Raw genomic sequence first — 278,852 nt, forward strand, 5'->3', positions numbered from 1 at the left:
GACAAACATTACATCATCTCAAAAGGTGTAGAAAACACTGACAAAATTCTATATCCAATCTTGATAGATAAAATCTCTCAAATTTCTACATGAGAAAGGCCATCTATGAAAAATTTACAGCTAATATCATAAACAATGAGTTACAACTGGAAGATCTTCCTCTAAGATCCAGAACAAGGGCAACAATCCCCATTCTCACTACTGCTATTCAACACTCTCCTGGAAGTCCTAGCCAGAGCAATCAGGCAAGAAACAGAAATACAAGGTATAGAAATTATAAAGAAGTAAAATTATCTACTTGCAAGTGATAGGTCTGGGGGTTAGGGAAGGAAAAAATGAAACAAGATGGGATTGGGAGGGAGACAAACCGTAAGAGACTCTTAATCTCACAAAACAAACTGAGGGTTGCCGGGGGAAGGGGATGTATGGATAGGGTGGTTGAGTTATGGACACTGGGGAGGGTATGTGCTATGGTGCATGCTATGAAGTATGTAAGACTGAGGATTCAGATCTGTATCCCTGGGGCTAATAATACATTAAATGTTAATAAAAAATTATTAATAAAATAAAATAAAATAAAATAAAATGCAAAAAGATTATCTATTTGCAGGTAGGATCATCACATATATAGAAAACCATAAAGACTCCACAAAAAAACTACTAAAACAAATTCAGTAAACTTACAGGACATGATATCAACATACAAAAATTCTCATTTCTAAAGACTAAGGAATGAACTGGAGCACCTGGGTGGCTCAGTGGGTTATAGCCTCTGCCTTTGGCTCAGGTCATGATCCCAGGCTCCTGGGATCGAGGCCTGCATTGGGCTCTCTGCTCAGCAGGGAGCCTGCTTCCTCCTCTTTCTCTGCCTTCCTCTCTGCCTAGTTGTGATCGCTCTCTGTCAAATAAATAAATAAATAAATCTTTAAAAAAAAAAAAAAGGAATGAACTATCAAAAAAGGAAATCAAGAAAACAATTCCATTTACAATAACAAGAATAAACAACAACAGAATAAAATACATAGGAAATAATAAAAGAAGTATAAGACCTCTATGTGTTGAACATTATAAAACATTGATGAACATTTTCAAAGACACAAATAAATGGAAAGACATTTTCAAAGACACAAATGAGTGGAAAGACATTAAATTTATTAAATTATTACCTATCTTTCCATTTATGTGTTTTTGAAAATTTCCTTCGTCAATGTTTTATAATGTTTGTAGACTGGAAAAATATCATTAATATGTCCATAACACTCAAAGCAATGTACATATTTATTGTAACCCTTACCAAAATCTTTCTAATGACCCCTTTTACACATATGGAAAAATTGAAATAGAATTTGTATGGAACCACAAAATACCACAAATACCAAAGTAATCTTGAGAACAATAAAACTGGAGACATAATGCTTTCTGGTCTGAAATTACATTACATAACAACCAAACCACATAAAAACAGACAAACCAATGGAACAGAAGAGAGAATCCAGAAATAAGTCCACACATTTATAGCCAACTGATGTTCCACAAGGATGCTAAGAACACACAATGGAGATAGGACACTCTTCAACAAATGGTTTTGAGAAAACTGGATATCCACATTCAAAAGAATGAAATTATATCCCTATCCCACACCATACACAAGAATCACCTCAAATGAGTTAAAGAATTAAACCTTAGGCCTGAAACTACAAAACTCCTAGAAGGAAATGGGAAAAACATCTTGATATTCGTCTTGGCCATAACTTCTTAGATGGGACACCAAATTACAGGCAGCAAAAGCAAAAACCAACAAATGGGACTACATGAAATTAAAAAGATTCTGCATATCACAGGAAACCACCATGTAAAAAGGCAACCCATTCAATGGGAAAAAATGTTTGCAAACCATATATCCAATAAGGCATTAACATTCAAAATATATGAGGAACTCCTACAACTCAACACTAAAAATATAAATAACCTGATTTTAAATGGGCAAAATACCTAAATGTCACTTCTTTAAAGAAGAAATTCAAATGGCTTACGGGGACACGAAAAAGTTCTCAACATCTCTCATCAGGGAAATGTAAGTCAAAACCACAGTGAGGTTTCACATCATGCCTGCTCAGTTGGGTACTATCAAAAAGACAAAAATAGTGTTTGTGAAGATCTGGAAAAAGGGAGCCCTCATACACTGCTGATGGGAATACGAATTAGTACAAACACTGAAAACAGTATGGAGATTCCGCAAAAAATTAAAAGAACTATCAAGTGATCTAGTAATCCCATTTCTAGGTAAATATTTCAAAAGAGTTGAAAGCAAGATAGCAAAGAGATAGCTGCACTCTCATATTCTTCGCAGCACTATTTAAACTATAGAAATAACCTAAATATCTCTCAGTGGATGAAAGGATAAAGAATATCATGTTTCCTTTATCTATTCATGTAAGTATGTTTTTATTTATGTATGTTTCCTTAAATAGGAAATCCTGCCATTTGTGACAAAACGAATGGAGCTGGAGGACAGTATGCTAAGCAAAATGAACAAGACACAGAAGAGAAATATACTGCATGATTTCACATGTGGAGTCTAAAATATTCTAAATTTGGGGCACCTGGGTAGCTCAGTCAGTTAAGGGTCTGCCCTTGGCTTGGGGTCCTGAGGTCCTGGGCTCGAGTCCTGCATCGGGCTCACGGCTTGGCGGGGTTCTACTTCTCCTTCTCCCCAACTTGTACATGCACATGCTCCTTCTCTCTCTCAAATAAAAATATTTTTAAAAATAAAATAAAATATTCAAATTCAAAGAATGAAGAGTAGAATGGTGGTGGCTGGGAGTGGGGAGAGGGGGAAATGTGAAGATGTTGGTCAGAATACAAAGTTTCAACTATACAAGATGAATAATTTCTGGAGATCTAATGTATGTACCTCATGGTGCCAATAGTTAACAATACTGTTATTTTATGCATGTAATTTGCTAAGCGGACACATCCTAAATGTTCTCCCTAAATACACACACTACCTAAGTAATGTATGTATTAATTAGCTTGACTGTGGTGATCATTTCACAATATACACACATATTGCAAATGCCAAATGTATAACTTAAATATATGCAATTTTTATATGCCAACATCATCCCAATAAAGCTGTTTTAAGAAACACTAAAGGATTATAAAAAAGCACCATGGACAACTATATGCCAACAAATTAGATAACCTAGAAAAAATGGACAAATTCCTGCAAACATAAAACCTACTAACACTAAATCATGAAGAAACTGAAGTTCTGAATAGATCTAGAAGTTTTAAGGAGACTGAAACCATCAGAAAGCTTCCAGCAAAGAAAAACCCAGGACCAGATGGTTTCACTGGGTAAATTCTACCAAGCATTTCAAGAACTGACACCAATGTTTCATAAATGCTTCCAAAAAACTGAAGAGAAAGGAAAACTTCCCAACTCATGCTATAAGGCAAGCATTACCCTGACACTTAAGGACAGAACTGAAACTACAGGGGTGGCCCAGTGGGTTAAAGACTTTGCCTTCGGCTCAGGTCATGATCCCAGGGTCCTGGGGTTAAGCCCCGCATCGGGCTCTCTGCTCAGCCTCTCTGCTCTCTCTCTACTTGTAATCTCTGTCTGTCCAACAAATAAATAAAATCTTTTTTAAAAAAATTGAAACTACAGACCAATGTCCTTCAAGAATAATGATTCTAAAATCAACAAAATACTAGCAAATTCAATTTAACAACATTTAAAAATGATTATACATCATAACCAAATGGAATTTATCCCCAGAAAGCAAGGATGTTTCAACATTCAAAAATTAATAAATGCAACCCACATTAGTATCATGAAGAGGTTAAGCTCACATGATCATTTCAACTGATGTGTATCTAACAAAATCTAATACCCTTTCATGATAAAAAGAAACAGTCAATAAACTAGGACTAGAAACAGACTACCTCAATGTAATAAACACCCATAAGGAAATACCACATGTAACGTTGAACTCAATGGTGAAAGACTGAAAGCTTTTCCCCTAAGATCATGAATAAGACAAGCATGTCTGCTTTCAATACTTCTACACAACACTGTACTAGAAATTCAAGACCGTATGGTTAGCCCAATAAAAATATAAAATAAAAGGAAGAAATAAAGTTCTATCTCCTTGTAAAGTTGTAGGATACAAAAATCTGTTTTATTTCTATACACTGATCATGAACCACCAAAAAAATTAAAAAAACACTTCCATTTACAATAGCATCAAAAACAATAAATACTTTGGAATAAAATGAACCATGGAGGTGATAGATCTGTACACTGGAAACTATAAAATTATAAAACAGGAATAAACTAAAGAAGACCTACAGAAATAGATATCCTATGTTCATGAACCAGAGAACTTCATATCAAGATGACCATATTACATTAGAAGTTGAACTGTGTCCCTCAGAAAGATTACTTGGCAGCTGAATTCCTGGTACTTGGGGATGTGACGCTATTTGGAAATAAGTCTTTACAGATGCAATCCATTAATAGGAGATCATACATGATTACACTGGCCCCTAATGCTGTATGACTGGTGTCCTAATCAAGAAAATCTGGACACAGGCAAGGAGGAAAGACAACCATGTGAGATGACAGTAAAGACTGTAGTCACGCTGCTGCTACCAAAAGGTCTAAGAGGCAAGGAAGGAACATATGCTAGAGATTTCAGAGAGAGCATAACCCTGCCAATACCTTGATATCACAATTCTAGTCTCCAAAACTGTGAAAGAATAAAATTTGTTATTTTAAGCCACTTCATTATGGCAGAGGGGGAATGGGAAATTACTGTACAGAGACTATTTGGAGTGAAGAAGTTCTGGAAAATAGAGAGTGGTTCTGGTTGCAAAAAACACTGTGGATGTAACATGCCGCTGAATTATACACCTAAAACAGGTTAATTTCCATAGACGGAATAGAAAAAGTTATCAGTTAGAACTTTTTCAATAGAAAAAGTTATGCACGAAGCACCAAGCCCAAAGAGTTCCACAGGGAATCCTACTAAACTTCAAGGCTTTCAGAGGCTATAGATTTCCTTTGCTATCTGAAAGTAGAGCATTCCTTTTTTTTTTTTTTTTTTTTAAGATTTTATTTATTTGAGGGGCGCCTGGGTGGCTCAGTGGGTTAAGCTTCTGCCTTCGGCTCAGGTCATGATTTCAGGGTCCTGGGATGGAGCCCCACATCGGGCTCTCTGCTGAGCAGGGAGCCTGTTTCCCCCCTTCCTCTGCCTGCCTCTCTGCCTACTTGTGATCTCTGTCTGTCAAATAAATAAATTAAATCTTTAAAAAAAAAAGATTTTATTTATTTGAGAGACTGAGTGTGTGTGCACAAGTGGGGGGAGCAGTGGGCAGAGGGAGAAGCAGGCCCCCCAACATGGGGCTCAAGCCCAGGACCCTGGGACCACAAACCTGAGCCGAAGGCAGATGCCTAACCAACTGAGACACCCAGGTACCCTGATCTTTGAAAAGTAGAGCATTATGAAAACTTTCATAAGCTGAAATGTTTGTGTAAAGCAAAGCAGCTGCCATTAATTTATATGGAAAACATTTTAGTGTTCCCAGACCCAAAAAGTAACCTCTCTTAGGCTTGTCTGACATCTCAGCACACACCTTGCTAACAAAAGCACAAAATAAACCAAGAAAAAGCACACACACTCACAGACACGGTTCACAGCTATGGTGGTTTGACGAGATGTGGAGCAGAGTTCCAGGGTGGGGTGGAGGGGGGTGCACTCAGCAGGGCCACTCTCGCAACCTGGGGTGTGCGCTGCCTCTATGATGACCTGCTGCAAAACAAATGCTTAATGCTATTTTCGCTTTTTACATAAAAGTGAAAATCCTCTGGGGCGCCTGAGTGGCTCAGTGGGTTAAGCCACTGCCTTCGGCTCAGGTCATGATCTCAGGGTCCTGGGATCGAGCCCCACATTGGGCTCTCTGCTCAGCGGGGAGCCTGCTTCTCCCCTCTCTCTGTCTGCCTCTCTGCCTGCTTGTGATCTCTCTGTCAAATAAATAAAATCTTTAAAAAAAAAAAAAAAAGTGAAAATCCTCTTCAAATTTCTTTTGCTTAGCGGAAACAGGGACAAATGGAGGTCTTTTGCACAAGTGGCATCACGCAAATTTTCAAAAAGCGGGGCACACCTGTATATAGGAAAAAAACAAAACCATAGAAGTGGAACACACTGAAACATCACCCTGAATAAAGCAGCATCATTTCAAATTGCCATATGCTGAAGGCACAGCTTACACCACAAGGAATGAGACAGGGACACCCACTCTCGCTCATCATGGTATTGGAGATCCTAGGCAGGGGGATAAGGAATGACAATCTTAACAGAGAAACAGAATCTGAAATTAGCAAATCAAACTGCTGCGATTAGAGACAGAGAAAACACAAAAGTATAAATTAGTAGAAATAACAGAAGGAAATGAAGTGGGCCCAGAAAGTTAAAGGCAGTTCTTGGGAAGTAATCTGGGACAGGGAGTTGGGTGGAGAGGAGACATGTGCTTAGGTGTCACCATTTATTATAAAGAAAAAATTGGAACAATTCCTCTCCACTATGCTGCCCTCCACCTTAATCAACTTTGCTCCAGCTCAGTTGCTTTTCCTCCAGGGGACTCTAAGCAAAAGGCTACTCCATGAGAAAGGATTCTCCCTTTTCACCATCAAAGGGTTTGACGTATCCTTCATCCTCTGTCTCTCCTTGATTCCTTCTCACATTTCTCCTCTCATTTCTCTGCCTGGAGTGGGGGCTTCCCTAGCTCTTCTGATATCTGGATGCTTTTCCACACACACCTATCAGCTACTGGTATATTTACAGAGAATCCTCAATTCCTGCATCTCCCCTCACCAACTCCCTCAAAGCAAAAGCAAAAACAAAAACAAAAACAAAAACAAAAAAAAAAACAGCCACTGTTAAGGAAAACCCCAGTTCTACCTCCCTCATGGGGAAAAACCCAGTTCTTTGCTGCTGGGAGTCTTTCTCCTGGGTCTCCTTTACGCCTCACAGAAAACACTGCACTTCTAACACTTCTGGTCACCAAAATGTGTGGGGATTCGTCCCAGCAACAAAAACTAAGTCACACCGTATCTCCAATACCATGCACCTGGAGAGAGTGGCGGATCCCAGCTGAAGAGATCAGTCCCACAAGACTGCCCCCGCCCTACTTCAGATGCCCAAGAGCAAGTAGTTAAGCCCCCAGCTTACTCACCACTTGTCTGATCTGGCTACAAATCAGAGGTGCTCCCATGACTCCCTCCCTCAAGTTGGATTAATTTGCTGGAGTGGCTCACAGATCTCAGAGAAACACTTACTATTACCAGTTTATGAAAAGATGATAAATAGGATGGATGAAGAGCCAGATGAAGAGATACATATGGTGAGGTCTGGGGGGAGAGGATCCAAGTGCAGGAGCTTCTGTCCTTGCGGTGTTGGGGTACATCTCTCCATACCCCTACTACTGGGGTTTTATGGAGGTTTCCTCATGTAGGTGTTATCAACTCACTCCCGTTTCCAGTCCCTCTCCCCCCTCTGGAAAATGAGGCAGGGGCTGAAAATTCCAAGCTAATCATGGTTTGGTCTTTCAGGGGACCAGCCCCACCTGGGAGCCATCTGATTGCCCAGCCTAAAGCGTGTCATTAGAACAAAAAACGATCCTAGTATTCTTCTCACTTAGGAATGTATGTACAAGGGTTTCAAGAGCCCTGTGTCAGGGCTGGGGGTCAAAGGCCAAATGTTGGGACAAAGGATACTTCTAGAGTTGTTACTTAGGAAATAACACTGCTTTCAGAAGCTCTGCGTCAGGAGCTGAGGACAGACCAATACATATGCTCAACCATCCCAGTCCCCTGACTCTGGTAACCCCTCGCCATACTGGTATCCTGTTTTTCTCATGGCACTCCTCTGAAAGCAGCTTTCTTAGGGGTTTGGTGACCTGTTTAGTGGTACCCATCCCTTTCAAAGCTAAGTTCTTTGAAAGCAGACACCTTGAATGTTTATACTCTTCCTCAATAAGAGCAGCTTCTGAACAGGAAGTCGACAAATATCTGAACAAAGAGGTGAACAAAAACTACATACTGAGCACCTACATTCATCTATTCCCTTGAGGAACATGTCAGTGATCCCACCTTATTTTAAAAAAAGTGTTTTGAAAAGAAACTCACCCAACTGCGTGGTGTTCAAAGTGGGAATGCTGAAGCAAAATGAAAGGGAAACTGGGTAAACAGACCAGAAGGAAAAGTGCTGGGAGACTCTCTCTTTTTATATCCAGCACCAAAACAGCACCTCCAGGATCGATTTTTGACCAGTGCTTGTCGATGTAATGAGTAAGGGAGCCCCAGTTGGATCCAGAAATAGGAGTCCCCACCACAGCGTTTGTCGTGTTTTATCTTGTTTTCATAGTTTTCTTCAAAGCCACACCATCCTCAGGAAATCCACTGCCACAGCTCCAGGATCCACTGCTGCTCCTCTTTCCCATCAGGTCAGCTGTGCATTCTCATAAGTCAGGCCACTGAGGTCGCGTTCGTCAACTCCATATCGGCCCGCCGTAGTGCCTGCAACATTTCCTGCAACTTGGCATGCACGCGGGCGAGCTCCACTCTGTTGAGGTTCCCCCACCTGTATTCATCCAAGTATACAACACACTCAGCAGGGACAGGGTACTGCACACGCTTCAGCTCCTTCAGCCCCGCTAAGCGCTGCAGCACGTTCATGATGCCTGAGGTGGAGATGACGTTGTCGTAGAACACCAGAGAGCGGAGGTGAGAGCAGCAGCACAGGGCAGGCAGCAGGGCTCGGAGCTGGGCTTCCTTCAACCGGCAGCTTCTCAAGTTCAAGTGCTGCAGAGTGCCTGACACCTCCCCCAGCAGAACCTCGAGGGGCCCAGGAACCATTTGGGATAGATTATTGCCACAGAGGACCAACTCCTTCAGGTGGGTGGCATGAATGCTCTGGGATAAGTAAGTGATGTCATTCTCAGTAAGCCTACATCCATTAATCACCAGTGTCTCTAGTGGTTTTTGCAGGCCACTGTGGAGAGACAAACACTATTTACTGCTTGGAAATTGGAGTGTACACTAGATGTATTTGGAAAAGATCCAGAAATCTGGCCTGAGAAATTTGCACTACGCCTACCTCAGTCTGGATGCAAATGGTGGGAGCCATCTTCCGCAGCAGTTAAGAACACAGAGCATGGAGTGAAACATTTCTCCATTCCCCACAGGACCTCTGTATTTTCAGAGTATGGTGTCAGGCACCCCTCTAAGCTTCCTAACAAGCCACCTCGACACAGTTATCACTCATGCTCCATAAAATGTAGAATTAATGAAATTTAGATATAACTCCTACTCATGCTAAGGCCTAGATTCTACTCGGTAGAAGGTTCAGGAAGATGGTTCCCCATACTTCTATTTACTCAAAGACCCGTGCCCCAGGAGAACAGCTCCCTATTCCAGGGTATACCACAGAGAAATCTGAGAGACATTTATGAGGAGAGTCAGTTCACCAAATCAGCTCAGCTTAGATGTTGTGGGGGGCAGTTTCCTCCCTCAAACACCACCCTCTCACAACTTACCATCCTTATTCACCTTCTCTACATAAACTCTAGACAGATTTTTTTCAAGGTTGCATATCCATTCTTAGCTAACTGCTTGGCACAGACTAACCGCATGAATGAATGAATGAATGGAGTAAGCGAATGAATGAGTGGATGAGATGACAATTTCAGACTTGCCTCTTTCTCTTCTATAGCAGACACCAGCCCCTGGCTGGCCCAGGACCACGGCCCTGAAGTCTGGGTCCAGCAGCAACTCTATGGACTCACAGAAGGGAAGCCCAAGCTTGTCTCTGCTCCAATGCAGCAATGCCCAGAGCGGCGTCCAGGCGCCCTGGCCTGTGTACCTTCAGAGGATTTGCCGCACACTCACCTCAGCATCTTCTGTAGCTGGCCTGAGAGACAGCCAAAGATGAGATGGAGCTTCTGGAGGTGGCCCAGTGGACTCAGCAAGGAGAAACAGTCTGCAGGGAAATCCCAGGGGATGTCGTTCATGATAAGGTGGCCCAGGTTGCTCATCTGCCCTACATGGGTGAAGAACTGGATCAGGTCCGACCGGAAGCAGAACCTGCTCCTGTGATGAAGCCTCACCTCTCGGATGGTCTCCAGCTCCAGCATTCCCAGGATCTCGACGAGGCTGCGCAACGGCACCTGGTTGATGACCAGGGTCCGACAGCGGAGGCGCAGACAGCCATGGCTCTTCTCAACTCTCTGCAGTATGTATGAGGGGAACCCCGACAGGTGGAAGAAGCCGAACAAACCGCCAAGGAAAAGGTCTGTGTGGATTTCCACAGGTTCTCGGTGATGCGGAGGTTGTTCTTTGGAATTGGGCACCAGCGGGTCTGCCTCCGGCTCTTCCAGCATGTGAGTGATGACAAAGGGGGCAGGAGTCGTCTCAGAGCACTCCTCCCAGTTGGAGTGCTCAAAGTCATGGGTAAAATCTAGCACCTTCAGCTTCGATCTCCTGCAGGGAATGAGAAGGATAGTAGAGACTGGGACTTTCAGGCCAGTACAGCAGGGCTGGGAGACCAGCAGCAGTGAACCCTGGGAAGGGCCGCTGGGCCAGCCAGCAGCCCTGCCTGCTGCCCTGCACCATGCGTTCAAAGGGCCCTCCTCAGTGCCCACCTTTTTATACACTCCGGGGATACCCCCCGGAAACCTAGCCACCCCCTTAACCACCTCAGCAGCGTGATCGGCTCTGAACTGCACCAGGGCTCTCTTCTCAGAGGGACCCTGAGCAATGGCTCAAGGCTTCCCAATGATTGACACTGTACCTGGTGGCACATGCCTGGGCCCCACATCCCTGAATCCAGCTCCCGCTTCCTCAGTCACTGCGCCACTATCAGCACCCTGTCTCTCCAGTTACCTGGGGCAAGCAGCACTGGTAGGAACCAATTCCAGCCCATCTAGGACAGCTTCCAAGAGGTCTTGAGTTATTGACTGATCTCTTAACGATCCAAGACGGAGGCAGGGGAAGGGCCAGGCCTGCACCATTGCTGTCACAGTCTTCGTGTGTCCCCCATCAAAAGCTGCCGTGGACAGTGTTGGGAAGAGGCCCACAGGGAGCTTCTCCAGGGCACGGACAGCTGAGTCCTCATCATTCAGGAGGCTCTGTGCTGCAAGATCCAAGAGGCTGAGAGGGTCTTGTCCACTCATCTCCACTGACCTGCTGCAAGGTAAGGGAAAATCCTCAGTGCATTTTCATGGTGCTCAGCCCTCCCTCTTTTGGGCCAGGACAACCCAGCCTCCACCACCCTTCTTAGTGAGATCCCCGGAGGTCCCCTACCCTCCTTCCATCCTACCACTTCTAGTTCTAAATCTGGAGCATGCTCGCTCTCTCTCTCTGCTAGTGGCACCGGTGTCCCTTACCCTGATCCCAGCTGCTGAAAGGAGAGTAATTAGGGCTTTATCTCTGTTCCTTACTGAGCTTCACAGAGCATAAATTTTTCCAAAGTTAGTTTCTCAAACCTTCCCCAAGATCACCACCATCTCCAACATGATTTTAAGGACTGGACAACCATCTCTTTCCCTAGTCCAGTGGCAAGAGGTCAGGTCCTGAGCTTTTGTTTGCCTTCTCTGGCAAGCAGGCCTTACTAAAATGGTAATGGCAACTTTCCACATGTTCAGATATGGATTCCTTTCTGCTCTATACAGTGCATTCCTACTTACAATCCACCAGGCTTCAATGCAAATCAGAGACAAGAAAATTATTTTCAAAAAATCGGAAAGATCTAAAACTCCTCTTATGGTGCTAGTAAAAATTTGACCCAAAATGTCAGAGAAAGGTAAAAGAAAGGAAAATTAAAGCACCATTCCAAGTGTAAGTAGTCAGACCAACAGTCCTGGATAAACTACTACTAAACAGAACGAAGCAGTGTCTCATAACCAAGCAGAATCACAGAGCATTTCTTCCAGGAACAAAAGGGGAGTGACACACTGGAGAATCTATTAGTGAACCTCTGATTACACTTGGATGACTGAACATGAGTGCTCTGAGCTGCCACCTGAAAACCCAAATGAAATAAAGGAAGAAGAAGAAAAAAAAAAGAAGAAGAAGAAGAAGAAGAAAAAAGAAATAAAGGAAGAGCTAAACCCAGGTCAGAGAGAAGTTAGACACCCCTGCTCTTTAAGAAAAAGGCAAGTTTTGGAATCTAGAAAAAGGTGGATCAGAGGAACCAGTGTTTGGACTACAGAAGCTAAAACCTCAGCCTGTGTGGATGGTGAAGTCAGAAATCAATTGCAGAACCCACAAAGGCCTCAGGAATGACACCCACAAGCAGGGCCCTGGGCAAGGGCCAGAGCGCTTAGCCAGCCCTGTGGTAGCAGCCTCTACAAACATACGGAACATATGCATTTCCCTCCACCCCAGCACAGTCAGCAATCCACACCTGGGCCCCACCTCTCTCTAGTTCCCACCCTGACTGTGCTCTGCCACTCCCTGGAGCCTCTCTCAGCCCTCGCTCTACAGCAGGCTGCTCTTCCCAAGGGAACGAGGGGACTGTGAGAGAGCTGGTTTGGTAAATGATGATTTTAACCATCAAAACTCTGGACTATGACCCGACTGAGCATTTTCCGCCTATGTATGTGTGAGAAGGGGTACCTGCTCAGAGCTGAGGCCCAGTAGGCAGCACCAGGCCCCTGTCACAATCCACTAATTGTTCTGAAGGCAGAGCTCGTCTGAAGGAGGCAGGGCCCTGGCTGCAGAAGTAGCTATGTCTAAAGCCTCCTCCCATGCTTCTGAAATGGCCCACTTCTTTGAAGGAACATTCCAAGAGAAACCATGCCTGGGACCCTCAGGGCGTCTCTGCCCTTGCCCCTCCTTCATGCCCCTCTCACTTGGTTAAGACTAAGTCCAAATACCAAACACTTCAAGGGGGATGTATATTCTACTGACATCTGCACAAGACACAGAGAAGAGCGGCAGTGAAAACTCCTCATGCTCTCAATCTCCCTTCCCCTCCCCTAAGCCTGTCAGCCTTCCTGCCAAATGCCTTCCTTGGGAGAAGCCGTTCACACCTCCAGCTTCTCCCCACTGAAGCCCCTAAGCATCTCCCTGCTGCGCCCTCCTGAAGGACCTTCACCAACTTCCCTCTATACTGGAGAAAAATGCTATAAACACATATTCAACGTGTCACACTGATTTTCTTAAGGCCTTCTCCTAGGTTCCAATGCATCGATTCTCCTCATCTTGTCTTTTCTTCATTATTCATTGTAGATTCCCTTCAAGGTCCCTACCACTCTGCTGTCCTTGCTAGCATGCCAGGTGGCCTGGCTCACACCCCATCTCTGAAGCGTCTGAGCCCCTGCACCCTGTGCCTCTTGCAGAGGCGGCTGTGGCACAATGAGGCAAGGGAGTACTGAGCCCCTAAATGGATCCCTTGGGAGTCAAATTTATTCCTCTCTATCCCCTGGTTTAAAAGCAGCTCTATCTCTCCTAATCTGGGTCAATTACTCCCACCAAGATGGGGCTCCTTTTTCTTACCAGTTGGGTGCTGGACACAAAGAGGATAAAGTGTTCAGGCACAGCTACAGCTTCTAACCCAGCAGGATCTTCCGCTTCACAATGGACAGTGGCTGAACCCAACCAACTTTATGACTTCGTGGGTTTGACAGAACTTCCCTCATGACAAGCAGTTCTGGCCATAGGGTCATGTCCTGTCTGATGGCTCTCTGCCAGGCCCACTAGCACTACAGGAACTGCTTTATAAACACGAGTCACCTCTGCAGACTTCGCGGCCTGGCTCCAGACCCCTAAGAAGGTACCTTTTCCTACCACTGGTACCCCCAGTCCCCTCAGATTGGCGCCATCTTGTGGCCCAAGCACAATGGCTGCTTTCACGTCTGCTTAGACTTTGCTCCTCTGCGGAGAACGTTCCTAGTCTGGGATACACTCGAAGTCACAGTCTTTTTGGGCACATTGGTGGCTCAGTCAGTTAAGTGTCTAACTTCAGCTCAGGTCATGATCTCCAGGTCCAAGGGTCCAGCCCGGTGTCCGGCTCCATGCTTAGTGGGGAGTCAGCTTCTCCCTCTGCCCCTCCCAATTCCCTTGCTCATGTACACAAGCGCACTCTCCAATACACCTTAAAAAAATGAGGCAGTCTTTTGTGTCTGGAATACAGGCCAAAAAAGCGTTCCAAGATATGGAATGTGTTGTCTCTAAAACCTGAAGAATCCTACCAGGTGTCATGCTTCCTTCTTTGCCACAGGAGGTGCAAGTTGTGATAATTCATCTTTTCCTTTGGATGGTATGACCCAGCATGTCCTGGGGCACTCCAAGCTCTTCTCATGCAGCAGATCCCTGAATCTTCAAAGGCACGTCTCCAAGGATGCAATGCATGTTTCTTATCAAGGCTTCCAACATGCCAGCCATTTCTCACTAATCACGCTCGAATGGCATGCAAGTCAGAGTGGTGAACTGGTGTGATGTTCTGTGGATGCCCGGTTGTAGGTGGTCCAGATCTCTCTTCCTGACAGAGGCAGGAAGGGCATAATCTTGGAGCAAAATTAAACGTAGACTCTCACCTGTTCCATGTGAAAGCAGATGGTACCTGACAGGGACATAAATGAACACATTTGCCATTTAACATTTGTATACCATATACCTGAGATTTCATTAGTCCGGCTCAAGCAAGGCAAGCCCATCTGGAAGAGCAGCTTCAGCTGGGGTTACTATCTGTGTGACTTTACAGAAATCTTGGCCAACTTCCAGGATAAACCTGCTTTCTGCAGGGACAGACTGCTGAATTAAATGAAAATATGACAAGGTCCACCACTCCAGCCCTTTGCATCCTTAAGAATGACAAAATTATCTGTCATTCCTCCTACCATGTGATACTGTTAACTATCTTGACCAGGAATGGAAACAGGTACAGAGACCTCCACTTAGCCTCTCCTTTCACGATAGTTCTTATCTCACAGATAAAAGACCCAATCTGGGTGCTGCATTGACTTCCAAATATTCTATTCCAATCAGGTGTTTGCAAACTGGGCAATGACACAGGGTTACCACTGTGAGCTGGATCCTGACCCAGAATTCTATTTATTATCTGGCTCTCTAGAGCCACCCCCCCAATTCTAACAGTGGGGCACAATTATGTTTTACACATCCAGATAGTAATATCGACTCTGACTCTATCTATGTCCAACAATACATAATTTATTTATATATTGCCCCTCTCCCTGGTCTGTTCCTCAAACTGCTTGTATATTCCAGTTCCCCTTGTTTACATTTACCCACGTGTGGTAAGAAAGAATCGCCCAAAATGACAATGATTCTTGCCTCCTGGTATCCATTCATGCCCTTGTGAAGGCCCCCGCCGCACTGAATAAAGCAGACCTGTGATCATCTGTGGAAATTACAGAGTGTGACTTCCAAAATTAGGTCATAAAAGGCACTATGACTTCCACCGTGCTTCCCCCTGGATCACTTCCTTTCGTGTCACAGAGACACCCAAATGGCCTTATGGAAAGGCCCATGTGGCAACTAATGAAGGGCTTTTGTCAAAAACTGACTGGGCATGTGAGGGAGCTGCCTTGAAAGTGGGTATCCAGGCCCAAATGAACCTTCAAATGACTGCAGCCCCAGCCTAGGTCTTGCTTGCATCCTCAGACACACCAATGAGCCAGCACTATCCAGCTAAGCCACAGAAACCATCTGAGATAAGAACAAAAAGAATGAATTAGGCTGCAAAATTTTGGGCTTACTTATTGCACACCATCGGGTAACTAAAATACTTAGTAAACGTGCATAAATTCCCTTGAGAAAATATTGAGTCCCCTTGCCATAGACTTTTGTGGTCCTTTAAGGTGTTCCTTTATCTCCCTTCTTAACCTAAGCACGTCTCCTGCTGTGTTATGCTGGGACAAAGCCCTACTTACATGCCAGGAGGGAAAGTGGGAAAGACAGCAAGAAAAGCATATTTTGTCTTAATGAAAATGCCCCTGCAATGTATTCAAATAGAAGATTTAGTGGGATTTTTTTGGGGGGCGGGGGGACTTTTTTTTTTTCAGGTAGGCTCCACACCCAGCATGGGGCCTGAATTCACCACCCTGAGATCAAGACCTGGGCGGAGACAGAGTGGGACGCTTAACCAGATAACTGAGCCACCCAGGCACCTCAATATTTTAGTTTTTAATAGGGTGAGTTGGCTCACTTACTTCCCTATCAGAGCGTTAAGGAGAGTCTATGAATTTCAGATCATGGGTCTTCAATGCAGGTAACTCTATCAATACGCCAGGGTGCCATTCCTTCCCAGCCAGGATGATTTTGGTATAGCAGACCTGCCCTGATTGGGAATTCAACCTCCTTTGGAACTCTACTTCCCTGCAGATTAAATCCCAGCCAGACCCTTGGCACCCCCCCCTCCACATCCTTCCCCCTCCACCCCCCAAGATGAAGGCCTCTTTGTTTGCTACCAAGGAGATCCTGAGGGTGGCTTTCAATTGCCAATTGGCTCTCTGCCTTTATCCTTCCCTATGGCGTCAACCCAGCCTAGCACTAGCCATTCATTCAATCCCACAGTTCTCTTTTCCTAATTACTAACTGGTCATGCTTTCCGAAATGATTCACCTAGTGCGCTGCCTAGTGCACTCTCTTCTGTGGGCATCCTATCCCAATTCACCACCAGTTCAAGCTCTAACTTTGGGGCCGCCACCTTGTGCCTGGGCTACCTGAGCTCCACCCCCTTCCACCAGTGACGGCTCCTAATGCCAGCAGGTGGTGAGCTGCGTCCAGAGGCAGGGCATGGCCAGGTGTCAGGGTCAGCCCACCCTTGCAGGTCCCAATGGTGGAAACTGGGCCTCTCGGGTGCACTCTGTCCCACTGCGTTGGTGGCAGTCTCCGGAAGGCACCCCCCCCCAAACCCGTGGCGGTCTTTGGTCAAGGGTAAGAGGCAGCGCAAGTGGTTACAGCAAGAAAGAACTGCTACCTTGGCCCTGGGATAAGAAGTTTGCACCCACCTGGAAGTCCGCCCACTCGACTTTCCTTTGGAACCTCTCCGGATCCCCCATCAAGCAAAGGACACAGGAAGCGTCCCGCATTCCGCGCGGCCACCTGAACCGCAGGAGAACGTAGGAAGCCTGGGCCCAGGCAGCATCAGATTCCGGCTTCCTAAGGCCTCCTTGGCGCGGGAGCCCTGGGCTCCTGTTCCACATTTTGACGCCCCACGCGAACCCAGAGCCTACTAGGCAGCTGAAAAGGGCGACCTGGGGATTCAAAGCACTCTCAAAGGGCCGGAAGGCAATACTCGGAGCCTAACTGCATCTCTCGAAGTTTCCTGAGGCGCGGGCAGCTTTCTGAGTCACATGGGCGCGGAAGGCTTCCTGAGTCACGTGGGGCATGGGCTGAGAAGAGGGTTGGCGGCCTCACATAGGTCACGTGGGCAGGGCCCCCTTCCCCTCACGCTGGATCACGAGAGAAGCAGGGCGGGCCCAGCTCCCCACGCCTTCTATGGGTCACGTGGTCAGGGTGGGGCCTGCTTCCTGCTAAGGGGAACTTGGGGGATGGGGCGGGGCCTGCTCCCTTAAAGGGATCTTGGGGCCTGATCGCTTCATCCTGCTCACGTGGGCGGGACCTCGTTTTGTCATTTGGGATCACATGTGCGGTGGCGGTTAGGTCCTGCTCGGCTCACCCCTGATCTCCTGGTTGGCGAGTGTGCTGGGAAGGGCTGAGAAGTAGCCTTGGACTGCAGTCTGCGGGTCATATCACCAGTGCGGGCTTGGAAACCTGGAGGGCTGAGTGAGATAGGGTCCCAGGCCTGTTGGAGAGACAGAGGAGGGGGCATGGAGGACCACGGAGGCGTCTTGACCCTGGGAGAGTCCTTCTGGCAATTGGGCAGAAAGTGCTTCCAAACCTGAGAAAAGGGTCTCTGCGCGCCGCCAAAGTCCCAGCGCTTGGCGTAAGAATTAAAGGTGGCCCTGCCCCAGTGAGCAGTTTGAAGACACGTCCCCATCTTTTATCTTGTATTTTGGTTCCCCAGTGGAGTCCCCAAGGGTCTGCAACAGGCCTACTCTGAACCATGTTTTGTAGAGAGAGCAGCTTTTCAACCTTTTCCTCTAAGGGCATCAGGCGCCTGAAAGAAGTAACTACCTCTTAAAAGACCTTTGTCCAGTGCCAGGCACCCTGTCAAGGGCTTGCTGTACCTTTTTTCCTCCCAAGAATCCTGCTGGAAGTTCCACACACACCCTTCCTTTTCTCTTGTCTGCCATATAGTTTTCTCCTACTGGAACATTCTTTTTAACTTCATTTACGTCCATTAAGGATGTGTTACACATATTGGTCATTCTGAGACCCTGAATGTAAACCATTACTGTGTACTTCTTAGAATAAAAGTATTTGTAGGCAGTGCCTCAGATGCATTGGATGATGATTCTGCGTGAGATAAGACTGCTTCAAAATAGAACAATGGCTTGGAAATAGGGGTGCACAAATCCACCCTATAGTGACCTATTGAGGATCATGAGGGCACCAGGTGCCCTTCTGGGCATTCTTAATGATGTGGTCAATAGATTACAAAGGAATCACTCACTTTTTCATTCATTTTGGTGAAGATGATGCTTTCATTTTCTCCTCCAGCCTAACCCAGCTGTGGCCTTGACCTGGGCTTGAGGCAGGACTGAAATCAGGGATCAGAGAGATTAGCCTGGAGGCCACACTCTCACCCCCAGTGGGGGAGAGATAACAGTAGGGGCACCTGCACCCCCATCTGTGAGTTCTCAGACCTGTTCTTCCATCCTCTAGGTTTCTAGAATTAGGTTGCACAGACTCTGCTGCTCCCAGGATCTGGGACCAGGACCAGGACATTCCTTACTTCCCTATGTCAGGGACCCCTCCTTTTTGTGGGTCTGAGTGTCTCTCTTAGAACCATCACCCCTGGGTTTTATTTGGTTTCTTGCTGGCCTTAGAGGTTCTGAATCACTTTGTTTCAAAGCGAACATCCCCTTTCCCACTGAGCTCACTGGAGCCCCAACCGTGGCCTTTGAGGACATGGAGAAAGAAAATGTTTAAACATTAGGTGATAAGAAGCACCTTGGGGGGTGGGGCGCCTGGGTGGCTCAGAGGGTTAAGCCTCTGCCTTTGGCTCAGGTCATGATCTCAGGGTCCTGGGATCGAGTCCCACATCGGGCTCTCTGCTCAGCAGGGAGCCTGCTTCCTCCTCTCTCTCTCTCTGCCTGCCTCTCTACCTGCTTGTGATCTCTGTCTGTCAAATAAATAAATAAAATCTTAAAAAAAAAAAAAAAGAAGCACCTTGGGTGAAGATATAGAAGCACCCTTCTTGAGTACCTGTCCAGCTCCCCACAGAACCCAAGAGATGTTCCTTCTGTGGGCATCCTCGTGGTTACCTCTTATAAACCAAAAGTCCTCAACTAAAATAATTTGCAGCAGCTGAGGCTGGGTACCCTCCTCTGACCTTGGCTCTTACCCAGAACCCCAAACCTCTCTCCTTCACCAGAATAAATCCAACTTCAATAGTCTGCAGGTATAATGTATTCTGTCTTCACAGGGGACAGAGAAGTTCCCAGGGTAATGGCAGTGAGCGAAACCTCATTCCACTAGTGCTCCATGAGCCAATCTCCCCTTCCTTCCCCCAGCCTGTCAGCCTGGACATGCTCCTTTATTGGCAGGAGCCATTCACACCTCTAGATTCTCCCAAAAGAAACTCCAAATTAGGGACACCTGGGTGGCTCAGCTGGTTAAGTGTCTGCCTTCAGCTCAGATCACAATCCCAGAGTCCTGGGATCGAGTCCCAAATAGGGTTCCCTGCTCAACAAGAGAAGCAGAGAGTCTGCTTCTCCTCTGCTGCACTCTCTCCCTCTCTGTCAAATAAATAAAATCTTAAAAAACAAAACAAAAAAGGAAAAAACTCTAAATGATCTCCCCACTCAGCACCAGCAGGAGCCTCTCAGATGCACCTCTTCCAGTTGAGGTGGATGTTGTAAATAGCATGTCATTTTACCTGCCACACTGATTTTCTCATGACCTTAAGTTCCAATGCAGCTTTTCCTCTCAATTTTTAGTCCAAAGCCTATCAGTCTCTGCCCAGCAAGATATGGGGGATGGGGTAACTAAGGTCTTTGATTTCCCCTGGACTTACTAAATTTCAGACACTTTTCCTAATCTAGGTACCTCGGGATTTCAGCCACCGACTGTGGCATGAACTTGGCACATGATCAAGGTCAGGGAGTTGGAAAAGAGACTTCAAGTTTCAGAGACCTGCTGGAAAAGAGACTTCAAGTATACACTTGGTGTATAAGGCAAAACAAAAACAAATAAACTGAAAACCAGTGGGAGGAAAATGATTAATTGATGCTATTGTTAAAATTGGTTCTCCGTAGGGAGGAAAATTAAGACAGACTCTGTACCACACGGCATTAAGAAAGAAACCCAAAGGGGATTAGAGTAAAGCTATAAAGATAATGAGTGATCTGCAGGCGAACATTTTTTTCTGTAACCTGGAGGTGCTGCTTGAGCATGGCACTAAGCAAAGGGGAAGCAAGTCAGTGAATATCAAACTAAAATTTTCCATCCAAAAAGATCAAAGAGACAATTGTAAATGCCGGATTATAAACTGGGACAATAAATTTTTAAGGCAGTTGATTAAGGTCTGGGAAATGAGAAAACCACAATCAAGAGAGGGAAAATGGGGCGCCTGGGTGGCTCAGTGGGTTAAGCCGCTGCCTTCGGCTCAGGTCATGATCTCAGGGTCCTGGGATCGAGTCCCGCATCGGGTTCTCTGCTCCGCGGGGAGCCTGCTTCCTCCTCTCTCTCTTTCTGCCTGCCTCTCTGCCTACTTGTGATCTCTCTGTGTCAAATGAATAAATAAAAATCTTTCAAAAAAAAAAAAAAGAGAGGGAAAATGGATCTCATGGAAACATACAGACATATACATGGGCAGCTCCCAGAAGGCTAAAGGGTAAAGGCCAAAAGCACGCCTTCATGGTAATAACAATGCTGAAAATTTCTGAATACTGAAATACTGAAAATACTGAAGTTTCGCCTACAGACAAGCAAATGGAAAACAAGTGTACATCTTGATGGGCTCTCACCAACTGAACTCTGCTGTGTGACTAACACTCAGATAAAGAATTAGAATGTGACCATGGTTCCATTTCTTAGGCAGCAGATTTTTAAGAGAAACTCCCATGTGATTCTAATAAGCAGTAAGATTTCTGGAAGTATTACACAGGGCAGGGGTTTCCAAACTTCGTGGTGTCTTGAAGTCACCAGGGATCTTTAAAAAACATTGATGCCTGGCTTCAACCCCGAGATGTTCCAGTGTAATAGGTATGGGTGAGACCCAGTTATCCTGTTAATGGAGTACTAGATAGCCGTAAACATAGATCTCTACACGTACGGTAGAGTTAAAAAAAAAAAAAGTGACAGATTGGCTGGGCACTGCATAACAATAACTTTGATGCAAATTTAAAATACTCATAAAACCACTATCTTTTTCCTTTTTTAGAGAGAGGGAGAGAGCCCACTTGAGCAGGGGTGGAGGGGCAGAGGGAGAGAGAGAATCTTGAGCCCAACTCAGGGCTCAATTCTCATAACCCTGAGATCATAACCTGAGCCAAAATCAAGAGTCAGATGCTTAATCAACTGAGCTACCCTCATGCCCCTTCTTCCCCTAGATAATATATGTGAGCAAAGAAAGGGAGTGAGCTCCTGACAGCTGGGACCCTGCCTGGTCCTATCAGCCAGGTCTTGGGCTGCTGGGAGTTGGCCCAGCCCTGCAGCACCCAAGAACATAAACAATTTCACAGAACACCAGCGTCAGACAAGGTCAGTGATGGATCAAGACAAAACAAGATCATACTGCTGTGATATCTGAACACAGACAAAACATGAGTTATTGTTCAAACCACAAAATGACCATACGCCCACCTTGGTTGGCTCCTATGAGTGCCTGCTCTAGATTTATACATGTCTTATGCTCCTCCTCTCAGGTTAGAATTAGGACACTCTTCAATGATAGAATCACCCTGCCTTCCTGACAGCATCCAGCCACCCAACCAAGTCCTTCTTCCTTGAATCCTTTCCAAAATTCCCGAAAGCAAACCCAAATCCTATAATTCTTTCCTAACACCCTCTAACTGAGCCACCCCACCATTTCCCAGGATATCCAGTATGCGACATTCCAACAAGTCCATAAATCCAGCCTTGTCTGGCTACAGGTGTATGCTTGAGGTCTTTGTCTGGAGAACATTGACGAGTACCCAGGATCACAAATAAATCTAATCGTAATCGAAACACAGTTACCACGATATTAGAATGAACAAATCTATGAGACTATAGCAGCAGGCTTAATCTAATAATTACCAGAATTTAACCTTATGGATAAGTGTAAACTGTGTTTGGAAGTTGGTCAACAACTAACTATAACATGATGTGAACATTACTGCAATTTCCCTTGGCGATAAATAGGTATTTCCAAGACTGCCTTGGTCTCATGCCTACATTCGCCACGGAAGGAACTGCTAAATTTTAGGGAGAGGTGAGTTGTAATAAAAGTATACAATTTGGGGCGCCTGGGTGGCTCAGTGGTTTGGGCTGCTGCCTTCGGCTTGGGTCATGATCTCAGGGTCCTGGGATCGAGCCCCGCATCCGGCTCCCTGCTCCGCAGGAAGCCTGCTTCCCTCTCTCTCTCTCTCTCTCTCTCTCTCTGCCTGCCTCTCTGCCTACTTGTGATCTCTGTCTGTCAAATAAATAAATAAAATCTTAAAAAAAAAAAGTATACAATTTAACCCTCCCAAGTGCACAGCCCGCAGAATTCTACCTACCTCAAGCCCCGTTGAAGCCTGGTGCTGGTGCGCCCTCATCTTGGTCGACAGGGGGCGCCGTGCAGCCGTCCTGAAAAGAATACCGCCTCCCATCAGGGGACCTCGCAGGGGACTCTAAGGTAGCTGAACCAACATAGTCTTTGTGTGACTGATTGCAGCTGTGCCATGCCAGGACCAACGGGGTCCTAATGGGGCCAGGAGCGCCTGCCCTGCCCTCCACCCCTACTGAGGCGGCTCCAGGAGGCCAAGCCCCTCCCCCAGACCATGCTCAGACTGGCCAATCAGGAAGCAGCATCTTTTGGCATCTCTGTCCCCACTTAGGTGTTAGTAAGTTTTAGTTGGATCCGAGAGACCAGCCCCTGCTGTGGACTGTGGGCCAGAGCTGTGGGGTACCTCCACCAGGGCCTGACCTCTCTGCTCCTCCTCACCTTCCTCTCTCTTTGCCCACGTGACCTGCAGATGGAGTCTCAAGAAACAGCCCCTGGGCTTCTCTCTGGCCTTCCTCTGCGATTAGTGTGGCTCTCAGCTCAGGAAGACCGGACTGGTCTCTGAGTCTCCCTCCCTCCAGGGCCCTGGGCCCAGTTAGTGCTGACCCAGCCAGTCTCAGTGACAGTGGTTCTGAGACACATGGTCACCATCTACTTGATAAAACCAGAGCTTGACACGGAGTTTGTCACAGTATTCTGCATGGACAAACCTCCCACAACATGTACAAAATGGAACTCGGTTGGATCAAAACCTAAAGCTAAAGCTGTAAACCTTTAGAAGGAAACATAGGAGCAAATCTTTGTGGCCTTAAATCTATTTCTTAAAGACGACCCCAAAACCACATGCAACAATGAGACAGATCAATGGGGTTCATGAAAACTAAAGCCCATGTGCATCAGAGGACACTGTCCAGAAAGTGAGAATAAAATTCACAGCATGGGAGAGAATATTTGCAAATCTTGTAAGAGTCTATTGTCTAGCATATGTAAAGAATCCCTAGAACCCAACAATAAAAAAGACAAGCAACCCAACTTAAAAGTGGTCAGAGGACTAGCATAAACAGTTCCCCAAAGAAGATAGCCAAATGACTAATGAGAACATGAAAAGATGTTCAACATCACTAGCCATTCCACAAGGAGATGCCACTTCTTCTTCAGTGGGATGACTAGAGTCAAAAAGTTAGACAATAACAAAGATGAATGAGGTTATAGAGAAATGGGAACCCTTGTGCATTGCTTGTGGGAACGTAAGATGGTGAATTTTATGCTGTGTGGATTTTATCTCAATTTTTAAAAATTGATTTCTACATCTCTCCCTTAACTAGATGAGAAATTTAGCCCACTTGCATGCCAATTGCTTTGATACTTCTCCCAAAAGTGTTTCTTCCTTCAGGACAAGGGTGTCAACATTTCTGAGGCTTTTATGACATAGACGGATTCTATTATGCAATAATATTATGCTCTCTTGTTCATAAAATTTGGATGGATATAGAATGCTAGGCTGAACTTCCCCCTGTTCATTACACTGAAAATATTCCTCCATTTTTTTTCTTGCATACAAAAGCATGTGTGCAGTCAGCCTGGTTCTTTTTCCTTTGTAGGTGATCTTTTTCTCTCTTGAAACTTTTAGATTTTATTCTTTTTTTAACCCTTAATTTTACTATATGTCCTGGTGCAGGGTTTTCCTTATCTCATCATGGACCATCTCAAGCTGAGGTCTTTCATGTTCCTTTAATTTTGGTACATTTATCTTCTACTGCTTCCTCAAATATTTATTTCTCTTGGGCTTTTCCTCTCCTTTTATATCTCTTACTAGCACTTCAGCTGCCCATCCGACTGCTTGAGATCATTCTGGGATCCTCTTTCTTACTCAACGATCCATCCTTCACCAAGTCATACCAGTGCATCCCACAAAAGACGTATATGATTATAGTTATTTGGAAAAAACTATCTTCTGGAAGACCCAGGCTTTTTTTCTCTTCAACTGGACATGGGGAGTTCATTTCATAGAAAAGCAATAGCAAGAGAATGCTGCAGACAGCTCTAGTACATCTAGAGTATAGCAGATAAAAATGATTAATTGCTCATAATGGCAACACCGAACCACTGAAATGTACCAAAGTATTTTCTGAATCCAAAAAATCAGACTGTACTCATTGTGGTTTTATTTTTTCAATTTTTTGAAAGATTTTATTCATTTATTTGAGAGAGGGAGAGAGCATGAGTGGGGTGGGAGCAGGGTGGGCAGAGGAAGAGGGAGAAGCAGACTCCCAATGGAGCAGGGAGCCCCACTTGGGGCTTGATCCCAGGACCCTGAAATCATGACCTAAGTAGAAGGCAGATGCTTAACCGACTGAGTCACCCAGGTGCCCCTCATTATGGTTTTAATGTCCTTTTATATCTCAAAGTTCTAATACACTGTTTGGTAAACCAGATAGTCAGAACATTCAACAGCTAAGTCTTCTGGCAGTACATAAACTTACGCATACATGTCTGGTATTTCGCCGCACAAATATTTTAAAATTCCAAATTCTTGATTAAGTGATGTATTGCTTGGATTCATTAAATAGATTTAATAACAGATTTATTTGGACTTCTCTACTATACAAAATTAAATGTGCAATTAAATTAGTAAAAAAATGTTCACTGTTTTATGGAACATTAATATTCTGGCCAAAATGTTTATTAATGTATGCTGTAGTTTAGTAATATCGCCTTTTTAACTTAAATGTTCCCTTCTGTTTTGTAACCAGCTTGGGGTGAGAGCGGGGTCCTGGTAAGAATTCTATGCCTTTATAATTCTTACAGATTCTTTCTTTTTTTTGGTCAGAGAGAGAGTGAGCACAGGCAGACGGAGTGGCAGGCAGAGGCAGAGGGAGAAGCAGGCTCCCTGCCAAGCAAGGAGCCCAATGTGGGACTCGATCCCAGGATGCTGGGATCATGACCTGAGCCGAAGGCAGCCGCTTAACCAACTGAGCCACCCAGGTGTCCCCAGATTCTTTTTCTTTTCCCTTTATTTCATAGCTTAAATTCAGTATAAACCTTAGTGATATCTTAAGCTTTGTGTATATTCTTACTTCTAAATAAGAGTAGTTCTTTAGAGACCCAGATTTTAATTTTTTTAATATTAATTAATTAATTAATTAATTAATTATGGTGGGGTCTGAATGCACGACCCTGAGATCAAGACCTGAGCTAAGATCTAGTGTTGGACCCTTAGGGGCACCTGGGCGGGTTAAGTCAGTTAAGCAAATGCCTGTGCTCAGGTCATTATCTTAGGGTCCTGGGATTGAGGTCAGCAAGGAGTCTGCTTCTCCCTCTCCCTCTGACCCTCCCCTCTGCTCGTGCTCTCACTCACTCTGTCCGTCTCAAATGAATAAATTAAAATATTTGGGAAAAAAAAGAAAAGAGTTGGACGCTTAACGCTTAACCCACTGAACCAACCAGGCGCACTGAGACCCAGCTTTTTTAAAAAAACTTTTTTCGGGGGACACCTGGGTGACTCAGTTGTTAAGCATCTGCCTTCGGCTCAGGTCATAATCTCGGGGTTCTGGGATCGAATCCTACATCAGACTCACTGCTTGGCGGGAAGCCTGCTTCTCCCTCTCCCACTCCCCCTGCTTATGTTCCCTCTCTCGCTGTCTCTCTCGCTATCAATTAAATAAATAAATAAAAATTAAAAAAATTTTTTGATGTATAATTGACATACTAGTTTTGGGTGTACAACATACTGGTTGAATGCTTGCATATATTGTGAAATGATCACAATAAGTCTAGGTACTATCCATCACCCTACCTAGTTACAAATTTTTTTCTTGTCTTGAGAACTTTGAAGATCTACTCTCTTGGGAACTTGCAAATATATAGTATCCTCAGCTCTAGTCACCGTACTGTACCAGCTTTCTTCTTCGAGCTCACCACGGTTTGAAGTGATTACTTGGATTTTTAAGTTGCAAAAACTGTAATAGTACATTGGGAAACATCTTTAAAATGTTGGCAAACAATGAAATGTAATTGTGCAATGTATAGAAACTTCGGCTTTAAGATTTTCTCTAAAATGATCAATACTGAGTAAAGATTAGCAAAGTAACTACTCTTTTTCAAAAAAGCCTTGGAGCACCTGGCTGGCTCAGTTGGAAGAACATGTGACTCTTGATCTTGGGGTTATGAGTTTGAATCCCAGGGTGAGTATAGAGATTACTTAAAGAAATCAAAGTTAAAGAAAAAAATATAATAAAAACTTTTAAAAGATTTTATTGGATTAAAAGACAAGAATGAGGATTGAGATCAAACTCCCTTGAAAAATACTACGAATATTGCAGTTCTATCTGAGGAGAAGACAAGGATGGGAATATTATAAAATGTGTTTGTGCTCTTTTCATAGCACTGATGAGAAGCAGGTAGTTTTGTGATTGGTTGATCCAGGAGCCTCCTTGCAGGCATCATTAAAATCTGCATGGATTGCATGCTCTGAGCAAACACCCCAGGCTTCGCAGACCCGGTTGCATTTCTCTTAGTGTCTCCAACTTAGTCTTGCAGCCTTGAACTTGTAAACAGTCTTTGGAGTTTCCCCCAGCCTTTCTGAGGTGGGGTCTCTTTTCTCTGGACAGACAGGAGATACCTGCGCTGAAGCAGCTGGATGTGATGTCAAGGAAGAGGGTAAAAATTCTTTTTCAGCCATAATGCCAGGAAAATTCTGTTCCAGGTGAGGCTGAGAGCTCTTGCTGAGGATTTCCTCATTTTTCTTCTCCAAAGAGACCTTGTTGGCCTCTCTGCAAACGGCTTCTTCATAGCCAGGATTCCTTACAAACCATGGGTCGTAATGCCGAGCAGCTTAACTTTCTCTACCACCACCACCACATCAAAGAGTCTTTCTGCATCTCGGCTTCAGGAGAAACATCTGAGGGCTGTGCCCCCCGCTCCTCCATTTGCAGCATCGACAAATATTCTGTAAGTATCTTCTGGTGCTCTGATCCCTGAGTGCTCCAGGGCAAACTGGTGGTCTCCAAGGCTATGTCTGATTCCTACTTTCCATTCACTAAAAAGTAACACTCTGTGGGTGGGTTTTTTTTTTTTCTCCTGTATTTTTGTGGACGTTCTTTGGTTCAGTGTCGTGGGAAAAATAAATTGTTGAAGAAGATTCATCGCCATCTCCGGAACCACCATCATCAGCAAGGTGCAGGTACTGGTGATGCTCAATATCATTTTCTTGACCTTGTCTTTGACCTTGCACTGGGAAATCTCCTTGTAAAAACTTTTCTGAGCAAAGGAGCCCATAGTCTCATCTGAGATATGATCTTTTTCCTCTCCATATGTGACCCCTGCCTCTGGGTTACTGTCAAGCTCACCCAGCAGGTTTTCTTGTCTCTCCTGCTCTCCCAACCAGGCCCAGTGTTCTTCATCCATAAGCAAAGCATCCTTGGACTTTACGTCATTTTCGAAGTGTGAAGTTTTGGGTCTCGAACAAGGTTTGTGCACAATTTGGGGTTTTCTTTTCCATACAGAGTTGTTATAAATGTGTTTTCTTATCTCAAAAAGTAAAAAATAAAGTAAGCTAGAGAAAAGAAGGGGTTTTTAAGAAAATCATAAGGGAGAGAAAACACATTTATAGTACTGTCCTATTTATTTATTATTTATTTATTTTTATTTATTATTTCTTTTATTATTATTATTTATTTTAAAAATCCACATATGGGGTGCCTGGGTGGCTGTCAGTTTGGTGTCTGCCTTTGGCTCAAGTCGAGATCTTGGGGCCCAGGAGGGATCCCCACAAGGCTCCCTGCTCAGCAGGAAGTCTGTTTCTCCCTCTCCCCCTCCCCTTCTTCTCCCTCATCCCTCACTCATGCTCCTTTCTCTCTTCTCTCAAATGAAAAATAAGGGGTGCCTGGGTGGCTCAGTGGGCTAAAGCCTCTGCCGTTGGCTCAGGTCATGATCCTGGGGTCCTGGGATTGAGCCCCGCATCAGGCTCTCTGCTCAGCAGGTAGCCTGCTTCCTCCTCTCTCTCTGCCTACTTATGATCTCTATCTATCAAATAAACAAATAAAATCTTTTTTAAAAATGAATAAATAAAATCTTTTTAAAAAATCTACATATCAGTAGACCCACACAGTTCAAATCAGAGTCATTCAGGGTCAACTATATTTGCTCATTCCCTCCTAGACTCTAAGTTCCACAGGGACAGAGACCATGGATATTCACAGTGGCTGCTCTTGACCAAAGACTCGCAAAGAAGACTGGAAGAAGAGGTCATATAAAAACCCATATCCCAATTTCTCCTAAAATAGCAGTAAATAAGGCTTCCCTAGTTAGGAGCACCAGCCGGTGATACAGTGATTTATGATAAGAAATATACATTTGATCTTCTTCCAGTTCCTGGCACAGAGCTCCTGAAACTTTTGGAGCTCCTTCCCTCCCTTCCTTCCTCTGTCCCCCGCCCTTCCCTTTTCTTTCATTCTCTCTCCCTTTCTTCCTTTCTTTCTTTCTCTCTCTCTCTCTCTCTCTGAAATAGAAATATATTGAATGCACCACAAGGGAGCAGAGGGCACGACAGCAAAGGAGACACGGTCTGCCTGGAGTTTCTTAGGAGATGACAGCTCTAGAGGTGTCTTTTGTTATTCATAATAAACCCCAGACAACCACACCTGTAACTGCAGGGTGTGGGTAGGCACATTACTGGTGGGGAACCCCGTTGCTTCTTTTCCTGCCCTGGGAGAGGATTTCTTTCCCTCTGGCAGGGAGCTCTCTTGGTCCCCACTGTCAGTATGACCCAGAAGACCTTCACCATGGACACCAGGAGGAGCCAGCTAGCAGACTGCCAGTCCCATGGGGAACTAAGTCAGAGTCAGGAGTTTTTCTGCCCTCTGCCCTGAAAATTATTCCAGGTGTGGAACACCTTGCAACCCCCTCTACAATTCAGCACGTGTTCTCATCTCAGGGGCTGGTCCTACTTATGCCTTTTGAGGAGAAACAACAGCTCAGGTGACCCACCCCCTGGAGTAACCCTTTTTCTTTTTTTTTTTCTTTTCTTTCTTTTACCTCCACCAGAAGAGAGACCTTGCCTTAGAGCCCCCTGAGAGGGTGCCTGGTTCGCTCAGTAGGTTAAGTGTCTGCCTTGGGCTCAGGTCATGATCTTACATCGGGCTCCAAGCTCAGTGGGGAGTCTGCTTCTCCCTCACAAGCCCCCTGCTTGTGCACTCTCTCTCTCAAATAAATAAATAAATAAAATCTTAAAAAAAAACAAAAAAAAGAGTCCCATGAGAACTGAGGACCCACTTCACTTCCTTGGCTTCCCTCTGTGGCTATGTCTTGCTGAGAAAGTTCTAGAATGAGACGAGGAGAGAAGGGATGGTAAAGCGTGATGGTTGATTTCATGTGTCAGTTGGACTCATCCAAAGGATGCCCAGATTCAACATTATTTCTAGGTGTGTCTGTGAAGGCATCTCTAAATGAGATTAACGTTTGAACCAGTGTATTCACTGAAGCAGGAGACCCTCCCCAATGTGGGTGGGCATCTTCCAGTTCATCAAGGGCCTGACTAGAACAGAAAGGAGAAGGAAGGAGGAATTGGTCCCTTTCTGCTTCCCGTCTCCCACTGAGCTGGGACATTGGTGTTCCTCTGCCCTTGGACTAGGCTTTCCACCACCGGCTCCCCTGATTCTCAGGCCTCTAGACTCAGACTGAGTGACACCACTGACTTTCCCGGGTCTGCAAGATGGTGGGTCATGGATCGCTGGGTCCACTGTCTTGCAGACGTCTGGCAGATCACGGGACTTCCCAATCTCCATACTTGAGTGAGGCAAGTTCTCATAATAGATCTCTTCTTACATATATCTCCTATTGGTTCTATTTCTCTGGAGAGCTTCTGATTAACATAGGGACATTAGTCTTCATCTGAGGGCTTAGTGGGGAGGGTTTTATGGGCAGCACAAAGCAGAGAGTAGGCGTCAGGCCTTCTGGAAGTGCTCGATGATGGGGGTCAAATGCAGGTGGGGCAGGGATGGGACACACAGAACCTCTACAGGAGCAGGGACTGGCCAAGGAGGGGGCTGAGGACCAGGGGGACACTGATATACTTGCTCCCCAGGGAGACTATTGTGAAGAGGAGAGAGGTCAGAAAGGCTCGGGCCAGGCCGCTGGAGGACCCGATGGGGGGAAAAGGCTGCTCTACCTCTGCCCCCACCTGCCCTGGGCCCCACCTGGGCACTCCCATCCCCAACAGCAAGTCCCCTCTGGTGCTTCTTTCTCAGAAGCTGTGAGCCACAGCTACTTCGTTCTAGGAGGAAAGGGGACTGGGTTTGGCGGAAGGGAGCAGCAGGAATGTGGAAGGGGACAGAGTACCACACTCACCCCAGGGCCACAGCATTTTCTGCTGTACAAAGCAGGTGTTTTCACCACCCTAAGGTTGTGTTCTCTCTACTGTTTCACCAGGCATGTAAATTCAGACAAGAATCATATTATTGGGGGGTTCAGCTCCCTCAGGAGGACGTTGAGGTTACCCTACCTCAGACACCCAACCTTGCAGGCTGGCCTCCTGGGCACTGGCCCGTGAGGTTCCAGCAGGTGCTTCCTCCCCGGACGCTTCCATGGGGCCAAGGCAAGAGCCACAGAGGCGGCTGTGGACCCTCCCCAACCGACACTGCAAATTCTAGAAATTTCGGGATGGTGGCGGCCAGGAAGCAGGTCTGCAATGGCTCCACCCCTGGGAGGGCACAGGAGGGTGCTGGCCCAGCCCTGAGAGGGCCCCAGGAACCGTGGCAGCACAAAGGAGACAGAGCCCAGCACGTCTACACCATGTCCTGGACTCCTGCCCTGCTGGTACTCCTCGCTCACTGCATAGGTGAGAACACCCCAGATCTTGCCACCCCCAACCCCATCCCCTGCCCTCGCCTGCCCCAAATACTCATGCCTTCTGTGTCCCCAGGCTGTGGCTCCCAGCCAGTGCTGAGCCAGCCGCCATCTGTGTCCTCCTCCCTCGGAACCACAATCCACCTGCCTTGCACCTTGAACGGAGACCATGACGTCAACGTTTACAGCATCTACTGGTACCAGCAGAGGCCCGGTCACCCTCCCAGATTCGTGCTGAGATATTTCTCCCACTCAGACAATGACCAGGGCCCCAAGATCCCCCCTCGCTTCTCCGGATCCAAAGATGTGGCCAAGAACACGGGGTATTTGAACATCGCAGAGCTGCAGCCTGAGGACGAGGCGATGTATTACTGTGCGGTGGGGGCCCAGGGCATGGAAAAGGTGAGGGTGATGAGGAGGGAAGAAAAGGAGCCTGCTGCTCCAGGGTCCCAGGCACCCCAAGACTCACATACCGTGATCTAAAGACAGACGGGCACACATCCTTAGGGAGAGGCGCGTGTGGGCAAGGAGGGCCGCGGCCATGAGCTTCACAGGGCTGAGGAGAAGAGTCCTGGCTCAGCTTTTTCTTGTTTGGCAGCTTTGCTGAAACCCTGCAAATTCTTATTGTCCCCCTCCCCTCTGCCCCCAGAAGGCCAGATTGGGGGAATTAAACTCACTTGTGTCTTGCACAGTTTTTCCACTGAGTTTGGTGCACCTGGTGTGATGAACTGTCCTGGGGAGGCCCCAGATGTTCGGTGAAAGGTCAGAAGGAATGGGACGCACCCAAGAACCAACCTAGGGTGAAGGTCCCAGGAGACTGGTGGCTCACAGTCTACGTGACCCCAGTCTCTGCATTGGGAGGTCCTGGGGGGGCAGGGGCTGCACCTGGGGAACATGCCTGTTGAGGACGGGATGCTGGATCGTGCAGGGGTTACAGGATGAGCAAGCCTCTGGGGGGTCATGGGCGCCAAGGGACAGGTCGGGAGCAGGTGCTCCAGCCCGGTTCCTCTGACGTTTGAACACGGTTCTCTGTGGTGAGGCTGTCCTGTTGAGCAGTATCTCTGACCCCTAACCCAACAGATGCCCAGACCTGCGCCTTCCCACCCCTAATTACAACAACCATAATGTCCCCAGACATTGCCAAAAGTCCCCAAGGTGGCAAAATTACCTTGATTAAACACCACTGATGCAGGTGAGAGAAACGCATGGATTCTTTTGCGCAAGAGAGTGGCAGTGGCTGGCAATTATTTTCTATATAAGACCGTATAGTAAATAATTCAGGCTTTCCAAATTACTGTGACAGCGGTCACAGATAACAAACACATAAATGGATAGGTATGGCTGTGTCCCTATTTAACTTTATTTACAGAAACATAGGGCCGCGCCAGATAGTACCAGACCTTGCTGACCCCTGCTCTGGAGGAGCTCTGCTGCTGCTGGGTCTCAGTCAAGACACATTTGGTGGGGCAGTCAAGGTCAACCGCAAGTCCTCCTGCCTGGTAACTCCATGGAAACCTCTAGAACTGGGGAAAAACCTGGAGGCAGGGGGAGTGGCCTCACCAACAGGTTTACTGGGTGAAGAGGAAACAGTGGGTGCCTACAGGCCTGACCTATTGTGCAGCAACCTGAGTCCCTGGGTGGTGGGTCAGGATGTACGCTGCAGGAAGGGACCCCCTATATAGGTACTTAGGGGGGACATGCCTCCTACTAAGAGAGGTGCCAGGCAGACTATCCGTCCTATGATCCAAAATATGGGTGAGAACGTCCATTTCCCAAGGGGTCCCCAGAGAGGTGGGCACATGTCAGTACTGGCCCTTCCACCAGTGTAAAACAATGGCCTCAGCTCATGCCATGTCCTAGGTACCCTCTGAGTTTCTACTTCCTCAAATGCACTGTGTTCTTCTTATTATTGTATTATTTCCTTATCAGTCACCAGGCCTGGCCTTCCTCTTTGTCAAGTCCTTTCCTTTAGCCTGAGTCATTTCTCACCTCGACCATTATCTGGCTTCCTGCCTGTCCCCACTGCTCAGCCTGTACCCTCTGTTCCTCCTCATTACTCCCAGATCCAGCTTTGCCTGCACTCCTCCTCTCTAACTAACCTTTGCTTGTCTCCTACCTCAAAGTCACCTATGCAATCCACATCTGTAATTTTTAATTTTCTTTTGGCTACATTTATTTAAAAAGATAAAAAGAAACAGGTGAAATGATTCTTTTTTAGATTTTATTTATTTAGTTGACAGAGATCACAAGTAGGCAGAGAGGCAGGCAGAGAGAGTGAGAGGGAAGCAGGCTCCCTGCCGAGCAGAGAGCCTGACGTGGGACTCAATCCCAGGACCCCGAGTTCATGACCTGAACCAAAGGCAGCGGCTTAAACCACTGAGCCACCCAGGCACCCGTGAAATGATTTTTAAAAAGATTTTGTTTATTTATCTGACAGAGAGAGATCACAAGTAGGCAGAGAGGCAGGCAGAGAGAGAGGGGAAAGCAGACTCCCCACCGACCAGAGAGCCCGATGTGGGGCTCGATCCCAGGACCCTGGGATCATGACCTGAGCCGAAAGCAGAGGCTTTAACCCACTGAGCCACCCAGGTGCCCCTGAAATGATTTTTAATAGTGCATTTTACTTAAGCCAGTACATCCCAAATGCTATCATTGCAGAATGCAGTCAATATAAAAATTAGCTATGATGGTTTTAAATTTTTTTTTCCCAGTATGAAATCCTTAAAATCCATCTCAATTTGGACTGGCCACATTCCCAGTAATCAACAGCTGCCTGTGGCTTGGGCAGGAAAGTACAGATTGAAGGGGGAAATTCAGACTCTTTATCATGATGCAGTCTTTGGAGGCTGGCCCAGATTTGGTCCCAAGTCCCATGTCTTATACATGTCCCCCTCAAGTGTTTCTGCCACATTAAGTATCTGCAATTGATCCGACACCTAATCCTCTTGGTTGCCTCCAACGCTTTTTCCAAGCGGTTCATTGATGGACAGGACTTCCTGACCCTTTACAGCTGGCGTCCCAGTTCAGGGTTCTATGAGGATCTCAAAACTTCCTCCTCAGGCAATAATATTTCCTTGACCTCTTAACGCAGTTACCAGCTTCCTGCCATGTGTAAACATTGTGGTTTCCTAACTAAGCTCCTACCACACAGATCTAAGTTTATTTTGCAAGTCTCTCTCCTTAACTAATCTGCAAATTCTGCAAATCCTGGTGGGCAGGATCCATTCCATGCGTTTGATGTGTCTGATAAACACAAGGAGCTGACAGATTTGGGCAAAAAGATGAATGAGCAACTGATGGCACGACCAAAGGGATTCCTGAGTTCCAAAGACCCTGCCATTCTGGGACTCCTGGAGATGGCTGGGGTCATTGTGATTCCCTAAGAAGGGAAATCATGTCACATCAGTGACTGGTCACATTTTGTCCTTCTGTCTGTCTATCTCTCTATCACACACACATGCACGTGCGCACACGCACACACACACACACACACACACACACACCCCTCTGATGCCTTGCATATGAAGCTGGTGATGATATACATCTGCTGGGAGCATGTGGGAAGGAAAGGGTCAAAATAAGCCAATCAGGGAAGGGAACATTTGGGGGAACTTTCTGAATCAGTAACAGAGGAGAGGGATGTCAGAAAGGGTGTGGTTCCCAGATTGTTGGGATCTGGTGCTGCATCTCACCCCCACTGCCACCCCTAAGCATCTACAGCACCCCCAGCTGTGACACAAGTTGAGAACCTGGGGTGCTAAGAACTGTGGCCTGTGCACAGAATTGCTTGGCGCAAATCCCAAATTTGACACAGAAACACAGAACCCAATGGGCTTGGCTATGGCACCAGTGGTACTGAAGATGGAGTACCCAACATTTTTGACCTGAGTTAGATCCTGAGACCCCCCCAAATCTGAGGGAGGCCCAGGGGTCTTGAGAGCGGAGCATGCCAATCAGACAGAGTGAAAATGCAAGGGGCTCTTGGAGCATACAGAAGGCCAGTGTGGCCTTGACATGGTTTGGCAAAATGAACTGAGGAAGATGGCTCCACATAACAAGGGGGAGGGTGGAGTTAACATGAGAACACTCATCAGGATATGGAGTGGGGGCCCTTGTATTCCATTCTAAATTGTGATGTAAGCACAATGCCCTAATCCATTGGTTCATTACTGGATGCAAGCCAGGGAAGTTCTCATTCCTGCATTCCTGCGTTCCTCCTTGACTTTGGTAAGAAAACTTCCCCTCATCAGTGATTCAGTCCCCAGAGGAGCTATGTGTAAGGTAAAAAGCAAGATAAATGTTTGATCTTTTTCCCTCTTATTCTCTTATTTACCGACTGTCAATAGTAACAAGTCAGTGTGCCAGCTTCTTCCAACATTGATTTGCTAGTGTCATGATAAGCCCATGTGTGTAAGCATATTTGAGGTGTTTAAATCCATTGCAAGTAGTTCTCAGTTCTCAGGGAAAGCAAGGGCCCCAGGAAAATAGCCAGACAAACCCAGACTGCAGAATGCTGGAAAAGAAAATCGGCATGGACGCTTCGAAAAGTGAATATCAGGAAAGAAAAGGTGTAGACCCTTACAGATGAAAAGAATCTGGAGAGATCTAACAAGTAACAAGAACACAGTTTATACAGATTAGATCTTCTCAGGAGACCAAACCAAACAAAAAGTAGTAACTATAAATAAAAACCATCTTATGAACCATTGTGGAAATTTTACTGTGAAGCAGCTATTAACTATTACGGGATTATAATAATTTAGATGGGATCAAGATATTGTGGCTTTTTAGGAGAACGTGCCAAGACAACTGCAACTGAATTTTTCCAAACTTTTAATTTTGAAATAATTATAGATTTACATGAAGTTGCAAAGTAATGTACAAGGATGGTCTATGCACATTTTCCCCAGCTTCCTCCAGTGTTAGCATGTTGCATAATTATAGTACAGCATTAACACCAGGAAATTGACATTGGTATAATCTAGAGCTTATTCCATTTTTTCCAATTCTACCTGCACTCATTTGTGTATGCGTGTGTGTGTGTTGTGTGTGCGTGCCCATGTTACCACGTGTGTATCTTTGCACGATCACCACCAAGCAAGATATTTAGCTTTACCATCTACCATCCACCATCTACCATCTCTACCACAAGGCTCCTTCATGCTACCCCCTTATAGCCACATCCATCCCCTCATTCCTCCCATCCCTAACCCCTGCAAGCATCATTCTGTCCTCCACCTCTTTAACTTTGTCCTTTTAAGAATGTCATAGAAATAGAACCATAGTAGGTAACCTTTTGAGACTGGCTTTTTCCATTCAACATGATTCCCTTGAAGTTCATCCAATTTGTTGCATGCATCAATAGTTCATTCTCTCTTATGGCTGCATAATATTTCATGGAATGGATTACCACATTTGTATAACCATTCTCTCATTGACAAACATTTGGGTAGCATCATATCCAAAAATTATTTCAAAATATCCCATAGCCCTAAGTAGAAATCCTAAAACCATAAAACTTTTAGTAGAAGATCTTTATGACCTCGAGTTAGGCAAAGACTTCTTAAATGTAACAGCAAAAGTACTGTCTGTCCATAAAATAACAGGTTGATAGCTTCATAAAAATGAAAAACATGTCTGCTCTTCAAAAGACACTGTTAAGAAAATTCACATACAAGCCCCAGACTGGGAGAAAATATTTGCAAAATATATACCTGATAAAGGGTATATGTAATACATAAAGAATACACAAAGAACTCTCAAAACTCAATAATGAGAAAACAATCCATTCAATTTTAATAAGGGAAAAGTTCTGAACAGATACTTCACTAAAGAAGATATATGGAAGGCAAGTAAGTACATGAAAAGATGCTTAACATTGTCAATCATTAGAGAATTAGAACCACAGATTAGGGGCGCCTGGATGGCTCAGTCAGTTAAGTGTGTGACTCTTGATCTCAGCTCAGGTCTTGATCTCAGGGTTGAGAGTTCAAGCCCCATGTTGGACTCTACGCAGGGTGTGGAGCCTATTTAAAACAAAACAAAACCGAAAGCCACAAATTAAAACCACAACAAGATAACACTACGCATCTGTTAGAACAACTAAAATAAAAAAATCTAACAATGCTAACTCCTTAAAGGATGTGGATCAACTAGAACACTCACACGTTACTGAAGGCATTGCGTGATGATATGGCTACTTTGGGAAACAGTCTGGCAATTTCATATAAAGTTAAATGTACACTTACTTACGACTCAACAATCTCACTTTTAGGTATTTACCCAAGGGAAGAGAAGACATATTTTCACATAAATGTTTCTAGTGGCTTTATTCATAATCGCCAAAACCTGCTAATAGAATTGTCCTTTGATCGGTGAATGGATAAACAAGCTGGAGCACTCACACAATGGAATAATAACTCAGCCGCACAAAGGAATGAATGACCGCTGATATACGCAAGACATGGATTGTCTCAAGTGCAGCAGGCTATGTGAAAGAAGCCAGTTTAAAAAAAGAAGCCAGTTTAAAAAAAAAAAAAAAAAGGCTACGTGAAAGAAGCCAGCTACATATTGTATGATTCCATTTACATGACACTCTAAAAATGCAAAACTATGGGGATTAAAAAAAAAGAGAGAGAGACCAGTTGGTTGCTAGGGTTTGCAGGTGGAAGGATGGGGTGATGACAAAGGAGCATGACGGGTTTTTAGGGGTGATGAACTATTCTATATTTTGATTGCAGCAGTGAGTGACTACAAGACTGAATGCATGTATTTCAAACTCTGAACTGTACACTAAAGAAGATGCATTTTCATATATCTAAATTATATCTCAGTATACCAGATGTTAAAAAAAAAATTTCACACAGCAAGTACCTCATTGATCTGTCTTAGTAATGATACCACATCTGGAACAACTGGGGTTACCCCTTGATTAAATTTACCACCATTCTCAGCCTTGACCTAAGTAGAATTTCCAGGGACCAGATGAATGATTTAAAAGATGGGGATCACCACATCTACTTCAAGTTTTGGGTGTGGGAACATATTCTGCCATTCCACCTAGAGTGCCTTATTGGTCTTTGTTATTGTTGTTGTTTGTTTGTTTTGTTTTGTCTGTTTATTTGTTTTAAGATTTTATTTATGTATTTGACAGAGACAGTGAGAGAGGGAACACAAACAGGAAGTGGAAAAGGCAGAAACAGGCTCCTAGCTGAGCCGGGAGCCTGACATGGGACTTGATCCCAGGACCCTGGGATCCTGACCTTAGCTGAAGGCAGACACTTAACAACTGAGCCACCCAGGCTCCCCTGTTTGTTTGTTTGTTTTAAGAAAGATTTTATTTTTATTTATTTAGAGAAAGAGAGAGCAGGGGAAGGGGCAGATGAAGAAGGAGAGACAGAGAATCTCAAGCCGTTTCTGCACCAACTCCAAATCCCCACACAGGTTTCAGTTGACCACACAACCCCAAGATCATGACCTGAGCTGAAACCAAGATTTGGATGCCCAACTGACTGAGCCATCCTGGTGCCCCCACATTGTTTTTTGATGACCTATGATTGACTTTGTATATATCCAGAAACAGGAAATTATCACCAGCCAGTTCTGCAGATCCACTGGACACAGTGTGAAACTGACATGGGGGAGGAATCTATTAATCACCATCTTCTGTATTGTAGTTACCTGCAAACGAACAGAATGACTTTTTTTTTTCTTCCTTTCTTCTTTTTCCCCCTGCCTTCTGTATCACCTCAGAACCTGTGTCAACAGCCCTCAAAAGTATCTGGATATTCATTCCCATTTCCTGTCAGTTATTGGGTAAATAATGAGAGGATCTCCTTGGGGAAGGATTTCTGAAATATTGTAAGGTCCTCCTTCAAGTACACCTGGTTTTCCTATTGATTTATTCTGGATCTGAGAATAGTTTATATCTGGAAACTGGGAAGGGCTCGTGACTCTCCATTGGTGTGGCTGAATCACTGGTGTGACTCACCCACTTGCGATCACTAGTCAAGCCATATGTGACTACATCTGATACCTCAATGTACCATGGTCTATTAATCATTTATACATGTCCCTGTGGACCAGAGTCTCTTGGTTGCCGTCTCAACTTTTCTGCCTGTGTCAGTTTGAGTCTTCTGATGGTTAGACACCAAGCTGGGATTAGACATGTATGAGAGTTTTTAGGGCAAATAGCTGAAAGGGGAAAGGAACAAGAATTGGTAGGGATAGACCTCAGACCATACTACTGGTCTGAGACCTGAGAAAGGAGAAAGGGAAAGAAGGAATGGTGAAGAAGGGTCTCAGGTGGAAGTTCTAAGAAAATCTTATCCACATTCATGGGGAGTCCCCAGGCAAAAGTTGCCCATTAGGGGTGTCCATGCGAGAAGGAGTGGTCCATCACTTGTAACCCAGCCAGAGCCTGGATGAAACAGCTGAGGGCTATCCTTCAATTGTCATCGCTCAGCCCTCCCCCAAGGTGTTCTGGAAGGAAATCTGGGAGGGGCATCTCACTCCCTTCATGGTAAGTACTTCCATCTTGTCTCTGTGCTTTGGTGCTGCCGCTGGGACTCCCACCATACTCATGGAAATGGATTAGTCTAATTCTATGGCAGTATCCCTACCATGAACTCCAGTCTGTGGAGGATAGCCACCACTGAGTGTTTCCAGAGTGGCAGCCCCTCCCATCAACTTCATTTTATGAAGAGAGTGTCATCTGAGCCCTGTGGAAAACAGTCCACTGGTGTTTCTCTGGACCTTTATAATAAGTCCATTGTAACATGAACACCTCTCTCTGATCATTTTTACCCTGTTCCTCAAGGGCAAGGAGGTTCCAGAGCCTCCCATTGTTTTGACACTAGGGTCCCATTTATCCAAGTTTCAAGCACCATCCCATTAAGACCAATTCTAGTTGTCTTAATCATGGGGGCACTGCACCAGGATCAATAAACTCTCTCCATCTGGCCTTTTACTCTCTTCTTTTTAAAAAAAAAAAAAAAGATTTTATTTATTTATTTGGCAGAGATAGAGGTTACAAGTAGGCAGAGAGGCAGGCAGAGAGAGGGAAGTAGGCTCCCCACTGAGCAGAGAGCCCAATGTGGGAGTGGATCCCAGGACCCTGAAATCATGACCCAAGCCGAAGGCAGTGGCTTAACCCACTGAGCCACCCAGGCACCCCCTTTTACCCTCTTCTTGATCCAACACCCTCAAGACACACGTGAACTCCTAGGTCCTGTTTGGTCATTCCTCCTGTCATCCAGAGTACTCATGTCAGGACACTTTGAGACTTGATTTTTCTTATTAGTCCAAAACAAATGATGGGATATGGGACATTTCTTGAGTAAGGCAAGCATAATTCTGAACCAGCCTTTGGGTGAGATCTCTGCCATGTCTCCAGATGAAGTTGGAAGCTCCAGATGTGTAGGAAGGAGGAAGCCCCTTGACCCAGAGGTCTTAGGGAATCAGAGTTACAGGTTAAGTGTATGCAGCTAGATGCAGCCATGCCAAGTCCCAGGTCCTATGCCCTCTCTATCACAGCCTGACTTTGGCGTCAGAGACACTAGGGCTATGAAATCTGTCACCTTGTTTCTCTGTTATGCTCCACCCACAGATCTTGATCTTCCTTCTGGCCACAGATTACACAGACCTCTAAGCATTGCCATAGAAGCCAGCTGGCTCCCACATCAGTTGGCTGTTCTGAGACCACCATTTTCTTCTAGTGCTCTGTTGGCATTTAGCGACAACCAGCCCACTCCATGGTTTTACAGTGACCATTTCCACCATATTGCTCAAATGTTGGAGATATTAGTCAATGCAACCCCTTCCATCTGAACCTGCAGATCCACCACATTCGAGGGGCTTTTCCGGTAAATGGCTTATTACTTGGGGAACCGAGCAAGCTAGAGTCACTAATAAGGTCCTTACTTCTATTTGACTGGTGAGCTATCCAATTCCAGAATTTCACTCTGAAGTTCTGCTTCTTATGACCACGACCAGCTGCTTAGGGTTTCACAAGAATCCAATCCTGAATCGAATGCAAGTAGCATATTTAGGAGATGCTCCTACAAAACGTGGATAAGGAAGGGAAGGATGGCAGGAAAACAAGTTATCACTCTTGTGCAACTGGAGTTTAATCCCACTGGGGACCCCTAGGAAACATCCTAGAACACATACCTCAGACTGTTGGGTCCCCCAATAACGGGTCCGTGATTAAAGAAGCGAGACTGATACAAAGCGAAGGTGAAGCAAAGCTTTATTTCGTGCCAAGCATCAAGAATCAGACCGACTGTCAAACAGACCGGTCGGGGCCGCCCCTTACAGAGAGGGTGACCCCCCTCTGTTTCACAGGCTAATTTTTATAGAGCAAAAGCCATGTGGTTGGGCCTGGCCACACACAGGTGGCCAATGAAATTGTAACACACAGAGAAAGCTGCACAGTCATGTTAGGTCACACATAAGTGACCAATTGAATTACAATTTACCCTAGTAGACATTTGAATCAGCCTATCACCTTGGTCAGAATTGGCACCCAAAAGGTGCCCAAAGGGCGGGGCCCATACTCCTTGGTAGCTAGGAGACAGTATGCACCCCTACTGATTGAATACCTCCACCTGGCCTGACCCACCTTTGTATTTGGGCTTTTTTACCTAGGACTGGTTTCCAGGACTTGTTTTTAAGTAAGTTCCCCGGTGGGGGAGTGGGGCAAGAGTCAATTTAAGTTTTACAACAAAATGGCAGTTCAACCAGGGTGGGGCCGCTCTGGCTGAATAGGCCCTTACAAGACTACTGCCTTGGAAGGGTGGGAGAACCGAGGTGTCTATGTACGTACCAACTCTCATCGGTCATTGGTTGAGAGCTGCTCTGGGAGGAGCTAATTTCTTGCACCCTTGTCCTCCCCTGCACACCGGCACTGATGGCCAGAGATGCCCAGGTGATAGAAACTAGAAGTCAAGCAGAAATGCAAGTGTTGAGGGAATACAGGCAGGTCCCAGACAGCTTCTACTACAATCTCCAGAGGCTGAATGAAGATTCTTGCAGTGGAGACCAAGAGGACTATGTTAATTCAAAAGATTTTGGAGGCAGATGGAGAGTCCTGATGTGTACGAGGGTCCCGATTTAGGTAAGTGTCAGTCAGGGTTGACTAGGGAAGCAGAATCACTGTGAAGGATACAGAGCAAAGGATTACTAGGAGGGTGGATGTTTTGCCGGGGTGTGAGCGGTGGAGCAATATTCACAGGCTACTGCCTCTCCTCTACTGTTGAGCCTGAGCTCGCTCTAGGTTATCCAGATCCACAGTTGGGAAAGAAAGCAACATAGGCAAATTTATACCCATCTCTCCCACGTTAACCTCAGTGCTGGCAGTGACCCCTGGCACAGAAACAATGACGCAGCATTGCATTCAACTTCCAGATCTTCCGTGAGTGTTCCCCTACACCTCATCCTAGCCAAGCCATGCAGGGAAGAGAATTCTGCTAACGTGGTTTAGTTGAGCTCAGGCAAAATGGTATGAAGCCAACCCCAAGTGACTGAGAAGAAAGATTTCTAGAGAAATCTGATGATGAGTTTATTCTGGTTTATAGCTTGTAAGATTGTGGAGCATAGAGGGAAAATGGAGCGTAGAAATGGGAAAATCACATTGCAAAGAATGTGAACACTGCCAGTGATGATGGGCTTGTCCGCCCTTAGGTGGTGGCCACAGCTATTGACTGGAGGAGGGTGAGGCAGAGGCGCGCCCTTCAAAAATCAGCACTGATCTGGGACACTGGCATGGCTGGGGCTTGACATAGAGTTTTCTGCATGACAAGGAAAGGAAGGAAGCAGCTGCTGGGTCAGTACACAAGTCCAGGTGCCGTGGAGTCTGCCACTGAGTCTGCATCAGTGAGCAGGAAGCTCAATCCAAGACTGGGAGGCGGCTGTGAGCAGCCCACGCGAGGACACCCTGGGACGAGGCCACAGCGCCCCTTGCTGGCCACAGGTCAAATTTCAGTCTTTCCCTGAGGGGTTCTTCCATCCAAGACCCCAGCATCGGACAGACAGCGGACAGGATTCCAGCCCCGGAGCTGCCAGCTCTGCTCTGAGAGATGGGGTGCCTGAAGAACGAACAGATGGGGGTTCGTTCCAGGCAGCCGAACGTTTCCATCTTTTCTTTCTTGGCTCCTGCTTCTTGTTACATAACCCTTCTTAATGCTATGTTTAATAATGCATTAACTTGGGGCACCTAGCTGTCTCCGTAGGGGGAGCAGGGGCTCTTGATCTTGTGGTCTTGAGTTCAAGCCCCATGTTGGGTGGTGTAGCGTTTACTTAATTAAAAAAAAATTTAATGCATTCTTTTTTCTGCTTGTTTTGCTTTGCTTTTAGCTATTCAATATATCTGAAATGTATCTTTGCATACAGAGAAGATAGGTAGCTGCATTTTTTTAAAATGTGGCAAGTTCTGGTAAGGCTTAATAACAAAAAACTTAACTACAAGCTTATATTGTGCTTCAAATTTCACTCTTTAAAGGACTGATGATTCTTTTCTGCTCATAATTATTTCTTCAGAGAACAAGCAATTAGATTATTGATGTTTCATCTAATGTTCTTCTCTCATTTGCTAGGATACATAAAACACTTTCAAATTATTTTTGCTATTAAGAAGAGTTAAATGGGGGCGCCTGGGTGGCTCAGTAGGTTAAGCCTCTGCCTTCAGCTCAGGTCGTGATCTCAGGGTCCTGGGAGCGAGCCCCGCATCAGGCTCTCTGCTCAGCGGGGTGTCTGCTTCCCTCTCTCTCTCTGCCTGCCTCTCTGACTACTTGTGATCTCTGTCTGTCAAATAAATAAATAAATAAAGTCTTTTTTAAAAAGGAGTAAAATGTATTAGCTTCTTACAGTTTTTTTTTTAAAGATTTTATTTATTTGACAGAGAGAGATCACAAGTAGGCAGAGAGGCAGGCAGAGAGAGAGAGAGGAGGAAACAGGCTCCCCGCTGAGCAGAGAGCCCGATGTGGGACTTGATCCTAGGACCCTGAGATCATGACCGGAGCCGAAGGCAGCGGCTTAACCCACTGAGCCACCCAGGCGCCCAGCTTCTTACAGTTTAATTGAATGGCAAAACATTACTTACCACAGCAAATGGAAAATCAACTATGTATCTATAATCCAAAAGGTTGTATATCCAGAAAAACATAAATAGCCAAAATAAACAGAATCTTGAATTTCATTTAATATTTGAAATATCATGTCTACTGCCATATCACCCTGAACACGCCCAGTCTGGTCTGAAATATCATCCCACTTCTTTCTGGACATGCTTCATTTGTCAAATGTACTTCTAACTGAGATGTAACTGACATATAACACTGTATTCATTTTAGGTGTGGGATATGATTATATGTTTCTATTGCAAAGAGATTACCACTATAAGTTTGGTTAACTACCATCACCACATATAGGTATTTTTTTTCTTGTGATGAGAACCTTTAAGATTAACTCTCTTAACTTTCAAATACATCACAGTTTTATTAACTAGAGTCCCCATAATGTACATTATATTCCTAGGACTTACTTTTCTTATTTTTTTAAAGATTTTATTGGGGCACCTGGGTGGCTCAGTGGGTTAAAGCCACCGCCTTCGGCTTGGGTCGTGATCCCAGGGTACTGGGATCAAGCCCCACATCAGGCTCTCTGCTCAGTGGAGAGCCTGCTTCCTCCTCTCTCTCTGCCTGCCTCTCCGCCTACTTGTGATCTCTGTCTGTCAAATAAATAAGTAAAATCTTTTTAAAAAAAATTTTATTGGGCGCCTGGGTGGCTCAGTGGGTTGGGCCACTGCCTTCGGCTCGGGTCGTGATCTCAGTGTCCTGGGATCGAGCCCCGCATCGGGCTCTCCGCTCGGTGGTGAGCCTGCTTCCTCCTTTCTCTCTGCCTGCCTCTCTGCCTGCTTGTAATCTCTCTCTGTCAAATAAATAAATAAATAAAATCTTTTTTAAAAAAAAGATTTTATTTATTTGTCAGAGTGAGAGAGCGAGAGAGAGCACAGGCAGACAGAATGGCAGGCAGAGACAGAGAGAGAAGCAGGCTCCCTGCTGAGCAAGGAGCCTGATGTGGGACTCGATCCCAGGACGCTGGGATCATGACCTGAGCCGAAGGCAGTCACTCCACCAAATGAGCCACCCAGGCATCCCAGGACTTACTTTTCTTACAACTAGAAGTTTGTACCTTTTTTTAAAAAAAAAATATTTATTTATTTGAGAGAGAGAGAGAGAGCACAAGCAGGGAGAGCGGCAGAGGCAGAGGGAGAAGCAGGCTCCCCACTGAACAGGGACCCCAATGTGGGGCTCAATCCTAGGACCCCAAGATCATGACCTGAGCTGAAGGCAGACACTTAACCAACTGAGCCACCCAGGTGTCCCTGGAAGTTTGTATCTTTGACTGCCTTCACCCATCTTGCCCACCCAGACTCCTGCTCCCTTATTTTTCCATCATGGACAAGAACTTCATTTCTTCATTCAATAAAGATTGAGGGAATACCATCTGACAGACACATCCAGCAGTGGGGACACAGGTGTCAGCCCCTCAGGGATCTCACATTTTGATGGAAGGAGACAAGCACTGAACAACTAAGCAAATACATCATTTGTAAGGTGGTGACAAAGCAAGGTTGGGACAGAGGGTCATGGGAGTGCTGTCCTGGTTGGGGGCAGGACAGACCTTTCTGGCAGGGAGGCGGGGGCGCCTTAGCAGTAGCAGCTGCGGGGAGGGTGAGTCAGACGGACAAGACGACGACAGCCAGACCGGGGTGGGAAAACCCAATGCAGGTGACCTTAGGTGGAAGGGTGCCCAGAATGTTCTATGAATGTTCTCTGAACAGCCAGACCAGGAGCACTGTGAATAGAGGCAACAAGGTGGCTGAGGAGCAGGCTGAGGGCCTGGAAGCTGTTGTAAGGATTTTAACTTTTCCCTGAGAGAATGGAAAGGTCACCACAAGGGAATTTTCTTTTTTAATGCTCAAGTGCGATTTCTTTTAAAATTGAGGCGGTGGGGGAACTGGGTAGCTCAGTCAGTTAAGCATCCGCCTTCAGCTCAGGTCATGATCCCGGGGTCCTGGGATCGAGCCCCACAATGTTTTCTCCCTCTTCCTCTGCCCCTCTACCCCTAGCTTGTGCTTCCTCTCTGTCTCTCTCTCTCAAATAAATAATAAATAAAATCTTTAAAAACTCAAATCAAATCAAATTGAGATTGTGCCCCAGTTGAAGTCACTACTTATATGACCCAGGTGGTGGCCAAGCCTAAGAGAGAACCACTGGAGTGCCCGAAAAGGCAGGTATCAGACAGAGCTGTGTGCACAACCTGAGACACCTCCCCCCGCCCGCATGCATGTGTCAGGCTCATGTATGTTCTCATTGTTTCTGATATAAATATTTTTAAGAGCTTTGCTCAGCCTCTGTATCTTGGAGAGATCTTACTTCCCACACATAACACAGATGTCTTCGACAAAGGCTTTCCCTCGGGTATTGTGTTTTGGGCTACTTGCAAGTCAGATGGATGTTCTGTCATGGTCAACCCTGGTCAAGGGCTGTTGAGTAGCCACTTCCCACTGAGCTGGAGTCTCATCTTCCCAGTGGTGCTGGCAGGGCAAGGAGAGATGGACAGGGCTGGTCAGCTGGGGGTGTTTGTGTGTGAATCCCATGGAGCCTCTCCCCTGGCCCCAGGCAGCCTCTGGAGGAGTCAGCCTCATCCTCTGTCTGAAAGAGTCCCTGCAGAGCCCCCACAGGCGAGGACTACAAAGGACATGGACCCCTACGGAGTTGAGCAAGCCAAGGTGGGGGTGTGGGGGGGTGGAGGGGGGTAGCAGTCAGAAAGGCTCCTTCAGGAGAGTGGACAGCGCAGTGGTGAGACGGGACAGCAGACAGGAGAAGCCCTGTGCCTTTGTTTAGTTGCTCATCTTAAGCTTCTGGAGGGGGCCCCTGGGTGGCTGAGTCAGTTAAGCATCTGTCTTCGGCTCAGGTCATGACCCCAGGGTCCTGGGATCGAGCTCCACATTGGACTCCCTGCTCATTGGAGAGCATGCTGCTCCCCCTGATTTTACTCTCTCTTGCTATTTTTGTCTGTCAAATAAGTAAATAAAATCTTAAAAAAAAAAAAAAAAGAAGAAGAAGCTTCTGGAAATGATGCCTGGCATTTTAAGCACCAGGGTATTTTGAGTGTGTAACTGGCCATCATGTCAAACCACATCACTCATCCGAAGCAACCAGTGCCATTTCCTCACAGGCCAACCTTCCATCTGGACACACAGGAGTCCAGTGAGCAGCAATGGCTCAGCCTCCTGAAGACATCTGGGCCATTTCCTTGTGTCTCTGGGCTTCGTGTCTTCTCCGTCGTCTTCAGCTTCACACCTGCTCAGCCTGATGCCCAGGGTCCTCCTTTCTTCCCGTCTCTTGGAAATACGGCCAATCCTCTCCCTCCCCTCTGGATTAAATCATATTCCCCGGTGCCTCAACTCGGCCATAAACTTTGTTTATGGTGGATTTTTACCTGCACAGGTGGAAAGTTTAAAAAGTGAAATTATAGATTTTTCTTATATACTTAAAACTATTCATGGAAAATTGCATTCAGACAAAATGTTACTCCATCCCTGACCCCTCTCTTCTCCTTGACTTTGACCTTTATCTTAGGGTTCTCCAGAAAAACAAAACCAATAAGAGATACAGATGGATGGATAGAAGACAGACAGATAGGCACACCTGGGTAGCTCAGTTGATTAAGTGGCTGCCTTTGGCTCAGGTCATGATCCCAGGGTTCTGGCATCGAGCCCCACATCAGGCTCCCTGCTCAGTGGAGAGCCTGCTTCTCCCTCTCCTTCTGCCTATTGCTCTGCCTACTTGTGTTCTCTATCAAATAAATTTTTAAAAATTTAAGAAGACAGATAGAGGGGCACCTGGGTGGCTCAGTGGGTTAAAGCCTCTGCCTTCAGCTCAGGTCATGATCTCAGAGTCCTGGGATCGAGTCCCGCATCGGGCTCTCTGCTCAGGGGGGAGCCTGCTTCCTCCTCTCTCTCTCTGCCTGCCTCTCTGCCTACTTGTGATCTCTGTCAAATAAATAAATAAATAAAATCTTAAAAAAAAAAAGACGACAGATAGATATAGCAATATCTAGAGACTTATGGTAAGGTATTGCTTCATGTGATCACAGAGGCTGAGAAGTCCTGCCATCTGCTATCCGCAAGCTGGAAGCCCCACAGACTGGAGGTGTGGTTCAAAGGCGCAGGAGCTGGGGAGTGGGGAGTGGGCAATGGTGTAGATTCTAGTCCAAATCTGAAGGCTCGGGGACCAGGAGCACCCAGTGCAGAGGAAGATCAATGTCCCAGCTCATGCAGACAGTGGGAGGGAGAGTAGCTCCAACCTTCCCCTGCCTTTGTGTTCTGTGCAGACCCTTGATGGATCAGATGACGCCCGCTGGGGACGTGCACATAGGGAAATGGCTGTTCAAGTCCCTCACATCCTCTGTGATATCTATTATTAAAAGAACAGAAAATTACAAATGTGGGTGAGGATGTGGAGAAATGGGAACCCTGTGCCCTTGGTGGGAAGGCAAAATGGTACAGCTATTATAGAACATGTACTGAGGAGCCTCAAAAAATGAAAAACAGAATTACCATTTAATCAAGTAATTCCACTTCTGGGCATATAGCCTAAGAATTGAAAATAAGATCTCAAAGACATATTTGCACAACTGTGTTCATAGCAGCATTATTTACAACAGTTAAAAGGTAGAACCAACATTTGTCCATCGATCGGCATATGAGTAAACAAAATATGGTCTATCCATACCATGGAACATCATTCAGCCATAAAAAGAAAAGACGGACCTTGAGAACATTTTAGTAACAGGCATATGGTGGATGTGAAGTGGCTTCTCATTATGGTTTTGGTTTTCATTTCCCTAATGATGAGTGATTTTTGAACAATTTTTTCACGTACTCCTTGGCCTGTGGCCAGTGATTTTTGAACAATTTTTTCATGTACTCCTTGGCCTGTGGTCAGTCATTCTGTATCTTTAGGGAAATGGCTGTTCAAGTCTTTTGCTCATTTTTTAAACTGGATTGTTGGTTTTGTTTTTTTTTTTTAAAGATTATATTTATTCATTTTATTTTATTATTATTTTTTAAGATTTTATTTATTTGTTAGAGAGAGAGAGATACAGAGCGCAAGCACAGGCAGACAGAGTGGCAGGCTAGAGGCAGAGGGAGAAGCAGGCTCCCTGCCAAGAAAGGAGCCCGATGTGGGACTTGATCCCAGGATGCTGGGATCATGACCTGAGCCGAAGGCAGCCGCTTAACCAACTGAGCCACCCAGGCGTCCCTGTATTTATTCATTTTAGAGAAAGAGAGCTCATGTGTGAGTAGGGGGAAGGGCAGAGGGAGAGAGAGAGAGAGAGAGAATCTCAAGCAGACTCCCCACAGAGTGTGGAGCCCAACACGGGGCTTGATCCCAGGACCCTGAGATTGTGACCTGAGAGAAATCAAGAGTTGGACACTCAGCCAACTTGTGCCATCCTGGCATCCCTGTGTTAGGATTTTTGGCTTTGGGTTGTAGGAGTTCTTTCTATACCCTGGATATCAATCCTGTATCACGTATTTGATTTGCAAATATTTTCTCCCATTCTGTGTATTGCCTCTTCACTCTCGACTGTGTCCTTTGACTCAAATAAGTTTTAGATCTGATGTAGTCTGATTTGTCTATTTTTTCTTTTGTTATCTGTGCTTTTGGTGCGATACCCAAGACATCGTTGCCCACAAGTTTTAGTACATTGTGTTATCATTTCCATTCATCTTAAATATTTTCTAATTTCTTTTGTGATTTCTTTTTTTGCCCCATTGACTATTTAGGAACATGTCCAATTTCCACATATTTGTGAATTCCCCAAATTTGCTTCTGTGATTTCTTTCTTATTTCGGTCCTTTGCAGTGAGAGAATGTACTTTGTGTTATCTCAATCCCTTTAAATTTAGGAAGACTGATTTTATCACCTCCCATAAGGGCTATCTTGGGGAATGTTCCACGTGCGCTTGAGAAGAATGTGTACACTGCTATTGTCGAGTGGATGGACTGTTCTAGAGATGTCTGTTGGCTTTTGTTGGCTTACGAAATTCTTCAGATCCTCTATTGCCTTGTTCAGCTTCCGTCTACTTCTTCCATGTACTACTGAAAGTGGAGTATTGGGAGCTGAGACTAATATAAGACTGTACATTATGCACTGGAATTAACATTTTAAAACTTAGTAAAATTAACATAACAAAAAATATTATAATGAACCCAGAATGAAAAGTTTCAATAAACAGCCAGAAAAGAAAAAAAAAAAAAAAAAGAGGAAGAAGAAGGAAAACTGGGATATCAGAGTCTCCAACCACTATTACCAGATGAAGGAACCTGTTTGAATAAATCCTGAATACGGTTTGTGATCCTTGGGATCCAAACAAGGGTGGGAGGAGCATATGAGAAGCGAACAGTCTACTCCCCCAAAAGGAAAAAAAAAAAAAAAAGAGGGTAATGTCAGGATAACATTAGCCCACCTTACATCACTCCCTCAAAATGAAAGAGTTAAAGTCTGAGGAAAATACCGCCACCCCCTGCAAGCCTCCTGTCCCCTTCCCCGAGGCTTCGTTTTTCACCAGAGGTAAGGCACAGGGAGGCTGGAAGTTGGGGAGCAAGCAGTCTACGCTGGACTATGTGGAATGCCGCTGAAGCCGATGGAGCTGCAAGGATAATTGTCTTTACAGGCCACCCACAACCCTCCCCGCCATTCCAGGAACCACCCTCTAACTGGGAAGTGTGCGCAAGTGCCTCAAATCCGCACTCTCCTCTCATTTTCTGCATCTCAAGAGGCACGGGCTTCCGAATGTTCTACCTTCTGACGATCTAGTTCGAGCTCGGCTTCAGCTCACCAGAGGTCAGATCTGGCCCCCAGAGTCGCCCCTCTGGCCGCAGGTGTCCGCCCCCATCTCCATCACCTACCCATTGGACCAATGCGAACACCTTTCAACAAGGCCGCCAGGGGGCAGTACAGAGTCGCATTTGCTCCTTGTTACTCCAAGTGTGGTCCGTCTGTAGGGTGGCAGCCACGACACCCCCTGGGAGCTTTAAAAACAAAAACAAAAAACTCGTTTCCGGGGCCAGCTCAGACGTGCTGCATGTGAATCCACACTTTCCCCAGGTCTCTGGCATTCTCTGCACGCCGAAGACTGAGAAAGCACGTCCTTAGCCCTCATCATCTGGTTCAGCCTCACCGGCTGAGAGGCTTGCCTGCAAACCACGCGTTTGGGCAAGCGGAGAAGTCACTTCCCCTTGGTCTCTGGCGCCACTGGGTTGTAAACTGCACACCCCTTCCCTCCTAGGTAGTCTGGGCTGTTTTGACATCTTGACCAAGTCTCCCACTGGATCTTTGCAGCCCTGCTTCCTTGATGACTTGCGGTCCCTCCTCCCGCATCCAGTCCCCGCCCCCTTTGCCCCCCTGCCACCCCCATCCTTCACTTTCAAAGCCCTCACCCCCCCAGGACTTGGAGGCCTCTCCCTCTGCCTGGGGCTGTTGCTGCCCTCCCGTAGTTCCCTCCATCCCAGGAACCCGTGAGATTTGCTGCCCAGGGAAACAGACAGGCATTGGACATTGCTGGCGGCATTCTTCTTCCCTTAAAACTGCCAGGACAGGTGGGTGAACAGGACTGGCTTTGTCTCCTGTTCGTCTATTTCAACCAAGGCTTAAGAAATACCGTGAATACAAATGGCTTTTAGGCCAGGCCTGAATCCAGTCCAGTGAAGGGATGGGGGCAGTCCTGGGTGGGTCAGAGCTGCCACTGCACCAGCTGAGGAAGCCCAGCCCACGGGGTGCCTTGTAACTCAATCTCAATTGTTAAGCGTCTGCCTTAAACTCAGGTCTTGATCCCAGGGTTTGGGGATTGAGTCCCGCCCCCATCGAGCCCCGCCCCCTCCCGGCCCCTCATCCTGCGCCCTGATGAGCAGGAAGCCTGCTTCTCCTTTTCCCACTCCCCCAGCTTGTGTTCCCTCTCTTGTTGTCTCTCTCTCTCTCTCTCTGTGTGTCAAATAAATAAATAAAATCTTTATAAAAGAAAGCAAGCCCAGGCCAGCCTGTGTGAGTCCTCAGGATGCAGTCAAACCTGGATTTTCAACCTTGCAACCATGGGAGGATGTGGTCTGTGGCAGTGATCCCCAAAGACCATGGCAAGACAGCTAGGGTTCCTGAGTTTAGGTCCAGCCCCTCCTTCACTCTGAGACCTGGGGCTGTCCCAGGTAGAACCACAGTTTCAGAACCGTGGACACTGGCTGAGTGTGTCACACCCACACAGGGTTGCTGGGGCGTGGGGAGCAGCTTCAACCTGGACCCCTGGGACAAACCGGGCCCCAGGTCCAAAGGTGCAGGAAGCCTGAGGTCAGAGGCCAGAGCGGGTTCAGTATCACAATAAGGAAAAGCTGGACTGAATCGGGGGCTTCCCAAGGTCTGCCCCTGTCCCCTATATGACGTCTGCTAGGGTGCTTGGCCCCGTTACTGTTCCGTGCCTTGTCCATTTCCCTGTTGACCCTGAACTCTCCAGGACGCAGTGCCTGGCCCTCAGGGATGCTGGGTCACTAAGTGTGGGACCCAGGGATCCAAACAGAATCACAATCCTGCATGGAGTCCAACCTCACTTGGCCCTCATGAGCTCCATGTGCGAGGAGGAAGTCAGAATGTCTGTTACAGCATCCGGGACCATGGTTGGACAGATGCCAAGGAAACACCCGAATCCATGAGGGCATATGGCACCCATGAAATTCACTCTGGGGGACACTAGAGGAAACCTTACAAAGATGGACAAGCCACCAGGACCTCACTGCTCCAGGATACACCAGGATCTAGAGGATCTAAAACAAGGGGTGGTTTCAAACTTGAACTCCAGGTCTGCCAACCGTGAAGGGCAGGTGGATTTGACAGCTAGCTTCAGCTGGAATGCACAGACAAACCAGTGTGTTGCTAGATAGCATTTTCCTCAAGTTTTCCTATCAAAATTCCCACTAAGAAAGGCATTTCCCATCATCATCCAGAGTACTGATATGAATTTCGATAACTGAAACCAAATCCTGTGAACCGTCAGCACCCCGCTCCTTGCACTGGACCCTCTCTGTTCTCCCCACTGCTCTAGGCTACTTCACTTTTGCAAAATGCTAGTTGCAACTGACCAAACTGCTGTAACAGCCCTCTGAGTGACAAGACAAACTTCGAAACGTGACAGTTGATATAACTAGGGTGTCATTTATTTTTTTGCTAGCCGGTGATTTTTTTCCTTGGCCCCACCAGACGGACCAGCTGGTGGGTATACTAACAAGAACAGCAATAAGAGGGGCGCCTGGGTGGCTCAGTGGGTTAGGCCTCTGCCTTCGGCTCGGGTCATGATCCCAGGGGCCTGGGATCGAGTCCCGCGTTGGGCTCTCTGCTCAGCAGGGAGCCTGCTTCTCCTCATCTCTCTCTCTGTCTGTCTCTCTGCCTATTTGTGATCTTTCTCTCTGTCAAATAAATAAATAAAATCTTTAAAAAAAAAAGAACAGCAATAAGAAATGTGATCGTAACAGCCGTCCTCCATATGCGTTATGCTCGCTGTACTTTTCCATTTAAAAAGCACATTCGCCATCCACAAAAATAGACTCAAAAGGGATGAAGACTTAAATGGGAGACAGGAATCCATCCAAATCCTTAAGGAGAACACAGGCAGCAGCAACCACTGTGACCTCGGCTGCAGCAACTTCTTGCTAGACACGCCTCCAAAAGCAAGGGAAACAAAGGCAAAGATGAACTATTGGGACTTCATCAAGAAAAAAACGTCTGCACAGCAAAGGAAATAGTCGACAAAACCAAAAGACAACTGACAGAATGGGAGAAGATAAGTGAAAATGCCTTATCAGATAAAGGGCTAGTATCCAAGATCTATAAAGAACTTCTTAAACTCTACACCCAAAGAACAAATAATCCAATCAAGAAATGGGCAGAAGACATGAACAGACATTTCTCCAAGACAAACATCCAAATGGCCAAGAGATAAATGAAAAAATGCTCAACATCACTCGGCATCAGGGAAATACATATCGAAACCATAATGAGATACCACCTCACACCAATCAGAATGGCTAAAATTAACAAGTCAAGAAATGACAGGTGGTGGTGAGGATGTGGAGAAAAGGGAACCCTCCTGTCTTGTTGGTGGGAATGCAAGCTGGTGCAGCCATTCTAGAAAACAGTATGAAGCTTCCTCAAAAAGTTGAAAATAGAGCTACCCTATGACCTAGCAATCACACTACTGGGTATTTACCCAAAAGAAACAAATGCAGTGATCTGAAGGGGCATGTGTACCCCAATGTTTGTAGCAGCAATGCCCACAATAGCCAAACTATGGAAAGAGCCCAGATGTCCAACAACAGATGAATGGATAAAGAAGATGAGGTATAGACTTATAATGGAATACTACTCAGCCCATCAAAAAATGAAATTGTGCCATTTGCAACAACATGGATGAAACTAGAGGGTATTATGCTAACGAAATAAGTCAATCAAAGAAAGACAATTATCATATGATCTCTCTGATATGAGGAATGTGAGAAACAAAACAGAATCATAGGGGAAGAGGAAAAAATAAAACAAGACAAAATCAGAGAGGGAGACAAACCATAAGAGCCTCTTAATTATGGGAAACAAACTGAGGGTTGCTGGAGGGGAGGGGGTACCTGGGTGATGGACATTAAGGAGGGCATGTGATGTCAATAGCCAAACTATGGAAAGAACCTAGATGTCCATCAACAGATGAATGGATAAAGAAGATAAGGTATATATTACAATGGAATACTATGCAGCCATCAAAAGAAATGAAATCTTGCCATTTGTGATGACGTGGATGGAACTAGAGGGTATTATGCTTAGCAAAATAAGTCAATCGGAGAAAGACAACTATCATATGATCTCCCTGATACGAGGATGTGGAGAGGCAACGTGGGGGGTTTGGGGGTAGGAAAAGAATAAATGAAACAAGATGGGATTGGGAGGGAGACAAACCATAAGAGACTCTTAATGTCACAAAACAAACTGAGGGTGGCCAGGGGGAGGGGAGTAGGGAGAGGGAGGTGGGGTTATGGACATTGGGGAGGGTATGTGCTATGATGAGTGCTGTGAAGTGTGTAAACCTGGCGATTCACAGACCTGTACCCCTGGGGCTAATAATACATTATATGTTTATTTAAAAAATAAAATAATTTAATAATTTAAAAAAAAAAGAAGGACTAGGTACCAGGGTGGAGGAGAAAGCCAAGGCAGAACTTGGGAACCATAAAAATTAATAGAAAATTATATCTGAATATAGTTTATTTGAATAGTATAGCACAAAATAAAAATACCATGGTGGTTTAAAAAAAAAAAAAAGGAGGGCACGTGATGTAAGGAGCACTGGGTGTTATATAAGACTGATGAATCACTGACCTCTGCCTCTGAAACCAATAATACCTTCTATGTTAATTAATTGGATTTAATTTTTTTTTTTTAAGTACATTAAGGGGCGCCTTGGTGGCTTAGTCGGTTAAGTGCCTGACTCTTGGTTTCGGCTCAGGCTGTGATCTCCCAGTGATGCGAGGAGGGATACTCTGGTCCCCACTGGGACATCCGGGCCTCGGGGAGGCGGGGCTGGCTGGTCCCCGCTGGTGACCAGAGTCTGCCTCCTGGCGGCGCCCACTGCAGAGCCAGGCTCTGGCCACCCCATGCGGGGGCTCAGTCCCTCTTCATTGCTTCTGCCCACCCCACACCTAAGCAGGGGTTCCCGGACGGACAGTGTGTGCGCATTCCAGGGAGATGGAAAAGGGATCTCACGGAAGCCATTACTGCGTGCAGTGTGTCCATGCTATACTTATGACTTGACCTCTGGATAAAATCTGTGAGGGTGTGAGTGAGTCTGCGTGTGTGTGTGTGTGAAAGAGAAATAGAGAGATGACTCCCATGAGGTGCTGAACATGGTGCTTTAAACACTGTTTTTAGAATTGTATCATGATTCCTGAACTTGAACATCGGCTTCCTGCTAAACTACACCTGTTTCCTCCCCTGTGGCCACCCCTGCCCCCAGGCTGCTCAGAACAGCAGCGCCAGTCCGAGCCCCGAATGCTGGCGGCTCCTGCTCCCCTGGCGTCCTTGGTCCTCCATGGCCTCTCCAGTCCCAGGGGAGATGCTCCGCAGAACCAGTCGCCCTCTGAGAAGGAAGGCAGGAGCAGGTGTGCCCCACCCAGGGCCCCAGGGGCAAGACCAGGCTTGCAGCTGTGAGGGAAGACGGTTGAGTTGTGGATGCCAACCACAGCAGGGCAGTTGGCCAATGGCCCGCTGGGAGAGAGCCCCCCGGAGTAACAGCCATGGGCCTTGGAGAGAAGGTTCAGGCAGAGGACCAGGCCACTTGGCCACGGAACACTGGGATACCCACTGCCAGCAAGAAAGACCGGGGTACCCACTGTATCTCCTCCAGGGATCTCCAGGCTGCAGGTCCTTTGACCCTGAAGGCAAATGAGGCCAGGGACAGGTCAGGTGGGCTCTGAGGCCCCCTGGGGGCAGAGACCTGGCCCCAAGTCATGCTGGCCCCTGCTGCTGCTGGGCTTGGCTGTGGGTGCCCAGGGCCGGCTGACCCCCAAGACAGTAGCCCCACCGAACAGCACCCCAGAGCCCAGAGCCCCAGCAGGAAGCAGCTCTCGGAGCCTGTGGGACAGGTAAGGGACTGAGTGAGTCATGGGGGTGCGGGAGGAGAGCGTCTTTGCTGCCAGAACTGGGCCTGGGACACTGAGCCGCTATGAGGGGGACAAGAAAGACAAGGGAAAAAAATCAGTGAGAAGAGAGGCAGCCTGGACAGACCCTGGCTTTATTTAAAGTGTTGACATTTTGTCCAGGGTATATTTGTTTGCTTTTTTTTTTTTTTACTATTGCATTAAAATATTATTTATCTGACTTACTGCACTTTCTGGCACTCCAAAATTTTGCACCCAAGGCTAGCGGCTCACTCACCTCACCTTGGTCTTCTGGGTAGGGAAGAAACAGGAGGCAGGGGCAGGATATCCATGTGGGTGGTGGGTGCTGTGGCTGGGCCAGGGTGCCCAGGTCACCTCCTTTATGCTGATGAGTCACCTCCTTGCCCTTCTCCTGCTGGGCAGGGGCCACCCCCTGGAGCACTAGGGTGCAGGCTTCCTACCTCAGAGTGGGCCTTCCCTGCTGTCCCCAGGTCACTGGACCCTCTGCCAAGCATCTTCAACCAGAGCCACCTCCTGCAACCCACCCCCTAAGAACTCGAGCCACCCAGGGTGCAAGCTCCTCCATGGGAAAGGCCCCCACAAGGGTCTTTTGGGGGGCCACGGTCAGCCCCCACTTGCTGATTGAACCCAGCCCCCGCCTCTCATGTATGGGTGGGAAGTCCCTGGACAAAGTGCCAAGCGTCTGGGTCCGTTCATGATAATGGGTGACACAACAGCACCTTCACTGTGGGCACTAATCCCTTTAGGGGCAGAATGTCCCTGAACAGCCCCACAAGGCACAGCCCACTGTCATCCCCATTTTACAGATGAGGATGGAGGTCCAGAGAGCTGAGGGGATCTTCTCAGTATCATATAGCTGGTGCAGACTCCAACACTCATAACCAATGGCCTGCAGCTGTTCCCACCCCATCTCCTAACTTGGGGGTGCTGACAGGTCTGCTCCTTGCAGCCTCAGCTGCCTACTCTGCAAAGCAATGGGTCCCAATTGGGTGAGGGCCTTGTAGTCTGACACCCACCCCAGGGATGCTGGTGTCGTAGTGGTGAAGGGCTAGAACAGGATGAGATGCGTCTGTTCTGTACTGGCAGGCCAGCCATGGAGGGTGGGTCAGCACCTGTGGGGGTCGGGCAAGGACTGGTATCTCAGCGTCCGGCAGGGTCCAGGGAAACACAGAGAGAGAGATGGAGCCCCATGCAGGGTCAGGCCTTGTGCTGGGGCTGGGAGGTTTGGCCCCAGCTCAAGGTCCCTCGGGAGAGGGGCAGGTGAAACAGTAACCACACCCAAGGACGGTGGCAAAGGGGTATGGGTACAGAATGCCCGAAAAGCTCCCAGTGGTCTGCAGGGCTGGAAGGAGTGGGCACTGGGGCCAAGATGGTCTGAGAAAAGGCCAAACAGGTGACCAGCGCCTGACCTGGCGGACCCACCTCGAAGGACAGATTTCATCTGGGGCATCCCGGGGAATGTTTGCAAGGAAAGGACATGACCAGACTTGGGTGATTGAGGGTGGGAATCCAGGGCTAGAAAGACTTGGATATGTGTGTGGCGGGTTCCCTGGCAAAGTGCACGGGTCCTTGGAGATTGAGGAGGTGGGAGTAACAGGAAAGGGAGGAGCCAGGATGCCCCCCGCCCCGGGTTTTTGCTAGCCAGTTAAAGGAACGCTGCGACACACCAGTGTGTCCTGTATCTTAACAAAATGGTCCAAGAGAAGGGGTGCCTGCAAGGCCTTGGTCTCGCCCAAGGACGTCCACTCACTTTCCTGACACTCAAGGCCAGTGGATATAGAGAGAATGGGGCCCAAACAAGGAGCTCACATGCCGTCTTGAGGACAGACCGATAGACCATTTTCGAGCAGTAAGGTGGGAGGAGGGAAATGACCCAGCTGGTTTCACAGACAAAACGCTGTTGGCTGGTGATGGGATGTCTCCAGGCAAAAGAAGTAGCCAAGGCTGAGGGGAGAGTGAGGTGCGAAGGCCACGTCAGAGACTGGGGGAGGGGAGAGGGAGACTGGTGGCAGACCACAGGGGGTTTCATGCACTGGTGCTTTTTCCTGAGATCCTTGAGGGACTTACGTCGGGGACTCTCAGAGTCAGATCTGTGTCTTGGGAAAATGGCTCCGGATTTTTTGACGGCAGATTAGAGCTGCAGAGAGAGGGCTGTCCACACAATGACCAAGCTCACCTGTGAAACTGGCAAGTGAATTTAAAGTGATGGTGCCAGAGGGTTGACGGAGAAGGACTGGGCATTCTCATGGATGGTCAGTGGGAGACGAAATTCTTGGAACAATGACACCACGTGTCAAAATTCATAAAAACCTGCGTTCCTTTTAACCAAGTAATTCCACTCCTAGAAATTTATCTTGAGGAAATAATGAGAATTTGAGCTAAATATTGTATGTGTGTTCAGAGGAAAAAGTAGAAACACCCTCAAAGTCCAACGATAAGAGAAGGTAAAATTAACTATGGCATATCATGGAAGAGAATAATAAATGATATATAGAGATACAGATATATAGAGATAGAGACATAGAGATATGTATTTGGTGGCTATAATAACATATTAAAGATTTCTATTTTTATTTTACTTTAATTTATACAGAGTAAAATTCCCTCTTTTTGGTATAGTAGCTGTAAATTTTAATAAAATCATAGAGTCATGTAACTAGCACCACAATCAAGATAGAGAACATTTCCATCACCCCCCAAAATTTCCTTGTTTCCCTTTGGTAATCAGTCCCTTTCTGGGCCCCAACCATGGCAACCACTGATCTCTCTGTGACCCTATAGTTTTGCCTTTTCCAAATTATCATATACATGGAATAGTACAGTATATAACCTTTTCATAAATTAAACTTTTTATTTTGAAATCATTGTAGATTCACATATAGTTGTAAGAAACAACACAAGGGCCCCAGGTCCCCTTCACCTGGTTTCCCCCAAAGCCACCCAGGCGTCCCAGTTCTCTCTGTGTTTTCTATTTGTCAGTCTGGTAAACATTTCTCAAAGCTGTTAAACTTTGAAGAACCAGCTTTTGGTTGTACTGGTTCTCTTTATTGTTTTTTACTCTCTAATTCATTTATTTCTACTCTAATCATTATTATTTCCTTCCTTCTGCTAGCTTTGGAATTAACTTGTTCTTCTTTTTCTATTTCCTTAACGTAGACTTAAGTTATTGTTTTGAAGTCTTTCTTCTTTTTTTTTTTTTTTAAGATTTTTAAATTTGGGGTGCCTGGGTGGCTCAGTGGGTTAAGCCTCTGCCTTCAGCTCTTGCCATGATCCCAGGGTCCTGGGATCGAGCCCCACATCGGGCTCTCTGCTCAGCGGGGAGCCTGCTTCCCCCCGTCTCTCTCTCTGCCCGCCTCTCTGCCTACTTGTGATCTCTGTCTGTCAAATAAAAAAAAAAAAAACTTTGAATTTTTCATGAAGTCCAACTTGTCTAGCTTTCCTTTGTTGCCTGTGCCTTCAGTGTCTTATCCAAGAAATCACTGCCAATCCAATGTTGTAAAACTTTTGGCCTATGTTTTCTTCTAAGAGTGTCATTGTTTTAGCTCTTATATTTATGTCTTGCATTCATTTTGAGTTCATTTTTGTCTATGATGTTAAGTAAGAGTCCAGCTTCATTCTTCTGCATGTGAATACCTATGTTTCCCAGTACCATTTGTTGAAAAGACTCCTTCCCCCATTGAATGGTCTTGGCACCCTTGTTAAAAATCATTTGATTTTATGCATAAGAGTTTATTTCTGGGGTCTCTGTTCTATTTATGCCATTGGTTTGTATTTATGTCAATACCACACTTTCTTGATTGTTGTGGATTTATAGTAAGTCTCAAAGTCTTATACTGTCATTTCTCTGACTTTGCTCTTTCCTTTCAAAATTGTGTTAGCTATCTGAGTCCTTTGTCCCTCTATAGAAACTTTAGAATCAGTTTGCCAATATCAACAAACTAATTTGCTGGGAATTTGATTAGGATTGCATTGAAGCTACAGATCTGGCCTGAGGGTTGAGTAGTGAGAGCACTCATAGTCACATGTGACAAGATGAAGACAGAAAAAGAGCTGGGTTGGGGGAACAGTGGTCAGTCTCATTTGGGTATGGTAAATTTGAGATTCCTGTTGAACATCCAGCTGGAGATGGTCAGTAGCAATTTAGGAAGAGTCAAGGAGAGGGTTTGGAGCTGAAATAGACTCGAGCCTCACCAAATGGGCAGTAGTGGGAATCCACAATGTAGGAAGATGGCAAAGAAGGAGGACCCAGGGTGCTGGTCAGGGAGTCAGCTGCCATGCATGGGCAGGAGTGAAAGGGAGGTTAGGGGAGGAGAATGGGAGGTCTCAGGTACCAACAGGAAGAGGGTCACTGAAAAGAGAGGCTGACTCTATGTTGCATCCTGTAAAGACATAATGTACAGCAGGAATTGGGAAAATACCAGGAAGAGGGCCTTGTTGGCCTTGACCTGAGAATTTTCAGGGAGAGATGAAGATGAAAGCCAGGGAGGCCCTCCATGTCTCAGGATATGAAACAGTGCCTGGAGCTACTGTTGGATGGATAGATGGTAAGTGGATGGTTGGTTGGAAGGATGATAGATGGATGAACACATGGATAGGTGGACAGAAAAACAGCGGTCTGAGAGATCAGAGAAAAAACTTCATCAAAGAAGTGGGACTGCATTGTGCCTTGATGTGTAGAGAAAAAGTGGGGGGTCTTCACATGGGAGAATTATGAGTCAGGAATGTCCAAGTACCAGACCAACCAGTAGGCCCAGAGAGGAAGCCACCTGTCTGGACCATGGGAAATTGTAGGAGAGGAACCCTTGGAAGCTCTATGTGAGGCTCAGCGCTTTACTGAACACCTACTCCATGCAGTGTCACCATCAGCCCTGAGGATTAGGAGATGACCAGGACAGCCTTGGAAAGGGGAGAAATATACAAGACATGGGCGGCGTCTACCTCAATCAGTGGGTTGGGTATGGGGACACCTCTGGGCTATAGGGTCATCCAGGTGTGTCACAGCCTCTAGGAGGCTGACTGCCCAGCCCCACTGCTACAGCCTTATGCCCATCACAGGTTCCTATTCTGGCCCGGGCCCCATGGGGCAGGCCCCAGGTGCTGGCCCGGTGGATTTTGGCCTGAAACTCAGTCACCCTGGTATGTTTTCAGTGACGGAACCCAGCTCACCGTCCTAGGTAAGTGGCTCTCACCACTGTTGTGGCTCTCACTCTCTGTTGTCTTGGGAAAGTTAGTTTTCTTTGGGGGCTGCTTCCTGTCCACTCTCCCAACCTTAAAGACAGAGCCCCTAGCAGATCTGTGGGATCTGGGGGAAGTGGATTGGCCTGAGGGAACCAGCAGGAAGGACCCAATGGTACAAACATTTATCTTTAGAATCTGACAGTTGAATGTGTTCAGATTCCAGGGGCCTACGCCGGGGGGGGGGGGGGGGGAGGGGTATCCAAAAATGGATGTTCCTTCCCTTCTTCCAGGGCAGACAGCTGTGTGGGGTCTGAGGCAGGTTCTGACTAGGGGTCCTGGGGCAGCCTTACATAGAGTCCCTTCAGGTCTTGGCCAAGGGCTTAATAACATCCAGGCTAGGAGGGCCACACAGGAGGCTAGGGACATGGCTGGGGCTTGTGAACCCAGCCTCTGGGGACACAGAGGGGCAGTCTGAGGGAAAGCCCATGGGAGGGGGACAGAACAGTCTGGTTTGCTCTAGGCTGAAGTGCTGAGAACCTCTGCTAGGGCACGAGGGACACAGGCACAGAGACAAGAGTGATGCAGGCCAGGGTGACCAGAAATACAGCCCTCCTAAGACATTGGTCAGAAAGGAGCAGGTCCCATGGGGCAGAGCCTTACCAGTTCCTGGAGCCCCATAACCCCCCAGGTGTCTCACCTGTCCAAGGGCTGGCCTCCTGCTGGGAGGCAGGGACAGAGCCTTTCCTGAGAGTGACAGGGTCTCCATGCCCCACTGGGCGCAGGCTTGGGACCTCCCCACACACTGTCAGAGCTGTCCTGGCAGGCTGGATAGGGGACTCCAGTTCACAGGGAAAGTACCTGGATCTGGAAGAATGAAGTGATATGGGGGCCGGACGCTGGCCTGAGGAAGAAACTGAGGCCGCGGAATCACTTCTCACACATCTGGGAGAGGTGACATGGCAGAGCTGCTGGGAGCCTCAGAGGCTGCTTGCTGTCCAGGGCTGGAGTTGAAAGGAGGGTCTCCTGGTAAACAAGCATGGACACCATGGGAACAGTCACAGAGGCTGTAGGTAAGGGAAGGGCGGCCCAACACTTTGACTCTGCCTGCATCTTTCACTCTCCCTTCGGTCCACATAGGTCAGCCCAAGTCTACACCCTCGGTCACGCTCTTCCTGACATTCTCTGAGATCACGGCCAGCAAGGCCACCCTGGTGTGCCTCATCAGTGACTTCTACCCCAGCAGCATGACAGTGGCCTGGAAGGCAGACGGCAGCCCCATCACCCAGGGCGTGGAGACCACCAAGCCCTCCAAACAGAGCAACAACAAGTACGCGGCCAGCAGCTACCTGAGCCTGTCGCCTGACAAGTGGCAATCTCACAGCAGCTTCAGCTGCCTGGTCACGCACGAGGGCAAAACCGTGGAGAAGAAGGTGGTCCCCTCACAGTGCTCTTAGGTCCCCGACACCCTCCCCCACCCAGCGGGGCCTGGAGCCACAGGACCTCCAGGACGATCTTCCCTCACCAGGGTCATCCCAGCCCTTCTCCCTGTATCTAGTCAACACTCAATAAAATGCTCTTTATTCAGTCAGAAATCGTGTTCTCAGCTCATTGCGTTTCAAACACATTGTGTACTCAAATGTGAACATTTCACCCTGTGGGAAAGGAGTCAACAGAGGCATTGTCAGGTTTCTGGAAGGGCAAGTTTCACTCTCACCCAGAATTGCCAGAGAATATTCCAGAACAGGAGATACCGACAGCAGAACCGAGAGAGGCCTTCCTCCACCATGTCTCCATGCTTACTTTTCTTGCATGGACCACATCGGTCACCACCAGTACCAAAGCCCACTGCTTCTGGTTCCCTGAGGACTCCTGGATAACGTGTGAGCTCCACCCTGGATCTAGGGCCTCACCATCAGGGACTAGCTCTTTCTGAGATGTCCACTCTCCTTTCTTTATGCCTCCCCTCCTTGCCATGTTTTGGCTGGTTTTCTACCCCATATAGATATTCCCTATTGTCAGCCTAGAGCATTCACCCTTCCTTAAGTTACCGCCTGCTCCTGCCTCCCCAGGAACACTGTCCTGTGCCCCTCCCACAGACATCTCTGTCACACTCAGTACAGGACCCTCAGTCCCTGGACCCTAGTCACTCAATCCCACACTGCCACTGAGGACTCCTCCTCCCACGTGTGTCATCGGGTTCCAGCGTGTATTCAGGGTTCCTGGGAAGCAGGGACTTTAGAGTCCAATCCACCACTGACCCCACCACAAGCACTAAACCAAAATGTCCATGGGTAGTCACTGGGGCCAGGAGTTCAATGACAAGCTTACATTCTAGAGTGTGTGCTGGACAACTGTGAACCATGAGCCAGCTCACGTTAGGAGTTGGCAATGGGCTCTGAGAACCAGGAAGACTGCTGTGCTAGGAGCTAGCTCAGGAGCTTGGGTCCCGGCTCCGTGTCCCACAGACTGGACATGTGCACAAGCACGGTCAGGTCAGATGCACATGCTAGTATACACGCATGTCTGCTATTGCACACATGGCCAGGTTGGGCACGTGTCTAGGATGTGTGGTGGCATCCAGAAGCCTCCATGGGCCTCCGCTCAGCCAAGGGCACAGGCCCCATCATGTCTGTGGTGGAAACAGGTCTGTTGGCTCCACAGGGTGGCATTCCCCAAGCAAGCTGGGCCACACACAGAGCTCCTTCCAGGAAGCTCCCTGGGATGGGGTATGTCACTCAGACACTCCCCGCTGCCCCTCCATGGCTTGGGATGGGGGGAAGCTCACCCTCCCCGCCAAGGACCTGAAGATGCGAGTGGGGAGGGAGCCCCCTCTCAAGCTCCCATGGCCCAGACCAGCCCCCACAAGGAGGAGGCTGGACCTTGAGCTTCCCTAGCATCTGCAGGTGGGCCTGGGTTTGGCGGGGCGGCCGTTTGCGGGCGACAGAGGGTTTGTGTTCCAGGCTGTGTCACCATGTGATCTGTTCAGTGGAGGGACCCAGGTGACTGTGCTGTCTCTCTCTTTGAGAACCAAAGTGAAATTTGGACTTGAATTTCTCTCCTTTCCATTCAGTCTAGGACTGGGATCTGAATGCTCTGGCATTCTGGAAAGTTCACTTTTTGTCTGGCCATCTCACCCCCTGTAGCCTATTCCCGCTCTGCAGCACCTGGTGGGGACAGGATGGGCCAGTTCCCGTGACCCCTTCCTGCCCTCGTCGCTGGGACTCAGATCTGCTTCTCCAGTTGACCATCCCCGCTAGCCTCTGGGATAGAAGGAATCTTCAGTTTTCCTTATGGGGTAGTTTCAATCTTACCCAGAATAGCCAAAAGAATATTCCAGAATAGAAGACAGGCCAGCAGGACAGGACAGCCCACCCTCTGCTCCTTCCTATGTTTACCATTCTTGTGTGGACCATGTTCCACCCCAAGCGGTCTTCAGGCTAATGGCTAAGCTCCTCCCTGGAATCCTGGGGTCTCACTGGCTGGGAAGGGAGGAGAGCCTGAAAGACAGACACCATGTTAAAGACAGAAGGACCAAGCTGGACAGACAGAATCCCTGCATTAAGATACTAGGGAGAGTTACCTGGGGGAGATCTCAGGCAGACCAATGCTGGAGGACAGATGGATTTCTCAAGGAGCTCTAAGGTCTCAAGGCCGATGCCAGCCAGGAAAAGGACAGCTCAGGGCTGGGATGCCTCAGGGGTGGGATGAGGACAGGTGAACCTGCAGAGGGACAGAGACTAAAGAGAGGGTGCCAGGGCTCCCCCAACTGAGGCATTGGGATGCTCCCGACAGGCCTGGAGGGCTTTTGCCAAGGCTCACGCCTGTCATCCCCAGCCCCGCTCTGGGCACCCAATCAGCTCTCAATAAAATGTCCTTTTGTCAGTCAGAAATCATGCTCTCTGCTAATTCCTTTGGGTCTCACACTTGATTAGCAGCCTCTCCAGGATTCTCAGGGTGACGTGCATGAGATCGAGGTAGGAAAGTAGCCCAAGAGGAGCAGCCCACACTCTCCTTGGGGCATCTCTCGGGATAGGAGGAGTCTGGTCACTAGAACCTCTGTCTCTCTGTCCTCTCCTTCCACCATTCCTCCTCCAGCACAGAACCATGCCCATTCCCAGCTATCTCTCTGGTCGGAGGGGCCATGGCTGTGACCTCCAGATAAGCTCTACCTCCCTGACCTTGTGGGGACCCTCCACACCCTGGTGTCCTCTCTTTCCTCAGCCTGGAAACCCTGCTCTGATCTGGGCCCCCTCTGCTCCTGGCCCTTGTCCCCCTATACCGTCCTCCCCCCGACCCCATCCAGCTCTGCTTCTGTTCACTTCACCCTCTCCCTGTCGCTCCCTCAGGCTGGACCACCCATAGGGTCCAGGACACTCCAGTAGCTCGGTTTCACAGGCTCTTGAATCTGGACTTGAATTCCTCACTGGATGGCAGGTTCAGAGATGTAAGAGGAATAGAAGAAAGCCAGGAAGAAAATGTTGAACATAAGGCCTGCTGGAAGCTTTGGGCATCTGCAAAAGCTCTGAGTGCCCCAGGAACCAGTGCAAGGAGGGAAATAGGTGCCCCCAGTTTCTCTGCTGGAGGCAAACTGGTGTCTCAATGCTGAGGCCAGGTATCTTGTACCATAATAAAAAGTGGGGACCTGTTTCACCCGAGACCTCCCCAGGGATGGGACTTGGGCTCGGACACACACACAGATAACCCTCCAGCAGCCTCAGGATACAGCAATGACCTTAAGGATGATTCCGCTGCCTCTGCATGGGGAGCCCCCTATGTTCCTGTCTCCATTACTGCCAGGTCACTGTAGCCCAATGGGGCAGGGGTGATTACCTAGTTACAGTCCCCCGATTTGGCCCAGTGCATCCCTGCCAGGCAAACTCCTGTCCCTGGACCCAGAATGGACCCTTGGCGCCAAGTCCCAGCACCCCATACCCACTGCAGGCCCAGCCCACGCCCACTCTGCCTGATGGCCCCTTGGCTACTCTGGGGCCTATGAGCCACTCCCCAACTTGTGCCCCAGCTCTGCCAAAGAAAGATGGAGTACTGGACCAGGTGTGAGGCTCAGAAAATCATTTGCCATCTTCTGGGGGCCAAGAGAGGCATCGCTTATTCAGAATTCTCTCCACTCAACCCTGGAAGTCACTGGGAAAAGCAGAGTCCAACTGGGGACATTCTGGGCGGCACTACGGGGTTCTGGGGGCCTGGGGTTCCAGATACCCTCGGACATGAGGGGTGGTCAATAGACCCGGCCCCAGCACCCACAGCCCTTCATGCTGGATCCCTGGGCTCCCGCTCCCGCTCCCGCCTGCACTCTGGGGGGTTAAAGTGGGATCGGCCAGGTGTGTCACTGTGGGAGGTGGCCACAGATGGGTTGACGGTGATCCCCCGCTGAGTACTGCTTGAGGCTCGTGTCTGACCTCATGTGATGATGCACTGGGCAGCCCAGAAGGCAAGTAGCCATACCCCACACCTTACAGACAGGGACACTGAGGCTTCCAGAGCACTGGCAGCCTGCAGAGCTCTTTCTCTGGTCAGGTGGTCATAGTCACAGAGATGATGGGCACCCAGGCCTCTCCTCACCCCAAGGTCACCCTCTTTCCTGGAGAAGTCACAACTATGCCAGGCCAGGAGAAGATGCTGAACCCACAGACCCTGTTTATCTCTAGAGATCAAAGATACCCTTAAGGCTCTGTGGGGTGGGAGGATCCGGGCTCCTCGGCCCTCTGGTCTCAGCACTGGAACATGCTGAGTGTGGCAGCAGGAGTGTCCCTGTGTGTGAGTGAGGGTGGGGTGTGTGGGTGTGTGTGTCAGCGTCTGGAGCTGCAGGTGTGACCGGCTGTGAGTGTGGGGTGTGGGTTTGTGCCTATCCCTTTATCCCTTTGCACCTCACAGGCAACTTCCTAGGGACAGGGTCAGTCAGTCACCACAGGGCCTCTCTGGACCACAGCCACGGACCCAGGGGTCTCCTACCTACTCCCCGCCTTCTGTTAGGCTTGCAGGCTCAGAGAGGCGCTGGCCCCTTCCTGACCCTCTCCACAGGCCTCCTCCCTCTGACTCTCAAGTTCCCGGGGCAGGCTCCACACCCCGTCCTCTCAGCAAGGGGACGTCTCAGCGGGCCCATGCACCCTCCGGCATGCTGAGTGTGAGCTCCCCCGGAGACCTGAGATTGGAGGATGTCAGAGCCTGTCAGCCAGCCCCTCGGGGGCCACAGGCTCCTGAACAAAGCAGGGGCAGGTGTTGTGTGCCCATTTCACAGATGAGAGAGCCAAGGCTCTGACAATGGGCTGGGGGGGGTGGGGGTAAAGCCTGGGGTCACAAGGTGAGTTCCTGCTGTCCTTGCCCTGCAGGCTCTTTCCTCAGCTCCACTCTCCTATGTGACATGTCACTCATTCACTAACACCCTCCTTTATTCAACAATCTGTGGGCCAGGGCTGGCAGCAAGGAGATGAGAAAGAATTCATGGCCAGGGACAGCCACGGAGACCTGTGCTGACCCCACTCTCATCCTCAAGCCCCCAGATCAGCTCTCAGCCCAGAGAGCGTCTGATGAACCTCAAGCTTCTTCCTGCTCACATAGAATAAGATGGAACCAACAGATATGTGTGCTGAGTGCCCGCAGCTGCCGTCACTGGCCACTACTCTGGGCATGTCACCGTCCCTCATGGACCCTTGACGTCCCTGTTAGGACTGTCATAGCCCATTTCACTGAAGGTCACTGAGCTTGAGGGTTGCACTGGGGCTGCCCTGCTCAGGTAAGAGCAGGGTCATCCCTTCCTGGAAGGAGTGATGGCCCTGGGACACCAGGCAGGCAAGTCCACACAGGATGGAGAAGAGGGACGGGTCCTGGGAGGGGGGTTTGACCTGGCCCTGCCTGCCTAGTTGTAGGACCCAGGGCAGCCCCGTCCCTAAGGGCCTCTTTCCTGCTGGAGGCCTGAGCTGAAAGACAGGACCAGGACTGAGTCAGATGGGGGAGGGAGGCTGTGACTTCCTTCTCAGCCCAAAAGACAGAGCCCAGAATAGCCTCAGTCTGGGGAGGGCAGAGGGACCTGGGGGGATGGGGGACCAGCTGGTCACCTGGGACCACAGCAACCAAATTCTGTTTGGCCAGGAATGCCACAAGTGGTGGACTCCCCCAGAGCATCTAGGCTCAGGGCAGGCTCTGGGTGAAGGGGAGGGACCTGCGTCCTGGATTTTCCTGGACATTCCCAGTTCAGGCCTGTGTCCCAGTGTGATTTTTTTTAAAAGATTTTATTTATTTATTTAGCAGAGAGATAGCACAAGTAGGCAGGGCGTAGGGGATTCTGGGGGTCATGCACAGTAAGCAAATGGGGTCTGGTGGCAGCAACAACTTCTGTAACCTCAAAACAGGACCTGGGAGCTAGACCCCCAAGGCTGGAAGGACAGAGGTAGGGAGAGCATCCTGGGGGGCACAGCATGAACAAAGGTGCAGAGGGAAACAGTAGCACCCCTCAGCTGGTCCTCTCCAGTTCCACTGAAGCCCCCTGACCCCTCCACCTTGAAGACCCCAACCTCCTGTCTCCCATGCCACCTGGCCTGCCATCCTGTTCACCACCCAGAAGGCCCTTGGATTCTGTGCCACATGGCTGGGTCCTGCCCTAGGGAGGAAGGAGAATCAGACAGTGACCACTGGGCAGAGAAGGGACGTACCGAGGATGCTGGGAAACGGGCCAGGGCAAGGTTCCAGGGGCATGCGGGAGTTCTCTGGGGTGGAGGAGTGGCCGTAGGCCAGGAACAGATGGGGCAAGAGACAGAACACACATGCTGAGCCAGCCAGTGGGCTGGAGTGTCCAGAGTCCCGGAGCCTAGCAGAAGGGCAGGGGCAGAGCCCTGAAGGCCTCAGCACTGACTAGAGCTTTGGTTGCAAAAGCAACTGATCCCTGAGACCCTAATGAGTGGCTTATGGTCCCTGTAGCACTTACGAAACATGGGGCACATGGTATTCAGCTGAGCCCCTCAGGGATTCTGTGAGGCTGACAGCCAGGATCATCGTCCCATTTCACCAGCAGGGAAACTGAGGCTCAAAAGGGTTAATATCCCAGAGCGAGCCAGAACAGCTCCTGTGACTCCCAGCCTGGGACCTGCCATCTGATGGATGGGGAGACTGAGGCCAGCAGAGGACGGGGCCCGCTGAGCTCACACAGGGGTGCTCTGTGTGGAGAGCTGCCCTCTGCCAGGCACCAGACATGCTCACACGCGGTGACCTCCCTCTATCACTCTGCAGCCCCAATTCCCTCTCAGGGTGCAGAAAGGAGGTCCAAGTGTGGATGTCAGGCTGAGCCAGGAGTGCAGACCCCAGTGACAGTCCCTCTACCCCAGGGCTGAGAGGAGGGAGGGCCAGAAGGCAAAAGGCCTCAGGGAGACTCTACAGTGGGAGCCCAGCCCCAGGGTCAGGCAGGCAGGAGTCTCCACCCACACACAAGCCTTCTCTGCCCTTGACCTTGGGTGATTTGCATCCCCTCTCTGGGCCTCAGTTTCCTCCTCTGTACAAGGGGGAGATAATTCACCTCTTCCCCACAGGGTCGGTGTGGGGATTTGAGACGATGCCTGTGGTGTGCCTGACCCATGGTGACCCTCGTTAACCACCAACAATTGCTGTCATTTCCTGGGCTCTTGCCCAAGGGACACCTCTGACATGCTGTGTGACCCTGGGCAAGTTGCTTCCCCTTTCTGGACCGTAGCCTTCCCGTCTGCTCAAGGACAACTGGGTGAGAGGTTCCAAGGGCCAGCCTGCTAGGAAACAATAAGATTCCTAAATGAAGGCATTGGTTAAGGAGGCCCAGGCCTGCCAGGACCCTGAGGCCTGAAGCAGAAGGCAGCTGGGCCAACTTGCCTTCCCCAACTCTGGTGACCTTGCAAGCCACCTTGGGAACCCCCAGACTAAAGTTAATCCTAACTTTGACCTAAACTAGAACTCAAAGTGATAAATGGGGAGCAGTATGGGGAAGAGAAACTGAGCCCGTGGTCAGTGGGGCATGGGACAGGTGACAAACAGAGCCAGGTGCGGCCCAGGAAGGGTACAGGGCAGACAGAGGCATTCAGCTAGAGCTGAAAGTTAGTGCTGCTCACAGCAGGGAAGAGCAGAGCCCTCCCCCTATGCCCAGCCCCCTTCCCCACCACCCCCGTGCCTGGTGCTACCCCCTGGCTGCCTCCCAGAGCTCCAATCTGAATCCTGGAATCCTGGAGGGCCGGACCTCAGGGACTTCGACCTTCTCCTTCCAGGACCTTCATGGACAAAGGAAAAACTGCTGCCCCCACAGGGTGCAGCCCTTCCTGGATGTGCAGACTCTATCTCATCCTCGGCTCAGTACCTGGGAACTGCAAGGCTCCCAGTAAACAGTGTGAATGAGGGAAGGAAGGCAGAGATGGGTGAGTAGATAGATGTGTGTGTGGGTGAGTGAGTGATGGATGTGCGGGTGGATGGATGGATGGGTGGGTAGGTGGATGTGTGAACAGATGGAGAGACGGGTGGATGGCTGATGGATGCGCGGCTGGTTGGGTGGGTGTGGATGGATTAATGAATAGGTAGATGAGCGGGTGGATTAGATTGGTGGATTCATGGATAGGTTAGTAATTGGATGGGTGAATGGATGGACAGTAGTTGGGTGGATGGGTAGATCTTAACCATGAGAAACACAGACCCTTGGTGCCTGGCAGCTCTGTGCCTGAACCCAACACTTGGGTTCTGATGCTGATGTTGACTTGAGGGTGACCTTGGCGTTGTCATTGCCTTAATGTCTCTAAGCCTTGTCCCCTCACAGGCAACTAAGATGTGGGTCAGTACCTGCCCTGCATACCTCACCAGCTCAGCTTCTGGGAAATAACCTGAAAAAACAGACAGGCAAGAAGGTGCTTTAAGATCCCTAGAGGGCTTCCCGGAAGCACTCTTGGTGTGGAAGGACCTTGCAGATCACTGAGCTGATCCTCCGGAGTTGGATCACAGCTTGTGGGAAGAGCCCCAGCTTGGAGCCCAGACAGACCTGGGTTCTAGTCCTGACTCCACCACTTTCCAAGTGCATGACCTTGTGCAGGTGACTGAGACCATATACCGGTTCCAAACAAAATAGACTTTGGGACAGAAATTATTACAAGAGACAAAGAAAAATACTACATATTGATGGACGGGTCAATTGGCAAAGAAATATAATAATTAACATATACATATCTTACTGCAGAGCCCCAAAATCAAAAGTGAGAACTGATAGAACTGAATGGAGAAATACAGTCCTCCAATTATAAAATTATAAATTCTACAATTATAAATTCTACAACTATACTTGGAGAATTCTATGCTCCACTATCAATAATGGATAGAAGGTCTAGACAGGATTAATAAGAACATAGAGGAGTGGCACCTGGGTGACTCAGTTCATTAAGTGTCCTGCTCTTGATTTTGGCTCAGGTCATGATCTCAGGGTAGTTAGATGAAGCCCCACATGGGACTGCACACTGGGCATGGAGCCTGCTTAAGATTCTCTCTCTCCCCCTGCTCCCCTTTTCTCTCTTAAAAAAACAAAAAACAAAAAACTGTGGAGGCTGAGAAAATTAAGGCCATCCCACCTCAGGTTTAGCATTAGCACAAGTACAGCCATCTTAGCTTTGGCGGCATCTCAGGCCTAAGGGTTGAACTTTCCCCTACTTTACTTTACTTTAGTTCCAGGAATGCCCACCCTGCTTTAGTCCCAAGAAAGTATCCCACCCTGCAACAGCCCGGCAACAGCTAATCAGCTCATTGCAGAAAAGTCTGAAACTTCTCCCCCAGCCAAGCCTCTTGTAATGACCCATAAAACCCCTGCCTTAACTAGCCTCGGGGTCCAAGTCCCTACTCCGCTGTGTCGGGTATACTTAGGCCCAAGCTTAAGCTTGTCAAATAAACCCTCGTGTGATTGCATTAGTGCTTGGATCCTTGGTGGTCTCTCAGATGCGAAAACTTGGGCATAACACAACATAGGGCAACTACGTAACACTATAAAACACATCTAATAAGACATATCTAATAACTACAAATGTCACAAAAATGTATAGAACATTCCATCTGACAATAGAACACACAATTTTCTCAAGTGCACATGAACATTCTCCAGAATAGACTGTTAGCTATAAAATAAATCCCACTAATTTAAAAGAATTACATTAATACAAAGTATCTTCTCTAACTTCCTTGGAATAAAACTAGAGATAAATAATACAGGACATTTTGTGAATTCACAGCTATGTGGAAAGTAAACAACACACTCCTAAGTCATCAATGGGTCAAAGAAAAAAAAATCACAGGTGATATTGAAAATACTTTGGGACGAATAAAAATAAAGCTTAAGCTGAGATCATGACCTGAACCAAAACCAAGATTCGGTTGCTTAACTGACTGGGCCACCTAGGCACCCCAGTCATTTGTATTTCTATGCATTAGCAATGAGCAAACAAAAAAAGGAAATTAAGACAATCCCATTTACAATAACATCAGAAAGTACAAAATACTTAGGAAAACTATGAAATGTTGCTGAAAGAAATTTAAAAAGACCTACTAAATAAATGGAAAGACACTCCATCCCATCTGGTCACGGACTGGCAATACTGCCCAAACCGCTCTGCGGGTTTAACAACCCTACCCAAATCCCAGTGGCCTTGTCCACTATGGAAATGGAAAAGCTGATCCTGAAACTCAGACAGAAATGCAAAGACCCTGAAGGGCCAAAAAAAAGAAAAGAAAAGGAAAAGAAAAAGAAATCTTGAAAAAGTAGAACAAAGCTGGAGGGCTCACACCTTCCAATCTCAAAGCTTACTAAAAGCTACAGGCAACAATACCATGCAGTATTGGCCCAAGGATCAAGGCAATGGAGTTGAGAGTCTGGAAAGAAAACCACACCTGTGGCCAGCTGATTGTTTTCAAATACTTCACCTTAGAGCAGTTTTAGGCTCACAGCAAAACTGAGAGGAAGGTGCAGTTTCCCATGTGCCCCCTCCCTGCCACGCCTAGTGCCTCCACTGTGAGTGGTCTCTCCGCCCCCTTACCTCCACCCCCGCCCCTGAGCGGTAATGGGCTCTCACTGTCATGGCCTTGTTACCCAAAGCCCACAGTCCATACTAAAGATCCCTTTTGATGTTGTGCCTTCAAAGGTTTGGGAGTCAGGGGCGCCTGGGTGGTTCAGTTGGTTAAGCATCTGCCTTCAGCTCAGGCCATGATCCCAGGGTCCTGGGATGGAGTCCCGAATTGTGCTCCCTGCTCAACAGGAAGCCTGCTTCTCCCTCTCCCTCTCCCACTCCCCCTGCTTCCCCTTCTACTTCTCTCTCGCTGTGTCTCTCTCTGTCAAATAAATAAATAAAAATAAAATCTTTAAAAAAAAAAAAAGGTTTGGGAGTCAGCCAAAGGTCCTGGAGGGACTAATCTCGGGAGGAAATAACAAGGCCTGGGGAGATATTTCTCTCTTACCTTGGGGCCATCCTGGCGCAAAGGTTTGGGGTCCCTCTGGGGCCCTAGAACTTCAGGCCCAGGTGGAGGCAATCGAGTGTGTTGAGCTCAGCTCAGCACAAGGGAGAATCACCTTATTTGTTTTCTGAGTTTCTTTTAAAATACAGTTTATTCATCTTGGCCTTTAGTTTAAAAATAACAACAGTTCAGTCAAGTCATGTAGAAAGTACAGAAAAGCAAACAGGAGAAAAAAAGTCACCCCTCATCCTTCACCCAGAAGAGCCACTGCTGATGTTGTGATGTACTTCTCTGTTCTAACTGTGCACTAGAACAACCATGACACCTGTTCAGAAAATATATCTGTGAACTTTGAAAAGTAGTAACAAAATCACTGTTATATCCCACCTACGAATCAGAATGTGCCCAGGACCTCAGCAGTCCCTGGGTCAACTGTCCCGTTACTCCTTCCCGCAGTGTCATGTCTCTGTGCCCTTGAACCATTTCTCAGCTTCGCCTGGCTTTGAACTTCCCACAGATCTAGTGAGACTGCGTGTGTTTTCTCGCTCTCAACACAGCGTCTGTGCTCTCCAGCCCTTTGCTGTGACAAGGCTTCTTTGTTCGGCTGCACTGGTGCAGAGGAGCCACCATCTGGTAGCACCTGGTCCTGGGTGACACTGGACAGGTGTGCCCCAGCTCCAGAGCCAGCCTCAGACACCTGTGGAGCCCGGAGTGAAGCTTTCTCTGGGGCCCTGGCACTGGACAGCATGTTGTTTTCATTTATTCTCTTTTTTAAAATGGAGACAGCTTAGGATTTGTTTGTTTGTTTGTTTTCCTGATTATAAAAAGAAATTTAAAGATTCTTTTAAAAAAGAAAACGGAAGGAAGCCTGGGTGGCTTAGTTGCTTAAGGGTCTCCTTCCGCTGAAGTCATGATCCTGGGATCCTGGCATCAAGTCCCCCACCCCCAGGGCTCCCTGCTGAGCAGGGATTATGCTTCTTCCTCTGCCCCTCCCCCTGCTCATGCTCTCTCCCTCTCTTCAAATAAATAAATAAAATCTTTTCAAAAATTAAAAAAATAAACAGCAGAAAAGTATAAAGAAGTAGCCAGCACAGCCTGGAAATTGTGCTGGTCTTATCAGGTGTATGTCCTTCCAGACTTGACCTTGCATTTCACACAGACAAAAATTAGGCGATAGATGACAGATGACAGATGACAGATGATGGACAAGAGATGATAGACAGATGATAGGTGATTGATAGACAATAGACGAGAGCTAGACGGAGACCTTCTTTTGTCACCGAACAACACAGCCACAGAGGAGTGGGGAAACCTGGGCGTGCATTACCCTTGTGAGTGGGAGGCTCTGATGACACTTAGGCAGCCTGTCTTGGGTCCCGCCAGTACCACCATTCCATACAAGACGCATCCAACGGCCGGGCCTCCTTCCCTGTGCGCCAGACCCACCACAGACCTCGGGTTGACCATCACCTCATGGATAGAAGGTTATGCCTATCTAACCCTATGGAAGCATGTTATAGACCAACTTCCAGAAAGGCAGCACATACCCCCCACCCATCCCTCAGAGCCTGGAAGTCCTGCCTAGACCCTGAGGAAGGGACAGCTGGGGCGTGGACAGAGACACCTGAGGACACTGCCCTCCCACCAGTCCCACTCTGATCTCAGCTCTGCCCTGAGGCAGGGGGCAGAGGGGGCTCTGAGACCTCTTTCCAGTTCCTTGGGGCACCCACCATGGGGTAACCCTTCCTCAGGAGGTCTCAGAGCCCTCTCCCCAGTGATTGCTCTGTGTCTCATTGGCAAGACTGAGCTCCAGGTAGGGGGAGAAGGCTCAGGGCTGTGAGCTCAGCCTCTGGCTGGTCTCAGGGGGCTTGGAGGGTATGAATGCTGTGGGCCAGGAGCTGTGGAACCCACATGCATGGGGCTCTGGGAAGGCACAGAGGCCCTGCTGGTGGTCCCCATAGTCAGGACCCAAGGAAGGGACTTGGTCCCCTCTGCCCCAGATAATACACGGCCCTTCCGTTTCTGAGGCCAGAGGCCCATCTGGCCTTCTTGGGGCAGCTGCCCTTGATGTGGAGGTTGGAGGGGAGACCTTCAGCATTAGGGCCTGGTGCCTCCATCCTGGTAGGGAAGGGTATTAGAGCCTGGGCTGACCTTAGAGACTGGGCTACACATACCCATCTTTCTCAGGAGAAACTGAGGCCACAGGAAGTGAAGGGCTTGCCTGGGCCCCACTGTGAGCCTGGTTACCAGCCCCAAAGCCCCGTGTTCTCTCTCACATGGTGCTCATATGTCCTTGGCCTTGAAAGCACTGCCCCCCACCACCCCACTGGGCTCCAGCTCTGTGACCTGTACCCTATGACTCAGCATTGCTTCTGGACTGTGGAACTGAAGCATATTTAAGCACATCCTGGCTCAGCTGGCACTTGTCCTTGGGTAAATCAGTAAAGAGAAACCTCACTAAAGCAGACTTCAGATGATAAAGGAGAGGCTGGAACCAAGAACCCTACTACCCAATGTCAATTTCAGGAAGCATGGTCAGTTACAGATCTTCTGCGGAAGAATCATCCATGGAAAAAAATAATCAATTACAAAAGGACCAGACCTACCTTGAATCTTCTGTAAGAAATCCACTACCTCTGCAACTCAGCCAACCAGATACCATCTTCAGCCTCTCCTCCTGCCACTCCTCCTTTCAGGCCTGGGGGAGCAGAGTGAGCCCACTCCCCCACACCCAACATCCCAGGTCCCTTCTGAAAGGCCAGGCCTGTCAGCACTGCCCCAGCCCAAGGAGTCTCAGGCCCATGCCTGAGAGAGGAGCTTGGGCCTATCAGGAGTTGATGGCCCAGCGGTCAGGAGCCCCAGCCAGGAGGTCATCGTGCACAGCACAGAAGTGTCACCCACACAGGGACATCACCACTTCCTCTGGCTATTCTCCACGTGCTGCACAGTGTCCCAGATACATTCCTGGCCAAGACATCCCGAGGGTCTCTGTACAGTGTTCTCTCTCTCTCTCTCTCATTCTCTCTCTTACACACACACACACACACACACACACACACACACATCCCAGATCCCAGGATCCTGCCAGAACTCAGAGGCTGGGACTTCTCCCAGGGCAGGAGTTGGAGCAGCGGAGCTGGCTGTCTCTTACCCCTCACTCCCTCACACACAGGGTGCACAGCCTACCACATGGGAAGAAGGGATGGGGAAGAGGAATTTCCAGACCAGAGGGTCCCTGAAAGGGGTCTCCTCCATGCTAGATGGGGTGGGGAACCACAAAAATACCAAGAACGCTGACACAGATGTGGTGCACACAGGAGCATCAAATCTTAACCTGTGGTAAACCAACTCAGATATTTCACTAAGAGAAGAAAAACAACTAGTCAGGGCGCCTGGGCTCGGTTGGTTAAGTGGCTACCTTCAGCTCAGGTCATGATCTCAGGGTCCTAGGATCAAGCCCCACGTTATCAGGCTTGCTGCTCAGTGGGGGGCCTGCTTCTCCCTCTCCTTCTGTTCCTCCTCCCACTTCTCTCTCTCTCTCTCTCTCTCAAAATAAATAAATTAAAAAAATCTTTTTTAAAAAAGAAAGAAAACAATTGGTCAAACTGGACTCCCTTCATCCCTGCCCTTGTCCCATAGTCCCATGCTTTCCCTACTTTCCAGGAAGAAACCCAATGTCCTTCAGTCTTCAAGTAGAAGCTGATCTTCTCTGAAGCCTGACACTGCTGTAGGGCCTGGATATGGCTGTGGCCTCAGAGACCACATCCCAGAGCAAAGTTCCAGTGAGTGGCAGAGGCCAGAACAAACATCATGTTCTACTGTAATATGTGGCGTGATGAGTTCCTTACAGAAAGGAAGGGGTTAAGGAGGAGAGAGTGACAACTGTTAGTTTAGATAGATGCACAGGAGAGGCCACTCCTGAAGAAAGTGAGAGGACCATCCCAGGTAGGCAACTAGGGAAGGGTGCTCCCTACAGAAAGAATAGTAAGTGCAAAGGCCCTGGGGTGGGAGTAACTGACAAACTGCAGGAACAGCCAGGAGGCCAGTGTGGCCCCATCCAGGGAAGGGCAGGAGGCGGGAGAGGGAGCCAGTGTGTCCCTGGAGCCCTGCAGTTTATGATGAGCCCCTTGCATTTTACTCCAGGTTCTCAAATGTACCCGGACACCACATGGACATATCTTGCTCCTTCTAACTTCCTACACAGATAAGGACTGAGCCGGATGGCTCTGTGTATGAATAGATAGCACAGTACTGGCCATCCCGGTAGATGGATGAACACCGGGGCAGTTCTGGTTCCTCCTCCACAGACACTGGCCCTGGGAACCCTGGCGCGTCTTCCCTGCACACACCAGCGCTTCAGAGGGCCACATACCATACCTGGAACCGCAGGAGCAGAGGGCCTCTGTATTCCTCCAGCTGCGAGGACATGGGGCATCTATGGTCACTTTTACTTTGAGCTGCAGCTGGCTCTCATTTGCAGCTCAGAGACAGGCCACGCCCCGGGTCCCCATGTTCGTGCCCTTTCTTGGATTGTTGATGCTCGCAGGTTGCTGCCCCCGCGGTGAGCATACCCCCGCAGCACTGGGAACCCTGATAAAGCTCCCTGGCATCAACCGGAGGTCACTAAGCCCCCGATCCTGGTCCCCATTCTCCCCCGCCTAGTATAACCCTGGACTCTCGAGCCTCAGTTTCCGGTGGTGTTACTCGGAGATCCCAAGCCCACCCCACCGTCCTGGTCTCCGCTTGTTTCAGTCCGTGCACACGCGCGAGCCCTTCCCTGCTTTTCTTTTTTCTTTTTTTTTTTTTTAAAGATTTTATTTGTTTATTTGACAGAGAGAGAGATCACAAGTAGGCTGAGAGAGGGAGAGAGGAAAGCAGGCTCCCTGCTGAGCAGAGAGCCCGATGTGGGGCTCAATTCCAGGACCCCGGGATCATGACCTGAGCAGAAGGCAGAGGCTTTAGACCACTGAGCCACCCAGGCGCCCCCTTCCCTGCTTTTCTAACGACAGGTCAGAGACCTCGTGGCCAAGGAGGGTGAGACGATTCCGGGAGCCCAGGCGAGATTGAAGGAGGCTAGAACGGGAAGGGACAGGGCGCCCCCCCCCCCCCCGGCACCCCCTCCACCCCCGGCACCCCCATCCCCTCCCAGGAGAGCAGAGAGCTCTGGACCGCCTCCCTGGGACCCACACTCTGGGGAGAAGCTTGGCCAGCAGTGTGCCCAGAGAGAGGGCCCTCTCCAGGTCGCCCCTCACTTGCGAGCAGGGCAGCCCCGCTTCTGGGGTTGAAGGCAGAAAGGTCTCGGAGCCCAAGGAACCCCTCCTCCCATCAAGCTGCGGGGCACTGCCAGCGCCTTGCACCCTCTCATCAGGTTCCCATCCTGTGTGCAGCTCTCTTCCTAAGCCCGTGGCCCTTCCATGTAGAGCAAGGATCCTCCCTTGGCTCCAGAGGACCAATGAATGAGAGTGAAAGACTGTGAGTCTTGAACAGGAGTGAGGGATGAAGGAAGTGCCAGTCTCAGACTCCTGAGTGTGTGAGTGTGGGGTGTGTGTTTAGGTGTCTGTGTGTGTGAGCAAGGGAGAAGGTATGTAGTTGATATTCATTCCTCTCCTAGCTGACACACACACACACACACACACACACCACCACCACCACCACCACCAACAACAACAACAACAACAACAACAACACCAACAACAACTGGAGCTGAACAGAAGTTTGTGAACATTGATAAAAGGGAAGCTTGCTGAAATAGAATGGCAGGAGGTCTCTGACTTACCGCAGGGACCCAAGGGTTGTCAATCACAGACCCCCAGCAGAAGCATCAACAGGAAAGAACCATCAATTACAGGCCCCAAGGGAGAAAGCTGTACTTTCTCTGCATCTTCTACAAGAAACTGACCACCCCAGCCACTCACAATGAGAAACCATCATCATCCTGAACTCTTGGCTTTCTCCAATGCACTCTCCTTCAGAACAACCCCTCCCAGCTTCTTTTTTAGAAGATTTTACTTATTTGAAAGAGAGATAGAGAACAGAAGTAGGTAGAGCAGCAGGCAGAAGCAGGCTCCCTGCTGAGCAGAGAGCCTGATGCAGGGCTTGATCCCAGCGTCCTGGGACGAGGATCTGAGCTGAAGGCAGCCACTTAACCAACTGAGCCACCCAGGCGTCCCTGAGCATCTAACTCTTGATTTAGGATCAGGTCATGATCTTAGGGCTGTGGGATTGAGCCCTGTGTGGTGTTCTACACTTGGCAGGAAGTCGGCTTGGGATTCTCTCTCTCTTTCCCTCTGTCCCTCCCCCCGACCTGCTTGTGTTCTCTCCCTCTCTTAAATAAAGAAAGGAAGGAAGGAAGGTAGGAAGGAAGAAAGGAAGGAAAGGAGGAGGGAAGACAAGAAGGAAAGAAGAGAAAAGAAGTAGCCAAACCTCTGTCATGGTCCAAAGAGATGTTTTCCCAAATGATAATCTGGAAACACTGACACCCAACAATTGGTCCCCAAAAAGGAAAAATAAGATTGGAAATCTAATAGCTGTGGTTTGATAAACAGTGAGAACTCTGATTTGGATGAAATAACAACCTGACCTGATCAGAAACGCTAAATTTCCCACTACCCTAACACTGTACATACATTAAATCATTGGTGTGCTGACAAAATTATGGCATTCGTGAGCCAATATTGATGGGGAAATATTAATAAATGATTAATTATAATAATTAAATAATATAAAATACAATAATTATAAATAAAATAATTATAATACTTATTATAAAATTATAAAAATAATAATAATTAATAAATAAAATTGCCTACCTCATTTGTCCCAGCTGTCAAAGTACAGTCCAGGAAATCCTGTTTAAACTGTGCCCAGACACTTTCAACTGCCCGCTGGACCATTTGAGTTTTGGCAAATGGGTTTCATACAGCTTCCCCAATTCCGTGGATAGGAATACGTTTCAGTCATGGTTTGTATGATTTCTCACTAGGCTGATACTTGCCCTTGCAGACAGGCTGCTGCTTTTTCTGCAGCTAAATTCTCTTAGAAAGGTTATCCCTGGGACACCTGGGTGGCTCAATCAGTTAGGCATCTGCCTTTGGCTCAGGTCATGATCCCAGGGTGCTGGGATCGAGTCCCACATCGGGCTCCCTGCTCAGCAGGGAGTCTGTTGCTCCCCCTGCTTGTGCTCGCTCTCTCTCTGACAAATAAATAAATAAAATCTTAAAAAAAAAAAAAAGATTTTGCCTATCGGGGGAATCCCTCTAGAACTTCATGGTAACCATGGAACCCATTTTACTGACCATGTGCTTCAGCAAGTGGTTTGACCAGTTTTACCACACTTCCATGGTGCAGACCATCCTCAATCCTCAGGGTTAGCTGAACACACTAATGACACTGTTAAGACACGACTGGCCAAATTTGTGGAGACAAATACAAATACAAATACATGGCTGAAAGCAATGCCATTGGACCTTTTAAATCTCAGATCTACCCCCTTTGGAACGTGTAGACTCTCATCATTTGAGATAATCCTGGGACCTCAAACGCACTTGGCACCAGTCTCCTTTGACCCACAATTGATAAAAGAGATCTATTTCAGTATTGTAAAAATTTAGTTGCTTCTATTAAAAATAACCGTTCTTCGGTAGAACAGTCTTTTCACCGTGCACTCCCAAGAGATGAAGTTCTTGACCAGCATGACTTGCAGGCTGGGGATTTTGTCTGTTGGAAAAGACACCTCCGGAAAGACTCTTCAACCTTGCCAGAAAGGTCCTTATCAGGTACTGCGAGCCATCCCTCGTGCCACTCGTGCCACTCCAGGGAACAGACTCTTGGATTTACGTGACATGTAAAGAAAGCACCAAACCTTCTCTGAACCTGCACAGCATGTGGTGACCTAGAATTGAAGCAGATGACATCTGACGAGACCACTTTGCCAAGATATCCAGACCAGGCCTGTTAGAAGTTTCCAGATTTGCAGAAGTTTCTCCTTTCCATCTGGACCATTGAATGACTCTGGATTCTTATCCAGGTTCATGGTTTCTGAATTTATTAGACTGTATCATGGATAATACACTCCGTTCCAGTTTGAGATAACAGTACTGTTTTAAAATGTCCTCCAAGTTTTGCTGTTTTGCGAAAAATTCATCTGTTATTGCTTCACATTTGTGCCTGCATCACATCGTCTCAAATGCACTTTGTTAATTGCAAGAAAGGGTGCTTTTGCAGTATTCATTATTTTGCTTTCATGGCTGCTTTAAGTGGGGACTTCCAAGAGGCATACGTGACGCCAAGTTTGCCTCTACAAGAGGAACTTTTCTCCCTTAAGTTGAAATAAGTGACAACAAATATATTTAGTTGGTTGCTTTCAGACCTAGGACTTGGGGGTCTAAAACCTTTGGCTCATGATGCAATTTGGAATTGTCTGTGACTTTTGATTCTGTACTTGTTGGCTGTCAAACCTTTGTAAAAACGGTTTACCCAAAGGAGGAGATGGTCTCCAGGGCTTAGGATCTCAGTATGGACAACAGATGGGAAGTACCTGAGAGTTCTCTTGCTTCCCCTCCTTGTTACTCGAACACGGTCTTAGTAGGTTTCCAATCAGTACTGTTTCTCTCCAACGTGACACATGACACCCAGGAAAGGTCTTTCCTGGCACCAGGGGACAAAAGGCCAATGAATTTAAGAAAATCTGACTTTTGGTCAGCAATGTTTTCAGAGAAAGATCTTTTTTTTTTTTTTTTTTAAGATTTTTAATTTTATTTATTTGTCATAGAGAGAGAAGTGAGAGCAAGCACAGGCAGACAGAGTGGCAGGCAGAGGCAGAGGGAGAAGCAGGCTCCCTGCCAAGCAAGGAGCCCAATGTGGGACTCGATCCCAGGACGCTGGGATCATGACCTGAGCCGAAGGCAGCCGCTTAACCAACTGAGCCACCCAGGCGTCCCTCAAAGAAAGATCTTGATCAAAAAGAAGGAAATGTGAAAATTGATAAAGGGAAAACCTTGCTGAGATGGAGTTGGGATGCCAGAAGAGGGAAGCTCTGGTGCCATACCACTTGATCAAAAGGTGTCAATTACAGGGGTGTCAGGTGGCTCAGTCGTTAAGCATCTGCTTTCTGCTCGGGTCATGATCCCAGTGTCCTGGGATGAAGCCCAGCATCGGGATCCCTGCTCAGTGGGAAGACTGCTTCTCCCTCTCCCACTCCCCCTACTTGTATTCACTCTCTCTGTCAAATAAATAAATAAAATCTTTTTTAAAAAGTTGTCAATTACAGACTTCTCTCCCGCACCCCCAAAGAAGAATCCTCAGTAGGAAAGAATCATCAATCACAGACCCACATGAAAAGACATACATTACATTTCGTACAAAAAATCAACTACCCCAGCAACTCAAGCAGTGAAAAACGGCCATCACCTTGAGCTCTTGCCTTTCTCCAATGGGCTTTCATTTAAAACAGTCCTTCCCAACTTCCTCTTTCTTTTCCATGAAATAATGTTCCTCTGCTTTGTTTGGTGGACTAGCCTATGATTTTTGCCATAACTTACTTGTCCCGAATTACAGTTCTCTGCTCTACATAATGCCATTTTTGCTGGTAAAAAAACAGTGACTGCTGTGTTTTGAAGGTCAACAAATTAAAGTGGCAAAAACAGGTTTTATACAGGCACTACTGCAATAGGGGCAAAGAGACTTAGTATAGAGACAAGTTCAATTCAAACACAGCATGGGCAAGAGAGCATTTGTCACCAAAGAGCAGGGTGAGGGGCAGTGGATGGAAGATTACTAAGAGGGGACACCATGGGTAAGGAGGATTCTGGCTATCCTGACTTAACACAGATTCTTTGCTGAAGACAAGCTAGGGCGATCAGACCTCACCTGGGGGATGGAGGAAGATGGGGAACACAGTCAATATCAAAGCTGAGGGATTCTGGTAAAACTAACTTCTGAGAGTTCTTGCTAAAAAACAGATTTTAGATGGAGTGGCCTGGGCAGCTCTGTCAGTTAAGTGTTCGACTCTTGATCTCACCCTGGGTCTTGGTCTCAGGGTCTTGAGTTCAAGCCCGGTGTTGGGCTCCATGCTAGGTGTAGAGCCTACTTAAAACAAAACAAAACACAGATTTTAGAAGGATATGTACAGATGGGCCTAGGAGAAGGTTCAGGAACCTGACTACAGTTTTAATACATCTAGTTTTAGATTGTAGGGAAAAGGAGGGAGGGCTTTTACAAATGCCTACATGGGCACCTGGCTGGCTCTGTTGATTGAACAGGCAACTCTTGATCTCGGGGTTGTGAGTTCAAGCCCTATGTTGGGTATAGAGATAACTTAAAAAATAAAATCTCCAAAGTAGGGGCACCTGGTTGCTCAGTCAGTTAAGCATCTGACTCTTGATTTTGGCTCAGGTACTGATCTCATGGTTGTGAGAGCAAGCCCCATGTTGGGCTCCGTGCTAGACATGGAACCTGGTTGAGATTTTCTATCTCTGCCCTTCCCCCCACCCACCTCCCTCTCCCCCACATGCCTGCTCTCTCTCTGTCTTTAAAAATAACTGAATAGACTGATGATTCACAGACCTGTACCCCTGAAACAAATAATACATTATAATTTAATAAATAAAATAGAACAAAAAATTTAAAAACTGAATAAAATCTTAAAAGTAGATAAGTAAACAAATGCATGTATGTTCATGTAGAAGCAAGAAAGAAATGCTGGGAACTACTGTTTTTTGTGCCGGTTCCCTGGCTGCAGCTGGTGCTTATTGCTTCCACTGCCTGTTCTGTATTCCCTTGGCCATCACCAAGCAACTCAGCAGACCTGGCTACCTTGTCCAGCACAGTAATCCAAATCTCCTTTGTGGAGGATCTAGGACATGAGCCCTTCTGACTGAGGGAGGCAGGAGTAGTTGGCATGAACTGTCCTCTCAGGATGAAGGTACCCTGAGGCCCTCCGAGCTCCGCATTCCTCCCAGCTCCCAATACCGACAGGCTGATCACCCACGCCTGTTGTGCCCTGACATGAGATGCCCACAGTGGCCAAGGGGGTGGCCTCTTACTGCGTCCTTGGAAAAAGCATGCTTCTCTTGGGAATGAAAACTTCTCAACTAGCAGAGCCTGAAGTCGTGTGTATGGGAAACACATCTTGCTGCTGGCGCCCCGGCCTGTAAATCCTGGCTAGGGGGTGAAGCAGCTCCACTTTCTCTGCTACACGTTTATGGTTTCTAGCATCATTGTGCTGGATTCCAAGAACATAATCTGTACTTAGGCCTAGCCCAGCATGTGTGCACTTTTTTTCCATGTGTCCTTGGAAAGAATGTGTTCCGCATTTGGCACGCTCTGCTCCATAGATGGCTGTGAGGTCAACTGTCTTGTTCAAGTCTTCTCTAGCCTTCTTCATTCACAGCCCTCTTCTTCTACAAGTTACTGGTAGAGATGTGTAAAAATCTGGTAGCACCCGTGCATGTAGTAAGGGCCTCCAGGCTTGGCCTCCTGTGACCCCAGAGCTGGAGGTGGGCTTCAGACCAGTGGGCATGGCTGAAGCAAAAGGGAGAAGAGATGGTGTGGAGAGGCAGGAGGGGAGGCAGCTACTGGACATCCCATAGGCTGGGGAGCACCTGTCCTGTGAGTGGGTGGTGTGTCCTGCTCCCGGTAGCTCTATGGGGCAGGCTCCTGGCGCCCACTGGTGGCCTCTTGCTTCACATCTGATACTTAGCCTCTGGAAAGCACTGAGGTCTCAGACAAGGGGATCCCCCTGTTGTCCCAGCCCTGTTCTCCTCTGTCCCTGTGGATTGGCGGGTCTCTTCGTCTCCCTCCCTTTCACTCCCCTGCTCCAGGTACTCTGGACTCTTGCCCGAATTCTCAACATTGGTGCCTGAGAACACAAAACACTAAGGTCTCCCGTTACAATCTTGAAACGGACTCCAGGCTCTTCACTTTACTCTATGGACCGGCTTTCCCTCAAGAGTTCTGCTGGGCCCTGGCTCCATCACAATGGAAAGAAACCAAGGACAAGGTGAGCTTCAGTCACTGTGAGGATCTGAGAGCCCTGGCTATCTTGGGCAGGGGCCAGGCTGTGGAGGGTGAGGGCTCAGGCAAAACTGTAGTTGGGGATGCCCAGGGGGCTTGCAAAGTCAATTTTAGGAGATATGTAAATATGTCAGGTCTTGAGATGATGTGAAAGTGTCACTGTGAGACACAGGAGGACAGTCACCCTATTTTGGACCCACTGTCTTTTCTCATTCTCCACTAACTGAGGTGTTGACCCTCACCCTGAACATGGCCTTCTTCCCTGGTCCAGCTGCACCTAACACCTTCAGTACAGCACAGAGCCGGGAAGGGCGCAGTGGGGGAACCTGGCCTTCTCAGAGCAGCTAACCCTGGAGAAAGATGCCCCATCTTCAGCCCATGTTCTTTCTGTGGGTGGGAGACAACAGTCCCCCGAAGGGCACCCTTCCTCTCTTCCTGCCAGAGGAAGGCATGTTTGGGAACACAGGGTTCAGCGTGGCAGGGGCATGGAGGGCCTGGGTGAGGACGAAGGGTCACATCTGGAAGGTCCTACAAGCTGGCCTCAACAGAGGTTTACATAGAAACCAACAGGGATTGGGGTACCTGGGTGGCTCAATGGGTTAAAGCCTCTGCCCTTGGCTCAGGTCATGATCTCAGGGTCCTGGGATCGAGCCCCACATCAGACTCTCTGCTTAGCAGGGAGCCTGCTTCCTCCTCTCTCTCTGCCTGCCTCTCTGCCTACTTGTGATCTCTGTTATATAAACAAATATTTATTTTTTAAAAAAGAAAGAAAGAAAGGGACGCCTGGGTGGCTCAGTTGGTTAAGCAGCTGCCTTTGGCTCCGGTCATGATCCTGGCATCCGGGGATCGAGTCCCACATCAGGCTCCTTGCTCAGCAGGAAGCCTGCTTCTCCCTCTGCCCCTGCCTGCCACTCTGTCTCCCTGTGCTCACTCTCTCTGATCAAAAAAAAGAAAAAAAAGAAAAGAAAGAAAAAGAAAGAAAGAAACCAACAGGGGTGTTTGAGAAAGGGAGTGACCCCATCCGACTGAGTCAGAATGATCACTCGGACATGGAGGGTAAGTCAGGTCAGTGGTGGGAGGCCTGCAGTGGGGCAGCGGTGGACAGCAGCAGCCCTGAGTAGGAGCAATCAAGTGACAGGAGGAGGTGGCCTTGAGAGAGTAAGGCCCTGACTTGGGGTGGGGAAGAGTGAACGAGAAGGCAAGAGAGGAGGTGGTGTCTGGCTCTTGGCTTGAGATCAGCAAGTAAGGAGAGAAGAACAGGTGAATGTGTGTTGAAGAAAAAAAACCCTTGCTATGCACAACAGGCAGGAGTAAGTCCCCTTCACACAGCATAGGCTCCAGTCTCCAGCCCACCTTGAGACATGGTGGCAGGTCCCTCCCCTCCAGGACTCAGGTAAAAAGGAAGATGGGCCATCAGAGGGAGGGAGAGGCACTGGGCTTTATTTATAAGACCCACACAAACCCCCACCAGCCTCCAGGAAGGCAACTGTGCCCCCTTTCCACCTCCAGCACAAGCCTAGTACAACTCTTCACTTCTGGGGGTGCCTACAGTCCTGTGAGAAGACCCACCCAGAACCACACAAGGGACCACTTCCTTTTCCAAGAGGCAATGTGAGGGTTACATAAGGAGCACGTTATTACTTGGCTGTTTGTGACTCACTCTCACTTCAGGGGTTCCAGGACCTGGAAGACCTAAGTGAGGTCCAGAAGGCAGAAACGCTGGTATTTCTAGTCATCTCCAGGGAGAAGGTGAACCTGGCTAAGGGTGTTCATAAAGGGAAGCGGGGACTGAAAGACCCTTCACTTGGGGAGCTCTGATAACAACATTTCACGTGTTTGCAGACGGCCACCAGAAGGCACTTCTTGTGAAGTGCCAGAAGGCAGGCAACCCCCAGGGGGGAGGGCGTGGACCCTGGACAGTCTTCAGCATGTGGTCCCCACCAGCATTCTGAGTGTATGCAAGGGGATGGCCTCTGGTGCAGTAGGCATGGTCCACATCCTGACACCCCAATTCCGCACTCACCAGGCAGCCTTCTGAAGCAGTGTCCTGGGTCATTAGATACTGAAGATGGGGTTCTCTGACAAGAAAAGGGCTTCTCTTTCCCCATCCCCAGTAATTCTATGCGTTGGCATTCTGGCAAATACATATATCCACCTTTTGTGACGTTGGTGAAGGTCCACTTGTCCCCAAGGGCTGAGCAGCTCCGAGCAGACAGAGAATACTTGGTTTTCACTTTGGACTGTGGTGACTAAACCACTTGCCACCTGAAAAGTCCTGCCAAGAGCTGCCCAAGGCTGCAGCAGAACCTCCAGAATTCCTCCTTCCCACAGCTGCCAGGGAGATCTGACACCAAAGCACCTTACTTATGCTATAGTCATGGCCTCTGTTTCCCCACCTGCCACAGGAGGGGCCGAGTGACCATATTCTCGAGCCTCTGCAATGGTGACAGTGCTTCCCCCTACCACCACAGGAGAAGGGGAAGGGGGAAGGCTGACCAGGGAAGCCACCTGGGACAGAGAGGTGATGGGGATGGGGGTTATGCAATCAGGGTTCCCGCTTCTCGTCCAGATGACTATACACGTTGACTTGGGGAGTGTGGGGAGGGATCTGTGAGGTCTAATTCTTTGCTACATCTGGCAGTTTTTTCTAAAAAGTAAGCCACAATGTACCATTCCAAGTTAGGCTGAAAGAATTTTGGGATTGAGAATCGAAAATTGAAATATTTCAATCCTCTTTGCCCCCAGTTTGCCACGCAGGTATGTCTGACTCCTCTGAGTTCCACAGGGCTGTGAGGGGCATCAGCCAGGTGCACTGAAGCCAGAGGCTGACTTCAAGAGTGGGCTCAGGACAGAGCCTGGCATTGACCAAGGCAGGAAGGAGCAGGTGTGCCCAACGACAGACCCTCAGGATCCCCAGAAATAATACTCCACACATGGTGAATAACTCCTAGAGATGGGGCTTAAATGAGCATGGCCTCTTCTGGGTTAAGTGAGTTCATCTATATAAAAACATAAGCATGAAGATAAATTATGCCTTACTCTAAATTGTGATATGAGTACTTCTTGCATAAAAAGAAAAAGAATTATGGAATCAGAAAATAAAATCCAACACTTTGCTGTTTATATGTTATACAGCAAAATATATGCACAAATTTTGAAAATAAAATGCTGAGTGAAAGCAACTCTCATGCAGATGCAAATTGAAAAAAGCAAGGGGCTTCAATTGTGGTATCTGGAAAAGAGAAATGTAAGCTAGAAGCATTCAAAGAGGCAAAGAGGCAGAGAAAGGCACAATTTTTCAATATAGTACTATTAAATATATATGCTCCAAATATCCTGGTACTTAGTGATACCCTGCTTCTCAAAAAGGATTTGAGGAAACTGCAGATCACATCTAACATTACAACAACAAACATAAAATAGAAACAATTGAAGTGAAACAGAAATAACAAAGTAAAAAACACAAAATCAGACTACGATCTGATCATGTCAGTGAGCGCTCCTAACTGTTTGGGGGCTCACAGAGCCTTTCCAGAATGTGGGGAATGCTACATGTCCCCCCAACCCCTGACCCCGAACAATCCATTCACATTCATAACCCCCAGCTTTGTTCCACCCTTTATGCCGACTCTACAATAGACCTGCGTGCTCCTGGGCTCCTGGGCAGTATGCAGACCCCAGGTTAAGAAATGTAAAGTAAACAACAGAGAAAGTATGAACTTGAATAAAGTAATTTAAAAACAAGTTAACAAATAGAATGGATGGAGTACAAACCCATTTCTTGAGAGTACACAAATGCTTTACAAAAACTGATCGTATCTTCAGGCCCAGCGTCGTTCTATGGGCACTTAGAAATGTTGATACCACAGCACAGTAAGAAAGAACGGCAATGACCTATGCAGTCATCACTTGGAAGTACAGAAAAAATAACAACCCTTGGGCCAAAAGGCAATTCCTCGTACGGTAACAAGAACTTGCATGTGTCAAGTTGAAAGAATGCAGAAAAAGCTCTAAGAAAAAAGTCCTAGACCAGAGTACCTGCATTTACTAGAAATATTAAAAATATGATTAGCTATAGCTAAATAAATTTAGAAATATAAAATATGAAGTTAAAAAAAAAAGAGCAGACAATACAATACATACACCTGGACAAAACCATCCAATTAGTCAACAAAACCGAAAGCCAGAGCTTTATAACACTCAACATCTGCCATTAGAAGGAAAAAAAAAAATGTAAGACAAACAAAAACAACAACTAAATCCCAGGACAATTAAAATGTTACCAGGATGTTCTCTTGTAATACTATACTGTTCCAGAACCTAAATAAATTGAAGGATTTGAAAATATATAAAAGTAAAGGAATACGAACAGAAGGGACTAGGTCCTGCTCAGTCTTTGAAAAGTACCTGGTTCCACCATGGTTATGGAGAATCCATCCACCCTTCTGAAAAGGGGGTCTCAATGTTACATAAATTGTCAAGAGGAAGGAGGAGACGGGGGTCAGGGGATGAGGAGGAGGCAAAAGTGCATATCCCAAAACGCAAGAAGGGCATAAAATGAGCTAAGGGAAGCTGGGAGAAAAGGGAGCGTCCAGGCAGGGTGGCCTGAAGCCCCTGTGGTCTGTTCCAAAGGAGCAAGCCAGATTGGCTGAAATGGGGGCTTATCCGTAGAACAGCCCCGAGGGTTGGTTTTAAGGAAAGTGGTGGCATGTGCAAAAAGCTTTAGGAAAATCAATTTGGCTGGGGCGTGCAGAAGCACACAGAGAGACATCAAAGGTAGGAAACTGACGACTGCCAGGTGAGGACAGGCCTGGCCAAGGCGAGGTCAAATGGGGGTGCCAAGGAGGTAGATCTTGTGGGGGGTGCTGCTGTTCCACCCACGCTGAGCAGGGGTCTCAACTCTCTCTGCACTTTTAGTAAGTGACTGCAGACCCTCAGTGCAGGCCACCTGCCTATAATACGTGGGGCCAGCTGGTCAGGCTGGTCTAGCTGGTGGTACGGTAGGTTCTAGGAGACCCGGGTGCTGGCTCGAGGTTTCACACATTCATGCAACAGAGAGGAGCTTGACAGGAGCAGCTGCTGTCCCCATGGCTGGGATGCCCGCTGTCATCCCCCCAGCTGGAGACCTGGCCTTTTAAAGTCTCCAGCCTGCCAAGCTCCACTTACTAAGTAACCATTACTTGTCCATTTGTATTCATCAAAACAATACATGATCGCCAAGCTGAGCTTCTGATGAGCTGAAACAGCCTGTATTCCCATGATGGGGGTCATGGGATCCCAGCCATAAACTTTTGGAAAACTTCAGAATCGCTCAGACTGGCACTGAGAAGCCTGGGGGAAGGCAGTACCAAAGAGATCCTGGTGGACACACGAAGGCCCAAGGACCAGGGCCAGACACCTCTCAACCAGCCAGACATGGTTCAGCCTGTGCCGATTCCTGGCAGAAGGGAGGTGTGGGTCCTGAGACAGAATGGCCACCTTCAAACTCTGCTCATGCCCAGCACATTTGGGAGATGCTGGGGTTGTGACGATGCCTAGCATAGGGCTCACACCCTGGCTATGTACTAGAATATTCTAATCACCTAGGGAGATTTAAAAACATACCACTGTCTGAGCCCCACCTCTGGGGATGCCAACTGAATTGGTCTAGGCAGGCAGCAGGCAATGGTAATTTTTGAGCAAAGCCTGAGGAGAGGAGAGAAGCATGGGGATGCAGGCCGCACAGACCACACTGATGCTGGGGAGAGCTTTAGGATGGCATCTGGAAAGGGTCCCTTTGTGGGAGGTGGCCCCACAGGGCACCCACAGCCCTGGGGGCAGGCAGGAGGGGGTAATGGAAAGCCTGAGTCTCGGTTCAACAAGAGGGTGGGCTACAGGCCCTGGCATCCAGGGAACCAGCAGGGGTGCCTCTCCCGCCTTTAGGAAATAGATCTCTGGCTAGGGCAAGGGTCCCTCTTGGTCTCCATCCTCAACTGCCAGTTGCCAAAGAACTTCCTGGCTGGTTTCACTCTGAACAGGAGTCAGCCAGGTCCCAACAGCCCCATCTCACAGATTGAGAAACAGAGCCTTGGAGCTTCCTCAAGGTCACACAAGTAGGAGGAGTGGAACTGGGATCTGAACTGACTGGATGGCCATGCTTCCCACGTCCCCCAGCACTACAGAGCCACTGGACCAGAAACCGGCCATGGTGCCGACCTACGCTCGCTGTGGTCTGGGGAGCCCTAGGTCTTGTGGAGAGGTTATAACTGGAGGGCACTAATGCCTTAGGCCAGGCTGAGTCAAAGCCAAGGTCAAGTGTCCTCTGGCCTACAGGACCAAACCTCTACCGTCCTATGAAAGAGCCATCTGCCAGAAACTATTCTTATTCTAACCCAGAACAGGGATCAAGAGACCATGCCAGGGGCTTGCCACCCTCTTCCCCAACCCCAGAATGAGTCCTTTCAGACCCTCCCTTTCTTCTGTAAGGGAGGTTGTTGGTTGTCCCCACCAATGCTCAAGCCAGGTGGAAGATTCCATTTTGCTGTTAACTACTTCCAGATTCATTTTTCTTTAGCGGATTTGGACCGTGAACACAGTTCTGTCTTCTCAAAGTGCCAGACGGCAGCTGACATTAGAGTCCATCTGACATTTTTGTGTGTTTCACTCAACTTTCTCCCTCTGTTTATTCTTCTGGATTTTGACAAGGGCAAAGAGATGGCAAAACCCAATCTCCTAGGCTTGGGAGTCAAATGTGAATGACTTGAAGGCCAGGTCTCTTTTGGGGTATGCCTCTGTTTCAGGGGCCTTCCCATTACTCCACCCTCCCTGCCACTCAGTAAACCGGCCATATGTGGGGTGCCTGGGGGTCCGTGAGGGGGCCTGGCTGCTAGTGCGTGTGGCCAGAAGTGCTGGGGGTGGCACATTTCCATTCGGCCCTGGGATCAGGGAGGTGGGCAGGGTCTTTCAGACAAGACGATGGGGTATGGGCTCCATCTGGGAAAGGGTCTCAAGCTTTGGTGTGAGTTCCTCATTCTAGAGCTTCTCCCCAGCATGGATTTTCTGATGCCGAATAAGGTGTGAGCTTCCCCTGAAGGACTTGCCACATTTGTTACACTCGTAGGGCTTCTCTCTGGTGTGGGTTTTATAGTGCTCAATAAGGGCTGACCTGTGCCGGAAGGCTTTGCCACACTCGTTGCATGCATAAGGTTTCTTTCCAGTGTGGATTCTCTGGTGCTGAATGAGGGCAGAGCTGTGGCAGAAAGCCTTCCCACACTGGCCACACTCATAGGGCTTCTCCCCAGTGTGGATGCGCTGGTGCTCAATGAGGGAGGAGCTCTGGCTGAAAGCTTTCCCACACTTATGGCATTTATAGGGTTTTTCACCGGTGTGGGTCTTACGATGTTCAATGAGGTTGGAGCTCTGGCTGAAGGCCTTCCCACACTCTTCACATTTGTAAGGTTTCTTCCCAGTGTGAATCCTCTGGTGCCGAATGAGGTGGGACCTGTGACAAAAGGCTTTCCCACAGAGATCGCATTCGTGAGGTTTCTTGAGCGTGTGGATTTTCCGATGCTGGCTCAGGCCGGAGCTCTGGTTGAAGGATTTCCCACATTCCTTACACTGATAAGGTTTCTCTCCTGTATGGATTCTCTCGTGTTTTCTGAGACTTGAGCTCCGGCTGAAATCCTTCCCACATTCCCTACACTCGTACGGTCTCTTTCCAGTGTGGGTTTTCTGGTGTTGTGTGAGGGCTGAGCTCTGGCGAAAGGCTTTTCCGCATTCCCGGCATTCGTAGGGCTTCTCCCCAGTGTGGATGATCTGATGTCTGAGAAGGTGTGAGCTCTGGCTGAAGGCCTTCCCACACTCACAGCACTCATAGGGCTTCTCCCCGGTGTGAATCACCAGGTGCCTGAGGAGGTGTGAGCTCTGGCTGAAGGCCTTCCCACATTCCCGACATGCATAGGGTTTTGCGGGTGGTGCAGTTCTGTGAGGCTCGTTAGGTCCTGAGTGTGCCCTGTTCGCCTTCTCACAATTGTGTTTACTGGGTTCCTCTCCACTGTGGATTATCTGACACATACTAAGGTCTGATTTCTGGAAGAAGGTTGGGCTGAAGATGTCATCATCCTGGGGTCTGTTCACCGGTGGGGTACTCTGATGCTGAACAGGGCTTGAGCATAAGCTGAAATTGCCCTCATAATCGTCATGTTCCTCGTCTTGTTCCCCGAGAGGGATCTCCTTATAAATAACAGCCATTTGCTCTAAACCTCTTTCCTGAAGAAAAGGATCCCCCAGGTCCTCCTCTGGGAAGAGTCCTTGCTGCATCTCTAAGCTGTCCCCAAACACAAAGGTCTCACCAAACTTGGCTGCTGGGGGAACCTCCATTGTGAATCTAGTGTCACCCCCAATAACTGTATTTCTTGAAAGATCGTCTTCTTAAGGGCACTTACTGTCCTCCCAATCTGAGAAGAAAACAAGGAACATTGTCAAGTCTGCAGATCAGGGCCCTAGGACGTACCTCCTGCCTGTGCCAGAATCTATCGTGGACTAAACGAAATAGGTATAAGATCCAAGCTGGCCCTCGAGATGATCCCCACTGAGTTAGAGACAAGTCTGATTTATCAGAAACACGACAAAGAAGATGGACAGAATCAAGTGCTATACCATGGGATCTAGAATCTAAAGACTGAAGGGGTTCAGAAAGGTAGACGAGACCAGAAGTGGAGCCACTGTGGAAAGGGGGCAAGATTCTGGCTAATGGAGGGTCTTGACGATGGCAGTTTTTGAGAGTACAAACTTCCCTCCTCTACTAGGTTAGCTGCAGCCTCTCCAATCAGGTGCCCAAGCCACAACCCTGGGAGTCAGCCTAGACCTTCCCCCTCTCTCACCCCATACATCTAGTCTGTCCATTTCCTGAGGCTCTATGAAGAGGTCTCTGTCTCTCTGTCAGTCTGCAGCTGAGGCCTCATGCAGTTCCCCAGGATCACTTCAATGCTCACTGCCCAAATGACCACCGACCCCCAGCTTCTACTCCTCCCTCAGGTCTGTTCTCTACCTTGACACCAGCGTCAAATACCCCAAACACAGGCCCGATCATCTGCCTCAGGATCTCGCGGCAGCCCAAAGCCTTCACAAAGCCCTTCGCACTAGCCGTCCCAGCCCCAGATCCAGCCTCTCCTTCCATGTAGCCCTAGCTGCTGCTTCATGCTCCTAACAGGTTCCCCTCCCGTCTCAGATTGCCACTGGCTCATCTTCCCAGACCCAGTCTTTTTTTTTTTTTTTTAAGATTTTATTTATTTATTTGACAGACAGAGATCACAAGTAGGCAGAGAGGCAGGCAGAGAGAGAGGGGAGGAAGCAGGCTCCCTGCAGAGCAGAGAGCCCGATGCAGGGCTAGATCCCAGGACCCTGGGATCATGACCTGAGCCAAAGGCAGAGGCTTTAACCCACTGAGCCACCAGGCGCCCCCAGACTCAGTCTTAATGTCCCTTTCTCTGTACCCTAAGTCTGGTGATCTCAGGCTCAGGGACCTGCAGAGCTCGGTGCACGTGTCCATCAAAGCACTCACAACCCTGGATGGCAAACATGCTGCCTGAGAGCTCCCTGGGGGCAAGTACTGTGCTCCTTCAACGTGAAGCCCCCAGCCCCCAGCATAACAGGACAATTTCCACACACAGTGTTTGCATAAATACATGACTGAATGGAAGAAAAGTCATGTTTTCCTGCTAGAACTGATGGCTACACTTTTTTGAGGGGAGGGGGGCACAGAACTCTATTCAAATAAATCATCTGGGAGATACAAATAAATAAAAGATAAAAGCAGAGATGCTCCAGTTAATGGGGGTTGTTTTCATAGGGACATGGACGGATCCCAGAATACCCCCCATTCCACTGTGGTGGCCTCCAAGGGAGCCTCTCGTGACCTCATTCAGAAATTGCTGTGCAAGGGGCGCCTGGGTGGCTCAGTGGGTTAACCCCTGTCTTCAGCTCAGGTCATGATCTCAGGGTCCTGGGATTGAGCCCTGTATCGGGCTCTCTGCTCAGCAGGGAGCCTGCTTCCCCCTCTTTCTCTGCCTGCCCCTCTGCCTACTTGTGATCTCTCTTTTTCTGTCGAATAAATAAAAAATAAAATCTTAAAAAAAACAAAACAGAAATTGCTATGCAAGCTGAAGGGAAACCCCAGGAATCATAACAATAACAGCTCGTGTTTATTGAGCATCTACTATGTGCTGGGCACTACTAGACCTTCTATAAGCACATGTGCATTTAATCCTCACAATTCTATATACAAAGGTATATTATTATTAGCAGTACACTGAAGCGTAGACAAGCAGCTCAAAAACACACTAAATTAATCAGCATAGTCGCAATGGAGCTCATTCCTATTTGGAAACGATTTTTTTTTTTTTAATGAATAATCAGGCGATACGAAGGCCAGGTGTGGAAAAAAAGCACAGAACTGAAGTATTCTCAAAAATTCTTTGATCACTTATCTCCCCTTCCCCTCTTCTTCAGCAACCAGAATCTCCCATCCTTCAGGTTCTCTAGATTGATCTCATTGGGTCTAACAACCCACTGATTTCATCCTGGCTCTCCACTTCTAGTCCACCCTTCCCTGTCTAGCTTAGACTCTATTGTGGATCGAACCACAGACTCTGACCAGCATCACGTTCCTCACCTCCTTGCCCTGCTGCAACCAGCCACCAAATACCAAAGCTCTCCATCAATTCCTCCTAAGATGTTAAATGTTGCCAAAGAAAATCATAGGACTGTGTACTGCACCAAGACAAATTTCAAGTTTCCAATTCCAGCTGGGACTTCAGCATCTTCAGCTCTTCCATCCAGTGACCTCCTTATGGCCAATCCCTCTATTCTCAGACCTCACTTTCCCACCCCTTTTGGCAGTGCTCACCAAAAGCTCCCTTCTCAAAACCCTTCATTTCAGAAGTTGCAAATTGGCAGCCTGAGGATCCTGTCACAGACGCGTTTTGTTTGGCTCGGGAAAGAGCTGGAACCTTTTCTTTTTGTTTGACTTAGCTGCCAATATTGGAAACTCTGTAGGTTTCAGGCTTTCTCTTGAAAACCTGAAAGATGTGATAAAATGGGTCTATCCTGTCATTAAACCCTCCCTGCATACCTGAACGCCTCAAGATTTTGAGCCCCCCACCCCCTTTCCCACGTCCTTCTTTATTCCCTTCATTTATTAAAGTTCTTTCCCCCACTCCCTGTTTTGATGCTCTCCGATCCCTTTTTCTTGGCATCTGTGATTACAACTCTTCTTCCACCCACCTGTTAAATCCTGATGTTTCCAAGGTTCCCTCCTTAGGGGTTTCCCATTCCCACTATAGACCACCTACATGCTGAAGTCTCCATGCCGTTCACAAAGTTGGCGATCCTTTATCTGTTCTCAACAATGTCTTAAATATTTTGGGACCGAAGATCCCAAGGTCTGGAACCCCAACTTCCCACCTCTCTCGGGGCCTTCCTCGGCTTCTCCTGTATGCTCACCCTATGCTTCAGGGAGCCCTCGGGGCCTGGGCACCCGGGAGACCCTCGGTCCCGTCAGGGTTTCCTGGCTGGAGGCCCGCGGGCGGCTGCGGACACGCACACGCCGCTCGAGAGGCGACGCGGAGCCCCTACAGGCTTCCCACCGATGGGGGACGCCCATACCCAGAGCCACCGGAGGGACAGGTGGTCACACTGGCTGACGCGGAGCCACTCACCTGGGCCGGGGCGGGGCCGCTCACCTGGGCCTGGGCGGGGCCGCGGGCGGGCGGGGCGGGGCCGCACCAGAGCTGCTCCAACCCGCGGCCGACCCGGCCTAGCTCAGAGGCAGCTGCTGACGCGGAGCCCGCGGCTGCCCGAGCGCCCGGAGCCCCGCCCCCCACCCGCGGGCACTTCCGGGACCGCTCTAGGCCGCGTGGAGGTCCCTACGTCTCGGTGCTCCTGCGGCCTCTGGCGTCCGCGAATTTACGCGCCACGACTCTAGGTTCCAGGGCTGGGACTGGTGGTCTCTGGGCGGTTCCCAGAACAAATCCTGGTCTTGGGGGAGACAGCTGGTTAGCCGTTGGCGGGAGTGCAGAAGAGGCAACTGAGGCCGGGAAGGGCGGGCGGACGGGCGGGCGTAGAGCCGCAGGCAGGCAGCCAAGTTCCCGCTGCACTTGCCCTGCGGGTGGGGGCGAGCTGGAGGCCACGCGGGCGGCGGGGGTCTTCGGGAGAAGGGAAGGGGTAACTAGAGCTGTGGAACCTGTCACCCCGCGCAGGCCCAGGGGTCCTGCATGATTCACCCTTCCTGGGTAACCTGGTCCTGCCTGCTGAGCTGGTACCAGCAGAGACAGACGAGAAGGGGCTGAGTGAGGACCCAGGAGACAGCTGGGACTGGAGGCTGGACCCTGGAGACCCGGAACTCCAGTGCATGTGAGGGATGACCTCCAGACATAGGCGCCTCTTAAAGGAACCGGGAGGGAAGAACAGTGTGTTTTTGAAGCCCGCTCCAACACCTCCCAACCCCCACCACACACCCAGACTCAGCTCTGCTTCTAATAAGGATTGCTCCCCTACCCAGTGCCCCCTACTCGGCCCAGTTGCTCAGGTACAGCCTCCCCCGCCTGTGGGAGAACTGGTCAGGGAGAGGGGCACAGGCCTACCACTGGTGACCAGTAGAACACACATTCCTAATGGGAGAGATGCTGCCCAGGGGCACCTATGTGGTTCAGTCAGTTAAGCGGCTGCCTTCAGCTCAGGTTATGATGCCAGGGTCGTGGGATCGGGTCCCACATCAGACTCCCTGCTCAGTAGGGAGCCTGCTTCTTCCTCTCTGCCTGCTCCTCTGCCTACTTGTGATCTCTTTCTGTCAAATAAATAAGTAAATAAAACACTTAGAAAGATAGAGATGCTGCCACCTGCAATGAGCACCCTCTGTCCGAGCTCTGGGGTGCCTCTGAGTGGCCCCAACCCACATAAATACTCATACCCCTTCCATGCCCCATAAAGGAGTAAGCAGGGGCTCCATAAGGACCCAGTCCAGCCACCCCTTGAGCGCTGAACCACAACCAGCCATGCAGAGCTAGGAACAGCAAGAGCTGGTTCCTTTTTCTCTTCCTCCAGCTCCTCAGGTCACAGGAAGCCCAGTCTAAGCCCCCTGGGGGCCAGTGGAGAGGCTGGACCCCGCCCCAAGGATCTCAGGTGCTTCCTCTTCTGTAACAATCCCCAGAATCCCTACCCCCACACTCCCAGTCACTTTTTCAGCAGGAATTTCATGGCCCTCAGAATAGTTACTGTTCATATGTTTGATATTATTCTTTTTTACATGTTTAATACTGTTAACCCATTTTACAGAGGAGAGTTCAAGGTTTGGAGAAAGAGGGGGGCCCAAGATCAGAGTACAGGAATGAGAGGCAGACAAGAAGCCCACGCTCCACCCCTAGGATGTGTAAGCCACAGAGCAATAATAATCTGCATCGTCCTCGGGCTGCACGGGTCTGATGATCAGGATGCAGGCATTGTGGGCGGCGTCTGTGGCTGCTGAGAAGCGGTCAGGGATGTCAGGGGGCCGGTGGTAGTCATCCTCTGAGCGGTAGTAGAGGAGGTATCGGGGGGCACTGCCTGCCCGTTGCTGATACCAAGACACGCCGTACTCCCCGATGGTGGCATGGCTGGGGCTGAGCATGCAGGAGAGTTGAGCCACTTGGCCTGGAAAGACCAGCAGTGCATCTGGCTGGGGTAAGCCTGGCTGAGAGACTGAGAGAGAGAGAGACTCGTGGGCTCCTTTCTTCCTGTCCCCACCCCACAAAGGCTTGGTCTCTCTCCAAGGAGACTCTGACCCCCGAAAGGCTCACAGACCTGTGCATAGAATTGAGATGGGTGGGGCACAAAGCTGACAACCCCCAAGTCTTCATTTGTGCTATGTTCCCAAGAATCTGTGTTCAGTTGAGCACCTAGAGTTCAGAGTGTGGGACTGGTGGCCTCTGAGTCCTTCTCTGCCAGCCCCCATTCCTTACCCCTCAGTCACACTGGCTTCCAGACTCTGGCTACTGCCACCACCCAGAAGCCTCCTGGGCTGTCCCATCCTTCAGGTCAACCTCAGACAACTGGCTGCTAGGAATCTTGTCAAGGGTAGTTTGTCTTTGAGGCCCTTGGAGTAGCTTCCCACGTGACCGATCAATTCCAATTTCTTCTGAGACCCCAAAGAATCAGAATCTGAAGGGATCCTAACAATCTGCTCGTTCCCCATTCACAAATGGGGAAACTGATGCCCACACTGAGAACTGACATGCCCCGAGTCTAGGGCAGAGTTATTTGTAGCTAGTTCTCCCCTCCATCTTAATGCCCCTTCTAGAACCCTCCCACTGCCCACATCAATTTGTTTCCTTGCAGGGGCCTTCTGGAGCCCATGCCATCCCCCACCCGACCCCAGGTGAGCCAGGCCTGGGGGATCTCACCAGACAGGAGGGTCCCAGTCAGAAGGAGGGCCAGATGCCAGCAGGCCATGGCCAGAGGCAGGGAGGCAGACAGGAGTTGCTCTGTTGGGAGTGTCCCAGGTGCTTCAGAGCCCAAGCAGGGGAAGCCCCTGGACCATGACAAGGCATGCAAATCAGCCCATTGACTGGGGGTGGGGGCATGGGGGTACAGTGGCTGGGGCCCAACGGCGGGCCCTATCTTCCCAAATGTGGATGGCCTGGCCCCACAGGGCCTCCTGAGAACAGAAATCCAGACATACACGTGCAATTATAGTGGGTAGATGCTTTTTTATTGAGGTGTAACTCACGTAGGGTAAGGTGCACAGATTTTTAAGTGTATGCCTTGATGATTTTCTTAATATTTTAATTTATTTATTTTAGAGAGAGAGAATAGGGGAGGAGCAGGGGGAGAAGGAGAAGCAGACTCTATGCTGAGAGTGGAGCCCGACGTGGGTCTCGATCCCATGACCCTGAAACCATCACCCGAGCCTCAACTAAGGGTCAAATACTCAACAGATTGTACTACCCAGGCACCCCTGGCTAGATGATTTTATTTATACTTATACCCTGCAGCCTCTACTCAGATGACAATTTAGAATGTTTCCATCTCTCCAGAAGGCTCTCTCATGTGCCTTCCCCATCAGTAACAGGCTCTCTAACCCCAAGGGTAACAATCATTCTGACTTCAATCACTTAGATCAATTTTGCTTGCTCTAGAATGCCAACTCTAGGGAATGGCAGTGTGTTCCTGTTGCTCCTCCTTCTTCCGTTCAGCGTTATTAGAGTCACCCATATGTGTACAGCGGTGTCTAATTTATTCTCATAGTTGTATGTGGATAGACCACCGCAAAGCCATACCTTTCCCATTCTTCTGTTAATAGACAATTGGGTGCTTTCCAGTCTTTAGCCATTACAAATAAAACTGCTGGTGCACCTGTGTTCTCATTTCTTCTGGTAGACACCCAGGACAGAAGTTGCTGGGCGGAGGGAACATGCGCATTTATCTCTAGTAGATAACTACTAGTGTTCCCAATGGGGTTGTACGGATCTTGCACACCCCCCCAGCAGGTGGGAGAAGTCTGGAGACATCCTCACTAGCACTTGACATGGTCAGCTCCTTTAACTTGCCAGACCAAGGTGCCTGGGTAGCTCAGTCAGTTAAGTGTCTGCCTTCAGCTGGAGTCATGATCCCAGGTCCTGGGCTCCCTGCTCCATGGGAAGCCGGCTTCTCCCTCTCCGACTCCCCCTGCTTATGTTCTCTCTCTCATTGTGTCTGTCTCTGTCAAATAAATAAATAAGATCTTTAAAAAAAAATAGAGATAAAGAAACTACAGGGCTCTCTCTTGCCTTCTGCCTGCTGACCCAGTGTGGGTGCTTCCCTATGTGTCCCTCTGTGGTGCCGCATGCCCCATGCTCCAGAGATCTGCGGGGAACAAACTCTTTTCTCAAAGGCAATCTCCTGGCCTGCTGGCCTTAGCATACCTAAATAATTATAAAAGTAATTAAAACAGCACGTTCTCATTAACTCAAAGCCTTGAGAGCTCCCTTGGGGGAGGTTATAAAGCCCCATCTCCCCCAAATAGGTCCCATTCTGTCTCTAACATCTCCTTAGGGCATCTCCAAGACACTCAAGTTCAAAGACTCCTTCATGGTAGCACTGGAAATGAACCCTTGAGACAACAAGGGTGGTTGCTGGAGCTGAGGCTTCAGGGTTCTGCATGGATATTCTTCTGGAATTTGGTTGCCACCCCTCCTGACCTGTGGTCTGCCGGACACAGGTCCCCAGGGACAGTGGTGTCCAGTGTTTAAATAAATCTGCAAAATACTGGGGCACCTGGGTGGCTCAGTGGGTTAAAGCCTCTGCCTTCAGCTCAGGTCATGATCCCAGGATCCTGGGATCGAGTTCCGCATCGGGCTCTCTGCTTCCTTTCCTGCTTTCCGGGAGCCTGCTTCCTTTCCTCTCTCTCTCTGCCTACTTGTGATCTCTGTCTGTCAAATAAATAAATAAAATCTTTAAAAAAAAAATCTGCAAAATACTATTTGCTGGCACAGTGCTCATTCGGAGCACTTGCGGCATTCTGAGCACTTTTTTTTTTTTTTAAGATTTTATTTCTTTGACACAGAGAGAGAGATCACAAGTAGGCAGAGAGTCAGGCAGAGAGAGAGAGCTGAGCAGAGAGCCTGCTTCAGAGCTCAATCCCAGGACCCTGAGATTATGACCTGAGCTGAAGGCAGCGGCTTAATCCACTGAGCCACCCAGGCGCCCCTACCCCTTTTTTAAATACATAATTTTTAAAAAAGATTTTATTTATGACAGAGAGAGATAGAAAGGGAACACAAGCCACAGGGGAGCTGGAGAGGGAGAAGGGGGCTCCCAGGGAGCCTGATGTGGGGCTCAATCCCAGGACACTGGGGTCATGAGTTGAGCTGAAAGCAGAGGCTTAACGACTGAGCCACCCAGATGCCACCCCCACCCCCCAAGGTAGCACTTTAAAGTGTTAGCATGTTTAAGGGGCGCCTGGCTGGCTCAGTTGGTAGAGCATGCAACTCTTAATCTCAGGGATCAAACCCCACACTGGGTGTGGAGTTTACTAAGAAATAAAAGAACAGAAAAGAAAGAAGAAAAGGGGCACCTGGGTGGCTCAGTGGAAGCCTCGGCCTCCGGCTCAGGTCATAATCTCAGGTCATAATCTCCTCTGCAGGGAGCCTGCTTCCTCCTCCTCTCTCTGCTTGCCTCTCTACTTGTGATCTACATCTGTCAAATAAATAAATAAAATCTTTAGAAAAAGAAGAAAAGAGAAAGAAGGAAGGAAGGGGGGAAGGAAGGAAAAAGAAAAGAATCACCACGTTTAATCCTCACGAGGACTCTGCGGAGCCGTGTTCTTACTGCCCATCCCCCATGGGGGCGGAGCACTGAGCTGAGCGCTGGGTGAGCTGCTCCGAGGATCCAGTCCTCCTCCGGAGTCAGTGGCCCAGCGGGTAGGACATATAGCCTAATCACCCTGGTAGGGAGTGAGGGGGGCGGTGCATTTCTAAAACCTTGGGGAAAGGGAGCTGGCAAAGGTCGGAAGCCTGCTCCAGACGCCTACCTGGCACTCTGGCTGAAGGGGTCTGGTAGGGGCTCATGGAGAGGGGGCAGGAGACAGAAACCGAGAGAAGGAGAGGGTGCCAAGGGGGAGGAAGGAAAGAAGACGATGAAGAGAAGAGAAAGGGGGAGAGAAAGTCAAAGAATGGATGGGCATGGATGGAGAAGCAGAGAAACACGATATCCTGTCCGCCAATGTCTATCCTGGATTTATGCGTAACTGCAAAAAACTGAGAACTATCCAAACAATAGCAGGTGAATGGATCAACACACAGGCCCACCCCGACAATGGGACCCTCCTCAGCAGCAAGAAGGAACGAGCTGTTGAGTGACTTCCGTGCTGAGTGAGAGAGACCAGACTCCAAAGGCTCCATGCTGCATGATTCCCTTTATACAATTCTGGAAAAGGCAGCGGCAGGTGACAGAGCCATGGTGTCCAGAGGCTGGCACGGACTACAAGGGGGCATAAAGGAATTTGGGGGCTGGGGTTGAGGGAAATGATCTGCCTCCCGAATGCAGTGGTGGTTCTATGAGATTTGTCAAAACTGGAAAACACGAAAAAGTGAATTTTACTGTATATAAATCATAGCTCAAGAAACTTGCCCAAACAAGGAGAGAAACAAGGACAGAAGGAAAAAGAGGGGAGGGTGGACGTGAGGAGAAAGGCAGAGAGGGCAGGGAAGTGAGGACAGGGAAGGGGGCCTTGAGAAGGGATCACCATCAGGCCATAGCCTTACCTGCTCATAGTTTTCCCAGGACCCACTTTCAGCCTGGGAGCTCTGTCCCTCTCTCTACTGGTGGGGGGATGTGGTCTTGGGCCATCCCTGGACCACAAGCCTTGAACCCCCATTGCAGCCCTGCCTTAGGGAGTGCCTGTACTCCTGCACCAGATCCTGTTACCGGGATACTGTGGGGTGGGGGAAGGCATTTCCTGCCTAGATGACTTGGCAGCTCCCACTGCCATGGAGACCAACTTGGAAGCTGGGAGGGCCTCAGTCTCCTCGGGTTGCTCTGAAGCAGCAGGCAAGAGGAAGAGGAAGCCAAAAGGACCCCTTTAGACTGGTAGAGTCTAGACCTAAGGGTGGCCAAGCAAGGACCTAAGCCCGATCCACCCACCCATTCCCCCCAACACACATTTCCTGGCAGTGCCATTCTCCCCATTAGATCTCAGCCCTAGATCCTTCCATAGCTGGAAAGTCAGATTGGGGGATCAAAGCCCCCACATCTGTCTCCTCTCTCCTACAGCCATGTTTATCAAAGTGATGTTTGGAGGTAAGTGGGGTCCCCTGTCCCTACAGATGGGTAGGGGAGTGGTACATTCAGAGGCTTGCTTCCCTCTGACCTGGGGGAGATTAGGGAGGCAGTGTGGGGAAGGGGGATGCACTTGTGTAAAAGGATGGGGGGAAGGTTAGGGAAACAGCTCTATGAGGAGACAGAGAGAGTGCTTGGAGTCCGTTGTGGGGCAACCCTGACGGCTGGGTCCTGGGAAATTCTCATGGCTCCTCTAGAGGACCAACCACCACGTCACCATGGGGTGTGTTGTTGAACTACACAATCTCTAATTCAGTGGGTGGTCAAGCTTCAGGGTTCATCAGGCACCTCAAGTTCTGGCCACAGTTGCAGATTTCCCGACTTCCAGTGGCAGGTGGGGCTGGGGTGGGAGGTGAGGTCCTGTGCAGAGGCAGCACTGTGTGCAGGAGACAAGAGCTGTGTGCCCTGGTCACTGACACCTCAAGAGATGGATGGAGGAGGGTCCAGGCTCAATAATGGAGCCCTATTCTCTGCTCTGGTTAGAGAAGGGATGGAAGAGAGACAGATGGTCCCAGACTGGGGGCAAGGCGGGGGTCGCATTCACTCACTTCTGCCCACCCCTACAGCTGGCTGCTGGGAGCTGGTGAACACCTGGTGCAGCCCCGTGACCCTCAGAGCCCACTTGAGGCAGAGGGGGCAGGTGCCCCCTGATGGTGAGGGGGCAGGGAGGGATGCTGGGGAAGAGGGGCCAAGGGCCCCCTGGCAGAGATGCCAGCCCTGTCTTGCCTCCCTTTCTGCCTTCCCAGCAATCATTGCCCTCCTGGCTGAGGACGGGCACTTGGTGAGTCTGGATGAAGGACTGGAGGAGGGGGCATCCCCGGCCCCTTCCATGGGCAGCCCCCTGCTGCAGGAGCGTAGAACCTACGTCCTCGTGCAGGTCTTCAGTAAGTGGGGCCCAAGATCTCCCCCTGGCGTTATGTTAGAATGAGGGAGGGGGGCAGCAGTTGAGACCACCCGAGGCCCTGGCCAGCCCCCCCACCTTTGGCCAGGACCTAGCCCTGACCCTTTCCATCCAATGTCTTGTCGGCGGCCCCAGCCAGGCCCAGCAAACAGAGAGGTGGGGGTGCGAACTAGCAGGCCGGTCAGGAATTGGTCTTCCTCCCTCCACAGAAGGGGAGGGTGGGGCCCCCACCCGCTATGAGTCCCTCCTGGAGAACCTTGATGACCAGTATCCAGAGCTTGCAGGTGAGTGTCACGGTTGAGCCCCGGGGGGAGGGCGCACCTTTTCCCCAGCACCCATAGTAGGGCTTCCTGGGCCTTCCAGAGGAGCTTCGCCACCTGTCAGGCCTACACCCTGCAAGTGATGGCCGGAAGAGGCGCACGAGCACTCGGCGTGGGCACCAGGAGCAAGGTCCCCTTTCAAGGCCACGAAGGATGGGCTCCCTGCCATCCAGGACCCGCTAGTTGGGGCCAGAAGCTGGCCAGGTAAGGAGGAGACACGGACACCTGGGGGGATGCTCACACCTAAAGTCCCAGGGACAGGCTTATGTGTGCCGATAGACCACAACCACCATCCCCTTTACCCCACAAACACACACACACACACACACACACACACACACACAAATACCAACAAGGTGGAATATACTGGCCCAAAAGACATACCTACCACTCCATTTGACTCTGAGTACCCAAGTTCAGGAACATCCTCCGTGGCCTGGAGATATCAAATAGAGCCTAACACACAGTAGGTGCTCAAGGCAGGGCTGATGCACTCAATGAAGGCAGCAGCCCAGAGCACGTGATCGTGAGGTCTGCCTTGGCTGTGCAGGGCCTGCTCGTCTGTTCCAGCAGGTCCTGTGATCTGGAACATCACAGCCAAGTGGCTGAGCTGGACTCCGATCCAAGGGGGTTGGCCGTGACCTCTACCATGTGATCAGGCCCAAAGAGCTGCCCAGGGCCATTCCTGCAGAATCTGGACTTACGAAGAAGTTGCATCAGCCAGAGGGGCAAGGTCATGGAGTAGCTATGAGGGCACTATGGGGGGGTAGCCCCCAAAATGTGGGTGCAGAGAAAGGGATCCAGAGGCAGAGACAACGGTGAAGGGAGAGGAGGCAGCCCTGAGAGCAGAAGACAACAAAGAGGCTTATCCAGGGATTCCAGTCCCCAGAGTCAGATGCCCTTGGGGGTCCAGGCTAATGCCTCACTCCTATCTGGACTGTCCAAGGTCATCAGATTACAACAGCCCTCCTCCCCAGCCCCCACCCAGGATGTCAGCTTAAGGTAAAGCAATTCAACCTCACAGATGGACGTCCAGTGATGCTCTTTGACCCCACCCCAGCAGACAGGCTAGTGAGAGGGCACACGGCAGGCTACAGTCTAAAATAAACTCTTTTAATTGCACATCTGTGTCTCCGGTCATTTGCGGGGTGAGAAACCCCCTCCTCACTCCCAATCCCAGCTATGTGGGTACAATCTGACGTCATGGTCCAGCTGTCGGTGAAGGGGGGAGGGTGGGTGGGAGGGTGCAGGGCTGGCTCATCGATCTGCACCAGTCTGCACCTGTCTCTTCAGGGCAGGGAGCTCAGACCTGCAGAGAGAGAGGGGTGGCACGGGCCAGTGGTCAGCCTGCAGGTACAACATGAGGGACTGCCCTTCCCACTCCAGCCTGGGTCAGGGGCTGCCCGCTCACCGTGGTTGTATTTGCACTGCTTCAAAGCCTCGCTGAAGCCCTCACATAGGGACAGGTCACTCTGAGTGGTGGAGCAGTCCAGGAACTGCTTGATCTCGTAGGCGCAGGGCCCCATCTGCAGGGGCTGGGGGCCAGGCCGGGTGGGAGCCTAGAGTATGGCACAGGAGGCAGCAAAGTCGGCTCCAGGATGGCACCCAGAAGTGGGCTCCAATGCTGGGGGCCGCCAGCTTCTCCCCACACCCCTAGCCCAGGTGCCCCTGGGCTCCCTGGCAGGCTGAGTGACTCAGGGGCCAGCCTGCCCTGTCTAGTCCCAGCTGCTCTGAGAATCAGGAGCCCACAACCCTTTCAAACCGACTCAGCTGATGGCTAGTGCCAGTATGGACAGCATTTTGCAATTCCCTCATAATGGGCTCACTGAGTAAGCAGGGCCTGAGAGATGGGAGAAGGCTCTAGAAAAGCTGAGCGTTGTGCTTGTACTCTAGGCACATAAGCCCCACCCCCACAAGTAATAGCAGCTTACAGGCTCAGCCAAAGCAATCCTCATGACCCCTGACCCTGCCACTAAGCCACATTTGGCTCAGGACTAATGGGGTGCCCAGTAGGGCAATGGTGAACAGGAAATGGGGCTCAGACCTGCTGCTGGCTACCCCTTGCCCTTGGGATGTGGGGACTAGAGGGCAGAACCTGGGAATGGGGAGAGTGGGGACTCAGAACTTCTACATCCCTCCACCAGGGTTAGGTTACCTTGAGCCACTCTCTGAATCGCTAAGGGCTTTGGTTTCCCCATTTTTAAAAAGCTGCTTGGTCCCTAGAAGTCTAGGGACCTTGGCCTCAGGAAAGGGGCTAGGAGAGCCTGCCTGTGATCAACAGGGGGCTAAAAACAGAGAGAGGAAAAAGACCCTTCTTGGAAAAGTCCTGGGCCTGAAGCAGCTCTGAAGGTGCCAGGGCACTTTTCGCTGGACATTCCAGCAGGTTCCCACTAGTGTGACCCTTATGGGAAGTCGGCCTCAGTTTCTCCTGAGCCCGCTGCTCACCTGCTGGGCGGCAGGCTGGGCGGGCTCTGAGCTCCCCCCGCTGAAGGCTCCGGTCAGGGCACTACCTACGACGTGTCCCACAGCCGAGCCCACGGCCACCCCAGCGGCCGTGGACGCCATCTGCGCCATCAAGCCGGGCTGGCCCGACGAGGCGGGGGCCGGTGCAGGGGCCGAAGGCGGCGGGTGCGCGGGCGGGTGAACAGTGCGGCTGCGGGGTAGGGGGTAATTAAGTAGGATTAATCGCGGCCGGACCCCTAACTGGGGCCCCAGGGGCCCGCAGCTCCTGGACACGAACCCCGTCTTCCCCCTCCTCCCCTCTTCGCCCCGAGGGTGGGCGACCACCCTCTTAAGACACGCGGTTGCGGCACCCCGCCCCTCCCCCACCAAGATGGCGCAGCAGCCGCCAAGGTCAATCTATTGCGCCCTTGCGCAGGAGTGCCCACGTTTCCCTAGCCCCCTCCCCAACCGCTCCTGTCCCGCTCACACCTGGCTGGCCGGGCGGTCGCGCTTCGGCTCCCCCGGGGCATGATGGCGGTGAGACGCAACCGAGCGCAATCAGAGACGGCGGCAGTGACAGCGATTCTGTCTCGTGGACGAACGCGGCTCCGCTAAACACTGCGGCGCAAGGGGGCGGAGCCTAGGGGACACGCCTCCAGAGGGAGTGGCTGAGCGTGGGGCGGTGCTCACCTTCACGCGCGTCTCCGGGACCTGTCTCTTACAGCGTCACCTCTTCTCAGTACCCTTCTTACCTGGCGGTGTTATCCTGCGCTCTCTGCGCCTGGCCCGAGCTGTGTGGGCCCTGGGGACTCGGGCCAATGCTGCAAAGTGCCGAGGGCTGACCCCGCGGTGATGAGCCAAGTCCCTTCAAAAACCACCTCTGAGGGCACCCGGGTGCCTCAGTCTTTAAGCGTCTGCCTTTGGCTGGGTTCATGATCCCAGGGTCCTGGCATAGAGTTTCACAACGGGCTTCCTGCTTGGCGGGAAGTCTGCTTCTCCCTTTCCCACTCCCCTCGTTTGTGTTCCCTCTCTCGCCGTCACTCTGTCAAATAAATAAATAAAATCTTAAAAAAAAAAAAATCCACCACCGCGGAGCCCAGGGAGTGGAGTTGGTTGCTGTCCGATCGCCAGGGAAGAAATAGACAGGGAGGCGACCGGATGAAGCCAGCAAGGGAGTGGCACCAGGCGCCAGACAAGGCTTTGGTCCCCCTCCTACGGACTGGGTTTACCCGCTACGACTTGACCTCAGGGTCCCCCGCCGGGGAGGAGGGCAGCGGGGCTAGAGGGGAACCCAGCTGGGAAGAAATACCCAAAGGAAGGCCCGACGGGATTCTTTCCCAGAGCTCCCGCCAGGGGGCGCCCGGAGCCCCTCTTCGACTCCCTGGTTCAAGTGCAAGGCAACCCTGCGAAGCCTTGCGCAGTACCCTCCTCCGGTGGGATGACCGCCCCCTCCGTTTCGCCCAGCACCCCACCTGACACCCTAACCCGCAAAACGGACGCAGCGCCAGACACTGACAGCGTTTACGGGACATACAAGCAGCATGCCCATTCCAAAGGTGCCCAGAGGCGTTTGAATCCTGTGGCCTCGGGATTTTACCATCTTGGTTCCAGGCCAAGGGAAGGGTGAAGGTGCGGATTTAGGACGCTTCCCAGCCCTTCTGGAACTTGAGGTTTATGGTTTTTTTTCTGAGTGATTTCTCGGTGACCATATTATTACCCTTGGACTGAGAGGAGCTCTGATTTCTTTACCCTCCTCTATCACTGTCCCATGTGTCGTGGGGTGGGAGGTGGGTACAGGGCTTGTGGCACCAGGATTGTAGGGAGGATGAAATCACCCCAAGCAAAAGTGAGTCACTTTAAAGAAATAGATTGCTAACACTTGAGGTCTGTCTTCTCTTTCCTCTGTGGAGCCTTCCTGGAGAGGCTATGAGGACTCCCAGGACTGGGACCAGTAGGGAGGGGTTGAGTGGATCTGATTGCCCCCCTCTCCCTCTTTGACTCTTTCCCTTACTCGGCCCAGACTGGGTGCCCACAGTCTCTCGTTGCAGCTTCTCAGGAACCTGCCTGGCAGGATGGGAGCCACTGCCTGGGTCTGGGCTGTACATGGTTGCCATTGATGGAGCAAATTGCCTTAGTGAAGTGACAAGGCCCCAGGTAATGAGAGCAGAGGATCCCTTCCAGAATATGGACACCACCCTCTCCTTTGATTTTCACCTCCTTTCTCTCAGATCTCAGGGGTCTGACCCCTAGGGCCCCTAGGGTTAGTCTCTTGGGCAGCTGGTGCCCCACTCAGACACCGTCCCCCCACCTACCTCAGCCTGCTGATAGCACCTTCCCTCCCCACCCCTTCTCTTGCCTGCTGGTCTGGGAAAGCCTGATCTGGTCCCTTCCTCTTGTGCCCTCAGTTTTTCCATTTACAAACTGTAGTTCTGTTCCAAGCTGGGGGGCTGGCCAGCCTCCTCCTTATGCCTCATTTTCCCTTGAGACACATCCTGGTATCAGAAGGGCTGTTGTGGCATCTTCCAGATGGATCAGCTAAGGCTGTAAGAGGTAGAACTTGCCCATGGGAACAACCACCTGTCATAGGCTAGCAATAGGTCAGAGGTCAGGCCATCAGGGAGACCAGCTAGGGAAAGCCTTCCAAAGGTGGGGGGTAGGGACCAGAAGGAGTAAAATCCAACTTCTCTCAGACTCCCCATAGCACAGCAGGGAAACTGAGGCCCGGAGTTGCGCCAGTTAGCTTGGGTCACCCAGCACTGGGCCTCAGAGACCTCAGGCTCTGCCCGACCCCTGGAAGGACTGGGTCCCCGGCCCCCTGCCCCACCCGGGCCAGCCGCTCCCCGTCCACCTCCCCCACCCTGGCGGCGGCCACCACGGGGAGAGTTTAGAACAAAAGGCACGAGGGGCGGGGTCAGGGCGGGCCGGAGGCGGGGCAAAGGCTATAAGGGGCGGTGGCCCGGCGCGGCCCAGCAGGCCCAGCAGCCCCGGGGCGGATGGCACGGGCCGCCGGGTTTCGCGGCGCGGTCCTGCGCGTCCTCCTGCTCCCGCTGCTTCTGTTGCTGCTCCCGCCGCCGCCGCTGCTGGCCCGGGCCCCGCGGCCCCTGGTGAGTGCCCGCCGCTGGTCGGCCGCTCCTCTCGGAGGGGGTGCCGGGCACGCGGGCTGGGCTCAGGGGCCGAACTGGAGCCACGGGGGCGTCCGGGGTAGCCTGGAGAGGCCCATTACCCGAAATGCTTTCTGGGTTCCTGTGAACGTGAAAGATAGTGAGCTTTCCGTCCCTGGAGGTGTGCAAGTGGAGCCTATGCCGGGATCGCTCCGGCTGGTGAGGCGAGACTCTGTGCTAGACTAGCACGCCCCTTCCCAGCGTGGGGACCTGCTCCTCGGTGGCCTGGGGACCTGATCCTCGGTGGCCGCAGCTGCAGATGCTGGGCTGTGTGCTGAGCCAGGTAGCAGAGGGAGTGGTTACAGGGCCTCCTATTCATTACGGGGACAAAGACTCAGGCTGGTGTCAGCCTCCAGGTGTGTGGCCTCCGTGAGCACACCTACACCCGTGCAATGAGCTGGAGCATTAAAGAAGAGCTGGGAGGGCAGCACTGCTCTGCAGCACATGGAGTCTGAGCCCGGAAGAAGTGGCACCACCTGGGCACCTACAAGTTTGGGAGGTGTGAAACCAGGACAGAATGAGCGTGAGAGCTCCAGGGAGGGGTGTGTGTGTGTGTGTGTGTGTGTTCGTGCATGCTACAGAGAAAGAAGAGCCGAGAGTGGGCAGCAGAAACCCTGAGAAAGGAAAGGGATGGGGAGAGAAAGGGGAGAGAGAAGAACGTGTGATTAGGAGAAAAGAGAGTCTGGGTGAGAGGGCAGCAGAGTGACCAGAGGAAGGGCAGTCACGGGATGTTGTGTGAGAGCCTGTGTGCCCAGCTGGAGCCTCAAGGGACCACTCACAAGGGTGGCCAGGCAGAGTGAGGGCAACTTCAGGCCCACAGGCCCCTTGGACCTCATCTGGGGCATCCAGAAGCTCAGGCTGGGATAGGAGCATTAGCAGGTGTGACAGGCAGGAGTTGTGGGATGGTCTGGTGAGGCAGGAGATCTGACCAGCCAGGCCCCCTCTGTCCACTCACACCAGCTCTGCCCTGGCCAGTCTTGCCCCATCCTGGCTGGGAGCAAAAGAGGATAGGATGGGTAGGTTAGGGAGCGGGGGGCAACTCAGTCCAGAGGCTCTGCCTCTTCCCCAACTCCTCCCAGTCCCCTTGAGCTTGGGGCAGAGTCTGGAATCCCCATGGGTAGCCCCTGGGTTCAGGAGTTGGAGATCTGGTTTGAACCATGTGTCCTAGGTGAGTCCTGTTGTGTCTTCGGACCCCACCCCTCCATCTTGGTTGAGAGGGGGTGGATAACAGTGCCCACTGCCGGACACCTAGGATTAAATGAGGTCATGGGAGGAGAGGGCACAGCCAGTCATGCTGGACACACACTTGTCACCTGTGGCTGCCACTTTGACGCTCGTGCAGGGTCAGTCGGGGCCGGGTCTGAGCTGGGCTGTTGTCTATCACTCCGCAGATATGCAGGGAGCACTTGGGGTCGCTTTCGCCGTGTTTATCCGCAGGCTGCCGTGTCGGCAGGGCCAGGAAAACTCTGTAAATATTTATCCATCCCAGTTCGCAGCTTTTAAGCTTGATGAAAGCCCCGCAGCCCTGTGGGACCGATGCTGTGTTCCCTCTTGGAGCCAGTGGGGGAGGCGGGCAATAGAGGGACCTGCTTGTTGCCTGGTGTACGACTTGGGTGGGCTGCTTGACCTCTCTGAGCCTCACCTTAGAATGGTGTGGTGATGCTCCCCATTCTTTCCCACAGTCTGACCACGTGCCCTCCTATCACGGTCACCTCCTGCTGACTGTAGAAGGCAGAGCTGTTATTAACAAGACTCCCTGGACCAATAGCAAACTGACAATCAGAGAGGGGTGAAACTAGCCAGTCTTACCCAGCAGTTTTTTGGTTTGGGGTCCTTTATCTCCCCTCTATGGGGTGCCTCCCATTTTCTAGATTAGAAATTGACCCAGGTGCTGACCCCAAGCCTCTAGCTCAGCCAGGACCGGGAGTCACCTCAGAAGGTCCTCAAGTATGTTTGAGGCTGTGGTTTGGTGCCCCCAAGAGGAAGGCAGGGGTGAGTGAGCTCAGTGCCCACCACATGTCAATCCCAGGAGAGGCTCCTGATTGAGGAAAAGGAGAAGGGAAGGCATCAGAAAAAGAAATACTTCTCAGGAATTTGGGTTTTGGAGCTAGGCCAAGAGTTGAAGAGGTAAGGGGAGAGGGCATGAGCCCCAGGTCTAGACCCAGCTCTTCTCTGACTTGCTGTGTGACCCGGAGCAAAGTCCTTGACCTCTCTGGGCTCTGTTTCTTCCTCTGAGAAATGTGCTGGTGCCTGCTCCACAACCCTCCCAGGGGTGTAGAAGAGGCCAGGCATGGTCAGTGCCTACCACGCCACCTCACTGAATCCCAGCAGCCTCGGAAGAACGAAGCACACCAATCTTAGGGATCAGCAAGAGGCTTTGTGCCAGGCCTTGCAGTTAAGGTGCCTGACCCTGGGCCAGAAAAGACTCAGAAAGATGAAGTGTGGGAGGTCTGCAGGTCAGGGAGCACGTGTCCCATTCCAGTAATGGGGAAACTGAGGCCAAGAGTCATTAAATGATGGGCTCCAAACCCCAAATATTGGAAAGGAAACCTTGATTCTAGCACCTCCTGCTCACTCACTCCAAGACCAGTGAGTGTGACATGGACAATGAGCCTGAGCCTCTGGCTTTGAGGGAGATGCTGCACCAGTCCCTCTTCTCCACCAGTCCCTGGGCCTGCAGGCTCCCTGCTGCTAGGTGCAATTCCTGTTTATGGTTTGGTCTGAGAACTTTGGGGGAGCTGGCCCCCAGGCGAGTGCTGGGAGCTGTAGCACAGCTAGGGAGAGCAGATATCTAAGTATGGGAGGGGAAGGCCCACAGGGCCAAGGAGCTGGGCCAGGGAAGAGGCTACAGTAGGCAATATAGAAGAAGGTTATTTAAAGCCCTCTGCTATGGTGCCATCCTCAACGGACAGAGAAGTCACAGCTAAAAGAGGGAAGAGACTTCCCTCCAGGGTGACCGTGACATAGGACTGGGCCTATGTCACTGGGCCTATCTCAGACTGTGGCTCTTTCTGTTGGACTGAGAGTGCTATGTTCCAGGGGTCTGGGCACGGATCTAGAGTTTTATGAGGACAAGAGAGGAAGGGATGGTGTGTGTGTCCATTACTTACCCTCACTACATGGCCTGCTGCTCCAGGCCTCACGGGAGGGCAGAGAAGATGAGAGAATTCTGAACAGAGGTGTGAAGAGACCTGGTAGGCTGGGCTCTGGGCTCTAGGCCCCCAGGGAATAACCCAGTCTTGCCCGTTCCAGGGTTGGGGGAAGGAATCTGTTTATCCAGAAAGTCAAAGGGGGCAGTATGGGGAAGAGAAGGGGCAGGCTCCCATGGCTAGGCACACAGACCTGGGATCCACATCTGCAGCGTGAGTCCTCGCATGTGTATCTTCCCCATCTTACCGGGGGTGTTGGGGTGGAGGTTCAGTGAGCTGATGGGGGCCCTGGGAAGTAGCAGGTGCTTAATGATTTTCCCACTCCTTCTCTACTGTCACCAAGGTGAGGCCAGCCTGGATCCCTCCTCCAGGGGAAGGGTGGCTCCAGCTTGAAGAATACAGCCAGGTAGCAGGTAGAGAGTGGGTTATGAGCACAGAGAACCTACCACCTGCCAGCTATTCCCTGGGGCAAATTGCTTAACTGCTCTGGGCTCTGTTTTCTCACCTGAGAAATGGGCAATGAAGACAGTGGAGTTAGTGAAAGATCCCACACGGGGATAAGAGCATGGCTGTGAACTGTTGGCAGGGTCCAAGTCTAGATACAGGTGGACTGCAAATGAGAAGTACTTACCAAGCAATAAGTCCAGTAGTGACGGAAACCTATAAGCCAGTGAGGCTGGGCTCTGCCAGAGAACTAACCAACCATTCAGGAAGCAAGCTCTGAAATTAGAAAGCTGGTCTGAAGTTAGAAAGGCTTCTTCTCATACTCCAGGTAGCTGTGGCCTCTGGGTGTTCAGAAGACCCCTTCCTAATGGGGTGTTCTTGGGGTTGAGTCTGGGTGGCTCTGGGAGGTTGAATGATTAGTAGCTCTGGAATTGGGAGACTGAGGGTGCTGGGCGTCAGAGTCCTGGGACGCCTAGAGCCTGGGAGAGCTGCCAGAGGCTGAGGGCGAGGGTGGAGCCTGGGTGGCCTGGCTCCCACCCCAAATATGGCTGTGGGGAGGCCCCAGCCTCCCGCCCAGACCTGTCAGCCCTAACACTTAGTCCTTAACAAACAGCATGGCTCTGTGCTAGCCTCCCCTTTGCCTCCTGCCTGGGACACCAGAGTCTGTACCTGGCCCTGCCTGTGCCCTTGCTGGGTGACCTTGAAGGGTCTCCCAACTTCCCGGAGCTTCTGCTGTTTTTAAGGCATGAGAACTGTGACCTCCCCCCTACCCCCGCCCCGACCGACCATGGAGGTTGCAGAGGGTGGGAGCTCCAGGTTAGAATTCAACGCCCATCTGTGGTGCCAGGACTCCAGCAGGGCAGGGTTGGATGGGGGCTGGGCAACTGATAATGGTCTGTTTCCCCCTGCCCACACATGGATCGCCACTGGGGAGGTATTCTCCCCATTTTTCAGGTGAGCACATCAAGGCTGCACTGCATGGCTACAGCTCTTCCACACTGGGGAGTGCTGGTGGTGGGTGTCAGAGCCCATTCACCTAACTGGAGAGGGCAGAGTTGGTGGGGCTTGGCGGGGAGGTTGGAAGAAAGGAAAGAGAAAAAGTGGGGGCCAGTTGGTGGAACAGGAAGAGCTTTCCTGGCCTTTGCTTGAAAGCTTTGTAAGATCTATTCCTGGGTAAGTGTGGAGAGTCAGGCGCCTTACTGTAGTAGTCAGTAGACCTTACTGGCCCAGGGGGCTGGATTGGCAGCCCAGGCCCTCCTGTAGTGGGCAGGAAGGCAGCAGGGTGCCTTGGAACAAATCTCAGCAAATCTGAGCCTGTCCATGCCGAAAGGCCCTGCTGTGTGATGACTTGTACCCTTCACCCTCAGTTTGCCCATCCATTAAGTGGGCTGGGGCTGCACATGGGTATGCTGATGGGCTGGGAGGACCCAGGGCCTGATTAAGCCTTGCCGTCCTATCTCCTGCCCAGGATGCACACCGCCGCCACCCTCTGAGGAAGGGGTCACAGCCCTGGCATGAAGCAGCTTCCGGCAGCCTGGCACCTGCCCCTACTGCCCAGGAGAGTCCCCGGCCTGCCAGCAGCCCCAGACCCCCCCGCTGCGGTGTGCCTGACCCGCCTGATGGGTTGAGCGCCCGCAACCGACAAAAGCGGTTCGTGCTGTCAGGCGGGCGTTGGGAAAAAACGGACCTCACCTACAGGTAGGGGCCAGTGGCCATGCAAGCAGATTCTACATGTCTCCACAAACCTGAGTGTCTGTGTGGGAACAGCCACCCTCTTCTGCTTCTGATACACGTGCTGGAGCTAGATCTCTGTGGTTAACAGGACTTTCTGTCCACTGACCCCCGAGTCATCCGGGGACTGACTGACTCCCTGAACCCCAACTTAGATGCACACACAGGCAGCACTCTATATGGCCATGCCTGCCCGCGGAGGGGGCCGTAGCTCTGTCAACACTGGAAAAGGCTACAGCTGATGGCTCCCTTGACATGCAGGGGAGTGGCCTTCTATCACCCAGGCAACCTCTAGTGGGGACCTAGAAAGTGCCAGGCCCTGGGATTTTGTGGTAGTTGGAAGAGACATGGCCTATCCTCTCGGGGAGCTAGGCATTAGCTATGTCATTGTTCAGACCTATGATGAGAGCTTGGAGTCCATGCGGGTGGGAACCATGGTGAGCGAGCAGGACAGGTAACCTGGGCAGTGATGCAGAAGCTGAGGCTTCTGCAGGTGACGTGGGGAGTTGCCCTGGGACAGAAGGCACATGAAGGATGACGGTGTCACACAGATCAGAGCTCAGAAATGTCCTGGGTGGGGAGCTAAAACCAAGTTGGGGGCCAGAGGCTGGGGTCCCTCCCACAGCAAGTGGCATAGTCAGGTCTAGAAGGTGGGTCCTGGGGCTCCTCCTGGTTCTGCGTTCTTTCCACCAAATGCAGACACCTGTGTGCACCAAAGGACATACAAACCCTTACAAAGATGTTGCCCTGTGGAAGAGGGATCGCAGCTGAGGCCCAGAGCACACCTGGCTTGTGTCCCCCCTGCATGCCTCCCCGCTGAGCACCCAGGGGCAACTCCTGGCCCATCAGCCAGCAGGGAGCTGTCCCAAGCGAGGCCCAGGCCCCTCCTCCTCCCCCCAGGATCCTCCGGTTCCCATGGCAGCTGGTGCGGGAGCAGGTGCGGCAGACGGTAGCAGAGGCCCTGCAGGTGTGGAGCGAGGTGACACCACTCACCTTCACCGAGGTGCATGAGGGCCACGCTGACATCACAATCGACTTCACCAGGTGAGCCAGTGGCCTGAGAACCCAGAGGGAGCTCACCCCACCTATCAGCGGCAGCTGACTCTGCCCCACCCACCCATAGGTACTGGCATGGGGACAACCTGCCATTTGATGGGCCCGGGGGAATCCTGGCTCATGCCTTTTTCCCTAAGACCCATCGAGAAGGAGATGTCCACTTCGACTACGACGAGACCTGGACTATCGGGAACAACCAGGGTATGGGCTAGGGACCCCCTTTCCAGCTGGGGCAAGTGAAGATCATAGCCAATGGGGACAAGTCCTTGTGCTGGGCTCTGGAGCCTGGGTATCTTGCAGAAGGAAGTTCGGGAATTGCTGGGCTATCTCCCTTTTCCAGGCACAGACCTCCTGCAGGTGGCGGCCCATGAATTTGGCCATGTGCTGGGGCTGCAGCACACGACAGCTGCTAAGGCACTTATGTCCCCCTTCTACACCTTCCGCTACCCGCTGAGCCTCAGTCCAGATGACCGCAGGGGCATCCAGTACCTCTACGGGCGACCACGGCCAGCCCCCACCTCCAAGCCCCCAGCTGTTGGCCCCCAGGCTGGGGTGGACACCAACGAGATTGCCCCGCTGGAGGTGAGGCCCTCTTCCCAGCTCCCTTCACCCTCCGTGGTTCCGATACGGGCTCTTTCTCAGCCCTTCTCTCCCGCACTAGCCGGAAGCCCCGCCGGATGCCTGCGAGGCCACCTTTGATGCGGTCTCTACCATCCGTGGCGAGCTCTTCTTCTTCAAGGCGGGCTTCGTGTGGCGGCTGCGTGGGGGCCGGCTGCAGCCTGGCTACCCGGCGCTGGCTTCTCGCCACTGGCAGGGACTGCCCAGCCCTGTGGATGCAGCCTTTGAAGATGCCCAGGGCCACATCTGGTTCTTCCAAGGTGAGGGGGACTGGGGTTTCTGCTCAGGAGACTTCTGGGAGCCGGGAGCATCATGGCCAAGGAGAGGGCCGGTCAGCCAGCCAGCCAGCCAGCCATACAGGGCACAGTGCCCTGACGGTGGTTATGGGTGACTAGCATGCCTGCCCTAGAGATGAAGTCTCTGGGGAGTAGATGGGGGGCAGTGTCACCTGAAGGCACAGTGTAGAAAAGGCAGAGCAGGGATTCGATCTGGTTCTGGCAACCCCAGACCCTGTGCTGTAACTTTCACCTGGGAGAGACAGGAGCCTGGAACATTCTAGGTGGCAGGGACTTCAGCCACAGAGGCTCAAGCCTGCTGTGGCAAGGGTGGGGCACAGGGACTGGTCAGAAGTGCTTGCCACAGGTAGCTCTACCTCTAGAGCATGCAGCACCTCAGCTTATCCCCACTGGCTCTAACTTCCCTCTGGGGATAAGGGTGTCAAATGGGATTACTGGCCTGAGTGTTCTATGGACAAGGAAACTGAGGCTGGGGAAGGTCTGTGGCAGTGGTGGTGGCCATGTGGGTCCACACTGGCCGGGCACAGCCGTCGGGCAGCTCCATTGCAACCTCCCCTCTCTGGCAGGTGCTCAATACTGGGTGTACAACGGTGAGAAGCCAGTCCTGGGCCCTGCACCCATCTCTGAGCTGGGCCTGCTGGGGTCCCCCATCCAGGCTGCCTTGGCCTGGGGCCCTGAGAAGAACAAGATCTACTTCTTCGGAGGCGGAGACTACTGGCGCTTCCACCTCAGCACCGGCCGGGTAGACAGCCCTGTACCCCGCCGGGCCACTGACTGGCGAGGGGTGCCCCCGGAGATCGACGCCGCCTTCCGGGATGCTGATGGTGCGTTGGGGTGGAGTGGCTGGCTGGTACCAGTAGTGCCAGAGCTGCACCTCCCCCGCAGCAGTTGGCTGGGCATTAGCTCCTCATCTCAGGTCCTCTCTCCAGGGCTTTCCCCATCCACCCTCTTCCTTGCGCCAGGGCAGTGCTCTGCCCCCATGCTGCAGATGGGGGTCAGAGTCATAATTCGGAAAATAATAACTGCTGCACGCTGAGGACTGATGATGTTCTGGGCACGGTGCTAAAGTCCTGGTGTGTCTCCTGCAGTTCTCAGACCAGCCCTCTGACCTAACACTTTCTTTCTTTCTTTCTTTCTTTAAGAGTTTATTTATTTATTTGACACAGAGATCACAAGTAGGGAGAGAGGCAGGCAGATAGAGAGGAAGGGAAGCAGGCTCCCCGCTGAGCAGAGAGCCCGACTTGGGGTTCAATCCCAGGACCCTGGGATCATGACCTGAGCTGAAGGCAGAGGCTTTAACCCACTGAGCCACCCAGGCACCCCGACCTAACACTTTCTACAAAGCCAGTTTTCAGAGGGGCAAACAGAGGTTCAGGTGATGAGGTCCCTAACTGTGCCTCTCAGGTGGATCATGGGGAGCCAAGCCTCCCACCCAGGCAGTCCCTGCCGCTTAGCATGGAACCACCTGGCTGGCTTCCCACAATCTCAAAGGACTAGAGCAGGACTGATGTTCATTCCACTACTTTCTCCCCTGTAATCTCAAGCTTGCTTCTGTGCTGTCCTACCTTGGGACCTGCTGGCAGAGATATCCTGTGGTGGCTCTGGGGCTCTCGGTCACCCGCATGGTACACCTTGCCTCAGGACATCTGCCTATAGTCACTGGCAGGTATAGGAATAGACTGACATGGCAGGGAGGGGGTCGGTGGTGTCTGGAGAAGGGAGGGAGACTTGCTTTCCTGAGAGGTAGGGTTTGGGTTTCTGAGACTCCAGGCATCTGTGAAGCTGGACAACCTGCAGCTCAGACCTGGGGAAAGGTAGGATTCTGAAGGATGGAAGGTTCTGGAATGGCCATGCTGGGACCTGCAGGTTTCAAGGAGTGCAACAGTGGTCAAGCCCCGGCAATCTGACCTCCCCCTTTGCCTGGACTTGGACACATTCTGACTGGCAGGTGCAGGGCCCAGTGTCTACCCATGCCAGCCTGACCCTCCTCTCTCCTCAGGCTATGCCTACTTTCTGCGTGGTCGCCTCTATTGGAAGTTCGACCCTGTGAAGGTGAAGGCCTTGGAGGGCTTCCCCCGCTTCGTGGGCCCTGACTTCTTCGGCTGTACCGAGCCTGCCAACACTTTCCGCTAACCTCGACTTCAACGCTCTCAGGGCTCCTGACCCCTGCCAGACCACTGGTCTGGGGTAGAGACCAGTGGCCATCTTTGTGGCTGTGGGTACAGGCACAGGATGGAACCTGTGTTTCCTCAGGGGGGTTGGGGGTGCAGGGAGGGCCATGCAGGTCATGGTCACCTGCCAGCAACTGTCTCAGACTGGGCAAGGAGACTCTGGTGTTACTTGAGGGTGACAGTGGTCTTGGGCCAGCCCCACCCAACCTGTGCAGGTCACATTCAAACCCTGCTGCCCTCAGTCTCCATCCCTGTCCCTCAGGTTAGCACCTCAGCAGGGCTGGGGAGCTGAAGCCCTCATTCTGTCCCTTCTGTGAGGTCCCTGCAGGGTGCTGGCATGTGGTGGAGGAGGCTTCTGCCTTTTCCTGAGAGGTCAGCTCTGGGTAGGTGTTTGGAACTGGCTGCCTTCTAGCTGATGATCCTAGTGATGTGTTCCCCAGGATCCAGGCCAAAAGGTCCAGAGTCAGCTTGGGGCAGGGGCGTTTCCTGCTGGAGACCCTGGGCCCTGGAAGCCCCAACATACCTCAATCCTGGCTTGGGCTAGATCCTTCCCAGCCCTCATTCCAGCACTGGGACCCTCTGAAGTCATGTAAATGTGTGTACAGTGTGTACAAAGCCTTTTTTTTTTTCTACTGAGTACTGTCATTAAATATGGTTATTTTCTACTTGCGTGCCTGAGTTCTTTCTGTAACTATGAGGCCAGGAGAGGAAAAGAGCTGGGGAGGTGGGAGCCTCCTGTCTTAGGAGCCAGGGTCACAGCCTACTCCATCCACACACCCACCCAAGCTTCTGCCCTTGGGGACCAACGCAATGCCTAGGGCTTCTCTTGCTCCACTCCTTCATTTTGTCTGGCTGGACACCTGGAGTGGCTTTGCAATTGATTCTAGGCTTCCCCACTGGCCCCTTGGGGCATCCTCCACCAAGTGGTGGTCACTTTATCTGATCCTGTCCCACCCTAGCCCCTCTCCTCTAATACTACCTGTCGCACTGCTGTCTTTGAGAACAAAACTCAATGGTTAGCACAGCCGATCCCACCCAACTCTGAAGGGTCATCTTGCCGGGCCAGCCAGCCTCACCTATCACAGCTGCAATTGTATTAGACTGAACCACGTGAAATTGTCAGTGGTGGGCTGTTCTTGACCTGCTGCGTTGTGCAGCCAGACACACGGAAGCTTTGATGCTTTCAACAGTGTTAGCTCCACTCCCAGCTGTAAGCTCTGCAGGCCAGGGCTATCGAATTTCGCTCACCACCCCACAGCTGCGCCTGTTGTAGTCACAAAGTGCAGAGTTAAGGAAGGAATGGAGAAGTTTGCCAGCCAAACCAAATACCACCTGGGCCTTGGAATGCTGCCAAGCCTGGGGAAAATTTGCCCATGCCACTCCCCCACCCAGTGTTGTCATTCCACCCATCTCCACAGCCGCAGGCACAGCTGTGGGCCCGGAAATAGGGTATCTGTTCTTAGGATCCTCTTATCTACTCAACTACACTGGGTTTTTCTGGGTGGGGAAACTGAGGCACAGATAGCTCTGGCCTCAGGCCCCACTTCACTCCTCCTCCACTGAACTGAGTCCTACTCCCAGAAGTGAGGCTGGGAAAACCACCGCTTGAGTCAGGGCCTCGGCTGCTATTTCTGTCCCTGAGAAGTTCTGCCGGGTACCTCTACTTGGGAAGCAGCCTGGAGGAAAAACCGGTCATGGCTCCTTTAAAGGGCCCGAGGGGGCGCGCCCCGGCCTTTTGTTTGGGCGGCGGCGGCGGCGCGCGCGTCAGCGTCAACGCCCCGCGCCTGCGCACTGAGGGCGGCCTGGTCGTCGTCTGCGGCGGCGGCTGAGGACCCCGGCGGCGGCACGATCCCCGTATCGGCCCGCTTGTCGCCTCCCGGCCTCGGCTCTCCTCAGCTCGGCACGCCCCGGCTCCTCCTCAGTCCTCCCGATCCCTCGCAGCCCGGCCCTGGCCGCCCGCCTCCGCCGCCGCAATGATGATGATGGCGCTGAGCAAGACCTTCGGGCAGAAGCCTGTCAAGTTCCAACTGGAGGACGATGGCGAGTTCTACATGATCGGCTCTGAGGTAGCCCGCGGCGCGTTCTCGTCCTCCGGCTCCGGCCCAGCGGGAGCCTCGGGGCGGGTCTGCGCGCCGGGAACGCGCATCTTCATTCATCGCGGTGGGCGGGCGCGCGCGGGGGGGGGGGCCGTAGGAAGGAGCGGGGCGGGGCCTGTTTGACTCCGCCCCGCGCACCTCCTCGTTTGGGGTTCGCTTACTCTGTTAGTTATGGTGGGGGGCGCGCACCGCGGCCAGGGCTTAGGGCACCCCGAGAAGCCACTGGTTCCGCCCTGAGTTGGTATAACTCCAGGCAGCCGCGGAGAAACAGGATGTTTCGGTTAGCCCCTGGGGCGCCTGGGGGAGTGATTTTGAAAGTTTCACATGCATCCCTCCTCCATTGCTGCATCTGGGATCCCGAAATTGCAGGTTGGAAACGGGGCTCACTGATGTTTCATGCCTCATTGTGTTGGTTACTTTTATTCACCAATGAGAAAATAGGGAGGAGGATGCTTGCTTTTGCGTGGATGAGGCCCCAGTCCCTGAGCTAGATCAATCAACAGTTCCGAAGAAATTGACACTTGGACTATCCTGAACTTACTTTGAATTTTCAGGGAGAGATTCTAAATATTTTCAGTTCTTAACCGGAAGTGACCGCATTTTGTTGAAACGGCTGCACTTTAGGAAAACCCTACAATTGGTCTTTCTGTGAGAGTTTGTACTAAAAACTAAGCTTTTTTCTAGATTGCCTCAGACTTGCCCTTTTTGATCCAAAAGTAATCCCCAGCTAGTGTGTAATTGGGGATATGCAGTTCAGATGTGCAAATACCAAGCTATAGAGTCTTTTTTGGGTAATGAGATAAGTGCCAGTCCTGGAGAACTAAAACAGTTACAAGATGCCCTGGGTTGTTGCTCCTTGTGGCAGTGTTCAGTATCATATGCCAGCATTTCCTTTCCGTTTTTTAAAATAATGGGGGATTTAAGTCTTTATGATTGAACGTAGCATGCATGAATGGAGCCTCATGATGGTCACACTGAGGCTTTGAGGACACCCTGTGATTCCTGGCTTGTTTTAGTTGTATCGGGTTAGGAGACCAGTGTTTTCAGTAGCATCAGGACTTTAGAGTCCATTTTTCACCAACTTTTATAAAACAAAAAGGGCAGGATTTATCCATCAACTTTTCACGTTTTCACATCAGTGCTGCTCTTCAGACATAGTGGGGAAGCGAAGTCCATGCCTGTCCGTGTGCCACCGCTCAGAATGGTTCTCAGTGACCTGTAGGAAGTGCCCAAATGCAGGATACAGGGCATTTAAGGAGTTTCTGTATGGTACTGGATACATTGTTTAAAGAAGCCCATACCTGATCTAATGGGCAGGAAAAGCACTCAGTTTGGCCTTGACTCTGGGTGGATACTTTTTTTTTTTTTTTTAAAGACTTTATTTATTTATTTGACAGAGAGAGATCACAAGTAGGCAGAGAGGCAGGCAGAGAGAGAGAGAGAGAGAGGAGGAAGCAGGCTCCCTGCTGAGCAGAGAGCCCGATGTGGGGCTCGATCCCAGGACTCTGGGATCATGACCTGAGCCGAAGGCAGAGGCTTTAACCCACTGAGCCACCCAGGCGCCCCTGGATGCTACTTTTGAAAAGCAAGCTTTCATTTATTAGGTGGAGTATATTGAGAGATGGGAAGGCGGAGGTCTGGTTCCAGCTCTGCTCTGCCTCCTCACTTTTCTCGTGTGTGAGAGATGCTTAGACTCAGTGTCTCTAAGATCTTTCCCATAACACCTCTTGGTGTCTCGAAGGCTAATTGTAGTCTTCTCTTGCAGCCCTGTTGAGTGAGAATTGTCTTGAGACCCAGTCTGTAGAAACCTAGATGGGAGAGGGGAGAGCCGTCTGCTTTCTTGGGCCAGGCTAACAGTTGTCAGACCTCTGGAGGTCTGGGAAGGATGTTAGATCAGGAAGCTGACTATTGATAATCTGTGACAACATTGGGTAGATGGGCTCTGAGCCCCTTCCCCTTGGAAGGGTTGCGTTGGCCATAGCAACACCACTGGGATTGCCTGGGAGGCAACTGCAGTTGCAGCAAGCCTATGTGTCATTGTTTTCCTGCCATCTTCAGGCAGCTGTGTTCGCCAAGCCAGAGTAACAGAGCTGACGGGACCCTAAGAAGTCCCCAGGTTCACACCTTCTTATTTTATTTTATTTAAGATTATTTATTTATTTATTTATTCAGCAGAGGGAGACACAGCGAGAGAAGAAACACAAGCAGGGGGAGCAGGAGAGGGAGAAGCAGGCTTCCCACTGAGCAGCGAGCGCCATGCGGGGCTTGATCCCAGGGATCAAGGGATCATGACCTTAGCTGAAGTCAGACGCTTAACTGACTGAGCCACCCAGGTGCTCTTTTAAGACTTATTTACTTATTTGAGAGAGAAAGAGATCACGAACAAAGTGGGAGGGGCAGAGGGAGAGGAAGAGAGAATCTCAAGCCGACTCCCTGCTCAGCACAGAGCCCAACTCAGGGCTCCATCTCACAATTCTGAGATCCTGATCTGAGCCAAAACCAGGAGTCAGGCGCTTAACTGACTGCGCCACCTGTGCGCCCCAACCTTCATTTTATGTTTCACCCTCCAGAGAGGGTGAAGGCTGGTGTAGGGGAAAGCCAAGAAGGCAAAGCCTAGTCTCCCAAGTTCCAAAGGGGTCTTGGGGAGGATGTAAGTGTCCTGGAGCCCTACAGGACCCGCAGAGTAATAGTGGAGGGCATTGTTGTCAATTTCTTTCCAAAAACCTAGTGGAAACTATCTGTTTGCCCCTGAATAGTAATGATACTCAGCCAAATAATGCAGAGAGGGGTCTGTGCCTTCTGTATGAAGCATGAGCGACTGACTGCCTGTGGCCACTCCTTTATCAGGCTGTTCCGCAGCCCTGGTTGTCAATTGTAACAATCTTTGATTTGTGAAAATGGGAGAAACCCATTTTAATTTAACAAATATATCGTGCAGGTAGGTAAATGGAAAAAATAATAGAAATGGCGCTCCGTGGGGCAAAGTTCAGAGTTGCTGCCTGTTTGACAGATGAGTGAGGAGACCCAGGAAAGGGCTGGGCTTCCCACCACTGGTGGAGCCACACATGGCACTCGGTCTACTGACTGTCCCCTGCTAGGGGACCCAAGCAGTCATTTTTGCACTGTCAGTGAAATTATTGAGTTTCTTGATGAAAACTTGGAGACTAGATTTCATTTCATTAAGGAAGTCATACTTTGACTATCTGGGGCAGACAAGCTGAAGCAGTTGTTTGGGGTAGTAATGATTTATATAGCAATCTGGTGATTGCCAGTAAGTGCTTTTTAAACTCTTCGGAAAATTCCTTTGGTGTCCCTGGTTTGAGTTTTGTTACTAAACAAAGCAACAGGGGCTGTGGGGGAAATTATCCTGCATCTGTCTAAAATTAAAAGACCTTTTTGGTGTTTATTAGATCGTAAAAATATCAAAGTCTTGTTCTTAGGATAAAAGAAAGTCAAAGAGGCCTTACATTTCTGGAAAGGGCCCAGGATCCTCAGTCTAAAATCAAAATCCCCATGAGCTTCTCAGTGAGCTCTGGGAGCCTGCATCAGAAGCGTCCTGTCAGGCCTTTCAGAACGTGGTCCTGTCTTCAGGAGGCAGATGTTGTGGCCCCTGCCATGAGGGGCAGATGGGGGCCAGATGTGCACTGCTGTTGAACCCTCGATGTCAGCAGAATGTGTTTTTAAGGCTGCGGAAAGCCCGGGGCCCGGAGGGTAACTCATGTTCAATTTGTCACTCAGCCGGACAGAGCCTCTGCACCACGACCCTCTCTTTCTGCATTGAGGTGTGACCCTCATAATGAGCCTTCTTGCTTTACTCATAGGTGGGAAACTACCTCCGTATGTTCCGAGGTTCTCTGTACAAGAGATACCCCTCGCTCTGGAGGCGACTAGCCACTGTGGAAGAGAGGAAGAAAATAGTTGCATCGTCACATGGTAAAAAAACAAAACCTAACACTAAGGGTGCGTCTTCACGAGGGTTTGTAAACCTGTTTCAAAACCACTCGCTTATGTCATGAAGATAAAACGTTTTCACTCCAGAGTGTCTTCACTGCAGCCCTGACCTTAGCGGGGCAGGGTTGCCCCGGGGCTTGCCACACAGCTCGGGCGAGACAGCCAGCGGTCCCCGTCAGGTATTTTTAGCAGGGCCTGTGGGGGCGTGAGGGCAGCGGGGCCGGGACTCAAGTGGGTGCTGTGAAGACATGTTGGTCTCAAAACGTTTTAGGAATGCTGTGATGCTCTGCCATCTGCCGTGGGCGTGTCGCCATCGTCACCCTTCATGCAGCCCGAGCGGCGGGTGGTGGCCCCAGCTCCCACTCCCCTCTGGGGCTTTCACCGCTTCGTTTCCCAGAGCACATCCATCCCGTAGCACCTCATCCTGGCAGCTGGCGTGCTAGTGCTCTTGTGCATGTCCCTGCTTGGTGTGCCTGAGGTGTGCCTGGGACCTGCTGGCTGAGCTGCCCGACACTCGAGACACGGGTGGGCTTTGGCAGTGGCAGCCCTGCACAGGGCCAGAAGGTGCTCTGTAGATGCTCGGAGGGCTCTGGCGGGAGCATCTCGCTGTACCTTCCAGTTTGGATGCGGCGCAACGTGAACTTGGCAGTGACGCCTTACACAGAGCTGCCCCGGGCCTGGGTTAAGACTCTGCCTAAAGCCGTGCATGCGTGCGTGTGTGCGTGCGTGCGTTTGTGTGCGTGTGTCCGTGCACGTGCGTGCTTGTCTGTCTGCCCTGTGTCTGTAGGTGCTGCTGTGGTCTTGTCCACTGTGGGCAAAGTAGTGGTTCTTTTAATGCAGGAGCCGGAGCTGCTTTTTTTTATCTGCTGCTATAACACTGCCACTCACTTGCTTTAAAAAAGTCTCCTTTTTGTCCTCCGTCTGCCCCCTGCCCCCCAGTGGAGCACCAGTCACTAACGCAGTGAGTTCCTAGCTTTGCGTTCACCCTGGCAAGCCTCAAGTGAAAAGTCTCAGTGACTCTTCTGCCTTTTGCTTCGGAGACACCTTCCCCATAACTGATTTGTTTCTCCAGGAGAAGCCAGTTGGGATGCGCAGACAGCTAGCATCTCTTGACCGAGGTTCCGTGAAGAGCTCTGGGTCGAGTTGCCTAGCTTCTGTCCTGCTTCCCAGATGGCATGCACTGACTGGCGCGGGGCCGGGCATTCATGTTTGGTGTGAAGCAGCTCTTTCTAACTCTCTGGGCTCTTGTCTTAAAAGAAAAGTATTTCTCATCTTTCATTCCATCTCTCCACTTTGCTTCGTGTCGTGGATTGCCGTGGTGTCAGACCTCTTCCCACTGGTGGTATTACTCTGGAGCCTCCCTTCCCTGCCCGGAGAGAACTGGTTGGCTGTGCTACGCTGTAGCTGCTGCTGCCCCGTGTGCTTCCTCTGTGCCGGTGCTCCTGGCACAAATCAGTGCGAGTCAGTCCTCTGGGAGTGTTGACTCGGTAGGATCCCCAAAGCACTCCATCCAGATCGCCCTTTTGGAAGAGGCCAACATTTAGCAGTAGTAAGGGTGACACCTGCTTGTTCCTCCTCGTGCATGTGAGGACCTTGATGTGCCGCATCGATTGGCTGCTGCTCCCCGCTATCCCGCCAGCAGGGTGACCGCAGCCGCGTCTCTGCTTACAGATCACGGCTACACGACCCTGGCCACCAGCGTGACGCTGTTAAAAGCCTCAGAGGTGGAAGAGATTCTTGACGGCAATGACGAGAAGTACAAGGCAGTGTCCATCAGCACGGAGCCCCCCACCTACCTCAGGTAGTGCACCCCCCGGCCAGGGCATGCTCTTGGGGCAACACCCACAGGTATTTTTCTCCTACTCCAGAACTGACTGTGATTCAGCTGAGCTGAAATATTTTTCAAAGATGTATTTATTTGAGAGTGGGAGAAAGAGTGAAGGCACAAGTGTGCACTCGCACATCCAGGGTGTGGGGTAGGGCAGCGGGAGGAGGAGAGAGAGTCTTTTTTTTTTTTTTTTAAGATTTTATTTATTTATTTGACAGAGAGAGATCACAGTAGACAGAGAGGCAGGCAGAGAGAGAGAGAGGGAAGCAGGCTCCCTGCTGAGCAGAAAGCCCGATGCAGGACTCAATCCCAGGACCCTGAGATCATGACCTGAGCCGAAGGCAGCGGCTTAACCCACTGAGCCATCCAGGTGCCCCCATAGGTAATTTTATTTGGTATTTATTCATTCAGGTTTATAAGAGAAACCTGGATACTCCAGTATCTAAATAGGTAAAGAATGCCCCCCCCAAACACAAGGAGTAAACAAATAGAAGAGACGATGTTTGTCCCTGTGCAGTGTTTAGAATTCGGAGTAAAACAAATAAACAACTAGCTACATAAAGAACCAGGGAAGGTAGGCTAGAGCTCACACACTCAGGCACCCTGCAGAGGCTTTGTACAAGGCCATGGTGATGACACCAAACCTGTTTTCATTCTCTGGCCCATTAATGTCACCGCTGGGAGTGTGTCCCAGACAAATAATTTAAAAGACCGCCACCACCAGCAGAGACCATAATATGCACCAGAGGCACTTGGTAGCATCAGGAGTAGTAACGGACGATATGGAGCCCCTTGGGCATCCAGCCTTAGGGAGAGGCCGAGTGAGAAAAGGTGCGGCCAGCTGAGTAGGCTAGGGTGTGACATCCTAGGACATAGACCAGGGCAGACTATCCTCAAACCAGATAGACTGGGATATTGGTGACTGTTTAGGTCATAATTAAATAGATTCTGCGGCAACCAGAAACATGGCTTCGTGTGCATGAACTGTGCAGAATACCTCTTTTACCCTCTTAGTTCTCAAGAACACATGCATTTAGATGCACAAAACCCCTGGGGGCACCGAGAGCGGGTGGGAAGGGTTATTGTTTTGAGTGATGCGGTTATGGAAAAATCCTTTCTTTCCAGATTTTCTTTCAACTTTACCATTGGGTCGTTTTTCTAATCCTCCCCCCCGTCACCCCTACCCCCACCCAAAGGTGACACACATCCCACTTGGCCAATGTTGCATGTGTGCTCTGCAGATTCCTCTTTCCCTCTGGGGATGTGGTAAGAGCATAAGGATGGCTAGACTTTCCTAGGGAAGTGGCAGAAGGAAATTATGTACATATGGCTGGGGCTTTCAAGTCCTCACATGTCAGCCAGGAACCTTTTATGGGGCAGTAAACACTTCTTGATGATCATGTCATATGAGGAACAGCTGAGGGAATAGAGTACTGCAGTTACCCCAGAGCCCAAAACTACTGGGAGGGGGGGCTCCTGGGTGGCTTAGTCGGTTAAGTGGGCGACTGTTGATCTCAGCTCAGGTCTAGCTCTCAGGGTCAGGAGTTCCAGCCCCGCATTGGGCTCCACACTGGGCATGGCCTACTTCAAAACAAAACAAAACAAAAAAAAAACTGCTGGAGTGTTGGGGGTAGAAGTTGAATGAAGCTGGTTTCCTTGTGCTCTGTGCTCAGGAAGTGCCCACTACCCAGTCACCTCCATAGGAAGACTGGGGCCTTCCCTTCTTGTCACTGGATGGGTTGGGCTGAGGCTGAATGTCCCCTCTTGGGCAGACCTATGTGTTGCAGAAGAAAGGTTGAATCCCTTGAGCCAGATTCTTGGATTCAGTGTCTGGCTTACTCCCTGTGTCTGGGGTAGGATTTGCACGTTCCTCGAGACAGCTACCTGACAAAGGGGCATGGCAGAGCGACCCAGGCCTGGGAACGAATGGGATCTCTACTGAGATAAGGCAGGATTTTTCTGGTGAAGGAGGAACCACAATGCCAGGTCTGGGAGGCTCGGGAAAAAAGTGGTGTTTTTGACCTGTTCCCAAATATAGGGCCAGCTGCACCAGCATCGCCCAGGGAAGTTGTAAAGAACTTGTATTCCTGGGCCCTCTTCAGAGATTAGAGTCCCTTGATACAGGTGGGGTTCGGAGATTTCCTACCAGAAATTTTGCACTTTTTTTTTTTAAGATTTTATTTATTTATTTGACAGAGAGAGACAGCAAGAGAGGGAACACAAGCAGGGGGAGTGGGAGAGGGAGAAGCAGGCTTCCTGGAGAGCAGGGAGCCCGATGTGGGACTCAGTCCCAGGACCCGGGGATCCTGACCTGAACCGAAGGCATACGCCTAACGACTGGGCCACCTAGGCACCCCAGTTTTGAACCCTTATGTGAATCTGTGCAGCCAGGATTCAGAACCACTGGCCCATAGGTACTGTGGTAGGGAACCCCAGTCTTGCTGTCCTAGCTATAAGCTCTGCCCAAATTAGTTGCACATTTCTCCTTTGCTCAGGCCTCTTGTATGTGGTAAGGCAGGTCATCAGATCAGAGTAAGATGTGGGTATGGGAGACTTGATGAGTCCCAGCCAGGAGTTTGGTACTCCCTGCCCCCACCCTCAGAAAAGGGGCGCTCTGCAGTGGCCGCATTGAAGGTGCAAGTGGCCCCAGCTTTAGAAAAGGAAAGAGTCGAAGGGCCTGCGGCCGGGCAGGTCATGGCCACTGCTTCTGCCTCCACCATCCCATGGAAAGAAGGGCTGCCAGCAGCGTCTCCCTGCCCCTCCTGTGAGGACACCAAGGGGAGGGGAATCGAGCAGTTGCTGACCCGTTCTCAGAACTGTAGCACACAGTCATTGAAGGAGACGCAGTGTGGCCGTTGGGGATATAAAAGCAAATGACACACAGTCTCTGCCTTCACGTTGCTCAGACTCACTAGGGAAGGTGGCCTTGAGGATGAAAAAGTGACGCACAGGGCACGGTGAGAAAGTACTTGCCTTTCAGACTAACCCAGCCCTGGAGCCTCGGCTTCAAATAGCCTTCTGGTATTTTCCTAGTAGTAAGAGAAGCCTGTAATTTGTAGAGAGGAGTGAGTCCTTTATGGTAGGTCACTTAAATTACTTGGAGCCTCACTTTCTAGAAAGTTTTTACTAAAACAGCTTCTCATCCGCCCTGCTGGTCTGGAAACCTAGAAGCCAGAAGTGTTGCCTTGTCCATCTCAAGCTGGCCTGTGTATCTGAAAGAACAGCCTGATCTTGTCTCTCCTCCCTTCTGACTCCTCGGAGACTCCTAGCTGTCCTTGAGAGCATGGCGGCCCCTGGGATCAGGACTGTCTCCATGTCCCACCTGTCCAGCCCTGCCAAGCCCACAGCCTGTCTAAGTTTCCTCTCTCCTGCCACTTGTGCACTTCTGGACATGCCCTCCGCATTCCAGTTACTCCCCTATCCTGACTCCCAGTGAGCCCCAACTCAGTGCACAAGGCTCCCCTCCAAGGTCTTTTCTCCTGGAAGCTGCCACCTCATAGACGTTCCCTCCAGAGGGGACAGTGCTTCCCAGGAGTCCTGCCTGGCAGGTACCGTGTTACACTGCGACTCGGGCACTGGTCTGGGCGCTGCTCTGCTGTCTGGGGTCCCTGCACCCTTCGTCTAGCCCGGTTGCCTCTGAATTGGTGCCAGTTGGAGCCTGAGGAGTAGACATGTGCAGAATTTGGGGTGCTTAGGGGCTCCCACAGGGTCCTGGAGCCCAGCAGGGGTGCAGTAGGTGTCCACTGACCGTGACTTGAAGCCTGATGGCCAGTAATGGGCTCCTAGACTGAGCAGGGGCGTTTCTTGCATCTCCCCAGGGAACAGAAAGCCAAGAGGAACAGTCAGTGGGTGCCCACCTTGCCCAACAGCTCCCACCATCTGGACGCTGTGCCCTGCTCCACGACCATCAACAGGAACCGCATGGGCCGGGACAAGAAGAGAACCTTCCCTCTGTGGTGAGCATGCCTCAAACTCTTCCCCGCCATGGATTCCACCTCAGTTTTAGCCTCTTCCCTCTGCTTTGACCTTGTGGTCCCTAAATCGCTATGCTGCCTTCTTGAAACTTGTCCCCCTCGGCTTCGAGGACAGCCAGTGTCCAGCTTGCTGCTGCTCCAAGGCTCTGCCTGCTTTAGTCTCGCTGCTCTCTCCTGTCGCCAGCACCTCCAGTGGTGCTCCTGAAGGTGCAGCCCTTGGATCTTCCCTTGTGGTTTCAGACGCCATTCCAGCGAGAAGCCTCTGGTTTGTTCCCTGCGGCCACCGGAGCAGATCACCACAAGCTGGGTGGCTTAAAACAACGCACGTGTATTTCTCACAGTTCAGGGGCAGAAGTTTTAGTGCAGCAAAATCAAGGTGTTGGCTGGACCCTACTCCCACTGGAGGCTCTCGGGAGAAGCAGTTCCTGCCTGTTTTGGCCCTTGGTGGCTTGTGGTTGCATCACCAGTATGTGCCCCAGTGGGTCACAGGGCCTCCTCATCTTAAAAGGATGCTTGTGAGGTGCTTCAGGGTCACTTGCAGAATCTTCTTCTCTTAAGCTCTTAATTAAATTTGCAAAGTCCCCTCTCCCCCCTTTTGCCATATAATGGTCACAGGTTCTAGAGATTAGGACTAGATGTCTTTTGGGAGGCATTTTTTTAAGTATCCACTCCCACTTTCATCGCTGCAGCCCGGCCTCACCCGCACACTGTCCTCAGGTGTCTGTCACACGATGTTTGCAGACCGTCCAACCCAGGACATAGCAATCCCAGCCTTCCTGCGCTCAAGCCAAAGCCTCAGAACTCTGCCCTCTTATGCCCCAGAGCTAGTCTCAGCAGATTCCTGCCTTCTCAGCCTTCCAAGTGTCCAGAATTGGACCACCCTCAGCCAGCCCCCCACTCAGGTGTGGGCCCCCTCGCCCCAGGGCAGATGGCGCCGCTCCTGTTGCAGGTCTTCCAGATACCCCGTCACATGTCTGCCAGGGCTGGAGTCCTTATAGCGGCTACCACTCTCTGGCTGTCCTCACTCTGCCTCAGACATACGAACCTCCATGCTGCCTTCAGAGCCACTCAGAAGCTTCTGCCCTTGTAGTTCCCTCTGCCAAGAGTTCACCCCTTGCCAGCATCTGCATCGCTGACCCCTTTTCCCTCTTCCTTCATTTTTCCCTTTCCTTCCTTTCGCTCTTTGACCTCACTTTCTCAGCACTGCTTTCCCCTCTTTAAAACAGCCACTCTTGTCCCTTTCCCTATCTGTGCTTCCCAGAGCCTTGGTGTCTGGCCTTTGTTTGTCTGTCACTTTTGCCCCACCTGAGACAGGTCTCAGCCCTCTGTATTCCACAGACTCCCTTAGGGTCCCCTTACCCTCTGGCATCTCCCCCATCCCCTTCACCACCCCAGTCTGTTCCCTCTTTGTCTGCCTAAAATACGGTTATGACCACAGAGCTGCCTTGCTTTGGGTTCTCCTGGGGCTCCCTCAGGGAAGAGGCTGGATTCCGTAGCCTGAGGTGGAGAATCGTGGGTACTTGTGGACGCCTGTAGCTTCTCTGCGTCCCCCACGCTGCTCCCCCTCTTCCTTCCAGTCTGCACTCCTCCTCCAGGGCTCTGGCTTTTACTCCCCCAACAGCTCCTCACTGCTCCCGCCCCTTGGCTTTTGCTCAAGTGTTCTTCTTCTGGAAATATCATTCCTTTCCTACAGTTTTCTGTGAAAATTCTGCCTGCCCTGGGGCTTAAATCTCCTTTCCTTTGGGGTGCATCAGGGTTATAGCTCACTGCCCAAGGCCGCAACTCCCTCTCCCTTCCCTATATGTCCTTGAAGAGTGAGCTGTGCCCTTGTGGCTGCAGGACCCCTGCTGGCTCGTCCCTGCCAGCTCAGCTCTCAGTCAATGAGTTGCCATAAGAAATGGGATTTTCCCCTCTGGCCAGGTTCACAGTGACCAGTAGTGCAGGGAGGGAGGTCCTGAGCGTGGAGACCCACAGCACCCCTTGCTGAATTTGCTGCCACTTCACTTCCAGCTTTGATGACCACGACCCAGCTGTGATCCATGAGAACGCATCCCAGCCTGAGGTGCTGGTCCCCATCCGGCTGGACATGGAGATCGACGGGCAAAAGCTGCGAGATGCCTTTACCTGGAACATGAATGGTAATGTTGGGCTCTGCGAAGCCCAGGCCCGACGGTTCTTTTTCTTACCTACTGCCCATTGGGATCCTGGACTCTGAACATGACATTCAGAGTGTCATGGCATAGATGGGGAGGGTGTGGACTCTGTGTTCAAATCCTGCTTCTGCCCCCCTATAACCTGAGGGTTGGACCCATGAGCTTCGGGTTCCTTCCTCTCCCACTGAGCGTGGGCGGGTCAGGGGCCAGTCACGATGCAGACTCTCTATCCACAGAGCTTGATGATGACCTTGATGCTGCTTAGACCAGTTTGGCCGCGTGGCCATCCATACACCTCCCATCAGCCCTGTCCACCCCTCTGGTTTTTCATATCTGTGTGTGTCCTTATACCTCGCTGGGCCCCATAAGGTCTGCCCTTGCTCTGTTCTTCCTCTTCCCATCCTTGGCTTTGTTAGTCCTGGGTCAGGTTCCTGCTTTTCCCTGGCTCCCAAAGTCTGAGCATGACTCCATGCAAAGGAGCAGACGAAAGCATAGGAGATGTTTGCCGGAGTGTTGGGTTCTCATCCCAATGAGGAAGGAGGATTGCATCTGTGTTTATTTTTTCTTTATTGTTCTCCTGAATCTTTCAGACTGTTTGCAATAAACAGTCTATTTATTTTCAGATCCAAACCAAACAACAACAATGAAAAACCCCAGTCAGTATCATTTTTTTTAAAGATTTTATTTATTTATTTGACAGACAGAAATCACAGGTAGGCAGAGAGGCAGGCAGAGAGAGAGAGAGGAGGAAGCAGGCTCCCCGCTAAGCAGAGAGCCCAATGCAGGGCTTGATCCCAGGACCCTGAGATCATGACCTGAGCCAAAGGCAGAGGCTTTAACCCACTGAGCCACCCAGGCACCCCATGAGTATCATTCTTAAGTGAAGGAAAGTTGAGACTGTCCAGAATCTCACCATCCCTGCTAATAGTTTCCCTGCCAGTCATTTGCACATGCAAACATACTTAACAGACTTGTAGTTATAGTGCAAGTATAATTTTATTTTAATTCACTTATAAGTATCTCTCTGGTTTCTTTGGTCTTCATAATTAGTGCACGATTTTCTGATGAGTGTAGTGCCTCTGTTTGCTCAAACTCCTCTGCTGTTAAACCTTTCCATGGCAGAGAACATAATTGCTTACAACTTTTTTCTCCCAGAGGGATTTCCTCAGGGAACAATGTGTGTAGTTGTTGATACACGGTTGTCTTGAGCTTTCTGGAGGAATCCGGGTGCTTCCTGTGGTCATCTCCTGGCACTTGACATGCCAGGCCTGAGTCCAAGGGCCTCTGCCCAGCTCTGGGAACAAGACCCAAGAGCCAGGTGCCTGTCCTCCAGGGCCCATGGGTTAGTGGGCTAGAGAGAGGATATGGCCAGGGGGAGTTGGGATGAGGGGTTCCAGGAGGTTGTAATGAGCATAGACAGGACAGGTATGGTGCGTTGGTGATACTCCAACATGGGGACAGGACAGCTGATGAGCCCTAGGCCATGGCCAGTGCTGCACAGCCTCTGTTACACCATTCCCGGCTTATCTCTGCTGGTGTGTGTTAGAGTTCATTGTTAATTCATCTTTCTCTCTCCCTGTTTCAACCCCTTGAGGTCAGAGAGCTGTTTTTGTTTGTTTGTTTGTTTGTTTTTTAAATCACTGCTCTTCTTACAACATTTAGCATAGAACCTGACCTTAGGCCATGGCATAGGAACGTAGCTGTTCAAACAGACGCCGTACACGTATTATGTTATCCTTCTTCAATAACATGTAGAAAGCTCAAACTATTTATCTCTACTCCCACCCTATTTTATTTTATTTTATTTTTTTTTTTTTTTTTTTAAGATTTTATTTATTTATTGGACAGAGAGAAATTACAAGTACACTGAGAGGCAGGCAGAGAGAGAGAGAGAGAGAAGGAAGCAGGCTCCCTGCTGAGCAGAGAGCCCGATGCGGGACTCGATCCCAGGACCCTGAGATCATGACCTGAGCCGAAGGCAGCGGCTTAACCCACTGAGCCACCCAGGCGCCCCTACTCCCACCCTATTTTAGAAGGGAGAAGGCATCTTACATGGGAACGCTGGGTACAAAAGAATAAAGCAAATGCAAAAGATGTCATTAGGGAAAATTGGATGAGGCAGAAAATGAAATGAGAAGATGCAAAATGAAGCCAGTGTTCTGGTTCATATTCTCAGTTCAGTAGGCGTACGGTGTGAGGGGAGGGCATGCCACTCGGCCCTTTAGAACTGGGCAGAAAGTGACAGGATGATCGGTTCTGCAGTTCCTGGTGTGGTTAGGATGAGCAGCCAGTCGAGGCTCAGAAGCAACAGAATCCCAACGTACTGTTTGCATCCAAAAGCACCTTTCCCCCTGGCTCTCAGAGGACACTGTATAACGCAGTGAAGACCTGTATCTTTCTGGGAACACTGCCAGGAGTTTCTCTGGGCTATTCCTCAAAGGAGTCCTCTGGTAACATATCCTATCCCCCACTAAGTATAATTTGGTACAAACCCTTGAAGAACCAAAATAATTTTGTTCTGCAAGCTCTTCATCAGCCCACAGTGGTACTTAGCCTGTCTAAGAGCTGTAATTCTTAACTGGTGATTAGGAAGCTCTGCCCCTGGCATGGGAGTTAAAATTGCATGTTCAGAATCACTGGTGTTCTTTGTGATCATATCTCATTTACTTCAAAATTTCAAGTAACTATGGTGGGTGTGAGATACTTTATCGTATCACCAAGGGACTGAAAATGTTGAGTGCCGTGAATGAACTACATATCCTCCAGAACCAGGACAGTCTTCAGACCTGGGATTTGGCTTCAACAAACTTTTTGGAAGAAAGCTGTTAACAATGAGTTCAAGGTTATCTTCTCTTAGAAGGATATGGAAGAGAGCTTATGTGAGTCACTGGTGAAGTATGACATCATCTGTCTCAATAGCCAGCCTCCCTGGGGTGTGTTAAAATCCTCCAGAAAGGATGAGCTGCTGAACAAGTGGAACATGTGGACACCAGTGTGGCCCCCACCAGGGGCTGAGGGCATCCCAAGGCAGGGCCCTGAGCTACCCCAGGAGAAGGTGTGGCATCTTCTCCTGCACACGGGTCAAGGGTGACCAGGGCCCTGCAGGTTAACTCTGTGGGGCATGGCTACAGGAAGCAGGCTCTAGAGATTTGTGTCCATGTGTTCCCTTTGGATGCTTAAAAACCCCAAGTGACAGATTCAGGAAGCCAAGTGGATCCCAGCAGCATAAACCCAAAGAAATCCATGCCAAGGCCTATTTTAATTAAACTTCTAAAAACTAAACCCAAAGAAAAGATCTTGTAAGCTGAGAAAAAGAACACCTGACTTAGAGGGGAAGACCTAGGCTGACAGCAGATTTCTCATCCGAAACCATGGAGGCCGGAGAAAATGGCACGTGGTTTTTCAAGCACTAGAAGAAAAGGACTGCTGATCTTGAATCTTACACCCAGTAAAAATATCCTTCAGGAATGAAAGGGAAATCCTCAGATGAAGGAATACTATCGCCTAGAGACCTAACCTAAAAGAAGGAAGATGATAGGGCACCTGGGTGGCTGAATCGGTTAAGTGTTTGCCTTCAGCTCAGGGCATGATCCCAGAATCCTGGGATCTAGCCCTGTATGAGGCTCCCTGCTCAGTGGGGAGTCTCCTTCTCCTTCTGCCTCTGCCCCTCCACCTGCTTGTGCTCTCACTCACTGACTCCCTTTCAAATAAATATTTTTTTTTTAAAAAGAAGGAGGGGCACCTGAGTGGCTCAGTCAGTTAAGTGGCTGCGTTTGGCTTGGGTCATGATCTCAGGGTCCTGGGATCAAGCCCTGCATCAGGCTTTGTACTCAGTGGGGAGCCTGCTTCTCCCTCTCACTTCCCCTCTATGTGCCCATGCTCTGTTTCTCTCAAATAAATCTTATCTTAAAAAAGGGTATTATAAAAGAAACTTCGGAACATCATGAAGGAAGAATGAATATGATAAGCAAAGGTACGGGTAAATATAATAAGCTTGCTTTCTCCTCTTGAGTTTTCTAAATTGTGTTCAACAGTTGATGCAAACGTGGTAATGCTGTCTGATGTGGTTCTAAACATATGTAGAGGAAATATATTAAGATACTCATATTATAAATGGGGAAATGTAAAGGGATGTGATGAGAGGTAAGGTTTCTATACTTCACTTGAATTGGTAAAAATTAAGAAACCATAGACTGAAAAGTTATGTGTATATGATGTTACATGTAGAAGGGCACTTTAAAATTCTCCACAAAGAGATATGCTCAAAAATACTACAGATAGGGAGCCTGGGTGGCTCAGTGGGTCGAGCCGCTGCCTTCGGTGCAGGTCATGATCTCAGGGTCCTGGGATCGAGTCCCGCATCAGGTTCTCTGCTCAGCGGGGAGCCTGCTTCCTCCTCTCTCTCTCTCTGCCTGCCTCTCTGCCTACTTGTGATTTCTGTCTGTCAAATAAATAAATAAAATCTTTAAAAAAAAAAATACTACAGATAAATCAAAATGGAATCCTAAAAAATGTTCCAACTAATCCACAGGAAGGCAAGAAAAGAAAACAGGAAAAACAAAAACAAAGTGGCAGATGTAAGCCTTAATATGTCAGTAATTACCAGTTAAAAAAAAGAGAGATTCTCAGAGTGCATTTTTTTCAACACTTCATTTTGTAAAAAAAAATATTTTATTTATTTATTTAACAGAGAGAGACTCAAAGAGAGAGGGAGCACAGAGGGAGTCAGAGAAGCAGAAGTAGGCCTCCCGATGAGCTGGGAGCCCAATGTGGGGCTCAATCCCAGGAGCCCGGGATCATGACCCGAGCCAAAGGCAGATGCCTAATGACTAAGCCACCCAGGTGCCCCTCAACACTGCATTTTTTATTTATTTTTATTTTTTATTTTGTTTTAAAGATTTTATTTATTTGACAGACAGAGAGCACAAGTAGGCAGAGAAGCAGGCAGAGAGAGAGGAGGGAAGCAGACTCCCTGCTGAGCAGAGAGCCCGGTGTGGGGCTCGATCCCAGGACCCTGGGATCATGACCTGAGCCAAAGGCAGAGGCTTTAACCCACTGAGCCACCCAGGCACCCCAACACTTCATTTTTTAAAGTAACCTCTACACGCAACATGGGGCTCAAACTCACGACCCCAAGATCAAGAATCACTTGCTCTACCAACTGAGCCGAGTGCATTTTTAAAATGATAGATTATCTAAATGAAACTTATGTCAAATATAATGCTATAAGTAAGTTGGATGTAAGAACACAGAAAATATACATCATTCAGGCATTGATCAGAAGAAAGCAGAAACAGTAGCCTTAGTATCAGATGAGGCTGACTTAAGAGCAAAGCAAATGACCACAGGTAGAGAGATGAAGTACAGTCATACCCCGTTCTCCATGGGGAATATGTTCCAAGGCCACCAGTGGGTGCATGAAACTGCAGATAGTGCCCAGTCCAATGTATACCATGTTTTTTCTTATGCATACCTACTTACAGTAAAGTTTATAAACTAGGTACAGCAAGAGATTAACAATAATAGGACAATTATAACAGTGCTGTAATAGAAGTTGTATGAATGTGGTCTCTCTCAGAATACCTTAGTGTACTGTACTCACCCTTATTCTTGTGATGATTTGAGATGATAAAATGCCTACGTGATGAGATCTAGTGAGCTGTAGGATTAGCGTACTGTGATCTTCTGATGATACCTCAGAAGGATGGTCATCTGCTTCCAGACCAAAGTTGGCAACAGGTAACAGACTGTGGAAAGCAAAGCCACAGATAAGGGTTGGGGGTGTCTGTAATGATAAAAAGGCCAGTCCACCAACAAGACATAGCAATCCTAAATATGTGCGCACCAAACAGCAGAGCTGGGAAAAATGGGAAGCAAAAACAGAACTGAAAGGAGAAACGGACCAATCCACAATTACATTGCAGACTTTGGTATCTCTCTCTCTCAACAACTGATAGAGAAACTAGACAGAAAATGAGCAAGATGAGCGGCGCCAGGGTGACTCAGTTAAATCCTCTGCCTTCAGCTCAGGTCATGATCCCAGGGTCTTGGGATCGAGCCCCACACTGGGCTCTCTGCTCAGCAGGGGGCTTGCTTCCCACTGCCCCCTGCCCCCGTCTGTTGCTCTGCCTAATTGTCTCTCTCTCTTTCTGTCGAATAAATAAATAAAATATTAAAAAAGAAAGAAAGAAAATGAGCAAGATGATAGAAACCCACCACCACAAGCAGCAGCCAGCAGTGTCAAGCATTTGTGGAACACTGCATCTGTCACAGCAAAATGCATACTCTCTTTAACTTCCTGTGGGACATACACCATACAAACCATGTCATGGGTCATAAAACAAACCTCAACAAACTTAAAAGAATTGAAATTGTACATTATGTGTTCTTCAACCAGAAGGGACTCAAATGCTTGTAAACTCGGCAACATGTTTCTAACTAATTCATGGTTCAGAGAGGAAACCTAAAAGGAGATAAGTGTATACATGAACCTGAATGAAAATAATCACATACCAAAATTGTAGGATACAGCTAAAGTAGTCCTGACAGGGTAATCTGTAGCATCAGAGTTTACAATAGAAAAGTAGAAAGTTTAGAATCTAATCTAAGCTTCTGCTTCAAGAATTGAGAAAAAGAAGAGCAAAATAAAACCAAAGCAAGCAGAAGGCTGGGCTTAATAGAGCAGAAATCAACAACATTAAAGACAGAAAAACAGTGGAGAAAATTAATGAAATACAGCTGATACTTTGAAAAGCTCAGTAAAACTGACACACCTAGCAGGACTAGCAACAAAAGATGAAAACAAAAATTATCAAGTTCACTACAGATTTGGTAAATATCAAAAGGGAATACCACAAAAGCTCTACACACATAAGTTTGACAATTTAGACAAAATGGAGCAGTTTCTTGTAAAACATAAGCTACCACAGTTCACTCATTATCAAATAGATAATTTGAATTGCCCTATCACTATTAAGAAATATGATTCATAATTTGAAAACCTCTCCAAAAGGAAATTTCCAGGCACAAATAGTGGCTCTGGGGAATTTTACCAAACATTTAAAGAAGAACTAACATAAATTCTCTGCAGTCTTTTCCAGAAAATAGAAGAGGGAACACTTCCCAATGAATTTTACTGCCCCCCCCCACATTCCACAAAGCTCATACTACCTTGTTATCAAAACTAAAGACAGTACAGAAATAAATTGTAGACCAGTATCCCTAATGATTATAGACAATAATCAGTTTTTTTAAAAAAGATTTTTTTAGGGCGCCTGGGTGGCTCAGTGGGTTAAGCCGCTGCCTTCGGCTCAGGTCATGATCTCAGGGTCCTGGGATCGAGTCCCGCATCGGGCTCTCTGCTGAGCAGAGAGCCTGCTTCCCTCTCTTTCTCTCTCTGGCTGCCTCTCCGTCTACTTGTGATTTCTCTCTGTCAAATTAATAAATTTAAAAAAAAAAAAAAAAAAAAAAAAAAAAAAAAAAAGATTTTTTTATTTATTCATCAGAGAAAGAGAGATCACAAGTAGGCAGGGGGGGTCGGGGGGGTCAGAGAGGCAGGCAGAGAGAGAGGGGGAAGCAGGCTCCCCGCTGTGCAGAGAGCCCAATGTGCAGCTCGATCCCAGGACCCTGAGATCATGACCTGAGCCAAAGGCAGAGGCGTAACCCACTGAGCCACCCAGGCGCCCCATATAGACATAAATCCTTTTTTTTTAAAGTAGGTTTCAGGGACGCCTGGGTGGCTCAATCAGTTAAGCCACTGCCTTGGCAGCGCTCCTTGCTCAGCAGGGAGCCTGCTTCTCTCTCTGCCTCTTCCTGCCACACTGCCTGCTTGTGCGTGCGCTCTCTGTCTCTCTGTCTCTGTCTCTGTCTCTCTCTCTCTGACAAATAAATAAATAAATAAATAAAATCCTTAAAGTAGGTTTTGTGCTCAGCACGGAGCCGATGCAGAGCTTGAACTCACAACCCCGAGATCAGGAACTGAGCTAAGATCAAGAGTCAGACACAAATGACTGAGCCACCCAGGCACTGGGACATATAAATCCTTAACAAAAGAGTAGCAAACAGAATTCAGCAATATATAAAAAAAATTGTACACCAGTGACCCAAATAGGGTTTGATATTCTGGGGATGCAAATCTAGTTAAATGTTTGAAAATCAGTCTACATAATGTACCGTATTAACAGACTAAAAAAGAAAAACCAGGCGATAGCAATTTGTTGCAGAAAAAAAATTAACAGTTATTCTTGACAAAAACTTGAAGCAAAATGAGAATAGAGGGAAACTACTTCAATATAATAAAGAGTATATACAAAATATCCTATAGCTAACATACTTAATGGTGAAAGACTGAATGTTTTCTGCCTGTGATCAGGGACAAAACAAAGATGTCTGCTCTCATCACTCTTGTACCTAGCCAGTGCAGTTGGGCAAGAAAATTAAATTGAAAACTTAGAGATCAGAAAGAAACTGTCCCTGTTTGGGGGTGGCGGGGTGGCTTAGTCGGTTGGGTGCCAACTCTTGATTTTGGCTTGGGTCTTAATCTCAGGGTCCTGGGATTGAGTTCCACGTTGGACTCTGCACTCACCAGGGATTCTGCTTCAGGATTATCTTTCTACCTCTGCCCCTCCTCCTGTTCACACACACACTCTCTCTCTAAAATAAATCGTAATAAGTAAATAAGTAAACTCTCCCTATTTGTAGACGACATGATTGTCTACATAGAAAATCCCAAAAGATCTACAAAAAACCTGTTAATACTAGGGATGCCTGGGTGGCTCAGTTGGTTGGACGACTGCCTTTGGCTCAGGTCATGATCCTGGAGTTCCAGGATCGAGTCCCGCATCGGGCTCCCGGCTCCACGGGGAGTCTGCTTCTCTCTCTGGCCTTCTCTTCGCTCATGCTCTCTCACTGTCTCTCTCAAATAAATAAATAAAATCTTTAAAAAAAAAAAAAAACCTGTTAACACTAATGATGAGTTCAGCAGGGTCATAGGATACAAGATAAACATGCAAAAATCAATTGTATTTCTATGTACTATTGGTGAACAGTGGGCACTCAAAAATATGTTACCATTTACATTGACACAATAAGAAAAGGAATACTTTGGGGGCACCTGGGCAGTGCAGTTGGTTGAGCAACCAACTCTTTGGCTCACGTCATGATCTCAGAGTGTGGCATCAGGCTCCACATTCAGCATGGAGTCTGCTTGGGATTCTCCCTCTACCCCCATGCACACACATGAGTTCTCCATCTCTAAAAATCTTTAAAAAAAGAAAAACAGTACTTTGGTGTAAATCTAGCAGACATTTATAGGACTTATATGCCAAAACTAGAAAAACGCCAATAAAGCTAATTAAAGAAGATTGAAATAAATGGACAGGCATACCATGTTCATGGATTAGAATACTCAAGATGTCAGTTCCCCTAAATTGACCTGCAAGTTGAATGCAATTCCTGTGAAAATTTCAATAAGACTTTTTGTATATGTAGACAAAATTACCTAAATTTGAATGGAAAGGCAAAGGAACTAGAATAACTAAAGCAGTTTTGAAAAAGAATAAAGTAGGAGGAATCAGTCTCCCCAGTTTCAAGTCTTAACGTATAGCTACAGTAATCAAGTCTGCATGTTAATCTACAGTTATCTCAAACTAAAAAGTTTAGTAATGTTTTGCACATTGTACTCATAGGGTGCTTCATAGGGCACTTCAGCTCTATGCTGCAGTTTCCAAAATTAACTATGCTTGCTTGCTATATGAGTTACTGATCTTACTGGCTGAGTGTTCTGGGTCTGTCCTGGTGGTACTGTTAGGATGGCTGGTCTCTAGCCCTTCTGGGCTAGTGAGGAAATAGTAGGGTAAGTTGTTGAACAGACCTGGTTCCTGATGATGGAATCATGCCGTGTACCAATAAGGGGATGCATCCTTTCTTGTCTGTGGCTCATCCCAGAAGTGGTGCATGGCCATTACAGTTTGGGTTACAACAATAGGGCAGAACAGATAGAACATTTGATCTCATGGTACCTTGCTAACTGGCCAGTTGCAGATGGCCCAGTGCAAATTCATAACCTGGTATGGCTACATTTCCAGCATCCAGGGTCCATTTACACCTGCATATTTGTCACCTTGTTATGTGTATGTCCTGCCCTGAGAGAAGCTGAAGTAAGGTCCCTAAAAAGCCACAAGCAGCCTAATATCTCAGGGATTTCTCTTTTGGAAAGGAAGTGGTGAATGATGGTATGCCAGTGGGACGCTGACCTCAAAGTGACTTATCTGGAAGGAGACTATTATTTTGGTCAGACTTCCATAACAAAATACCAGACTGGATTATTTAAATGATAATTCATTTCCTCTCGATTCAGGAGTCTAGAAGTCCCAGATCAAGGTGTCAAAGGATTGTATGTGGAACGAGGGCCAGAAGCCAGTGATGCTCTTCCTCCACTTCCTCCCCCGGCCCCATCTCTGGGAGGGTTACCCACCCTCCCAGAGTGGTCATTCCCTTCATCCTTAACTTTGTTGGGGAGGTCTAGTAGAGAAGGAAGGGGATGGGGAGGCTAGGGCCAAACATGGCGAAGTTAGGTCCTGCTATCAGTTGGCAATTCCTGCCCTTTTTCCTGATTTCAGAGAAGCTGATGACCCCTGAGATGTTTTCAGAAATCCTCTGTGATGACCTGGATTTGAACCCGCTGACATTTGTGCCAGCCATCGCCTCTGCCATCAGACAACAGATAGAATCTTATCCCACGGACAGCATCCTGGAGGACCAGTCAGATCAGCGTGTCATCATTAAGGTGGGCAGTTCTTCACCCTGCTCCAGAGCCTGTCTTGTCCTGGGTGGTTATAGGGTGCTGAGAGTACATTGAGTCCTTGAACCTCCTTGGCCTTAGGGTCCATGCTGTGGAATTGGACTTCTGGAAAGCTATCCTAAAGGTAGCATGTGACTCTTTACCCCAGGAAGGGTTGTGGCTGTTTTCTCTGAGTAAGAGATGTATTCTGGGTGTATTCAGGGCATTGCCAGGTGTTGAGCAGAGCCCGAGTGGTACAGAGGAGATGAAGCCGGCTGACAGGCAGAACAGGGAAGCCCACAGTGAGATGGACAGCAGTGCCACATTCTTCCTGTGGACTGGCTGGGTCAACCACCCTTCTCACTATCTAGTAACCCACTTCAGTTCTGGAGGAAGATGTTGCCTTACCCATTGTTTTGCAGGTGAAGAGCTTGCCACATGAAGAGGTGAAATCACCTGCCCCATACTGCCCAGCTGATAAGTAGTAGTGCTGAGATTTGGGCCTAGGCCTGCCTGCTATAGCACCTGTGTGGTGTGAGGTGTTATTTCATTGTGGCTTCGATTTGCATTTCTGTTAATTAGTGATGTTGAATATCTTTCGTGTGCCTTTTGGTCAATTATAGATCTTTGGAGAAATGTGTTCAAGTTCTTTGCCTTTTTTTAATCAGGTATTTTGTTCTTTTGTTGTTGAATTTAACAAGTTCTTTATATATTGTGGATATCAGCACTCTATCAGATATGTGATTTGCAGATATTTCATCCTGTTCTGTAGGTTGCCTTTTTACTCTTTTTTTCTTTTTAAATTTTATTTATTTATTTGGCAGAGAGAGAGATATCACAAGTAGACTGAGAGGCAGGCAGAGAGAAGAGGGGAAGCAGGCTCCCTGCTAAGCAGAGAGCCCAATGTGGGGCTGGATCCCAAGACCCCAAGATCATGACCTGAGCCAAAGGCAGAGGCTTAACCCACTGAGTACCCAGGTGCTCTGCCTTTTTACTCTTTTGATGGTGTCCTTTGATAAATAAAAGTTTTTATTTTGATGAAGTCCAGTTTGTCCTTTAATTTGTTCCCTGTGCCCTTGGTCTCATATCTAAGAAATCACTGTCAAATCCAATGCTATGAGGCCTTTTTCTGTTTTCTTTTAATATATTTATAGTTTTAGCTCTTACATTTGGGTTTTTCATCCATTTTGAGTTAATTTTTATATATGGTGTCAGGTAAGGGTCTAACTTAATTCTTATATATGTGGATAGCCTGTTTTCCCAGCATCATCTGTGGAAATGACTTTCTTTTCCACATTGAATGGTATTGGCACAATTTGTCAAAAATAATTTGCCTGTATATTTGAGAGTTTATTTCTGGGAATTTTTTTTTTTTTCTTTTAAGATTTTATTTATTTACTGACAGAGAGAGAGAAATCACAAGTTTGCAGAGAGACAGGCAGAGAGGGAAGGGGAAGCAGACTCCCTGCTGAGCAGAGAGCCTGATGCGGGGCTTGATCCCAAGACCCTGAGATCATGACCTGAGCCCAAGGCAGAGGCTTAACCCACTGAGCCACTCAGGCACCCCTATTTCTGGGATTTCTGTTTTGTTGGTCTCTGTGTTTGTTTTTATGTCAGTACCACACTGTTTTGATTACTATAGTTTCTGAAATTAGGATGTGTGAGTCTTTCAGCATTGGTCTTCTTTTTCAAGATTGGTTTTACTCTTCAGGGTCCCTTAGATTCAGTTCAAGATGGATTTTTATTCTGTTTCTGCAAGAAACATTGTTGAAATTTTGGTAGAGATTGCAATGAATTTGTAAATTGCTTTGGATAGTCTAGACATCTTAATAATACTCTGTCTTCCAGTCCATGAACATGGGATACCTTTTCATTTATTTATGCTCTCTTTAATTTTTTTGAGCAGTTTTTGTAATTTTCATCATACAGGCGTTTCACCTCTTTGGTTAAGTTAAGTCATAAATATTTTATTCTTTTTGACGCTGTTCTGAAAGAAATTGTTCTCAATTTTTTTTTCAGATTGTTTATTCATGTATAGAAATGCAGCTGATGAGTTGTATGTTGACTTTGTATCTTGCTGCTTTGTTGCATTTGTTCTAACAGTTTTTTTGTATGTGATCTTTAAGATTTTCTATGTATAAGATCATATCCTCTATAAATAGAAGTAACCTTCACTCTTCCTTTTGCAATTGGGATACCTTATTTCTTTTTCTTGGCTAGAAATTCCAGTATTCTGTTGACTAGAAATGACAAGAGCAAGCCTTGGCTAGTTCCTGATCTTAAAGGAAAACCTTTCTGGTGTTACCATTGAGTATGATGTTCATTATAGGTTTTTCATATGTGGATTTTATTAAGTTGAAGTTTTTTTCTTTTTGTAGTTTGTTGAGTTTTTTGTATGAAAGTTTGTCAAATTTTGTCAAATGCCTTTTCTGTATTAATTCAGGTGATCCTGTGTTTTTTGTTTTTCAGTCTGTTAATATGGTGTGTTACATTGGTCAGTTTTTGTTTTGAACCATCTTTGCCTTGCTAGAATAAATCCCATTTGGTCATGGCATATAACTCTTTTAATATTTCACAAAATCCAGTTTGCTAGTATTTTGTTAAGGATTTTTACATCAGTGTTTATGAAGAATATTGATCTGTAGTTTTCTTTTCTTATAGTATCTGGCTTTGATATCTGGACAACAAGCTATGAAGTGTGTTCTTTCCTCTTCAGTTCTTTGACAGAATTTTAAAAGGATTGATGCTAGTTCTTCTTTCAGTGTTTCATAGAAATCACCAGTGAAGCCATTAGGACCCAGGGCTTTTCTTTGTGGGGAAGTTTTTGTTTACTCTTTCAGTCTCCTTACTAGTTGATTTCTTTTCATTCTTTCCTTTTTTTTTTTAATGTGGGCTTGAACTTGTTACCCAAGATCAAGAATTGCATGTTCTGGAGGGCACCTGGGTGGCTTAGTCAGTTAACATCTGCCTTCAGCTCAGGTCATGATCCCAGGGTCCTGGAATCAAGCCCTGCGTCAGGCTCCCTGCTCAGCGGAGAGCCTGCTTCTCCCTCTTCCTCTGCCTGCTGCTCTGCCTGCTTGGGCTCTCTATCTTTCTGTCAAATAAATAAATAAAATCCTTAAAAAAAAAAAAAAAAAAGAATTGCTTGTCCTGGGATATCTGGGTGGCTAAGTTGGTTAAGTGTTTACGTTTGGCTCAGGTCATGATCCCAGGATCAAGTCCTGTGTCAGGCTCCCTGCTTCTTCCTCTCCCTCTGCCTCTGTGCGATCCCTCTCTCTCTTTCAAATAAATAAAATCTTTTTTAAAAATTAAATTAAATGTAAAGATAATTAAAAACTGCATGTGCTACTGATTGAGCCACCCAGGTGCCCCACTGGTTAATTTCTTTTGAGAGAAATACGAATCTGTTTTTCTTAACCCATTCTAGTTTCGTATTTTGGCTGGCCAAGCAGCAGAGAAAGGGCATGCTGAGAGGGAAGGGGAACTTCACAGAGAAATGGGGGCAGTGGGAGCCTCACCTGCATTCTCATGCCTAGTCTCTCATCTCTGAAGGATGTCCCTGAGGACTCTGCCCTGTGCCAAGTCTTCGAATCCTCGCCTGTAACTGTAACCGTAGTGGGGAAGTGGCCTTACGGATTTAGCCACACCCACCAACATTTTCCAAATAGTTGGGGTTGGACATGAATAGGGTCCTCATGAGTCTGACCAGCTGGCTTCCTGATATTTTTTTCTCAGGATTTTTGTGTGTGTGTGTTGTTTCAAATCCTCGTGGAGCTTATGGGCAGCCATATAGGAAGTTGTCAGGTGGTTGAAAATCTGCTGAGGGTTGCCCCCATCTCTCCTGACCAGAGGCTTTCTTGGCAACTAGGCAGCTGTGGGGCCCCTTCAGGCCCTCCATCCCACCTGTCGTCCCCACTCCCTGCCTCAGGTGGAGTTTCCTGCCCGGCTCTGACACAAAGGCTCACTAGCACTAAGGTCGGACACAGCTGGCCCAGGGAAGTTTTGCTGCTCAAAACATTCCACAGGCCTTCCAGATCCCTTTGTGGAAACTGGAGCCCTTAGGAAACTGGAGCCTTCAGGCCCAGCTCTGCCTAAGATCCTTCTCTCCACGGAGCCCCATGGTCTGCTCTCTATGTCCATTCAGTTCTTCCTAAAATGCTGCCTTCCCCCAGGAGGCCTCAGCCTCCATTCACATATTTCACTTGCTTTGGTGTCTCTTCCCCAGCTGGAATGTCAGCGCATGAAGATGGTTTTTTGCCGGTAATACTCACCTTTCTGTTCCCTGTGCCTCTCTTTGACGACACACAATCTGTATTTTTTAATAGATGCAAGTGTTAATGACCAGTTATTGGCAGGGGACAGGCCCCCAAATCTGCGCAGTTCTGCCTGGTGGCCAGGAGGACTCCTGCCATTGGACCTGGGGCAGGGCCTGCTTGGGTTGCGTGGGAACGGCTACACGCATTGCTCCTGTTTGATGTTTTTCTGTGGGCTGCCTGCTGTTTCCCATCTTTTTGGTCCCAGCGTGCCCTTTGGCTCACTGGGCATTAGGTTCCTGTTAGGGGAAGAGGCAGCTCTTTTGGTTTCATTCTGCAGACCATCACTGGTCAGTCGCCCAGTATGAGCAGAACACGGAAATGGGAAAAGATGGGGCTTGTTTGCAGTGAGGGAAAAGTGGTGTGTGGGGTACAGAGGTGCAAGGCTTTGTGAATGGGGAGAGGGAGTGAGGTCCCATGCTGCTCTGAGGGCAGCAGGTGGTCCCTGAGCAGTGGCCACCCTGATCTTTGTCTTAAAAAGCTGAGCACGCAGGGGTAATAGCATGGATGGGGAGGTGCATAGTGGCCTGCTTAGCTGGAGAGCAGGGGGTGGTCCCAACCCCACAGAGCCATAGGAGGACCCTCGTGGGCACAGTGCCCAGAGAACACGGCCAGATCCTGATGAATCCTTTCTGTTTCAGAGCAGGCCTGCTCATTTGTGGCGTGATGAGTAAAGGTAGGGGTTCTGAATGCAAGTGTCGGTGGGGAGCTCCTGTGGCTCAGGCTGTGTCCCATCTCGGTCTGGGGGCTGCACAGCCACGGCCCGGACCCTCTCCTGGCACCAGGTTGCATGTCAGGATGTTTGCTGGGAGCATGGTGGGCTGGGCTGGCCGTGAGCCTCTGCTACCTGCCCCCAGGCTTTGCGCTATGGGCTGTTCGAGTGGGATGTGGGTCTGTGATCACACTTACTAAGCAAGATGGGTGACTCTGCCAGGTCTTAGCCACAACCCCTCAGCAGATATATGGTGTCATCTCCATTATCTAGATGAGAACCTGTGTAGCCAGAAGGACAAGGGCCAGCCCCGGTTCTCAGCTAGCAAGCTGTGGGCAAGGTCCAGCCCAGCCCGGTGGCTCCCCAGTCAGCTGTCTCACCTCTTCGAGGCCTCCCGAGGTTGGGAGTGGTTCTGACTCCTCTTCCTTGTGTTCTTTGGTTCTTGCCCCAGCTGAACATCCACGTGGGAAACATTTCACTGGTGGACCAGTTTGAGTGGGACATGTCCGAGAAGGAGAACTCACCAGAGAAATTTGCCCTGAAGCTGTGCTCAGAGCTGGGGCTAGGCGGGGAGTTCGTCACCACCATTGCCTACAGCATCCGGGGACAGCTGAGCTGGCATCAGAAGACCTATGCCTTCAGGTAGGAGACCAGATGCGGCCCGCCCTCATTTCTTTGCAAACCTGTTAGGGGGAAAAAACATCTCCCTATGTGCGGTGATGCTTTCGGGTCTCTCTGGAGCCTTGGCCAGCTTAGCAGCCCTTTGGTGGCTCACTCCTCCCTCCTCTTGTGTGTCAGCAGCAGGCTCCCCATCCTCATCACGGTGGGGGGTGATTCTATCCCCTCTGTACCCAGTAGTGCCCCCTCAACTGCCTAAGGCCACACTCTACTGCCCCGCCACTTCTGTGCTTTTGCCCAGACTCTTCCCTCCATCGGGGGTAGACTGCCCACCCCAGGAGCTATCATCTGGTGGACTTGCCTTCTGTCTCAAATAAGGGCTGGTCCTCGGGAGAGTCAGGGATCTCTAGCAGTTTATTTTTACTGTTGTATCTCACCATTAAGTCAGAGGCTAGTCGAGCGCCCACTTCAGCAGGACCCCATACTGGGCGTCGTGAAAGATAAAGAGTCATATCCAGGCTGCCTATGAAGGTGGAAGTGTAAACAGAACATTCCAGTCCTGTGTCCTTTGTGGCAGTGTGGGGGTGGACCAGGGGATGGCGGCTTCTGGAGAGGCAGATGTGGCTTTCCCATTGATGGTGGCCCCGGAGTGCAGAGTACAGGTTTGGTAGGGGATGGGGTTGATGAGTGATCACGGGGAGTAGAGATTGCCCGCTGCAGAACTGTTCCCTGAGCTCCTTTTCCCCTTGGGAAAGTGCAATCTGTGGGTAGCGATGAGTATCATGCATCAAAACAGGATGTTAGCATTTATTCTGCTCATAACTGTCGTTGTCTACATTTGGCGATCATTACTCAGGGACGGCAGCTTAAAATGGCCCGTGAGGAGCCAGTGCGAAGGTCTTTTGGCAAAGATATGACAGTTAACGGAGCTCTTGAGTATGTTTGTGTCTCAGCTGATTTTCCCAGAAATCCCAGGGGACTGACTGCTTTCTGACTGGTTCCTGTAAATCTGAGCAAGAGAGAAGGAATGACCAGACACTTTCGGGGCTTGAGGATCCTGGCCCTGGGAAACCACTGAGCTCCCGGAGGGTGTCCAAGCGCCGCCTGCACTCCCAGCATCTGGGCTGGGACAGCACACGTGTCCCCTCCCATAACCTCCCAGCAGCCCTGCCGTCCAGGTGGTCCTGCTGCACAGACAGGGTCCGGGCCCTGCCTGGGAGGAGGCATCCATGAGCTGCGATGTGGTGGCGTCTGACCCTTGTGAGAGTCCGGCTGGAGGTGCGGGCCTACATGTCTGTTCGTGCTGTACCTAAGCCAAGGCCAATGGGCCTGATAGACCAATCTGGGGTGGCCTCACTTGCTGGAGTGCCCCTCTCCAGGTCCTGGGAGGTGGTGATGTGGTACAGGTCATGGGAGTGACACCGACACTCGATACCTCATCCCCCAGATGCTGATCAGGTCAGAGTCCACATTCTGACCAGCAGATGCTGTGGACTGGGGGTCCTCAGAGCAGGAAGACCCTGAGGGTGGTGGCGTCCTCCTGCTCTTATCTTGGGGCGATCCCAAGTAACCTCCCATAGCCCCTGCCGAGGCTTCAGGCCGTTGGTGGTGTGCCAGACAGCTCACAGAGCAGGCCCCCTTGGGAGTCCTTGGTGGCGACAGGTCAGGACTTATAGACAGCCCCCACGCCCCCATCTCAGAAGCCACTTAATAAGTTCCAGCCGGCTGGACGGGGAGCATTCCAGAGCCCCAGCCTGCTGCGATCTGCAGGCTGTCATGCTGAGTGTGCAGGTTTCTCGTCCTGGGGGTGGAAGGCAGGTCCGCTGACTGGAGACTGGGGTAAGCACATACCCCCTTCCCAGCAGCCCCAGCAGCCCCAGCAGCCCTAGCAGGCCAGGCCGGCAGGACGCAGCCTATCTGGATCTGAGAGACACCCCAGTGTCTCTTTTATATTGGGACGGCTGCTTGTGATTTCCCAGCTGACCAGGCCTCCTGCACTCCTCATGCTAGGCCTGGCCTGTCATGTGTGCTGTGTGCGGTGTGGGCATCTGGACTCTAGAGAGTGTTTGCAAGACAGGAATGGGAGCTTAGGGTCAGAAGCTGGCTTGATGTAGGCTTCATCGTCCAGGGGACGACTGTGGCCTTCTAAACCAATCAAGGGAAGGGACTGCAACTTCTGTCTCTTGCCCCTATCCCACATTGTCACCGCTGCACCATGTCATCCTTTGGGAGCTCTGACCGCTCTTGACTGTCCCCAGGGAGCCTGGTGTCAGTCAGTCTTTCTGGGGGAAAGGCTGTGTAGTGGGAGTAGAGTGGGCTCTCAATATCCCCAGGGCCAGGGGCCACTTGATCTGCGGAGGGTGGGATCAGGAGCCCTGGCCTGGTCTCTGCTACACCCAAAGCTTGGCAACCGCTGAGTCACATGACTCCTTCAAAGGGGCTTGAAATCCAGGGCCTCCGTCATCCTGTGTTATAAATGCTCTGAATTCCCGCCAGCTGGTCCTTCCTGTCTGTCTGCCCCCCGGACCAAGCCCAGCGTCCGGCTGCGGTGCCATCTGCAGTGATGGTGACACTGAATTGTGTCCACAGTGGAGCAGGGCAGGCTGCTGGTCACAGGGCATGTGTGAGCAGAGGCAGACAAGTCTCAGGAGCTAGGCCAGAGGACAGGCTGCTTCCCTCCAGCCATGGGACGGGCAGGCCTGATGTGGGCAAGCGTGAGGAGGGAGCATGGCATGTAACAAATGGATAGGGGGCCCCAGACTCCTAGCAGGAGAGGTACAGGACTCCACCAGGGTAAGGGCCTGGGCCGACTGGCTCATGGGAGGCTGTCAGATACCCAAACCTGCAAGCTGCTACCTCTGAGAAAGTTGTGTCAGTGTAGTTGCTGGCCAGTCCCGTGGCTGCAGCTGGGTGCAAAGAAGAAATAGCACCCTGTCCAGCACAGGAGACTTGTGTGTGGCCACTGAAAGTACTGGAGGGTGCAGGCCCGGGGTAGGGAGCATGAGACCCCAGGGTGGGGAGGGAGGACAGAGTGCCGGCCAGGAGGAAGCCAGGGACATGGGGAGGGGCCAGAGAACTTGGGATCTGGGCCCGATGGGGGACAGAGAGGCAGTGTCCCTGGTGCACATCAGGGTTGGGAGACACCAGGGTCATTTTGGATTTGTTGATCAGGAGCCACACGGGTTCCTCCTGGAACTCTGCCCACCTGCCGGTGGCAGGCATTTGCTTGCCTGCTTATCTGCTTTGAGAACCACTTCCTGGAGGTACAGTGCATGTAGGGTGCGGTCCAGCCAGCTAGCACGGGCTCTGTAGGATCCGCAGAGCCCCAGCTGTCACAGCTGGCAGGCCTTTCCTCACCCCAGCAAGCCTTGCCCCCTTTCACCATTGCCCTGCCCCCATGGCTCTCAGCCCCAGGTGACTACTGATCTGCTTTGTGTCAACTTGCCTCTTCTGGTATTCAGTATAAATAGAATCCCAGATCACGTGGTCTTTTGTGGCTGACTTCTCAGTGTCACTTCTCCCTGTGGCAGCCTATATCAGAGCTTCGTTCCTTTTGAGGGCTGTGTGATACCTTATCATACAGATGGACCATATTTTATCTACCCAGTCAGCCGTCGAGGGACAGTTGGGCTGTTGTCCCTTTGGGGCTGTTGTAAAGGGTAGTGGGGTGAGCGTTCATTTTTGTTTCGGTGCCTCTTTTCAGTGCCCTTGGGTAGGTGCTAGGAGGGGAGTTGCTGGGTCACATGATAGTTGTGTTGAGCACTTGGAGGGAGGACCCGATTGCTTTCCAGAAACCACCCCCCACCCCATTTCATTTCCCAGCCAGCAGAGCCAGGCTTCTGGTATCTCACTTTTAAATCTAGCACTCCTAGGGCAGTGGGGTAGGGGGAACTCGGTGGTTTGGATTTGCATTTCTCTGACCCCTTGATGACTTTGGGCATTTGTATATTGCTTTTGACAAAATGGCTGTTCAGGTCCCCTGTTTTTTAATAGGGTCATTTGCATTTTTATTACTGAGTTGTAAGTGTTCGTTATATATTCTAGATAGGAGTCTTTATCAGAGATGGGATTTGCAAATATTTTCTCCCACTTGGGTTGTCTTTCCACTTTCATGACAGTGTCCTTCAAAACACAAAAGTTTTTTTTCGTCTTTTTTTTTTTTTTAATATTCAGTTATTTGTTTTGGTTTGGTTTGGTTTTGGGTTGGTTAGTTTGTTTTTCCCAGTAATCTCCACACCCAACCTGGGGTTTTAACCTACAACTGGGAGACCCAAAATCTCATGTGGCTCTGACTGAGCCAGCCAGGTGCCCTGAAACACAGAAGTTTGTGGGTTTTTTTGTTTTTTTGTTTTTTTAAGATTTTATTTATTTATTTGACAGGCAGAGATCACAAGTAGGCAGAGAGGCAGGCAGAGAGAGAGAGGAGGAAGCAGGCTCCCTGCAGAGCAGAGAGCCCGATGTGGGGCTCGATCCCAGGACCCTGGGATCATGACCTGAGCCGAAGGCAGAGGCTTTAGCCCACTGAGCCACCCAGGCGCCCCAAAGCACAGAAGTTTTAAGTTTTAATGTAGTCCAGTTTATTTTTTCTTTTGTTGCCTGTGCTTTTTTTTTTTTTTTTTTTTTAAAGATTTTAAGTAATCACTACATCCAGCGTGGGGTTCAAATTCCCAGCCCAAGATCAAGAGTTGCATGTTCCACTGACTGAGTCAGCGCAGCGCCCCCACGGTCCGTTTTTTTAATGTGACACCTATGAAATCACTGCCTAATCCAGCACCATATGTTCGAAAGACTGCTCTCTCCCCATTGCGTGGGCTCCCACACCATGTCAAAATCCGTTGACCAGGAAGAGGAGGGTGGTGTCGGGTTTTGTCCCCTGCCCACTCCCAGCTGAGCGGCCATGGACAGGTCATTTCCCTCCAAGAGTCTGTCCTTCTCATTTGTGAAGTGGGCCTAGTAGTGTTTCCTGGCTTTTGTGTCATGCAAGGGCATAAAAGTGAGATCACAGCAAGACAGCCCTACAAGCTACGGCCCAGGGCCCTCTGTCACCTCAGCTACAGCCCTCCCCTACCTGGGCTCTGTGTCCCCACCTGGACTCTGCAAGAAAGTAGGAGAATCTGGGGTCCCAGGTGACCTTGAAGTCGTCATGTGGAATCCCCTTAGAGGAGGAGTGGGAGGCAAGGTGGCTCTCCCGCCTTTGTGTTTGTCCTAGATCCGAGGCAGGCCTACTGGCCCAAAGCCCATTCTTACAGGGTTGGATCGAGCAGTTCTTATTTTAGAACAAACCCACAGGAGTGGAATCTTCCCAGAGCCAAGGGGAGGTAAACAAAGGGGCCTCCAGAACCTACTCACAAGCTCTTGTTTAAATTAAGAGGAAAACATGTTTTGCTCCCCTCAGCATGGGCTTGGCGCCTTTCATGTCTGTCCTCCCAAGGAAGGCGGCAGCTGGGAGGCCTTGAGGTGCGGGATGATGTTTGGGTCTGTGGCTGGGTGGTTTAGGATTGCCAAACCATGGCCCTGGCTGCAGAACAGCTGTTAGGAGCTGCTGAGGAGGCTCGGCCTCGGGGAACCTCGGGTGAGGGCTTGGTGCATCCACTGGCCTCTGAGTCACCAGCACAAGCTCGGGCTTCGGGGACTAGCTTCAGCAGCAGGAGGTGAACCTGACTCCTGCAGAGGAGCCGGAGGGAGCCCTGGGCTGTGGTGAGAGCCTTAGCCCATGTCTGCTTGCGTTCCTTGAGACTCTGGGATGAGGAAAAGAACACGAGGGAGGCCAGAGCTGGCCCTCGGCTGCTATGTGCCCACCAGACGCCCCTCTCCAGTGGGCCACACACACAACCTTGAGCACCAGTTACAGGGAGACTCTGTGACAAGGCTCCTGGCCCCTGGGGAGCCCCTTCCCAACACCAACATAGTGGGCATACGTTGGCTGGTTTAAATAACAGCAAAGCTCTGAAAAGTTCCCACAGCTGTGATATTGTTCCTGGTTTCCAGATGAAATATCAAAACCAACAATGCCTGACCAGAGCGAACAGTGTTCTGCAGGGGGGCAGACATGTGATAGGGCTGCAGTGGAGGGGGCTGGCCTTCTTGGGGTGCTGAGCCTCGGGGGACAGGTGCAGGCCACCCAGCTGGAGAAGAGAGAAAAGGGCCTGGTGAGGCGGTGGTGGTGATAGGGGAAGGGGCTGGGAGAGGTCACTGTGAGGGCCATGCTCTGAGGCTTGGAAACCAAGGCCTGGCGAGGTGGCAGCTCAGCTGTGTCCTCCCTCCCATGGTGTCTGCTCCTCCCCCTCTCCCCATGCCCATGCTGTGTCTCTTTGGCAAGAAGGGGCTTAGGTGGCCATCAGAGTGGTCGTTTAGAGGCTACAGAGTGTAATGATTTGGGTCCAAGGGTCCCGGGCCCAACTGTTTACCTTAGGCAAATAGCCCAGTTCTCTGGGGCTTAGTTGGGCCAGTGAAGTGGGCTGAAGGGCAAGTGTACAGAACATTCAGGAATAGGCTGGCCCAGCGGCCTTCAGTGGGATGAGTCTTTGAGGCTGGTGGGTCCTGGCCCTGGACACTGAGTGGGATAGACTGCCCTCCCCTGCCTCCCCAGCAACACTGGTCACAGGGAATGCCCTCTCCAGGCTTACAGACAGAGACACCTCGGCAGCAATCAAGAGCCTGTTTGAGAGTGCTTTGAAGAGAGGCTGTTACTGTGGGGGGGGCCTGGCATCTCCAGTGACTCTGCCTTGAGGTCTGAGTGACAGGTGATGACTGGGCCACTCCTCTCAGGAGTGCTGTTCTGAGGAGCCAGGCATGGAAATGGCCCAGTAGGGAGGAGACAGAGGAGGTAGCAGGAAAGGCGTGGGCCTTCCTGCCATGGCCTGGCTCCAGCATTCTGGCAGGGGGCGGACACTGTTTCTGGGGGCGTTTCTAGCTGCTACTCTGTGAACTCAGCAGTCACTACCCCCCATTCCACCCCACCCTGGCCCACAGTGAGAACCCCCTACCCACGGTGGAGATTGCCATCCGGAACACAGGGGATGCTGACCAGTGGTGCCCACTGCTGGAGACTCTGACAGATGCCGAGATGGAAAAGAAGATCCGCGACCAGGATAGGAACACGAGGTATCCACACCCCCACCCCTCCAGGTCCCTTACAGCTGGCTCTGACCAAAGGCACTGTCTTGAAGGCAGGTGAGGGATGTGGTGACCTGGTTTTGTGGGGAACCAACTTGCCAAAGACAGGCCCCTGCGTGGGTTTCCCTGCAGGGAACAAAAATAAGCCCTCGGTTGGGTCTGACCACAGTCCAGACCTACACATCTGGAGCCCTGGAGAGGTAGGCGGGACTTGTGCAAGCTGGAGAGAGAGCAGACGCAGGGCCTCCAGCAGCAGACAGGCACAGGCCGAGTGGGGCTAGGGATCCTCCCTCTTACCATCCATGTCCTATCTCTGTCCCCACTCCCTCAGCTGCACTAGAGATCCCTAGGGTGCTCTGGGTCACTCCTTCTCTCCTCCTGCAGGCGTATGAGACGTCTTGCCAACACTGCCCCAGCCTGGTAACCAGCCTGTCGGTGCGTGGCTCCCACGGAGCGTTCAGAAGATCGGACCGCCTCTCCTTCATCTCCTGGCAAGGCAGGAGGCAAAGGGGGCAGGCCGGGGCCATCCTGAGGAGCATGGGGTGTGGGGAGGGCTTACGGTCACCCTCCCCTGGGCACACATTCCAGTTTCTGAGCCCCAGTCCCCACCCAACTCCCTGGTCAGAAAGAGGCCTCATTTTTGGATTGTGTTTCGTTTTTGTATAGGAGCCCCAGGTAGGGCTAGCAACACTTTTTAAATAAAGACAACAGGTCATGTTCCATTTTTTCAAAGTGGTAGCATAAAAATAAGAAAGGGAACGAGGAGCAGGGTCTGGCGCTGGGTGGAGTGTGGCCAAGGCCAGCACACCAGGCCTCTCGCCCTTCTGTGCCTCAGAGCCCCAGGTGGGCAGATGGGGGCTGATAAGGCTGCATCCGAGGCCCTCAGACCCCCAACCTGATACCCACCACCTGTGCCATCCTCCAAGGAACAGAAGTGAGGCCGTGAGGTTCAGAGGGCAGGGGGCCGGCTTACCTGTCAGCAACAGCCCCACCCTGTTCCAGCTCCACCCCGGCTGGAGCCCTGAGCCCTGCCAGCAACTCTCTCAGGTGGGTCTCAAGGAGTAAGACATGTGGAGCGGCATGCCTGCCTGGGGCTGGAGTGGGGGTTTGTGGTGTGTAGAGAAGGGAGGCACAGCCCTGGGCCTCTCCTCAGCTCTGCATCCTTGTCTCATGGGGAAATGTCCCCACTCTACAGAAGGCACATGGGCTCCACAAGGGTGGCACATGTGGGTCTCCTCACGGAGCCAAGCAGTGCTTGGTGAACTGAGCCCATGGCTGCAGTCTTGCCGAAGAGAATAGACCCCAACACCGGGCGGCTGCCATTAGCTGCTGCCGCGTCTTCCCTGTTGGGTCAGGGCAGCTCTGCTCCCCGGGTGTGGCAGGAGCATGGTGCCACCTGGCTCCCAACCTGAGCCCCACACTGGCCAAGGGCAGAGCTCTTGAGTAGGAATTGGGGTTTTGGTGCCAGGATATAGGGGTAGATGGGCCTGGCCCTCTGGGCTGGGGGTCCTGTGATCATGTCCTGGGACATGACAGCTCCTAGCTCCTGGGGAGTTTGTACTCAGGCCCACTGCCCTTCATCCAGGAGTGCAACTTGCTGGAGCGAAGTTGGGCTTCACTGGAAGGCCCTGAACAAAGAGGAAGATTCCAGGACTGGGCTCTCCTGGCCTTGGAGACAAGTGGGCTCCATTGCTGAAGGGTTTGCTTGGTCCATGTGCCCATGCAACTGGTGGGATGGATTGAATACTGCCCATCTCAGCCCCTCTGGGCAACCCAGCCCAGTGCTCCTACAGAGCCAGCTGCAACTCCACACGGTTTGCCTACAAAATTAAGGTCAGACTCCATGATGAATACTTGTGTCATCCGTGAATGTGACAGCCTAGGGCTGGAGGAATACCGTTGCTGTTGATCATCCAGGAATCAACTGTAATTATGACTAGTCTAGGACAATGAGGAAAGTTGGCCAGGCTGTCTGGTACCCGCTTTACCAAGAAAAAAGTGAGCTGTGGTATTAGATCAGGCTCCCATGGTCCTCAGCTACAAACATCAGGGAGGGAACTTTGCAGAACTCTGCTGAGGTGAAAATTTCTCAAAGCTTTGGGGTTGCAGAAAGGGCAGAGGACCCCGGTCCTGGCCCTCTCCTGCACCTGACTTCATGGAGCCTCGGCCAAGTCCCTTGGCTGCTCAGCTGGAAAATGGGGCAAAGGTCCCCTGGTTGCCCGTGGGGGACAGAAAGAGTCAAGTGAGGCATCAGCCTGAGGGTACCATGGGCAGAAGCCCCTAGGCCTGGCATGATAGGAACATCCCAGTCCTGGCCCCAGCCAATGAGACCTGGCCAACCCCCTTGCTGCCTGGCCTGGAGCAGAGATCAGTGCAGGTGGGATTTGCCCAAGGCTCCATCAAGGTGTTGGCAAAGCTGGAGTAAGAACCCTGAATATGCCATGTGTGAGCTCAAAGCTGCTGGGCAACTGTGGGCAGGTTCTTGACCCCCTTTGGGTCTCCCGTCCTACCACCTACAATTGGTCTGAGAGGGCAGGCCAGGGTTGGTGGTACTAGGTCAAGGACAGCAATACCTGCCCAGCTCTGTGGAAGGATGTGGCCAGCCAAGGCAGGGAGCCAGTGCTGTGGGCAATGAGATGCAGGTCATTCTGTTTATTTGGGTGGGCCCTGGGCACCAGCCCAGTCTCCAGGACAGGTTGCTCTCCTGTAATCGGGAGTTAGGGGTAGAATGGAGGCCTGCCAGAGGCCAGGAAAACAGGCTGGTCCTGGGTAGGATCATTGCTGCAGGGGTCCTGGCTCCTCCTCCGGGAGGGGCAGGTAATTGGGGTCCTCCTGTGGGGCATCCAGTAGCAGCTTCCTGTAGGGAGGGGCCCACACTGAGCTGAGGCCAGCGGGCATTCCCACTGGTGCAGGGAGCCATCTGAGGGAGGGTAGCAGAATTATCTCTAGCACTTACAGGAAACTGGGGGTCAGTAGCAGCCTCTTGCCTCCAGGCTGGTTGGGGAAGATGTCCTCTAGGAAGTAGTAAATGTGGCCCACGGCAATCCCTGTAGGAGAACCCTGGATGGCTGAGGCCACTCTCCACGGTCCAGAGTCCGAGGCCCTCACAGCCTACTCCCTGCTTCCATGCACAGGCAGGCCAAACAACTCAGGCCCCAGAGTATGAGTACCCAGTGTTCTGCACAGACTGCCAGCACAGGGTTGACCTTGAAGGACAGGCTTACCTGGCCCAGAAGTGGGCAGGATGTGGGGAGGGGAGGGCCTGAGAACATGGGAGGAATAGGAGTCAAGGCTGGCACCTTGACACACCTATCCTCATCTCTGGTCAGGACCCACATGAGCATCAGTACACCCGAATATGGGGAGCCCATAGCTGGCTGGGTTATTCAGGGGCCGGGAGAACAAAGGAGCTAGAAGGTCTGGAAGAGGGGGTGGGAGGACAGGTGAGAGTCCTCCCAAAGACCATCAGGTACCAGATGGGGAAGGCAGATGCACAGGCAGGCTTACCCAGCAGGTCTACAAGAATGGAGTTGCCCAACAGCAGAGAGAAACCCATAAGCGCCCAGGGCAGGAATGGTGCCTGGAAGGTGAGGAGGCCGAAGAAGTTGACTCTCACTTGGGGGTTGCGGCGGCTCCATACATACACCAGCATGACTGTGAGTGCCTGGCCCAAGAAGAACAGGCTGCCCAGAAGCCCCAGCAGCTGAGCCAGAGTCAAGGTGCTGGAGGCCTTCTCCTGGTGCAGGCCTCAGAGCTCCTGCCCAGGGCCCCTCTGACTCGCTAACACCCTGGAATCATCCCTAGTTTCCCTTCCCTCATCACCCCTCTGTGCCCTTCCAATCAAGGCCACACTATGGCCTCAGGCCCCACAAGTGATCTGCCCTTCTTGTCCACCCCCAGCCTCCAAACACTGCCTGTCATTGCCCCAGTTTCTCCTGACAATGGGCATGCAGGGCTCAGCCCCCAACCACACCACCCGGCTCCCCTGCACATTGCCCTGTAGTATTTTGTGTACAGCATTGAAGAGCTGGCGCTGACATCCGGAGCCGAGGCCGCTATGTACGGTAAATACATCCTAAGCTGGAGGGAGCGACTCTGTCGCTCACCGGCCAGCACAGGCTGGACCAGAGGCACTGCGGCCTTCAGTTTCAGAGCTCGGTAAAGGATACGGTCATGAGGACACCCCCGAAAAGGAACATGAAGACGAAGTCGGCCGTGCGGCCACGGAACGAGCCCTCCTCCAGCATGCGGCAGTAGCGGAACCTGCGGCGTCCGTAAAGGAAGTGTCACCAGGCAGAGCCTCAGTTTCCCCACAGCGCGCATCCCCCAGCCCGGCAACCCGCCCACCGCCCCACGCTTGGGTCCGCACGGTGCAGGATACACGAAGAGCATGTTGAAGAAGAAGCTGAATCCCAGCGGCCCAAAGAAGAGGAAGTTGGTGACGAGCCTCCAGACCTACAGAGATGGGAAGGAAGGCAGGCGGTCAGGCGCAGGGCAGGCAGGGCCCGGCTGTCAGGTGCCATGAGCGGGGCCGCCTCACCTGGAACTTCCGGAACACGAGGTGTGGGTTGAAATAGAGCTGGAAGGGGCTGAGGAGCTCCAGCTGCTGCGGAACCAGGGACGCGTAAGGTGGTGCCCCCGGAACGCAGCGGTAACCGTGATGACACCCCTCCCGGACTGCAGCCACGGAGATGCCCCCACCCGTCTAGCCAGCTTACCACAGCAGCGGTGGTAAGGACGCAGGCCGCGGTGTAGGCCCGCGTCACCGCGGGCACCTGCAGGAACTCGGCCATCAGCCCCTGCCACGCCATTGAAACTTCTTTGACACGCGTGGCCCAACTTGCTGCGCGCTCTTTAACCCGCCTCCAAATCCCGCCTCACTCTCGAATTCGGCCAATCCGCGTCGGAGTTGCCGCACGCCCAGGGTCGAGGGAGGGACCCTGGGCCCGGTAACCAATAGAAGGAGGAACTGGGAAGCCGGGGGCGGGACAGGGTAGTGGGCGGGTCGGAACTAGGGACCAAAGAACAGGCCCCACTGTTGAGCACGTGGCGGTTGTTGTGACGGCTGGCGTGGCGGCGCGGGAGAACGTGTGACCAATAAGGAACGGGTCGCTTCACGGCAAGCTAGAAAAAACCAATAGCGAGGACGCACAAGATTTTGGGGGCGGGACTGAGGTTACTCCGCGAGTGCAGAGGAGAAAAGACAGCGGAACTGCGAGACCGGAAGGGGCGGGGTCACACTGGGCGGTGGGCAAGGCGGAACCGTCGTGAGTTTGGTCTTGGAGGCTCTGTGAGTCCACCTAATCCTGCCAAACACTTTGTCCCGTCCTTCTCTCCTACTGACAGCCAAACACAGTGCCACCTGACCCTTAACAGAAGAGGCGCTCAGCACTGTGTCCAACCACCCTACCCCCGTACCCTCCTGCAGTCCACTTGACCCCACGCCGACTCCTGCGGGCAGTCTTTGAACCCAAAACGCCAGAGTGCCAACACAGGCCAGAGCAAGTGAACGGGCTGGAAAGGGCCTCCTCTTCTTTTTTTTTTTTCTTTAAGATTTTTTTTATTTGACAGCACGTGCACAAGCAGGGGGGAAGCCGGGAGAGGGAGAAGCAGTCTCCCCCATGGAGCAGGGACCCCTACTGGGGGCTCAATTCCAGGACCCTGAGATCATGACCTGTGCGGAAGGCAGACGTCTTAACCAGCTGAGCCACCCAGGCACCCCGTTTTTATCATTTTGATGGAAAAGAGAAACTCCATTTATTCATTCATTAAGTCCACTGTTTACTGAATACAGATTGTGTGCCAGGCGCTTTTCTGGATGTGGGAGATACAGCAGCCAAGAAAAGATGAGGAGACAGGTAGTCATAGGCTCGTACTAATATGAGAGCTTGTGTTCCCAGGACAGTAAACTGACGCAAATAATGCCAAGACTGGAGGGTTGGGTCGTGAGCCATCACTGCAGGTGGGGTGATCTGAGAAGCCTCTGCAAACAAGTGATGAGCAAGTGACGCTTGATTGTCACTTTAAAAAGACCCCTGTGGCTGCTGCAAGGACAGTAGACTGAAGAATCAGTGAGCAGGGGAGGCTGCAAGGCACAATGGTGGCTTGGGCAGGGTGGAGCCTGGAGCATAGGGGAAGGGCGGGAGACGCTTTTGCCCATTGATGGGACGGAGCTGTGAGAGAGCAACCAAGGGTGACTTGAAGGTCTGAGCCATAGGGCGGATGGATGGTGGTGGCCTTTACCAAGATGAAAAAACGCTTGGGGAAAAGGAGAGCAGACGGAATCCCTTCATGGCCCTGTTGAGTTTGGGGCATCTGTGTGACTTCCACCTGGAGAAATCTAAGGGTGGTGTTGGGGGAGAGATTGGACAGGCAGTCCAGTTGTGGATATCAGTTCTCTGTACACCAGTGGCCTGTGTAGTCTTGGGCCTGTGTGAGGCAGATGAGGCCCTGCCTGGGTGGCTTACCATTCAGTGGTCAGAGAAGGCAGACCTGGCCAGGGAGGCCTGGGGAGGCTGGAGAGGGCTTCTAGATGCTGAGCCAAGAAAGGGCTTCAGGAGCAAGGCAGCGAGAAGCTCACAGAGATGAGGCCCGGGAACGGTGGGGTGCAGCCATGCCAAAGCCGCTGTGGCCAAGATACTGGAGGATAGGAGGAAGAGGAAGGTTCCCAAACAGATGTGCCTTTACCAACATTGGGGAGCTCAGGTGTAGACGTAACTGTAGAAGACAAAGAATGCCCTGGACCAGGGCACTGAGGTCCCCCGAGGAGACTGGAAAGGCTGAGAACCAGCTGACAGAGTTATCTCAGGTGGATCCTGAGAAAACAGGGGGCTAAGAAGGGTTCCCTAGGGAGTGGCTCAAGGAGTCCCCAGGGGACAGGAGCAGAGGGAGAGGCTGAAAGCATGAAAGGGCACTGTGCATTTGGCTCCGGAGTGAGAACAGGTCTGGTCTGATAACAGTAGGAATTGGATTAACATGCTGAGAGTTTGGGTGGTGGGACCCCCCCCTTTAGATGGCCCCCATTGTCCAGCAAAGCAGGCCAAGGTCATGTTTGAGGGCCCAGTGGAGTAGATCCCATCTGGGTGGAGGCAGGGCTGCAGATGCCAGGGCTGGCACCTGCCAGGCAGGAAAGCCATCCCGGGAGGTCAGGTTTCATGCCCGTGTGGGGAAGAGTGGGTATTCCTGCCTCCAGGCACCTAGCAAGCTCTAGGCCCTCCACTCAGGATCAGGCCAGGGCTAACAGGAGGGTTTGTCATTGTGGACGGGGCATCTGTCTCCCCTCTGATTGGGGCTGATAAGGCAGGCGCCTCGCTTAGGGACAGACAGAGAAGCACATTCCCCAGGGAGCCCGGGAGGCTGGGACAGGTGGGGACATCCAGGGGAACAATGGCTGGATTTTAGGGCAGATGCTCCCTCCTCAGAACCCTGGCTGTTCTCAGAGGGGGAAACTGAGCCCCAGTAGGAGGTACAGCACAGCCTGAGGCAGACCTCCATCACCAGTCCAGGCTCTTCCCGTCAGTTGCAGGCCCAGGGCCGTTCCACTTCTTGCCTTAGACACCTGCAGACAGTTATTTACAGAGAGGAACCCTGGACTCCCCATGGTCCCAGGGGCCTAGAGATGTGGGCAGGCAGCCTGACGTCTATGTGGCTGCTGGTCTGAAGTGGGGGTTGAGGGGTGAGGGGTGCCAGCTGGGCCTCTTGGGCTGAGGATGAAGCTGAAGGAGGGCCTGTGGTCCCTGGGCCAGGTGACAACAAGCCCTGCTCCTTAAGCTGCCTCTCTGGCCTTGCTGTGTTTTCCTTTTGACATGAACCTGCCCCTTTCAGACCCTGGGCCTCCTCCATCAGGGGGGCTTTCCCTCAGGGGCTGGGAGCTCAGTGCCAACCCCCTTGCTGCACATGGGCCCCCAACTGTGGTGGGAAGACCGCCCCTGCAACTCCAGCCAGCCCCTCCCAGGAGCAGCTGTGTCCCCGTTGGCCCTTCCTGTCTGGGTTATGGTGTATTTTTAGCACCGAATCCGGAACCTACTCGGCAGCAGCTGCCTATGGCCGGAGTGCAAGAACAATAAACCGTCCAGGTGGGCTCTGTCAGGCCAGGGCTGGCCCTCTGAGCTTAGTAGCAGATTTCAGACTTTGCAGGAATTAGCAGGTCTCTGGGGTGGATGGAAAGGGAGGAGGCAGCTTGGGGCTGAGGAAGAGTAGCATGAGCCAGGCCCATCTGGGGAACAGTCTGTGCAAAAGTCCTGAGGTGCCATGGTGCGGGTGCAGAGAGAGGCAGAAGGCATGGCAAGGAAGAGGGGCTGTATGCACTGTGAGGCTGAGCAGGGCTGTAGAGGCTGTGGTCCCTGCCCTGAAGGGCAATGAGGAGCCCTCTGAGAGTTTTCAGCATGGTGGTACGTGCCAGTGAGATGGCAGCTCTCGGGAGGAAGAAGGAGACAAGAAGAGAAGCACTCATCTGAGTGGAGAAGGATGGCAGCCAGCCTGCATTAGGGGTGAGTGACAGAGGGAGGAGGTGGAAGCCACAAACCTTCGTGACTGACTGGCAGACAGGTGAGTGTCGGGGAGGGCCAGGTTTTGGAGGGAAACCTCCCACTGGCTTGGGACATGTCAATTCAGGTGCTGTGGGGCATGACCACCTCAGGGAAGCCCTCCCTCCCTGGCCACCCCAGCTTGGTTCTCCCAGCCCCTTGTCACCTACAGCACGGGTAGGTGCTCTCAGCTCACCATGCTCTCTATCCCTGGAAGTCCTCGGTGACCTTTGAGCCTCAAGAAGGCCGAGACCTGACCTCCAGTGCTGGATCTGCGGCCTGGGGGCTGGCACTGAGACCTGACCCTGCCAGGTGGGCCTCTGTGTCCCAGTCTGTGAAATGGGCTAGTGGGAAGAACCCATTTGTAGAGCCTCCTTCAGCTGTAGTCTGTCCTGATGTGGGGAGTATCAGATTTCTGGGCAGGGGCCCCTTCCTGGGACATAGTCATGGCTGCCCCTCCTGCCCCCCAACAAGGTTGGTCTCTACCCTGAAAGAATGAGAATGCACCAAGGCAGGACTTTCTCCCCGAGGCTGGTTTTCTCACCTGCCTCCTTCCGGTCCAGAGCTCTCCCAGGGCTGCAGTGGGGAACATTCACAAAGGAACATTCACAGAGGCCTCAAGGGCCTGGGAGGGAGGCAGTAGGGTCTGGCTCTGATGGGGATATGGGGAAAGATACCGACATTGTGCAGGGAGGGGCCAAGAGTCATGGGCTTGCTGAGGAAGGACTGCGGGCGGGCAGGAAGACTCTGGACAATGACAGTGGAGAGGGCACCAAGGCCAGGAGAATGCCTTGAGCAAAGGTGTGGACACATGGAGAATCCATGTCTCGGGCCACCTGGGTGGCTCAGTCATTAAGCATTTTAAGCAACTGCCTTCGGCTCAGGTCATGATCCCAGGGTCCTGGAATCGAGCCCTGCATCTGCATCGGGCTCCCTATTCAGGAGGGAGCCTGCTTCTCTCTCTCCTGCTCCCCCTGCTTGTGCTCTTTCTTTCATTCTGTCAAACAAATGAATAAAATCTTTAAATTAAAAAAAAAAAAAAAAAAGAATCCATGTCTCACGGAGGCAAGGACAAGTGAGGTCCTGAGAGCCAAGGTTGGAGCCAGTCGCCACGGTCAGAACAGTGGCTTAGCGACCCCCTCACCGGATTCTGCACCCCTCACTGAAGCCCCTCAGTGGGTTCCTGGACCCAGTTCCGATGCATGCATGTGGGGCGTGTGTGTGTGCTCAAGCTTCCCCACAAGCAACCAGACCCCAACAGGGTGTCCAAGAATTCCACTCAATTCTAACACTCCACCCTGAGATAGCATCAGATTCCACAGGCTAAGGGCTCAGTCCCCCAAGATCGCCCCCACTTCAGGGGAGAGTCCAAAGGTAATAACCTTTGGCTCTATATCAGGTTCTTCTTGGCTCTATATCTTCCTCTTGGCTCTATATCAGGTTCCCACGAACCCCCTTTGGGCTCCACTAATTTGCTAGAGCGACTCACAGAACTCAGGAAACCTGTTTACTCACTAGATGACTGGTTTAAGTCAAAAGATATTAAAGGGTACCAGTTGGGGCGCCTGACTGGCTCAGTCAGAAGAGGCTGCCACTCTTGATCTTGGGTTTGTAAGTTCGAGCCCCACACTGGGTGTAGAGATTACTTAAAAACAAAACAAAAACAAAAACAAAAAAGGCGATCCATCAACAGCCACAGGGAGAGATACCTAACGTGAGGTCCCAAACAAAGGCGCTTCTGCCATTGTGGAAGTTGGAGTTCTGCACCAGGCCACAGGAAGCCTTCCGGTTCCCCAACCGGGAAGCTCTCGGAACCCCATCCTTCTGGAGGCCTCACCACCTAGGCACAGATGATGGAAGTGTGGGCTGCTGATGCTTGAATCCGCCTTTAGCTCTTCTCCTTCTCCTCCCCCACCCCCTGTGTCAGGGCCTGGGACTGCAAGCTCCACCCCTTTATGCGAGGGTGGTTTCCCTGGCAACCGGCCCCCATCCTTAAGTGTTTTCCGAAAAGTCACCTGCTTAACATAAACCCAGCTGTGATGGCAAGGACCTTGTTATGAGTAATAAGAACCCCATTTCACCTTCCTGGCTCAGAAGAGCCTTCAGGAATTTATGAGAGAACAAGGAGAACACAAGAGGCTCCCCTTGCTCTTATCCCCCCCGGAATTCCAAGGGTTTGGGAAGCTGTCAGCGAGGAACTGTAGATAAAGATCTAACAAATACGAGAAATATAGACCAAATCTCTCTCTCTCTCTCTCTCTCTCTCTTTTTAAAGATTTTATTTATTTCGGGGCGCCTGGGTGGCTCAGTAGGTTAAAGCCTCTGCCTGTGGCTCAGGTCATGATCCCAGGGTCCCGGGATCGAGTCCCACATCAGGCTCTCTGCTCAGCGGGGAGCCTGCTTCCTCCACTCTCTCTATGCCTGCCTCTCTGCCTACTTGTGATTTCTGTCTGTCAAATGGATAAATAAAATCTTAAAAAAAAAAAAAGATTTTATTTATTTGACCGTCAGAGATCACAAGTAGGAAGAGAGGCAGGCAGAGAGAGAGGGGGAAGCAGGCTCCCCGCTGAGCAGAGAGCCCAATGCGGGGCTCAGTCCCAGTATCCTGAGATCATGACCTGAGCCAAAGGCAGAGGCTTAACCCACTGAGCCCCCCAGGCGCCCCCCAAGTATATCTCTTATCAATCACACACTATCACATGGCCACCTTACCAAAGAGGTTATTTTTTTTAATATATTTTTTAAGATTTTATTTTTTTATTTGACAGACAGAGATCACAAGTAGGCAGAGAGGCAGGCAGAGAGAGATGGGGAAGCAGGCTCCCGGCTGAGCAGAGAGCCCGATGCGATGTGGGGCTCGATCCCAGGATCCTGGGATCATGACCTGAGCCGAAGGCAGAGGCTTTAACCCACTGAGCCACCCAGGCAACCCTCAAAGAGGTTATTATTACAGAGGAGGAAATGGGCTCAGAGAGATTAAGTCACCTACTTGAGGATACTCAGCTAGAGAGAGAGGAACCAAGACACCAAGATGTCCATGCTGACTTTGCCACCATGAGGACCGATGGAAAGGACTGGTGGCAGTGAGCTGCTCCTAGATCTTATCATAGGGCACAGGGGAGTTCAGCGTGGGGACTGAGGGACATCACCTGCGGGTGCCTGTGGAAGGTAGCCCCCCCACCCCCTCACCCAGCCAGCATCTCACAGCCTCAGACGGTTCTCCAGCCAGAGTTTGGAGGCAAAACTTCTTTGCCATCTCTGGGCTTCTGGAGTGTCATGAGCATCAGAAGCACGCCCGGCAATACTGCGACGCTCTCCTGCTGAGTGGTGTGGGTGCCTGGCTCTCTGCCAGGGCCTCAGGGTCACTGTGTCTGACCCTAGATGGCCGGATGGGCGCGTCCTTTCCCGCTGGTCCCCTCCCAGCTGTCTTGATCCTCAGCAAGTGCCCTTAATTCCTACTTCCTTCTGTGGCCACTGCCGGAATGTCAAAGCCACCTCCGGCCAGCCACTGAGGAGTCCCCAGAGCATCTGGCAGAGCCTCTCCCTGGACTCTGCTATTTTGGGGCTCAGCACTGTGGGTGGTGTTTTGGGAGAAGCGGGAAATCCTCTTGTCAGAGTCAGCGGCATGGCAGGGCCACAATGCCCGTTCCCCCAGACAGGAGGAGCGCAAGGCGCCGTAGAAAGACGGGAGAGCCCCGTGAGTGTGTACCGCTTGTCTGCACATGGGGCGGGGTGGGTTGGTGGGTAGTACACAGAACATAGTTGTGGTTTGTGCGGCCCTGACGTGCGTGTGCGGAACCCGGGGCCACACTGTCCTACAGTCTTCCTGCTCCTTACAGGATCATCAGGCCGTGCTGGCCTGTGGCCTGCCTGTGGCCTGTCTGCCTGTGGCTGTGGCCCATCAGCACTGTGGCCCTGCCACCAGAATTCCACTTCTCTGCCCTTGGTTTTACCCCAGCCACTGGGGCCTCGTTAACAAAACAAAAGCAAAATGAAAATGGCAAGATTTGGTGGCAAGAGGGAACACTGACTTCGAATGAGAACTGAAACAAAACAAACACTACATTCATAAAAGCTGACAAATACCGCCCAACATCATAAAACCCAGAAAAAAATCCCTCCATCTTGAGAAGCATGTGGCCAGATGGTGTGCTGCGGCAGGTCAGGCAGGGACCCCTCGGGGCAATGGAGGTGGGGGGATGGGTCCAGGAAGGGGTGAGGGGGTACCCAGGAAGGGCTGGGCTGCCTTTTCAGCTTCCACATCCCCACCCTGGTAGCGGGTGGCCACAGGGGAATGGCCACTTTGGTGCCCTCCCCTCTCCTTCCCTGGGCCGTGCTGGGAGGAGGTCCTCTCCTCCACAAGGAATGCAGACATCAGCGCTTCAGACTTTGGCCTGACCACCCCCCCCAAGTCCCCCCACCTCCCACCCTCCCCTCCAGATGTGGACACAGCTGTATTTTTCAAGCAGCCAACCGCAAGGACATTCTTTCCTTCTAATTACGATGGCTTCAAATTTCCTAGCCTCAAGGGTCTCATTGTCCTGTCCTCAAATATCAGAGGGTGGCCAGGAGGGGCCGCTTTGACTGGTTGTAGCCCGCCGGCCCTCCCCCCCTCATTCCCTTCCTCCCTCCCTCCCTTCCTTCCTTCCTTCTCTTCTTCCTTTGAACCATCAAATTGGAAATGAGACGCAGAGCCAGAATGGATGCCTGCCAGCTCTGAGGGAGAGGGTGAAGCAGGATTCAGGGGTAGGGCCTGCGGGCCTTGCTTTCTGCACCCCTGCCCCCACTGGGGATGTCCAACTATGCTGCTGCCCCCTCCGTGTTCACACAGCCAAGGGCCTGTCTGGGACAAGTGTGAGGGTGAAAAGAGGGCCTGTCCTCAGGATGCTCAGTGCAGGGAAGGTCAACAGACACACACAGGGGCCTGAAGACGCAATGCCTGTGCACTGGGCAGGCCAGGGGTTATGATGTGCGCATTTTACAGGTAAGCAGAGACTCAGACAGAGGAGGGAGCTTTTGGAGCTGCAGAAGCCCCACTGGGTGTTGGCTGCAGCCAGGCCTATGGCTGCCATGCTGTGCTTGGTGACAGCCGGCGGCCACTCTCTCAGCCTGGTGTCCAAGGTCAGCAGGTCTGCCAACCTCTGCCCCCATACTTCCCTGGGAGACTCCTGGGGTGGGGCAGAGGTGCCAGTCCAGGTGGGAGGAACAGGAAAAACTGAAAGGAGAAAGGGCTTTTGAGTGGCCTTGAACCAGGAGTTAAAAGCCCACCTGCAGAACTTCTGGGAAATGGAGGCTCAGAGAGGCTAAGAGGTAGGCCCAAAACGGGTCAGCCCTAAGTCACGTGCCAGGTACCTCAGCCTGGACTAGTAGTGGTCCACGCACCACTCAGTCCCAGTGATGGCCTGGCCTTCTCCTGGCCTCAGCCCTGGAGGAGAGGCCAAGGGGCTCTGGGTCCAAACTGAGCACCGGTTTCAGGGGGAAAGGCGCTAGCTCGGTGGAGCCCGCAACGGCACAACCTGGGATTTGTCGCCCCCTCGTGGCCAGAGCGGGTGGCGGCGGCATCGGGGAAACCTCGGGAACCCAGCAGGGCGGGGCAGGCTGAATGTGGGTCTGGAGGCCCCATCTCTGGTAGCCCCCGCCCCGCCCGCGCCAGAGCTGGGACAACAGGCAGAGGCATTTTCTGGGACAGGTCAGGTGGGAGTAAAGGGCAGCAGAGCCGGCAGGCAAGAGGTGGGTCCCAGGCGCTTCCAAGGGAGTTTTACTGGCTTTTCTGTATTGATTATTATTTTTTAAATTTAAATACAGTTAATTAACATATAATGTAGTATTGGTTTCAGAGGTATAGGCCTGTGGTTCATCAGTCTTATATAACACCCAGAGCTCATTATATCACATGCCCTCCCAATGTCCATCACCCAGTTACCCCCACCCACCACCGCCCCAAGCAACCCTCAGTTTATTTCCTATGATTAAGAGTCTCTTGGGACGCCTGGGTGGCTCAGTTAGTGAAGAGGCTGTCTTTGGCTCATATCATGATCCCAGGGTCCTGGGATCAAGCCTGCTTCTCCCGCTGTTATCTACTCCCCCTGCTTGTGCGCACTCTCCCTTGCTCCCCTCTGGCAAATAAGTAAATAAAATCTAAAGAAAAAAAAAGCCTCTCATGGTTTGTCTCCCTCTCTGGTTTTGTCTTGTTTCATTTTTTCCTCTCTCCTCCTATGATCCCCTGCCTTGTTTCTTAAATCCCACATATAGGTGAGATCATAAGATAATTGTTTTTTTCTCTGATTGATTTATTTTGCTTAGTATAATACCCTCTAGTTCCATCCACATTGTTGCATGTACTGGTTATTTTTATTTTATTTTAATTTTTTTAAAATTTATTTGACAGAAAGAGACATACCGAGAGAGGGGACACAAGCAGGGGGAGTGGGAGAGGGAGAAGCAGGCTTCCTGCCCAGCAGGGAGCCCGATGTGGGGCTCCGATCCTAACCAACTGAGCCACCGAGGTGCCCTGTATTCATTAATTTTAGTGTGAGCATCATTCCTCCCTGCTTCCTGCTGAGTGCCGGGGCAGATCCAGGCCCACTCTGGGCCTCAGTTCCTCTATCTCTAGAGTGAAAGCTTGTAGGAGGGGGCATGGAGGCGTGGCCTTGTACCCAGTTGCACCCAGCTGGAGGCCAGCCCCTGATCTACACTAGCCACTGGTAAGTGTCTTTTGTGAGTGGCTGGTGGCTGTGGCAGGTTACCCCTCCTCCCCTGCCCCTCACTTCCACCTTCTCAGGAGACCCACTAGGTGAGAATCAGATGCAGAAACCCAAGGGCTGGAGGAGTCAAGTGGTGTTCTTTCTACACTCCCCCCAACTCTTTTGTGGTTTGCTGGCACTACTGGAGTTGAGCAGGAGGGCCTCTCCTATCAGGCAGGATCTGCCTAACTGACTTGGGATCTGAGGACTTCCAGCAGGGCTGTTGCGGGTCCACACTTAACCTTGTGGAGTCTAAGGGGATGTGGGAAATACAGGCAAAAGAAAAAAAAAATTCCTTACTACTTACAGCCCATTGACGAGTCCTTGAAACAGAGTAGTTCCTTTGGGAGCTCAGCAACCTATACGTTAATACTTTGCTAAGGGCAAAAGGCCCAAACCCCCAGGATCCTCTAAGATCTAAATTCCTTTGGAAACGGCCTTTATCTTTTCTCAAGATATACATTTGCACTCTCCCCCAAGCACATCTGAAGGATCTCAGGACTAGGGCTTTACTAGACCATAATAAATGACCTTTTCCTAATGGCCCCTAGCCTCTCAAGGTCCTGGAAACCTTGGTTCCAAATTCTGTACAGACTTAACCCCCTCCCAACTTGAAAGTCTATAATCAGCCACTGGTCACAAGCCCAGTGCAGCTCTTTCTGACCACGGGTCCTGTCCCCGTGATTTAATAAAACCACCTTTTTGCACCCAAGATGCCTCAAGAATTCTTTCTTCACCGCTGGCTCCGAACCCCAATCATTTCTCCACTATCAGTGACTCCCTTTGCAAAGGAGACTGAAACCTCCCACAAGGCATTGCTGAGAGGATTAGCATACAGCCCTGGGGCCACCCACTGCTCAAGGTTAAACTTGAGGTTAAACTCAAGGTTAAACTCCCAGTTAATGTTTGCTGAGGAGAAACCTCAAGCTTCCTGACTTAAGGATAATAATTAAGGGTTGCCTGGACTGCTCAGTCACTGAGCGGCTGCCTTCTGCTCAGGTCATGAACCCAGGGTTCTGGGATCGAGCCCAGAATCAGGATCCCGTTCAGCCGGGAGTCTGCTTCTCCCTCTCTCTCTGCCTGCTGCTTTGCCTACTTGTGCTCTCTCTTTGTCAAATGAATAAATCCAGTCTTTAAAAAAATAATAAATAAAATCCTCAGGATGCCTGGATGGCTCAGTTGGTTAAGCCTCTGCCTATGACTCTGGGTTGTGATCCCAGGGTCCTGGGATGGAGTCCCTCAAAGGGCTTCCTTGCTCAGTGGGAAGCCTGCTTCTTCCTCTGCCTGCCACTCCCACTGCTTGTGCTCGCTCTGACAAAACAAAAAAATCTTTTAAAATAAAAATAAAATTTTTATGAAGTCTTCATAGTCTGTGCAATTTTCTGCAACTTTATTCATGCCTTGTTAGGAGTCACCTAACTTTATGTTAATGCTGTTCTTCTGGCTCATCACTTTCCACTGATGACCGGCATTCTCGGGTCAACCACAAATCATTCTCGGGACAAACCACAGATGACTGACATCTGGGCTGTTAACAGTATGCTGCATTTGTGAACAGAAGTTCTTGAGCATGGGAGTAAGAGTTCTTATTTTCAGGCAGACCTAGGAGAGGAACTGTTGGAATTTGCTGGCTTGCCAGGTGTTTGTAACTCCCATTTTCTAGATATGCCCAGATGGCTCTCCAGCCTCATTGAACCCATCTACATTTTCATCAACAGTGAGCATTCCAGCTGATCCTTACTGCCTTGGTATTGTCAGAATGAAGCTGCCAGTCTGTTGAGTGGGACATAATATTCTGTTGTCAATCCAGTTTGCATTTCCTCATTGCTGAAACGGGCAAGAATCTTTTCATGGTTTTTTGGCCACTTCCGTTTATATTCTATACATTCCTGGTTCAGAGACTTTGCCCATTGTCTTGTTTTATTCCGAATACTAGTACTTTTTTGGGCATATGCTTGTGGACATCTTCTCCAACATGGTAGCTTTTAGTCTCACATTTTTATGGTTATCTTTTAACATAGATTTTTAATTTTATAAATTTTTAAAAGATTTTATCTATTTACTTGACAGAGATCACAAGTAGGCAGAGAGGCAGGCAGAGAGAGGGGAAAGCAGGCTCCCGCTGAGCAGAGAGTCCGACGTGAGGCTCAATTCCAGGACCCTGAGATCATGACCTGAGCCAAAAGCAGAAGCTTTAACCCACTGAGCTACCCAGGTGCCCCAATTTTATAATTTTATTATTATTATTTTTTAAGTAGGCTCCAAGCCCAAGATGGGGCTTAAATTCATGACCTCGAGATTAAGAGCTGCATGCTCTAACACTGAACCCGTCAGGTGCCACTTGATTTTTAGTTTTAATGATATTAAATCCTCATAAGAAACCTGTGTGTTTTATCCTTATTTATATTGAGTGTTATGCACCAGTAACGGGTCCGTGATTAAAGGAGCGAGACTGATATAAAGTGAAGGTCAAGCAAAGCTTTATTTCGCGCCAAGCATCAAGAATCTAACCCAACGTTCGGGGACGCACCTCTTACAAGAGAGGGTGACCCTTCCCCATTTCATAGACTAAATTTTTTTTTTTTTTTTTGACAGGCAGAGATCACAAGTAGGTGGAGAGGCAGGCAGAGAGAGAGGAGGAATCAGGCTCCCTGCCGAGCAGAGAGCCTGACGTGGGGCCTGATCCCTCACCCGAAGGCAGAGGCTTTAACCCACTGAGCCACCCAGGCACCCCCAAAGACTGGCTTTTAAGGGCAAAGGCCATGCAGTCGAGCCCGGCCACGCACAGGTGACCACTGAGATTGTAACACACACAGTGATGCTAGATGACTAACTGAATTACAATTTACCCTAGTAGACATTTGACCCAGCCTATCACCTTGGTTGGGATTGGCGCCCAAAAGGCTCCCAAAGGGCGGGGCCCAAACTCCTTGGTAACCAGGGAGACAGTATGCATCCCCCCACTGATCAGATGTTCTCCACCTGGCTGGATCCACCCTTGTATCTGGGCTTTGTTACCTGGAGTGGTTTCCGGGACTTGTTTCTAAGTGAATCTCCTGGGAGAATGGGAGCAGGGACAGTTTAAGGGTTAAACAACAAGGTTTTTGTTTAGCCTCAATGAAAGCCTCTTGCTAAAATATAAAAATATAAAATAGGTCCTTACACTGAGGTTATTGTAGAAGCCGCTTTTAGGCAACCAAGTTGCGCAATGGACACCTGAGTAGGGTAGAAGGGCACACGGTGACCACCTACCCCCTGGGTGAATACAAGCAGGCCCATTGAGTGACCCACCTCAAAATATGTTGAAGCCCTAGCTGACCAGCACAGCTATTTGCAGGGGAAAAATATTAAAAAAAAAATAACAACAAAAAAAGAAATCTATTTAAATAAAATATTAGCAACTGAAACCAACAATGACAACACTATGAGCAAGTTGTGTTTATCCTAAGAATTAAAGGATTAATTACCCTTAGAAACTCTTGATGTAGCTGAGCTCATAAACAGTATAGTAGAACCCATATGATCATTGCAACAGGTACAGAAAACACATGCAATTAGCAACTGTTACTACTTTATTGTATTTTTCCTTAATAACGCATGGTGTTTTTAGAAAAACCTTTTAAAAAGATATTTATTTATTTGTCAGAAAGAGAGCACAAGCACAGAGAACAGCAGGCAATGGGAGAAGCAGACTCCCTGCTGAGCAGAGAGCAGGGACTGGGGCTTGATCCGAAGACTCTGGGATCATCCCCTGAGCCTAAGGCAGAGGCCAACAGACTGAGCCACCATGCGTTTCAATGTTTTTAGGAAAATTTTTTTTTAGAGCAGAGCAGCAGGGACTGCTGGGTGGCTCAGTCAGTTAAACAACCCACTCTTGATTTTGGCTCAAGTCATGATCTCAGGGTCTTGCAATGGCATCCCCAGTTGGGCGGGTGCTGAGCTGGAAGCCTGCTTGGAATGCTCTCCCTCTGCCCCTCCTCACTCTCACGAACTCGAGCCCTCTCTCTCTCTCTCTAAAAAAAATTTAATGTATTATTATTATTATTATTTTTTAATTAAGAGCAGCAAAAATCAAACAAAAACCAGGCATGAGCAAGAAAGATACTGCAGTCTCCGTTCTGGTTTATGTCCCATCACAGTCTTTTCTCAAAGGGCTTCCTAAGGTCATTTTCGGGTATACGCTTCTATGACCACGAAGAGTGTCTTTGCCAAGTCTGGTTCTGTTTGGCCTTTATCCACGTCCTGGATTCCACGCAGGCCCTGAAAAGCCCTGAGAAATAAAAGATTAACCAGGTCCAGTGGACCCTGTGGTTCCTCACCTCCAAGGGTCAGCCTCTCATGCCATCAACCCCAAACCGGTTCTCGGCTCTGCACCCAAATCACTGGCTCTGCCAGGACTGACGGATGAGAGCGCTCCAGAGACTGGTGGGTCTGCCCTTCAGTCCCTTCTGATTCTGTCCCTCCACTGGGTCAAGGGAGGGGACACCTGGATTGGGGGAGGGTGGGGATGTCCGTGGGAGCAGGGGTGGGGCTCCCGTGCCCTGGTGGTTGGCGGGGGGGCTTGTTGGGGGTAAAAGGAAGCAGGGGAGAGGGGTCAGGAGGGGCAGCGGCGGAGGTCCGAGGGGGAACGAGGCAGGGACCGGCATCACACCGGAGGTGGCAGCAGGAAAAGGGACTAGAGGCCAGGACAGGGTTTTGGGTGAATCTGGAGCTCGCTGGGACTTCCCGGGGCTACTGCAAGGAGTAGGCCATGGTGACCTCGGACCACAGTTCCCTTCCGGTTTGCAGAGATGGGCCCCAGGCTCGGTCGACCAAAGAGTGTGTGGCTTTTCAGCCTCAAAGCTACGGAAAGGGCGGGATGGAGGAAGAATACCACCTGCCCTTTTGGGTCTCCTTCCCAGGAGAGGGCGGGAAGCGCCTCATACCCCTTAACCGCCCTCTGCGCCTGCGCAGGCGTCTAGGGCGCGCACTCTACCCAGAGGCGCGCTTTGCGCGAGTCTTTCACTCACTGGGCTGCCTTCAACACCCACTGCGCTTGCGCATCCGCTTCAGGGCAGCTAAGGTGCCAAGCGCGTCTACCACGCCCACTGCGCATGCGCTTCCCCAACATTTCTGGGGTCCTACAGCAAAGACTCCGTTACCCTCGGTTCTGCGTACCTGAGCGTCGGGTCGGGCGGCGACGGCAGCGGCAGTCGCAAACCCGGTGTCGTAGCGAATGCTAGAGAAGTGTGTACGTGCTCAATGCCGTTCTGCAATCTGGAAAGTTCTGAATTCCGAACCACGCCTGAACCCGGTGTTTCGGACAAGGGATTGCAGACCAGCGTGAATGCACCGGCGCAGCCACTCTAGAAGGTTTAGCGGAAGTGTCCGTGTGTAAAAGTAGCTGGTGCTTGTTTGTCCAGTGGAATTAGGTGCTGACCTCTAGGTGCTGGAGGTCACGTGCAGGAATGGCCAGGAGACCAGTGCAGCGGTGCATGGGGTCATCTGTCTGCAGGAACTGTGGCTGGGCCGCATCCCACGTGAGCAGCCCTCGTGCTGCCCACGTTGTTCTGGAGTCCTCCGGTAGGTCGGACATGCCCGCAGAGACAGCAGCCCTTGGGCACTGCAGTCCTGGTCGCCTCACCCCCTCTCGCGACTGTTTCGCACCCTCGCCACATCCCCAACCTTCATTTCCTCCTCCACGCTCCCTCTGAGCCCTGTCCTGATGTTCTGCTTCACAGAGAAGTGGGGGCAGCCAGAAGAGAACATCCACGTCACCCACCACCAATCTTTGGGTTCCCATTCCCTCTTCCCCAGACCTCCCACTCCTCTGCCAGCCTGCACTAATTTCCTTCAGATACCTGCATGGCACATTCCCTCGTGTCCTTTAAATCCTTGGGCAGATGTCACCTTCACAGGGCCTATTCTCAGACCACACTCTCCAAACATTCCCTCATACCCTTCCCTGCTTTATCTCTGCATTACACCAGCTTACATACTTTGTGTTTTCCTTGTTCATTTTGTCATTGCTGGTCTTCCTCCGATGGAAAGACCTCTGTGAGGTCACGGATTCTGTCGCCAGTTCCATGGTTATATCAGTAGTACCTGGAACAGCTGGCTTATTGTCCATACTAGGGAGGCAAGAAATATCTGTTCACTGAATTGGTAATCACTGGCATAGCTAATGTTGTCGTGCTTTTCATGATCAGGCAGAGGACTAGGCAATCTCCATGCATGATCTTGGTGAATCAATTTCCTGGGGCACCTAGATGGTGCAGTTAAGTTTCTGACTCTTGGTTTCGGCTCAGGTTCTGATCTCAGGGTCCTGAGATCAAGCCCTGTGTGGGGCTTATGTGCAGCATGGCAGCTGCTTGAGGTTCTCTCTCCCTCTGTCCCTCTGGCTCATTCTCTTTCTCTCTTAAATCAATCAATCTTTAAAAAAGATTAACTGCTATCTTGGAGACCTGCCAACATCTTCTGTCCCATGGGCTTTGTCTGTGTGTGTGTGTGTGTCTCTCTCTCTCTTTTTTTGGGGGGAGGGGGTTATTATTATTTTTTTTACTAATGTCTGCACTCAACATGGGACTCAAACCCCGACCCTGAGATCAAGAGTCACATCTTTTTTTTCTTTTTTTTTAAGATTTTATTTATTTATTTGATAGACAGAGATCACAAGCAGGCCGAGAGGCAGGCAGAGAGAGAGGAGGAAGCAGGCTCCCTGCTGAGCAGAGAGCCCGATGCGGGGCTCGATCCTAGGACCCTGGGACCATGATCTGAGCCGAAAGCAGAGGCCTTAACCCACTGAACCACCCAGGCGCCCCAAGAGTCACATCTTAATCCAACTGAGCCAGCCACCTCTTATTGCTTCTTTTTTTTTTTTTTTTAAGATTTTATTTATATACTTGACAGAGGGAGAGAGAGTACGAGCAGGAGGAGCAGCAGGCAGAGGGAGAGGGAGAAGCAGGCCTCCTGCTGAGCAGGGGCTTGATCCCAGGACCCTGGGATCATGACCTGAGCTGAACCGCTGGAGCCACCCAGGTGCCCCCCTCTTGCTGCTCCCTGCAGATCTTCTAAGTGGACCGCTCACCTTCATGCGGCCCACGTGGAGCTTCAACGTGACTCCAGTGAGACGGAGTCCTGGGCCCTCGCCTGGCTCCCTCTTCTGGCTTCCAGAAGGAAGTTATTTAGGCCTTAGGGAACTGTGGGCAGGTCCTCTGATGGATCTGTCTCTAGACCTGTGGCAAGATCTTTGACAAGATCCTGCACCCCAGAGCCCCTTCCTCAGCCTCCTCATTGTCAGCACGGTAGCTCACCAAATGGAGAAAGCACATCAGCTTTTTGCCCAGCTGGGTCTGCTCCCTAGCACTGTTCCTAGCTGGGACAGGCACTGGGTGTTTGATAAAATGAATAAATAGTCATCAGGTTCTGGAAGTTCTCTGGGAAATCTTTAGCCAAACATCCTTCCGCCATGAAACTGGTATGAGAGTACTTAAAAAGTCATACATTTGACTTGTAGGATTTCAGATTTGCAGGGTGATCTGCTAGAACAAGACAGGCAGTAGGATTTACTAGGAAAAGATCAATGTTTTGATTTTTGTGTAGTCAACTACTTTGTGCATGCCTAGGAAAGTATCTGAGAGGAGCAGTTCAATGCTGTGCCTTTGGGTCAGTGGAGAACTTTCAGCATATACTAAATTTTTGAGCATTTTAATAAGCATGTAGTTTTTTGTCATTAAAAACTAGAAGAGAGGGACGTCTGGGTGGCTCAGTTGGTTGAGCCGCTGCCTTCGGCTTAGGTCATGATCCCAGAGTCCTGGATTCGAGTCCCCAGTTGGGATCCTTGCTCAGCAGGGAGCCTGCTTCTCCCTCTGCCTGCTGCTCCCCCTGCTTGTGCTCTTTCATACATACACAAAAAATAAATAAATAAAGTCTTTAAAAAAAAATTGAGCATCCCTAAAAAATATACTGACCTAAGGGGCAGGACCTTAGCATTGAGCTCTCATGGCTGGGTGCTCTGGAGCGTTCTTTCTCCATCTTCAAGGGTGTTGCATGGGGATGAAAACTGTCCTCTGTTGTACCAAGTATGTGTGGTGCATGTGTACCTTGGCTGCCTATCCCCCCACCCTGGAGGTAGGCATGATCATCTCCAGGTCCAGTAAAGAAGTGACTCAGAGAGGACAAGGGAGGAGGGGCAGAGTTGGCAGCGGGACCCAAGCATGGCCACCAGTTGTGGCTACTCTCATATGCCCCACAAGTCCCCACACATACAGATCCATGTGGCCCTTCTGTTAGCCTTACTATGAAACAGGCTGGCAAGTGAGAGAAGGAGGCGCAGCCTCTCTGTTGGAGAATATTTTGCTGGGGCCAGCCACTGGGGCTGGGGAGCTCTAGTCCTTCTAGGGGCAGAGCCTCACTCTCCTGGGGCCCCAGCCCAGAGTATTGTGCCTCAGAACAACAGCAGGCAGGCCTGCCCAGGGACAGCCTGGCACAGAGGGCCACAGACCTGTTGTCTATTTTGGGAAGATGCTGATGGAGGAGAGGGTGGAGGGTGAGGGGGCAGTGGGGCCTGGGACTCGAGAGCAGAGACTGGGGTTCCTCTGCTACCCGCCAGCCATGTGACCTAGGTAACCCCTCCTCTCCTTGCCTCAGTTGGCTTATCTACAAAGTGGAAACATCACTGCATAGTTCAACTAGATTGCAGTGCTGTGATTGGCAGGTTGCAGCCCTGGGAGGGAGGTGGAGGCTATTAAAGGTCACTCTGTGTCCTCCCTTCTCTCCTCAGATTCAGGGCAGGGTCCTGCTCCTGACCACCTGTGCGGCTGGCATTGGTGGTACTTTTCAGTTTGGCTACAACCTCTCCATCATCAATGCCCCGACTTTGGTATGTATTTTCTGTGCCTGCCATCCCCATCCCGGTAGGTGCGGGGGAAGGCTAACAGTTGCCTGCTGTGGGGTTCAGGCCGGCATCCACTTTGTGGTACCCCCCCCATGCATCCACCTTCACTGAGATGGCCCACAGATGCAGGTTCAAACCCAGCTCTACATCCTCCCTTGAACCTGGATGTCCTCCTGGGTCCCTGATATCAGCGGATAATTCTACTGTCTGCCTAGCAGGGGAACCAGCCTTGACTCTGCCCCTTGCCCCCAAATACCGAGCCCTTCCTAACTACCTCTGGCTAGCCGTTTCTCCCTGTGTCTCTGCCATGATTCCAGTTCAGGCCCTGTCTCTCCTTCCTGGACCCCTGGCTTTGCCTCTTCACTGGCCTTGAAAGTTTGACCAAGGCACTCCCCTGCTCAGAAACATTCTGTGGCTCCCCGATGCCTATAGGAGTAAGAACAGTCTCATCCGCCTGAAATTCAAAGCCTCCTTAGATCAGAACCTGTCTACCTGACCCCCGCCTTCATTCCCTGAACCCCACTAGCAAAGCAATTTAAATGCAGCTCCCCAAATGCACATAGCTCTCTCTCTAAGCATCTTTGCTTAGGAAGCCCTCTCTGCTGCCCCTGCAGAAGCCCCTCAAGGACCACCCAAACACCATCACCATCCTGAAACCTTCCTTCGACAGCAGCCCCCCAACCCCAGGTGGAAGTTGCCCCTCCCTCCCCAGCCCTTCGAGCGGGCTGTCCCCACTGAGGTTGTGTGCCAGTTTGTGGGACACTGCTCTCAGTGTCTGAGTCGTCCTTGTGCCCCCAGCACATGGTGTTGACCTGGGACTTTCTTGGCCTCAGAGACTCCTAATCCACTAAATGGATTTCCAGCCAAGGGCAAGAGAGGCTGGGCCTGATTCCCAGCTCTCCTAGATGGTCCTTCCCCGGGAGGGACCTGGGAGGCACCAGGCTGACACCCATTACCCTGAGCCAGCCTGACCCGAGGGGAGCTGGTCCAACCCCTCAACCCGCTGCCCTCCCCACATCTTCCCTCACATCCTGCTGGGAGGCCTGAGACCAGTCAGACCCTGAAATGTGTCTGGGACTTGCCCAAGTGCAGTCATTCCTCACCCTGTGGCCTCTGTTCACTTAGCTAGAACTGCAGCTCTGGGGGTGGAGGATTGGGTTGTCCTGACCACCCTCTACAGCCCTGACCTGTGGCTAAAGCCATGAGCAAGTCCTTTCACCTCTCTGGTCCTAATTCTGAGTGTAAACAGCGAGCAGAGTGACGTGTATCTAACAGAATACCTCTAAGGGCCATCAAAATCGGGGTCCCAGGGAAGCAGATGGTACAGTCCAGATAAGTCAGGTAGGTTTAGATGCCACAAGGGACAATTTACAGATTGAGTGTGGCAGAGAGCACACAAGACCAGGGAGAGCTCACTGACGCCAGAGTCATTACCACACCTGCCCCCAAAGGGACACGTGGAAGGAGCAGTAACCGAAACCGGAAGGAAAGAGACGTGTGGCATAGGACCCTTTGAGAGGAGTGGTGATGTTTGATTGAGTGTCACAGCTGGCCTGAGGGGACCCCCCCAGCCAGAGATGACCTGGACGCCGGCACCCCCCCGCTCTCTCTCATGTCCTACTGGTGCTCACCATTGGCCAAGTCCCACAGAAAGCCAGTCAGCTAGGGGTCCACTGATGCAAGCCCTGAGGTTGGGTTCTTGGGCTGAAAGCCAAGGCCCCAGGGGGTGATCGTGGACTCTGTGGGGCAGACAGAGACTGGCCAGCACTAGGCTCCCGGAGACATATGTGAAGGAGACCTGCCTGGTGCACTCACAGAGTAGGAGTTCAGGAGACTGTCCCTGCCCCCACAGCCAGGGAGCAATATGGCTGGAGGAAGCCTGGGTGCCTGCTCTGGAGAGGCAGAGACCTGTCGGGGAGAAGACCTAGCCTGTTGGGCCTGTTCCTGAGAGGCTGACTGGCATCTCTGTCCAAAGCCCATTCAGGAATTCATCAACGAGACATGGTGGCTACGAACCGGCCAGCCACTGCCCAACCACCTGGTTCTGTTTGTGTGGTCCCTCATTGTGTCTCTGTACCCCCTGGGGGGCCTCTTTGGAGCCTTGCTTGCCGGGCCCCTGGCTGTCCTGCTGGGAAGGTAAGTACTTCCTGTGTGTACCCTTGATAAGGGGATGCCCTAGTCTGTAGGCTGAGGAATGTGGGAGAAGGAACAGCCCCTAGGGGCCCAGGCCCGCTCAACTGCCCCAGCCTCCTACCCTGCCAGAAGTTTCATCACAGAGTCACATTTCCAAGCCGATTTGGTAGAGGGAGGAGCCTTGTGCTCTGAGGGAGGGAGGATTCCTGGCGTCTAGTTCCATGTCTGCTGGTAAATTTGGGCTCTTCCTGCAAAAGAGAAGGAATTAGCTCTGACCCCTGGGGTGCCTTGGGAGAAGGGCAGCGGAATGGTCAAGCAGGCAGAGTGGTCAAGTAGGCATGCTGACATGAGTAACTTGCTCATGCAAACCTTTGGGGCCCACATGGGGCATCACTGAAATAGTGACTAAGTGCTACTAGGCACACCCTACCTTAGTGAAGGATTGTCCTATGGGACACAGTGTATGATCCCAGAGTCTGGGGTAGGCACTACTGACAAGTCGAAGCCGCCAGGTTTTCAAATCACCTGGTTTGTGTGTGAGAGCATGACACCCAGGGTGGTCCGTGCTCTCTCTCCAAAATGGGAACGAGCTCTCTGAGAGTTGATCATCCTTCTTAGAGGGAGGGCAGTGATTTCTCATGCCCTTTGGAGGAAATAGGCTGATGGGCGTTAGTCCAGCGAGCCTCGGGAACTTTCCTGATGCAGCAGCTTGAAACGTCTGGTCTTTGCCATGCTTGTGCCCTACAAGACAGTGGACTCTTCTGGTGCCCGTTGTCGCCGTCCTTTCAGTGTAAAATCATCAGAGAAGTGGGCCAGCAAGATGCCCTATGGGGACTGTGGCCCCAGGTGGGGAGCTGCTCTGTCCTCAGGCAGGTCAGTAAAGGTATAATTCTGCCCCTGCTAGGGGAAAGCCAAACGTTTTCGGTGTTGTCTGTGTATGGAAATGGAGCAAAATGCATTTACCAAATAAATACCCCACCCCCAAAGTACTTTATTAATTTACAGCACCAAGGAAACCTTATCTGGTTTTCAGCAGGAGTCCCCCGCGGACCACGTTTGCTATAATCTGTGCCATTCTCCATTCTCTAGACCCAGGCAATCTAGATTAGTTTTTATTCCCTCACCAATGTGCCACTGGCTTTGGGCAGAACACTGGCCTCCTCTAGGATCCAGCTTCCCCGGCAGAAGCCGGCTCTCCCGAGTTCCCTGTGTGACAGCACTTCTGCACTCAGTATCAGGAATCCCAGAGTTGAAGCTTCGGCACGGTTAAGCCGCTGACATTTCTAGTGGCCACTCCCCGGGCTGCAGACTGTCCCACTGAACTAGCCATGGGCCACCCTGCCATCCTGAAAGTTCTGAAAAATGACTATAATACATGGGAGAAAATGTGAGAGGATGGTACTTGGCTTTCCAGGTGTCTCTTCCCTTACTCTGAAAGTCCCAGCTCTTCTTCTCTGTGGTTTGATTGAGTCGGAGAAATCAGATGTCAGGCCCCTCATCTTACAGAAGAGTGGGAGGAAAGCGATGCTTCATCTGAAAATACTGTCATTTCAAGCCGTGGTGTAGGCAGAGAGGACAGTCACTTGGAGTATGTCAGGAGAGGGAGGGGTGTGGGAGTATGCCCTTCAAGGCACACCACATGCGGGCATTTCTGTCTGTGTAGCTTAGACTCTTTTTTTTTTTTTTTAAGATTTTATTTATTAATTTGACAGACACAGCAAGAGAGAGAGAGAGAGAACACAAGCAGGGGGAGTGGGAGAAGGGGAAGCAGGCTTCCTGCTGAGCAGGGAGACCGATGTGGGGCTGGATCCCAGGACTCTGGGATCATGACCTGACCCGAAGGCAGAGGCTTAACGACTGAGCCACCCAGGCACCCCTAACTTAGACTTCTTGATGCAGGTCATACATGCGCACACACAGGTCTGATTGGGGCCAGCTGGAGCTGCAAAGAAGGGTCCCTGGGAAGAGTCCCCCCTCCCCAGACTGAACCTGAGCCTCTCTTGCTTGCATTCTACTTCCCCTCAGGAAGAAGTCCCTCCTAGTGAATAACGTCTTTGTGGTGGCCGCGGCCACCTTGTTTGGCTTCAGCCGCCGAGCAGGCTCCTTTGAGATGATCGTGCTGGGCAGGCTGCTCATGGGAATCAGTGCAGGTATTCGGGGCGGGGGTGTAGGACAGCCCATCCTGCCTCCCTATTCCTACTCAGTCATGTAGCCCATTTATTCGTTTGTGTTCTCTTGATTAATTTCATCCATTCATGCATTCTCTTTCTTCACACTTTTCCTTCACGCCCACCTCTCCTTTTGCAAAATGATTATTTTGCAAGATGGTTTATCTCAAAAGGCTCATATAACCGAACCCTTAAAGTGGACATCGAAAGTTGGAAAAGTTGTACAGGGCTGTGAATAAGAACATTCCCAAGCCTTTGCTAACAGAGGCCCCATATTTGAGCCACACTATAATCCAGGAGCTTCCTGGCAAGCTAAGGTACAAAGATATCAGGATGAGTTCTCAGATTGTCCCTGTGGAGGCAAAGTAGCCTGTTAGGGGCTCCTCAGTTTCTGGGGCTTGTCATGTGTAGAAGCATATTTACCTGGGCTTTTTTTTTTTCCCCCCAAAGACTTTATTTGACAGAGAGAGAGACACAGCAAGAGAGGGAACACAAGCAGGGGCAGCGGGAGAGGGGGAAGCAGGCTTCCCGATGAGCAGAGAGCCCAGCGCCAAACTCGATCCCAGGACCCCGGGATCATGATCTGAGCCAAAGGCAGACACTTAACCCACTAAGCCACCCTAGCGCCCTACCTGGGTTTTTAGAGACACCCATCAGCAAATCCCCTCTTGACTTACTACTGTTTACACAGCCAGGGGTCTCTGTATTAGTTATCTATTCCTGGGAAAGAAAGTACTCTGAAACTCCATGGCTATGCACACGTCTAGGCTTGAGCATGAATGTCCAGCCCATGTACCTGGGGGAAAGTGCTCCCAAGGAACTCCGAGGAGCCGTGGCCATGACCCCAGCCATCTTCACTGCCCTGGGGATCTTGATAGGTCAGGTGGTTGGACTCAGGTAAGCACTCTGTTTCCCTGTGCCCTGAGTGGTTTGAGGGATGCCAGAAAAAGCCCTCACCTAAATTTCTTTTCAATCCACTAAGTGTATTAAGGTATTGCTTCTTTAAATTAAGAAATCCTCTTTGTACTGAAATCCTGTCCACACCCATCTGGCTGATACACAAAACGGGTATTAGTCAAACCACCCCTCAGTGTGGTTTGGAAGACTGGGCAGAGGAGTCACTATGGATAAGGTGGGGCCGTGGCCCTGCCTTATCCTGGGATCCTACCTGGGATGGGAGGGATCTTGGTGTCCAGACCCAGAGCTGGTTAGAAAGAAGCAAAGAGTAATACAGGTCCTCTGCCCTTGAGAGGGCAGACAGGCAGGGGACTGGGTGGGGGGAGGTGGGAGGGGATTACGGGGCAAGTGTGCAGGGTTCTGGCAAGGAAGCACCTGGTCCCTCCTCTCTTCTGCCTCCCCAGGGAGCTCCTGGGTGACCCAGGGGCCTGGCCCCTGCTGCTGGCCAGCTGCCTGGTGCCTGGGCTGCTCCAGCTTGCCTCCCTCCCTCTGCTCCCTGAGAGCCCACGCTACCTACTCATTGACTGTGGAGACACTGAGGCCTGCCTGGCAGGTGAGTCCCCGACCTCAGGTCCCCAGACCACCCTTGACACAGGGACACATCTGTCCAGAGCATGTGAATCCCCATTTCTTGGGTTTATCAGGAAAAAACTGTCCTTCACTTTTGTGCCATCCACCCATCTCTTCAAAAGTCTTTTTTTTTTTTTAAAAGATATTATTTATTTATTTATTTGAGACAAAGAGAAATAGGGCACAAGTGGGGAGGAGGGGCAGAGGGAGTCGGAGAAGCAGGCTCCCCTGTGAGCAGCTAGTCCCATGTGGGGCTCGATCCCAGGACCCTGAGATCATGACCCGAGCTGAAGGCAGACGCTTAACTGACAGAGCCCCCCAGATGCCCATCTTAACTCTTTATCAGGGCACCTGGGTGGCTCAGTCAGTTAAGCATCTGCCTTTGGCTCAGGTCATGATCTCAGGGTCCTGGGATAGAGCCAGCCTCTGACTCTGCACTCAGCGGGGAGTCTACTCCCTCTCCCTCTGCTCCTCCCCGCCATGCTCGCTCTCTCTCTCAAATAAATAAGTAAAATCTCTTTAAAAAAAAAAAAAACCTCTTTACCAAAGGGCTGTCCTAAGTGCCAAGGCTGCAGGACAGAGCAGACCCCACTCCTGACATCCAGGAACAGCGTGACAGTGCCAAAGGAGAGCCCTTCCCCTCTACCGCATTTTTTTTTTTTAAGATTTTATTTATTTTTCTGACAGAGAGAGATCACAAGTAGGCAGAGAGGCAGGCAGAGAGAGAGAGAGAGGAGGAAGCAGGCTCCCCGCTGAGCAGAGAGCCCAATGCGGGACTCGATCCCAGGACCCTGAGATCATGACCTGAGCCGAAGGCAGCGGCTTAACCCACTGAGCCCCCTCTACCGCATTTGCAGGACGAAACACTGTGTCACCTGGGTGCCGATGGACTGATTCATTAGCTATGGCCATGATAATAATGCCCAAAAACAATACCAAAAGTCTTTGGCTTAACATAATCCATTAGGGCGTCTTCTACTCATTTACTTGCTGGGCAGGCTGCATGACTGCTGATCTCAGCCGGCAGTCTTGGTGTCTGGGAATCGGCCGATGAGCCAGTCCAGGCTGGTCCGGACTGGAGCCCGTTCAGTTCTGCCGTACACGCCTCTCTCCTCTCTCTTGGTACCAGTGGGCCTGCCTGGGAATGTTCTCTCTCTCTCTCTCTTTTTTTTTTTTTTTAAGATTTCTTTATTTAATTAATTGACACAGAGAGAGAGAGCTAGAGAGGTAACACAAGCAGGGGGAGTGGGAGAGGAGAAGCAGGCCTCCTGCTAAGCAGGGAGCCCAATGCAGGCTACATCCCAGGACCCCAGATCATGACTTGAGCCACCCAGGCGCCCCGGGAATGTTCTTATTACAGTGATGGCAGAGGACCAAGAAAGCAGATCTAGTTGCACGAGTATTTTGCACATCTGTGCTCCCCATTCCCGTGAACAGCCCATCAGCCGTGTCCCTGAGTCCAAAGTCAAGGCATGGGGAGATCAACGGCCTCTCCTCTCACATGGCAAGGGATGTCCATTTAGAGAGAGCTGAGGACCAGCGCGCACTCATGCACCTTCTCAGCTCGCCATTGTGATCATAGCTATTACTGATGTCCTTCCCCTATGCGAAACATGCTCAGTGTCAGCCGGGACCCCTTGTCTCACCCAGTCATGGCATCCGTCTTGCAGTCCAGGATCTTAAGATCACATCAAGTCTCTGTGTGGCTTCTCTTGATCCAGAGACCTAGGAACTAACAACACAAGTCTTCTGCCTCTCTGAACTCAACACACAATGGTGAAAGTAGGACAGTATAACCAGAACTAACCCTTATTTCTTTTTTTTTTTTTTTAAGATTTTATTTATTTATTTGACAGAGAAAGATCGCAAGTAGGCAGAGAGGCAGCCAGAGAGAGAGAGAAGCAGGCTCCACGCTGAGCAGAGCCCAGTGCAGGGCTTGATCCCAGGACCCTGAGATCATGACCCGAGCCGAAGGCAGTGGCTTAAATCACCAAGCCACCCAGGTGCCCCTAACCCTCATTTCAAAGAGGAGGAGTCAAGCAGTCACCGGTCCTTAACGCTAAGGTGCCCCTCGGAAAATGCTGCCAAATCTCCCTGCTTTGCAGGTAGGGAATGTTCCATGATCAAGTTCTGGCTCTGTCCCCTGGGAGGGGCTTTGAGGCCGTGGTGTCTCCTGGTTCTAGCTTCTGCCCTCTGAGATATCCATCCTTGACACCTTCTGAAGAAGGCATTGCAAATATACTCCTAGAAAGTTGAGGTACAGAGGTTTTTACATTTCCAATTGTCTGGTTCCCTTTTCATCCAGTGTATGGAGCTTTTGTCAATATAATTCTTTGAGAAACGATGTGATTTTTCTATGTATTTGATTGATGTGCCCAAAAGCCATACCCAAAAGTCTTTTTGGGACATGCTTCCCTCTTGAGACTGAATGACTGGAATTTGGGGCATGTAGGCTGCTGGGAATCAACACCCTTAGGTCCCCCAAATGCCCCTTTTCCTGCCAGGAGTGTCTATGAGGCACCGGCATTAAACCACACCCTTAATTTGATCATTACCCTGAGTTTATGGCTCACTGGCAGGGCTCTGCACTTGATTTTTTTTTTTCTTTTTAAAAGATTTTATTTATTTATTTAACAGAGAGAAAGAAATCACAAGTAGGCAGAGAGGCAGGCAGAGAGGGAGGGGAAGCAGATTCCCTGCTGAACAGAGAGCCTGATGCGGGGCTCAGTCTCAGGACCCTGAGACCATGACCTGAGCCAAAGGCAGAGGCTTAACCCTCTGAGCCATGCAGGAGTTCCTTTTTTTTTCTTTTCAAAGATTTTTTTTTTAAGTTTTATTTATTTATTTATTTGACAGACAGAGATCACAAGCAGGCAGAGAGAGAGAGGAAAGGAGGCTCCCTGCTGAGCAGAGAGCCCGATATGGGGCTCGATCCCAGGACTCTGGGATCATGACCCGAGCCGAAGGCAGAGGCTTTAACCCACTCAGCCACCCAGGCGCCCCTTCTTTACAAAGATTTTATTTATTCATTTGACAGAGACACAGCGAGAGAAGAACACAAGCAGGGGATGTGGGAGAGGGAGAAGCAGGCTTCCCACAGAGCGGGGAGCTTGATGTGGGGCTCAATCCGAGGACCCTAGGATCATGACCTAAGCTGAAGACAGATGCCCAACGACTGAGCCACCCAGGCACCCCTGGATTTGATATTTGCTTTCAGGCTGTAACTTCACATGAAAGTCTTTTTGCTAATTGGTGGGGCTGGAGATGTTTTTTGTTTTGTTTTGTCTTTTAATTAAATCAACCTATTGAGTTCCAGAATAAGTTAAATTTAATTAAATCTTGTTCCCTCTGAAGGTCTTTTTGAGGTCATGTTTTTCTTTCTCTCTCTTTTTTTTAAGGTTTTATTGATTTATTTGATAGACACAGAGAGAGCACCAGCAGGGGGGTTGGCGAGCAGAGGGAGAGAGAGAAGCTGGCTTCCTGATGAGCAAGAGAACCTGATGCGGGGCTCAATCCCAGGCTAGATCATGATCTGAGCCAAAGGCAGACACTTAACTGGCTGAGCCTCCCAGGTGTCCCTCATGTTTTTCTTACAGTAAGCTTAGGATAATCAGGGAAAAGCAATCAGTTCATGCTTTCACCACAGAAGGATCTCTTCCCTAGAGCCCAGGAGTTCATGAGATCTGTTTTCCTTTTTCTGCAATACTGCCCTTCCTACCCACCCAGGTGTCCATTTTTCCAGCCTCCTCTCCATCTCTGCCTGGTATTGGAATTGTACCATAGATTACAGGTCCTAGTATGGTAGCACCTGCACCTGTTAATTCATCAGTTTTCTGTTGATGCCTAATAATCATACCTCAGTGGCAAGCCAAAGAAGCAATCCCTTAGTTGAAGCTTCTGAGTTCCCTGGGATTCGCTGATGTCTGCACCTTGCTGGTGGCTCTGCGGCTCTTGGTCTCTCGCACAGTCTGCTGGGCATTGGCTAACTTAGGAGGGTCCCAGCTGGGCCATCTCTGCTCTTCTTGGGACCGGTGGGCTAGCCCCGCCACACCTTCTTATGATGGTGGTAGAAGAGCAGGAGAAATGAGCAAGGTCTCTTAAGGCTTGGGCTGGAATTTGCATACCCTCCCTACAACCTCATTCTATTGGCCAGAGCGAGTCATATGACACAGCTCAGGGTCAAGGGGCAGAATAGGTACTTGCCCCTTTGGCTGGGGCCGCTGCAAAAATCACCTAGCAGAGGGCCTGGATGCAGGGGAGGATGGAGAACTGGGGACATTGGATAATGGCAATCTGCTGCAGTTGTGTCCAGTCTGATGTCTCTGCAGAACCCCAAGCTCCTAAAGCCTTTTTTGGTCCGTGATGCCCTGAAATGACAGGGAAAGGGGAAGATCATCCCCATATGATCAGGGGGCCGGGGGAGAGGATGAACGGAGTTGGGGGTGGGAGCTTACTATGGGGGACCAAAGAGGGACGGATGGGGCTCAGCGCCCTCTACCCCTGCCCCAGCCCTGCAGCGGCTGCGGGGCACTGCAGACGTGGTGGGGGAGCTGGAGGAGCTGGAGGAGGAGCGGGTCGCCTGCCAGGACCAGCGCACCCGGCGCCCGTGGGAGCTGTTCCAAGATCGTGGCCTGCGGAGGCAGGTGATGAGCCTCGTGGTGCTGGGCAGTGCCGTGGAGCTCTGCGGGAACGACTCGGTGAGAACCGTGCTTCATTCCCCTCTCCCTGGGACAGGAGGCTGCAGACTGCAGGCCGCTGGCAGCCTGCCCTCTGCTCTGTCTCCAGGTGTATGCATACGCCTCCTCAGTGTTCCAGGCGGCGGGGATCCCCGAGGGGAAGGTCCAGTATGCAGTCTTGGGGACTGGGAGCTGCGAGCTGCTTGCGGCCTGCCTCAGTGTGAGTTTGTCATGGGCTTGGTGCCGTGATCGTATAGTGGTTAGTACTCTGCGGTGTGTCATGGGCTTGGGCTGACCCTCTACCAGCCTTTGGGTGTCGGTGGGGGGGTGGGCAGTGACTGAAGTCCTCTACCTTGAGCTCTTTTCCACTCCAGGTCACTATGTTCAAATGGGGCGACTTAGCATTTATTGAACACCGAACTGTTGACCATGCACTTAACACACCATTTTGAGATGAGGAAACTGAAATGAAGGGGAGGGGCCAAATTAATTAAAACATCAATAGGGGCGCCTGGATGCCTCAGCCACTTGAGCTTCTGTCTTCGGATCTGATGGGAATTTCAGGGTCCTGGGGTTGAGCCCTGTATTGGGCTTCCTGCTCAGCGGGAAACCTGCTTCTCCCTCTCCCTCTGCCCCTCCCCACTGCTGCGCTTGCTCTCTCACTTGCTCACTCACACTCTCAAAAATCTTAAAAAATGCCTTTATCTCCTGAAGCAATCAACAGCTCCTAACAGCCCCCCCCCATCTTCCCGCTGCTCTCCCTTAAACCAAGGGAAGCATGCTTCCAGTGCAGGGGTCAGTGACCAGGGCTCCCTTGCCGCTTCCAGTCGGCGACGAGAGAATTAGGCACAAACAAGTCAGCTGCAAAAGACTGGGAGCAGGGGACAACAGATGAAAAGGACTGCTGCCCTGAGCAACTCCACAGTCTCAATTTTATTAGATAGAAAAAAATAGCCAACAGAAGGATCGATGGAGGTCGCACGTTAGTCACGTCTTGCAGGTCAGCAAGGAGGAGGGTAATGTTTATAGTTAACCAAGCACATTCAAAGGACTCATCTAACTAACGAAGAGCACTTCTGCGAAGAGAAAGGAGCGATCACGAAAAAGGGAAGCAGGCGGTTTTCGTTCCACCCTGAGCTGACCGGGCGTTCCCGGGTGCTCGGCTTCCCTGAAGCAGGCGGCGTTCGGCCCTGAGCGAGCCGGGCATCCCCAGCTGCCCAGCTTCACGGTCGGTCGTACGTCGTCTTTCTCCCCAAAGACCTGTTGTCAGTATCAGTGTTTCTTAAGGCCATATCTAAATGTGCTTGGCAACTAGTAAAATCCTCCAGGGGTTGCAGTTTAAGTAACAAATTGTTCCGAGGGGCAGCAGCATCTCCCCCCCTTTTTTTGTGAAGAAGTAGAAAAGTTGATTTTGCAGCTTCTTGATTTTTCAGTCGTTGGAGGGATTTTCGCGTGCTTCTGAGGACGAAGCATAAAAAGATTACAGCAATAAGAATAATCAATCCACTTATAACACCGAGACCAGTTCGTGTGATCCAAGTAGAAGGGTTTAAATCAGACAGAGTATCATTAATTCTTTGAGTAAAACTCACTCCTGGAACAGATTGTAGTGATGAGTGAGTAATACTTAGGATCGTTATCTTGAAGTTGTTTAATATCTAAGGTTAGATTATCACCATAATGGTTAGTAATGTGTCGGCGAATTTTGCTCTAAGATACTTCTGATTCATTATAGGCATGGGGAGTAACACAGAAAGAAGAAACATTCCAATCACATAAAATATGAAGTCTAAGCTTTATATTCTGAAGATCATCTCCTATATATATCATGGCTGTTTCTAAATCAGAGACACGTTCATCTAATTTTTTATCTATGAACGTTTGTTGATTCCAGGCCTTGCTAGCGTTCTCGTGCCATTTCTGTACAAATTGTGTAGTCTGTACAGTTTGATGCAAGGCCATTCCTGCAGTGGTAGCTGTAGCAGTAATGGCTATAATTCCTAGAATAGCTGTTGTAAGTAATCCAACAAATCTTTTTGTTCTATGAACCCAGTTCTTCAATACTGTTAGAAGTATATGTACGTCGGGAGAACTTTCCCAGACGCGGTGGTGTTTCACCGGCAGCCAAATGCCTATTCTTCTTCTAGTTAAAAGAATGATAGAATTGTCTCTATAAACATTCCTATCTACACAGGTGAACATCTTACAGTTTAGACAGTTTATTTCTCTATTACTATGAATAAAAGTCATTTTGCCATAACAAAAACATAAGGATCTCTAACACAAGCTCTTACCCATTCTTCATCCATGAGGAAAAAAGAAATTGCGTAATTATTAGACTGATGAATGTAAGAGCCATTCCAAACTCTTACGTGACTTAAAGCAGTAGTAACCTTCCATAAATTCTTTTGTCTTTTATGATAAAAAGGAGATGGCATAGAAAGTCCTTGCCCAAGCCATACCAGAGGTGCATCTCCTGAAACTAAGGTTCTCGGCACAATGGGATCATCAAAAACTTGCCATTTTAACTTTCGATGAGGGGAGCAGGGTTCCCCAGTATAATCTGAATCAATAACACCAGTATGAACTAATACTCCTTTTAAAGTGAGGCTTGATCTTCCCAAAAGTAACCCAGTGGTCCCCTTTGGCAGAGGGCCATAAATGTCAAGTGGAATCTTAATAGGAAGCTTGGTAGGCATTAAAAGATAATCTCTGGGAATGGGAAGATCCAGTCCAGCACTACCAGGTGTGGCATGTAGTAAATTTAAAATGGTACATGTGCCCGAAAGCCAGGGGTTTTGGGGGAATTGGCCCCCTTGTTTTTCGGGGCTGAGGGCTTGCCCCGGAATAAGTTTCCCTGAAGGGGGTATCCATCCTTGCTAACTTTAGAACGGCACTGACTCGCCCAATGATTTCCCTTTTTACATCTGGGACAGAGACCAGGTGTTTTATTTCTTACATTTTGTAAAGGGAATTGTCCTCTTTGCCTACACTGAGCTTTAGTATGTCCTGCTTGCCCACAGTCAAAACACTGTCCTTTAAATTTCCCTGTGGTCAGAGCGGCCATTGCTTGAGCTAACAAATCAGCTCTATAGGTCTCTGTTCCTACTCCTTGACATAGCTTAATATAATCTGTCAATGTTCCCTTGCCTTTAATATAATCTGTCAATGTTCCCTTCCCTTCCCTTGTGCTAACAACTTCTTACAATCAGAATTAGCATTCTCATAAGCCAACATTTATCTGTCTTCTGACAGCCTCTTGTAATCTTGCAATAAAATCAGTATAGGGCTCCCTTGGACCCTGTACCACTTTTTGAAAAGAAGAGCACTTATCTCCCTGAGATTCTATTCTCTCCCATGCTCTCAAACAGCAACACCGGAGCTGCTCAATAGCTTGATCATTCATTAACACTTGGTCTTGAACCCGGGCCCATGGTCCAAGACCCATGAGCTGTTCCATGGAAATAGGAATGTTATGAGTTCTATTATGAGCAGCTGCTATTTCTGCATGATCTTGCCACTAGTTTTTGAACTGCAAGAACTCACTTGGAGATAGAACTGTTCTTGCTAGCAATGACCAATCCATCGGAATAAGTCGATTGCCTTCTGCGATGCCTTGAATAATTCCCGTTGTGAATGGAGAATTAGCTCCATATTTTTGTACTGCCTGTTTTAGTTCCTTCAACAATTTGAAGGGAAATTGCTCATGCTTGGCCTCATAGACACCATTAGGGTTGTTAGGATCATGTCCCGGAGCGACATGTTCTGTAATAATAACCGGGAAATTACAAGGCAAGGCATCTAGGTCTCCCGCTCACTGTGCTTCAAGGAGGCCTTTCTGAACAGCCGACAGCATGTACTTTCCATTTTTTTCATTAACGGGTGCCTTCTTATAGAACGGCGGAGCCGACGGCAACAGTGACATAGGCACCTTTTGCTCTGCTACCGGAGGAGGAGGAGGAGGAGTTTCCTCCTTTCTATATTCCTTTCTGGTGGCCTTAATAGTTTTTTTCTCTTTCTAGATGGCATGTTCAGGTTCCTCTGTTTTAGTTCCTCCTGAACATTCATTATCGCTCTCCGAATCAGGGGTTTGTAAAGGTTCCAAAACGGAGCGAATGAGGGTCCAAGTAGGCCATATAGTGACTGGAATTTGGTTTCCTTTCATATACGAAAGCTTTAACTCGTGACCTACTTTTCCCCATGTCTGTACATCTAAAGTCCCTAATATAGGGAACCAGGAGCAATGTTCTTTAATTACCTTTAAAAGCTCCGTAAGCTGGCCCTCGCTGACTTTTGCTTTCAGGAGCCTTTTCAATAAACACACGTAAGGGCGATAATCGTTTTGTGCTCTCTAGATTACCCATACCCTGCGATAATTGCCCACAACTCACCAGCGGGAAAAAGGCACGGCCGTGCAAAATTCACGTTGGGGCTTCTTCTCCTGTTTTATTTCTGACCAGATCGGGTCTGGTCTGGCCCCGGTCTCTGTTCGGGCGCCACTTGCCGCTTCGAGTCGGCGACGAGAGAAGAATTAGGCACGAACCAGCCAGCTGCAAAAGACTGGGAGCAGGGGACAACAGTCGAAAAGGACTGCTGCCACGAGCAACCCCACAGTCTCACTTTTATTGGATAGAAACAATAGCCAACAGAAGGATCGATGGAGGTCGCACGTTAGTCACGTCTTACAGGTCGGCAAGGAGGAGGGTAATGTTTATAGTTAACCAAGCACATTCAAAGGACTCATCTAACTAACAACTAGCACTTCTGGGAAGAGAAAGGAGCGATCACGAAAAAGGGAAGCAGGCGGTTTTCGTTCCACCCTGAGCTGACCGGGCGTTCCCGGGTGCTCGGCTTCCCTGAAGCAGGCGGCGTTCGGCCCTGAGCGAGCCGGGCATCCCCAGCTGCCCAGCTTCACGGTCGTACATCGTCCTTCTCCCCAAAGACCTGTTGTCAGTATCAGTGTTTCTTAAGGCCATATCTAAATGTGCTTGGCAACTAGTAAAATCCTCCAGGGGTTGCAGTTTAAGTAACAAATTGTTCCGAGGGGCAGCAGCACTCCCTTCCTTTGCAGTGTGTGCTGATCGAGAGGTCCGGCCGCCGCGTGCTGCTGATAGGCGGGTACTGCCTGATGACCTGCTGGGGAACTATTTTCACCGTGGCCTTATACCTGCAGGTAGCTGGTGTGGGATGGGGACGGAGCGGGCACGAGTGCTGCAACTTGGGGCAGCCTGATCTCCACCTCACTGCACCCCTCTGCCCCTTTACTACAGAGCTCCTTCTCCTGGATGCCCTACCTGGCCATGTCCTGCATCTTTGCCTTCATCCTCAGCTTTGGCATTGGCCCCGGTGAGTGAGCCCAAGGAACACCGGGCTTTGGCATTGCAGAAGGAACTCAATTGTCTGTGTTCATGACAGGTGGTTGTGAATGCTGCGTCACCTGCATGCCCCTCCCCCCAGCCTACCTGCGCTGAGGCTTCTGGGAGGGAATGGCCAGAGAAGAGGACAAGGGGTCCCCACTCCCATGTCAGGGACAAGGTGGGGGCTGGGAGCTCTGGCTGGCAGCCCCCTGTCCCTGCTCCTCCTTCTAGCCGGAGTGACAGGGATCCTGGCCATGGAGCTGTTTGACCAGAAGTCCAGGCCTGCTGCCTATATGGTTGGCGGCGCACTCGTGTGGACCTTGCTCTTCTTGGTCGGGCTGGGGTTTCCCTTCATCAAGGTAGGCCTCCCCTGTCTCCCCCAAACACCGGGGCCCTGTCTTAGGTTTTACCTCTGTCAGCAGCAGAGTCCCTGCTGGAGGTCTCCATCCTCCACCAGGAGGCTGGTGGGGTTGGGACTCATCTGAACCAAGAGGGACGAATCTCTCAATACCACCTGTCATGAAGCCTTCCATCTGGCGGCTGAACTGGGCCACAGCAGGTCTCCGGGTCTCTCCTCACCTACAGGAGGGCTTGTCCCACTTTCTCTATATGCCTTTCCTTGCCTTCTGTGTCTGTGGGGCCATCTATACTGGCTTCTTTCTCCCTGAGACCAAAGGCAAGACCTTCCTGGAGATCTCCGAGGAACTGCACAGACTCAACTTCCCCCGGCAGAGCCAGGGCCCCAAGAGGATGGGCCCAGAAGTCATCCTGTCCACAGAGCTGTAGCTCCGTTAGGTATGGTGGGGGCCCAGATTCAGCTGTTGCTGTCTCCTTTGCTTCCTGCCAAGGGTCCTGGCCCCCTGCATTCCCTAGTTCCTGTGTTCATTTGTCTAATGAGTGCTTTATTTTTTATTTTTAAAAGATTATTTATTTATTTATTTGACACAGAGAGAGAAATCACAAGTAGGCAGAGAGGCAGGCAGAGAGAGAGGGGGAAGCAGACTCCTTGCTGAGCAGAGAGTCTGATGCGGGGCTCAATCCCAGGACCCTGGAATCATGACATGAGCAGAAGGTAGAGGCTTAATCCACTGAGCCACGAAGGCATAAGCACCCATAACATGAGTGCTTACTAAACACCTACTGCTTGTAGCCATGGTGCTGAGTGCTTAGCAATCCATGGTGAGCCAAGAGAGGTGGCATCAGGACCTGCTGGTAAGCTCCCTGTCTAGAGAAAACCAACAAAAAGAATCACAAACTCAGGGAAATGCAGTGACAGAAAATGCAGATTATAAAGTGCTTACAGGGGCACCTGAGTGGCTCAGTGGGTTAAAGCCTCTGCCTTCGGCTCAGGTCATGATCTCAGGGTCCTGGGATCGATCCCCACGTCGGGCTCTCTGCTCAACAGGGAGCCTGCTTCCCTTCCTCTCTCTCTGCCTGCCTCTCTACCTACCTCTGATCTCTGTCTGTCAAATAAATAAATAAAATCTTTAAAAAAATAAATAGGGCGCCTGGGTGGCTCAGTGGGTTAAGCCGCTGCCTTCAGCTCAGGTCACGATCTCAGGGTCCTGGGATCAAGTCCTGCATTGGGCTCTCTCTGCTTGGCAGGGAGCCTGCTTCCCTCTCTCTCTCTCTCTCTTTGCCTGCCTCTCCGTCTACTTGTGATCTCTCTCTCTGTCAAATAAATAAATAAAATCCTTTAAATAAATAAATAAATTAATTAATAAATAAATAAAAGTGTGTACAGACTAGGGAGCTTGACCTAGTTTGAGGAGGGCTGTTAGAAAAAAATTTTCTGGGGGTGCCTGGCTGTCTCCGTTGGTAGAACACGTGACTCTTATTCTCAGGGTTAAGTTTGAGACCTGTGTTGGGTGTAGAGATTACTTAAAAATAAAATCTTGGGGCACCTGTGTGGCTCAGCCAGGTAAGCATCCAACTCTTGATTTCAGCTCAGGTCATGATCTCAGGTTTGTGAGATCGAGCCCCATGTCAGACTCCACACTGGGCTTGGAGCCTGCTTGGGATTCTCTCTGCCTTCGCCCCTCCCCAACCTCACCTCTTTTTAAAAAAAAAAAAAAAAAAAAGGGCATACATTATAAAGCCACCACTACAATCAAAGTGGAATATTTGCATCACCCCAAAATCTTCCCCTTTGTCATCCATAGGCCCCCCACATGCAGACCCAGGCAACCAGTGACATGCCAACTGCCATGATAGGTCACATTTACTTTTTTTTTTTTTTTTAGAGTTTGATGTCATTCCATACTATATGTATGCATTTGTGTCTGGCTTTGCTCCCAAAAGTTTCTGAGCTTCATGCATGTTGTCACATGTATTATATTATTCTTTTGTGTTGCTGAGCAGTATTTCACTGTATGATAATTTGTTTACCATTTCCCTGTTGATGGACATTTTGGGCTGTTTCTGAATCTCGGCCATCCCAAATAAAACTGCGATAAATATTCTTATATAAGTTGTTGTATAGACAAATGTTTTCATTTCTTTTGGGTAAATAAATTGCTGAGTTTAATAGCAAATATATGTTTAGGGGAACCTGGCTGGCTCAGGTGGTAGAGTGTGTGACTCTTGATCTCTGGGTCATGAGTTCAAGCCCCACATTGGGAGTAGAGATTACTTGAAAAATAAAAGCTTTGGAATGCCCACAATAGCCAAACTATGGAAAGAACCCAGATGTCCATCAATGGATGAATGGATAAAGAAGATGTGGCATATATATATTCCTATATATATAGGAATACTATACTATACTATACTATACTATATATATATATATATATAGGAATACTATGCAGCCATCAAAAGAAATGAAATCTTGCCATTTGTAACGATGTGGATGAAACTAGAGGGTATTATGCTGAGTGAAATAAGTCATTCAGAGAAAGACAATTTTCATATGATCTCCCTGATATGAAGAATTTGAGAGGCAGGGTGGAGTGTTGTGGGTAGAGAGGGAAAAAATGAAACAAGATGGAATTGGGAGGGAGACAAACCATAAGAGACACTTATCTCACAAAACAGAGGGTTGCGGGGGATGGGGGTAGGAATGGGGTAGCTGGGTTATGGACATCAGGGAGGGTATGTGCTATGGTGAGTGCTGTGAAGTGTGTAAGCCTGATGATTCACAGAGCTGTACCCCTGGGGCAAATAATACATTATATGTTAATAATAAATTAAAAATATGTATATTAAATAAATAAAAAATAAAAGCTTTGGGGTGTCTGGGTGACTCAATCAGTTAAGCATCTGCCTTCAGCTCTGGTCATGATCCCAGGGTCCTGGGATTGAGCCCCATGTTGGGCTCCCTGCTTAGTGGGGAGCCTGCTTCTCCCTCTCCCGCCTATTCTGCCTGCTTGTGCGCTCACTGTTTCTCTCTGTCAAATAAGTAAAATCTTTCAAATAAAGTAAAATAGGGGCACCTGGGTGGCGCAGTGGGTTAAAGGCTCTGCCTTTGGCTCGGGTCGTGATCCCAGGGTCCTGGGATCGAGCCTCGCATTGGGCTTTCTGCTCAGCAGAGAGCCTGCTTCCCCCTCTCTCTCTGCCTGCCTCTCTGCCTACTTGTGATCTCTGTCAAATGAATAAAATCTTAAAAAATAAAATAAAATAAAATAAAAGCTTTAAGGGCATCCCTCTCTGGTCCCCTCCCTCTTTGGGAGCTTTGTATTCTATTGGTTAATAAGCTTTACTATCACTCAATAAACCTTGCTTTGCTACCCACCAAAAAAATGAATAAATGAATGGATGGATGGATGAATGAATGAATAAACAAAAGCTTTTAAAATAGTGAATGTATGTTTAGCTATAGAAGAAAAACAAAACTATATAAAAATCTTGTCCCAAATGATTATACTGTTTCATTTTTTTATAAGATTTTATTTATTTATTTGAGAGAGAGAGAGGGAGAGGGAGTGTCACAGGGAGAAGCAGACTTCCCACTGAGCAGGGAGCCAGACGCGGGACTCTGGGACCATGACCCGAGCCAAAGGCAGATGCTCAACCGACTGAGCCATGCAGGCGCCCATGACTGCACTGTTTTAAAAGCCCACTTGCAATGCACAAGAATTGTGGATGCCGTAGCTCTTCATCAGCACCTCGTATTGTCCATCTTTGCAATTTAGCTATGCTGCAGGCTATACGATGGTGTCTCATGGTGGTTTAATGCGGACATTTCCTTGACAACAAATCATCAAAACGCTCACCATGAGTATCTTCTCATGTGTGGAACACGGCCATTCACGTGTCTCTTGTGAAGAATCTGTTCAAATATTTCGTCCACTATTTTATTCATTTGACAGACAAGAGATCACAAGTAGGCAGAGAGGCAGGCGGGGGGTGAGGTGGGATGGGGATCAGGCTCCCCGCTGAGCAGAGAGTCTGATGCGGGGCTCCATCCCAGGACCCTGGGATCATGACCTGAGCTGAAGGCAGAGGCTTTAACCCACTGAGCCACCCAGGTGCCCCTCGTCCACTGCTTTTTTAAAAAAGAAGTTAAGGGGCGCCTGGGTGGCTCAGCGGGTTAAAATCTTTAAAACAACAACAACAAAAACATTTGAGGGGTGGAGGGGCAAAGAGTATCTCAAGCAGACTCTGAACTGAGTATGGAGCCCAATGCAGGGCTTGATCCCATGACTCCAAGATTACAACCCGAGCCACAACCAGGAGCCAGATGCTTAACTGACTGAGCCACCCAGGCAGCCCAAATTTTAACTTTTTTTTTTTTTAAGATTTTATTTATTTATTTGACAGAGATCAGAGGTAGGCAGAGAGGCAGGCAGAGAGAGAGGAGGAAGCAGGCCCCTGCTGAGCAGAGAGCCTGATGCGGGGCTCGATCACAGGACCCTGGGAACATGACCTGAGCCGAAGGCAGAGGCTTTAACCCGCTGAGCCACTATCCATCTAAAATCAATAAATCTTTAAAAATGTTTTGAAAAGTTGTTTTTTTTTTCAGAGCGGTTTTCATTTCACTGCAAAACTGAGAAGAAAATACAGAGATTTCCCATATGCCTCCTCCCTCCTCACAGGCAGGGATGATTCCTTTATTGTCGGGGACCGCCTCCAGCCGGGAAAGTCCCCGCCATTACAAGATGGCGCTTGGCTCACTGCCAGCAAAATACGCTGCATGTAAACAACGAACTTTCTGGTGAAGCCTGCCTAAAGGAGGACATAGTCATTGGCTATTTCAAATTTAATCAGCATAGTAACAAGACTCTCATTGGCTCTCCCCATTGCTTGGCCCCTTATTGGTCACCCTGCTGCATATAAGCTAAGGAAGTTGACGAAATAAACGGAATGAAGCATTAACACCATACCTGGCTGATTGTCGTTCTTGCGGGCGGGTCGAGGGCGACACTTTATCACCAAAATCCCCCACCAGCGAGGTCCCCGTGTTACTATCCATGAGCCTACTACGTGGATACATTAACACCCAAAGGCCATGTTGCACATTCTCTGGGTTGGACAGATGTGACGTGCACCACCACCGTGATATACAGAATATTTCCACTGGCCTGAAAATCCTCTCTGCTCTACAAATCACCCCTCCCTTCCCATTGATCCTTGGCAGCTACTGAGTTTTTGCTGTCTTCATCATTTTACATTTTGTATAACGTCCTATAGTTGGAATCAGCACGTAGCCTTTTCCGATCGGCTTCTTCCCCTTAGTAATACGCATTTAAGGTTCCTCCATGTCTTTGCACAGCTCGCTAGTCCATTTCTTTTTGGTGCTGAATAATATTCCATCATCTGGGCAAAGCACAGTTTATTTTACCCACTCACCCAGTGAAGGACATATTGATGTCATATTTGGTCACTAATTTTACATTTGCGACAGTGTATTTCTCTTTCGTTATCCACATTCTGGCAATAAGGAATAAAGTTGCTCTACACATCCACGTGCACATTTTTGTGTCAACATGCTTTTTCGACTCCTTTGGGTAAATATTGAGGAGTGAGATTGCTGGGTCATAGGGTAAGAGGTTGCTTTGTTTTCTAAGAAACTGCCAAACTGTCTTTCAAAGTGGATATAGCATTTTGGGTTCCCAGTGGCAATGAACAAGACTTTCTGTTGCCATGAACTTACTTTTTTTAAAGTGAGTTTTTTGAAGTTTTGACAGAGATCACAAGGAGGCAGAGAGGCAGGCAGAGAGAGAGGGGGAAGCAGGCTCACCGCTGAGCAGAGAGCCCAATGAGGGGCTCGATCCCAGGACCCTGAGATCATGACCTGAGTCAAAGGCAGATGCTTCACTGACTGAGCCACCCAGGCGCCCCTCTTCATATGCTTAGGAGTGTATCTGTCAGGATACAGGAGTGTATCTGTTACTGTCTTTAGCTCATTTTTAAAATCAAGCTGTTCATGGGGTGCCTGGGTGGCTCAGTTGGTTAAGCAGCTACCTTCTCCTTGGGTCATCTCAGGCTCCTGGGGTCGAGCCCCGCATCAGGCTCCCTGCTCAGCAGAGAGCCTGCTTCTCTCTCCCTCTGCCTGCCACTCTTGTTTGTGCTCTGTCAAATAAAATTTAAAAAGAAAAGAAAAAGAAAGTAAGCTGTTTATTTTCTTATTGAGTTTTAAGAGTTCTGTGAATGTCTAGGATAACAGCCCTTTATCAGATTTTTTTTTTAGGTATTTATTTATTTATTTAGAGAGCACCGGCAGGAGGAGGGGCAGAGGGAGAGAAATCCTCAAGCAGACTTCATGTTGAGCAGGGAGCCCAACGTGGGGCTCGATTCCACACCACTGAGCTCAAGACCTGAGCCGAAATCCAGAGTCCATCGTTCCACTGACTAAGCCACCCAGGTGCCCCTATCAGATATGCCACTTTTCTATCGGCGCACGGGAGAAGAATGAGGCATAAACAAGTCAGCCGTGAGAGGGAGGGAGCAGGGGCACAGCTGGAAGGACTGTCATCCCAACAACTCCTCAGTCCCGTATTTATTAGATACATATTAGATACAGGATGGCAACAAAGAGGAAGAAAAGGTTATGCAGTAGCCATAGGTCTAGTAGGTAGTATATTTTTCTGTCCCTCAGAAAAATATATTGCTCAAAATACTATTTTAACTAATGAGGAGTTGTACTGCTCACGATGGCGAATCTTACTCCACGATATTTCTGATTCGTTGTAGGCACAGGGAGTAATACAGAAGGAAGAGACATTCCAATCACATAAAAGGTGGAGCGTAGTTTTATGTTTTGAAGGTCTTCTCCTATATATGTCACGGCTGATTCTAAATCAGCAATTCTTTCATTCTTTTGTACAAATTGCGTGATTTGTACAGCTTGATGCAAGGCCATTCCTGCAGTTGTAGCTGTAACAGTAATGACTGTAATTCCTAAAATAGCTGCTACAAGCAGTCCAAGAAGCCTTTTTGTTCTACGGACCCAGTCCTTCAGAACTGTTAAAAGTACAGACTTATCTGGAGAGCTTTCCCAAACACTGTGGTTGTTTTACTGGTAACCAAATGCCTATTCTTCTTCTAGCTTTGAGAAAGACAGAATTGTCTGTATAAACGTTCTCATCCACGCAGGTGAAAATTTTACATTTGTGACAGTGTATTTCTCTTTTGTTATGATCAATAGTCATTTTTCCGGTAACAAAATGTTCTAATATACTCTTACCCATTCTTCCCTCATCAGGGAAAAGGTGAATGCAAAATGACTGGACTGATAAATGTTAAGAGCTGTTCCAGACTCTTAGGTGATTTAAAGCAGTGGTGACTTTCCATAAATTCTTTTGTCTTTTATGATAATCAGCAAAAGGAGATGGTGCAGAAAGTCCTAGCCCATGCCAAATCAGAGGTGCACTTCCCCAAATAGAGGTTCGTGGCAAGGCATGGTGATCAGAAACTTGCCATTTTAAGTTCCGATGAGAGGAGCAAGGTCTCCCAGTGCAATTGTTGACTGCCATGCCTTTAGGGGACCAGTCCCATACAACTCAGTAGAATCATTAATGAGGACACTGCGGTGAGAAGCTCAACAATCCTCCCAAAAGGGACGAATTCCCTTATCGGACCATATTTGTGTCAATTTGCATTTGCCGATATTCATTGGCGTGGAATCCTTTAGTAGAAAATAAATGTAACTGAACTTTTAATTAGACTATTATTTTTTTAAGATTTTATTTATTTATTTGACAGAGAGAGAGATCACAGGTAGGCAGAGAGGCAGGCAGGGAGAGAGTCAGGGTGGGGGGGGAGCAGGCTCCCTGCTGAGCAGAAAGCCTGATGTGGGGCTTGATCCCAGGATCCCGAGATCACGACCTGAGCTGGAGGTAGAGGCCTTAACCTACTGAGCCACCCAGGCGCCCCTAATTAGACTATTATTAATAGGAGAGGCCACCAACCATCTCTGATCATCAGGGATAACACAACTGGAATGACTACCAATACAATTGGTCTATTTTGATATACTAAGGTAAGATTAATGTTTGTGCCCTCCTCTTGGGGCAAAAATGGCAATCTAGGATCCAATATTCCTGGTACCCATATTGATGCATTCAAATAAATTGGTATTATATCTTCTACCCACTCTACTGGGCAGAGAAGGGGAGGATTAGGTATACATGCCCAATAAGTAAAGTTATCTATTTGAGCATAACATCCAGGAAAACTTACAGTTACTGTGATGAGTGTCATCATAGTTACGGTCATGCTGTTAGGGGTGAATGGACGCTGTTCATTTTCCAGAACTACTTCTGCTTTCTTGGTCAGTTTCTTTATCTGACCCAATGTTGGAATCCTTACTCGGTCCATCCCAGGTATTTTTTTTTTTTAAGATTTATTTATTTATTTATTTGACAGAGAGAGAGAGATCACAAGTAGGCAGAGAGGCAGAGAGAGAGAGAGGAAGGGAAGCAGGCTCCCTGCTGAGCAGAGAGCCCGATGTGGGACTCTATCCCAGGACCCTGAGATCATGACCTGAGCCAAAGGCAGCAGCTTAACCCACTGAGACCCCCAGGCGCCCCCATCCCAAGTATTGATTTGACTGCTCTGTAATGTAAATCTCTCTTCAAGATGATCAGTGGGACTGGTTTTTATCTTAAATTTTTTCCTCTTCTTGCTTATGACGAACCTTTATGGAATGAGAGGGCACCCATACAGGTTCGATGGCTTCTTTGGGTAATACATATATGTATCCTTAACCCCAGGTAAATTACCTGGGAACCATTGATCAGAAGTAACATTTTCCCACCGGACCGGGGGATATACATTGTCTTGTTTTTGTTTACCAAAATGTCTTTCTACTGCTGCAGTGTTTTTACCACCACAATTCAAAAAATTTAAGAGTAAATAAAAGTTGGCTAGTATTTGAGAGGGACCTTGTATGCCCTTTTTTTTGTAGTGTAAGGGCCTACCTAGCCAGAGCGAGCCATTTTGTTGTTTATGCAGTAAACTTAGATTGAACCTGCCCCTTCCCCCCAAGAGAAAAGCGCTTAGAAACAGAACTGGTGAAATATGACTGACCAGCCCCTGATAACGGAGCCCACATACAAGGACGTGTCCTGCCAGGTGGAAACATCCAATCAGTGAAAGCGCACGTATTACCTCCCTACCCGCCAAGGATGAGCCAGGCCAGGTGGAAACATCGAATCAAGGGAAAGCGCAGCAAGGAGTGTGAGCCCCGCCTATCAGGTGCCAGACAAAGGTGCCAATTCCAGCCAAGGTCATAGGCTGAATTAAATGACTATCATGGGGTAAATTGTAATTCAATTGGCCACCTGTGTGTGGCCAGGCTCAACCACATAGCCTTTGCTCTATAAAAGTTAGTCTGTGAGACTGGGAGGGGTCGCCTCTTTGCAAGAGACAGCCCTGGCCGGTCAGTTTGATTCTCGATGCTTGGCGCAAAATAAAACCCTGCTTAACTTTTGCTTTGTATCGGTCTCGTCCTTTTCTCTATGGACCCTTTCAGTAGAGCTGTCATTTTAAGATTTGGTTAGCCCTGGGCACCTGGGTGGCTCAGTGGGTTAAGCCGCTGCCTTCAGCTCAGGTCATGATCTCAGGGTCCTGGGATCGAGTCCCGCACTGGGCTCTCTGCTCAGCAGGGAGCCTGCTTCCTCCTCTCTCTGCCTACTTGTGATCTCTCTCCGTCAAACAGATAAATAAAATCTTAAAAAAAAAAAAAAAGATTTGGTTAGCCCACTCTACAATTCCTTGTCCTTGAGGATTATATGGGATGCCGGTGGAATGTTTAATATTCCATAAATTAAAGGACTGTAGCTTACTTGAAATATAAGCAGGTGCATTATCATTTTTATAGCTTTGGGAATTCCCAAGACCGTGAAGGTGGAATGGAGATGCCTAGTAACATGCGCAGCAGTTCCTCCTGTTTGGACTGTAGTCCATATAAAGCAAGACTGTGTATCTACAGTGACATGAATGAAAGGTTGTTTCCCAAATGAAGGATGTGAGTGATGCCCATCTGCCGCATCTCATCCGCAGTTATGCCTCGTGGGTTGAGGCCCGCTGGCTGTGCAGGCAGACTGATGGTAGCACAAAAAGGGCAGGAATGGACAACAGAATTTGTTTGTTCCTTAGTGATAGGGAATTTGTGTCCAAGTCCTTTTTGGTTTCTATGCATGAGAGTGAAAATCGGATGCTTCCTGAAAAGCTGAGAAAACGAGAGAATCAGGTATTTCATTACCTTTAGTCAAGGGCCCAGGATGGCCAGTGTGACTTCAGCTGTGCGTAGCATAGAAAGGGGCAGAACGCTGATGAATGAAAGACTGTTAATGATGAAATGAGTGGAGGGAGACATTTGATGTAAAATAGTAGTTTCAATACGTTGTAAAACGTACACTGTATATAAAGAATCAGATAACAAGTTAAATGCAGAAGAAACATCTTGAAACAATGTAATAAAAACCACCACTAATTCTGATTTCTGTGCTGAGACACCAGTAGTAGGTATGACTTTTGAGGTAGGACCACAAAAACAAGCTCTGCCTTTTACAGAGCCATCGGAAAAATAGGTAGGGGTGTCTGTGATTGGATTTTTAGAGGTAATTTTAGGAAACATGAAAGCAGTGCACTTTAGAAAGGAAATAATGAGTAAAGATAGGTAAAGCCACTAAGGGCAATTTGCCAATGTAAATTATTCTGGAATGCTGTTTCAATTTGTATTTTATTTAAAGGCATAACAGTTACTTTTGGATCATATCCCTGTATTTGACAAGTTCTTTTTCTTCCCAATTGAATAATGCTACCAATATGGTCTATGTATGTAGTGAGTCTTTTAACCATATTATTTGGAAGAAAAATCCATTCTATGATTAATTCTCCCTGCACAATTAGGTCCAGTGGGTGTAAGCGGGGTATGACGAATAAGATCACCTAAGGGTGGGCGCCTGGGTGACTCAGTGGGTTAAGCCGCTGCCTTCGGCTCAGGTCATGGTCCCAGGGTCCTGGGATCGAGTCACGTATCCAGCTCTCTGCTCAGCAGGGAGCCTGCTTCCCTCTCTCTCTCTCTGCCTGCCTCTCTGTCTACTTGTGATCTCTGTCTGTCAAATAAACAAATAAAATCTTTGGGAAAAAAAAAAAGATCACCTAAGGGTATTTTATGTTGAACTCTATCTATCTGCATTAACTGAATCTCATTTTCAACAAATCGTAATTCCTTTAAGGCCTCTCTTGAAAGGGTTCTAGGGCTGTTTAAATTAGGATCTTCCTTCGAAGAGGCAAATAAATAGGTGCTGTAAAGCATAAGTGGGAATTCCAATTTTAGGTCTTAATTATTTGATATCATAATCTTACCTCTATGAATCTGAACTTTTTGCGGTTTAATAGAGGTCCTGTCCATAATGAACCCCAAATATGAGAAAGGTGTGGTAGTTAGTATTTTTTCTGGAGCTATAATTAGTTTGTACTTTTCAAATTGCAACAGAAGCATATTAAATCTGTCCTGTAATTGTATATTATCTGAGGCTGCACATAATGTATCATCCATATAATGGGTAAGATAAATTTGTGGAAATTGATCTCTAACTGGCTGGATAACTTTTGCCACATGTTCTTGACAGATAGTAGTGCTATTTAACATTCCTTGTGGTAAAACTTTCCATTGATATCGTTTGGCTGGTTCTTTTAAATTTACACTGGAAATAGTGAAAGCAAAATGGGGACAATCCCTTAACAAGTGGTATAGTATATGGGGCGCCCGGGGGGCTCAGTGGGTTAAAGCCTCTGCCTTTGGCTCGGGTCATGATCCCAGGGTGTTGGGATCGAGCCCCACATCGGGCTCTCTGCTCAGCAGGGAGCCTGCTTCTCCCTCTCTCTGTCTGCCTGCCTCTCTGCCTACTTGTGATCTGTTTGTCAGATAAATAAATAAAATCTTAAAAAAAAAAACAAGTGGTATAGTATAAAAGCAATCCGTAAATCTATGATAATTACTGTCCATTCATGGAACTAAATTAGGTGAAGGCATTCCGGCTTGCAGACACCCCATAGGTTGGATAATAGAGTTTATCACACATAGGTCTGTTGTAAGGCTCCACTTTCCCGATTTTTTTTATAGTAACAAGGACAGGCAAATTCCAAGGTCTGTGAGAGTCTTCCGATATGCCCTTTTTTTAGCTGCTCCTCAACTAGGACTTGTAAAGCAAGTAGTTTTTGTGTTAAGGTCCAAAAAAAATTAGTGGGAATTTTAGTGTGAAGCTCGGCAGGCATTAAGAGACAATCTCTGGAGGGTCGCCTGGGTGGCTCAGTGGGTTAAGCCGATGCCTTCGGCTCAGGTCATGATCTCAGAGTCCTGGGATCGAGTCCCGCATCGGGCTCTCTGCTCAGCGGGGAGCCTGCTTCCTCCTCTCCCTCTGCCTGCCTCTCTGCCTGCTTGTGATCTCTCTCTGTCAAATAAATAAATAAAATATTTTTTAAAAAAAGAGAGAGAGACAATCTCTGGGAATAGGGATATCTAATCCCACACTACCAGGCATAGCGTGTAATAAATTTAAAATGGTACATCTGTTGGAAAGCTGAGTGCTATGGGAGAATTGGCCCCCTTGTTTTTCGGGGCTGAGGGCTTGCTGAGAAAGGAGTTTCCCTGATGGGGGATCCATTCCCCTTGTGGAATTTGGAATGACACTGCTTTGCCCCATGTTTTACATGCCCCATGTTTACATTTAGGACAGAGACCTGGTGGCTTATGTCTTGCATTTTGTGGAGGGCATTTTCCTTTTCACCTACATTGAGCCTTAGTATGCCCTGTCTGCCCACAGTTGAAACATTTTCCTTTAAATTTTTCTGTGGTCAGAGCAGCCATTGCTTGAGCTAGCAAATTGGCTTTATAGGTCTCTGTCCCCACTCCTTGACATAGCTTAATACAGTCCTTATGTTCCCTTGCCTTTAAAGGGTGCTATCAATTTTTTACAATCAGCACTGGCGTTTTCATATGCCAACAGCTGAAGAACAGTATCAGCAGCCTCGAGGTTATTTACCTGTCTTTTAATAGCTTCTTGTAATCTCACAATAAAATCACTATAGGGTTCTTCAGGACCCTGTACCACCTTCTGAAAAGAAAAGCAAGTCTCTCCCTGGGATTCTATTGTCTCCCAGGCTCTCAAACAACGCTGGAGCTGCTCAATAGCTCGATCACTCACTTGTACGTCATCTTGCAGGGCCCATGACCTAACGCCCATGAGCTGCTCCAGGGAAATAGGAACATTATTAGCTGTGTTATGGGCAGCTGCTGTTTCTGCATAATCTTGCCACCACGTTTTATTTTTTATTTATTTTTTAAAAGATTTTTATTTATTTATTTGACAGAGAGATCACAAGTAGGCTGAGAGGCAGGCAGAGAGAGAGAGGGGAAGGGAAGCAGGCTCCCTGCCAAGCAGAAAGCCAGATGCGGGGCTCGATCCCAGGACCCTGGGACATGACCTGAGCCAAAGGCAGAAGCTTAACCCACTGAGCCACCCAGGCACCCCGTCACCATGTTTTAAACTGCAAAAATTCACTTGATGATAAGACTTTTTTTGCTAGTAATAACCAACCAACTGGAGTAAGTCGATTGCCTTCTGCGATGCCTTTAAGGATCCCCATTGTATATGGGGAATTAACTCCATAGTTCTGTACCACCTGCTTTAATTCCTTCAATAATTTGAAGGGAAATGGCTCAGGCCTGGCCTCAGAGATATTGTTAGGGTTGTTGGGACGCTACCCTGGAGCGACATGTTCCCTAACAGGAACCAGGACATCAAAGTGTAAAGGCATCTAGGTCTCCTGCTGGTTTTGCTTTCATGAGCCCTTTTTGAATTGCTGACATGAATTTTTCATTCTTATCATTAAGTGGTGCTTTCTAATAGGACTGCAGTGCCAGTTGTGATGGTGCCACTTGCTGGGCACAATGGCAATTGTTCCCTCCTTTTATTCTATTATTGGAGAAGGAGGAAGAGGAAATTCCTCCCTTACGTATTCCTTCACAGAAACTTTAGTTTTTTCTCTGGGGTGGCAAGTTTAGGTTCCTCGATTTTAGTTTTCTCCTGAACACTCCTTATCGCTCGTCGAATCAGGGGTTTGTAAAGGTTCCAGAACAGAGCGAATAAGGGTCCAAGTAGATTATATAGTAATTGGAATCGGTTTTCCTTTAGCATGCAAAAATTTAACTCATGACCAGGTCGGTAGGTCTAAAGTCCCTAATGTAGGGAACCAGGAGCAAAGTTCTTTAATTACCTTTAAAAGCTCCAGAAGTTTAGCCTCGCTGACTTTTGCTCCTCCTGCCTTTAGGAGCCTTCTCAGCAAACATACACAAAAGTGATGATCTGTGCTCTCTAGGTTACCCACACCATGAGCTAAGTACCCACAACTCACCAGCGGGGAAAAGGCACGGCTGTGCAGAAGTCACATTGGGGCTTCTTCTGTTTTGTTTTTTGTCCCTATTGGGACGCCACGTGCCACTTTCCGATCTGTGCACGGGAGAAGAATGAGGCACAAACAAGTCAGCTGTGAGAGGGAGGCATCAGGGGCTGACAGCTGGGAGGACTGTCACCTCGAACAACTCCTCAGTCCTGTATTATCAGATACAGGATGGCAACAAAGGAGAAGAACAGAAGGTTATACAACAGCCATAGGTCTAGTAGGTAAACGAGGAGGAATGTGAGTCCTGCATTGGTCACAGGACTTAGAGGTAAACAAGGAAAACAAGGAGAGTAAGGTGTGTGGGGTCCGGCCGCGGGAGTTTGCAGTTGAGGAGCACGCTTAAAGGGATTACCTTAATGGGAGGCTTTCTCCGAGGCAGAGGAGACAGCAGAAAAAGGGAAGCTCTCAAGAGAGCCAAGCAGCCCGGGTGTTCCCAGCTGCTCAGCTTCAAGGACATGTATCATCCCCTCCACCCGAGGCCAGTTGCTAGTAGGATTTTCTCAAGGTCATCTTGAAGTGTGCCTGCGTGACCAGTACAACTCCTCATTAGTTCAAGTTGTATTTCGAGCAATGTATTATTCTGAGGGACGGTTACACAGATATTGTTAGGTCCCCCACTAATGGGTCTGTGATTAAAGGAGTGAGACTGATACAAAGCGAAGGTCAAACAAAGCTTTATTTCACGCCAAGCATCAAGAATCAAACTGACCAGCCAGAGCCGCTCCTCTTACTGTAGAGAGGGCGACTTCGCTCTGCTTCACAGACTAGCTTTTAAGGGCAAAGGCTGTGCAGTTGGGCCTGGTCACGCACAGGTGGCCAATGAAATTGTAACAGAGAAAGCTGCACAGTCATGTTAGGTCATACATAAGTGACCAATTGAACTACAATTTACCCTAGTAGATATTTGAATTAGCCTATCACCTTGGTCAGAATTGGTGCCCAAAAGACTCCCAAAGGGTAGGGCCCAAACTCCTTGGTAACTAGGGAGACAGTATGCAACCCCCCATTGATCAGATGTCTCCACCTGGCCTGACCCACCCTTGTATTTGGGCTTTGTTACCTGGGACTTGTGGGGAGCCATGCAGCAAGAGCTGGGAGTCACGTAGATGGATATGCCTGAGGAGGAAGGGCTGTGAATGTTTAACCCAAAGAAAAATGGGTGCGCTCATGGACGACGCACGTTCAATGCCTGGAGTCACAAGGAGGGTATATGATTAACCTGCAGTTTTGGGAAAGGCACAAGATCTGTAGAACAATAGAAACCTATGGAGTCACATAGGTGCTCACGAGCATCTCACATGCTCATGGATAAGGTCACTAGTAGTCCTTCTGATTGGTGTTTAGGTGTATCGCGTGATATGGTGATTGGGCATTTGTAACTACTGATACTATAATAAGGGGCTTAATTTGAGGAGCGGGGTTCCCGAATCAAGATATGTAGAAGACTGACAATAAAGAAGTTTGCCACTCAACCTCGTCTGCGGGTCGTTCTTGCGGGCCGAGAGCGACAGGGACAGGTTTCTGGGACTTGTTTTTAATTAAGTCCCCTGGGGGAAGGGGAGCAGGGACAGTTTAAGGGTTAAACAACAAGGTTATTGTTTAACCTGGATGGAAGTGCTCTGGCTAAAGTAGGTCCTTACAATAAGTCTTCTGCAAATATTTTCTCCCAGTCTGTCATTGTTCTTTTTTTGTTTTGTTTTCATTTTGTTTTATTTTCATTCTTTTGACAGTGTCTTTCACAGAGCAGAAGTTTTAGTTTTAAGGCCGTCCACCTTCTTTCTTCCGTGGATCACCCCTTTGTTGTGGTTATCTAAAAAGGCATCACCCAACCCATGGTCTGCTGCCTAGATATTCTCCTGGTGTTCACCATTTTTTATTGGGTTGTCTTCTTATTTTTGAGGTGAGGACATTCTTCATACGTTTTAGATGTCAGTACTTTGTCAGATATTTGTGATGCCAATATCTTCTTGAAGTCTCTAACATGCCTGTTTTATATTCTTAGTAGTATCTTTTTTTTTTAAGATTTTATTTATTTATTTGACAGAGAGAGAGAGATCATAGGTAGGGAGAGAGGCAGGCAGGGAGAGAGGAGGGGAAGCAGGCTCCCTGCTTAGCAGAGAGCCCGATGCGGGCTCCATCCCAGAACCCTGAGATCATGTCTGTAGACCCAGGCACCCTTAGTAATGTCTTTTTAAGAGCAGATAAGTCCAGTTTATCAATTTTATCTTGTATGATGAATGCTGCTTGTGTCCTAAGACATCTCTGTCTCTCTCAACATTGCAAAGATTTTCTTCTAAATATTTGATCATTTTGGGGCTCCTGGGTGGCTCAGTGGGTTAAAGCCTCTGTCTTCGGCTCAGGTCATGGTCTCAGGGTCCTGGGATCGAGTCCCGTATCGGGCTCTCTCCTCAGCAGGTACCCTGCTTCCTCCTCTCACTATCTGCCTGCCTCTCTGCCTACTTGTGATCTGTCTGTCAAATAAACAAACAAAAATATTTCAAATAAATAAATAATTGATCATTTTAACTTTTACATGTATGTTGATGATTGATTTTGAGTTGATTTTTGTGTATGGTTTGATGTAATTTTGTGATGGTGATCTCAGCCACCTGCCCAGCCCTGGAGATCCTGAAGGGACAGGTCAGATTTGGGTGACCAACACCCGCTGCATGGAGGGCTTGGGGACACCAGTAAGTCTTTCTCTTCTCAAATGACTTTTCAAGTCTTGTGGCTTGAAATCTCCTGGTTTGGGTTAAGGCTGTCCCATCTAAGTATGAATTGCCCGGTGAGGCTCCACCGGGCAGGGAGCAGAGAGAAGGCTGCATAGAATGGGAGGGGGGGTGGATTACCATGGAGGAATTGTGGGAGGGTGTCCATCTCAGAGCCTTGTTTCCTCTAGTCAGGGAGAGGTTGGGCCTAGGTCCCTGAGGAAACATGGATGACACTGAGAGAGGAGAAACTCTTTGCCCCACTGGCTCCCTTTTGGGTCCCTTGCTGGAATGACATCCTGATTTTGAGCTGATTAGGAAGAAGTATAGGACAATGCAGGCCCTTTGCTGGCATGGAAACAAGGAACAATCTGGGCAGGGTTTGAAATGCCAATTGAGTATTATCCCCACCTTAAAAGACCACCAGAGACGTGAGTCAAAGCCAAGCAGCAAGGGTCGTTTATTGCAGGTTCGAACCTGGACCTCTGCGCCGCTCGTTGCCCATAACGCCGAGAGGTCTGGAGCTTGGTTGGTGCAGGATTTTTATAGACAGGTACAAACAAGTTTCGGGTAGGGCTGAGCTGATTGGTTGACAGTTTGAACAGGTATACCTGGCGTCAGTGGATTGGGTCAGGGGGACCCGCGTACACAAGCAGGGGTCCGCGCGAAAGCAGACAAAGGGTCCGCGTGTGAGCAGACAAAGGATCCGCGCGAAAGCTGACAAAGCAATCTTACAGAAGCAGAACTGGCCGGTTAGCCCGCGCGTGCGCGAAAAAGCAAGTGTTCGTACAGAAGCGAAACCAGCTGGTTAGAAATGCACTTCTAGCTGGGGGGGTGTTTTTGGTCTCTCAGGTTGTAGCAAGGATGCCTCTGGCCTGAAATCTCCTCTGTGTCCCCAGGGAGCTCCTAGGTGACCCACAGGCCTGGGCCTTTCTCCCTGAGAGCCCACACTACCACCTCCCTGACTGCAGGGACACCGAGGCCTGCCTGGTGTGTGAATCCCTGCCTGGGGCCCCCAGACCACTCCTGATGGAAGATCCCACCATCCGGCCCCTTCAAATCCTTGTCTGTCAGTCCCCATGATGAGGGAGTAGGAGGCTGGCTGAGAACGGAGCAGGGGCTGGCGCCTTGCACCCCCTCTCCACCCACTCCCCTTGGTAATATGTGTGACATTTCACAGGCACCCCTGACTGCCCTAAAAGAAGAACACATGGTTATCTTGCAGAGATCACAGTCCTGCAAGGCAGGAGTCTCTCTTGGTTTACAAATGTCCTTGAGATTTACAACAAAGAAGTTACCTTATCAATAGCCCAATTTCCAAAGATACATAACTCAGTTCCTCAAGCTCTAACGTCACCCTCCCCTCCATAAAAAACCGAAGGAGATGGAGGTAGAAGGAAAAGTAAATAAAGTTAAATTTCTTCTAAACCTAAATCTCACTAACAAGGATGTTTGATAGCAGGAATGTAACATTCCACCAGGAGACTCCCAATTGTCTTTATGTTAGTGCCTCATTAGAGGGAAAGTGGCCTTGGCTTGATAGTAACCAGGCCTTCAATATCCTATCTTTACCCCAATAGCCCTTCTGAACAACCCTTTGTCCTCACCTACCCAACTCCTGTGTATATAACCAGCCACTCCTCACATGCCCGGCGCAGCAGCATCTCCGTCTGCCCACGGGTCCTGTCCCCATGCTCTAATAAACCACCTTTTTGCACCAAAGACGTCTAAAGAATTCTTTCTTAGCCATCGGCTCCGAACCTCACCCTATTGAACCTCACCTAGGTTCAAGAACTTCATCACCCACAGCCCCCCGAAATAGTCTCCCTCATGGCCAAAGGCCCTGCAGCTCTGACTCATGTGCCCAGAACCCAGATACAGTGTGGCTTCTCCCCTCCTGCAGAGTACCAGGAGAGCTCCCTCTCCCGGCCTACACCCTTCCCTTCCTTGCTTGCTAGTTACCTGGATTCTGTGCATCAGCTTGCCAGGGAGAGGTTGGGCAGAGAACCTGGCTACCGGGTCTCATGCACTGCTTGTAAGGGTCAGGAAGGCATGGCTTCCAAAGGGCTGCAGCTGTCAGGGGGCCTGGGTGGCTCAGTGGGTTCTGCTTTCAGCTCAGGTCATGATCCCAGGGACCTCGGATTGGGTTCCCTGCTGGGTGGGAAGCCTGCTTCTCTCTCTCCCACTCCCCCTGCTTGTGTTCTCTCTCTTGTAGTGTCTCTATCAAGTAAAATCTTAAAAGAAGAAGAAGAAGAAGGGGAACAAGAAGGAAGAGGAGGAGGAGGAGGAGGAGGAGGAGGAGAAGAAAGTCAGTCTCACAGCCACAGCATCAACAGCACTGTCCGGAGCCAACATCTGTGGAGGCTTTTCTGCCCTATTGAGACTGTTCTCAGTGCTTCGCAAGAACTGGCTCCTCTATCCCCAGCAAAGGCCCCAAGAAATAAGTCCTTTTTGGTAAAGACTGTGTATGTATGTATTTGAGAGCAAAAGAGAGCACAAGCAGGGAGAGGGAGCATCGAGGGAGAAATGAGGAAGAAGAAGTGAGGGGGAGGGAGAAGCAGACTCCCCGCTGAGCAGGGAGCCCAATGTGGGGGATCTATCCCAGGACCCTGGGACCTAAGCTGAAGGCAGACGCTTAACTCACTGAACTGCCCAGGCGCCCTAGAAATATCTTCAGAGGCTGCTTGGGAGGGAGCCCACAGTGTGGCCCTTCCCCACAGAGCCTGCAGGAGGTCAGTCGCAGGCCACGGTTCTGTGGCTCCATTCTGTAGGCAGCAGGAAATGGAAGATGAGGGAGAACCAGACACCCAAAGAAGGACAAGGTCGCTGAGGGGAAGCCCAGGTCCCACAACCAAGGTTCTGGCATTGGAGCAAAACTCTAGGGACACACACACACACACACACACACACACCCCACACAGCTTTCTTTGGAGGCCGACCATGAAAATGTGTCAGGCCTAGGGTGATGAGGCCTAGAGAGGGGTGGGTTTCCAGCTGGAGGTGTCTGGAAGGCATCCCCGGGGAAGGCTGCTGCTGAATGGAGATAGGAAAGTCCAGAACCAAGTGGAGGGAAGGCCATCCTGGAGGGGACATTGGTATGCCCCAATTTTATAATTTTATTATTACTATTTTTTAAGTAGGCTCCAAGCCCAACGTGGGGCTTAAATTCATGACCCCAAGATTAAGAGTTGCACGCTCTAACACTGAACCAGTCAGGTGCCACTTGATTTTTAGTTTTAATGATATTAAATCCTCATTTTGGGGCACTTGGGTGGCTCAGTGGGTTAAAGCCTCTGCCTTTGGCTCAGGTCATGATCCCAGAGTCCTGGGATAGAGCCCCACGTCGGGCTCTCTCCTCCTCGGGGAGCCTGCTTCCTCCCTCTCTCTCTGCCTGCCTGCCTACTTGTGACCTCTGTCTGTCAAATAAATAAATAAAATCTTAAAAAAAAATCTCTATGTTTTATCCTTACTTATCCTGAGTGTTCTGCCCCAATAACGGGTTTGTGATTAAAGGAGCGAGGCTGATATAAAGCGAAGGTCAAGCAAAGCTTTATTTCATGCCAAGCATCAACCGAACGTTTGGGTACACACCTCTTGCAAGAGAGGGCGACCCTTCTGTTTCACAGACTAGCTTTTAAGGGCAAAGGCCATGCGGTCGGGCCTGGCCATGCACAGGTGGCCAATGAGATTGTAACACACATAGGAAACTCCACAGTGATGCTAGGTGACCAACTGAATTACAGTTTACCCTAGTAGACATTTGACCCAGCCTATCACCTTGGTTGGGTTTGGCACCCAAAAAGCTCCGCTCCCAAAGGGCAGGGCCCATACTCCTTGGTAACCAGGGAGACAGTATGCATCCCTCCCACTGATCAGATGTTCTCCACCTGGCCAGATCCACCCTTGTATCTGGGCTTTGTTACCTGGAGCTGGACTTGTTTTTAAGTGAATCCCCTGGGGGAAGGGGAGCAGGGACAGTTTAATGAAAGCCTCTTGCTAAATAGGTCCTTACAAGGGGTAGGGGTCCTTAAGCTAGGATTGCCCTTTGACTTAGCAAAGTGTTAAGGTGGAGGCAGTTGAGTCCCTAGAGGAATGTCCCTCTGCCTTTTTGAAGGGCTTGTCAGTGGGCAAGGAAATTTAATAATTTTTCTTCTGCCTCTGTTTCCCACATCATCTTCATTGGGAGGTTTCTTCCCTCTCACTTCTGTGCCCAGCAGCCCTTACCTACTGAATGGTTCTAGGTAATTTTCCTTTTTTTTTTAAATTTAATTTTATTTTTTAAAAGATTTTTATTTATTGGGACGCCTGGATGGCACAGTGGGTTAAGCTTCTACCTTTGGCTTGGGTCCTGATCTCATGGTCCTGGGATTGAGCCCGCATCTGGCTCTCCACTCAATGGAGAGCCTCCCCTCTCTGCCTGCCTCTCTGCCTACTTGTGATCGCTCTCACTGTCAAATAAATAAAATCTTTAAAAAAAAAAGATTTTTATTTATTCATTTGAGACACACAGAGAGAGAAAGAGAGAGAGAGAAAGACAGAGCACAGGCAGGGGGAGAGGCAGAGGGAAAGGAGAAGCAGACTCCCCAACGAGCTGGAAGCCCAATACGGGGCTTGATTCCAGGACCTGGAGATCATGACCTGAGCCTAAGGCAGATCTCAAGCTTCTGAGTCACCTAGCTGCCCCTCTAGGTAGTTTTCTTGTAAGCTTCTTCACTGCAAGCATTTTGCCTCATAACTAATTGGCTATGAGACAGTTTTGCCATAAAAGATTAAAAGAAGAGTAACTGGTATCAATAACATGATTCTTTGGTTTCATCAACTGGTGGACAGTTTGGTTCCAATTCTCCATTGACACAATGTTCTCATTTGTATATTACATAAATCTTAGCCTCATAATGGTCTACATAGTGCAACGGAGTATTGAACCAACATTTGCCAAAGAACTATGGAATGGCTATCAATGGACATGTGACAATATGCCAAAACCAAATAACAGTGTAGAAGCTTTCACAATGTAAAACAAAACTGACTCAAACTAAAGTAAGATTAAAAAAAATAAACTAAAATAGGGGTGCCTGGGTGGTTCAGTTGGTTAAGCAGCTGCCTTCGGCTCAGGTCATGATCTAGGGTTCTGGGATTGAGCTACATATTGGGCTCCCTGCTCAGCAGAGAGCCTGCTTCTCCCTCTCCCTCAGCTGCTGCCTGCTGCTCTGCCTACTAGTGCTCTCTCTGTGTCTCTCTGTCAAATAAATAAATAAAGTCTTTTCAAATAATAACAGTAAAATAAAATAAAAATAGAACCACCCTATGATAGACCAAACTACTGGGTTTTTACCCAAAAAATACAAATATACTAATTCAGAGGGATGCATGCACCCCTATGTTTATAGCAGCATTACCTACAATAGCCAAACTGTGGAAGCAGCCCAAGTGTCCAATGACCAACAAATGGATAAAGATGATGTGGTGTGTGTGTGTGTGATAAAATGTTACTTGGCCATGAAAAAGAATGAAATCTTTAAAAAACAAAAGAAAGATAATGAAATCTTGCCATTTGCAAGGAGGTAGCTGGAACCAGAGGGTATTTCCAGAGAGAAATAAGTCAGTCAGACAAATACCATATGATTTCACTCATATGTGGAATTTAAGAAACAAAACAAATGAATAAATGCGGAAAAAAGAGAGAGAGAGAAACCAAGAGACAGACTGCTAACTATAGAGAGCAAACTCCTGGTAACCGGAAGGGGAGGTGGGTGGGGGGATGGGTTCACCAGGTGGTGGGGATTAAGGAGCACACTTGTGATGAGCATTGGGTGTTATAAGGAAGTGGCTGAATCCCTCTATCGTACACCTGAAGCTAATAAACACTTTATGTTAACTACACTGGAATTAAAATGAAAATGAAAATTTAGAAAGAAGCTTTCACAATGTAATTCAACGCTCAGTTACAATCATGTATCCTAAGGGTGCCAGGGTTAGTTGAGTGTCTGACTCTTGGTTTTGGCTCAGGTTGTGATCTCAGGTAGTGAGATCGAGCCCTGCCTTGGGCTCCCCAGTGCAGAGTCTGCTTGAGATTCTTTCTTTCTCCCTCTTGTCTAACCTCCTGACCCACTGTCTCTCTCTTCTGTCTCTCTCTCTCAAATAAATAAATCTGAAAAAAAAAATGCATCCTAGTGTTTGGAAACAGATATCTCTCTTAATGAAGAAAACTGAGCAAAATAATAATAATAAAATAAAAGTGATACAAGATGAAAAAAAGACCCCAAAAATGCGTAATACTATTTTGCAAACAAATGCATGGGTACAATCTACAAAACAAAATCAGTTATTTGCACAGAATCTCCACCTGTTTTAAATGTTCTCAAATATTTTGTATTTCTCAGCAAAGTCTCAGTAATTTTCTTTTCCAGTTTCATTAGGTCCTTTTTACTGAATGCCCCTCTTTTCTTTCTTTTTTTTAAAGATTTTAACGGGGCGCCTGGGTGGCTCAGTGGGTTAAGCCTCTGCCTTCGGCTCAAGTCATGATCCCGGTGTCCTTGGATCGAGCCCCCTCATCAGGCTCTCTGCTCAGCGGGGAGCCTGCTTCCTCCTCTCTCTCTGCATGCCTCTCTGCCTACTTGTGATCTCTGTCTATCAAATAAATAAAATTTTTTAAAAAAAGATTTTATTTAACAGAGACACAGTGAGAGAGGGAACAAAGGCAGGGGAAGTGGGAGAGGGAGAAACAGGCTTCCCACTGAACAGGGAGCTGGATGCTGGGCTTGAACCCAGGACCCTGGGATCATGACCTGAGCTGAAGGCAGAGGCTTAACAACTGAACCACCAGGTGCCCTTCTTGTATTTTTCTTGATTTTTATCTTTTATGGCAAAACTGCCTTATGGCCAGTCAGTTAGGTGGTAAAAACGTTTGCCACGAAAGTGCTTGCACCAAGGAGGAGTCTTGCACTGAGAATGCCTGCTGTGCCACTGGACATGGCCACTCAGGTCGTCCTTGGCAGCAGCAGGCAGGATCTGCAGTGGGGCTGTGAATGACACGAACCCAATAAGCAGGACTTTGAGCAGAGAGGGGCTTCTATTTTTATTGTAATTGAAAGGCAGCCGAAAGGCCTAGGCAGAGAGCTGTCAGGGCCCCACTGGGCTCCCACTCCTTGCTTCTATGCCTGGGGTTTTTCCAGCTTAGGGTCGCCTGACATCGGCTGCACCTCTAGGGGTCATGTCCAAGTTCCAGGGTGGAGGCAGGAGGAAGGAGGCAGGACTATGCTTCTGTCAGCAAAGCAGCTGCTTCCCCATAAACCCCACATATTGCATGAGCTTCGCGTGGCTATATTTTGTTCCAGGGGCAGCGAATGTTCGAACCAGACAGAACTGGGAGTCCATCAGTGAGGACGAATATGGAGAGGATCCCAGGCAGGTCAGCAGTCGTGCCTGCTAACACCTCCCAGAGCATGCGTCCTGCTGTTCAGCACACCATTATCAAGCCCCAGAACAAATGACCACAATGTTAGCAGCTTAAAACAACAGAGATTTACTATCTCACAGTTTCTTTGAGTCAGAAGTCCAGTAGTATGGGTCTTCTGCTTACAGTCTTGTATGGCTGAAGTCAACTAGCAAAGAGACCACTTCCAAGTTCATTCAGGTTGTTAGCAGAGTTCAGTTCCTTGTGTTTGTATGACTGAGGCTCCCGGCGCCCTTATCTTCAGAGCCAGTAAAGGCACATTGAGTCCTTCTCTTGCTTTGAGTCAGACTTACCCTTCTGTCGCATCTCACCGAGTCTACCTGGAGAAAATTCTCTGCTTTAAAGGCTCATGTGATTACATTGGGCCCACCCAGATAATCCATGATCATCCTCTGTCTTAAGGTCTATAACTCTAATTACATCTGTGCAGTGCCTTTTGCCACGTAACATAACATATTCACAGATTCCAGGGGGTTAGAGCGTGGACATCTCTGGAGGCGAGGCCCTCTGCCTACCACTGAGGTAATGTTTCCAGAGGTGGGCATACAGCAACAGCCAAAAAGAGACCATCCCCTCTCTCGTGGAGCTTACCATCTAGCAAGGAAACACGGCCTCATAAATAGAAATGTGGTGATGGCCTCAAAGGATGGGAGAGGTGCTGGGCACGTTATAGGACCACGTTACAGCGTGAAGCTCTGGGGGTTTCCCAAGGGACTTAGGTAGATGAGGGAAAGTAAATGCAAATTGCCTTTCACGACACATGTGAGAGCCAAGAGCCAGGAGCACGGTACTGAAGGGCAGCGCACAGACTCAGGGAACAAGGAAGGATGCTGCTAGTTGTGGGGGGCGGGGGGAGCCGCTTCCCCAGGGCATCATGACAAGACCACCTCTAGTATCGGTGGGGACCCTCACCAGTATTTAGGCCACTCAGTCCTCACAACATTCTTCTGGAAGGTGCGCACTACTATCATCCTCAAATTACAGGTAGGGAAACTGAGTTTCAGACAGGTTAGTGATAAGTGTCCAAGCTAGTAAGGGATGGGATAGGGAATGAGATCACCTCCCCAGATGCCCTTCTAGAAAGATGGGACTGACTGCTCCTGGGAAGGGTCAGAGTAAATGGTAAGAGCTCAGAGGCTGTCCCGATTATGGAAGACAGCCCTCAGCTACAGAAACATCCTGAAAATTGCAGTGGCTCACCTACAGGGGTATCGCCCGTGTTTGCGGGTGCAGATCCCTCTCAGCACATTGCGACCATCTCAGAGAACCTGGTGCTGGCTCTTGAGTCTTCTGCCTGGAGTCGCTCATATCACTTCTGTTCAAATCTCACTGGGCCAGACAAGTCATATGGCCAGATTTGCTGCCGGGGCAGAGAGATAGGCTCCTCCCGGAGAAGAGCAGTGGCCCCTGGTTTTACCACAGTCTACGCTAGGATAAAGGTGAAGCCAGCTAACTTAAACTAAGGTGAGGGTGGGGAGGTGGCGGGGGCAGAGAAGGGAGGATAAGGGCGACAGTGGAGGGAAGCATGCTTCACTGGCAGGCCAACAAGTGAGGGAGGAAAAGTGATGCACTTGGATTTGGACACAGGGAACAGGAAGTGCCCAACTTGCTACTGAACTGAGGGGCGCCCAGCTGGAGACATGGCATGGAATGCATCAGTCCATCAGCAGTTAAGGGAGCCTGGGGTGCAAGGTGCAGGAGGAGGGAAGTAGCCTGGGGCCCAGTGGGAGGAGCAAACTCTTGCAGGCTATTTGCACAACCAGGCCATGGGACCTACTTGATTGGATGCTGGCTGGTCCCAAAGGCACGAGTGTCCTTGCTGTATCACATGGCCATTGTCAAGGCCAGTGTGTGCTCTGCCACCTTAGCCTGCCAGATGCCAAGGAGAGCTCTGAGGACTTGGCCAAATGCAACATGCCCCTTCCAGCACCTGTGAGAGGTCTGCTCCCCAGCATAGCACCCTTATCTGCAGGGCTCCCCGGAGGGGGAGTGGGTGGCCACTTAGCCACAAGCCCTTCCACCCAGTGATGGCAAGACCTGCAGGCATGGCCAGGGCCTCAATCCAGCCACTGCTCTGTCCTCTTTCTGCCAGGTCATGGCTATCTTCACTCACCCATTGGTACATTCAGCCAGTATTTAGTCTTGGCACCCACTAGATGCGCCCTGACCTTACCATTAGTGGAAGAGACAGAAAGAAATCTCTTATGACTCCTAGCAAGGGCATCCCCACAGGACCTAACTAGGGTGGGGCTTCCCTGAGGAGCTTAGGTTGGCAAAAGTGGAGAAGTTGCTCAGGGGAGCAGAGACTTGGGGTGGGCTCTGAGACAGCGCTGCTGACCACCTAAGCCTCCCCTCTTATCCCCCACCCTGCCCTTGGGGTCTCCCGGCAGCCTCACTTACCTTAAAGAACAAGCGTGCAGGGAAGGCACCTGGATGGTGACTCTGACTCTGGTTCTACTATGGCTGCCCTGCCCCACTTCCGCCTGCAGCAAGGACTACCTCTCCCGGACACACACGCCCACCCCACCCCACCCCCAACCCAGGACCATAGCCATGGAGGACATGTGGCCCTGGAGACTCGGGGCGCACAAAGCTCCCGTGCGTGTGGTGGAATGGGCTGGGGCTTCATCTATGTCACCAGCTGTGAACTCCTGGTGGGGGGGGCAGGGGCCATGTGCTCTGTAAACCACCGTAGCCCCAACTCCGGGCACACACATCCGTGACTAAATGAAAGGACTAACAAAGAAACGAAAGGCAGATTTCTGGCCACCACGGGAAGGACAGCTTCCACAAGGTGCGTGGGCCCGGGACGCCAGAGCCCGAAGTCGCGCCAAAGTCCGCCCGTGATGACGTCACTAGTCGAAGAGGGCTGCGGCGGCGCAGGCCTACGGTGATGTCACCAGTCGGGAGAGACGCGCGGCAGCACGGAGGCGGGGCTTCCGCCGGCGCTAGCGTCACAGGAGGCGGGGCCGCGACCGCCCTAAGGGCGCGGGGTGGGGGGGGTATCGTGCGGCGGTCACGTAGCTCAGGTTCCCGGGCTGCAGCGGGAGGCGCGTCGGTTAGTTCCCGTGCACCGGTCCCCGCCGTTTTTCCGCCAGCATGCCGATGTTCGTAGTAAACACCAACGTCCCCCGCGCCTCCGTGCCGGACGGACTCCTTTCCGAGCTCACTCAGCAGCTGGCGCAGGCAACCGGCAAGCCGGCCCAGGTTTGCCGGGAGGGAACAGGGACAGGGGGTGCTCGCTGGATGAGGTGGTCCCGGGCCTGGGGATGGGGAGGTGGGGGCGGGGGAAGCGATTCCGGGTTGAGGCGAGGCTCTGGACGCGGATGGGGTGGGGGAGTAGGGTTGCCGCCTGATCGCTCCCTGTCTCCCCACAGTACATCGCGGTGCACGTGGTCCCAGACCAGCTCATGGCCTTCGGCGGCTCCAGTGAGCCGTGCGCTCTCTGCAGTTTGCACAGCATCGGCAAGATCGGAGGCCCGCAGAACCGCTCCTACAGCAAGCTGCTGTGCGGCCTACTGGCCGACCGCCTGCGAGTCAGCCCGGATAGGTGCGTGGGGCGGCTGGGGGCACGACGGTGGGGGGAGGGGGAGGCGCGCGCTTGGTGCGGGGTGGGGGCGCAGCCGGTTGAGCCTGGCCTCCACGACCCGCAGGATCTACATCAACTACTACGACATGAACGCGGCCAACGTGGGCTGGAACGGCTCCACCTTCGCCTGAGCGCCACGCCTGCCCAACCCCCGCCCGCACCAGGCCCTGCTACCCGCAATGTTGTGTCCACTTCGCCCCCCACCCCCACAGCGACCCCCACATCCAAGTCCGGACAAATAAATGGTTTGGAGGCTGCATCTGCCTCTCGGGCTTCCTTGGTTTTTGGACAAGTGAGTGCAGGGCTGGGACAGTGACCTGGGAACGGGCTGGGATGGTTGCCTCCCTGGGAATCTACTCTTAGGGTCTTTTCTCCTAGCTCTAACCCCCTTTGCCCCATCAGCGGCTCCAGCCTTGTTGGCATCCTGCCTTGGGCCACAGACTCAGGAATCAGAATCACATCGGAGCTTGCGGCTCTGCCCTCCCAGGGCAGGTTCCTGACTCCGCCCTTGGCGGGAACCCAGACTTAAATCCGTTCGTGCCCACAGGGGCAGGGCCACCACCAGGGCTCTGACTGCCAGAAGAGTGGGAGGGAGAGGTGGGGATCAACAGCTGATTGGCCTGAGGGGGGTTTAAGAGCCAGCCACGTCTGGACCTTTTCTCCTAGCCCCACCTTCCCGGGTACCCCGGGAGAGAAGGCCCTCTCCCCGTGGCACAGGGTCAAACCTTGCTAGGCTGGTGTCCTAGTTTCTTGACCTAGAAAGTCCCGTTCTGGAACTTTGGGACAGTTTTCCGGTGGGGGTGGGGAGGTGCCCAGGAGGCAGAGTCCTTGGTTATCTTGCCCTCTCTGCCCCCAAATTTGTGCCTGGGTTCTGCTGTCCTCTGGCACACAGTTCCCAGAGACAACACCCGGTCTGTAGTTGTGGTGCCTTTCACGTTTTACGGAACCATGGCTCTGGAAAGCCTTCAGGTGTTAGTCAACCCTGCTAGATATTGAAGGTCTTGGCCCTGGGGACACTGTCCACAACAAAATCAGTATCGAGGCCCAAAGTGACTGGATTCTTAACTGGTTCAAAGCCCCTTCAGCCAAGGCCAGGGGCTCCCTTGTGGGGGTGAGGATAGGACAGTAGGTAACTCTGCCCCCACGCTTGGGGCTTCAGCTGCCATGCTGCTTCCCAGAGCCGGTGCCTTCGGACTAGAATGCCTTGGTAGCCCACAGTGTGTGACGTCTCGTGTTCTGTGGCTGCAACTCCTTCCAGGTGAGACGCAGCCACTAGCACTAGGAGTTCATGTACCCGGAGTTGGCCCTAGGACCATCTCAGCCCTTCTGTACTGCTTGGCCTGTGGGAACCGTCAAGTTAATTTCCCCTGCTTGTACAGGGAGAGGGCTCCTCTGGCCACATGAGCCCCATCCCTGGGGGCTCCAGAGACGTGGGGGCCTCACTTCTGGACTCCTGCTGACTAAGCCTTTGGGACCCCTTGCTCTTTCTTGCTCAGCCTCTATGTAAACCAGCTTAATCTTCGATGGAAGAGATGGTTTTTTTAAAAACGGAATTTAAGTGAATTTACTTTTGAAAGCTGAGGGGCTTTGAGGGAAAGGGTTGCTGCCAGGCCAAGCCTTTGGAAGCTGTCACTGCCTTTCTGACATTGGCAGTGAGGAACAGGCCTGCCTTTGAGCCACAGGCAGTGACAAGGGCTGCCTTGTGTGTTGTACAGAAGCCTGGGGCCTGTAGTTGCCGTGGGTTCCTTCCTTGAGTTGGCTCCCAGTGGTCTATCCCCCGCAGCACCCACTATCTCTGGATGAGTCACCCTTGTGGCGTCACCATGAACATCACTGTGCCCATCCCAGGCTTCAAGCAGAGGATGAGTCATTTTCTCCTCTGATTATGGCAAAATAATCAGACCTCAGAACAACCCAGGCCCCAGAGCTATGGAGCTGGGCAGCTGGCACTTTACGCATGAATCCACTCCCCCGCCTGCCCTCTTCCTCTCCCATCACGGAAGTTTTGGGAGTTTGCCCATCCTCACTTAACTAGCTTACTAGTCAAGATGCCTAAGGACTGCTCTGCTTCGCAGTCTAGGTCCTGCAGCCCCATGTCAACTTCAGCCCCAGACAGCGAGGATTTACTCCCAGAAGAACAGTAGTAGTGATATTTGGGGTCACGTTTTAAAAGAGGAAGGAAAGTGGTGCCTGAGTGGCTCAGTGGTTAAAGCCTCTGCCTTTGGCTCAGGTCATGATCCAAGGGTCCTGGGATCGAGCCCCGCATCGGGCTCTCTGCTCAGGAGGGAGCCTGCTTCCCCCTCTCTCTCTGCCTGCCTCCCTGCCTGCTTGTGATCTCTGTCCAATAAATAAATAAAATCTTAAAAAAAATAATAAAAATAAAGGAGGAAGGAAAGTCACGGATTCAAGGGAATCTGGAAGGGTGTTTGCCCATCTTTGGGGGTGGGGAGGGCAATCTTCTCTTCCACAAAGATCTCTGAGGGTCTTGTTCCAGCTGCTTCAGTGAAAGGGCTGGTGAGCCCCACATCTATGTCCGTGCAGGGTTTGGGGCATGGGGCAGGGGTGGGGCACGGGGATGGCAGCATGGCTCCAGCTAAAGCCAGAACCTGGCTTGTGAGCTGGGGCCTCCTTCATGGATCCAAGCACCTGCTGCTCCCACCCCGGCCCTGGCCTTTGTCACAACCCCTCAAGCTCCCTTGTGTTCCCAGTTCCCGACACAGAATCTCCATCTTCTGCTTCTGGCTCTGTGTGAACCTGCCATTTGTGTCTCCCTCTTAAATCCTGAACTATACCTGGTCAGGAGTGTGCAGGGTCATGGGTCTCTGCGAGTATGGGGCCCAACTCCCTCCTTTAACAGATGACACTGACCCCAGCTTTCCTGGGTATGTCAGTGCTGGCCTGGCCACCTCACAGGACTCACCCACACATTACCCCCTAGTACCCCCAGTTGGGTTCACCTTATGGTATCTCATGAGCAGTGGGGGTCTCCTGGGGCAGAAGGGGCATAGGAGACAGGCTGGCCCCCTGCTGTGTTTGGGAAGGCTGAAGCCAACATCCAGGAGAGCTGAGGACAGCCTGCTAGCCGCCGCCCCCTCCATCGCCCAAGAAACGGGAGTGTCAGGCTCTCAAGTCAGCTGGGACATCAAGGAAGTGGCTCCTTGGAATCCATGGAAAAGGTGGGGCATCTGTGAGTCAGGAACCCCACTGTTGCTTCTGCGCACCATGCTCCCAAGTCCCCTGGAACCAGTAATTGCCCTTATGCCAATGAAGGCTACTGCTGCATCCCATTTAAGCCATATCCCGTTCCCCAACCCAATCATGCCCTGGTCAGCCCAGTTTATTACAAAGTGTGGGCTCCAGTCCCATTGAGCAGCCTGTCCCTTCCTTAAAGCCCAGTGGCTGCCCCAGGGCATCCTTGAAAAAAGTTGCAGAAACTCATTTCCAAATAATACTTCAAAGTGAGGTACAGAAGAGCTTGGGGGCTGGAAGGGGAGCACAGTCGGCCTCCTGCTCTCTCTCATCGCTCCAGTGGTACCATGTTATCTGCCAGTGAAAACCTGACTGGAGAGAAGGCTGGCCCTGACAGCCTCCTACCTCACCTTGCGTGGGGGCTGTTCCTTCTGCATGGAATGCCTGCCTCCCATCTGCCCACTCAGAGCCCCACACCATGCCTTCCTGGAAGGAAGCCCTCCCTGAGGCCAGTGCAGGACGACATCAAGGCCCCTCTACTTCGGCCCATGCCTTGTGAGCTGGGGTTTCCCTTCCTGTATCCCCCAGCAGCCTATGTGCATTGGGAGGCACCTGCTCCCAGCTCTGACTTTTTGGGCCCATGCCGCGGGTCTGGAGAGCCTGGCAACGCAGGCTTTCTCCCCAGCCTTCCACCCTGTCATCCCCACTCCACCCCCCAAATGCCTTCATTGCAGAAACCCCACTGCTCCCTCCCCCAGCCTCAGCTGAGACCCTGCCTCGGGCCCACCTCCCCTCCACCCTCTACCACTTCCGGGAGCCTGATCCCCGGGAGGTGGTTAGACTTGAGGGCGTGCCTGACCTCCTTGACTCTGGGCGTCACTTTCCCCCTCTGTGAAATGAAGGGATTCACCAGATGTCCTTCCTACATATTCCCTCAACCTTGGAGCATGACTGGAGCAGCTCACAGCCGGTGACCTTGGACATAATGCAGATGGCCAAGGGAGGGGAAGGGGCAAGCAGGTGCCCTATGCCTGTACTTGGGTCTTAATACAATTGTGAAGCCCCTTCCCTGGGTGGGCTTAGAAAAGACCAGGGGTGATATGGGCAGGTATCTTCAAGGTAGGCCCCCATCCAGAGCCTGGAAGTGAAGGAGGGGGAAGGCTGAAAAGGGAAAGCACATGGCCTTGGCAGGAATGCAGCTGAAAAGTTCACTATGGACACCAGCCCACACCGAGGGGCCCACCAACCACAGAAGCTGGTGGGTCAGATCATGGGGCTACCCCACCGCCTCTAAAGCAGTAGGTAGAAATAGTGCGGTCTTCCCGAGGTGGGAGTGGGGGGTCAGCTGACACCCCACCCCCCAGAGGTTAGGAAGTTTCCAAAGTTTCTGGACTACTGTCTTCCTTGACTTCTTGCCCCCACCCGGCAACTAAGTGTTGGACCCCCAAACCGTGTTTCTGTAAAGGTTTCTCTGGCCCGCCCAGCTCCCTTCCCAGCTGAGCAGTGCCAAACCAGGCCCCAACCCTCCAGGCCTCCCAAGGAGAATTCCAGAACTAGAGGGAAGGGGGAGGGGAGGGGTGCAGCACAGTGCACACCCACCAGCCATTTGCCCAGATTTCCCCTCCTTGTTTTTTTTTTTTTTTTTTTTTTTTTTAAAGATTTTTATTTATTTATTTGATAGACAGAGAGAGATCACAAGTAGGCAGAGAGGCAGGCAGAGAGAGAGGGGGAAGCAGGCTCCCCGCTGAGCAGGGAGCCCGACGTGGGGCTCGATCTCAGGACCCTGAGATCATGACCTGAGCTGAAGGCAGAGGCTTAAACCACTGAGCCACCCAGGCGCCCCTTTCCCCTCCTTGTTAAGTGAGCCCACCTCTCTTCTGTGTTTGAAGTGCACATAAAAGAGACCAAAAGTTGTGAGTTTTCAGAAATTGGCTCTGTCCCCTGGAACCTTGGTCTCCATCTCGGAACAATGGGGTCTGGCCTCAATATTCCCATAGGTCTAACACCGAAGACATCCAGACGGGGCCCCATATCCAAAAGCTACAGGTGAGAAGTCTCAGCCCCCTCGTCTCCCTATGATTGCATCTCCCCTTCCCCCAGTGACCTGGTTTCCTATGTACCTAATTTTATTCTCATTTTCATCAGTGATAATCTTTACAGTGACTCAAATTCAAAGCATTCCGAGGATCCCCAGAGAGAGGTTTCCCTCCCACTCCCTCCCTCACAGGATTACCCTCTCAGATCCCCCCCCCATATTTTATGCATATTGGAAGCAAATATGTACAGCATATTCTAGTCTAATTGTGCATTTTCCTTTTTTTTTTTTTCCACCTGCAAGTTTATCTTTGTACCTGAAGAATCTCCAATATTCCCTTCTTAGGACCAACCCCAATTCCTTTTAACTAGTCTCTGTCCTGAATGGTTAGGCTGTTTCCAGCCTTCCATTCTTAGCTCTGACATACTGAGTTGAACATGTGTATCTATAGAATAGGCAGGCACCTGGAGGTAGAATCATTTGGTCAAGGGCGATGCTGTTCTAATATGACCCGATGTCCTCCTTAGAGGTGGGGCTTATCATCACCGTCAGCTGGGTAAGGGAGGCCCTCCCAGTTCCAGTTTTGACTTTTGGCCACCTGATGGGGAAAATGCTTTTCTCTCCCAACCAAATGGTTTTAATTTGCTTCTTACTATGAGGCTGAGCCTCTTTTCACAGGGTCAATGGCCATTCCCTTTTCTTTTCTAGGAACTAAGTCAAATCTTTCAGCCCGTTTTCCCACTGGATCGGGTTTTCTTGTTTGTCTTAAAACTCTTTATTTCTTAGAGATATTAGCCCATTGCCATGAGTTGCACATATTTTTTCCAGATTGTCACCTAGATTTTTGATTGTGGGTCGATGCAGGAGATACATTTCTTTATGTCATTCCTCAGTTTTTCCCACTCTGTGATTATCAAACTATTTGCCCTGGTTTCTTTCAAGACGTCATGTAAACTTGTTCTCACATTAACGTTTTTGCTTCTGGAATTTCCCGTGTCACATCTGAGGTATGGCTCCATCTATTTTTAAATCTTTTTTCTTTTTCCTTTTTTTTAAGTAGGCTTCATGCCCAAGGTGGGGCTTGAACTCACTACCCTCAGATGAAGAGTCACATTCTCTGCCAACTTAGCCACCCAAGTGCTCCTGATCTATTTTGATTATAGACACCACTTGTCTGTCCCCTCACCATCTGCAGAATTATTCAACTTACTCCACTGATGAAATGCCACTTCTATTCTAAATGAAATCCGCTTTGGACTTGGGTACAAAAGCTCTTGATTCTGTTTCCCTGATGGGTCCCCGCTGGATTTCATTTGTAACAGACAGAGATTGTTTGCAGACTGCCTGGCACCTGGGGGTAGCCTGTGAACAAGGGGGAAACTTGTCCTGACCCTCCCTGGGCCATCCCTCCTCCAACTCCTCCCTAGTGCCCTCAGTTTCCCCCACAGCCTGCCTTCCCATTTGCCAAGTGTCTACCTTTATGGTCTTGCCATCTTGGAGGGACTCTGCCCATTGTGTCCCTTAGACAGCCTGGAAGAGCACAAGGACCTCAGATGTCCAGAGGATAATGTAGACAAAGTGTTCTCACAACACACGGATGCTGTCAGCAATAAACAAAAAAGCTGCAACAAATTCCTAAGTTTTCAACTTGGCTTATGAATTAGGAACTCTGGCTGGTGCCGGATCCCTCCTCCCTTAACTCCAGCTATGGAGGCAATGCCCATTGGCAATGGTCATTTTAACTGTTATTTTATCATGAGATTCCCAAAGATGGTATGAATTTCAAGGTGTCCTAGACCTTCTCGAGGATAGGGGGAAAAGCAATGTGACGTCAGGAACTCTACACAGAAGCAAATCAGGTGGAACTCTGTCAGAACCTTCCAGGTTTTCTCCAGGATAACAACTTGACTTTAGGTAGTGAGTGTCCTCTTTTGCTCTCTTGATAATCCAGATAATATTCTTGGCTTATAAAATAAGGCCATTTCCATCTTCTTCAGAGAGAAGTGAAAAGACCTTTTGGGTTGAATTCCTTTTGACTCTTTTTTTTTTAAATTCTGGTGAATACCCAGGCTTGAACCCCAACATTGGGTTAGGAGGAAAAGGGAACCAGGAGCCAGACCCCATCCAGGGAGCACAAAGCTTTGGAGAAGAATTTAATAGAATCCACCAGCCAGAAGGTGGGGCTGATGCGATTCAGGTGACACTGCTCCTCTGTGTCCTTAAGAGGAAGCAGCCATGGGCACCTGGGTGGCTCAGTGGGTTAAAGCCTCTGCCTTCGGCTCAGGTCATGGTCCTGGGGTCCTGGGGTCCTAGGGTCCTGGGGTCCTGGGATCGAGCCCCACATCAGGCTCTCTGCTCAGCAGGGAGCTTGCTCCCCCCCGCACCTGACTCCCACCTGCCTCTCTGCCTACTTGTGATCTCTGTCAAATAAATAAATAAAATCTTAAAAAAAAAAAAAAAAAAAAGAGGAAGCAGCCACATCAGAGGTGGAAGAAGCTTCCAAAACCTCAATCCTCTCCATTCAGACCATAACTTAGAACCCCTAGCCCTCTTGGACCACACACAAAACAGAGGAACAGCACACAAACAGGGCCATAATACTTTTTGACAAGAGGTGAGTGGCTCTGAGCCTTTGAACCCCACCTATCCACAGGGCTCCTCCTGTAAGAGCAAAGTATGAATGAGAGTTGAGAGTTGTGTACTAAGAAAGGTTCTAGAAAGGAGCCATTTCCAGGAATAAATCCTTCAGGGATGGGGTGATTCCTTAGTGAGTTGCCACCAGTCAAAATAGAATATAGCTACGAGGTAGAGAAAAGAGTTCAGTCATTACAGCCCCTCTATTGTGATTTCAAAGTGTAGAGAAGGATCACTTGGGTGTTGACTGAAGGATGCCAGTGATCGTGAGTGGATTTAAAAAAAAGTCAAAGAAGAACAAGAAGGGTGTGAATTTATACAAGTTTAACATCTGAGCCATGTGGAGTCACTATAATAATATATTTGCCAGACAAGCAAGACAAGGGATATTTAGAATACTTGCATTGAATATTGATAGAGAAAAGAACATTTTTCAGAGTAAGATATGACTTTACAGATATCATATAAAATAGGACTTCATACAAAGAAGAGAAGATGGGTGGCGTAAAGAAAACACGCGAACAAATAGCTAATACGTTGCTCTGTACCTAGGAATAAACCCGAGGTGTACAGATTTCTAGAAAACAGACACACTGGGCTGGGGCGGGGGGGTTGTCACTGAAGGACTAAATAAAATGGAGAGACCATTTATTGGAACTATGTGACTTCTCCCCAGTCTGGTTTTTGACTCAAGACAGTCCCACTAGAAATTCCCACATCTCAGTGGAATTTGAGAACCCAATTCTACCTCTGACGTGTGTATCCAGAAGACCGATAGGAGCCAAAATCTTTTCTTGAAGAATTAAAGGTGGGAGGACTTGCTTTGCCCATGACAAGGTTTGTTATGGCATCCCGTAATCAAGGCAAAGTGAAATCAGCATGGGGGCAGACAACAGACCGATGGAAAGAAGAGAAATCCCAGAAGTAGAGCTCTCCACACACAAAGCTGATATATGACTGAGGACACACTGAAATCTTCGTGAAGGGAAGCACTGTTCAATTACAGGTGCTTGGCAGCTGACTGCCAAACCACGCGGGCAGAAAGATCAAACTGGATTCCTAGTTCACATCCACATACAAATCAGTTCCCCGTTGAAATAAAAGTTATAAAGAAAAGATCACAATGACCTTAAAGTAAGATGATGTAAGAGAACATCATCTTACTGATTCCTAAAAGGAGATACACAAAGCACACATGACTAAGGAAGAAATGGACACATTGGACCTCATATTAGTAAAACACCATGAACAGAAGGAAAAGCTGCACAGCTTTTGCAACTCATGTGATTGACAAAGGGCTCATCTCCAGAACGTATTTTTTTTTAAAACTCCTACAATAGACAACAGACAACCCAATAAATAATTAGCAAAGGACCTTAGCAGTCCCTTCACAAAGCAGAATATCCAAATGGAAAAGGTGCTTGACCTCAGTGGAAGACGGGGACCTGTGATGAAGGCCACTGCAAGATACGACTAACCACCCACCACGTTGGCTGTCATTAACATGCCCACAGTCTCACTCCTGGGTATATATACCCAAAGAAACTCCTGTCTGGACACAAGATGTCCACCAAGAATAGAATGGATAAATAAACTGTGATGTATTTCTAAGCTATGGCTACACATGTCACTGTGGATGATCTCGCAAGTGTAGGATGTTGAGTGAAAGATGCAAGATAAAGGTAATACAAACTCATTTAAAGTGCAGAAATAGGGAACACCCAACTTCACAGCTCAGAGGTCTGCACCTGGCTGGTGCAGCTGTGATGGTGGTCAGGAGACCATTCCCCTCTCATGGTCAGGACAGTGATGTCCCCAGTGAGGAGGGAGGGCAGAGACTGGCAAAGGCGCCCAGGGGTGGTGATGGGGTCCTGTGGCGGTATTTTTTTTCCTTGCTGTTCACAAGTGTCTGTGTTATGTTTGTTAAACTGTTATGCATTTTTCTGTGTGTATGTTGTACTCCGATCATTAATGCACACACACAGAGCCAAGGGAAGACCACAGCCAGCATACCATACAGAGGAGCTGCCCAACAGCTGTATCCCTCTGATGCCTTGTCCCCACTGTGGGCCATGCCAAGGGCTGCCCCACCCTCCACATTTGCTGCCTTCTCCCTGGCCCACCCCCAGCCTCCCTGAGCTTCCTGCTACTGGGGTTCCTGCTAGTGTTCGGTGGGGGGGGGCTCTTCCCCCTCATCTAGTCACATTTCCCTGGGAAATTTTTCCATCCCTGGAGATGGAAACCTTTCAGGACCCCCCTCTGCACAACTAAACTGCCTGGCTTGTCCCTTTTGGGGCCCTCCAGCACATGCCATGACCCCCCAACCCGCACAGCCGCAGAGAGGCCCCAAGGTGGGACTCGGAAGAAGGCAGTGTTCTATTGAGCGCGCCCCACCCCCCACCCGACCATCCAACATCTTGTGCACTGGCTCTGAGCCTTGAGTCCACACTGGTGAAGGTGCTGGTGTTGTCTGGTGTGTTCATGGGGGCTTCCTGCGGTCCACACTGGCTTCTGGCCCTGGTTGTTCCCCACAGTGCTTTGGTGCTGGAAGCGGTTGAGGGGTTGGCTTCTAATTCCTAGTGAGAGGCTCTCTCTTCTCCCACAGGAGCAGGGTCTGTGTCAGGGTCTGGCCTTGGCAGGCCTCAGCAGGCGGTGCAGGGCAGGGCTTTGGAGGGCAGTCCCAAGCTCACAGCTGTGCTTTTTAATGAACGAGGCCTCCCCAAGCCTGGGCTGCTGGAGTTTGGTGAGCAGAGGCAGGCCTCCCCGGTGCTGGGGCTTGGGTGTGAGTAGTCTCAGGTCAGTCATGGGCAGCCACTTCCAACTGCATAGTGCAACTGGGAGTCTAAAGGCCCAGATGCACCCACTGAAGGGTTTGTTCACAGATGGACGCATTCAAAGGAATCAGGGCCCTTCAGAGAATATGCCACTTTCTTTCACTCAGATAGAAGGGCAACTCAGTGAAATCACTGCACACCCCAAAGCTAGCAAGGCCATGGAAAACCTTGTGCTGGGAGCTGTCTGTCCCAGGGAGTCAGGTTTTCTCGGAAGATCCAGAAGGAACTGGAATGGTTTGAAAAACATGCCACAATTTTATTCTCAGAACAGGAGCGGTGGAAAAGGAGAGAGACTGCTTGGGGAAGAGGAATGTCCTCAGGGTGTAAGGTATCAGGAGACAGGCAAGTCCTCTGCTGAAAAGGGAGGGTGGAGGTTTGCAGAAGAGGCGAGACCTCCCTCCCCCTCCTCCTGCCACTCCCCTCCCGAGGCACCACCACCCCACGCCCCCTGCCACCAATACACACCCACCAGGGAGCCAGGTGACCCAGAACACTCCTGAGGGGTTGGCTTATGTTGCCAGCAGGAACTCTGTTAAGATCTAGAAGCCATCCCATGAGCCCAGCAGCTCTGAAGAGGCCATAGAGGATTTGAGCAAATTCAAGGACAGAAGATCAACATCAAATACTGAGATTTGGCATGCGTTTGCAGGCGGGGGGGGGGGGGTGTCTGGGGATGGCTCAGAGCCTTAGGGAGTATGTTTTAAAATATATGGGATGGGCTCAAGGAAGGTTCTGCTGAGCCCTACCTCACCTCCCACATTGGGAGGCAGACCCAGGCATCAGAGGCGAGCTGCCGGCAGAGGTGGCTGGCTGGCACCCCACTGCATGGAGCCATGGGATTGTTTCAACAGTGCATACTTGTGACAAACTCGAGATTATTATTTTTTTTTTTTTTTCTGTCTGTTGCCATGGGAGACCCCAAGAGACAATGTCTGGAGGAATAGGTCAGAAAAAGTAAAAGTTTAGACTGGAGAGCAAAAAGGAAAAGGAGGGAAGGCACTGGAAGGCAAGAAAAATGGTTAGCCCTCTGTGTGGTGAACCAAAGGGATTTTAAACCAGTGCCAAAGCCCACACAGTGCCATCCTCCAGCCGCCAGCCGTAAATAGTGTCAGGAAACACACAGTGGAGACAGATCCTGGCTCCCCGGAAATTGTGTCGCAGAAACAAATGCCACTCGAGGCTAGAAGCATCCCAAATGGAGGACAGCTAGTGTCCTGAGAACTAACGGGGCAGAGCGATAACTCCCTGGCCCTCAGTTCTGGAACCTGTTCCACATGGGACATACCCACATGGGCAGGGAGTTCAGCACTGGACAGAGCCCAAATTTGGAACCCATGTCATGAGGCAGAGCTCAGCACTGGGCACATAGCGAAGCGGAAATGACAAGGTCTGCTACTGGAAGAAAGAAGATATAAATGAGACCCAATGAAGTGGCACAGATATCGAGGAGAAGGAGGGGGGGGAGGAGGAGGGGGAGGAGGGTGAAAGTTGGTCCCTGCCCACCCAACATGGTGGGCGGGGGTAAAGGTAACTTCCCACTTGGTCCAACTCCCAGGGCCTGGCGTCTGGGCTATCATCCTTTTTTCATCCACTTTCCATCAGCTGCTGGGACATTTCTACCAAGGTCTTGAGGCAGTGGGAAGAGGTACCTACATGGGATTGATCACTGGCTGCTGGGGACAGCCAGCAGCCCACAGCCTGCCCTAGGGATGTCCTTCTGGAGGGCTGGGCTATGAGGGTGTCACCACCTACTTCATCCAAGTAACTCAGGGTCTTTTAAAAGCTCAGCACAGGAGAGAGGCTAATTAAAATGCTGGGATGTGGAGAAGGACCCTAATTCCGGGAGCCACCCCGCCCTGGCGTGCCTGCTGGGGTGGTGGAGTGGCCTGTCATGGAGCCTCAGGCGGTTAAGGGCTTTGGAAAGGGTCTTTGAAAGCTAGTTAGGCTCTCTGTGAATTGCTTCCGGCTTTCATCTGTTGCCCTTGAGACTTCAGTTTTTATTTCTTTGAACTTGAAACTAAAAGGGCAAAGGAATTTAATTTTTTAATTTGAATTTCACCTAGGAAATTCATAATGAGGTCCTTTCTACGTCGGCTTTTTTACTAGAGTATCTTTGTCATTTCATCTCTTTGCACAACCTCTGAGCCACATTTGGACTTTGAGATTGGACCTAATAGTAGGGAGAGGACTCTTAGTCTGGGGTCCAGTGTGGCCTTGGCAGTTCACTAATGCTGGGTTCTCACCCCTCCTTAGGCCTAGGAGGGAGAATCTAAACTAAACCCCCAAGTCAGGAGTGGATGGAATGGGTCATGGCCTCTCCATCCCTGGGGGGCCTTTTCACTCCCCACCCAGCCTCACCCCCCATTCTGCTCAGCAAGCAGCAGCCATATCATGGACCCACGAGTTTGGTCAAAGAAAGTGGACCAATTCAATTCATCTTCTTCTGGTCCCCTCTTAGGGTCTGGCCTGCCTTACCACGTGGGTGCCAGCAGTGACTGCTCTCTGATCAGCGGTAAAGCAGAGTAAGCCAGCTTGTGCAATGCTCTCTCCATCACCCCAGAACCCCAACAGGTGGCTGGGGAGCAGCTCTCCCACTCAGCCCCAGGTGTCCCCACACTCCATGTGTTGTCTGTCTGGCTTCCTCCTTTATCCTCGATGTTGCCGTTAGTTTGTGCTTTGCTCCCCTGACCTCTGTCAGCCCATCCCCAGAACCATCCTATACCCATTTTCTTGGCTGGAAATGAATCCCAAACTATCACTGCAGGTAAGCTTTCTTGTTTTCTAAAGGGCTCACTCTGTACACACTGGAAGGGGCAGAATAGGTTTGATAGCAGAGGCTGTCTGGGAGAGCAGGAAAGGGGATGAGAAGAGTTAGCACCAGGTATTATCTGGAGGAATCTCAACCAGGGAACAACCAAGCAGGCCTGCAAGGGCCGAGAGTGCCTTGGAGCCACCTTGCAGCTGGGTCCTAGGACCGTGGCGACACCTGGATCTGTGGGCACAGAGACTGAAATGATGCCTGGTCCAGCCATCGGGCCTCCCTGCCATGGTCTCTGCTGACTGTCCTCCCACATGCACTTTTTTGGGAGGTGTGGGGAGTTCCTCATTCTGGTCTCCTGCCTCCCCTGGTCCCTTTCCCTGTAGACCCTTGAAGAAGCAAGCTGTGCTACTCCAAGCAGCTGGGATCTGGCTAGACCAGAACAGCAACTCCTCAGTCTTCCAGGCTTCTCCAAAGGACTTTGGCCGATCGGGGCTCAGGCCCAGGAGTGCCCACAAACTGAGCTCAGAGTTTCCGACTTTGCTGTCAGGGCTCTCTCTGGGAGTGACCACCTGCACCAGGGTGTGGAAGGCTGTCAAGCAGGGCTAGTCCTCCTAAGGCAGGGTCAGCTTTGAGTAAAGGCTAGGGTGATTTCCCCGAAGAGGCAAGGCCCAGGCCTGGGTACAGGGTCGCTGACTTCTATTTTCCCCTCTTTGGCCAAAGAATTACAAGAGTATCCTGTGTGAACAGTCTTTCCCAATTTCCCAAGCAATTTCCCCAGACATTACCTCGTGTTATCCTCACAACAACCCTGTGAGGTAGGTCTTAGGAGCTCTACTTTAAAGGGGAAACTGGGGCCCAGAGAGGTCAAGTAGGAGGCTTTTGCCAGGATTACACAGCAAGTTAATGGGCAGGACAGTGTTGGGGCGCAGCAGCAGGGACAGAACCCACCCTCCCCCCACTGCCCTTCTCTTGGAGCTACTGCCTTTTCCTTTTTTCCAGTTCCTTTCTTCTATGCTTTTTCCCTCCTGTTCCCCCCCCCACCGCCCCCGCTGAGATGTGTTTTTTATACTTGCAGAAAGTTGTCTACAGCACCATTCAACAGTCCTGTTTCAGGACAGGCGGGGAAGAAGGGAGCTGGCATGGGATTCTGAAAAGACTGGGACCCTAACTGGCTTTTCTGGCTCCCACCCTTTGCCCTTTCAGTTAGAGTACCTGTGGTTCAAAGTCAGCTTGACCACATACGTGTGTGCGAGAGAGAGCAGGGTGGGCTCAGCAAGGAAAACACTGCTCAGAGCAGAGGAATAAAGGACTCTCTTCTTGTGTAGGGGAGGGTTTTTTTAGGTGGGGCGGGGCGGGGGTGGGGGAGGGAACGTCAAACCCTAGGAACTTCCTGCTGTGTGTTTGGCAGGTGACTGGAGTAGGGTGGCTTCTATGTCAACACAAAATTAGCCAAAATTAAGAGTAAAGCAGCCAGCTCCCAGGACTGTTCAAAGGTTTATGCTAGCTTCCCTTGAACTCTCCAGGGGCTTAACCTGGAGCCATGCACAGATGCAGATATCTGGAGCAGAGGTGGTAAAGGTCAGGGCCTCTGTTTGCCCAGAGAGGGGCCCCAGCAATACTTTGTGGTCACATGTGTTGGGAAAATTTGCAGAAGTTATTTTTCCAGCTTGGCGGAGGGCCACTCACTCTTGCTGTTGCAAATTCTGTCACACATGTCCCGTGGGAGGAGCTGTGAGTTTTTCAAGTGTGGCTAGGGCAGGAAAGGGGAGAGCAAGGTGAAATTGCGGGGGGCGGGGGGGATCCTTAATAGATGGGTTGAGTGGGATTATTTATGTGCTTTGAAGTCAAGTGTGGATCTACTTAATTACAGCTGTCTTAGCCCATAAATGGCTTCCAGGGACACTTTCTGACAAAGGAAAGATGGAATTATCTTTCTAATCACTCTGTAGGAAATATTACAAAATTGTGGTCAGGTAAAGGTAACCGGCTGTCAAAAAGATATGGGAGTAGGGAATATTTTAAAGCTGAAGGTGTGTCTGGCAGTTAATAAAAAGGTCAGGGTATTCTTCTTGACTCTGTGTTTGTTTCTAAAATTAGTAATTTCTTTTTTCGAGCCACCTGACTGCTTCACATAAAAAAGAATCGCTTGGCGCTGACTGTGGGTTAATCCCACTGACTGTTCAGCCTCCTGTTCCAACCACCTCTTCACTTACGGCTCAATATCCCCCAGTGCTTATTGAGGAGCTATTCATGAGGCCCCAAACTTTCTGCGCAGCTCTGTTCTCATGCCATGCCATCTTCCGCTCTCGAGAACTCACAGCCCACTGAACATATTTAAAGCTTACCGATTTCCTACAGATCATCAGCCCCAAGTCACACGTGGGGAAACTGAGGCGAAGGCCAATGCTAAGGCTAAAGGAGGTGACAGTATTCAGTGGCAGCATGACACAAGGAGTGAGGTCAGGGCAGTTGGTGAGGTCAAGATAGCTGCAGTGCTTTGTCCCAAGGCCATTCCAGTTGGTGACAAAATAAGGGTCTCTAACAGATTCCCAGCCTGGACTCCTCCCCCACAGTGGGGACCTCCTTCAGGAGCCAGAAATGCCTTGGTTTCTATGTTTTCATTCACAGGCCATCTTAGCTCTACATAAGCAGGGAAGCTGAAATGACTTGCCCAAGATCACTCAGCTAGTAAGTGACAGATCCAGGTTTCAAATCCAGGTCTCTGGACTCAGCAGAGCCAGGGAAAGTGAGGGCAAATACATTAACATGTGGTGAAGCTGAGTTGGCCCTCCTGGCAAATGGGGTGGTGGTGAGAACAGCAACAGCAGGCCACAGCCTGAACAGGTTGATTCTGGCCCTTTCTTTCCCCAGTGGCTCCCCAAGCCATGTGGCTGGAACTTTCTGGCACTACATCCTTGCATTTGAGCCCCTCTCCCCCCGCACACCCTTTAAAGGCATTGTCAGTGTCTTACTAGGTCTCTATAACAGTCTAGGAGAGGGAAGAGCTGTGTTTTATTTACAGATGACAAAAGAGCCTGAGAAAACTTTGGGAGTTCAATAATCTCCCCAGTGCGATGTTCCCTGGTGTAATCAGAAGTAATGGGACAGGAGCACAGGGCCATTCACCTAATATCCTAGCCGATTCCATAGGGAAATGCCCTCCATCATCCTCCCTGAGGGAGAAGGGCTGAGACCCCAGGGCACCCTGGCAAAGGATGAACAAAGCATGAACAAATGACGGGCGGAGGGGGAGGTCAAGCCCAAGAAGTGAGTCCCATGCGAAGTCTCCCTGTTGACAAGAATTGTGCGAGGGGTCTTCTCCTGAGCCCCTAGTCTTGGTCCACTTGGTCCACCACACTCAGAATCCCTGAAATGGGAAGGGGTATTTGTGACAGATTTCTCAGTTTGTCTAGTTCTCACCAGGCTAGGTCCCCTCAGTGTTCTCTCCCTCACCTCCCACTGGCATCCCTTCCTTGCACTGCCACTGTCCATCTGACCCTTCCTCTTTTTTACACGGGGAAGAGAAGTCTCCCAAAGGTAAAAGTACGTCTCGGGGTGACTCTCTGCTTTAGGCACCAGAAAGAGCTGTGGTCAGACTTCCAGCTACATGTGAAAGCAACCTCTGAGGCCTCTTCCTGTTCCAGAACTAGGCTCTTGATTCAGGTCAAAAGAGCTTTTTAAAAATTCTCCTCTATATGTCCTGCCCCCCTTTCCCTGACCATTCACTCTTTCCCTACCCCTTCTGAAAATCAGTAGGAGTCGTTTATGGTTTGTTCGACGATGGGGTTTATGAGGCTGCGGAATGATGCCATGGACTCATCTTTGCCCGGAGACCTCCTCAGCTCAGTCTCTTGCATCGCCCTCTTTCCCCCTCCACACGTTCTCATTGAGTCCACCCCTCCTCAAGCCTTCCTGTCCACCCTTCTCCTTCCTTCTTTCCCGGACCCTGCTCAGTTTTTCCCACTCCACACTCCCTCCATCGGAGATTCTGGACTCCAGCTGAAGGCCTGGAGAGTCTACTTTCCCGCCCTAGTGGGCACAGCGGGAGTCTCCTACCCTTGCCTTCTGCCTAGGGTCTGAAACACCCTTCCCTTCCTGCCTCAGAGGCCCCCAGCACTAGGCATGCTCCTGTCTCAGGGGCCTGGGCACAGAGGCAGACCCGGTCACCTGAGCCTAACGGCCCCTGAGCGCCTGCCCACCAGTTGCCAGCGGTGCCTGTTGCCAGAGCAACCCGCCCACTACCGGCCACCGGCCTCCACCCGCCCCCTCCTCCCAGCGGGCTCCGCGCACCAAGCCGCCGGGGTGGAGAAGGCCGGGTCGCTCCCAGCATGCGCCGCGCGGGGGCGGGGCCGAAGCGGGAGCCGCGTGGTCCGCTAGTCTAGCGGATCCCGCGCTTGTTTGTACTGGCCATGCCCACCCAGTGCCCAAAGTGGTTGCGAACGCGGCCTACGGCGGGGGCTGGAAGTGAGGCAGGCGTCCAAAGAGGAAGCTTGTCTGGCTTAAATTTTATTTTTATGATGACGTTTTTGTTAGCATCCTTATTTAAATTTGTTATAAATGATAGTGTACAAGGGACGCCTGGGTGACTCAGATTAAGCGTCTGCCTTTAGTTGGGGTCATGATCCTGAGATGCTAGGATCCTGGGATCTAGTCCCCGCATCAGACTCCTTGCTCAGCGGGGAGCTGCCTCTCTCTGCCTGCAACTCCACCTATTTGTGTGCTCCCTAAACAAAAATAAATAAATAAATAAATAAATAAATAAATAAATACAAATGATGAGGGAACAGAAGGGTGGCTGAGGACAAAGCAAAAGCTGGCACCTTACACCCCCTCTTCCCCCACCTCGGTGACGTGTGTAACATTCCTCAGGCACTCCTGGCTGCCCTAAAAGAAAAACAAATTGTTAACGTGTAGAGATCACAATCCTGCAAGCCTGGAGTCTCCCTGGGTTTACAAATGTCCTAGTGATTTACAACAAAGAAATTATCTTATCAATAGCCTAACCTCCAGAGACAAGTACCTCAGTTCCTGAAGCCCTAACATCAACATTGCCCTCCCCTCCATAAAACTGAAGGAGGCTGAGGCAGAAGGAAATGTAAATTAAGTTGAATTTCTTCTAAACCTAAGCTCATTGTCAAGGAATGTGACATTCCACCAGGAAACTCCCAACTGTTTTCATGTTAGTGCCTCATTAGAGGGAAAAACAGACTTGGCTTGACAATAACCAAGCCTCCAGTATCCTAACAGTCTTCTTTACCATGACAGCCCTTCTGAAAACCCGCTTTGTCCTTACCTACCCAACTCCTGTGTATGTAAGTTCAGGATATCAGGGCAGCAACTCTTTCTGCCCATGGGTCCTGTCCCCGCGCTTTAATAAACCACCATTTTGCACCCGAGATGTCTCAAGAATTCTTTCTTGGTCATCAGCTCCAGACCTCACCCCACCGAACCTCACGTATATTTTAGAACTTCATCACAAGTACTAGTGGACCCTTTTTACCTCCAACTTGGGTCAGGCTCCTAGCCCTTATGCCTCAACCTCTACGGAGGAAACTGCACTGCAGAGTCTGGTGATAACAGCCGTGAATGTGTTTATAAGAGGAGCTCAGATCATACCACCCCAGAATATGCCACTCTGGCATACTGACTATTTTGAGTTAAAAACACTCAAAAAAGCGGCACCTGGTTGGCTCAGTGGGTTAAGCCTTTGCCTTTGGCTCAGATCATGGTCTCAGGGTTCTGGGTTCGAGCCTTGCATGGGGCTCATTGCTCAGCAAGGAGCCTGCTTCCCCTGTTGCGGAAAATCTGAGGTGACTCAGGAAATCCAAATGGCACACGGAGAGATGGGAAAACACAGCTTTATTAATGCCGGCGGGCTCAGTGGGATCATTCCCAAAGACTGAGCAACGGACAAGGTTAGGAGTGAGGTGTTTTTGTTTTTAAAGATTTTACCCATTCATTTGACAGACCGAGATCACAAGTAGGCAGAGAGGCAGGCAGAGAGAGAGGAGCAAGCAGGCTCCCTGCTGATCCCAGAACCCTGGGATCATGACCTGAGCCGAAGGCAGAGGCTTTAACCCACTGAGCCACCTAGGCACCCCTAGGAGTGAGTTTTTATGGTTACAGGCAGTGGGTGATGGTAACAGGTTGTTTTTTCCAGGTCTCTGAAGGCCCAGGCGCTTTCCAGTCTCTCAAGGCTTTCACTTGTAAGTATAATCTCTGTGGAGGTAAATCGGGAAAGTGCTAAATCACCTAGGGGGCTGTTTCTCTTTCTTTTCTTAGTCAAACAGGACTGGGCGTCTGGTCTTTTTCTTCTCTCTCAGCAGGAGCAAAGACTTGTTATCTTATCTTAGTCAAATGGGATGGCTATTTGGTCTTTCCTTGGCCTTAGCTGGAGCAAAGGGGAGCCAGGGACAGAAGGGGGCTGGAGCTGCTAGTCTCTATCTGCCTCATCCGCTCTCTGCCTGCCTCTCTATTTGCGATCCCTCTGTGTCAAATAAAATGTTTAAAAAATTTTTATTAAAAAAACACTAAAAAAAACCTGCAAATGCAAGAAAATTGATGTGATGTAGGCTGAGGGGGACAGCCAAGAAAGAATTCTTGAGAACTTTTTGATGCAAAAAGGTGTTTGTTTTGTCTTTTAAGAACTTAAGAGCTCCTGGGTGGTTCTGATGAAGTTCTAGAATATAGATGAGGTTAGGTGGGGTGCGGTCTGGAGCCGATGACCAAGAAAGAATTTGTGAGACATCTTTGGTACAAAATGGTGGTTTATTAAAGCATAGGAACAGGACCCGTGGGCAGAAAGAGCTGCTGCTCCCGGGTGAGGGGTGGCAGGTTATGTACCATGGGGGTGGGGGGAAGTAAGGAAAAGGGAGGTTTCAATAGAACTTTCATATACTAAAGAGGACCTACAAGATACTGGATACCAGAGGCCTTGCCATTGCCAAGGTGGTTTTGCCCTCTAGCAAGGTATTAACATTAAGATGGTTGGGAGATTCCTAAAGAGTATGTCCTTTTGCTTTGTCCTCAGCCAGCCAGCCAGCCAGCCAGCCTTCTGTTCCCTCATCATCTCAGTTGGTTAAGCCTCTGCCTTTGGCTCAGGTCATGAGCCCAGGATCCTGGGATCCAGTTCTGAATGGAGCTCCTTGCTTGGTGGGGAGCCTGCTTCTCCCTGTGCCTGCCAGTCGCCCTGCTCGTGCTCTCTTTCTCCGACAAACAAAACTTAAAAATTTTTTTAAATTTTTTTAAAAGTATGATTTTATTTACGTATTTGAGAGGGAGGGAAAGAACGAGCATGGGGGTGGGTCAGTGAGGAACAGAGAGAGAGGGAGAAGCAGACTCCCCATGGAGCTGGGAGCCCTACTTGGGGCTGTGGAGGCTGATGAAGTTCTAGAACCTAGGTGAGGTTCGGTGGGCTGAGGTCTGGAGCTGATGACCAAGAAAGAAATCTTGAGACATCTTTGGTGCAAAATTGTGGTTTATTAAAGCACGGGGATAGGACCCGTGGGCAGAAAGAGCTGCTGCCCTGGTTGTGAGGGATGGCAGGTTATGTACCCTGCGGTTGGGGGAAGGTGATGGAAAGGGAGGTTTCAACGGAGTTTTCATATGCTAAAGAGGGCCTACAAGGTGCCAGGATACCGGAGGTCTCCTGGCTTGATCAATGTTGTCTTTTAGCAAGCCATTAACATCAAGATAGTTGGGAGATTCCTGTCTTGCAGGATTGTGATCTCTGCTAGTTAACTATTGTTTTTCTTTTAGGGCAGTCAGGGGTGCCTGAGGAATGTCACACATATTACCAAGGGGAGCGGGTGGAGAGGGGGTGCAAAGTGCCAGCTTTTGCTTTGTTCTCAGCCAGCCTCCTGCTCTCTTATCAGAGGCCAAGAAAAACAAGGCTGTACCCACCTCAAGTCTAGCCTTGACATAAGTACAGCCACCTTGGCCCCGGCAGCCATCTTAGGTCTCCATGACTGGTAAATGACCCCTGGCTCCAGGAAGAATGGCCAAAGGATTTGTCTCCATGACCGATAAATGACCCCTGGTTCCAGAAGACTGAACAAAGGTTTTGAAAACAAAACGCCATACCAAAAACCAATTAGGAATAGGATAGCTTAACGAGGTAATAAATCATGTCAGAAATAGGATAGCTTAAAACTGTAATAAATCACAAGAACATAGGGCTTGTGATCATGGCCCAATCACCTACTGCCAAGTCCACCCCTACTCTATCTTTTAAAATTCTGACTATAACCTGGTTCGGGGTCCAAGTCCTTATTCCGCTGTGTCAGGTATAGTTGGGCTCAAGCTTAAGCTTGTCAAATAAACCCTTGTGTGATTGCATTGGTGTTGGCTCCTTGGTGGTCTCTCAGACATGAAAACTTGGGCGTAACAGGGGCTAGGTCCTGTCACCCTCGGCCCGCAAGGACGACAATGAGCCTGGTATGGTGTTAATGCTTCATTTCCGTTTATTTAATCAACTTCCTTAGCTTATATACAGCAGGGTGACCAATAAGGGGCCAAGCAATGGGGAGAGCCAATGAGAGTCCTGTTACTATGTTGATTAAATTTGATACAGCCAATAACTATGTCCTCCTTTAGGCGGGCTTCACCAGAAAGTTCATTGTATACTTGCAGCGTATTTTGCTAGCAGTGAGCCAAGCGCCTTCTTGGAATGGCGGGGACTTTCCCGGCCGGAGGCAGTCCCCGACAAGGTCCCAGGACCCTGGGATCATGACCTGAGCCAAAGGCAGATGCTTAACCTACCAAGCCACTGAGGCACCCCAACAGGTGTTTTTTATTTTTATTTTTATTTTTTAAGATTTTATTTATTTATTTGTCAGAGAGAGCAAGAGCAAGCACAGGCAGACAGAGTGGCAGGCAGAGTCAGAGGGAGAAGCAGGCTCCCTGTGGAGCAAGGAGCCCGATGTGGGACTCGATCCTAAGATGCTGGGATCATGACCTGAGCCAAAGGCAGCTGGTCAACCAACTGAGCCACCCAGGCATCCCAACAGGTGTTTTTATAAAGCACAGTGGACAACAGGGCCCATGGGCAGAAAGAGCTACTGGGATTGTGTTCTAAATTTTTTTTTTTTAAGATTTTGTTTATTTACTTGACAGAGCGCATAAGCAGAGGAGAAGCAGACTCCCTGCTGAGCAAGGAGCCTGATGGGAGGGCTCCATCCCAGGACCCCAGGATCAGGACCCCAGCAGACACCCAAATGACTGAGCCACCCAGGCACCTCCTGGGATTGTGTTCTAAAAAAAGATCCATGACAGGGGCGCCTGGGTGCTCAGTGGATTAAAGCCTCTGCCTTCAGCTCAGGTCATGATCTCAGGGTCCTGGGATTGAGCCCCGCATCAGGCTCTCTGCTCAGCAGGGAGCCTGCTTCTTCCCTCTCTCTCTGCCTGCCTCTCTGCCTACTTGTGATCTATCAAATAAGTAAAATATTAAAAAAACAAAAAAAGATCCATGACAGTGGTACTTTCTGTTTGGAAAGGGAAAAACACTTTAGTGATATTATAAAGACCTGATAGAAACAGAAAGGGAAATCTAAATCTACACACAGATGAGGGTAACAGCAGTAAATGAGACTAGGACAGAGTTCCATTAAATTGGGTACTTACAACCTCCAACCTCATTAGCTGGGAAAGATCCAGTGGAAACAGCTGCGCAGGAGTCCCAACCGAGAGGCCTAGGCACAGTGTCCTCCCCTCAGGTGAAACTTCCAACTGACCATCCCCATAAAGCCCTATTTATAGGACAAATAATGGGGTATGAAGTTAAACATTTGTTCGCCTCCATGGCAGTTTGGAGCGAGCTGCCTTCCATGTTATTGTGTTTTTACATTTTCAAGGAGACTGGGCTGTCGGAGCCTACCTCCCCTTCTGGGTCCCATGCCCAGAGGTCAGCCCAGCCTGGAGCAGGAGGGAATGTGAGGCAAGATTTATATCTCTTGATGTCCAGAACAGAAGGGCCAGTTCTGACCTGGAGGCCAGACAATATATTTCTTTTTTTTTTTTCAGACAATATATTTCAAATAACTAGCCTCCCAACGTCATTCATGCAGCAGGAGCCTCACAAGCAGCATTCCTTAGCCTGCCTGGACCCCTGAAGGTCTGAGTGGTCAGTGTTAGTGTCTGGAGTCGACCACCCTCAAATAGACAAGAGGAAACCCACAATAATGCAAGTCACACAGTGAAGTTTATTTCCAGCTAGGTGGGGTCCAAGTATCTGCCCAAACGTAGCGGGTTTCAACAAGAACCCAGAGCACTCAAAGCCAAGGGTTTATATAGCATTTTCAAAACATCTAACTCACAGTAATTTCCCATAGTTACATATTTTTGGCTTGCGCCACAACCTGGTGGTTTAACAAGATAAGCTCTTTTCCAAACAGAATTGCGCCACAACCTGGTCATTTATGATTTAAGTTGTTTTTCAGGTTTTAGTTAGTTCCTCTTTTCTCAAAATTACGTATGCAGTTTCAGCCAGGGGTCGCTCAGTAAAATGGCTTCCCGGTCCTTAAGATGGCCGTTCTAATGCTAACCCACTCTTACATTCCCCCCTTTAGTTGTGTATAATGAGGAATCCTGCTCATTTACGGGGAAGCTGGAGGGGTTCCCAGAAGTGGGCAAACTCTTATACTGTTGTCTCAAGACCATGAGCTGGACGGTATTAACATGATTTTTTATAAAATTAACAAGCCTATTCAAAATGCAAGGGCCAAAAGTTAAAATAAACACAAGCAAAACAAATGGGCCAACTAAGGTAGAGACTAGGGTGGTGAACCAGGGGGACCTATTAAACCAAGCCTCGAACCAGTTTTCCTGTGCCTCCCCTTCCCTCTTTCTCTTGGCTAATGCTCCCCTCACCTTAGCCATAGATTCTTTTATTACCCCCAGTCGTTGACATAAAAGCAGCACTCTTCTAACGTGGCACATAATCTCCCTTGTTGGAGGAACAACAAATCAAGCCCTCTTCTATTCTGGAGTACTACCTTGGACAGGGAGGTGAGAGATTTTTCTAAATGACTTATAGAGGTCTCTATTCTTTCTAGATCCTCATCTATGGCCACCCTCAGGGATGTCATTCCTGCTCATTGAGTAACCAGGGAGGTTATGCCGGTCATGACCCCAGCTACTCACTCTTGAGCTGAACAGGGTATCAATAGTTAGTGCAGTGATGGGCTCTCTCTTACTTCTCTCACTGGTGCCTCTATTCCAATGAGAATACATGTGTTCCTTGGGGTGGTAGAGGATGCAGGACATCACAGTCACCAGGGCACAGAATTCCTCAGAGGCATTAAAGATCGAGGTTGAGAGGCACGGAGCGAGGCCGGTCTTTGAACATATCCACCATCCATTATTTTCTGGCATTAGCCACTTTGGGCCATCTTTCCATCTAGGGGTGTTATCTATGGAAGTGCAAAGACTTCATTTAACCTGCGACACTTTCCCTAGGCAGGTTCCGTTACCACTAACTTGCTGCAGGGTTAGACGAATTTTACGGTCACCCCCAATGAACATTGAGAGGGGCTCTCATTTGATGATACATTATAGGTGACATTTAGCCCTACTGCTTCATAAAATGGAGGCTTCACATCATAACATAGCCAGCACGAGGCCGTGAGGTTAGGGCTCGTGGCATTAAGGGTCTCATTCATAGTATGCATTAGTTTTCACAAGGAGTCCTTGGTGGCCTGTGTACTAAGTGCCGGGGAGATTACAGAGGTGTTAGTCTGGGATCTTGTGGTCCCGTTTGTGAGGTTTTTGTTACCTGGGTTCTTGGTAGGGGCGGAAGGAGCGGGAGGAGCCTTTGGCCTGCCCGGAGGAGCAAACACCCTATTTGGACCTACCGGAGTACTACTTTTCTGTACTGCCTCAACCTTTAATCTGACAACAATAGTGGATCCCACATGTCCCCCGTATTTGTAGAACACTACTCCCCACTGTTTTCCTTGAATCCAATTGTTAACCCCTTCCTGTTTTCCCTGGTCAGTGAACTGAACTCGGATCCTATCTGAGTCTTGAGGGGAACAAGGACCTTGAAGGAGAGGAACAATCGCCCCTCTAGGCTTTCCTTGATTAACAAAGGCCAATCGTATAGAGTCTGGTCGTGAAACTGGCCACCTCCAATCTCCATCATTAGAGGTGACACAGGCCCAACTCTTACAGAAGGAATATTGGACCCCCCCACAATGTGGGTCCTTAGTGTGTCCCGGGCAGGCATAGAATCCATAGCTACGGGCTAAATTGGGTGCCGTGGACTTGTAATCAGGGTTGATGTCTCTGAAGCAGAAGGTTAAGTCTGGCCACCATGTGGACAGTGGGGCCACGCGGGTGGTTTCGTTGAGAGTCTTCTCAGTCTCTCCATTACTCAGGATCCATGTCTGCTTGTAAGGCCGGTAAGGATTGGTTTCTGCGAGGTTCCTTTTCCAGTTGTTGAGCAGGGTCAGGACCAGCAGCCACTTCATCGTCAGACTGGACTGAGATGTGGAGAGTTGTAGCTTCAGGGGGTTATCAGCGTGTTATCACACAATCCACTCCCCGGCTTGTCTCTGCTCTGGCTCTGGCGGGGTGGCCCGGCGCACATGGGAGTGGTGAACCCAAGTCCAATGCTGTCAACCTTTAAGACAGTGGGGGTAACCAGAACAACCTCATAAGGACCTTTTCATCTTTCTTCTAAGGTTCGGGACCTGTGTCTCCTTACCCATACCCAATTCCCTGGGACAATGCCATGTTCTGGATTCGGTGTGTCCCCTGTCTCATACAAAGAGTGCACCAGGGGCCAGATTTCACGCTGAACCTCCTGTAGGGCCTTCAGACTAGCCAGATAATTTGGAGCCACATTAGGGTCTTGGTCCGGGAGAGTACCGACAACAATGGGGGGTGGTGCCCCATACAGGATTTCAAAGGGGGTTAATCCGTGCACAAATGGGGAGTTCCAAACCCGGGAGATAGCATAGGGTAGGAGCGTCACCCAGTCTCAATGGCCAATTTAGACAAGGTCTCCTTCAGGGTTCGATTCATCCTTTTAATCTGCCTGAGCTCTGGAGATTATATTCGCAATGCAACTTCCAATCGGTCCCCACCGCTTGGGCCCGTCCTTGTAGGACTTTGCTGATGAAAGCTGGGCCGTTATCGGACCCTAAAACCTCGGGGACCCCATATCTGGGTATGACCTCTTCCAGTAATGCCTTAGCGACAACCTGGGCAGTCTCTCCTTTCGTGGGGAAGGCTTCCACCCAGCCTGAAAAAGTGTCAACCAATACCAGCAATACTTATACCCATACCTCCCAGGTTTTACCTCAGTAAAATCCACCTCCCAGCTCCATCCCGGCGCCCTCCCCTGTACCCTCGTACCTGTGCGTAGGGGTCCCTTCCTACTGGGTTTCATAGCCTGGCACCCAACACACTGATCCACGATCTCCTGGATCTGGGTTGTCAGCGGAACCACCAGGGGAGGCGGGCGGACTTGAGAACTGTCAGCAATTTTCTCTTCCCTAAATGGGTGGCTTGGTGCAGGTTGGAAAGGAGGAACAGTCCTAGTTTTGCCGGCAGTTATCAGTCTTTCCTCTCGGTCCCGATGCCACCCATGCTGATCAGGCCTTGTGTAGTAGTGGCTCTGGATCCACTGCAGATCCTCTGGGGTGTAGTCAGGTCGCAGGGGCAGGCGAGGGAGCTCGGGTGTGGGCAGGGCGAGTGCCAAAGTTGGTGAAGTTACTGCCGCCTTTTTGGCGGCCTTATCCGCTGGCCGGTTTTCTTCAGCCTGCGAGGTCCGAGCAGACTGGTGTCCAGAGACGTGAACAACTGCAACTGCCCGGGGCTTCTGCACGGCCGCAAGCAGGCTCCCGTACCTCTGGGAGATTGCGCAGTTCCTTTCCTTCCGCTGTAACAAAGCCCCTCTCCCGGTAGATGGCGCCATGCATATGGACAGTGCCGAAAGCGTAGCGGCTATCGGTGTAGACAGTCACTCGTTTCCCCTCGGCCAGTTCAGTGCCTCCGCCAGCGCAATCACTTCGGTCTTCTGGGCTGAGGTCCCCGGGGGAAGTGAGGCACTCCAAATGACATTCCCATCTTGGCCCACTACCGCTGCGCCCGCCCACTACCTCTACTGCCCGCCAAAAAGGCGGCAGTAACTTCACGAAAGCTGCTTTCATCAGTGTACCATCAACTCACTGTTGGGAAGGGCGGTGTCCTGGAGGTCGGGGCACCACACCTGGGTGATTTCTGTCATGATCTCCTGGCAGTCACGCAGGGGGGCTTCCAGATCCGGGGTCGGCAGCAGGGTGGCTGGATTCAGTGCAGTTGGTTCGGCAAAGATGATCCGGGGTGCATCTAACAGGAGTCCTTGGTAATGGGTCAGGCGGGCCTTGGTCATCCACCTACCAGGGGGATGATTCAGGACTCCCTCGATGGCATGAGGAGTTACCACCTTCAGAAGCTGCCCGAAAGTGAGTTTGTCTGCGTCCTTTACCATCAGGGCTACTGCCCCGATGATCCTCAGGCACGGGGGCCATCCTGATGCGACTGGGTCTAGTCTCTTGGATAAGTAGGTCAACGGACACTTCCATGGCCCCAGGCCCCTTTCCCTATCCCCTTACTCTCATCGGCGAAGAGGGTGAAGGACTTCAGGGGGTCTGGCAATGCTAGGACTGGTGTCTTTAAGAGGTTCGTCAAAGGCCTTTTGCTGTTTGGGCCCCTAGGCCCAGGGGAGCCTTATCGTTGATTGCCTCATACAGGGGCTTCACTATCTCAGCATACCCCAGAATCCATAGCCGGCAGTAGCCCGCTGTCCCTAGAAACTCACGGACCTCTCCGGCGAGGTCGCGACTGGAAACCTAAGAATAGGCTCTTTCATGGCCTCTGTTAACCATCTGGTTCCTGCCTTCAATTTATACCCCAGGTAGGTGACTGTGCCTGCATATTTGGGCTTTCTTTTCACTGGCCCCATAGCCCAATTGTTCCAGCTCCTGGAGGAGGTCTCCAGTGGCCTGTCGGCATTTGGCCTCAGTGGGGGCTGCCAGAAGCAAGTCACCTATGTATTGCAGGAGTGTAGCTGTGTCGCTCTCGACCCGCAAGAACGACCCGCAGACGAGGTTGAGTGGCAAACTTCTTTATTGTCAGTCTTCTACATATCTTGATTCGGGAACCCCGCTCCTCAAATTAAGCCCCTTATTATAGTATCAGTAGTTACAAATGCCCAATCACCATATCACGCGATTCACCTAAACACCAATCAGAAGGACTACTAGTGACCTTATCCATGAGCATGTGAGATGCTCGTGAGCACCTACGTGACTCCATAGGTTTCTATTGTTCTACAGATCTTGTGCCTTTCCCAAAACTGCAGGTTAATCATATACCCTCCTTGTGACTCCAAGCATTGAACGTGCGTCGTCCATGAGCGCACCCATTTTTCTTTGGGTTAAACATTCACAGCCCTTCCTCCTCAGGCATATCCATCTACGTGACTTCCAGCTCTTGCTACATGGCTCCCCACATAGCTGAATCATGGCTCCAGCGAAAACGAGTCCAGGTCCTGATTTAAGGCTTCATTAAACAGAGTAGGAGAGTTTTTGAAGCCTTGTGGTAGTCTAGTCCAGATTAACTGTCCGGGGGTTCCCGTACTATCATCATGCCATTTGAAGGCAAAAATGTGTTGGCTGCTGGGTGCCAGGGCTATGCTAAAAAACGCATTCTTTAGGTCTAGGGTGGTATACCAAACATGTGAACGGGGCAAGTGACTTAGCAAGGTATAAGGGTTGGGGACCGTGGGGTGGATGTCCTCGACCCTTTTATTCACTTCCCTCAAGTCCTGGACCGGCCTGTAATCCTTTCCCCCTGGTTTCTTTTCTTTTCTTTTTTTTTTTTAAAGATTTTGTTTATTATTTATTTGACACAGAGAGAGAGATCACAAGTAGGCAGAGAGGCAGGCAGAGAGAGAGGGGGAAGCAGACTCTCCATTCAGCAGAGAGCCCGATGTAGGGCTCGATCCCAGGACCCCGAGACCATGACCTGAGCCGAAGGCAGAGGCTTAACCCACTGAGCCACCCAGGCGCCCCTCCCCCTGGTTTCTTAACAAGGAGAAGCGGGGTGTTCCAGGGGAAGTGGCAGGGTTTCAGTATCCCGGCTTCTAGGAGGTGGTTAATGTGTTGGGCAATTCCTTTCCTTGCCCCGGTAGACATGGGGATGGGGTACTGGCGAATCCGGATAGGCTGGGCCGAGGCTTTGACCTCGACCACTACTGGTGCTCGGTGGTGCTCGGTGGGCCGCCAGGCCCAAACTCGCTATCTCCGCCCACGCCTGAGGGTATGTCCTAAACCAGTAATCCATCTTATGGGGCCACTCTGTGGGGGGAGGAGTGTCCTGCAGGGCAAACAGGCGATGCTCATCTGCGAGGGACAGGGTCAAGACATGAAGGGGCCGCCCTTGGCCGTCTATCACTTTGATGCCGTCCGGCTCAAAGTGGATACAGGCCTGGACCTTGTTTAGGAGATCACACGCCAACAAGGGGGCTGGGCATTCAGGGATAACCAGGAAAGAGTGGGTCACTTGGTGGGGGCGCCAAGTCCACCTGGCACCTACTGGTCTATCGATAAGCCTTGGACCCAGTTGCCCCCTGCACTAGGCTGGTTTTCAGAGATAAGGGCTCCGTAGGCTTGCTTAAAACTGAGTACTGGGCTCCTGTGTCTACCATGAATCCCACTGGCTTCCCCTCCACATACACAGTTAACTCAAGACTCAGGGAGGGGACCCAAGTCCCGTCGCCCCTAGTCACTGTCCATTCCTGTCAGTAATACCCGAGCGTCCTGTCTGGTCTGGCCCTGGCGCTTGGAGCATTCCCTCCTCCAATGCCCATATTCTTTGCAGTTTGTGCATTGCCCCCTATCTAGCCTGGGCCACAGTTTCCAAGGTCGGGCCAGTCCGGCTAGACCTGGTCCCACCCGGGCTGTGCCCTGTACCCCTGCCAGCAGGATCTTGGCCATCTCCTTCTGCTGCCTTCTGTTCTCCCTACTCTGATGCTCTCTGTCTTCTTTCCTAAGTCTTTCCTGTAACTCCTGATTCTCCTTTCTGATCCGATCCTCCCTTTCCTCCGGAGTCTCCCAAGTGTTAAAAACTCTCTGCCACTTTCATCATATCCCAAACGGTCATTTCCCCTAATCCTTCCTGTTTATATAAGTTCTTTCTAATATCTGGGGCAGCTTGGTTTATAAAGGATATAATCACAGCTGACTGATTCTCCTCTGCCAGGGGGTCCAAAGGGGTGTACTGCCTATAAGCATCATAGAGGCGCTCTAAAAATACGGCCGGGCTTTCATTTTTCCCTTGCATTACAACTTTTACCTTAGCCAAATTGGTGGGGCGGCGTGTCGCCGCTTGGAGACCTGCCATAAGAGTCTGGTGGTAAAACTCGGAGATGCTCCCTACCCTCCGAGTTCCCAAAGTCCCAATCCGGTCTATTCATTTTTTTTTTTTTTAAGATATTATTTATTTATTTGACAAACAGAGATCACAAGTAGGCAGAGAAACAGGCAGAGAGAGAAGGGGGGAAGCAGGCTCCCCACCAAGCAGAGAGCCCAACGCGGGGCTCGATCCCAGGACACTGAGATCATGACCCGAGCCGAAGGCAGAGGCTTAACCACTGAGCCACCCAGGCGCCCCCAATCCGGTCTATTCAAGGGGAAGCCCTCGTCGATCAGGTTCAGCAAGGTTGTGGGCTGTCTGTAGTCGCCGGGGACATTCTTTTTGGCCTCGGTGATGATCCGCTCCCACTCTTTGGTGGTGAACAAGGTCTTAAGGAGCTGCGGGCAGTTGTCCCAGGTGGGGCTATGTGTATGCATGACAGACTCAAACAGGTCAGTCAGGCCCCTCGGGTCTTCAGAAAAAGGGGGGTTTTGAGCCTTCCAGTAATACAGATCACTGCTTGAAAAGGGCCAATACTCCCCATCTGGGCCAGTACCTCCCAGGGCCCGTACGGGGAGAACGGGCGCCCCGGCTGAGACGGAGGAGGACCTGAGGCGGCTGCCCCTCTGGAGCCTCTCACTCATCCACCTCCCCGGCTGTGGTTGAGGAGACCCTGGAGGAGTCTTAAAATATAACCCATGGGAAATTTTACTAGTTACCAAGCACATTTAGACATAGCCTTAAGAAAAAAACATATCGGCAACAGGCCTTTGGGGGAGAGGGTGATATACGGCCTTGAAGCTGAGCGGCGGGGGATGCCCGGCTCGCTCAGGGCAGAACGCCTCCGGCTTCATTTTTCCATTATCTCCTCTTTCTCCCCACAAAAGCGCCTGTGGCTAGTTAGGGTAAGTCCTTTGAATGTGCTTGTTCAACTATAAACTTTAATACTGCTTGACCAGACATATTTTTGCCTTCCTTCTTGTTTATCTACAAGGCATAGGACTAATGTTTGGCCTTCTTCGGCTCTTCTGTGGGTTATTGTTTGGGTTGTATTTTATTATATTTTTTTAAAGATATTTATTTATTTGACAGAGAGAGATCACAAGTAGGCAGAGAGGCAAGGCAGAGAGAGGGGAAGGGAAGCAGGCTCCCTGCTGAGTAGAGAGCCCCATGCGGGACTCGATCCCAGGACCCCGGGATCATGACCTGAGCCGAAGGCAGAGGCTTAACCCACTGAGACACCCAGGCGCCCCTTGGGTTGTATTTTCTCTTGCAGCTGACTGGTTTGTGCCTCATTCTTCTCCTGTTCCCTGACCTGGAGTAGCAAAATCCTATCCTTGAGTTGTCATGCATAATATGACGCCGTATGTACCCACAAGGCACTTTCCACAAGGCACTTTTTACAAATCCACAAATCTGGAAAGACATTTTAAGTAGCACAGAGTGTAATTATAAACACCCTTCACACACCCTCCCCAGTGGGATAACCAATTAAATAAACTATGGAAGGAGTCACTGCCAGCGCCACAAATCGACCAGGAACATAAAGGTAAGAGAATGAAGAACTCGAGAAGCAGAGAGATGGGGACAGGAGGAGCACTGAGGAGGATATCCAACAGTGCTGATTTTATCCCACATCTTACAAGCATTTATAAGGCAGACCACAATAGAAGGAGTAATACATTAGTATCTAGTCAGATAACTGCAAGTTCCTATAACAAGTTTTACATTAACTACAAACAAATCTCGTGATGCCAGGTAATCACAGCTAATGCCATTAGCTACTGTTTTTTTTAATTTTTAATTTTTTATAAACATATATTTTTATCCCTAGGGGTACAGGTCTGTGAATCACCAGGTTTACACACTTCACAGCACTCACCAAAGCACACACCCTCCCCAATGTCCACAATCCCACCCCCCTCTCCCAACCCCCCTCCTCCCAACTACTTTTGATACAAAAAGTTACAATCAACCAGGGAGTGGATTATGGGAAGTACAGGAACAACAAGGACCAACTAAAAATTTATGACCCTGACCACATTGTTCCCTTCTGTAGGGAGAACGTGTGGGAAGTCACGTAGGTGAGTGCACGACACATACCCTTTCTCGGTGTTACTCAACTTTCCCGTCCTTAACCCCTGATCAAGGCGTCTGGACTTTAAAGGAGACACAAGTCAGGGCCTGGTTTGATCCACAGCTCCAACCATGCCGGGCCTCCAAGAGGAAAGTATTTGGGCGCCTGGGTGGCTGAGTCTTCGGGTGTTTGCCTTCAGCTCAGGTCATGATCTCAGCATCCTGGGATCCAGCCTCACACAGGGGACCCTGCTTCTCCCTCTCCAGCTCCCCTGTGCTTGTGTTCCCTCTCTCGCTATCTCTCTGTCAAATAAAGTCTTATAACAAAACAAACCAAAACAAACCTAGGGAAAGTATTGAGTTGATCAATTTCATGTCTCATATTATTTATAAATTTATCGATTTTGTTAAAATCTTAAAATAGCACATTCATGGGATGCCTGGGTGGCTCAGCTGGTTACACCTCTGCCTTTGGCTCTGGTCATGATCCCAGGGTGCTGTGATCAAGTCCCACATGGGACTCCTTGCTCAGTGGGGAGCCTGCTTCTCCCTCTGCCTGCCGCTGCCCCTGCTTATACTCGTGTGCTCTCTGACAACCAAATGAAATCTTTAAAAAATAGCACATCTGTGGGGACACCTGGGTGGCTCAGTTGGTTAAGCGGCTGCCTTCAGCTCAGGTCATGATCCCAGCGGCTTGGGATGGAGTCCCGCATTGGGCTCCTTGCTCAGCAGGGAGCCTGCTTCTCCCTCTGCCTCTGCCTGCCACTCTTTCTGCCTGTGCTTGCTCTCTCTCTCTCTGACAAATAAATAAATTCTTAAAAAAAATAGCATATCTGTGGAAGGTCATTACATTGTAACACAAGATAATGTATAGTGGCTCTGTTTTGTAAGAATTCTCACAAAGCACTTACTGGAAGAGCATCAGCAGTACCATTAACTATTTGAGAAGTTATAAAAAGAGAGGGGTGCCTGGCTGGCTCAGTTTTTTGGGCGTCTTCCTTCGGCTCAGGTCATCTTGGGGTCCCTGAGATGAAGCCCTGTGCTGGGCTCCCTGCTCAGCGAGGAGTCTGCTTCTCCCTCTTCCCATTCCCCCCTTGTTCTCTCTCTCCTCTCAATAAATAAAATCTTTTTTAAAAAAGAAGTTATACAAAATAACTTTTTCATTTTGTTCACCTACTATTAATCCAGGTGTAGCTAAAACACTGGTTACTGAGGCAATAGTAGCAGAAGGAGATAACACATGATCATCATGATTGGTGGGTCAGGTGTATTTCTCAGGAGGACTTTCAGGAGGAGACCTAAGGAGAAACAGTTTCCCTTATAGTACCTTGCTCTGTTTAGAAATAGGATTTTTTTAAATTTTATTTTTTTAAGGATTTTATTTATTTGACAGACAGAGATCACAAGTAGGCAGAGAGGCAGACAGAGGGAGAGGGGGAAGCAGGCTCCCTGCTGAGCAGAGAGAGCCCGATGCGGGGTTTGATCCCAGGATACTGGGATCTTGAGCTGAGCTGAAGGCAGAGGCTTAACCCACTGAGCCACCCAGGTGCCCCAGGAATATGATTTTTTAAAAAAGATTTTATTTATTTATTTGTCAGAGAGAGGGGCAGGCAGAGGGAGAAGAAGGCTCCCTGCTGAGCAGGGAATGGGCTGCGGAACTCTGTCCCAGGACGGGGATCATACCCCACCAAAGCAGACGCTTAACCAACTGAGCTACCCAGGTATCCCTAGGAATATGATTATGCAAGAGATTTCCACATAACCAGGACCATCCAAAAGGCAATAACAAAGTGTGGACCATACATATAAGAGGTATGATTGCAAGTAGAAGGAATTGTAGAACAATTCATATATATACAATTGATGAAGTCCCAGAAACTAAGTCAGGTTTGGTGGGGTGAGGAGGTTCGGAGCCGACGACTAAAGAAAGAATTCTTAAGACGTCATTGGTGCAAAATGGTGGTTTATTAGAGCACGGGGACAGGGCCCGTGGGCAGGTGGAGATGCGGCTGCCCCGGGTTGTGAGGAGTGGTTGGTTTATATACACAGGAGTTGGGTAGGTGAGGACAAAGGGGTGTTCAGAAGGGCTATTGGGGCAAAGAATACTATCAGGATATTGAAGGCTGAGTTGCTATCGAGTAAAGACAATTGGAAGTCTGGTGGAATGTTCCATTCCTGCTATCAAGCATCCTTATTAATGAGATTTAGGTTTAGAAGAAATTTAACTTTATTTACTTTTCCTTCTACTTCCACCTCCTTTGGTTTTTATGGAGGGGAGGGTAACATTAGCTTGAGGAACTGAGTTCTGTGTCTTTGGAAATTGGGCTATTGATAAGGTAACTTCTTTGTTGTAATCTCAAGGAAATTTGCAAACGAAGGGAGACTCCTGTCTTGCAGAATTGCGATCTCAGCAAGTTAACTATTTATCATTTTATGGCAGTCAGGGGTGCCTGAGGAATGCTACACACATGGAGGGGAACAGATGAAGGGGGGGGGGTGCAAAGCGCCAGCTTTTGCTTTGTCCTCAGCCAGCCTCCTGCTCCCTCATCACAATGAGAGGTATATGGAGGGGAGGTTGGTACATTTGCATTAACAATTGATAATGGAAAATATAGCATCATTGAGGTGTAAGAATTTGCTTAAGAGGTTCCTATGTCAATATTTGTCAAAATATATCTTGGGGACTATTTCCTTTGAGTATACAAAATGAGCTAAGGTTTAACACACTTGTTGCCAAGTGTAATCAGAAACTGTTTCTCCCTTAAAGGGACAGTGCAGTTGTTATACACTGTTACAAATATAGATGCTTGTTTAAAACTGTTATCAGTGAGGTCTGCTTTTACATATGTAGATTCACCGTCATCAGACAAAGTTGTGGCTCTTAATCCTACAGAAAAATTATGGTTGTGATGAAGTTCTAGAATCTAGGTGAGGTTTGGTGGGCTGAGGTCCGAAGCCAATGACCAAGAAAGAATTCTTGAGACATCTTTTGGTGCAAATGGTAGTTTATTAAAGCACGGGGACAGGACCCGTGGGCAGGAAGAGCTGCTGCCCCGGCCTGTGAGGAGTGGCTGGTTATATACATAGGAGTTGGGTAGGTGAGGACAAAGGGGTGTTTAGAAGGGCTATTGAGGTAAAGAAGACTGTCAGGATATTGAAGTCCTGGTTACTATCAAGCCAAGGCCACTTTCCCTCCAATGAGGCATTAACATAAAGACAACTGGGAGTCTCCTGGTGGAATGTTCCATTCCTGCTATCGAGCGTCCTTGTTAGTGAGATTTAGGTTTAGAAGAAATTTAACTTTATTTACTTTTCCTTCTACCTCTGCCTCCTTCGTTTTTTTTATGGAGGGGAGGGTGACTGTTAGGGCTTGAGGAACTGAGTTATGTGTCTTTGGAAATTGGGCTATTGATAAGGTAACTTCTTTGTTGTAAATCTCAAGGACATTTGCAAACCAAGGGAGACTCCTGCCTTGCAGGACTGTGATCTCTGCAAGTTAACTATTTATCGTTTTATGGCAGTCAGGGGTGCCTGAGGAATGCTACCATATTACGGAGGGGAGCGGGTGGAGAGGGGGGTGTAAGGTGCCAGCCCCTGCACCATCCTCAGCCAGCCTCCTGCTCCCTCATCAGTTGGGGTTCCTGCGTGGCTCAGTCATTAAGTGTCTGCCTTCAGCTCAGGTCATGATTCCAGGGTCCTTCTTGGGATTGAGCCCCACATCAGGCTCCTTGCCCAGCGGGAAGCCTGCTTCTCCCTCTGCCTCTCCCACTGCTTGTGTTCCCTCTTTCGCTGTGTCTCTTTTGTCTCTTTCTCTGTCAAATCAATAAATAAAATCTTTTTTTTAAGAGATTTAATTTATTTATTTGACACCTACAGAGAGAGAGAGAGAAATCACAAGTAGCCAGAGAGGCAAGAGGCAGGGAGAGAGGCGGGGGAGCAGGCATTGAGCAGAGAGCCCCATGTGGGGTTCCATCCCAGGATCCTGAGACCATGACTGGAGCCAAAGGCAGAGGCTTTAACCCACTGAGCCACCCAGGTGCCCCAAATAAAATCATAAAAAAAAAAAAGTAAAGAAAGATTATGGTTATTGATGAGGGAGCAGGAGGCTGGCTGAAGACAAAGCAAAAGCTGGCACCTTGCACCCCCTCTCCACCCCTCCCCTCAGAAATGTGTATGACATTCCTCAGGCACCCCTGACTGCCATAAGTGAGAAACAAATAGTTAACTTGCGGAGATCACAAGACAGGAGTCTCACTTGGTTTACAAATCAATAGCCAGAGGCAAATAACTCAGTTCCTCAGGCCCTAATGTCTTCCTCCCCACCATAAACAAAACTGAAGGAGGCTGAGGTATAATGGAATGTAAATACAGTTAAATCTCTTCTAAACCTAAATCTCACTAACAAAGACGATTGATAGCAGGATTGTGAAATCCCACCAAAAATCTCCCAACTATCTTGATGTTAATGGCTGGCCAAAAGACAACATTGATCAAGCCCCAAGGCCTCTGGTATCAGGGCACCTTGTAGGCTAGGCCCTCTTTAGCATATGAAAGTTCCATTGAAACCTCCCTTCCCCTCACCTTCCTCAACCGAAGGGTACATGGCCTGCCATCCCTCACAACCCTGGGCAGCAGCTCTTCCTGCCCCCGGCTCCTGTCCCCATGCTTTAATAAACCACCATTTTGCACCAAAGATGTCTCAAGAATTCTTACTTGGTCATTGGCTCCAGACCTCAGCCCACCGAACCTCACCTAGGTTCTAGAATCTCATCAGTTATCTTGATGAGGGTGGTCAGTGCGCTTACGGAAAACATCTGACATGTTTTGGAGAATAAATCTCACGTCCATTATGGTACCAGCATATCAGTCCTACAGGTAAAGGACATCTGGCCCAACAGGACAGGATCAATGGCTGTCCTGCTTAAGTGGAGACAGCCTCAGGCTGAGTCTGCAGGATACAGGTAGATTGTGTCCAGGTGATGGGAAAGCACAGTATCCAAATCTGTATCTATGGTCATGGAGGGAAACATACATTAAAGGAACATGATACAATTTTTCATGGCCAGAATACGTTGCTATTACTGTAGCATCTCCTCCTTGAGCAGTTACTTCAGAAGGAGTGGGATTGCTGTGGGTGGCTTTGTCACCCAAGCCTTTGCCACTAGTTTCTAAGCAGTGCTGGAGCCAAACCCCTTAGCTCCCCTCACCATAGTGAGGGCAGGGTCAGAGCCAGATTCCACTGAAATGCCGGTGCAAGGCGCCAGCCTTTGCTTTGTCCTCAGCCAGCCTCCTGCTCCTTCACCACAGCGGTCTTCATTAGCGCAACAATACTAACTGTCCGTTTAGATTATATTTTTGTATTCAAAGAGGTCGCCCTCCAGAATTGAGTAAAATGACCTTTATCTCTCCTTGATAATCAGGATTATTTCTCTTAATATTTATATTCCTCTTAGCACCAATCTTGAATGCCCCATAATTAATCCAACTGTTTCAGGGGGGCAATGAATCCCTATGCTGGGAGGCACAGTTCATTGAATTACAGCTTGTGCTTCTGTCGTGGAATGTAAATCTAGTCCAGCAGACTCGGTGGTGGGGGATCTGTAAGATAATTTAGTGTCTGAATTAATATTCCAACATATTAAGGCTGGCTGTAATAATTTTGTCACATTGCTTATTTGCAAATTAGGGGTCTTCATTTGCCCTAATGGAGTTGCATTTTGACCAACAGATCTATCGTTTAAGATTTTTTTTTAAGGATTTTATTTATTTGACAGACGGAGATCACAGGTAGGCAGAGAAGCATGCAGAGAGATAGGAGGAAGCAGGTTCCCTGCTGAGCAGAGAGCCCAATGTGGGGCTCAATCCCAGGACCTGGGGACCATTACCTGAGCCTAAGCCAGAGGCTTTAACCCATTGAGCCACCCAGGCGCCCCTCCTAATTTTCTTAATTGTTGTTTAAGAGTCCATTTGTCCGCTCCACTGACCCAGCCACCTGGGGGTAATAGGGAATATGATGAATCCATTCACTATTATAGGAAGCAGGAAAAGGCTTTCACTAACTTACCTGGAAAGCAGGAATCATTATCACTATGGATCTGAATAGATACACCATAATTCACTATAATAGTCTCTAAGGTCTTATTTTTTTTATTTTTATTTATTTTTTTTAATTTGACAGAAAGAGATCACAGGTAGGCAGAGAGGAAGGCAGAGAGAGAGGGAGGAAACTAGGCTCCCTGCTGGGCAGAGAGCCCGATGCGGGACTCAATCCCAGGACCCTGGGATCATGACCCAAGCCGAAAGCAGAGGCTTCAACCCACTGAGCCATCCAGGCGCCCTAGTCTCTAAGGTCTTGACAGCGTTCTGTTGAGTGGCTTGGGCAAATACACAAGATATTAAATATCCTGAGTAAGTGTCCACTACCACACAGATACATTAACAACTCCGGAAGTGGGGTAATGGCCCCACGTATTTTATTTGCCAAATTTGGCTTGGGAAGTCTTCCCTATTGTGTGGTCCTTTGTACTGTTGTGGAATTTTCCGACTTTGCCAGATCCGACAAACTGGACATTTTAACATGGTTTCTTGTACAGCATCCTGGGGGATGGGTATCCCACAGTCCTGACCCACCGGTGAGTAGCCTGTTCTCCCAAACGCTGCTTTTTCTCCTGAGCCGGTTGCGCCAATCTGGTGTCCGCCATTGGATCAACTGTGTTTACCGCAATTTGGGCTAATGAGTCTGCGACTTTGTTGAAGGTCCGCTCTGCGGAGGTAAGCTCACTGGGATCATCTCCACGGAAGACAGCCATTTTAGTATTTTGGGCCGATTGCCAAATGTCTTCCCATAGGGGTGTTCCCCAAATCTCTCCCGGCAGTGCTTTATCAGTGTTTTTCTCATAACGATATCCACATCATTAACCCATTAGCCACTGACCAGGGTGACACCCAATGTCAGGGTGACACTGTCCCGCTTGTTCTTGATTTAAGACTTGGTAAACAACATAAAACTCTGCATATTGGCTACTCATCCCATCTCCATGTGGTTGTAACTTTTTTTTTTTTTTAAGATTTTACTGATTCATTTGAGAGAGCACAACGGGGGGGGGGGGGGGTGCAGTAGGAGAGGGAGAAGCAGACTCCCCGCTCAGTAGAGAGCCCTATGACTGATCCCAGGACCCTGAGATCATGACCTGAGCCGAAGTCAGAGGCTTAACCGACTGAGTCACCCAGGCAACACTGTTAGGTCTCTCTCCCTCTCTCTCTTTTTAAAAAGATTTTATTTACTGGGGCACCTGGGTGGCTTGGTGGGTAAAAGCCTCTGCCTTTGGCTCGGGTCCTGATCCCAGGGTCCTGGGATCGAGCCCCGCATCGGGCTCTCTGCTTGGCATGGAGCCTGCTTCCTCCTCTCTCTCTGCCTGCCTCTCTGCCTACTTGTGATCTCTGTCTGTCAAATTAAAAAAAAAGAAGAAGATTTTATTTATTTGTTTGAGAGAAAGAAAGTGTGCAATGTGCAAGAGAGAGCATGAGTGGGGTGGGAAGGGGCAGAGGGTGAGGGAGAAGCAGACTCCCCACTGAGCAGGGAGCCCTATTGAAATAGACAGGAATGGGATAAAATACCATAAATAAAATAATGTGAGGAATGGGCTTAGGAGAATCAAAAAGATGGCCACTGCAGAGAAACCTTGTGACTGCGGTCAGTCCTGTGACAAAGATCAGCAGTTTTATGTTTAGACATTCTTGTGGTTATCTTTGTTAGAATAGCTCTTGCAGCAGTTTCAGAATGATTGTAAAATTTTAACCACTTGTCTATAAAAAATGGTCGTTTCCACATCTTGTAACCCCACAAATAACTAACCTCCATCTGCTTCTGTGAAACCAACTTGCTTGCTCCGAGATACATACATTGGCAATTTTGCCTTTATAAGCTTCAAGCCTCTGCTGCTTGAGGCTGCACTTTTGAGTTCCTGAATCCAGAGTGCAGCCCTGATGTCAGAATAAAGTCTCTGACTTTGTGTAAAATTTTAACCCGTGTCAGAGTGGTGAATCCTGAACGACCTTAAGCCCATAACACCTATGAAGGACTGGATCCCAGGACCCCAGGATCATGACCTGAGCCAAAGGCAGATACTTAACCCGACTGAGCCAACCATGCACACTGTAACATCTTTTTAAGATGGGAACTGTAAACTACAGCCTTCCAAGATGAGCATTATTAATATCTTTTGCCATTCTGTCAGTAAACCAAGCATGCTATATTTCTTCTGTGAATTGATCACAGGGCTTCCCCCACAGGATAGGGGAACTTCCCCCACAGGATAGGGGAACTAGCTAATGGAACAACATCATTAGAATACATTGACTAATTGGAGTGAGTAGCCATGTCATTCATTTCTTCATGCCCATGTGATATTCCTTTATACTAGGCTTAGCCTTATCTCATATATACCATTTCCATTTAATTATACTCACTTCCTGGGCGTGTCCAATTTTATGGGTAGTGGGGTTTCCTTAAGTCCACGGTCTTAACAGGAATGAGGCCTCATCAACACATCCTGACTTCCGGTTACAGGTTCCCTTTCAACTAATGCCCAGCAGCATGCCAGTAATTGTTCTCCAGATGGAGTATAAGACATACTACTTGAAGGAAGCTTCCTAGTGCAGAATCCTAAAGATAGCCGCTTACCACCTTGTTTTTGCCCTGGACTCCAATGAGCACATTCCCTTTCTACTGAGACCTGTGGGTCTGAGAGAGCCACGTCAATGGGCCCTAAATCTAAAGCAGTCTAAATAGCCAGTTTTGCTTACTGAAAGGCCTGTTCTGTGGTGGTCTTTTGGCCATGAAGCCCTTTGTCTTGATTATTATCTTCCATAAATCAGGCGTGGAAAAGCCGTCAACTTTCTCACGAGCCATCCCTTTAAGAAGGGCCAGAAAGGTATCTTTCCCGGAAACCTGGGTTTTCTTTACTTGTGGTTTATCACAGGGAGCTAATCCCTAATCTCCCAAATCGCCTAACTGGGTAATTTTTTTTTACTACTGCTACTGCCCCTGGGAACAATGTGTTACTTAAACTATAACCCCTGGAGGATTTTACAGTTACCAAGCACATTTAGATATGGTCTTAAGAAAAACATACACTGGCAACTTGGGGAGAAGGACGATATAAGACCGTGAAGCTGGGCAGCTGGGGATGCCCGGCTTGCTCAGGGTGGACTGAAATACCGCCTGCTTCCCTTTTCCATTATTGCTCCTTTCTCTTCCCAGAAGCACCCATTGTTAGTTAGATGAGTCCTTTGAATGTGCTTGGTTAACTATAAACTTTATCCTCTTTCTTGTTTGCCCACAAGATATGTGATTAATGTTTGACCTTCATTGGTTCTCCTGTTGGCTACTGTTTCTATCTAATAAAAGTGAGACTGTGTTGTCCTCTGTTCCCAATCTCTTGCAGCTGACTTGTTTGTGCCTGATTCTTCTCCCATTCACCGACTGGGAAGTGGCACACTACCCCATCAACGAGGCTGTCAGTGTGGTTAAACAGGAAAGTCATGGTTACCTGCTTATGTGCGGGAAGAGTGGTGTTAATTACTCGATTTCTGATTTAGATAGTAAGTGACAGTTCATTAATGCATCTGCCAATCCCCCCAAAACAGCATGATTCATGGCCTTGTGTCACAATTTTGGCACAGTGTCTTTTTTTTTTTTTTAAGATTTTATTTATTTATTTGTCAGAGAGAGAGAGCCCGAGGGAGAGCGAGCACAGGCAGACAGAGTGGAAGGCAGAGTCAGAGGGAGAAGCAGGCTCCCTGCGGAGCAAGGAGCCCAATATGGGACTCAATCCCAGAACGCTGGGATCATGACCAGAGCCGAAGGCAGCTGCTTAACCAACTGAGCCACCCAGGCATCCTGGCACACAGTCTTTTTTTTTTTTTTTTTTTTTTAAAGATTTTTTATTTATTTATTTGACAGAGAGAGATCACAAGCAGGCAGAGAGGCAGGCAGAGAGAGAGGAGGAAGCAGGCTCCCTGCTGAGCAGAGAGCCCGATGCGGGGATCGATCCCAGGACCCTGGGATCATGACCTGAGCCGAAGGCAGCGGCTTAACCCACTGAGCCACCCAGGCGCCCCCTGGCACACAGTCTTTTAAAGAAGACCAAGGTCTGGGACGCCTGGGTGGCTCAGTCAACTAAGCGTCTGCTTTCTGCTCAGGGCAGGATCGGAGGGTTCTCAGATCAAGTCCCACATCAGGCTCAGTGGGGAGCTTCTGCTTTCCTTCTGCCTACCTCTCCCTCTGCTTGTGTTCTCTGACAAATAAATCTAAATAATGATAATAATAATGAAAGAATACCAAGGTCTGTACACAGCAGGCCATGTGTCCTCCATAGGGTTTTTGTTGGGGGCTCCACAGATGGATGATTCTAACAGAGGAGTTCCACCCATGGGCTTCCCATGGGGCATTCCCATGAGGCACTTGACTCCAATCTCACAGTTCGTTCCTGTGAAATGGTTATTAATTTCTTTTCTTTTTAAATTTATTTATTTGACAGAGAGAGCACGCACAAGCAGGGGAGTGGGAGAGGGAGAAACAGATACCCACCCCCGACACCGGACTCGATCGCAGGACCAGGGGATCATGACCTGAGCCAAGGACAGATGCCTAACTGAGCCACCCCGGTGTCCCTACTTTATCTTCTCTTCACTGAAATCGAGTTTACTGGGCCGTGCTGTCACAATCTCAGCTGGAGTAGCTATACTGACAGAGCTGTAAATATTTTCCTTTGAAATCACAACAGTCCAATATAGGGTGTCTCTGTAGTAAAAGCCGCCTTCCTGACTGAGGAAATTGGTTGCCGTGGTAACAAAGAGGCAAATGACCTCTAGAGCAGACCCAGGCCAGGAGGTCCCAGAAGATGGAAAGATACTAACAATAAGCTAGAGATAACCAGAAGCCCTACTGGGAGCAAGAGAGAACCATAACAAGCCCTTTCTGCTCCCTGCAGTACTGTTCCTGCTCTAAGCAGCCCCAGTTCCTCCAGTTCAAACCCACCTACCAGCAAGCAGCACTGCCCTTGGAAACTGATTGCCCGTGAAATGCCCAAATTCCGAGACCCCCCCAAAGACGACCACCAGAGTCCAGAGTCAAAGCCAAACAGCAAGGGTCGTTTATTACGAGTTCGAACCTGGACCTCCGCGCACCCATTATCGGTGACGCTAAGAGGTCCCAAGCTCAGGATTACAACACCTTTTATACACTATTTTTGAGGAGGCAGGGACTTAGCATACTTCATAGTATCTTGTAACAAATCGCCACATACCGCGGGAAAATCATAAGGCAACTCTATAATATGACTGGCGGGAAAAGGCTGGGAACAGATTTTGGTTAGGTCAAAGGGCTGTCATTCTTCAAACTGCTTGGTTGGTGCTGCTAGGGTATGTGTCACCTCAGGATTGGCCGGGGTCTCCCTGTCAATCCGCGGGGCACCAGATGGTTATTATCTCTTGCACCCAGAGCTGGGTGGGGGGTCCGGGAGCAGTCATTCTGTCACGTCCAACTCTGGGTGGGGGTTTCCCTGGTGCCAGATGGCTGTTATCTCTTGGCCCAGAGCCAGGTGGGGGGTCTGGGAGCAGTCATTCTGTCAGGTTCAGTTCTGGGTGGGGGATGTGCGGTTACAGAGTGTCTATAGAAAGTCTGCTGGTTATTTCTCCATCTCCTCATGGCTTAGCAAGTGAAGGTACAGAAGCAGAAATAGCGGTTAGGTGTATAACGGTCATAATTTTATTCCCTAAGCTTCTCACCTACCACAGGCTCCCTGCACTACTGTTCCTGCTCTAAGCAGCCCCAGTTCCCCCAGTTCAAACCCACCTACCAGCAGGCAGCACTGCCCTTGGAAACTAACTGCCCGCAGTCCCTACAAAAGCCCTGTAACCCCATTGCCCGGGGTCCAGAACTTGGAGCACGAGCTCAGCTGGGTCTGCCGGGATAAAATAAATCCGAGTTTCTTACTTCTCTGAGTGTCACTTGGTCTCTCACAGGTCTGAATATTTTCTGCAACAGTAACAGTTAAAGGAGCAAGTGGCTGAAAATCGTTTTTCATTCCCAGCATGATTCCTTCCGTTTTCACAAAACACCACCAACACTCCCGACAGGCAAAATAACAAAAAAGAAAAACTTTGTGGATACTCTAGAATTCCCAGATACGATCTTACTGGCTTCATTAAACCATCTCTCCACACCACCCTATCATCTGATCCCAACCCAAAATATTTTGATTCGGGGTGATGAAGTTCTAGAATCTAGAATCTGGGGTGAGGTCTGGAGCTGATGACCAAGAAAGAATTCTTGAGACATCTTTGGTGCAAAATGGTTGTTTATTAAAGCACGGGGACAGGACCCATGGGCAGGAAGAGATGCTGCCCTGATATCCTGAGGAGAGGCTGATTATATACACAGGAGTTGGGTAGGTGAGGACAAAGAGGGTGTTCAGAAGGGCTGTCACGGTAGAGAAGACTGTCAGGATACTGGAGACCTGGTTATTGTCAGGCGAAGACTGTTTTTCCCTCTAATGAGGCACTAGCATGAAGATAGTTGGAATTTCCTGGTGGAATGTCACATTCCTCCTATCACAGATCCTTGTCAATGAGCTTTAGGTTTAGAAGAAATTTAACTTAATTTACATTTCCTTCTGCCTCAGCCTCCTCCAGTTTTATGGAGGGGAGGGCGATATTGATGTTAGTGATGTGGGAAACAGAGGCAGAAGAAAAATTATTAAAATTTCCTTACCTACTGACAAGCCCTTAAAACAGACAGAAGCGACTCTCCTCTAGGGACTCAACTACTCCCACCTTAAGGCCTTGCTTGGGGCAAAGGGCAATCTTAGCCTGTAAGTCTATAAGTCTACTTTAACAATTCCTTTGCAACCTTTATCTCTAAACCTCCAAGATAGTGTTGACAATCATTCCCAAGCATATGGCCCACTGATAGACATCTAAAGGGTCTCTTGAGAACAGTTTTGTTACCGGTAATAAATAACCTTTTCCCCAAACAATAGCTAGCCCCTCAAGGTCCTAGAAAAAAAAATTTTTTTTTTAAAGATTGTATCCATTTGACAGATCACAGAGAAGGAGGCAGAGAGAGAGAAGGAGGCAGAGAGAGAGGAGGAAGCAGGCTCCATGATCTGAGCCAAAGGCAGAGGCTTTAACCCACTGAGCCGCCCAGGCACCCCAAGATCCAAGAAATCTTGCTTCCAAAATTCTTTAGAGACTTAGGCCATCCCTACCCCCCTCCCAACTTACAAGGATATAATAGACCACTCCTCACATCCCTGAGGCAGCATCTGTTCCTGCCCATGGGTCCTGTCCCTCTGCTTTAACAAAACCACCTTTTTGCACCAAAGATGTCTTGAGAATTCATTCGTACCCATCGGCTCCAGACCTCCCCCAACCCAACCTCACCTAGATCCTAGAACTTCATTATCAGGGCTTTAGGAACTGAGTTACTTGTCTCTGGAAGTTGGGCTATTGATAAGATAGCTTTGTTGTAAATCACTAGGACATTTGTAAACCGAGGGAAACTCCCGTCTTGCGGGATTGTGATCTCAACAAGTTAACTATTTGTTTTCCTTGTAGGGCAGCCAGGAGTGCCTGAGGGATGTCACACTTGTCAGCGAGGCTGGGGGTGTGTGTGTGTGTAAGGTGCCAGCTTTTGCTTTGTCCTCAGCCAGCCTTCTGCTCCCTCATCAGGGGCACCTGGGTGTCTCAGTCTGTTAAGCCTCTGCCTTCTGCTCAGGTCCTGATCCCAGGATCCTGGGATTAAGCCCCTCTCCTGGGGCTTTCTGCTCAACGGGGAGCCTGCTTCTCCCTCTTCCTCTGCCTGCTGCTTGCCTGCTTGTGCTCTCTCCCAAATAAATAAAATCTTTAAATATATATATATTTAAAGGTATTATTTTTTTGACAGAGATCACAAGTAGGCAGAGAGGCAGGTAGAAAGAAAGGAAGGGAAGTAGGCTCCCCGCGGAGCAGAAGGCCCGACGCGGGGCTCGATCCCAGGACCCTGAGATCACGACCTGAGCCAAAGGCAGAGGCTTTAACCCACTGAGCCACCCAGGCGCCCCTTTAAAAAATATTTTGATTCAACCCACCTCTTGCTGTGAATCTCCCTTCTCTTTGGATGGATGCAGCGGTACAGTGTCATTCCATAGTTCTTCATGACTATTTACAGGAGCCAGGAGCCAGAACAGAGCAAGTAACACCCCCATACGCTGTTGGGACACTGTAGTTTTGGAATATAGGTGAGTCCCTGCTCCCTCATCAGTTCCTCCCCGAAACAGAAAAGGGATGTCGTGAATCCTGTCCACTAGTCAATTTCACTGGAAAGAAAAGATTCATGATAGCTGTACTGAGGGAACAGAAGGCTAGCTGAGCATCGCGCAGAAGCTGACACCCCACAACCCCAGCCCCATGGGAGAGATGCGACTTTCCTCCTGCAGGCACTCCAGGCTTCCCTAAAGCTAAGGGAAGGAAAAACAAATGGTCAGCTGATAGAGATCACAATCCTGGCAGGTGCAAGTCTCCCTCAGTTTACAAAATGTCTCAGCAATCTACAAGAACAAAGCATTTCTATCCATCACTTAGCTTCCAGAAGGAAATGTAGATACAATAAACTGTCCTTAGGACCTGCAGCACATTGACAGATACTGGAAGTGGGCAGAGTATCACATTCCTCCAGGAAGTTCCCAACTATCTTATATTAATGCCTTGCTAGAGGGAAAAACAATTTTAACTTGACAATGGCGTGGCCTCAGGTATCCAGAGTCATCTTTAACATATGAAAATCATTCTGACAACTCCCCTTCCCTTCCCTCCCCCAACTCCCAAGTACAGAGTTAGTCGTCCCTCAGATCCAGTGCACAGAAGCTCTTTCTGCCCAAGGGTCCTGGCCCCGGGCTTTAATAAATTGCCTGTTTGCACCAAAGATGTCTCAAGATTTCCTTCTTGGCTGGCTCTGCCCTCACCCCACCGAACCTCACCTATATTCTGAAACCCCATCAATATATATATATTTTTAAGATTTTATTTATTTATTTGACAGAAAGAGATCACAAGTAGGCAGAGAGGCAGACAGAGAGAGGAGGAAGCAGACTCCCTGCTGAGCAGAGAGCCCGACGTGGGACTCGATCCCAGGACCCTGAGATCATGACCCGAGCCGAAGGCAGCGGCTTAACCCACTGAGCCACCCAGGCACCCTATTTTTGGTTTTTAAAGGGGGGAAACGGCACCTGGGTGGCTCAGTTGTGTGAACTGCAATGTAAATATTATAAAGGATTATTATTATTAAAAAGGCTTCCCATATATTATATAGGAAGTTACAGGTTACCCTGGGTCAGAGGTCGAGGAAGAGACTGGGTGCTCTACACCTGTGGCTCGGCTCGTGGTCTGTCCACGATGTTGGGATGTTGTGCCCTCAGGCTTTTAATGTGTCACCTATTGATCACCTTCCTTGCCTTCAATGCTGATGTAACTGTGTCAAAAGCAGGAGACAGGGGTGCCTGGGTAAGTGTCTGCCTTTGGCCTCTGGTCATGATCCCCAGGTCCTGGGATTGAGGATTGAGCCCTGCAGTGGGTTCCCTGCTCAGAGGGGAGTCTGCCATCTCCCTCTCCCTCTGCCCTTCCCCGCATAATCATGCACCACTCTATCTCAAAATAAATAAAATAAAATAAGAGCCCCTGAGTGGCTCAGGTGGTTAAGCGTCTGCCTTCAGCTTAGGTCATGATCCCCAGGCTGGGATCCAGCCTGAATTGAGTTCCCTGCTCAGGGGACAGCCTGCTTCTTCCTCCACCTGCCGCTCTGCCTACTTGTGTGCGCTCTCTGCCAAATAAAACTTAAAATTTAAGCAGCAGATGACGTTCCATGTCTTAGAATACATATCCTCCCTAGAGTAGAAGGAAAGTAACATTTTACCATGAGGTTCAGACCAAGAGAATTCCATAGGCCTTGTTAAAATAGTTATGAACTCTGCATCAACAGACTTTGTTGAAACAGTTACCCTCCTTATAAGCCTCCGCACATAATTAACTTTCACAATTGTTTCATTGTGTTCAGCCTATTATAAAAAAGCATGTAGGTTTTGCCATTTCTTTGGGTCTGAAAGCTCCCAGGACACATGAAACTTGTATTAAGCATATTTGTATGCTTTTCTCCCATTGAACATATGTCATTTACTTTTTGGCTACAAAAACTCGAAGAGGGAAAAGATAAAATCCTGACTTTCCTACATGGTGTTTAAAACATCATCATCAACAAAAAACCCAGAAATCTGAGGGTGGGGGAACTCCGGGCTCCTGAGTTCGAGCCCCATGTTGGGTGGAGAGATGACTCAAAACTAGTCTTTTTTTAAAAAGATTTTATTTTTTTGACAGACAGAGATGGCCAATAGGCAGAGAGGCAGGCAGAGTGAGAGGAGGAAGCAGGCTCCCTGGTGCGGAGAGCGCCCGATGAGGGGATGCATGTGGGATTCGGGGCTGGATGTGGGTCTCCATGTGGGGCTTGATCCCAGGACTCTGGGTTCATGACTTGAGCCGAAGGCAGAGGCTTTAACCCACTGAGCCACCCAGGCGCCCCTCAAAACTAGTATTAAAACACACACACAGGCCCCATTTAAAGCGACTTCCCAGAACTGGGTGCTTAATATCTATCTACTCTAACAGCAACGTTAACTTCCCCCAGAAATGTACCTTTAATTGGTTAGTTAGTATACTATCTAGTATAATTTTTCCATCATTATCAATGACTTGGCCACATCCGGGTCCTCTCTACCCCCCAAGAAAGACGAAGTAATCTGCATACGACACTCTGCTTTCCCTCCTTGAAAGCAGCTTCCCTCATCTGGAAAAGACTTTCATTTGCTGGTTAACTTTTTTGTCCCTATTGTCCTTGTATAAAAAAACATTTTGTACACCCCGTTGGAGCACCTGTCTACTTCCTGGCTGGGACGCTGCCCATTCATTGAATTATTGAATAAAAGCCAATTGTATCTCCTATTTTACTTGGTGGAATTTTTTCTTTCTCTTTCTGCTGGAACACAATCAAATCCTCCCCTATGTGACTGGGATCCTGATGGATCCTGTGAGAAAACATTTTAGACAAAGAGACAATACATTTGTGAGGAATTTAGAGGATAAAGGAAACAGGTATTAAGGGAGCTTTAACTAGTAAGGAGTTCTAAGCAGAATTTAGGCTGACAGCTGATCACTTACAAGGTTTGTCCCGATCTCTGGTGATAAGGTCTTTTTTAAAAATAAGATTTTATTTATTGGACAGAGAAAGTGAGAGAGGGAACACAAGCAGGGGGAGGGCCAGAGGGAGAGGGAGAAGCAGGCTCCCTGCTGAGCTAGGAGCCCAATGTGGGGCTGGTTCCCAGTACCCTGGGATCATGACCTGAGAAGGCAGAGGCCTAACCACTGAGCCACCCAGGTGCCCAAAGAATGTCTCTTCTAAGGCGCCTGGGTGGCTCAGTGGGTTAAGCCTCTGCCTGCGGCTCAGGTCATGATCTCAGGGTC

The 278,852-nt window shown here is 49.8% G+C and overlaps 12 protein-coding genes and 3 long non-coding RNA genes across 44 annotated transcripts; 8 read left to right on the forward strand and 7 right to left on the reverse strand.

The window, feature by feature from the left end:
* Positions 1-8,274: 8,274 nt before the first annotated feature.
* Positions 8,275-17,490, reverse strand: PRAME (preferentially expressed antigen in melanoma). Of its 8 annotated transcripts, none has more exons than XM_032309683.1 (5): positions 17,041-17,490; positions 14,260-14,630; positions 10,949-11,251; positions 9,956-10,546; positions 8,275-9,059 (listed from the first exon to the last, which is right to left on the reverse strand). In XM_032309683.1, exons 2-5 carry the CDS (start codon positions 14,367-14,369, stop codon positions 8,534-8,536), a joined length of 1,530 nt encoding a protein of 509 aa, XP_032165574.1. In that variant the 5' UTR covers positions 14,370-14,630; positions 17,041-17,490; the 3' UTR covers positions 8,275-8,533. The 8 variants fall into 8 exon arrangements, with proteins under 8 accessions (XP_032165574.1, XP_032165577.1, XP_032165576.1 ...); XM_032309686.1 differs by lacking the exon at positions 17,041-17,490 and adding an exon at positions 15,316-15,402 and having other exon boundaries at positions 10,949-11,248; positions 14,605-14,630; XM_032309685.1 differs by lacking the exon at positions 17,041-17,490 and adding an exon at positions 15,316-15,402 and having other exon boundaries at positions 14,605-14,630.
* Positions 17,491-31,447: 13,957 nt separating this feature from the next.
* Positions 31,448-32,380, forward strand: LOC116571624 (immunoglobulin iota chain-like). Its single transcript, XM_032309695.1, has 2 exons — positions 31,448-31,683; positions 31,768-32,380. The coding sequence occupies exons 1-2, from the start codon at positions 31,506-31,508 to the stop codon at positions 32,172-32,174; spliced, it is 585 nt and encodes a 194-aa protein (XP_032165586.1). The 5' UTR covers positions 31,448-31,505; the 3' UTR covers positions 32,175-32,380.
* Positions 32,381-42,394: 10,014 nt separating this feature from the next.
* LOC116571625 lies at positions 42,395-75,889 on the reverse strand. 3 transcript variants are annotated; one of them, XR_004277930.1, is made up of 4 exons: positions 75,094-75,889; positions 63,344-63,669; positions 51,676-51,798; positions 42,395-43,777 (listed from the first exon to the last, which is right to left on the reverse strand). It is a non-coding gene; the product is annotated as an uncharacterized LOC116571625 (long non-coding RNA). The 3 variants fall into 3 exon arrangements; XR_004277929.1 differs by lacking the exon at positions 75,094-75,889 and having other exon boundaries at positions 63,344-63,788; XR_004277931.1 differs by lacking the exons at positions 63,344-63,669; positions 75,094-75,889 and adding an exon at positions 57,725-59,529.
* On the forward strand, positions 57,218-64,230 carry LOC116571623 (immunoglobulin lambda-like polypeptide 5). Its single transcript, XM_032309694.1, has 3 exons — positions 57,218-57,432; positions 62,524-62,642; positions 63,784-64,230. The coding sequence occupies exons 1-3, from the start codon at positions 57,233-57,235 to the stop codon at positions 64,098-64,100; spliced, it is 636 nt and encodes a 211-aa protein (XP_032165585.1). The 5' UTR covers positions 57,218-57,232; the 3' UTR covers positions 64,101-64,230.
* Positions 71,681-72,660, forward strand: LOC116571626. The gene is made up of 2 exons (XR_004277932.1): positions 71,681-72,032; positions 72,425-72,660. It is a non-coding gene; the product is annotated as an uncharacterized LOC116571626 (long non-coding RNA).
* Positions 75,890-88,100: 12,211 nt separating the features above from the next.
* ZNF70 (zinc finger protein 70) lies at positions 88,101-98,950 on the reverse strand. Of its 3 annotated transcripts, none has more exons than XM_032309692.1 (2): positions 98,823-98,950; positions 88,101-95,537 (listed from the first exon to the last, which is right to left on the reverse strand). In XM_032309692.1, exon 2 carries the CDS (start codon positions 95,458-95,460, stop codon positions 94,114-94,116), a length of 1,347 nt encoding a protein of 448 aa, XP_032165583.1. In that variant the 5' UTR covers positions 95,461-95,537; positions 98,823-98,950; the 3' UTR covers positions 88,101-94,113. The 3 variants fall into 3 exon arrangements, with proteins under 3 accessions (XP_032165583.1, XP_032165582.1, XP_032165584.1); XM_032309691.1 differs by having other exon boundaries at positions 98,799-98,950; XM_032309693.1 differs by lacking the exon at positions 98,823-98,950 and adding an exon at positions 98,584-98,792.
* Positions 98,951-100,361: 1,411 nt separating this feature from the next.
* On the reverse strand, positions 100,362-101,644 carry VPREB3 (V-set pre-B cell surrogate light chain 3). 2 transcript variants are annotated; one of them, XM_032310909.1, is made up of 2 exons: positions 101,517-101,644; positions 100,362-100,767 (listed from the first exon to the last, which is right to left on the reverse strand). In XM_032310909.1, the coding sequence occupies exons 1-2, from the start codon at positions 101,563-101,565 to the stop codon at positions 100,499-100,501; spliced, it is 318 nt and encodes a 105-aa protein (XP_032166800.1). In that variant the 5' UTR covers positions 101,566-101,644; the 3' UTR covers positions 100,362-100,498. The 2 variants fall into 2 exon arrangements, with proteins under 2 accessions (XP_032166800.1, XP_032166799.1); XM_032310908.1 differs by having other exon boundaries at positions 100,363-100,815.
* A 2,797-nt stretch (positions 101,645-104,441) lies between these two features.
* Positions 104,442-108,196, forward strand: C13H22orf15 (chromosome 13 C22orf15 homolog). 4 transcript variants are annotated; one of them, XM_032310907.1, is made up of 7 exons: positions 104,442-104,513; positions 105,865-105,891; positions 106,497-106,583; positions 106,677-106,814; positions 107,041-107,115; positions 107,195-107,355; positions 107,722-108,196. In XM_032310907.1, the coding sequence occupies exons 2-6, from the start codon at positions 105,867-105,869 to the stop codon at positions 107,332-107,334; spliced, it is 465 nt and encodes a 154-aa protein (XP_032166798.1). In that variant the 5' UTR covers positions 104,442-104,513; positions 105,865-105,866; the 3' UTR covers positions 107,335-107,355; positions 107,722-108,196. The 4 variants fall into 4 exon arrangements, with proteins under 4 accessions (XP_032166798.1, XP_032166797.1, XP_032166795.1 ...); XM_032310906.1 differs by lacking the exon at positions 104,442-104,513 and adding an exon at positions 105,384-105,681; XM_032310904.1 differs by lacking the exons at positions 104,442-104,513; positions 105,865-105,891 and having other exon boundaries at positions 106,063-106,583.
* A 47-nt stretch (positions 108,197-108,243) lies between these two features.
* On the reverse strand, positions 108,244-110,228 carry CHCHD10 (coiled-coil-helix-coiled-coil-helix domain containing 10). Its single transcript, XM_032310911.1, has 4 exons — positions 110,083-110,228; positions 109,597-109,804; positions 108,563-108,710; positions 108,244-108,460 (listed from the first exon to the last, which is right to left on the reverse strand). Exons 1-4 carry the CDS (start codon positions 110,121-110,123, stop codon positions 108,441-108,443), a joined length of 417 nt encoding a protein of 138 aa, XP_032166802.1. The 5' UTR covers positions 110,124-110,228; the 3' UTR covers positions 108,244-108,440.
* A 2,309-nt stretch (positions 110,229-112,537) lies between these two features.
* MMP11 (matrix metallopeptidase 11) lies at positions 112,538-122,884 on the forward strand. The gene is made up of 8 exons (XM_032309510.1): positions 112,538-112,697; positions 117,816-118,045; positions 118,979-119,122; positions 119,202-119,335; positions 119,475-119,716; positions 119,796-120,012; positions 120,615-120,872; positions 122,048-122,884. Exons 1-8 carry the CDS (start codon positions 112,587-112,589, stop codon positions 122,179-122,181), a joined length of 1,470 nt encoding a protein of 489 aa, XP_032165401.1. The 5' UTR covers positions 112,538-112,586; the 3' UTR covers positions 122,182-122,884.
* On the reverse strand, positions 113,920-116,912 carry LOC116571553. 2 transcript variants are annotated; one of them, XR_004277908.1, is made up of 4 exons: positions 115,865-116,912; positions 114,686-114,792; positions 114,397-114,476; positions 113,920-114,220 (listed from the first exon to the last, which is right to left on the reverse strand). It is a non-coding gene; the product is annotated as an uncharacterized LOC116571553 (long non-coding RNA). The 2 variants fall into 2 exon arrangements; XR_004277907.1 differs by having other exon boundaries at positions 114,686-116,912.
* A 1,123-nt stretch (positions 122,885-124,007) lies between the features above and the next one.
* Positions 124,008-160,482, forward strand: SMARCB1 (SWI/SNF related, matrix associated, actin dependent regulator of chromatin, subfamily b, member 1). Of its 2 annotated transcripts, none has more exons than XM_032309511.1 (9): positions 124,008-124,285; positions 128,137-128,275; positions 129,938-130,067; positions 133,913-134,050; positions 136,079-136,206; positions 146,841-147,007; positions 152,478-152,668; positions 159,617-159,748; positions 160,145-160,482. In XM_032309511.1, exons 1-9 carry the CDS (start codon positions 124,193-124,195, stop codon positions 160,182-160,184), a joined length of 1,158 nt encoding a protein of 385 aa, XP_032165402.1. In that variant the 5' UTR covers positions 124,008-124,192; the 3' UTR covers positions 160,185-160,482. The 2 variants fall into 2 exon arrangements, with proteins under 2 accessions (XP_032165402.1, XP_032165403.1); XM_032309512.1 differs by having other exon boundaries at positions 124,009-124,285; positions 128,137-128,248.
* Positions 160,483-160,575: 93 nt separating this feature from the next.
* Positions 160,576-164,648, reverse strand: DERL3 (derlin 3). 9 transcript variants are annotated; one of them, XM_032309514.1, is made up of 7 exons: positions 164,479-164,647; positions 164,301-164,363; positions 164,130-164,215; positions 163,930-164,023; positions 163,268-163,463; positions 162,717-162,807; positions 160,576-161,979 (listed from the first exon to the last, which is right to left on the reverse strand). In XM_032309514.1, exons 1-7 carry the CDS (start codon positions 164,569-164,571, stop codon positions 161,850-161,852), a joined length of 753 nt encoding a protein of 250 aa, XP_032165405.1. In that variant the 5' UTR covers positions 164,572-164,647; the 3' UTR covers positions 160,576-161,849. The 9 variants fall into 9 exon arrangements, with proteins under 9 accessions (XP_032165405.1, XP_032165404.1, XP_032165406.1 ...); XM_032309513.1 differs by having other exon boundaries at positions 164,301-164,366; positions 164,479-164,644; XM_032309515.1 differs by having other exon boundaries at positions 164,142-164,215; positions 164,301-164,366; positions 164,479-164,640.
* A 14,492-nt stretch (positions 164,649-179,140) lies between these two features.
* SLC2A11 (solute carrier family 2 member 11) lies at positions 179,141-204,909 on the forward strand. 5 transcript variants are annotated; one of them, XM_032310927.1, is made up of 13 exons: positions 179,141-179,453; positions 183,790-183,888; positions 185,879-186,039; positions 188,062-188,186; positions 188,972-189,101; positions 189,566-189,714; positions 194,241-194,428; positions 194,517-194,627; positions 199,479-199,580; positions 199,678-199,753; positions 199,996-200,123; positions 200,434-200,559; positions 204,728-204,766. In XM_032310927.1, the coding sequence occupies exons 1-12, from the start codon at positions 179,433-179,435 to the stop codon at positions 200,548-200,550; spliced, it is 1,407 nt and encodes a 468-aa protein (XP_032166818.1). In that variant the 5' UTR covers positions 179,141-179,432; the 3' UTR covers positions 200,551-200,559; positions 204,728-204,766. The 5 variants fall into 5 exon arrangements, with proteins under 5 accessions (XP_032166818.1, XP_032166817.1, XP_032166819.1 ...); XM_032310925.1 differs by having other exon boundaries at positions 179,245-179,453; positions 200,350-200,559; positions 204,728-204,784; XM_032310926.1 differs by lacking the exon at positions 200,434-200,559 and having other exon boundaries at positions 204,728-204,909.
* Positions 204,910-227,778: 22,869 nt separating this feature from the next.
* On the forward strand, positions 227,779-228,632 carry MIF (macrophage migration inhibitory factor). The gene is made up of 3 exons (XM_032310832.1): positions 227,779-227,991; positions 228,162-228,334; positions 228,438-228,632. The coding sequence occupies exons 1-3, from the start codon at positions 227,884-227,886 to the stop codon at positions 228,502-228,504; spliced, it is 348 nt and encodes a 115-aa protein (XP_032166723.1). The 5' UTR covers positions 227,779-227,883; the 3' UTR covers positions 228,505-228,632.
* Positions 228,633-278,852: the final 50,220 nt, after the last annotated feature.

Source organism: Mustela erminea, chromosome 13 (genome assembly GCF_009829155.1).
Source record: "Mustela erminea isolate mMusErm1 chromosome 13, mMusErm1.Pri, whole genome shotgun sequence".
Taxonomy (NCBI): domain Eukaryota; kingdom Metazoa; phylum Chordata; class Mammalia; order Carnivora; family Mustelidae; genus Mustela; species Mustela erminea.

Bases quoted from the DNA above. Each gene is read 5' to 3' on its own strand.
- PRAME (XM_032309683.1), bottom strand. From the start codon at position 14,369: ATGAGAAGAGCTTGGAGTGCCCCAGGACATGCTGGGTCATACCATCCA. The intron at 11,252-14,259 runs GTAGGATTCTTC...CTTACCTTGCAG, and splicing joins AGAAGGAAGCATGACACCTG to CAGGTCAGTGGAGATGAGTG. The intron at 10,547-10,948 runs GTAACTGGAGAG...CATTCCCTGCAG, and splicing joins ACCAGTGCTGCTTGCCCCAG to GAGATCGAAGCTGAAGGTGC.
- LOC116571624 (XM_032309695.1), top strand. From the start codon at position 31,506: ATGGTGGCGGCCAGGAAGCAGGTCTGCAATGGCTCCACCCCTGGGAGG. The intron at 31,684-31,767 runs GTGAGAACACCC...CTGTGTCCCCAG, and splicing joins ACTCCTCGCTCACTGCATAG to GCTGTGGCTCCCAGCCAGTG.
- LOC116571623 (XM_032309694.1), top strand. From the start codon at position 57,233: ATGAGGCCAGGGACAGGTCAGGTGGGCTCTGAGGCCCCCTGGGGGCAG. The intron at 57,433-62,523 runs GTAAGGGACTGA...TGCCCATCACAG, and splicing joins TCTCGGAGCCTGTGGGACAG to GTTCCTATTCTGGCCCGGGC. The intron at 62,643-63,783 runs GTAAGTGGCTCT...CGGTCCACATAG, and splicing joins AACCCAGCTCACCGTCCTAG to GTCAGCCCAAGTCTACACCC.
- ZNF70 (XM_032309692.1), bottom strand. From the start codon at position 95,460: ATGGAGGTTCCCCCAGCAGCCAAGTTTGGTGAGACCTTTGTGTTTGGG.
- VPREB3 (XM_032310908.1), bottom strand. From the start codon at position 101,565: ATGGCCTGCTGGCATCTGGCCCTCCTTCTGACTGGGACCCTCCTGTCT. The intron at 100,816-101,516 runs GTGAGATCCCCC...TCTCTCTCTCAG, and splicing joins GACTGGGACCCTCCTGTCTG to TCTCTCAGCCAGGCTTACCC.
- C13H22orf15 (XM_032310904.1), top strand. From the start codon at position 106,358: ATGGATGGAGGAGGGTCCAGGCTCAATAATGGAGCCCTATTCTCTGCT. The intron at 106,584-106,676 runs GTGAGGGGGCAG...CTGCCTTCCCAG, and splicing joins GGGGCAGGTGCCCCCTGATG to CAATCATTGCCCTCCTGGCT. The intron at 106,815-107,040 runs GTAAGTGGGGCC...CTCCCTCCACAG, and splicing joins CGTCCTCGTGCAGGTCTTCA to AAGGGGAGGGTGGGGCCCCC.
- CHCHD10 (XM_032310911.1), bottom strand. From the start codon at position 110,123: ATGCCCCGGGGGAGCCGAAGCGCGACCGCCCGGCCAGCCAG. The intron at 109,805-110,082 runs GTGTGAGCGGGA...CCTACCCCGCAG, and splicing joins GCGACCGCCCGGCCAGCCAG to CCGCACTGTTCACCCGCCCG. The intron at 108,461-108,562 runs GTGAGCGGGCAG...CTCTCTCTGCAG, and splicing joins GCAGTGCAAATACAACCACG to GTCTGAGCTCCCTGCCCTGA.
- MMP11 (XM_032309510.1), top strand. From the start codon at position 112,587: ATGGCACGGGCCGCCGGGTTTCGCGGCGCGGTCCTGCGCGTCCTCCTG. The intron at 118,046-118,978 runs GTAGGGGCCAGT...TCCTCCCCCCAG, and splicing joins AAAACGGACCTCACCTACAG to GATCCTCCGGTTCCCATGGC. The intron at 119,123-119,201 runs GTGAGCCAGTGG...ACCCACCCATAG, and splicing joins ATCACAATCGACTTCACCAG to GTACTGGCATGGGGACAACC.
- SMARCB1 (XM_032309511.1), top strand. From the start codon at position 124,193: ATGATGATGATGGCGCTGAGCAAGACCTTCGGGCAGAAGCCTGTCAAG. The intron at 124,286-128,136 runs GTAGCCCGCGGC...CTTTACTCATAG, and splicing joins TCTACATGATCGGCTCTGAG to GTGGGAAACTACCTCCGTAT. The intron at 136,207-146,840 runs GTAATGTTGGGC...TCCTGATTTCAG, and splicing joins CTTTACCTGGAACATGAATG to AGAAGCTGATGACCCCTGAG.
- DERL3 (XM_032309513.1), bottom strand. From the start codon at position 164,571: ATGGCGTGGCAGGGGCTGATGGCCGAGTTCCTGCAGGTGCCCGCGGTG. The intron at 164,024-164,129 runs GTGCGGACCCAA...CGGACGCCGCAG, and splicing joins CTCTTCGTGTATCCTGCACC to GTTCCGCTACTGCCGCATGC. The intron at 161,980-162,716 runs GTAAGTGCTAGA...TGTCCCCCACGG, and splicing joins CTACTGACCCCCAGTTTCCT to GCAACCAGGGGACCTTTGCC.
- SLC2A11 (XM_032310925.1), top strand. From the start codon at position 179,433: ATGAGAGCGCTCCAGAGACTG. The intron at 183,889-185,878 runs GTATGTATTTTC...CTCTGTCCAAAG, and splicing joins TCATCAATGCCCCGACTTTG to CCCATTCAGGAATTCATCAA. The intron at 199,754-199,995 runs GTGAGTGAGCCC...TCCTCCTTCTAG, and splicing joins CAGCTTTGGCATTGGCCCCG to CCGGAGTGACAGGGATCCTG.
- MIF (XM_032310832.1), top strand. From the start codon at position 227,884: ATGCCGATGTTCGTAGTAAACACCAACGTCCCCCGCGCCTCCGTGCCG. The intron at 227,992-228,161 runs GTTTGCCGGGAG...GTCTCCCCACAG, and splicing joins CAACCGGCAAGCCGGCCCAG to TACATCGCGGTGCACGTGGT. The intron at 228,335-228,437 runs GTGCGTGGGGCG...CACGACCCGCAG, and splicing joins CTGCGAGTCAGCCCGGATAG to GATCTACATCAACTACTACG.